Below are 254,162 nucleotides of genomic sequence, written 5' to 3'. Positions count from 1 at the left end.
GGGTGCATAGGGTGGAGGTTGTGAGTCCCAGAGCAGAGCCAGTCAGGAAACTCCATCTAATGTACTAGAGGTGCTCAGCAACTTTTTCCCCCATCCCCTCGTCAAGTCAGGCTGAAACTGTGGGAATCAAACACTGAATGTGAAAGCCAAGTGGAGAGCAGGCATGCACACTGCCCATCCCAGTGCCAGAGGGTCCCCACAGCCCCGAGGCTTCTCCCCAGGGTGCTGCTCCTTCTCTGCTCCCCCTGGGCAGAATCTGGCCCCCAGCAGGAGTGTTGCAACAGCCCCTGGGCATCCCTCACTGGCCTCACTCTTCCCTGTGAAATGGCAGCTGCTGAGCCAGGTGGGAACACACCAAGGTGAACCAACTGGCTGCAGGCAGCAAGGTAACCCCCTGGGAGAACAGAGCCAGGGATCCCATGCCCTCAGTCCAGGGGGGATTGCTCCATAGTAGCCAAGTGGGACCACCAGTTGCTTGTCCTGGGTTTCTCAGGTCCCTCTTGGCTGCAGTACACCTTGCTGGCTGGCTTATGGGGTGCTTTGCTGGCCGTGCAAAGGGGTAAGCAGTTGCTCCCCAAAATGAGGAGGTGCGCCCCTTTGCTCCCCACTATTTGGCCCTGCTCCCCTCCTTCCCAGGCTGACAGAGCAGGTGTTGTTTTTCCCCTTTCCTTGGAACTGGCCTGCCTTTGGGTTTCTCATTAACCCCGTCCTTCTCCACAGAGAACAGTAAACAAGTCCGGGAGGGCGGCTGGCAGCAGGTCCTGTACCAGGCAACGGTCTCCCTGCTTCCCACCATCTCTTCTTTGCAGGATGTATCTGGAATGCTGGCTGCTGGGGACACTGCAGCCCCATTTTGCTGGGATTTCCCATCCTGTCTTGCTCCCTATCCTGTCTGCTCCCCAGCCTGCCACAGTGGGACCCCAAACAGCAGCGCTGGGCAGACCTCACTCCTCTCCCAGATCAGGCCAAGGAACCCTGGCACTGGGAGACTTTAAAGAGCAAGTGGCTAAAGAGGTGTCAGAGCCTATTTGGGGCTTGCTAATTCCCCATAGCCCCCCACCTGGAAGCACTGTGGGGCACAGGATCTGCCCCTTTCCTCCCTTGTCCCCCCAGCCCCTGCTGCTGCAAGGTTTGGGGTCCCACTAGCCCCAGTGCACCTCAAACATCTCAACCTTCCATCCTGGCCTGGCTTTGCTTTGGGGAGAGGCCCTGCTCATTTTAAACAACAAGCCCCTTCTCCCAGCCTTCTCCGTGCACACCCTACTCCCATGGGGCAGGACGCAGCATTCCTGCAGCCAGCCTGGGTTCTCCCCCCAGCCTCAGGGGTGCACCCAGAGGTGCACCCAGCAGCTCTCCTCATGCTGTACCTGCCACCTCCCTTTCCATATCAATCCACACTGGGGGAAAGCTCTGTTTCATGGTGAAAGAAAAGCAACAACAAAAAACAGCAGCCAGGGAAATCAATGCGAGCGTGCGTTTGTAAAAATATTTTTTAACAAAAAGACTTTTTTCAATTAAATTATTTAAGGAATTTTATGGAGGTCTGTGGTGCCTGTGTGGTTCTTTGGGGGCTCTGGGTGCCAGGGAGCCCTGCGCTGGGGGAGTGAGGGTGTGTTTGGGCACTGTGTGTGTGAAAGCGAGCCCACGGCAGTGAGCAGGAGGCACTCGGCACCACAAGCCCAGCCCGAGTGCCCCCCAAAGATGCTCCTTGCCTCCTCCCAGAACAGCCAATGAGTGAGGACTTTTTGAGGGCCTGAGGGGACCAGAGGATGCTCCCAGAGCCCTCACCCCTCGGATGCCTCTGCAGGAACATCCTGGGGCCACAGGGATGGGAACAGTGTAGGGTGGCCCTTGGGGAGCATGGTGGCCAGGCTGGGCTGGGGGAAAGGCAAGCCCTGCCTGCACCCTGCCTGCACTATGCCTGCGCCCTGGGCTTCCCCTCTCCCAGCCCATGCAAAAGAGTCTTTTGTGCTGCTGGGTTTTTTCCCCCCTTTTAATTCCTAACCAGGAGATTAAGGGAAGACAAAGGCTACGATTGTTCCTGCTCTGCAGAGAGCTGGAAAGTTCGGGGAGGGGGAACCATCCCTTTCCAGACAGACCCATAGGAGGGGGCCATGCACCCCAGGTGGAGGGGCCAGGATGGGGAGGACACCCTGGGAGCGGCAGTGGGGGGTCCTGGGGCACAGCTGGGGTGAAGGCACACTGGGTGCTAAGGGGGGACCCTGCTGGAGTGGGATGGGGGCTCAGGGCTCCAGCAGGATGGTGGGAGGCTCTCTGCAGTGGAGGAGGAGGAAGGCTGAGGATGAGGGGTTGGCCGGCTTGGCGGCTGCTTGGCGTTTTCCCTGCTAACTCTTGGCTGACACCTCAACGACTTGGCAGGGAGAGGATCCTGCAGCCCTGTCAGCTGCCTGGGGCCAGCACAGCTGGAAGGGATCACGGCTCGGCATGGCTTGGTCCATGACCCAGCAGGCCAGCACGAGGCATGGGGCAGTGAGGGCTTGGTCTTCTTCTGGCCATGTCCCCACTGCCACACTGTGCCTATGGGAGTTGCCAGCACAGCCTTGCTGGGGTGTCACATCCTGCACCCGCTCAGCCAAGGACGGGCCGGACGCCGGCCAGGCGGGTCATTGCCTTGTGGCCGGAGCCAGGGACACACCATGGCCCAGAAAGGGGCTGTCCCTACATCACGAGGGACAGGACCCAGAGCATTTTCCCATGCTCGCAAAGAGCCGCGAGACACCCACGAACACCCCAGCTCTGCTCCTTCTGTTTCCCGTTAAGATTATTTATTGGTAATTTTTAAGACCACTTACAGACTCTGTTCACGTGCCAGGACCCTACACGGCTTTTTCCCAGGGCTTTTTTTTTATTAAAAAAAAAAAAAAGAAATTGTTTTAATCATTTTCTTTCCATTCCTTCCTTCCAGTCTCCTTTGGTTGCTAGCAGGGGATTTGCACATGGTGCAACGTCTGTCCTCTGCTGCTGACGCAGTTCCTCCTCCCTGACCACTGCTGCCAGGGCTGCATCCTCACCCCCTCATCAGGTCTGCGTGTCCCCACAGGGGGACCATGAGGGACAAGACCCCCAGGAGCTGCCAGCCAGCCTGGGATGCTCTGGAAAAGGGGATCTGAGGGCCGGGGGGCTGCCTTGGGGAGCAAGAGGCAGCTCTCTCCCAGATGCCTGGGAGCTGACATCGTCTTTGGCAGAGCAGCCAGCAAGCAAATGCGCCCGCATCAATCACACTGCGCCTGTCTGCTCTATTCAGGGAGCAGAATCTGACCCAGTGATGGACCACGAGGCAAAAAGCAGATTTGGGTTATTAAACAAGACCAGGGAAATGCCTCGACCCAGTGTGGTCTGGGAAAGGCTGAGTCTGCAGGGGAAAATCAGATGAAAAGCAATGGTGGCCCTGCTGGTAGGGCTGAGGCTGCCACCAAGGACTGCCCTGGCTAGAAACGTTGACTCCTTTGGGAATGAGAGGACCAAAGGACTGCCACGTGGGCAGGAGCGATAGCTAGAAATGCCCTAGTCCCTGCCAGCTTGACTTGCCCGGGTTTCACTGACCATCACCCCTGCCCATCCCCAGAGTATCACAGATATTGCTCCCTGTGGAGCAGCATCACCCAGGACACTGCCCACCCAGCCCCTCCTGCCACCCAAATCTGACATCTCCACACCGGGGGACCCCTTCGCCCTGCCCCCCTCATCCCCGCCCCCGAGGCCCCTTGTTGCTCCCCTTCCCACTTTGATCTCCCTCGGAGCCGGGGCCAGTATCGCCGCCGGGGCCGGGGGCCGCCCCGGGTGTCAGACTGGTTCAGCCACACATTTCTGGCTAATGAGAAATTTCCTCTCCCCGGCGCTCGGCCAGGTTTTTTTTAGCTCTGGTATCGCTACCCCACCTCTGCCTCCTCCACGGCGGACTGAGTCACGCAAGGCCCCCGGCCACCTCCCGGCACGCTGGCTTTGCGACCAGTGCAGGGCTTTCCGGGCCCTGGCAGCGCCCCTGCCCCCTCCACCTCTTCCCCTGGGGGTGGCATGACCGGGAGCCTGGCAAAACCAAAACTCCAATGACCCATCCTATTGCAAGAGCCAGATGCTCCAGAGTGATGCTGTGAACCCGAGGACTGCCCTGAAGCCAGGCTGGATGGGCTGAGCCCGTGGAGGGGGAAGGCGCAGCAGTGGGTGGGGGATACGGATACCGCACCCTTCTGTGTCCCAACATCCCAGATGCCCTGGTCTGTGCTCGGGGGAACCGCAGCTCCGGGCAGCTGGGGAAGTTCAAAGGGAAGGGGAAAAGCAGCAGTCCCCGCTCTGCGCGAGGGTTTGGGCTCGGATCTCCGCTCCCCGTGCCACAGCCTGAAGTCATTTCGTGCCATTAATGGGTTTCCTCGCCCTGAACTCGCTAATGAGCCTGCATGGGAAGCAGCAAGGAGTAAGGGCCCCCAAACTGGGGCAGTGGAGGGGGAGAGGGGCTCCTAGCAGAGCATACTGGAGGGAGAGACAGCTGTCACCCAGCCATAACTTCCCCCATGGGATCCTGCCTGCTCTTGGGGCTCCTCATCCAGCCCCATTGACCCCCAGCACATCCCTGCCACCCCAGCAGCCCCACGCTGGTGCCTGAAAAGAAGGGTGCCTCATGTCAGCACCTCCCAGGGTGGCTCAACCTCTGCCACCTCCCTGGTGTAGTTTCCCCCATCCCGCTGTCCCCATTGTCATCCAGGCGGGGAGCCAGGACTGCGCCCCGGGAGGATGAAGCTGAAACCATGACCCATCCCTGGGACAGTGAGTCAGGCTGTGCCAGGTGGTTTGTTCTGGAAAGCACCTTCCAGCACCATCCCCATTCCTGTCCCTGTATCTCTCCCTGTTCCTGTCCCCTGTTCCTGTGCCAAACCCCATCCCCATCCCACAATGTCATGGCACAGAAGGACCCCACAGGAGGCACTGATGGAGAGGAGGGAGGCAAAAAGCTCCGTGGAGGTGGCGGATGTTTCCATCCACAGCCAAGCCTTGCAGGAAGGGGATCAGGAGGATAAGCCAAGCCTGGGGCAGGAGCACCCGAGCATGAGTGCTGAGGTGTGTGAGCCAGCGTCATCAGCCTTGTGCAAACAAACATGCAGGACCACACAGGGATGGGGGAGAGCCAGGCAGAGGGATGGGAAGGGTCTGTCCCATGACGCCCTCAGCTCTGGGATTCATGGGGTCAAGGACCTGGGTGATGGAGCCACAGCACAGAACATCTGGGGCCTGGTGTGGGGCAGAGACTGTCCCTGAGAGTGTGACAGCAGCTGTGCTGTGGTCCCAGCCATTGTCCCCTTGGGCCCAGGTGGCAGGCAGGGGACAGGGTGGGTGCACTGGCACCAGGGATGCGGGCTCCTGTTCACACGCTCCCAGCGGGTGGGCGGTGGGTGATGGACAAGGCATGTCCCAGCCTCCGCGCCGAGATAATCCCGTCCCTGCCGGCCTGCGGTCGGCATTTATCTCGCGCCAGGGCTGACGTCACCCTCCAAGACCCCAGCCAAGGAGGCCTCACTGCTCTTCCTGGCTTTTCCCAGGGACCAGGGGCTTTGGGCCCCTCGCCTCGGGCTGTGAGCAGGTGGATTTATGACCACAGCCATGCTCCGGCATCCAGGGGACAGGAGAGGCAACGAGACCTTTATGGCTTTAATACACCTTTCTGACAGTGAAGTTTAAATGGCCTCGTAAACCCCCCTGTCGCCCACCCCCAGCAGAAGGCAGCAGTTTATTAGGGCTGTAATTCTTCTCCTGGCATTCCATCAGTGTCCTTTTAATCTGCACTAGGGTTTTTTCATTTCTACTTAATACCAGCAGCTGTAAATGCTGTTAGGGATCATCTTGTGCAGGGAGCCTCTGGAGGGAAACTGGGCACTGGGGCGCTGTTGCGATGGAGCAGGTGGAGCTGGTGGCTGGGGCAGCCCGGTCCCAACTGAGGGGTCCAAGTAGTGAAGAAGAGTCAAATTTTGCTGCTCCAAGCACATCCCTCCTCTGCAAAGCAGGCCTAGGCAGGATGTATCCGTGATGCAAGGAAAGCCTTCCCAGGAAACCCTGGGATTTCAGCAGCAGAGCGGTCGGGGAGCTAATCCTTTGTGCCAGGCTTTCCATTTTCATCTCATTAACTCCCGCTCTCTGTGTCGCTGCCCTCTCAGTTTTTCTGGCGGGGAGATAAGTCTCGGTGCTCGGTGCGGTGAATCCTCCGCGCCTGCTCGCCCAGCGCTCCCGGTCGCGCTGATGCTGCCAGGCAGCTTCCATCCAATTACAGTGGGGTGAAGCTCATTTTAATTGCATAGAGCAACTGGGATTACGCAGACTTTATCTCCTAATTCCCTCTTTATCTCTTAACTTCACACTCACTGCCTGCATTGAAGGCAGGACAGCTTGTGCCAGGGTTTGAAATTCCTGAAGTAGCCTTTCCCCCTGCACTATCCCCTTGCCCAGATGAGGTTGGCCACAAAATGCCCCTAAATGCTGGTGCTGGGAAACCCTCCATGTCCCATGGAGCCAGGATGACCTGCTAGCCGCAACCTCCAGATATCCCCACAGCACTGGGAGGGGCCAAGCCCACCCTCCAGAGGATGGCACCCACTACACCAGTTGCTCCGGGAGGAGGGCTTGTCCTCAAGGTGGTGTCCCCAGAAGAGGTCACATGTCACCTGGAGACAGAAACTCCTTGAGCAGCTGGGATGGGCACAGTGTGGGTAAAGGGCTTTTCCTCATAACAACCCACAATAGTAGGTGTCCAGCACCACTGCTGAGGCTGCTGCAGGGCTCAGGGAGTCCCTGCAAGAGAGAGACAAGGTGCTCGCCACCAAAAATGCATTCTGAGGACAGCAAACATCTCAGGCAGCTCCTTGGGGACTCTTGAAGACCCTTTATCTGCCCTGTGCACTTAGCTGGGATGAATGCTGTTGCAAGGCTCTGGGGGCTTGTCAATGGAACCAAAAGGCATTTTTTTTTAATCTCTCCAGGTATGAATAGCACCCATGGATGCCTGTTTCCCCCTACAAAAGGCAGACCCACTGTTCCTTCCTTCAGTGGGAGCAAGCAGAAACAGGGTACTCTGCCCTTCCGTCCCTTTTTTTTTCATCCCCAAGACACCCCTGGATACCCCCAAGTCACCCTGGCTTGGGCATCCAGCAACACCCACTTCTGCGTGCAGACATGTCCACCCCGACCTCGAAAAAGCTCTTGAGATAATGAGATAGCCAGAGGCTGCCCCGGACAGGGGCACTTGGCAGGACCGGCCCTGATAACAAACCAGCAGCTGGTCCCCTCTCCGTGTGATATTTCCCTGTTGGTTTGATGTCCCTTGGCTTCATGGGGAGCCAGGTGCCAGGCTCACCCATGCTGCCAGTGGGTAAACTGAGGCAGCAGGGCAGGGGTCAGGTGCCCAGTTTAGCAAGCTCTGCATCAGCACTGTCGGGTGTTAATTAGATGCCATTAGCACACACTAATTACTGTAATTCCAATGACCCACAATTCTGGAGCGTGAGAGCTGTTCCTCGCCCGCTGCCATTGTCGTGCATAGCTCTGCCTATGCCATGGCTGGTGGCAGCAGGAAGGGGACTGACCCAGCAGCCACTGATGACAGTGCCAGTGTCACCCTACCAGCATGCCCTCCTGGGGCTCACTCCTGCATGCTCCTGCCCCTGCTCCCCAGGCACTGCCAACACAAGCCAGACCCAGCTAGACCCAGCAGATCCAGCATTTCAGGTGCTGGCAGAGCCCTACTAAACCTGTCAGCTTTGGCTGCAGGAGTGCCCCAAACCACCATCTCCTTGGCGTCCCGTTGGCTGCTCCTCCCATCGTGGATGGGGGGCTGAGCATAATGGGGGGGCCATGGGCTCTGGCAGGGGGGCTGTGGCAGCGAAAGGGTGACTCTTAATCCGGCGGCAGCTGCGGGGCCCAGGCTTGCTTGTTCAAGGGATATGGCAGCTCGGTCAACAATCCCTGGCCCGTTTCGGGGGGGATTAGCAGCCCCCCGGGGAGGGAAGGGGCCCACATGAATATTGGGCCGGTGGGAACACAGCCCAGTGAAAACAAAGCCAGACAGGGAGGCAGCGAGGAGCAGGCACCCGCCATCCCAAGGCATCCCCAAGGTGGGGGACAGGGGCTTAGGGATGGTCCCTGTCCCCATCCTGCTCTCACACCCCACAGTGCTGACAGGAGGGAGTTCTGGTTATCATCCCACACCACCCCAGTGTGATAACCCCGGCCAACCCCCAGCCGCCCCCTTGACCCTCCATCCGTCCTTATGTCCCGCTATCCCAGGCCCCGGAGGGAGGTGACATGGGAAGTGCCCAAACACTAACACCTGGGAGCTCCTGGGAAATGAGGGCAAGCATGTAAATTAGCCCTCCTTTGCCAGGAGTTGGCCAGCTGGGAAAAATCCAGGCTGGAGGAGGCTGGAGGGTATAAGGTTAACCAACCAAGAGAAGAGCTGGGCTGTCTAGGGACCCATAGGGACAGTGGGAACCTCCCACACACACAGGGGCAGTCCCAGCCCCTGCCACACTAAAAAATCTGTAGGTTCATGCTGCAAGGCTCTAGCTCTTGCCCAAGAAGCAGGTAGGACCCATGAGAGAGAACAGTTTGCCTTGATGACATCAGACCCCATGTTTCCCACATGCTCAGCACCTCTCTGTCCCTCTGCATCCTGCTGTGCCCCATGCTGGGTCCTGGTGTGGGGACCCTTTGCCCAGTATTTGGGGTTCCTAGTGTGCAAGGTCTAGGGGACCAGCCCTGCAGCTCTCAATGTTTGCTGAGCAGAGCCCTAGGACCTTGTCTGCCCTGGGCTTATCTGCCAGGGGAGCAGAAGCCCTCTCCAGGGCAGCTCCCCTGGTGACTGAGAGGGTCACTACGGTGAGTGCAGGTCCCTTGGGGCCACAAAGGCAGGTGAGACTGAGGTGTGCACCCAGGGAGAGGTCCCCAGTGTTGGTGGCACTTGGGGAATGAGCCCCCACCCCCAGGGCCATGTGCGGAGTGCATGTATGGGTGCATGCACACATGTTTCTGGGTGCTCCCCTGGGCCCCCCTCACCCCGTTCCCCACGGCTGCTGAGCAGGGGCCGCTTTTCTGCTCCGTTAGCCATGGCTGTGCCGGCACATAATGACATGGTAATTGTGAGCGGCGGCCCGGCCACACGCACTACCCGGCTCGCTGGCCAGCCCTCCTGCACCAGGGGTAGCTGCTGCCCAGGGGGTCCCACCGTTTGCCCTCTTCACCCACCCACGGGACCCCCGTGCCTGGTTCCATACGGGATCTGCCCTGGTGGCAATGTGGGGGGAAAGCCCCTTGGCAGGCTGCAGTCACCTCCTCGCCTGGGAGCTGGGAAACCTGTTCTTCCCTGTGGTGTTTACACGGGTAAGAGGGGTCCTCTGCCGCTGCACATCGCATTTTCTGCTTGGTCACTTCCATCTGTGTCCCCGCATAATGATTTTTTCTGCTACATTAATTTAACACACTGCGGCGAGCCGAGGCGCTGGGACCCCGGGCTGCTTAATTGTGTCAAAGGAAAGGCTCCTGCTCCTGCTTTCATCGGCGGCTGGGGCTGCTGCCGGGTGGGTGTCCCCGCGGGGGGGTGGGAAGGGGTCTCGAGGTGGCCGTGGGGGCTGGAGGGAGGCGGTGGTGGAAGGGTGTGGGGTATCAGAGGGGTTAGCATGAGCCTCCCCTCCCGGGGCAGGCAGTGGGTCCTGGCTCGGGCTGTCTGTTGGGGGCTCTGAGGTGAGGGCGGGAGGTCCTGGGGACCCAAAACTTCCCTTCCAAAGAACCTGACACCATGGGGTATCTCACCTCATCCCTATGGATGCTGCAGCAGGATGACGGTGGGCACATCCCGATGCCCAGTGCTCTGCCTGGGGGCGGTAGCCCCTCACCCTGGGCCAGTGGGAGCCAGAGGGTTAAGTGCTGTTTGTGTTGGCTGAATGAGGCGGGAGCCGAACAAGCTCCCACAAATGGAGGTGAAGGGCTGCCCAGACGGGATGTGACAACCCGATTTCAGGGCTGTCAGCCCCGGCGTGGTGGGCATTGAGCGGGGACATTCCTCCACGACACTCCTTGCTCCCCTGGCTCCCGCACAGGGGACGCCGACAAGGGCAATGGGCAGCCCCTGCCAGCCTCACCCCGCCATCTGGGGTGCCATGGGGCATCCATGGGGCACTGCGAGGGTCGAGGAGCCCCCTGCCAGAGGGGGATGCTGGGAGCCCCCCTCGCCCTCCCTGCTGGCGGCCCCGTCATAAGTGGCCTTTGGTATTTGCAAACATTGTGGCGAGGGGCTGGGAAGGTCTCAGCCCACCCCAGCAGGCGCCTTTGTGCTGTGCGAACCCCCGGGGGCTCATTTCCATCCCGCCCGGGCTTTCGCCCCCGCTCCTTTCAGCACCAATGGGCCTCGCTCCCCGCTCCACCAGCGTCCCGGAGCCTGCAGCAGCAGTGCCAAGCACACAGCTGTGCCCCAGCCCCACACTGTCCCAATCCCAGAGGTTCATGCCCCCACCCCACTGTGTCGAGCTGTTGTGTGTGTCACTGCCCCATGCAGTAGTCGGTGAGCTGCTCTGTCCTGGCCCCACCGAGGGTCCCCGTGTCTGTGCACACTCGCACAGGTATGTGTGCCCACTCGTGCACGGGCTGCCCTGCTCAGAGGGGGGGGTGTGTTCTTCCCTCACACACAGCTGTGTGGATGCACCCGCTGGTGCACACCCACCCACCCACGGCCAGCTCCAGCTATGTGTACCCACTCTGCCCTTTTTGCACTCCCACGCACACTGCCTGACCTCAGGGTCCCCCAAATCCCCCCCCCCTGCAACCCTGAGCAGGGTGCCCAGGGCTGGCAGGTGGCTCTGCCCAGCCCGGCATAGTCAGCCCCCATGGCACAGGAATACCAGGGGTGACTCTGGGCTCACCACAGCTTCCAGCACCCTCCCTGTACACCCAGCTGTAGGGTCACCCCATTGCCTCCAATGCATTTTGGGGGACCACCACAGCCACATCCCCCACCAGGCTGCAGGGATCCAGCCCAGTGCAGCTGGCTCTCCAGCAGCGCCCGTTGGCTGGAACTGGTGTTTTATGGCCCTGCTCAACACCTGCGGATCAATGCCAATCCGCATTTTATTTGTTTTGGGAGTTATAAAGGTGAATTGACCCAGCTGTGCCTCTGCAACTGCTCTCCTTGCTGCCAGGTGCAGAATGGAGGGGACGGGCAGGGGACAGGGGACCCCAGGACACTGTGCCCATCCCTCGCCGTGCCGGGAAGCGCTCAAGGGAGATGGGGTTGCTCTTTTCTCGTGCTTTTTGTGGCTGGAAAATCTCCTCGGGGGCCCCCGGCAGTGACCTCTTCCTGGGCACAGCGCTAAGTCCTTTGTAATGGGATTTTGTGGCAGAACCGGCAAATTAGGGGCGAAGTGAATGTGTTAAGCTGCTGGTTTCTTTCTGGTGGGTTCCCCCTCCCCAGCCCACGCCGGGCCAGAGCTCAAACAAAGGCAATGAGCTCTGCTTTTATCTCCGGTCCTTAGAAGTCAGATCTGTACAGAGCTGTGCTTCCCACTCCGAAACGGACAGGCTGGGACAGAGATGGGGACAAGGACGGGCAGACCTAGGGGCTGTGGCAAAGCAGCATAGGAGGAACATGCCACAAGCAAGTCGTGCCAACACAGTGGTTGTAGGGGTAAATTTGGGTAAGGGGCTCATCTCCAGCTCAGGGAGATGTGGCACCAAGGGGTCCCTGCGGCATGAGACCCCTCAGCATCCAAGCCAGGGAACAGCATTAGGAGGGCAACTAGGATGGGACAATGTCTGGGTCTGCCCTGGTGTGGGAACAGTCCCCGGGCAATGCTGGGGTGATGCAGAGGGAGGACTCACCTCTGCTTCAGAGTTAATATTGTTACAGCGCAAAGGCTTCATTAACACTGACAAACACGAGCCATAAATACTCGTTAATACCCCACATCACTGATGGGTTTGATAGCCAGTGTGCCCTCTCCCACCCCATGTTCAACTATCTGGGGTCCCTTTGCCATCCCTGGAGAGGGCAAGGAGTTGTGGATACCCCTTGCCGGAGACAAGTGGGCAGCCCCCAGCCTGGGGCATCTCCCCCAGGCAAAGCCATCACCCCAGGCACAGCCATCCCCCCTGCAGCAGGTCCCCTTTCAGGGGTGTCCCACCATCCTTTCAACTTAGGGTGAGGGCTGATCCCTTAGGACCCTCCCCACTGCCCTGCACTGCTCTCGGCTCCCTCAGGCAGAAGAGAAGCACCCTGGGGCTGGGTGAGGAACATGCTGCTTTGGCACCCCAAAAACCCCAGACACAGGCAGGGGACAGTGTGCTGCCCCCGGGGCCTGCATAAGGGCCTGATTTATTGCTATCTCCTGAATGATGCCATTAGAGTGTGGCCGGAGCAGGGAGCACAGCTGCCGGAGCAGATCAGCGCCTGATTAATGTTGGGCAACTTGTTATATTGTCAGATAATTATCCCCAAACTGTATGACTTTTCTGCTAAGTGGCAGCGCTTAATTGCGTTTTTAATTACACTGCCATTACCACAGCCCCTCTGTGCGGGAGGCAGGAATACCAGGAGCCGGGCAGGAGCAGGGTAGGGGGCCCAGGACCCCTTGCAGAGGGCATGGCAGGGGCATCCCGCTCCCACAGACCCTCCCTGGTGTGGGGCACACAGCTGTGGAATCCCCAAGCCATGAGTGCTACAGGCAGCAATGTTTTGGTGTGACCCTTCTTGGTGCTCCCCAAGGCAGGAGGCACGTGGGGCGCAGAAAAAAGGGGGGTGAGGCAAAGTGCCCCCCTTGCCCTCCATGGGCTTTGAGGGCTCACCATCCCCTGCGGCCCCCCCCCGTCCCCCGTCCCCATCCGGCTGGGGGCAGCCCGGGGTCTGGCTTCCCCTCACAGGCAGGAACGGGTCAGGGGTCAATGCATTTAAAATTCCTCCTCGATCTCAAACTCCGGAGAGTGGCCGGGGGGCAGCGGCTGCATGGGGAGCACCCGCCAGTACCCCGGGCAGGCAGCACACGTGCAGGCAGCGGAGAACGGCTGTGTTTGTATGTGTGAGTCCACGTGTATTTGTGTGTGTGCACTTATGGGGAGTGTATGTGCATGGGGACCACCCATGTGTGTGTGTGTGTGTGCGTGTATGGGTTTGGGTGTGTGCCTGCACATGCATGAGTGCCCATGTGTGCACATTTACACACCTCCTGATGTGCACATCTGTATGTATTTTTGTACATGCACAGGTGTATAGATGCACGTGTGTGCAAACATGGAGGTACGTGCACACGTGAACCTGTCTGTGTGTGTCTGAATGCGTGGAGGAGGAGGTGTTTGTGTCTGTGCGTGGGATGTCAGTGCCACTGTGTGTGTATATTTTAGTGTCTGTGTGTGCAAAGGTGTGCGTGTGGGTGCACACCTGGCTGTGGGGATGCCGCTGTGCCCCTGCCCAGCCGGCAGCTGGGGTGGCCGCAGTGAGTCCTGGCTCTGTCCTCCACTCCAGCCAGTGCTAGACCTCCCAGGAAGCCTCCCCAGCTGACCCCATGGGGGCAGTGGGGACAGGACCCCCGGGGCTTCAGGTGCAGAAGGCACCCACAGGTTGCAGGAGCCCCTCTCGCCCACCCATCCCTCCCTGGGACAGAGATGCTCCCAGTGCTGCAAGGGGCACAGCCTGGAATCCCCGGCACTGCCGGAGTGCCAGACCCCCCCAGGGCTCCACTGTGCTCCCCAGGGGGCAGCCCTCTGGGGCTGTTCTGGCCAGAGCACAAGGGGCTGCTGCTGGACAGCCCCCACACTACATCCCTCCCCACCAGCCGGACACTGGGCAGCGCCGGGAGGAAATCCAGGCGTTATCGGGCAGCCGGCTGCAGACCTTGCCGTGGCCTCTGGCCCGAAATTTCCTGGCATGACCATCACAACACTGTTATCCCGGGCTGGGCCTTTCCCACCAAGGTGGGGCCCAGCCAGCAGGAGACACTGCTTCCCCTCGGCACAGTGGGGTGAGGGGATGTGGTGGATCAGGCCCCCCCCAGATCCCCACCATAGCAGTGGAGAGGAAGAAACATGGAGTTTGATGCGGAAGGAGCCAGTCCTGAGCCCCACCTTGGTGCTCAGCTGTGCCCCCCACTCGCACAGGGTAGGGGGACTGGGGCAAGCATCGGGGCTGGGAAGGGAATAAGCCCCCTGAAACGCATCCTGACCCCCAACAGCCCCCTCAGAAGCCCCTCTTATCTTCATGGCAGACGGATGGAGTCTCACTAGAGAGAGGCTGAAATTTCCAGGAAAAAAATGTAAATAAAGGTCCCTGTCCCGCCTGTCCCCTTATCTCAGGAATCCGGAGCGCGCAGGGCTCTTCTCCCAGCCGTATTTCATCCCAGCCATCGCTGCTGGCAGCAAACCAAAGCATCAGTGGTGGGGATGGAGGGAGGTTGTGCCTCAGAGCCCACCAGGACCCCAGGACCATGGGAGCCACAACATGCCAGGTTGGGGTCACCTTCCCACCCCACGGTGCCGGTGGGGTTTAGGATGGTCAGGGGAGCTTGGTACTTCAGATGTCATCACATGCCACGGAGACATGGGGATTCCAGGATGGGGACACTTTTGGGTCCCTGTTGCCCACTTGACGTCCCCAAGCAGCGGGATGGGGGCTTGGCCACTTCCCCTCCCTGCTCGAAGATCAGCTGCTAATGATGTCTCCTGACCTGCTAGAAAAGAACGTAAATTATTCAGCTTCTCATCAGGGCAATTAAATTAGCTCGTCATTGTGGGCCATGAATATTTCAGGGGGGCAGGGGCTGGGGAGCAGTGGTGGTCAGGGCTGGCAGGGCCGGGGCTGAGCCCCACCCCTTGGCCAGGAGGTGAAGCGAGTGTGTCCGTTCTCAGCCCACAGGGGCCAGAGAGGGTAGGTAGAAGGGATTGGGGGTCTCTGAGCAAGGGGCTTGGAAACTGGTGCCCAGATGTCTGGATCCCATGCCCAGCCCTGCCGTTGCTCTGTCTGTCTGGGTTACTTTCCTCAGCTGCTGACAGAGGCCAGGTGCCGGCAGGCCCCCCCCCCCCGCCCCACTCCTGGACCACCTCCTGCATTCCACATTGCCCCCCTTTTTCGGGGGGACAGCTGGGGTTGGTGTCACTGCAAGGGGCTGCCTCTACCCTAGAGATCTCAAATCCCCTCTGCCTACCCCTTGCCCCAGGCTGTGCCAACCCCTGCCCGCCACCCTCCCCAGGGCCTGCGGGTTCTCCGTCAGGATTTCTCTTTCCTTTCTTCCTCGCACCGAACAATTAATAATTTATCCCATAATAAAAGAGGAAACAGTTAATGAGATGAAAACAAGCCAGAAACATCTGCTGGGGCTGCTTTCATCGCCTCCCCGGGCCGCCTGCGCAGGAAGCGGGGGCGGGAGGGGGACGGGGGCGCCGGGGGGGGGCCGCGGCAGCAGGAGGCTGTCCCCCACACCCAGCCTTCCTCTCCACAGCCCCCTCTTCCTCGAGGACCCCCAGGCCAGGCACTCTCTCCCCACTGTACCATCAAAATCTGGCTGAGACCTGCCAGGCTCGGGTCATGAATAGCACTGGGGATACTGCCATGAAGGTGTCGCCCCAAAATGGGTAGTGAAGCCTGTTGGTCTGGTGCTGCCCAATGTCCCCAGAGATGTGCCTAGGCTGCTGGAGGGGGACAGGGCTGTCGCCTCATCTTCTCTGTCCCCAGACTCCACACCCAGATGTTGTTCATTACTGCTGATCCAATCTCCAGCAGAGCTGCCCTTGAGAACCAATATTATCCGGGTGGCAACAAAACCCCAAACCCTTCTGAGGTGCCAAGAGGGACACGTGGGGATGGGGCAGGGCACCCTGCCAGCAAAAGGGACTGAAGGACTGACACCATGAGTCGGTGCTTTGCTGAGATTTATGGGGTCCTAGGAGGAAGCTTATTTTGGGACCGCTTATTTTGGGACCACTTATTTCAGAACCATGACCTCACGACATGTGAGGAGAGATGCAAGGGAATCCCCATGGCCAGGATGCAGTGGGGATGCTGGTGGGGATGTGGGGTGCTGGGGAAAGAGAAGGCAGAGAAAGGGGCACAGAGGAAAAGGGACAGACAAGGAAAGGTAAGGAAGCAATGCCTGGAGGTTGCTGATGTGCAGCCAAGAGCTGGGCTGGAGAGAAGAGTCTGCCCCAACCAGTCCCACCACCAGCTTGGTCATGGGAGGGGACTGTGAGGACCCTGTGGAGGCACCCTGGGCTTGGGTGCTGCAGGGATGGGGCTGCGGTGGGTCTTTGGGCAGGGGGCAGCAGGGTTTGGGCAGGACGCTCCCACCCTCCTCCGCTTCCAATTTAGCTGATCCTTGCCCCAATCCCTGCAGCTCTCTAATCTATTTGTCTTCCAAAGCCACTAAGTTCATTCCAAACCTAGCAAAATACCACAGCTTTTATCCCAGCCCACCCTCCAGCTCAGTGGGTCTGGCAGGGGCATAGTGGGCAGCTGCCAGTGTCCAGCATGGAGCCTCTTGCCATCATGAAGGAGTGGGAACCCGCTCCTGCAGGCTCCCAGTCCAGGCTCCAGCAGTCCCCGGGTCCCTCCCAGGGCCTGGTGCCGCTAAGGGCCGTCGTGGGGACAGGCAAAAGTGATGACAGCTGGGGAGATGGCCTGTCCCTCTGCCAGCCCGGACAGGCACCCGGCCCCGTTTCGAGAGGTGCCGCGGAAAAACTGACATCAGCATCAGCCCAGAGGAATTTGGCCATCCTGGCCCATCCCAGCTGACAGGGACAGGGGCCTCTGACATGCACCACAGCAGACTGGAGGAGGGCAAAGTGGAGGGAGGGCTATAAGCCCCTTTCCTTGCTATACCTCTTCCCAGGGCCAGGAGCAGCCAGAGGGTCTGGGAGCATCTCCAGGGTACAGTTGCTGACTCTGCTCCCCTTAGACACATGTCCCTCCATGCTCTTGAGTGCAGAGAACAGACAGCTCGTGACACTGGTGCCAGCCAGGGAGAGTGGTTGGGGTTGATTTCCCCAGAAACCCATTTTTTCACCCAGGACCTCAGCGAGGAGAAAGAAGGTTCTAATCCCTTCCAAGATCCCTTGGGGCTGTGGCCCTGTCACCCCTCGGTCTCCTCTGTCCCCCACCCCACAGGATGCGTCTGGTAGTCCCTGGGGTGGCTGGTGGCAGGTGGCGATGAGGAAGCTGCCGAGACATGGTGACACCCCCCAGCTGCCCCCATGCTGAAGACCCTGACATCCTGCTCCCCTCCCCCAGTCACGGTCCATCATCTCCTCATTCCCAGCCCGGGTAATTGGTGGCCTGGTGACAGACGGGCTCATTAACAGCCTAATTTCGGCTTCATCGCTTCCTTCCTGACCCCCAGCCCAGGTGGGGACCAGCCCAGCAGGGTGCAGGGATGGGCACCCGGAGGCCACATTGCTGCACCCCATGGGGGCACCTGCAGAGCTAGTGGGAGAGCACATAAGTGCACACACATATGCAACATGCACGGGCTGGCAGCACTGCCCTGGGCAGCCCACGTGGCCCTAACTCCCTGACACCGGGGTTTATGTGGGGACCCCCATTCCTGGGCATGGGGATGGTACCACCCTGCCCCATACCCCACTGGGATGGGCAGGGATGCCACGGTGGCGGGTACCCGCAGGTGCCGGCGGTTGCCCACCTTCCCAGCCTCACCCTGCCCTTGTTTGCGTCCGTAACGGTGGCGGCGCTTCGGCTCCTTTGTGCCGGCAGATAACAGGGATCGCTGCTGCCTCTGAAGTACCGGCCGCCAGCCCGGGCACCCCTGCCGCCCCGCACCCAAAACCACACAGACAATATGGGGATATGAGCAAGGAGTGAAGGCAGGGGCACAGGCAGCGGTGCAGGCAGGAAGGGTGGCAGGTACAGGCAGGGTTCCAATCAGCAGGTATGAGCACAGGGTGCAGGCAAGGGTGCAGGCACATTTTTCACCCCCACTGCTCCTCTTCTTTGTCTTTGTGTCCATATTGCAGCCCAGGAGCCCGTCACCAGCACCCTGTCACCAGGACAGTGCCCAAACCCCTGTCCCTGTCACCTACCCCAGCAAAGGCAGCTGGCAGCAGCCTACAATGGCTGATGTGGGCCCCCCAAAGGCCGCCCCACCGGATGGAGGCCTGGCTGCCTTTCAAAGGCGCTTGTGTTGTATAATTTATCAGCAGGAGATAACAGACAAGCGACTAACGAGGGAGGGAGGCTGTACCCCTGCTCTGGGGAGCCTGGCACCACGGCACTGGGGCTGACAGGATCCATCACACTGAAGGCATGGGCATCTCCCTGGCCAGGGCAGGACAAGGGGACCCCCCAGTGAGTCCCATTTTGTGCTGGGATGTTTTGGAGGTGCCCCAAGGTAGAGGCAGAGATGGTCCCACTCTGCACCTTGCTTTGGAGGTGCTGCCTGCCTTGAGCAGAGACCCCAGGGGCTACTGCATGACCAGAGCAAGGGGAGTTGGGTTCACTATCTGGGGGGCTCTTCACCCCAGGAACTCATGCACAGCCCAGCATGGGGGAAGGGTAGCAGGCATGATGGGAGCACAAGGTAGGGAAGGGCTGGTCCCACAGGCAGAGGGACAGCATCTCCAAAGCAGGGCGCCAGATCTAAGGAGGGTTTGTTTAATCCCAGATAAGGAGGCAATGCCAGGCACCTGGCTGGCAAACTGACACTCCCTGGGCAACGGCACCAAAAGCGGTGCAGACCCCCATGGCACTCACCAGCGCCTGCACCAGGACCGTCTGTTTGCCCCTGGCAGCACAGGGCTGGCATTTGCTGAGCATAAGTCCCTCTGGCCACCCACAATCTTGTGACACAGCACGGCATGGCATGGCATGGCACATGGCACGGGGTCAGCAAGGCAGCAGGCATGCGGCAGAGCCAGGGCAGATGGGGATGGAGTGTGGGGGAAAAGCAGGATACCCATCATCTGCCAGCCCTGGCCGGATTTACACCAGGGCCAGCCCTGCCCCGGCCAATCCTGCCCCACAGGCTGCCCAGGCATGGGGCCAAGGAGGGGGCTTGGGGCCAAGGAGGGGGCTTGGCACCACGGCCCTGCCACACAGCCAGCACCCGGGAGGTTCAGGGTGTGGCAGGCTCCTGCTGCCACTCCAATCCTGTGGCATCTGGGGGGCACCTGGAAACCGCCACCCTGCCCCCCTTCCCCAGCTGGCCCTGTAGGTGGCTGTGTGCCCATGACCCCCATGTGGGGCCGTGCCCAGGGTCGGGGCTCATCTGTGCCCCGGTCCCGAAAGGGCAGGGAGGCAGACGGCAGTGCCGGCTGGTGGGGTCGGTGGGTAGCAGCACCCCTGGGGGGCTGCCTCGCCGGCTGGCGAGCACAGTCCCAACTGCCTGCTGGCCTGCACCGAGTGTGCCAGGTCTCAGCAGGGGCAGGCAGGGACAACCAGGTGGGATTAGCCCTTTGCATCACCCTGCAGTGGCCCTGAGAGCATCCAAGCAGGGAGCACAGCTGTGCCAGAGCCCCCACAGCCTGAATCGCACCAGGGTATGCCTGAACATAGTGGAGGCTGGCACATAGACTGCTCCCCGAAATACAGCCCTGGACCCCGCATCACTCTGCCCCGGCTGGTCCCTGCCTGGTTGGTCACAGGATGGCACCCTGGGGATGCTGGAGGGGGCACTGGTCATACTGATGAGCCTGGCCGTTGTAGGACTTCCCAGCTCGACACACCCTGGGGGTGCTCTGCCACATGCAGTGTGCTGCTGCCACCCCCCGGTAACCTGCACAGCCCCGGGTGCCTCCCGCAGCCCCCCACCCACGGGTGCCCAGGCCCCCAACAACCCAGCCCTGGACCCCGGACAAGCAGGCAGGGGCACCCTGGGGTGCAGAAGGGCACAGGGACCCCGGGGTAGGGGGTCCAAACCCCACACTTTGCACCAGGTGAGGTGCCTGTCGTGGCCCCACATTCTGGCAGGGAGGTTTGTACCAGCCCCCCCCGCCCGAGTCTGGGTGGGTAGAGTGGGGAGGGGGCTGGGGGGCTCGTGAAGGATCACCCATCCAGCCGATGATTAGAAGGAGCAGAGGTTATGTCCCAGCACATTAAAGACTATCCTTGATGAGTGCCACCGCCGCGGGGTGACCCTGCCGTGAACCGCCCGCACCCCCCCAACAGGCCACCAGCCCCCTCCAACAGCACCCCCGTCAAGCTGGTGTCCCCGCTGTGTCACCACACTGCCCCGTTCCGCTGCCTGCGCCGCAGGCATGTGCGGGGATGCGCTGACACCGTGTCACGGAGGGGACGTGCCGTGGGGAGGCCACACCTGTGTGGGTCTGGGCACCACAGGCATCTTGTGGCAGGCATCCTGGTGCAAGTGCTGGGGCACCTCGGTCTGGATACCACCCCGGACCACCTGGAGATGTCTGGCTCCTGGGGACAGTGTGGGCTATGCCCCACCTCGCTGCAGGCATCAGTGCCACACACAGGGACCTGTGTCCCATAGATGTCCCCACTCACGGTCTCGTGGTCTCCGGAGAGCTGCTGGAATGTGCGGCACACACGGAGCCGTGCCACCTGCCTTCCCCAGTCCCCGTCACACCAGGACACCTGCCCGCCCCACCAGCCCTTGTGACAGCCCCCTCTGTGCCACATCTGAGCGGGCACCCGCTGCCCAAACGAGGTGAAGGGTCCCCGCTGCAACGTCTTCCCTGAGCCAGGGAAAAATTTGTTCAGGCAGGCTGGCGGTGGTATTCGGGGAACCGGGGGGAAAAGGACTGAACTCCTGAACCCGTGCCGGCGGCTCCGACCAGATGCCAGGCATGAAGCACCCCGTGGTGCCCGACGTGTGAGCAGCCCCCGGCCGTGCCAGACCCCCCTGCTCCCCTCACGGTTCATCGGCAGGACACGGGTGACGGTGTCACACGTCTGCCCCCCCCCCCCAGTGGCTGTCGTGGAAGGGGGAAGGAGCCGGTGGGGGCTGCAGGCCCTGGCGCCATCGCTGGCTGAGTCCGCGCAGCTCATCACATCGATGCCTGCCTGCGGCCGGGGAACGCAGGTGAAGCCCCTCTGTGCGACGAGGGTGGGACGCGGGCTGCGAGACTCCCGCGGGACAGCCCAGATCCTCCGCGGGGGCAGCTCGGACCCTCCCGAGGGGCAGCCCCACCACCCGGGACACCCCAGACCCCCGCGGGACAGCTTGGACCCACACAGGGACATCCCCAACTCCATCGGGGACCCCCCGGTCCCCCCCGCACACCCCGGACCAGCCGCACGGGGGCGCTGCCGGGGCCGCTCCTTCCCCGGGGGCGGGGCCGCGGCGCGCGCGGCTCCATCCGCGGCCTCGCAGCGCCCCCTGCCGGCGCCGCGGGGGCGGGCGGGCACTAGGACCGCGCGGGCACCAGGACTGGGGCGGGCACTAGGACCGCGGGGCTCCCCCGCCGCCGGCGCCGCGGTGCTGGCAGGGAGGTCGCCCCGCCCACCCTGAAGCTGCTTCCGCCCGGCGCTGGAAGGGCGGGCGCGTCATCGGCGCGCGCCGGGCGGGAGCGGGAGAGAGCAGGAGAGGGAGCGGGGCCGGGACGCGGAGCTGGGACGCGGAGCTGCCGCCATGGCCGGGATCCTCTTCGAGGACATCTTCGACGTGAAGGACATCGACCCCGAGGGCAAGAAGTTCGACCGTGGTGAGTGGGGCCCCGCGCCCTCCCTCGGCCTCTCCCCGTCCCCGCTCTGCTCCTCCCGCCGGCGGTGGCCGCTGTGCCCCGGCACCTCCGCGTGTTGCCTGCCCCTGGAGCGTCCCGTTTCCCCAGGGCATTCCCAGCCCGGCTGCTGTGCCCCTCTCGCCCCGCGACCCCCGGAACCCTTCTTTCCCCGCCCCACCGTGTTCTTCTGCCTGTGCACACCTCCGTCAGCTCCCAGGCTCCGGCATCCATCCCCGTATCCACCCCCAAACAGCTCAGATGCCCGACAGAGGTGGGGAGTGGGCCCTGTTCCCACCCAGCCCCTGGGGATGTTCTCTGTACTGATCCCTGACTCTGCTGCTCTCCCTAGTGTCTCGCCTGCACTGCGAGAGTGAGTCCTTCAAGATGGATCTCATCCTGGACGTGAACATCCAGATCTACCCGGTGGACCTCGGTAAGCCATCAGGCTGGTATCCAGAGAGGGTCAGCAGTGTCAGCTTTGGTGGGGTAGGCTGGAGAGGCACTCCGAGGATGGAGCCTGAATTTGCTGTGAACAAGAAATGAGTTGTCCCAGACTTCCTTGGACCCCTGTGCTGTCCCAGGTCACAGGAGCTTCAGGGCACTCCTGATGTGCTGGGGCTGAGCTGGGTTCTGGTTCACCACCCTGTGTGTGTTTAGACTCACCTCTGTCCCATTCCCCAGAGATGTCTGGGGAAAATGTCTCACTTGCTGATGCCAAGCTTTAAGGGAGACTTGAAATTAACTTTTGCAGCTAGATACACTAAATGGGTGAAAAAGAGAATTTGCCCTCAGTGAGGCACAGAAGAGGTGCTGCAGGGGTCATGGTTCTGCCCAGGGTCCAGCCAAGTTCTCTGGGACTCTCCCTGTGAATATCTTGCCGTGTCCCACAAAAACACCAGAAGTGGTGTCCTGGTGGCTCTGGTCTCCTCCATGATGTGGGGAATAGGGGAGCACAGGATTCAGTGTGACCTTTCACTCGTTCCCCACAGTCCTGGTGGAGGACTGGCAGCAGGGGCAGGGCTTTTATATCACAAGTAAAACACCTGCCAGGGTGGCTGTTTACCACCACCCTGAGTTCTGGCTGTAGCTGCTGCTGCTCTGGCTGTGCCTCCACCTTCTCACCTCTCCTCTGTCCTCTTCCCAGGGGACAAATTCCGCCTGGTCATCGCCAGCACATTGTATGAGGATGGCACCCTGGATGACGGCGAGTACAACCCCACAGACGACCGGCCGTCCAGGTACAGGGCCCAGCTGGGACCCACGTGAGCATGCGCGGGGGTAAAGGGGGAGTGCTGAGATTGGGTGTCTCAGGCTGGACATCAGGAGGGATTTCTTCACAGAAAGGGTGATTAAACATTGGAACAGGCTGCCCAGGGAGATGGTGAAGTCACTATCCCTGGAGGTGTTTAGAGAAAGACTGGGCATGGCCATGAGTGCCATAGTCTAATTGACATGGTGGTGATCGGTCAGTGATGATCTCAAAGAACTTTTCCAACCTGATTGATTCTGTGACTCTGAGATACCTTCTCCCAGAAGACACTGAGCCGGGGGCCTGCCCAGGTTTGATCCCTTGGTGACCTCATGCTGTGCTGTTGCAGGGCAGACCAGTTTGAGTACGTGATGTACGGCAAGGTGTACCGGATCGAAGGGGACGAGACTTCCACAGAGGCGGCCACACGCCTGTGAGTGCCCCGGGGTGGTGTGGGGGGCACTGGGATTTCAGCTTGGGTCTTCCGTGGGATTCCCTGTTCTCATATCTCTTCTCCTCCTGTCCCAGCTCTGCCTACGTGTCCTATGGGGGGCTGCTTATGCGGCTGCAGGGAGACGCAAACAACCTGCACGGGTTTGAGGTGGACTCTCGCGTTTACCTTCTGATGAAGAAGTTGGCCTTCTAGCACACCTCCACGACTGCCCCACAGACATCCTGCTGGCAAGCAAACAGGAGACCCGAGACCCCAAATTCTGACACAGCATCCATGCTTCCTGGCCTCTCTGGGGCTGGGGAGGAAGGAGCAGTCTCCCTCTTCATCCCAGCCTCTTCTGACTCCTGCTGGGATCCACAGCTCCGTTTGGAAGGAGAGAGGTGCCTGACGTCCAAGTGGAGACAGTGCCGTGTACTCCGGTCCTGCCTGATGGCATCTCCTCACCTCCACCTTCCTGTGCTCAACAGTAGGCTCAGCCCTGGCTCTGGCCAGGGGCAGCCAGACTGGGACAGCTGCCTGCCTGCCGAGGGCCTGGGGACCATTCCCTCAGGAGCCATCCCAAGGCAGGCTGACTTGGTTTTGATTAAACTGGGATGTTTTCTACTCCTGGCTCTGCTTGCTGAGAGATGAGGCTGGCAGGGAGTGGATACACCTGCACAGGGCACAAAGGGGGCCTCTGCCACTTCCGAAAGGATGAGGAGTCCACACCTGCCCTGGGCTCTTCTCCACCTGCCACCACTCCAGGTACAGATTGTGCTAGGGCTGGGAGAGGCAGGTGGGTGCCAGGGGTGAGGAGTGGCAGCTCAGGCCCTGTGCAGGGCTGGGCCGGGGGTCTGTGCAGTGCTGGTGGCTGCCACGGGAGGGAGCAGAAGCTGGGAGCATGTCCCAGAGGGGCTGCTCCTGCCCCGGACCCGGTGAGGACACACACAACCCTTTAGAAAAATAGCTCTTTAATCGAAAAGCATTCACAGTAGAGGTGCCTGCCCAGGTGGGAGCAGGGCCTGTGCCCACCAGCACGTGGGTGTTGCTCTTTGCCTTTGTGGGTTGCATGGTCTCCGAAGACTTGAGGAACAGGAGCCAACCCTTTCCTTGTGGGCATCTTCCTGGGCACCCAGAGCACAGCTCAGTGTCCAGCAGGATTTCTCCAAAGTCACATTGGGGTGAACCCTGTGTGCAGCTTCACTGGGCCCCGCACGGAGGGTCTCTGCTGCCCCCCTGTCCTTGCTTGCACAAGACCTTGGCCAGGTCGTGGAAGAAGAAGCGCAACTTGCCCTGCACCAGCTGCCGGTAGGTGAGGAAGACACTGGTGATGTGGGTCTGCTCCATGGAGTGTGGGGAGCAGCTCAGCTCCCAGTGTCCTGCCTGAGGGGCGAGAGCAGGACAGAGGGGTGACAAACATCATTGTACCCCACCCAGCCCAGCTGGCACCTGCGCCATGGTGGACTGGCTCATGTGGGAAGGTATTACCTCCCAGCTGAAGGTCTGCAGGAGCAGGAAGAAGGAGTTGGCATGTTGGTAAAGCTGGCTCAGCTGCCTGGCCCCGCACTCCTCGCTCACCTGGCCCAGGGCCCCTGTGGCAGCACCCACCAGCAGGGCCAGGTCACACAGGATCTCCCGCCGCTTTGTCTCGTTCTGGGGGAGCAAATAATGAGTAGCCTGACCCATTCCCGTGCCCACCCTAGGTCTGAATGGGGTCTTCTACCCCCTCATGCCACCAGATATGCCCACAGGCATCTTGCTCAGCATTTCTGGTGCTTGTGCCAACCCAAGGTGCCTTCTCCGGTCCAGTGGGCATGCCAGTGCCAGCACCTCATCCCAGCCCCTCTCACCGATTTGGATTTCCACTGCTGGAGGCTGAAGTCCACCAAGGGCAGCACCACAGGGCAGCTGAGCACAGGCAGGGCCTGGCACTGGCCCTATTGGGGAGAGGAGATGTTGAGGAGCTGTGCATGTTCCTTGGGTTTTGGGGGGGACTGTATCCTCACCACTCTCTTCTCCATGTCTTTGGCCTCCAGGATGTACTTCTGGATGAGCCTGTTGTCACAGACCAGCCGTGTTGGGCTGGCATGGTCTTCCTTCACGTGCAGGAGGAAGGATGTGAGGAGGAGCAGTCCTGGGGAAAATGGGGTTACCTTGGGCACTGTGCCACCCTCCCTGGGCAGTACCAGCCCAGGGCCATGCCTGCAGTGGCAAGCCCTCTCTGCATCCCAGTGGTAGCCTCTATGACTCTGTGGTGGGAGTGCAGGGAGAGGTCTGGGGGCTGAGGAGGGCCTGGTACTGCCCTCTGGTCAGTCAGCACGGGTGCCCACTGCTCACTGGGGAGAGCTGAGGTTTATGTGCCAGTGGTTAGTGCTGAGGGGCCCCACAGCCATGTCTGTGCCAGGTTTTTTGGCCCTGCTCCAGGCAAAGGAGTGGAGCTCCACTCCCTGTCCAGACCAGGGCCAGCCCTCCAGATCTATGCCAAGAGCAGCTCTGGGTGTCACGTGCGCTTCGGGGAATCCCGGCCTGCAATGTCCCACAGGGAACATCTGGTCCTTGCTGCTGCCCTGGCTGAGTGCTCTCCTGCCGGCACTGCCTCCCCCAGTGCTGCTGTGCCCAGGGACTGCCCATCCTGGAAACAGGCATCTCCTCTCCACAGGCCCTCCATACGTCCTCCTGCCTCGCTGCCTGCCCTGACACTGCACCTGTCCCCAAAAGCCCTCAACGCAGCCTGTTTGCCTAGGATGAGCAGGGAGAGATGCTTGGCTGCCCTCGCACGCTGGTGGTGGCCAGGTCCAACCAGTCCAAAGCCACCCTTAGGGTTTGGTGCCCACCTGTGGGGCTCATCACGCGGGGCACACTCTGGCTCTGGGGCCGCAGCCTCCACTGTCCCTTCCTGCGCGCTCCCGTCCCCCCTTTCAGCCGTGCACTCACTGTTCAGCTCCATGCTCAGCTGGGGGCTTCGGCCCTGCATCTTCCGCCCTGGGGCCAGCGGCTGCTCCCCGGCTCCCGTCCCCCTTCCATGGAGGGCAGTGTTGGCGCGGGCTCCCCGCGAGCCGCCCAGCCGGGACGGAGGGCCGGAGGCCGGGAGCGGCCCCGGGACAGCGCGGCTCTGCGGCTCCGGCCTGGCCGCCCAGCCGAGGCAGCACGATTTCCTGTTGTGTCGCCGCTGACCTTCGAGCAAAATCACAGCAGGGGCCCCGGGCCCGGGGGACGGCTTCCTGCCTCCCGCCGCTTCCTCCCTTGGCTCTGGGCTAGGGAAAGACGTCCCTGGGCGCCCTCGGCGTCTGCTCACCTGGCCCCTGTCCTGAGCGCTTGGCAGCCAGCGCCTCGGTGGTCAGTGCCTCTGCTGTGCCTGTCCAGGGGGTGGGGGTGGCCCTGGTACCTGCAGAAGGGATGGCATCAGTGACCCTGCACTGGACAGCCCCAGGAGCATCAGCTCCTGGCCATGGTAGACAGGTATGAAAGCCACTGAAGATCCTCTCACAAAGGTGAACCCTGTCCCTGGTGACCCTCTCCCAGAGGTGGACTTCATCCCCGGTGATCTTTTCCCAGAGTTAGACCCCATCCCTGGTAACCCTCACCCGGTTTGTGGTCTGACCCCTACATCCATCGCCCAGAGGCAACTTGGGGAGCTTGAGATCCCTGGGGTGGCTGTGATGCACAGGGACCCTTCTAAGCTGGGGAGGGTAATGGAGCACAAGGATCTGGCTGGTGCATGGTCCCAGGGCTGTTTCACTGGGGGTACTGGTTGGGAGTGGGGTGGGTGGGAGAAGTACTGGGGGTCTGTTCAGCTCCAGGCCCTGACATGGGCATGGCATTCCCCAGCAAAGCCAGCCCCCACCAGGCACTCTGGGTGCAGAGCCCCATACCCATGTGTACGTGCGTGTCCATAATGGCACACGGTACACACGCCCCACGTGCACCCTCAGACCCACGTGTGCACATGCGCACTCCCCTGGCACGCGTCAGGCCACGCGCCCAGATAACCCCCCGCCCCAGCAGCCTCCCACGCACTTCCCTTTGGGGGACACCCCGCTCCCAGCCCGTATCCTCTTACTCCCAGTCTCCCCATAGCCCGTGCATTTCCTTCTCACACCCCGGCTCTCGCACACTCTTGCACGTTCCCACCCCTGTTCCTGCGGCCGGCAATTCCCAGCAGCGCCTGGCCGGGTGACAACAGTCAGAGTAAACACCCAGCCCTGCTCCGCCTGCTCCAAGCCTTGCTCAGCCCACAACAGCCCACCTTATGGGGTGCCTGGATGGAGGGTCCAGCGGGTGCCACAGCTCCAGGGATGAGACTGGCAGCCCAGCCCGCCTGGGCACAGCTGGCAGCAACCGGACCTGTGAGCACCGGGGTCAAACACCTCCAGGCTTCCCCTGCACGGCCGTGGCCTGTCTGCGGACGTGACAAGCTGCAAACACACCCATCAGCACCCTTAACCCCTCTGCCAGCACTGGCCCCAGTCCCATCACCAGCCCCACGTCAGTCCCTGCCATGCTCCCTCCATGCCTGTGTCCCCATCCCTCCCTGGCAAAGCCATTGGTGATGCCAGGTGCCCTGCATTCCCTCTTCATTAGGCAAAATTTCATCGGGGGAAACTGGAGAGCAACTGGAAACTGGAGGTCTAATGGGCCCCCATGGTCACTGAGGCACCCTAAGGTGCACACAATAGTCCCTTCACTCCAAAATGCTCCTTTTCAGCCATGCCAGAAGCTATCGGGCAGTGTCAGCCCGAGCCCACAGGCAGCCTGGTATTCCTCTGCTGGAAAGGGCAATGCCAGCATTTGCTGTCCGTGTCAGAGGGGCAGAGGAGGATGTGGGGGGGGAGCTCCGGCTGCGGGCCCCCGCTCGATTCCAGCGATGCTGTGTGCTGTGGAGGGAAGGGGTGCGGGGGCAGTGAGGCACAGGAACCCCAGAAAGATGCGGGGGCTCCGTCCAGGCAGCCAGGGCTCTGGCAGGGGACAGGAAGCCAGGCAGGGCTGAGGGACTGCACAGCTGGCCGGATCCCGGTGCCAAGTTTCCCACCTCTCCTTACAGGGTGCAAAGTGCCGGGAATCCCGCTGCAGGGGCAGCCGTTCGCACCCACTTTGCCAAGGTGCTGAAAACAGCAGGAGGTGCCAGGAGTCAAGGAAGGGGGGGAGGACGAGGGGGAAGACGCCGGGTTAGGGGGGAGACTGTGGATCGGTGGCACAGCTGCTGTCCCGGCGGGCCACCCAGGTGTGCTCGATGGGCACCCCGAGGATGTCAGTGCAAGGCCGGGGTAGCATGGGAAGCAAACCTGGCCTTCCAGGGGCAGGGAGGGGGGTCCTAGCCCCCTTTGAAGCCCCCATAAAAGGGTCTGGCATAAAGGAAAGAGAAAGTCAAAGGAACAAAGGGAGCGGCTAATCCCAGCATGAGCAAACAGCCCCGTTTGCTCAGGGCACAGCTGGCCCCGGGGCCAGGGAAAGAAGCACAGCGGGGCTCTGGGGGTGCCAGGCAGCGAGGGACCCTCTACCCGGGCAGCCCCTCCCCAGGCACGGGCAGCCCCCGGGAGCAGGGTCCCTCCTGGATCCTCTGGGCTTTTTTTCTGTATTTGCAAATTGCAATAAACATCCGTGGGCAAATCCTCCTCGAACTGCTCCCAGACAGCTGTCCCAGGAGAGCACCGTGACGCTGGGCAAAGGGACTTGCAAGGGGCACCTTGGTCAGGGTGCTGCAGCTTGGGGATGAAGGCTGGCACAGTTTTTCCCACCTTTCCCAATTGCCCGCAGGCCACTTGCTGCCCAGCACTGCAGCACAAAGCCCTGGGTGCTTCCCAGAGGATGCCCCTGGGCGAACCCTCCAGCTACTGCTTTGGGCAAGGGTACCTTGTGCCAGTGGCTCTGCCGGCACCTGGGGTGATTCCACTGTACCACTTCTCCCATCCTGCTCCTCAGCTGAGCTCCCCACTCCAGTACGGGGCACACGGGGTGTGCCGGGAGGGCACCTCATCCCTCTCCCTCCATCCCATGGAGTGGTGAAGGGGTTAATGCCAGGCAGCCGAGCCGCAGGTGGGCGCAAGAATGAAATTCCTTCTCGCTGTCCTGCGAAGTCTGGGCACAAATATTTGCCTGCATGTCCGGTGGGGAGGGGGGAGACCACCATCGCTTCTGGGAGCTTGCTAATCCCCATGCCAAACAAGGCCCCCGCATGCCCTGAATGCCCCCCACCTTCTTCCTGCTGGGGTCACCCCACAAAGCCTTTGAGGAGGGGACATTTGGGGCCAGAGAGACACCAGCACCTTTGGGTGCTCCTGTGAGTAGGGAGCTCTGTGGCTTTGATGGGGCACTGGGACCAGGCGTGGTGTTCAAGGGCACTGCCAGGATCTGCTTGCCATGGCAGACAAGACTTTTTTGGGGTCTCCGTTCTGCTCCCCAAGCCATGGCCACCACAGCAGGATGGGATGAAGGCAAGAGCCCCAGCCATTCCCACCGTGCCAGCAACACACCCTCTGTAATAAACTCCACTTGTTCACAGACAGAAAACAACCACTTTCCCCCCTCCACCACCCCTCAAACTGCATCCTCCCCTCCTGTACCTGCCACCCCCAAAACCCCCTCAATCCCCAGACCCCCCTTAGCCTTCGTCTGGGACAGCCCAGCCCTGTAAGTCGCCTACCAGTTGTGCAAATATTGCCGGAATGGCTGTAATCCCTGTGTCCAACGTGAATTATGAGATATTTCCACCCATTACGACAGCCCCCCCCGCCCCGCCGCGTGTGTGTGAGGCCGGGGGGATTAGACACGGCACAAGCCACACTCAGCACAAAGCTTTGGGGAGGTTGATGGCTCTCCACGCCCCATGACAAGGCAGGTCAGTCCAGGGGGGCTCTTTTTGGAGAGAAGGGGTGACCCACATGCCTTCCCATCTCCAGGCTCGTGCTGGAGGGGCGCTGGGGTGCCCAGGAGGCAGTGGGAAGCTGTGGGAAGAGGGGGCTAGGGCATGCAGTTTCGCCATGACCCCATCCCTGGGGAGTAGAGGCTCCTTCCTGCCGCCCCAAGCCCGGCTCATGTTCAAAGCCGCGAGCAGGCAGCGGCTAATGAGGGTAGACAATGGGAACTGCATGAGGCAGAGCACGGGTGAGGGCCTGCTGCGATGCCTCCGTGCCAGGCATGGCACAGCCCTGGCACCACGACCCTCTGGAATCCTTCATAAGACCCTCACCACTGGGCAGGGCATCTGCCCACGAAGCCCTGGCAGCACTGCAGGCTGTTCTGGGGGGCACCTGTGGAGCGTCCTACCCATGCTTGCTGAGATTGGAATGACAGCTCATGGGACCACCACCTTCCCAAGGGGGACAAGCCAGTGCCCGCTCTGGGTAAAGGTGGCAGAGGGGTGTGGGTGCCAGGCGGGGCGGTTGGGGCTGACCATGGCCAGCTGCCTCCATTCTGGTGCAGCTCCAGCTGCCTGTAGCCAGCAGCCCCATTGGGGATGTGCCGGAGTCAGGCCCAGCTCTGGAGCCTCAGAGCTGCCTTTGTGCAGGGCGCTGCTGCTCACACACATGTGCAGGCGCTGGGAAGCAGCTGGCAAGACCAGGACCCTTTCCCAGCGCCACCCTCAGCAGGCACCACCCCTCTCTCCAAGAGTACAGGGACCCCCCCAGGTTCTGGTAAGCAACCCCTTCCCCTTGATGGGGGGGGGGGCATTTCCAGGGGCAGATCAGGCTGTGGATGATCTCCAGGCACAGTTGGGGCATCCATTTCCTCCCTGCCCATGTGCTCCCAGTACAGTGGCCGCGCTCCCTCCCTGGGCAGGGATGCCCAGCACCCACCTGCCCTGTCAGGCCCCCTGCCAGCGTACCAACCTGGTCCCAGCCTGGAAGTGCCAGGATACATTTGCAGCCCCCTTCTCCCTCATGCTGCCACCCCGTGCCTCGGATTCCCCCATGCGGAGAGCTGCAGCCAGGAGGGTTCCCCGCCTCTCCCTCCTTTCCCTAGGAAAAGGGAGGGAGCTTCCCCCATTGCTTCCCCATGTCCTGCAGACGAGCCAGGAGACTGTGACGAGCTCTGGGTGCACAGAGCCAGCACTGGATTCCTGGCACCAGCAGGACAGCTGGGAGTCATCACCCGCCTCCTCCCTGCTCAGCCCTGCTCGCGTTCCGCCATCCCCAGAGCCGCTGCCGTGCTGCAGCGGGCACTGTGCAGCAACGCTGGCACAGCCACACAGACCCCAACCCTCCCCTGCCCTCCATGTCACTGGATCCCAAGCCAGCGAGGATACCAGGAGAGAGGAGAGGGGACAGGTCAGTGAAACTACTGAGGACAGCAAGGAGGGAACAGGGGCAAGGGGTGCCATGCTGCCTGGCATGGTTCCTGCTTGCAGAAAGTGCTTGCAAGCAGCAGGGTGTCGGGCACAGCCATGCCCGGGGGGATGCCCGTGGTCCTGGCAGTGTCCCAGCCCTGGCAATGCTGGCAGGCTGTCCTGCCCAGGGAACCCCAGCTGCTCCTCATTGCCTTCTGCCAGCTCCTGCCAAGGGCCAGGTCTCCAGCATGGCCAAGCCCCTGTGCCCCACTGCCCTCCCTGGGAGAGGTGCCCACTGCATGGGGACATGTGCCAAACTGGGACACGGAACGGGATGGGGCAGCCATGAGTGAGCTGGGGATGAGCAATCCCATGTGGGCTAGCACTGGGGGCGTGGGGCAGTGGGCTGCAGCCCCTCCAGTCACTCAGTGGGCTGTGGGGAGGCCCAGGAGGAGTCTTCTGGGGAGGCAGGGGCCTGTTGTGCTCCAGCTGTGCTGTGTTTCCCTAGCTACACCACACAGCTGGCCGGGTGTTTGTACCGCCCGGAGTTGATTTTGGCAGTCCTGCTCTTCCCCCTCCTCCCGTCTCCACTCGCCTTCCCCACACCGGGTGCCCGCCTGCCACACACCCACCACCCTCAGCCCCTCCCTGACACAGGGGTGGCAACAGGGACATGGGTGACACACACTAGCCCCACTCCTCACCGGCTCCCCCTCCCCAAAATTCACACCTCAGTTTACCCAGCTGGATGATGCTTTCCACAGGTTTTTCCGTGGTGTCTACTCATTGCCAACCACTGCCACCGTGGCCAGCCCAGGCACATGTGGGTGAAGAGTGGGGCTGGTACTGGGTGCTGCTCTCACAGCCCCTTCCCCACCCCAGCTGCCCCCTCCAACCCTGGGCAAGGGAACCCAGGCATCCGGGCTCCTGTGCACCCACAGCCACTGTCACTGGTGAGCAGGAGCCCAGGGTCTCACTCTGGAGCCTTCCTCTGCCCAGGGTGGGTGGCTGCTGGAGGAATTTAGGAATGTCGAGGGCACAAGCTGCAAGCTGTGGGGGGTGTATGACTTTGCAGAGTGCAGTGTGGATTGGGGGGTGGGGGTGGGCTAATCTGGGAGTCCATGCTCAGGGATGTTGAGTGGATGGAGGATCCATAGTCCCGTAGAAGGGCGGGATGTGGGGGAGAGGTCTGTCCCACATGGGGTCCGTGTTCCTCATGGGACTGTGGACGGACAGTGCCCTGCAGTACCCCATGGCCTGGGCTGCCAAGTGGCCTGAGAATGAGTCTGAGTGGGTGGAGGAGTCCCCAGGATGTTTCATGCCCAAGACAGGGGGGCAATGAGCCCTGGAAGGGCTCATGACTGAGGGTGGACTGTGTGGGTGGGGAGACCCCAGGATACTCTGTGCCCAGTAGATGCCCCATGCCAGGGAGAGTATATGGATTGAGGAGACAGGCATTTGAATGGGTGTGCTCTGCAAATGCCTTATTCCCAAGGTGGCTTATGTGGATGAGGGACCCCCTGGGGGGCTCTTGGCCTCAGAGAGGGGCATGTGAATGGGGGCATATCGAGGATGCCCAGTGCTCAGAAACACCCCAAGGTCTGAGGGAAGGGGTGTGAATGGTGATGGTGGTGTCTCCACAGTGCCCTATGTCCCAGTGGGTGTTGTGTCCCCAAGATGCCCAGCCTCTGAAGGTGCCCCATGCCCCGAGGGAGGGTTATATCATAGAATCATATAGACTGGGTTGGGTTGGAAAGGACCTTAATGATGACCTAGTTCCAAGCCCCATCCCTCAGGTTCCCCATGCCCTGGGGCTGGCATGTGAGTGGGAACGCTCTACACCCGGGGGTACCCCATGCTCAGGGCAGGGAGGGGGCAATGAATGGGGGGGATTCCCTGCCCAGCGGGGCAGCCACGTGCTCCGGGGTGCCACAGGACAGGACAGGATGGCCCGTGCCCTGCGAGAGCGGCGGAGCCGGGGCCCGGGGGGGTGTCGGAGCGCGGCGGGGGGCGCATCCCCCCCGGCCGGCCGCTGCCTGCGCCTCATTAGCGGGGCCTTTGTTTGCACAGGGCTCGCAGCTCCCGCTTGCCCATGCCGCCGCCTATAAAGCGGAGCCGGAGCCGGCAGCCGGGCAGAGGCGGCGGCAGCGCCCGGCAGCGCCCGGCCCCCGCTCCCCGCCGCCGCCCCCGGTCCCGGTCCGCCCGCCCCGGCCGGCCGGCACCATGCGCGCCGCCGCGCTGTTGCTGCTCGCCCTGCTCCCTCTCCGGCCCCTGCCCGGCCGCGCCGCCCGCCCCAAGCTCGCCCTGCCCATCCGGCCCGACACGGACCCGCTGCCCCCCGGCGGGGCGGCAGGTAGGAGCCCCCTGCCCTACACCCCTCCTTCCCCCGCTCCGCGCTCCCCTCGTCCTGCACCAGCCGCTGCCGCGCCCCACTTCGCGCATTCCCGCGTCGGGCACCTCCTTCCTGCCACCCGCAGCCCTGTCCGTGCACCGCATGTCTGCACCCCCCCTCCTCTGGCATCCCGCCCCGGGCCCCCCGGCTGGCCGGGACAGGCACTGGGACCGGCACCGGGAGCGCAGCGGGCGGCGGGGCGGTGCCGGCCGGTCCGGGGGTGCGGCAGGGGGGTGTCCGCGGCCCGGAGGTGATCGGGGACGACGGTGGGTGGTGGTGGTATCTCTGCAGGCTGCGCCTTCGGGGGGCACTTCTATGCCCTGGAGGAGACGTGGCATCCGGACCTGGGGGAGCCCTTCGGGGTGATGCGCTGTGTTATTTGCCACTGCGAGCCGGTGAGTGGCCCCGCAACACCCTTTGCCCAGCAGACTCCCCAGGACCCGACCCTACTGGGGACGGGGCTGTCAGGGAGGGAGTTCGACCCCTCCGTTCAATATAGCCTTTTCTTTCCTTCTCCTTCCCATGGAAGAGAGAAGCGCGATCCCTCCAGCCAGCCGGACACCTGGATGTCCTCCCCCGAGGCAGCAGGGAGGAGAAGGGGGGTTTAAAGGATCAGGCTTCATTCTTTCTCCCCCTCCTCAGGGATGGCCCCTGGCCTCCTCCCTCCCTCCGAGCAGTCCCCCGAGTCCAGGACTGGCGGGGCCACGCACAGCTGGTCAGGGGGCTGGGGGCCGCGGGGAGGGGGGCTCGGGCTTGGCTGCCTTACAGGCAGCTGGGGGCTGTGCAAGGTGTCCAGGGGCTCCAGATGGGAAAAGCCAGGCTGTGCTGGGAGTCCATGGCCTGGCACACCTTAGCATGGCCTGGCACACCTTGGCATGGCTCTCACAGGCTCTTCTTGTCCCCCCCTCAGCAGAGGAACCGCCGGGGGAAGCCAGTGGGGAAAGTGAACTGCAAGAATATGAAGCAGGACTGCCCCGTGCCTGCCTGTCCCCGGGCCACGCTGCTGCCTGGGCACTGCTGCCACACCTGCCCCAAAGGTAAGAACAGCAGGTGCCTCCATGAAGGGAACCCCCCCAGTACCCCCAGCATTTCCCGTGGGCCCAGGAAAGGGGGCACTGCAAACACCTCTGAAAAGAGTTGATTGATTTCTTATGGAAGCCACCAGTGCCCACAATATGTCGGGCATGGGGGAGCTCTGAAGGGCACAGTCATCCCTGAACCACCCTGGAAAGAGTGCAGAGAGGGCACACAGGGCTAAATGCCCTGCTTGTCCATGGGCCTGTGCACAGCATGCCCCTGCACCCCAGTTCAGAGACCCATAGTGATTCACAGGGCACTTCTTGGTCTAGCTCAGGAGGGGAGATTTATTATTGTCCCCCTCCCCGAGCTCTTGGGCACAAGCAGCCCGGTGTGATGCTCTCCCCTTGTGTCCACCCCATGCCAACCTTGCCAGGCCCCCCAGAGAAAAACCTTGCACCCCACTTCGACACCTTCGAGTACTTCCAGGACAAGGAGGATGACCTGGACAAGCCCTACAATGACCGCTCCTACCTCAGCTCCGAGGGGCTGGCCCGTGACGATGCCCGCACAGGTGAGCCACCCCCCCGTCTGGGCAGCAGCAGTGGGGGGCACCCCTCTGCACTCCCAGTCACCATCGGCATCCCTCCTCAGAGTTTGTGGCCTTGCTGACAAGCGGCCCAGAGCCGTGGCACCCCACGTCCAGCGCAGTGGCCAAGGCTCGCTTCACCCTGCTGCGCTCGTCCCTGCTCTTCTCCATCAGCTACGAGCGGTAAGTCCTGTTCCCCATCCCCTGCCCAGGCAGGGCAGCAGGCAGCTCTTGGCTCTCAGGGGGGGATGCTACAGTGTTTGTGCCTCAGTTTCCCTTCTGACATCCCCTGTTGTGGTGCCACAGCCTTGCACTGACAGGGTGAGAAATTTGGGGAGGCGGCAGCGTGCTGGGGCTCCAGCCTGGGTCAGTGGCCAGGATTTCGGCACACCCACGGTGCCGGCCCGGCCTCACCCATTTGCCTCCAGGTCTGGAGTGGGAACAAATTGGAACAGCTCCAGGGCTCCTGTGGGTGCAACTGGCAGAAATTCTGTGCCACCCTGCAGGCTCTGCCGGTGGGCACTACCAGGGCACTGCTGCCAGGTTCCCCTATTTTTGCCTTGCCCTCCCCGAATGCCTGCCAGCGGCAGAGCTTCTCCTCTCCCTCCCTCCTCCTGATCCAGTTTCTTCTGTTATTCCTCGCTTCCAGGCCCCTTTGCATAGTAAAGTGGTGACTAATTTCCAGCTCTGACCGGGGGAGCCAAGCAGTGCCGAAAATGCTCCTTATTTACAGCCTGAGCACTCGGCTCCCAGCAGGTCCGGTCCTGCTGCCTTTCCCGACAGGGACCCCCACCCTGGTCTGTGCCAATTAGACTCCGCTCTGGGTTAGGAGAGCCCAGAGGACCCGTGCCAAGCTGGCATCCAGCGGGACAGTAATGTTGGGCTAGTCCTGACATGGGCGGGCAGAGCGTGGCACTTGGCACCCCAGGAGAACATCATCCTTCTCCTGCCCACCCCAAACCCCTGGGTGACCCCCATGTGCCCTCCCCAACACACCCCTATGCCTGATGCTGAGTAAGGGTGGTGCCAGGGGATGAAGGGGGCCAGGCAGGTGGTCCTTGCTCACCCCCTGGTGCCCGCAGGCTGGGGCGGCCGAGTCGGGTGCGTTTCAGTGACCCTGAGGGCAACGTGCTGTTCGAACACCCCGTGCAGAAGAGTGCTGCCCCTGAGGATGGCATGGTGAGAGGGGCTGGGAGGGCAGGGGAGCATGGTGCCCCTTCCACTCCCTGCTCAGGTGTGCGGTGCCCCCCAGCCCCTGCTCAACCCTTTCATTCATCACCCACAGCTCTGTGGGATGTGGAGGACAGTGTCCAAAGCCAATGTCCAGCTGCTGCGGGGGGAGCAGCTCCGTGTGTCCCTCATCACCCGGGCACAGCCCTCTGGAGAGGTCCATGGGCACATCCTCAAGCACCGGGCACTCTTTGCAGGTAAGTCCAGCTCCTGCATGCCCACCCAATGGGTGCCCACCAGAATGCCTCTCATGCCCCCTCTCTCTGCGCAGAGACGTTCGGTGCCATCCTGACCTCGTCAGATCCCTTGCACCTGGGTGCTGGGGGCATGGCCATGCTGACAATGAGTGACACCGAGAGCAACCTGCACTTCATCCTCATGGCCCGGGGGCTGCTGGAGCCTGGCGCCGGGGGTGAGGGCTGGCAGGGACACCCTGTGGGGCCTGGCACTGTCCAGATGGGGCTGCAAGGCTGGTGGGGTGCATGGCATATCTGTGGCTCAGGATGCATGGGTCAGCATCTGTGGGGTCAGGATGGGTGTTTGGACTGGGTGTAGGGCTCAGGGTGGGTATAGGGGCTGATATGGGGGGGAATGTGAGGTGTGAATAGGGGTTGCTCTATGATTTGGGGTGTGTGATATGCACCTATGGAGGAGTGTGAAGCCAGGGGATGCTGGAGTGCATATGGAGTGTGGGGGTCACTGTACAAGAAGGACGGGTTTGGGATGTTGGTGTGCAAGGATCTGGGGAGTGCTGGAGGAAGTAGTGAGGGTCCAGGCATATAGGGCAGGCAGCTGGCAAGAAAGGGGGAACAGGTGCAGGGGTTTGAGGGTGATAGGTGCAGAGGGGTGAGTCTGACAATGGTTGACTAGTTCAGTGGGTCCACTTCCCTCTGCCCTGTCCAGAATCCTCCTCAGTCCCACTGAGGGTCCGCATACTGTACCAGGGCCAGACGCTACGGGAGGTCCGGGCCAACATCACCAGGGAGGTAAAGCCATCTGTTCCCCTGCATGCCCTGACAGCCACAGTGCCCAGAGCACCACGGCTGATCCATGGCACTGTACCCCCCTTGGCAGGACCCTGACTTCGCAGAAGTGCTGAGCGATCTGTCCACCCACGAGCTGCAGTGGCTGGTGCAGGGGCAGCTCCGCATCGTGGCTGAGACGGAGGGCCGGCATGCACGTCAGCTGGCAGGCACCATCACCACCCGCCGCAGCTGTGACAGTGAGCACGGGGCAGGCACCATGGGGTGCAGGGGGGTGGCCATGCCCACTCCCTGTCAACCTCACCCACCCCTGTGCCTCTCTCCCTGGGATGAAGCCATCCAAAGCGTGCTGTGCGGAGCAGATGCCTTGATGCCAACCAAGACCGGGGCTGTGGGCTCAGCCAAGCTGGCACTGCATGAGAATGGCACCCTGGAGTACCAGGTAAGTGGTGGGCACTCATCTCCCTCCCTCCCTGGGGGCATCTACCACGCTGGCACTGCCCCTTGACACCCTGCCTGCAGGTGCAGGTGGTGGGCACTGCCAGTGAGGTAGTGGGCATCACACTGGAGACCAAACCCCGGCGGAAGAGCAAGAGGAACATCCTGTTCGACATGACACCCAGCTACAAGGATGGGCTGGTGAGCACCGAGTGACACTGGGGGGGATAGCACAGGGTCTTTGGGTGAGTGGCCATTCCAACCTGTGTTGTCTCCCACCGGTGGCAGGCCTGGGGTGCCTGGCAGAGCCCAAGTGCCCGTGATGCCCATATGCTTCTGCAAAATGAGCTTTTCCTCAATGTGGCCACCAAGGACTGGGCAGAGGGCGAGCTGCGGGGCCAAGTCATCTCCTTGCCCTACAGCGGGCTGCTCGCCCGCTACACAGGTACCCAGGGACATGTGGGGTGGTAATGGGGCACAGTGAGGCAGCTCTCTCACACACCACTCCCACCCCCATGGCCCCTGTCTGTGCACAGAGATGCCCGTGGCGTTGGCAGGGCAGTTGGTGTCCCCCCCAGTGAGCAGCGGCGCTGGGGGGCATGCCTGGCTCTCGCTGGATGAGCACTGCCACCTGCACTACGAGATCTCAGTGGCAGGGCTGGGGCGCCCGAGCGACGGCACTGTCAGTGCCCACCTCCACGGGGTGGCCGAGCTGGGCGAGATGGGTGCCCGCCCCCACCAGCACAAGCGCCTGCTCAAGGGTTTCTACAGCACTGAGGTGAGATGGGCACCTGGTCGGGGCACCCCATGGCAGGGGCTGGGCCAGACCTCACCATCCTTACCTCCTCTTGCCCTGACAGGCTCAGGGGGTGGTGAAGGACCTGGATGCTGACCTGCTGCAACACCTGGCCCAGGGCACTGCTTTTCTGCAAGTCAGCACCAAAGCACACCCCCACGGGGAGATGCGGGGACGGGTAGGTCCTTATTGGGTCGGAGCACCCCTACCCATCCCCACTGTTGCCTGGGGTCCCCAGCTGGGCAGCACTGCCTGGAGCAGGGTAGAAGAGCACAGGATGGGGGAGATGCTGTTGTGTGGTCCCAGCATTACAGCGTGATGTGTTCTGTGGTTGTGGGTGCTTTCTTCACTAGTCTTGACCATGCAGGGCAGCGAAGCAATCTCCTACCTGTTGCCCCCTTCCAGGTGCACATCCCCAATCAGTGCCATGCAGGAGGGACCCGCCTGACCCCGGAGGAGGCCCTGGGTGAGGCCCAGTTCTCAGAGGGCACTAAGACCAGGGACCTGGAGCAGCTGAAGAAGGACCCCAACTCCTGCTTCTTTGAGGGTCAGCACCGGGCACACGGCACCCGCTGGGCACCCGACTATGACAAAAAGTGCTCCATCTGCAGCTGCCAGGTACAAGCCAGGGGGATGTGCTTCGGAGGCAGCACCCACCAGCAGTGCCCCCCATAATGAACCTCATCCCTGCTGTCCCCAGAAGCGCACAGTGATCTGTGACCCCATCTTGTGCCAGCCCCTCAACTGTACCCACCAGGTGCACCCCGAAGAGCTGTGCTGCCCCATCTGTGAAGGTACCCGGGAGATAGAGGGGTTTCCATGCTGGGGGGTTCCCTCAGAGAACAAGGTCCCTCTCTGAGACTTTGCTGCTGGCACTGTGTGCACCCCCTCATGGCCTTCCTCTTCCTTGTAGAGAAGAAGAGAGAGCAGGAAGAGCTGAAGCTGGAACGGGCACGGGACAGTAGTGAGGGTGAGTCCTAGTTGGTATGGGCTGAGAGGGTAGCTCTACTTCTCTCAGCCTCCCCAACACCCCCACTAGGGCTATGCCTTCCTCTTCTTATTCTCTCTCTCTCTCTCAGGCTGCTACTTTGATGGGGACAAAACATGGCGAGGCTCTGGTACTCGCTGGCACCCTGTTGTGCCCCCCTTTGGCCTCATCAAATGTGCCATTTGTACCTGCAAGGTGAGTGTGGGTTCCAGACTTGCCCCCCAAACTGGTCTGGCACCTATGGGTGCTCTTGGTTACTGGGCAGGAACTCAAACCATGGAGTGGGGTGCCAGCTGCCTTGTGCCTCCCATGAGCCCCATGCACTCCCTGCAGGGCACCACGGGTGAAGTGCACTGTGAAAAGGTGCAGTGCCCACGGCTCACCTGTGCCAACCCCGTGCGTGTCAGCCCCTCTGACTGCTGCAAGCAGTGCCCAGGTACCTGCACCCCTCTCCTGCCCTCCATTCTCCCTTCATAGCCCCTCCATGCCCCCACTGGCAATGCCACAGGGTGCCCTGCCACAGGTAGGCAGCCTCCCAGTGCCCTTTCCTGCAGCCCCAGAGAAGAGTGTTCCCGAGCTGGCTGACTCCATGCAGGCAGATGGACCACGGGCGTGCCGCTTCGGGCGCCGCTGGTACCTCAACAACGAGAGCTGGCACCCCTCCGTGCCCCCTTTTGGAGAAATGAAGTGTATCCTGTGCTGGTGTGTGGTGAGTGTGCCCGCCTGAGGCAGCAATAGGGGAAGATGCCCTATGCCAGTCCCCAGGGCTTTGAGAACGGGTAGGAGGGCAGCACCCTGGGCACCCACTGCACCCTGAGGAGCTGCTGCCCCCCAGCTCTAGTGCTCAGCCCCTCTTTCTGTCCTTCAGTCAGGGGAGACGCACTGCCAGCGCCAGGAGTGTCCCCCATCTGCCTGCGCCAGCCCTGCCACAAGGGACAACCCCTGCTGTGCCAAGTGCCGTGGTGAGTGTTGCTGCTCACACATAGGCACCACTCCACAGTCTGCTTCCCTGTACCTCCCAGGACCCTTGGTGCTGAGCCAGGGCTGGCACAATGACCCCACATGCCCTCATGGAGCCTTCTGTGCCCATTTCTCAGCCTCACTTTCCTCTCCACAGCCCTGGACACCCCCTTGGATGCACAGAAGGTCCACGATGACAAGGTGGAGGCATGGAGTCACTGAGCAGTGACTGCTGCCCAGACTAGGGCAAGCACACAGCAAGGCTGGGTGGCACGGGGGAGTCCCTGCCACCTATTGCCCCTGCCCGCCCAGCGTGGGGGGCACAGAGGAGCACAGTGGGGTGCACACAGCCAGGCCCCCAGCCTGGGCACCCCGTCTCAGCATGACTGCGATGCCAGGACTGCCCTACCCACTCATGCCAGTGGGCAGAGGCTGGGCTCAGAGAAGTTGGGGCACCTGCTGCCCTCCCCCTCCAAGCCCCGCTGGCCATTGGGCATCGTGCCCACATTGTACATAATGTAAAATCCCTCTGATCCCTGTTTGCTGCACCCACCCTGGCTCGGCTGGGCTTCTCACGTAATTTATGGTGCCCGTGGACGGGGGTCAAGATGTATTTATTAAAACCAGAGATATTGCCCACCTGGCTCCTGTCTCTTCCTAACAGCATCAGGCCCATGCTGGGCTCCAGTAGGGTTTGCAGGTCCTGGCATTGCTGGGGTTGGGGGTGTGTATTTGGGGGGTACAGGGCATAGGAGCCAATGCTAGGCTGGAGACACCCATCATGGGCTGTGGAGTGGCACTGGAGAGGACCAGAGCGGTGTCCAGTGCCACAGCTGGAGCCACGATGCCAGCCATGCAGCTCCATGATGGAGGCTGCGGGCACAGTCCTTGGCAATGGTGCCCACTGGCACAGGGACAGCTGGACTCTCTCCCCCATGCCTCCATGATGGCACAAAGAGTCCAGCCCAGGGCCACAAGCCAGCTGCCACCCATGGAGACACTGTCCTACAGCACCACAACCAGCCAGGTGCCTGGGGCTGGGCACAGACACTCGTGGCGGTGCAGAGCAGGCCACTGCGAGTGCTCTGGGGCAGTGCAACTCCAGTCACCTCAGTACAGCTGCACTGGACTAAGGCCTCATGGGGCCCATGGGAGAGACCCAGTGCTGCCACCTGCCCTTCCATCCCCAAGGTGGAGGACTGGGGTATCTCTGGGAACATCCATGCTGTGTTGGGATGGATGCACTAGAATGACTGGGATGTTACAAGAGCTATACTGGGCTATGCTGGAACAGTGCTAGGGCTGTAGGGAAAGTAACACTGGGCTCTACTGGGACAGCAGTAAGGTATACTGGTACAACAATGCTGCAGTGGGACAGTGTTAGTCTGTGCTGGGCCTGCACCAAAGGTGACACTGGGCTAGACAGGAGTAGAGGTAGGGCAATAGAAGAATGGTACTGGGGGAAAATGGACTGGGACAGAGCCCTGTGTGCTGAGCTGGGTGTCCTGCCCTGTGCACATCCACGGCCACACAGGTGTCTGTGCCAGCAGGGTGGCATCGCCCGTGGTGGCCTTGCTGTGTGATGGTGGTCCATAGTCGGGCACACTAGTAGCAGTGGGCAGAGTATGTGTCCTGGCACACGGCTTCCCCTCCGGATGAGTGTCCCTGCTGCCACAGGGCAGTGCCAGGAGCTGACGAGCAAGGAGGGAGCTCCGTGCCTGGGGATACAATGAGCGGGCAGCCCATTTTGTCACCTCCCTGCCTCAAACCGGTTTGTGTCCGGCAATGAACCCTCCCAGGCTGGCACAGGGCATATTCCAGCCCCCAGCCCAGCCATCGTCACCCACCCTTGGGGGTGCCAACGTCAAACCAGAGGGTGGCACCTGGGCAGTGAGAACTAGCCCGTTCCTGATCCCGCAGCACCAGCCCAGCAGTGCCACAGCTCTGTCTTTCTCTGCACCCAGTTCTTGTCACAAAGGTGCCATACGGTGCCCCAGAGAGGAGGGTGACTTTGGCCCTGCCAGCTGCCCCAGCTGCCCCTGAGCCCACGGCGGCAGTGAGACGGAGGTCCCGGCAGCCAGCCTACCATGCCAGAGAGCCTTGCCCGAGGATTGCCGGTGCCAAGCTCTACCCGTGTGCCCCTCTGGAGAGGACTGAGCTGCTGCTGCCCAGTGGGTTCGGCAAGGAAGAGCAGAGCCCACCTCCCTTCCTGGGGGCTGACAGTCCCGGGACGCTAAGCAGCACCACGGTAAGGACAAGCTCCCTGCCAGCTTTGGGATGGTGAGTCCCCACAGACCTCAGACACTCTGCCCCCCAAATCTGTCCCCCAGCCAGGCATGGACATGAGCCTGGCAGTGACTATCTGCAGAGCCCCAGCATGGTCCTCCCACATCCCACTGGGGAGAACCCACAGGGGACCAGTGCCCAGCCCCACACTAGCCACCTGTACCCCTGGGAAGAGGGAACAACGTGTCCCTGGGGGAAGCTGGACCCGTGTTCGTCCCACACCAGCTTTTACCCTCACCTGCACCCACCGGCAGCCCACGGGTGCAATCCTGGACAGAGCCCACGGGTGGAAGGGGCCCCGCCGCAGGACCGAGTTCCCGGTTGGGCATCCCCGGACCCAGCCCGGGCGCTGCCGGTGCCGGTACCGGGCACCGCCGGTGCCGGGCGCTGCCGGCGGAGGCGGAGCGCGGCCGATCCCTCCCCCGGGCAGTGCCCCGGGCCCGCCCCGCACGGTTCGGGAGGAGCCGCCGCCGCCGCGGGCACCGGCAGCGGCACCGGCACCGGGACGGCGCGGAGCGGGGCGGCGGCAGCAGCGGCATCATGGCCTCGGAGAGCGAGGCGCAGCGGGCGCTGCAGTATGAGCAGACCTTGGTGAGTACTGGGGGCGCCGGGGGGCACCGGGCACCGCTGTGGCGCGGGGCGTGACGGGGCACGACGGGGCGTCTGGGATATTTGGGGGTATAGGGGTGCTGCGCTGCTCAGGGCGGCAGAGCTCCGCGGTGCCCTGTTTGGGGTGCTGTCTCCAGTTTGGGGTGTCACCCACAGTCCCCCCAGCGGTGCAGGAGCCCAACTGATCACTGACCCCCAGTGCAGGACTTTCGCACGCACCTCACCACCCCCCGCCAAAACCCCTCATCACTGGGGAAGGATGCCCACCCTGTGGGGGCTCCCAGAGGCACCGCCCGGGCAGCCCTCACCCCCCCACACACTGCATGTCCCCGGCCCTCTGCCCCCAAGATAACGTATCTCCTCTGCCTGCAACCTTAGCCCCATGTTTACAACTTCTTTTCCTCCGGGGCCTCCCCACTGGCACCAGGATGCCCTGCTGTCCTGAGCTGCCCTCTTTCTCCGCTGTGCCCCCAGTCCCTCCACTGCCCACAGACATTACAGGCAAAGGTGCTCTTCTCTGGCCTCTGCTTGGGATGGTGCCCAAGGCAGATGGTACTTTGCCCTGGCAAAAGCATTCAGAGAGGCAGCGACAGGAAGGTGGGCAGAGAAGCAGAGACTGAGTGGCCACAGAGTTCCCATGCCCACAGCTGCCCAAGTATGCTGAGAGCCTGAGCCCATTTCTGTGAGCAGGGCTGGCCCTGCTGAGCCTTGCCCACCTGGCATGGGAACACGGGGCAGCGTCAGGGCACTGCTGTGCTGTGCACCCTCTGTATTGCCTTTCCAAGCACCCAAACCCCTTGTCTGATGGTGCCTCTCAGTGCCCAACCCAAGCTACCCCTTCCCCGCTGCTGTCAGGTGGCTGTGGGACACTGGCCCACCGTGGGAGCCCCAACTGTGCCAGCATCTCCACAACCTTATTGGCCCCACGGTCCTTCCCAGCAGGGCTGGGCTAAGGAGCAGTCGGGGGCAGGAGCAGGGGTGTGCAGGGGTGAGCTGTGGGAGTACCTCTGCCCACTGCCAGCCCCAGACTGCCCCCCTCGGTGCCCTGGTCACGGTGAGTGAGCAGAGAGGCCAGCCCAGCTGGGCATCACGGGGTGGAGGAGCCTGCGGGCAGCGCGTGAGGGGAGAGGCACGCTGGGCTGGCATCAGGACAGTCAGGCACAGCACCAGCAGACTTTGCCCTTCTTTTCTTCAGGCAGGGTAGCACCCGTGCCCAGAGTGCTCCACAGTGCCCATCCCCATGGCCTCTGGGCTCAGTGAGGCTCATGAAATTGCCTGGGGCACATGGGTGAGGCTGCGTGTGGGCTCCTGTCCCATAGCCTCACACCTGGATTTTGGGAGCTGCCTGGGCACGTATTGGGCAGGAGGGGTGCCCAGCCTTGCCCAGTACATCTGCACCACAACTAGCTTCTGCCAGCACCTGCCAGGAGGGTCAGGATCCAGCTGGAGCCTGGCATGGGCTGGTCTGAGCCAGACAGCCCTGGGGACAGCTCTTGCTGCCGGTGCCCACAGCCAAGCCATCACAGCCAGGCTGCAGAGTTGTGCACAGCCATGCCCAAAGAGCCCCATCCCAACCCCACGTCCTTATCCCCACCGGATTTCACCAGCCCTGGGCTGCTATGGCCATGGCCCTCGGGGCCCCAGCCCTAAAGGTCTCCCCAGGCCATGGCATCCCTCCCTGGGCTTCCCACACAGGGCAGGTGTCTGCAGGAACCCCTGGCATGCCAAGGGTGATGGAGTACATGTCAGCTCCCGTGCCCCCCACATGCCAGGCTGGAAGCAAAGGGCCCCTGGGGTGGGGGGATTAAGCTTGACAAACTGCCCTTGTTCCTTGTCGAGCTGCTCAGGGCGATTAGAGCCCGGCTAAGACGGGCAGCGTGACACACACTCCCCGGCCTCTGCCTGTCCACTGCCAGCCCTGAGGAGACCCCCACCCCCATCACCTTTAAATATCCCCCCCTACAGGAAATTTGGGGGAAAAGGTTGGCTGGCATTAGCCATGTGGAGGTGGGCACTGCTGCCAGGCAAGCTCAGTGCTATGGGACAGGGTGGCACGGGGACATGGCAGCACCAGATGCCAGTCCCTGCCCCGGGCACAGCATCACCCAGGCATAGTGGGCACTGCAGGCTGGCAATGCCCAGGGGGCTGTGGCACAGCAAGTGCCCAGAGCACAGGAGCCTGGGACTGACATAGCGCCCTTGGCCCGTGCCCGTGTCCCCGAGTGCCCCCCGCCAGCCCCCCCTGTGCCCGCTCTCTGCCCGCCCAGCACTGTGATTGTTCAGCTGCTTCGCGGCGGAGGCCGGAGTCCCGGGGCTGTTTGTGTTTCAAAAGGCCTTTGTGGAAAAATAACCCGAGCAGAGGAGGAGGAGGAGGAAGAAGGAGAGAGCCCACCACGGGCCTTCCTGGCCATGCCAGGGCTGTGGGCACAGCAGCTGTGGCTGCTCAGCTCTAGGCACCTCTGGGGGTCCCATGTCCTGTCTGTGGGGCATGGCATGGCATGCCCCATGCCTGCACGGGGCAGAGGGGTGGCAGAGGGTGACAGGTGGCAACAGGGTGGCATAACCCCTTTGTTTTCATCCCTGTTGTTGCAAGTGGGGTTGGCTGCAAAGTGAGGCAGAGCGGGGAGCAAATCCCACCACCCTCAAACAAGCTAGACCGCCCAGGACTGGGCATCCCATCGCATGCCCCAACACCTGGGGGGCAGCGTGGCAGCCCCTGGCACAGTCCCAGGAGGTGGGCACAGAGCCAGTTTGGGGGCACTAAGCTTGGGGGTGCTCCCGTCTCGTCTGGGGCTGGCTGTGGGTCAGCAGTGGGGCTGGGGGAGGCGGGGGCTTGGCAAGGAGACAACACGCCTGGAGTGCTGGCCCATTTCATCTTCCAGAGCAAACAAGCTTCGCCCAAGGGGAGCCTTTGAAAGCAAGACCCCATGCACGGCCAGGGTCTTCCTCTGGCAGCCAATGCTGGATTTGGCCCCTCGAGGTGGCTGTGCTTTCCCCCCAGCACTTTTCCACAGGGCAAGGAGCCACTGAGCCCATGCTGAGCTGGAGTTCGGGGGAAAATCCATGCCAGGAGAGGGTCAGCAATGGAAATGAATGTACTCTCCTCTCCCCATCAACATCCCTCCCACTGCTGAGCACAACCCGGGTATTAGGCAGCAGAGAATCTGCCTGGTGCCGCTCTGGCTGCTTTCTGCTCCCTACCCAAGCGACCTGGGCAGGAGAGATGTCCCGTGAGAAGTGCATCTTTGCGCTGTCCCCACAGGGAGCTGGCACGTGCCAGCAGGCCAAGAGGCCGTGAATGGGACCCAGGCATCCAGGGCAGGCACTGCCACCATCAGCCGGGGCTGGGCTGCCCACGTGCCAAGCACAGTGCCCACACGTGGTGTTGCCCCTCCACCGGGCACCGGCACGGGCCATGCCAGGAAGGAGGGCGGCTGCGTCCTGGCTGGGCAGCCACGCGCTGCCCTGGCACAGCACGGCGGGTGGGCACGCCATCAGCATGGGGCTCACGTTGTCCCAACGTGGGAGCCTGGCAGGGCCTCTGCAGCCCTGAAGCCTCCCTTTGTGCCGGGCCAACCTCTGGCGCTTGGCATTCAGGTCGTGCCGGGGGGAGTGAGGCGGAAACCAAGCAACCGAGTCCTTGGCAGTGCCCGCCAGTGCGGGACAAATGCTCCTGGCTCAGTGGGGAGGACGGGCACAAAGAGCTCCTGGCCTGCACAGGGGGCACTGCCAGGGCCACCCCCCTGCCAGGACCAGGCCACGTGCCACAGCCAGGCAGGATGCACCCAGGGAGCAGGGAAGGTGACCCCTATGTGGGCACAGAGCCACTTGTACCCCCTTTCTCCCTAATCTCCCTCCTCACAACCCAGGGACTGCCCTGGGCCTGATGCTGTGCCTCCCTCTTTTCTGGAACTGGGCATACACCCTCTCTCCCACTGTCCTCCCACCTCCCTGCTGCCAGCTGAGACCAGCCAGCTCATGTCACATGTGATCTGCTGAGGCTATCTCCAGGGGGGTATCCCAGCCCTGCTTTTAGCAATGTTGGGGTGTGGTGCCTGCAGGGCGCCAGCACAACCCCAGTATCAGCCCTCAGAGAGTCTCCTGGCCAAGCTGGCCATGCTCCCATCACTGGAGGCCCTTCCCCACCCTTCACCAGCCCAGCCTGGTGCCTGCAGGGCGCCAGCACAACCCCAGTATCAGCCCTCAGAGAGTCTCCTGGCCAAGCTGGCCATGCTCCCATCACCGGAGGCCCTTCCCCACCCTTCACCAGCCCAGCCTGGTGCCTGGGGCACCTGGGCAGGGCCGGGGACTGGTACCAACGTTTCAACTGCTTGCTTTGGGCACATGGGGAAAACGCCATCGATCCACACACACCTTATCCACCTGGCTCCTTCCCACGCCCTGCCGGGCAGGCAGGCACTCCCACAGGCACCACCATTCCTTTGCCTGGGGGTGCCATGGCTGCCTGTTTCCTCATCTGGCACCTCCGGTGTTGGGAGGCCATGCCAGTGTGCCCACTGCTCCCTTGACTCAGTTTCCCCACTTGGGTGCAGGAGCTGGGGTGCCAGCCCCCCATGACACCCCTCTCTACTCCTTCTCTCCCAGATGTATGGACGTTACACTCAGGACTTGGGCACCTTTGCCAAGGATGAGGCAGCCCGGCTGCGGCTGCAGGAGGGGGACACCCCTCGGCCCCGCCGGCCCTCCGAGCTGCTGGAGTACACCCAGGGCCGCTGTGCCCCTTGTCGCGGTAAGGGTCATCGGGATAAGACACACAGCAGGTGGACACAGGTGGGCACAGCCCCACAGCAGCACAGTCTGGACACAACTGCCCACCCCGCCACAGTGGTGGCGGGTAGAGTTTCTCTGGCTGTCATGGGACACCGGCGCCGAGGACAATGCCACCTGCCCGCCGGGCAGTGGGGACACAATGGCCTAAAATAGCCAGGCACGCCGCAGGGACTGGGGGCCCCCAGCCCCTCTGCCTGGGGCCGTGCCAGGGGGGCCGTGCTGGAGGGAGGTGCGTGCCTGGCGGTGCTGTGAGTGGCTGTGCACAGCCAGCTGGCTGTGATGGCTGGGCACAGGGGTGCTCCTGCACCGGACAGTACCAGCGGTGCTGGATCGGTGCTGCCAGTTGTGAGCATTTCTGTCGCTGCCAGCCTGGCCCCAGCACCCTGGTGTGCCCACCCCTGAGGCACCCGGCCCTGAGCCTGCCTTTGTGTCTGCAGTCTGCGCCTTGCAGTGCCAGCGGTTCCTCATCTCCAAGGTGGGCGAGGACTGGGTCTTCCTCATCCTGCTGGGGCTGGTCATGGCACTGGTCAGCTGGGCCATGGACTTTGCCATTGCCACCTGCCTCCAAGGTAAGCGGGCACCAGTGGGCTCCTGGGTCCAGGGCAGGGCAGGGGGTGGCCATGCCTTGGGGCCATGCCATGTCCTGTGCCACTCATGACCCACCTGGCCGGTTGTTCCCACAGCTCAGAAGTGGATGTATGGGGGCCTGGACACTAACGTGCTGCTGCAGTACATGGCCTGGGTCACCTACCCTACTGTGCTCATCACTTTCTCAGCCGGCTTCACCCAGATCCTCGCCCCCCAGGCCGTGGGTAAGGCACTGGGGAGCTGCCTGCTCCCTAACAGGGTGTCTACTCCCTGGGGCGGTGCACTGGGGGTCCTCCTGGGGGTCCTGGGGGTCTTTCTAGGGCTATGGGCTGGTCTTCAGAGGGTCTCCTTGGGGGCTATGATTTGGTTGTCATCCTGAGCTATGGAGTTGGGGTCTTCTGAGGGGGATGAGGTTGTCTTCAGAGAGTCTCCTGTGAGTTAAGGGATGGATGTCCTCCTGGGCTATGAGGCAAGCAGTCTTGGGGGTCTTCCTAGGGCTAAGATCTGATCTTCAGGGTGTATCCTGAGGGCTATGAGATTGGGGTTCACATAGGGCTATGGCTTGAGCTGTCCCTACACTGTAATGGGGCTACCAACTCTACTGTGGAGAGAGGTGTCTCTGGGGTCTCCCTGTAGCAGTGGGGTGTAGCAGAGCATCAAGGATTACCCCCCAGAAATGTGGGGCAGAGTCTCCCCACTGTCCCCCACTTTATGGCTGTGGGTCAAGGCTGTCTCTATGGTGCCAGGCTCAGGCATCCCCGAGATGAAGACCATCCTGCGGGGCGTCGTGCTGAAGGAGTACCTCACCCTCAAGACCTTTGTGGCCAAGGTGATCGGGCTGACATGTGCCCTGGGCAGCGGCATGCCCCTGGGCAAGGAGGTGAGGGCAGTGCCTGAGGCAGGGTGGGCAGGGGGCCAGGAGGGGGGTGAGGCCACTGTCCTCATTCCCTCTCTTGTCCTCACAGGGTCCCTTTGTCCACATCGCCAGCATGTGTGCAGCCCTGCTCAGCCGCTTCCTCTCCCTCTTCGGGGGCTTCTACGAGGTGAGCAAGGCAGGCTGACCCCAGGAGAGCTTAAACCCTTGCCCCCCAGCAGGTTTGGCAGTGACGGAGGTACGGAGGTAGTGTCCACTCACCCCTGTCTCCCCTGCAGAATGAGGCAAGGAACATTGAAATGCTGGCAGCCGCCTGCGCCGTCGGTGTCGGCTGCTGTTTCGCCGCCCCCATTGGAGGTAGGGTCATCCTGGCCCCGCCCACACTCCCCTCACCTCCCACATGGGCACCAGGGTCCACTTGGCAAGGCAAGCAGGACCCCCAGGACAGCTGGCATGGGAGAGGACAGTGCTTTTTACCGGGGAGGAGGATGGGAGGAGTGGGCACCATCCTCCCAGAGGTGTAACATCTGCTCTTGTCCTCTCCCCTACTGCCCTGCACTCCAGGGAGCTCCCCACTCCAGCCCCGCTGAGCCCTACCCGTAGGTTGGTGATGTGTCTAACTCTTTCCTTGCCCTTTGCCTGCTACACTGCCCCATCTGTCTCTCTGTCCATCTGTATGCACCCCACCCCACTCCAGTGCCACCCTTCATGTTGCTGCCCACACCCCTGTGCTACCCTCTCGCTCATGTAGACTGATGCTGTGCCATGTCCAGCTGGGACTGGCTGTGTGCTTTGCCAGGGAAACTCTTGAACTGCCCTATAGTGTGTCTGCGGGGCCAGCCAGACCTCCATGGGCTGTGCACAAGCATGGACTCGGGGTGGGAAGCATGCCAGGCACTGGGGGCCTGCCTGGGTTTCGCCACCTCCCTTGTGCACTTACCCCCAATGCCAGGTGTCCTCTTCAGCATTGAGGTCACCTCCACCTTCTTCGCCGTCCGCAACTACTGGCGCGGCTTCTTAGCTGCCACCTTCAGTGCCTTCATCTTCCGTGTCCTCGCTGTCTGGAACAAGGATGAAGGTACCTCTGGCAGGGTGGGGGCACAGGGGTCCCCTACCCAGCCCTGCTGATCCACATCATCCCCCAGAGACAATCACGGCACTGTTCAAAACCCGCTTCCGTCTCGACTTCCCCTTCGACCTGCAGGAGCTGCCTGCCTTCGCTGTCATCGGGTGAGTGCAGCCATTCCAGCACCCATCCCACGGCTCTGGGGGTGGCAGTGGCAGTGCTGGTGGTGCTGGTGGTGGCAGCAGGACACATGGGCGCTCACCCCTTGGCTCTGCCCAGGATCGCCAGCGGCTTCGGGGGCGCGCTCTTCGTCTACCTCAACCGCAAAATCGTGCAGTTCATGCGTCGTCAGAAGACCATCAACCGCTTCCTCATGAAGAAGTAGGTGACCAGGGGTCCCTAGCAGTGGGGTGGTGCAGCTGAGACTGCACCAAAGTCACTCCCTGCCCTGTGCCACCCTGCCAGGCGCCTGCTCTTCCCTGCCCTGGTGACACTGATCATCTCCACGCTGACCTTCCCACCTGGCTTTGGACAGTTCATGGCTGGCCAGGTACCCAATGTGGGGTGACACACTGGTCCCCACCCCAGGGCCACCAGCAGCCCTAGCTGACCCCTGCCCATTAACAGCTCACCCAGAAGGACACCCTGGTGACGCTCTTTGACAACCAGACGTGGGCCAAGCAGGGGCTCAGTGATGAGTTCGAATACTTGGGCATCCTGGAGGCCTGGCGCCATCCCCGCTCCAACGTCTTCGTCACCCTTGTCGTCTTTATCCTCATGAAGGTGGGTGCCTCCTGCTCTAGTCAGCCCCAAGGTACCACCAGGAATTTATGGAGAGGAGCTCCTGGATGCCACCAGGAAGGTGCTGGATGGTTGCCAGCAAGGTGGCACCGGAAGCCACTGGGTGGCTGCTCCCAGAGGCCACCAAGGTGTTGGCTGGGTGGTGTTGACACACTATCAAAGACATCTTGGCTGGGAGCCACCAAGGTGCCACCTGGGAGGAGCTGGCAGGGTGCCCCTGGCAGGAGCCCATGCCCATGGCAGGGTGTGGTGCCCATGTGCTGCTCCACAGCAACCAGCTGCGGGTCACAGCAAGGGCAGGAGGCACTGCTGGGGCAGGGAGGACAACTAATGTCTATCTGCATCCCCCCCACAGTTCTGGATGTCAGCCCTGGCCACCACCATCCCAGTGCCCTGTGGAGCCTTCATGCCTGTCTTTGTCATTGGTGAGACCCTGTACCTTGTGTGGGCATGGCGGGAGGAGGGAGCCACTGCCAGCCCATACTGGGCACCTCAGGAGTCCTCAGGTGTTCCCTCCCCTGGGCAGAGGAGAGGGCATGAGGCTGGGTCGAGTGCCAGGAGAGCCCTGTGCCTGATCCCAGCCCCTCTCTGCGAGCAGGGGCAGCCTTCGGGCGCCTGGTGGGGGAGAGCATGGCAGCCTGGTTCCCTGATGGCATCCACACAGAGAGCAACACCTACCGCATTGTGCCAGGGGGCTACGCCGTGGTGGGTAAGCACTGGGCTGGAACGGGGACACCATGATGGGCATCACCTGGAGATGCTCCAAAGGAGCCGGTGGGTTCCCCAGGGCTGATGTGCTGACCTCAGGAATTGAGAGTGATACCACCACTGGGGATGTCCCTGGGAGGTCCCAAGGGCTCCAGGTGTGGCAGATGACCTAGAGGGGGGGAAACCAGGGTGGGGACCCAGCCTGGCGGGCAACACCTGACAGCCACCCCTGTGTCTCCTGGGGGTGGCCGCAGGGGCGGCTGCACTGTCGGGTGCTGTCACCCACACGGTGTCCACGGCCGTCATCGTCTTCGAGCTGACGGGGCAGATCTCGCACATCCTGCCCGTCATGATTGCTGTCATCCTGGCCAACGCCGTGGCTCAGAGCCTCCAGCCCTCCCTCTACGACAGCATCATCCGCATCAAGAAGCTGCCCTACCTCCCTGAGCTGGGCTGGGGCCACCACGAGTGAGTGTCTGTCCCACATCCCATCCCCAAGCCCCTCACCAGGCACAAGGGGAGGGGGTTGCATCACTCTGAGACCACCATTACCCTCCCTGGCCAGGAAATACAACGTGCGGGTGGAAGACATCATGGTGCGGGACATCCGCTACGTCACCCTCAACTGCAGGTACCGGGACCTGCAGCAGGTCCTGCACAGCACCAAGATGAAGAACCTGCCGCTGGTGGAGTCAGCCGGTGAGACACAGGCAGGGGCTCTGCCGGTGCCCACCCCAACCATGGGACATGCCAGGTTGGTGGGTGGGTGGCAAAGGGGACATCAAAAGTCAATGCTGCCCCTTGCTTCCTCTGGCAGAGTCCATGATCCTGCTGGGCTCCATCGAGCGGGCACAGGTGGGGGCCCTGCTCAGCAACCAGCTCAGCCCGCAGCGCCGGCTCCTGACCTTGCGGCAGAAGGTGCTGTCCGAGGATGGGCACCGGCTCTCCGATTCCAGCATCCGCTTCCAGGTGAGGGGCACAGCCCCCTCAGGGGATGTCCAGTCACAGGGTGCCCCCCGCTGCCATCTCCCCACCACCCCTTCCCTTCCCAGATCAGCACAGAAGCCTCCTCAGGCACCCCTGCCCGCCCTGCCCTCCGCAAGCCCCTGAAGCCGGCACTGAAGCGGGTGCCCAGCAGCCCTGCTGACAGCCCCCCTGGTGAGTCTGCATGCAGCACACCCTGGCCCCCCCATGTCCCCCCACTGACGCCCCCTCCCCACCCACAGCTGGCGCCACCGACCACACTGGCATCGCCCTCAAGAGCCTCTTCTGTGCCAACTCCACTGCAGAGCCCACTGAGGTGAGAGCCTGGCCCCACCCAGCCCTGCCTGGCCCTCTCCAGGCCTGCCCATCCCTGTCCGGCCCTGCCTGGCCCTGCCCAGCCCTGCCTGGCCCTGCCCAGCCCTGCCTAGCCCTTCCCAGCCCTATTCTTGTCTCATCCCTTTCCAATCCTGCACAACCCTGCTTATCCCTTCCCATTCCTTTCCATCATTCCCAATCCCCACCCATTCCTTCCTGGCACCTTCCGTTCCCTGCCCATCTCTGCCTATCCCTGCCCCTCCTCACCCATCCCTGCCTGTCCCATCCCTTCCCTGCCAATGCCTGCCCATCCCTTCCCATCCCATCCATGCCCATCTCTCCCCATTCTAGCCCATCCCTACCTGTCCCTGCCCATCCCATCCCATCCCATCCCATCCCATACCTGCCCATCTCTGCCCATCCCTGCCCATACCTGCCCATCTCTCCCCATCCCATCCCATCCCATCCCATCCCATCCCATCCCATCCCATCCCATCCCATCCCATCCCACTCCATCCCACTTCATTCCATCCCATCCTACTCCACTCCATGCCCTGTCCTAACTCCGCCATCTCTCCCACGGTGCCAGGCCCAGGGCACAGCCCATCACAAGGCCAAACGCGTCCGCATTTCCATTGTGGTAAGCTGCAGCCAATCACAGCCTGGGCACAGCTCCTCTCAGCCAATCAGAGCCTAGCATGGGTTCTCTGAAGCAATCAGATTATGCCTGGCCAATAAAATCAGGCCTGTGTCTGTGCAGCCAATCCCAGACAGCTACAATTCTGTTCAGCCAATCAGTCCCAAACCTTCCTGACCAATCAGGACATGGAGCCTCTCAGCCAGTCACAGCTGTGGGACCTGCCCCATTTTGCTCAGCCAATCATGGCACCCCTTGCATTTTCTCCACCAATCAATCATGAGCTTGGCTTGTCCAATCTGGGCCAATCAGGGTGTGACCAATGTCCTGTCAACCAATCATGTTACCTGACCTGCTCTGCCCCAACGTGCCCACGTGCTGCCTGTGCCCTGCCTGCATGTGCTGCCTGTATCCTGCCCATACCCTGCCTGCAGCCAGCATAGGGGCGCACTGCCTGCTGCCCTCTGCGCTGCTCCAACACGCCTCTCTTGCAGGAGGAGATGATCCTGGGTGACAAGATGACCCCAGCAGAGGTGAGGGGGTGGGCAGGGGTGGGTAGGACCCTACCTGCCCACAGGGACTCCGGAGATCCCAAGGGGGTGCCAAGGCGTGAGGTGGGCAGGGGAGGTGGGGGTGGATGAAACAGATTTCTCCATAACACCGGGTGTAGGGAGGATGGGGGGGCCCTTGCTGGCACCTGGGGGGAAGCCATGCCCCTAATCCTGCCCAATGGCACAACTCCCCCAGATCCTGGAGTGGGAAGAGCAGCAACTGGACCAGCTGGTGGACTTTAGCAGTGCCAAGATCGACCCTGCACCCTTCCAGCTGGTGGAGCACACTTCACTACACAAGGTGCGCCCACACCCCACCCCAGACCCCCACCCACACCCACCCTGACCACCGACTCAGCCCCTGCTCCTCCTGCAGACCCACACCATCTTCTCGCTGCTGGGCTTGGACCACGCGTTTGTCACCAGCATCGGGCGCCTGGTGGGCATGGTGTCCCTCAAGGAGGTGAGCAGGGGGGCGGCAGACTTGGAAGGGCACGGAGCAGAACCTGGAGCTGTTTGCCCACGTTTTTGGGGTGCCCACAGCTGCGCAAGGCCATTGAGGGCTCAGTGACGGCCAAGGGGGTGAAGGTGCGCCCACCGCTCGCCAGCTTCCGCGACAGCACCGCCAGCACCAGCGACGCCGACACCACAGCCCTGCGCCAGCTCTGGGACCGCCACCAGCACCACCCCATGCCCCGCGAGGCCAGTCCTGGGGGCGATGATGATGATGACACTCCCAAGGGCCAGTGAGTCCCTTGAGGTCCCACCTGTGTCACCAGAAGCTGCAGGGGCCCCTGGCAGGTGCCCGGGAATGCCTGCTCTGTGCCCACTCAACACCAGGCTCAGCACAGGAGTGGGCACCCTCAATCCAGTGCCGCTGCCCCCCTCCCTGTGCTGGGGATAGGTTGGGTGCCCCCCAGCCTGTCCCTGCTCCCCAACTACCTGCCAGCTCTTGGGGCTTCCCACTTTGCTACCTCTGCACTCTCCGAAGCCCCTGGTGCCCCCTGGAAGGGCCACTGCCCCTACCCCTCCATGGGCACCACAGTGTCCCTGCTTGGGGTAGCCCAGGGAGGCAGAGGGGCATCAGATCAGGATGCCTGCAGGGACAGGGGTGGGCACTGCCCCCTGTCCTCAGCGCCTCCTAGCTGGGAATGGGGGGTCCTACCGCCTGTCTGCTGGGCACCCCTCCCCCTGTAAATACAGAGATTTTTATATTAATTTAATAAAAGGACTTTATAAACAGAGCCAGAGCACTGAGGAGCTGAGAGTAGGGAGGGGTACAGCCAGTGAGCACCAGCTGAGCCTCACCACAGCGCCGGGGTTGGGATCACTTGGGGCAACAAGCCTTTCATTGCCCAGTGCCGCTCACAGCGTGGCCTCGCTGCGGTACAGCAGCGGAGGGGGCTGGCCAGGGCGGGCACCGACACGGCGCCGGGCTGTGATGACCAGAGTGCCGGCTTCAGTGAGGGTGCAGCTCACCGACAGCGGGTCCGTGTCCTCTGGCAGCTGGCACTTGTGGGTGAAGGTATCACAGACAGTGCCATCCTCAGCCACCTGTGGGAAGGCAGCACCGGTGCAATGGAATACGACGTGGCATGGTGGTACACAGCACATCCCCAGTTAAACCCAGTGCTACTAATGGGGCAACTGCCAGTCACCCTGGCTCCAGCAGGAAGCTCAACAGGGCAGTTCCCACTGACTCAGGGACAATTCCCAATTACCCCATTGCCAGCAGGGAGCAGGTACCAGTTGCCCAAGTCTTGTGAGGTGATTTCCAACTACTCCAGTGTCAGCAGGGACTGTTCCCAATTGCCCACCTTCAGCAGAGAATGCAGTGGAGCAGGAGTTCCCAGTCGCCCCATTCTCAGTGAGGACAGTTCCCAGTTACCCCACTACAGAACAGGTGCAGTAGAGCAGGAGCTACCTGTTGTCCCAACACTAGGGCACAGGTCCCATTTATTACCCCAGTGCCAGTAGGGGCCATTCCTCAGTTACCACCCCATCCCCCCACCCACAGGAGAGGGGTGTCATGGGGCAGGATCCCCACTGTACCATGGCCAAGAGGGGATGCTGCCCCCTCGGGGTGCCTCACCTTTTCTGCCTGGATGGAGACATGGCAGTTGGAAGTGGTCACCACAATGTCAGGGGGCTCAAACTGGCTGACGTCGGCCACCACTTGGTAGGTGTCACCTTGGGCACGCACCCAGGTGCCCAGGCTGCAGGGGTACATGGCGCCTGGGGACTCTGCGGGCATCAGAGGGCTAATGGGCATGGGGGCACAGTGCCCGGGGATGGGGGGCTGTGGGAGAGTCTGGTGACACTGGGGGAGGGAGGGCTGGGGGTAGCAGCAGCAGTGGGAGTTTGGGGACACTGAAGGAGGTGCTGAGGTAGTTGCAGGGGGAATTGGGTATTCCGGAGTAGGGGGGTACTGGGTGATCTGGTGTGGTCCAGGGGTAGAACAAGGAAATGGGGGGTCTGGATGAGGGTACTGGTAGGGTCTGGGGGCACTGGACAACCTGCAGACAGCAGGAAAACAGCACAAGAAGCTGAAAACACTGGTGATGACCAGGAAAGTCTGGAGGCAGCAGGCTGGTGGGGAAGAGGGCACTGGAGTTACTGGGGGTGTACAAGAAAGGGGGGGTTGGCTAACAGCGAACATCAAGGGGTCTGGGGCACAGAGGAGCTGAGGACATAAGGGCAGGCGGGATGGTTGGGGTGGACTGGAAAAGGCTATGAGTAGTTCTGGGGACACTGGGAGGCTCAGAATTGTCTGGGGAGAGGGTAGCAGGGAGCATAGTGGTCCTGGGGACAGCCAGGACACTGGAGGTACTGGGGACTTACAGAGAGAGCAAAAAGCACCTGGGGGGGATGAGGGCTGGGGAACAGTCCAGATAGCCACAGGGCACCTGGGTGGCAGTCAGGATTCCCCTTCCAGCCTTCCCAGCCCGTGCAGGGGGGACAGTCCCACTCTGTGCCCAGGCACAGGGCAGCTGGATAACCCTTAGAGGGACCCTCCCCAGGGTAGCAGGGCCCCCCACTCCCCATCCCTGGTACCTGGGTACCCAAACACTTCATGTGCCCGTGGCCCAAAGGGTCCATGCCGCCGGTCGCCCTCGAAGCGGGGTTCGCCATGGCCCTGCCCATAGGCACTGATGAGCTCGGCACGGTACGCGGCGGCTGAGCTGAGCGATGCCATGGCGCCTGCTGCCCGCACCCCCCAGAGCCCTGCCGTGGGGAGGGTCCAGCCGCCCGCCAGACACCACTGCCAGATGCCCATAATTAGGCACCCTGTCCCTAGGAATGCGAGATAAGGGACGATGCCTGATGCCTCCGTCACCCTGTGGGGCCGCGGAGGGGGATACATCACTGCCACCACTGGCCTGCCACTCCTCTGGCCCCTCGGGGAGGAGGTGCCCCCACCTGCAAGAAGAGGCTCCCGGCGCAGCGCTCGCACAATTGACTTTATTCAAGACCTGGCAGGATAGAGGAGGGGGTGCCACGGTGTGGACACCCCACAGGTACTGCCGCAGCGGGGTGGGGGGCTCAGGCAGCCCCACAGATATGCACATGCGTGCACATGCCCATGCGCTCCCAGGTGTGCACATGCACACACACACAGAGCAAAGCCCCCCACCCACCTGCAGGCACCCCAGACTCACCATCCCATCCTATCCCTGTACCCTGGGGAGCATCTGCTGCCCTCGGGAGGGAATGGCAGCAGGTGGCAAGGAGCCCGCCCATTGGCACGGCATCAGGCCTGCCAGCCCCTGCAGCCCCTCATAGTTTGGCGATGGAGGGGTGGGGTTGGGGGGCAGCCCCACAGTGGGCACCCCAAGGCAGGGAGGGAGAACAGGGGCTGTGCCCAGCAAAGGCTTGTGGGGGTGCTGGGGGTGCACAGGAGCAAGGGTGCAGCAGGTGCTTGGGGCACCCTGGGATGAGAGGCCAGGGGACCACGGCCAGGCTGGGTGAGGAGCAGCATGCAGGGGGAGAGTGGCCCTACAAGAACACGTGCCATGCGGGAAGGGGCGTGCAAGCGTTGGCAAAAACTGGCATTCCTCCCCCAAACCACGTGCCTGGAACCCCTGGCATGGGCTTGAGGGGCCCCCGAGGTGGGGGTGCCACCCCCAGCCAGGACGGGGGGGGCTGGTCGCCCTTCATGTAGGCACTTGGTTCCCTGCTAGTGGTGAGTGACCTGGGGACAGGGACGTAAGTCCCACTGCCTACCCCCTCTCTCCACCCAGCATTGCCTCACAGCAGATTTGGGGAGCCCTGGCTGGGCTGAGCCCCTTGCTGAAGGGCTGGCTTGGGGCTGCTGTCCTGGTGATCCAAAGCCACCATTCTGAGTGTCCATGCCCACCTGGCCCTGCAGTCTTCCTGCGCCAGCCCCATGCATGTACAAAAGTATAGAAAGTCCCAGCACCACGGCACATCCGCAGCCCCCCAGAACACCCAGCACCCCCACAGCATCTCTCTGGCAGCCCCATGTACCGAGGCAGCAGTTCACAGTTTAAAACTCGGTCTGATAAAAGTTGGCCAGGGAGAGAGGAGAAAAGCCCCTCCCACCCCAAATGGCCACCACCATCCTGGCTCAGGGTGGTGGGGGCACCACGGGATGCTCAGAGAGTTTCAGCCATGCCAATGGCGGGGGGGTGGGGGCCTGTGCCCAAAAGGGGAGCCCAGGGTGGTTTGGGGGAGAACATGCGAACAGTCAGCCCCACTTATTTAGTCTTGTTAGTTTTGGGGGTCACATCTGGGCATCAGGGTGGGGGACGGACCCCCCGAGCCCTTCCCTGCGCCTCTTCCCTGCTCTCATGCAAAAATCCAGGAGGGCAACGATGTGGCCAAGCAGGGCCAGGGCACAGTGGGGGCACACTGGCTGGGGGGGCTGCAGTGGTCCCCCGAGCCCCTCCTGCGCCCGGATAGCAAGGGGGAGCAGCAGCAGGGCCCGTCCCTTGCCCAGTATGGGGTCTGGCCAGAGGGCTTCGGTAGGGGGACTGGACCCCCACCAGGAGAGGCAGGGCACCCTGGGGGGCATCAGGGCTCTTCAGCGTCCTCCTCCTCCTCCAGCGATGCCACCCCAGAGGAGGCGACATCGGAGACTTTCCGGCGCAGAGGGAAGTCCTTGCTCAGCACCACCTCATCCTCCACGGGCGAGAGGCAGGCTTCGGCGTAGGACACGGAGTAGAGGGAGTCCTGGCACCGGAGCCGTGCCAGGCCCCGCAAGGCACTTTGGCTGGCTGGGGGTGGCAGCTTGGGCAGCAACAGGTCCTCGCCCCCCAGGGAGCCCAGCAGTTTGGCAGTGAGTTCGGAGGGGGACACCATCTCCAGGCTGCAGAGGCTGGAGCAGAGAGTCTCAGGGGAGAGGGTGTGCGAGGAGTCGCTCTCGGGCTCGCAGGAGCTGTGCCGCACGCCCAGCTGGCACAGGTGGCCCTGCAGCAGGTCTCGCAGCAGCGCACTGGCGGGCATCGTGCCAGACAGCTCTGTGGAGAACCAGGACACTGGGTCAGTCCAGGGCTGAGGGCACCACGGATGTCAGCTGCCCCCTCCACTGTGCCCAGCAGGTTGGGAGCACTCCCATGACCCCTTTGCCCACAAATTGCTGCATGCACTGTTAACCACCAAAGGAAAAGCAAAACATGCTCTGGCACCAGGGAGGGTGTCACGTTGAAGGGCTTCCCCATCCCTGGCATGGGCACTGTTTGCCATGATGCCAGGCAGGAGCACCGCCCTGTGTAGAGATGGCCAGGCTGGGGAATGTGCCAGGCAGCTCCTTCAACCCTCAGTGGTGGGACACCCACAGTGGCAGCAGGGCCACTTGCCTGCTCCCCATGGCACTTACCGGTGGCCTGGGAGCTCTCTGTGGAGGGCAAGAAGTCCTCATCATAGGACTCGTCATTGGAGTCGTCCCCATCCACCGAGGACCAGGCTCGCAGCTTGGCCTCAGCGATGGCAAACTGCTCTGCCACCCCTGGCACAGGACAGGTAAAGGTCAAATGCATGCAGGGAGGTGCCCCCAAATCCCCCTGCCCCAGCACCTCTATGCCCCCAGGATGGATGGATGGATGGATGGATGGACACGGACGGATGGACGGATGGGGACAACCTGTTCCACCACCCGTGCCCTCAGCCACAGTGAGGACCATGCCCACCGGCCATGCCTCACGGTGCCCACCGGCAGCAAATCGCGCCTCCTGCTCGCCCTCGCTCAGGTGGCAGTAGGAGCTGAAGGCGCTCTCCAGGGCAGCAGGTGACTCCACTGGCTTACACCAGCCCTTCCACTCGATGAGGTGGGCCACGCGGCCCTGCGCCATGGCTGTCGGCTTCGTCACGTGCTCCTTCACCACTTGCGAGATGCCTACGGGATGCGTCCCCATGTCAGCACCCCAAGTGTCCCTCACAGAGCTCATTGCCCTGGGACCCAGAACCCCCCGCCTCCAGCCCCTGAGACCTGGCAATCCCATGCCCTCCTCTTGGGCACCAGGGACCCCTTGAGCCGCCCAAACTCCACAGGGTTGACCTCCACGCCCTCCCCAGGAGGCCCAGACCACTCATCTCAGGAGAGCCCCTTGCCCACACACACCCCCCTGTGAACAGTTACCGTGCAGTGAGGAGCGGGCCAGGGCAGCGATCTCCTGGATGGTCAGCGCGCGCCGCGACTTGGGCAGCATCTCGACAGTGTCCTCAACATTGACCTGCCAGAGTGAGCAGCAGTGTCACAGACCCTGGCACCACTCCCCTTCTGTGAGCCCCATGCTCCAGGAATTGGGCTCAACCCCACTTGGTGTCCACCCCGAGGCGCCTGGGGTGTAACATATGCACACGTTATAGACATACATGTGTGCAGAGGGGTGGCCACAGTCCCTACATGCAGGGCAGTGGATATACTCACCTGTGCCTGGGTGCACTCTCCCACACTGTACAGCCATGATCTGACACTGTGTGCACACGCACTGTGCACACTCACACCTGCACTCTTACCTGTGCACACACAGATGTGCTCAGTGCACACACACTGGCTCGTGTCCACTCAGGTAAACACATGTACACACAGACAAACAAATGTGAGTGAGACGGGGGCACACCCTCGCTGTGCACACATGTGAACTTGCTGTACATGCAAGTGCACCTGCACACTTGTGTGCCCAGACGTGTGTGTGCCCTGTGCTACTTGGTGCCACTGACTCCCCAGCTTGTGCACATGCACGTGCAAGGCCGGCACAGGCCGATTCCCCAGCACCCACTCCCTGGCAGCACACACACTACGCCAGGACATCCCGCTGCATGTCCCCATTGCTATCTCGGCCATGCTAGGCCCTGAGCCCATGGCCACGGGGGAAGCGATGTGGGATTTGGAGGCGCGCAACAAATTGCATTGCCATGGCAACGAGGCACCGTGGACTGATTTCTCCCAGGATACAGCCCGGCTCATGGCTGACGTCAGAGCAGCCTCGAGCTGCTGCGAGATGGCAGGGCCATGGCCAGGACGGGTGCCCCGCCACGGGGTACCAGCACACAGATACCCCAGCCGGGCATGTCTGGGCTCAGTGGTACCTGGAGGAAGTCCTGGCTGTCGAAGGAGGCCTGGTGCACCAGCCGGGGCAGTGGGCGGGCAGCACTCAGTGGTGACAGTGCCTTCACCTCCTTCCACTCCACACACAGCGTCGTGTCCACGGCCACTGCAGGAAGAGCCAGGGCCAACCTCAGCACCTCTGTCCCCCCAGAAGCCCCCTCAACCCCCCACCCTGCAGTAGCAGCTTCTTGCCTAGTCTGAGACCAGACACAACTCGTTGCTGCAGCACCAGTGACTCATGCCCGGGCAACTCTTCCACCTGTGTCAGCGGTAACGCAGGGCCCCAGCCTGGCACTGGGGACCAGGCGTCTGTCCGAGCTTGGCAGCTGCTTCAGCAGGGATGGGGCAGCTGGACCAGGCTTGGGGGGTATGGACCGGACCAGGGGCTGGGTGGGGCATGGCCAGGGGCAGCACCGGGCCATGCCTGCAGGGGGTTGGTGCACCTCCACTGTCTCCAAAACCCCCCTCTCCAGTTCCCCATCTCTGGGGCAGGAAGGAAAGAAGCAAGAAGGAATAGGGGCAATAGACATACCCAGCCTTCACTCCAGCAGCATGACCTCCTGGCAGTGGCACCCCAGCTGGATGACTGCCCACACCCTCGGGCACTGACTCCCAAGCACTTGGCCCAGGGAGAGGGTCTCCTGTCACTGCAGCACCCTGGACAGGCCAGTCCCAAAGGGGATGGGGTGTCCCTGAAGAGCCTAATTTCCACTGCACCGAGGTGGGCCTGGCTGACGTAAACCAGCCATGAAGCGGGATATAGGGGGGGCAAGCAGTGTTCCCTCCCACCCACATCTGAGGGTAGACCCTGGCTCCTAAAGAAACTGCTGATAGGATCGCTCCCACTCCCAGCTGTGGGCAGGGGCACCCTGTGGTGACGTTCCAGCATCAACACCTCTACCCCCTTAGCAACAACACCCCCAGAGCCCCGCTGGCACGTCTGCAACACCCTCGACACTGTCCTAGCCCCCATCAACCCAGCTCCCAGAACACCCTCAGATCACACCCACAACCTCCATCACCTCCATCCCTCCTGCAACACCCCCAAGACATCTGCAGCACCCCCTTTGCACCCCACACACTGCAGCACACCCCTGCCAGCCCCCATAGCCCATCCAATAGCCCCCCAAACACCTCTATCTCTCTCATAGCACCCCTGTAACCTCCCAGGACTCTGACCAGCACCCTAATCCCCCAAGCCCCTTGCACCCCCACCAGCACCTCCAGAGCAGCAGCCCAGCCCCTCTAATCCCCCAAACCCCTACACATCCTCATGTCCCTGTACTTTCCCGCACTCCCTGGACCACCCAGCTGCCCCAGAGCAGCACCCCGAGCTCTCAAACCCCCACCCATCTATAGTCCCCATCACCCTATATGTACCCAAGTCCCCCAGAGCCCTCAAGTTCTCTGCACCCTCACCATACTTAGATACCCCAATTCTCTGTGTATTCCCCCCACCTCCATAACTCTCCATATCCCACAGCCCCCAACCCCCATACACCACCACTCCATCCCTTAGACCCCCCTCAGCTCCCATACAGAAGCCCCGTGCTCTCCACCTTCCCATATCCCCCAGCCCTGGTAGCCTCTGACACCCTCATTGCAGCCCCTCCACCGTCCCCAGCAGCCCCCGCACACCCCCCCCTTTCCATCCCCAAAACACCGTCCATACTCTAGGACCCTCAAACCTCTCAAGCCCCCGGTCCCATCCCGGTGCCGCTCACCCACCGATGGTGGTTTTGGAGCCGATGCAGCCCATGCTCCCGGGGGGGCCCCGGTGCGGGCACTACCGCCGGCTCCGCGCCGTCCGCATCGCCCCCCGGCCGCATGGGCGGCCCCGGGCAGCGCCCGCGCCCCGCCGGAGCCGCTGCCGGGCCGCGCCGGGTCGCGGTACCGGAGCCCCGAGCGATGCCGGAGCCCCGGGCGATGTCTGCACCGGGCCGGGAAGCAGCACGTCCAGAGACGTCACTGCTGGGGGAGGCGGGAGGAAGAGGAGGAGGAAGAGGAGGAGGATGGGAGAAGAGGAGGATGCGCGGGAGGAAGGCTGAGAAAGAGGAGGCGGAGGGGGCTGAAGGATGAGGGAGAGGAAGGAAGGGGAGAACGGGGGAGAGGGAGACCGGGAGGAAGAGGAGGAAGGGGAGATGAGGAGAGAGAGAGGAGAAGGGGGGATGAAGGCAGCCGGGGAGGATGAAGGAAGAGGGGGGCTGAAGGAAGAGGAAGAGGGGGATGGAGGAAGAGGAGGGGGGCGCGGGGAGGAGGAGGAGGATGGACTAAGGAAGAGGAGGAGAGGAAGGCCAGGCACCGAGGAGAGCACCGTGCCAGCACCGCGGACAGCGCTGCCCCGCCTGGCCCCGGGCCCCCGTGCACCCCCCGGGGGGCACAAGGGGCTGGGACCCTGCAGCAACAGGGCACCCCTCAGCCCCAGGCCTGCCCACGGAATGGGTGATGTGGCCCTGCCTGCCCCTACCCTCCCCCGAAGGGCAGTTGATGCTGGAGAGAGCACAGCCGATGGCAGGGGGTCCTGGGTCAGGAACAGGTGGGTACAGGCTTAGGGACATCACATCCGATAGCATCACAGAAACGTCCCCTGCAGGAGATCCAGGCCAGTGCTGAGGGTCAGGCTGAGGGGTTAACCTACAGCCAAAGATGTGTTCATTCTGAAACCTACTGATGGCAATTAATGCTGCGGTACCTTTTGCCTGGCACAGGAGGACATTGCCAGGGTGCTGCCCTCCCTTTGGCAAGTAGGTTACCCAAAATCGCTCAAAGGGCTCCCTGGTTACTCACTCACTCCCAGTCAGGGGGGGCTCCTGGCCAGTCCCCGGCCCCAGGCCTTTCCCTGCCAACTGCTTCCCAGCATCAGTGCTGCCAGGGCTGCAGCTCAGACAGATCAGCCTCTAATCTGGGGAACAGCCTCTGGTTAATTATTCTGTACCCTCTGGGCCACGGCCAGGGTGACTCAGCAAGAGGCAGCCCAAGGCAGCAAAGACCAGCCTCTGTCCCCAACAGGGACACCCCACAGGGTACCTCCAGCAGGGCCCAGCTTTGCCCCATCTCCACTCCAACTGCAAGACAAGGTAGGAGGGGGCTGAGAGAAAAATGTCCTCCCACATGGGAAAGTGTAGGGGGAATCTGGCACACATCTCCCATCTCCTACCCCGAGGAGACCACACAGGTTCTGCCACTTGTGCCTGTGGGAAAAGGGAGACTTCAGGACAATCAGGACTCTGCTCCACAGCCAAGCTGCTGGCAAGGCTGCCTGCTCCACCACGGGACACCCTGTGCCAGGCAGAGCCAGTGAGGGGAGTCCAGGGGGCCTGGCTGCAGGCATATCCAACCCCCTTGCCACCCTCCCAGGCCTGGAATGGGGGGTACCTACCATCTGCCCTGGGGTGACAGGGGAGACTGGTCCCTGCCCATGCTTGAGGCTGGCACCCCACACCAGCCCAGGCACAAGCAACATGGGACGGGGTGGAGGGGTGGCAACAGCGGCACACGGGGCATTATTTAGCAATGTTCTTTTATTTCCAGTTTTAAGGTGAAAAGATGCCTTTAAATCTTCAATTAAATACTCCATAAAGAAAAAAAAAAAAAGGCAAAAAAAAAATTATTTACAAATTCACGTGACCAGTAATTGAATCCTTGTTTTAATAATTACACATGCGGCTCATCACATCCGGCGCTCTATAAATACAGGGGACGCGGATGGGGGGGCCGCCCTGTCACTTGCCCAATTGTGGCCTTAAACGTTTGGGAGGAGGATGGGGGCTTTTGGGGTGTTGGAGGGGACTCAGCCTGGCCCAGAGAGAAGGGGCCGCCCCCCCCCCCCCGCCCAGTTCCCGACACCCTCCCCAGGTGTCAGAGCAGGAGCTGGGGGGGAATGATTTATATTTAAAATTTAAAAACCATAGAGGGGGAGGTCCAGGCAGTGATGGAGGAATAGAAAGAGGACAGGGGAGGGGGAGAAATCACGCTCCTGTCCCCAAACCAAATTTAATATGTTCATATATATATAATCTCTATATTTCAGCAAGAAGGGGGGAGGAGAAAGAGGAGGAGGAAGAGGAGGGGAGAGCTATGTCCCCATCCTATCCCCCCTCTCTATGACATGAGTCCAGGGGTGCTCTGCCCCACTCCCAGAGACCCAGTGTGCCTGTGCTGGGAGGGGGGTAAGGAGGGTCCCCAAGGGGACCCATGGCAGCTACCGCCTCTGTCAGCATCCGTTTATTATCATCATGACAAACTAATACAGGCCTCACAAACAGAACCAGGACAGAGGAAGGAAGGAGAGAACTGAAAGAGAGAAGGGGGCTGCAGGGGGCACAGCAGGTCCCTCAGCCCTGGCATCAGCAAGTCCATGGGTGGGAGGGGATGGAGTCACTCCCCAGGGTGCCCCGCTCTCTCCCCGCTTTCTCCTCCTCCTCCTTACAGCTGCTCAGTTGTTGTCCGACTCATCCTCGGCTTCACGGAGCCAGGTGAAAAAGGCTGTCACCGATTTGAGAGCTACCCCTTTGCCCTGCTGCTCTGCTGGGTCCTTGCTGGACTCCCACTTGTAGAAAGCCTCCTCCTTGATGACGTCCTCATCGTAGAGGGCATCAAAGAACATCCGCAGCAGGTCTGGGGGGGACAAAGGGGGACCTCTGCCATTCTCCAGCCACCAGCCAGCTTGCTGGGGTGGGGACAGGAGCCCGGGGCCACCCCCCTTCTCAGCCCACCCGCACCCCACACTCACTGGGAGGCTGGTCCAACTTCACCACCAAGGCTTGCAGGGCGTAGAGCGCCTGGAGCTCCTTCTGTTCATCCCGTAGGTACTTCTGCAGCAGCTTGGCTTGGTTGCGGATGACCATGGTGTCTACGCGGTATGGGTTCTCGACTATGGGAGATGGGGCGTGAGAGGGAGGCAGTGGGAACAGGGGAAGCCCCCCCCACTCCTGCCGCACCCTGGTACTCACAGACAATGGCCGAGTGGCACACAGACGTCATCAGGGCCCTGATAAATGTGTTGGACGAGACCTGCTGCTCACTCAGGTTGGCCTGGAGGGGGGAGGGTAGAGGACCGTGAGCTGGAGAGGGAGCCAGGAGGGAGCCCCCAGACACACAGCACTGCACCCACATCCGCACCTCAATCCAGTCGTGTATTCTTTGGTTGTTCGGGTTCTCCTTCAGCAGTTTGTCCATTTGCTTGCACAGCTCCTCTGAGGTCAGCTCCTTGCGGCTCGGTGTGTCCGAGCTGTCCCCCATCGTGTACTCCAATTTCTAGGGAAGCAGGCAGAGAGAGCTGTTAAAGGCAGCACAGGAGAGCACCATCCCAGAAGGGTCCTTCAGGGTCCCCTGACAGCCCACCTCCGTCCCTCACCACCACCAAGCTCCCACCTGCTCTGTGACAAATTTGTTGACATCCTGGTCCTCAGGCAGGAATTCCTTCCAGCTCAGGCCCCCATCCCGCCACAGCTTGCCTGCTGTCTTCTGGCTCTGTGGGACAGACAGTCAGCATCAGCACACCATGCCTTCCCAACTCCAGGAAGAAAGATACTGCAGCTTGGCCACACCACCCCCATGACCCAGACATTGCAAGGGATGCCACGCATCATCCCCTCTGGTGGCAGGGGGGCTCAATCCCTATATGGTCACCTGGCCCCCAGGTAGGTTGCCAGTCCCCAAGGCAGCAACCAGCAGTCACGTGAGCCCCGTGAACTTACCATGCCCTTGCACAACAAGCCCAGCACCTCAACAAGCAGCGTGGTGGCCTTCCCAATGGGCACCAGGGGCTTTGTGATTTCCCTGTGGGGCACAAGAAACCTGGCTGAGCTACCTGTCACGAGGAGCCCTGCCATGCCAGCCCTGTTGAGGAACACAGCCCTCACCTGAACAACTCCTCCATAGGGATGCCTTCCTCTTGCAGGATGGGGGTGATGAGCTCAGCCAGGTACAGCCAGATGTGCGGGATGTCAATCTCCATGTCCTCTGCAATCTCCAAGATCTCCCGCAGCCTGCAGAGCAGAGGGAGCTGGTTGGATCCAGCAGTCCCTGTGCCCTCGGCTAGGCGGGACCTCGGGAGTTCTCAGTGCTGAGCCCTGCTCAAGTCAGGGCCAATTTCAAAGCCAGGCAAATACTAGCCTAGGACCAGGCTGCCATGGCCCCTCACCCTTTGTAGTACTGCTCCTTGGAGAGCGTGCCTGCCTTCACCAGCTGGCACAGCAAGGCCCCCATGTGCTCACGGGAGATGGTGCTCCTCTCCAGTGTCGACTCAATGCCATTCTGCACAAAGATGTAGAGCGAGGAGGGGCTGCCCAGCTCCTGCACACACTGCAGAGCCTCCTGCAGGGAAAAGGTGGGTCAGTACTGCCCCACAGCCAGCTCTGACTCCCCTCTTCTGCATCCAGCCACCACCAGCACCCTGCCCATGCCATGCAGGGAAGCGTATTGCATGTCAGGGGGACCAGATGGTGTTGTGTTTGGCCACCCCATCCTCTCACCTTCATGTCATTAATGTGCAGGTATTCCTCTATGATCGCCTTGGATTTCTTCTCCAGCTCCTCTTCCGACAGCACAGGCTTGGTGGATGTTGCAGGAGGTGCTGGCTCTTGCTTAACTGCAAGGAGAGATCAAGGATCAGGCACCTCCTGGGACAGGCAGAGCCACAGGCCACAGCCAGACCCTGGGATATTGCTGCTCCCCAGCTCACTGGTCTCTCGGCTTCGGTCCCGTTCCTCCATCATGCTGGCAGCCTTGCGCACAGCCTCAGGGCCGCCCTGCTTCTCCCGTTCTCGGCTTCTGTCCTCCGTCTCTTTGCTGAAGCTCCTCTTGGTGATGGTAGACCTGTTCCTGTCTGCCCGCTCTCCCCGGTCGGGACGCTCCAGACGGTCGCTGCCCTTCTCCGAACGTGACTCCCGGTCCCCTCTCTCCCCAGCCTTCTCTGACCTGTCTCGGCTGGAGCTGCTCCTGAGTGGGAGAAAGATGCACACAATGTGAAGAGCCTGTCACCACCCTCCCTGACCCAATACTGCAGAGCTCTGCAAGTAAGGCTGTCCCACTCCAGTCCCCACCTCTTTTAGCACTTGATCATTTCTTGGGGGAAAATACTTTTCCCTTTCTCCCGTTCCAACTCACGCCCTTTGCCTTTCACTCTGTCCACTGCCATGGCTGAGCACTGCCTGGCCTCGTCCTGCCCACACCTTCCTCCTGCTGCAAACTGCAGAGAAAACCCCATTTTCCTCTTCTCCTGAACAAATCCAAACTCCAGCTCTCCTTGGGGACCTCATACACCAGCCTCCACAGGATTCCCTCCAGTCCATCAATGTTCATCTGGTCTCAGGACTCCCAGGCAGACCCAGCACCCAGATGTGGTCTCCCAAGTGCCAAACCATAGGGAGGAAACCCAAGGTGGGGTCAACCTTCCTTGCCACAAGGACTCACCACTGACTCCAAGCCCCCTCAAGGCCCCATCTTGCCACAGGGGATTATGCCAGTCAAGACACCACAACTTGCCTACATACTGACTGACAACAGCTCAATTTCAGGGTTCTTCCCCACATGCCCACCCACCAAGGCAGGGCTGGCCCCTCACCTCTGCACCACACGGCGGGACTCCGAGCTCTCGGCAGGCATCGACTGCTGGAGCGCTGAGAAGCGGTTCAAGGTGCTCGTGGCTGGTCGCCCTGAATCAGATGCTGGGTGTGAAAAGAGGGAAGTCTCAGAGTTTAGCACCTCCCCGGTACAGGAACCGCCAGGGGAAGGATGCCCTCTCCCACCTCATCCCACAGCACCCAGCCAGTCCCACGCTGTCTACCTGAATCTGCGGGCTTTGCGCCAGACCCTCCGCTGCTGCCTTTGCCCCAGCTCAGCCGCCCACCCGGCGCAAAGAGCTGGTTGTTGGAGTCAATGGATCCAGGCTGCAGGTGGAGAGAGAGAGTCAGCCCTGAACCCCACACCAAGGCAGCATCCAGGCCAGGCAGTCGCCTCGGCTGCCACACCACACCTCCCGCCTCACCTTGGTGATCTTTGTTAGTCGGCTGGTGTCGATGGGCCGGTTGCCCTTGCTGATGGGCACCGTGTTCCAGCCATCGTCTGCGACCAAGCTACTGCGCCCTGGGCACAAGAGGAACAGTTGTAAGGTGCAGCCCTGTATCCAGCAGTGCCCAGTGAATGAAACTCACCCCTGGTAGCCTCAGGTGTCCCTGAGCCCAGGCACTCACCACCAGAGGATGGCCCAGGGGGTCCTCTCCTCTTGTCCTTCGACATGAGCTGCTGCACTTTGATGTGTTCCCGATGCTCCTCCATCTCTGCTTCTTTGTGGATCTGATCGATGGTTTTGGGGCCCTGGTCTCCTCGCCGAGGCACCCAGCTATTCTGCAGATGGCAGGGAAGAAGGGAAGAGGGCACTGAGGTGGCTGGTGAAGGGAGGCAGTGACATCCCCCCTTCCCACCCTCAAAGTCTCAGGTTGGTTCCTGCCTCAGCCATCACCATTCTCCATGTGTTGTGGCAGCTTTTGGCACAAAAGGGCTCAGTTTCTGGAGCCCCCCTGCATTAAACAGCCGCCGATTACTGTGTGCCCACTACCACTACCATGATAACCAAGGGCTGGGGCTAGCATGGTGTCTCTGGGGCTGGCCACAACTTACATACCCCTCTCCCCCTCCCAGGGACACAAGGATTGCTGGCACCCAGAGGACACAGACCAGCAGCTCGATGGGACCAAGCAGGGGACAGAGGACAGTCCCCAGGCAACAGCATTTCATGCACCTTACCCGTCTGAGGTCAATGACATCCTGCAGCATGAAACGGATTCGGGATGATGTCTTTTTCTCTTTGATGATCTTCTCCATCTGATTGAAGTACTGGTCCATCCTGGGCTATAGAGGGACAGAGCCAGGGTCATATCCTTCCCAAAGGCAAGGGCAGGGCAAGGCAAGGGAGGGCAGGGCAGGACAGGGACTACCTTGGCTTTCTCAAAGTCCAAGTCCTTGCCAATGGTCGTAAGCAGGCGGCAAAGGCACTCTAGAGACTCCTCATCATGGTTTTTGAGCAGCTTCACTACGCAGTCATGCATGATGGCCTCCGTCAACATCTTCAGTTTGAAGAGCTCTCCAATGAACTTGATGTTGCCCAGGGATCGTCGTCGGGCCTTGTCCCGCGCCTCCTCCAGCTCATCCTTCATGCGGGCCTTCTCCTCGGGCTGCAGGAAAAGCACAGCAGGACAGTTCAGTGCCCAGAGCCACCCCAAGGACACCCACATCAGCCCTCAGCTGCAGCCTCCCACCCCAACTCACAGCACTGGCATCGTCCATCTCTTTCTGCCGCTTCTCAAAGATCTCGTCGTCGTCCTTGTCCTTCTCAAACTCCTTCTGGCAGCGGTTGAGCAGCAGCTTGCGGAAGTTCACAGTCACTGTGGGCTTGTCTGTTGTGGGCACTTTAAGCTGCAGGGAGAAGTACGACCCAGAAAAGGAGCATGACTTCTGTCTCCCCCAAAAGTTGACAAGCTAAGTTGGTACTGCTCAAACAAGGGAAAAGCCACCCTACAACTTTGTGATGCTCTGCTAAGACTCTGAACTTGGTCCTCCATCCACACATCCATTTCCCCATCCCACACAGAAGGACCTGCAAACTGCTGAGCTCAGTTGAGGCTTAGAAACATGAACAAACTTCTGCCTGTTCAGCAGGAGACCCCCCAGCTTCTACTCACCCCCATAAGGCAACGGCACATATTAGCATAGGCAACAGAGAAGTTTGGCTCCGAGATGGCTTTCTCGAAGACGAGGTCGATGACACCCTTGAGCCGCTCCTCCGTGTCGATGGACAACTCCATCACCTGCTTCATCAGCTGCTGGAACATCTGGGGTGTCAGCTTGTTGAGGATGCTGCGGACACGACGGAGCAGTTCCTGCAAGGACAACAGGATCAGCAAGAGCCAGGCACGTTCCTTCCCTGCCCTCTCACTGCCCACCCGCCCCAGCTCCCACCTGCGTCTTGATGTTCTCAGGATCCTCCTCCTCGGAAGCACGTTTGCTGCTGGGTTTCCAGGCCTTTTCAGCCTTGTTCAGCTTGACATCCTCATTGAGAGACACAGTAGCAATGATTTTGCGGGGTTCCTTCCTCTGGCTCTGCTGGGAGCGGCGAGGACCCAACCCTGAGGGCTGACACAGGGAGAAGAAACTCAGCTCTTTGCTCTGGGACCAGCTGGGCCGGGTCTTAGCGAGTCCCCAATCCGCCCGCTCAGATCCTCAGCTCCATCACGGACATCAGTGGCCCAGACACAGCGGCTCGAAAGCTTGATCATCACAGAGAGGTGGAGCAGGACAGTATGAGTGAAGTGATGAGATACTCACCAGGCCCCGGTTGCCCATGACAGGCCGGCCAAGGTTGGCGAAGGAGGGGGTGAAGTCAGGGCTGCAGTTCATGCCACTGAGGCGGATGGGGTCGAGTGCCCGTAGTGGGGTCTTGTTGGCCTGCGAAGGTACACACGGCTGAGGATGCCCGGGGGCAGAGGAGCGGGACGGATCCATCCCCCAGCCTCAGTGCCGGGACAAGGAACTGGAAAGAAGGCCCCAGAGGTGCCTCCACCCACAAAACCCAGGCTCAAGGGTGATTGCATGTGCTACAACAGGACCCTGAGCACAGCAGGTAAGTCCCTGCTCTGCCTTGACAAGGCTCAAAGAGGAGCCAGACCCCTACCTCTCCACCACCCATGCTTCCCCAATTTCCAGGGCCGCACCGACCTTGTCCAGCACCACATCTGTGATCTGGGGCAGCCCCTCAGGTTTCTGCATGCTGGCAAAGATGAACTGGAAGCCCAGCAGGAACTCTCGGTCATATCGCTTCTTCTCCTCAGGGTTCAGTGGCTTCCATTGCTCTGCAGTGGGGGAACAAGAGGGACACCCTGATGTGGTCTGTCCCATATCCTCCTCCACCCTGAGCTGTGGCAACTCCAGGCCCACACAGGGACCAGCGAGGTGGGATGTAGACAACCACAGAGCTGCTCCAGCCTGGTACACCATGAAAATGACACTGCTTGCTTAGAAAGCCTGATGCTACCAGCTCCCTGCCTCCTGCCAGGACCCTCATGCTGGGGCCTCTGGCCCCCACTCCATGTCAAGCTTGAGGACAAGACGGGAGGAAAATGGTAGGTTTAGGACATGCCACCCCCACCCTCCCCACCACTGGGTCCAGAGGTGGTGGCTGCCAGCAGAGGCCTGTGCCAAGGCACAACTCACCTTCCTTGTAGCCGTACTTCTGGCCGGCAGCCTTGCCCTTCTCCGGGGCCAGCTTGTCCTCCTTCTCCTCCCACGTCTCCTCTGACTCTTCCTGTGGACGGGCAGGAGCCGCATCCTCTGCTTCACTGGCAGGGGTGGACGTGGGGGGCTTGTTCTCCGCCTCCGAGGCACTGTCACCAGTCTGAGACTGCATTGGGAGGGAGAGGGACAGGGACAGCTGTCACCTCAGGAGTCTGGTCCTGCCCTCTCCACCCCACTCCTTGGTGTCGGCCCCGCCTCAGATCCTCATTACCATCACAGAGCATCAGTGGCCCAGACACGATGGCACAAAGTAGAGTTCATCACAGGAGGACATGGGACACAGGGTGATCCCTGGACACCCCTGGGATACTCACCTCTTTAAAGGCATCCAGCAGATCACCTACTGCCTCCTTCTTGTTCAGCTCCTTCATCCTTCGCTTCTTCTTTGGCACCGACATGGCGACTGGGAGGAAAAATGGGGAAGTGAAAGACAGGAACCCTCCCAATCCCCCAGGTACCCTGACACCAGTTACTGGGTCACCATCAAAGCCCCAGTAACACCAGGTGAGCTTCATGATGGGGCCACAGGGATGTGGCCCTGCCACCCCAGCACAGCCTCCACCCCCAAACACAGTGCACCCACCTCGGTATCTGCAGCCTTGCAAATCCTACACACATCCCACCAAGGCAGCCCACTCCCCAAGCAGGCATCCCAGAATATACCTGTACAGACACATCTCACACCTCTCCCCATCCAGATGCTGCATCCCAATTCACCCTGTCCTTCTTCAAAGCCTCCCATCCACACCACTTCCCTAGTGCAGTGCTCTCCGTCCTCCTCAGGGATCCCTACAGATACCCACACCCCACCACAGAGCAGCTCTTATGTGGACACTCCCATACACACCACGTCTGCCCCCATATACACTCCTCTCCCTGGCACCCCAGTACACCAGCCCATATAGATGTGTTCCCCAGAAGCACACTTGCTCTCAGGTTGCCCTCTTATAGCCCTTGCTGTATCCCTGCACCCATCTTTCCCATCACCCCGCTGAAACCCCAACATTCCTGTGCAGGGTGCTTAAAGAAATATCTTCACCCCAACACACCTCCAGAGCACCCCACTTTCCCCAGGCACTCCTGTGTACTTACATAACCCTACACAGGGTGCCCCACATCTTCCCTGCCAATCCTCCACCTCCCTGTGTCCTCAAATGGCTGGGGATAGTCCTCAGATACAACCTTGATACACCTACCCTAACAGTTCTGCATAAGTCATCCCATAAAACACACTTCCATTCCCCATGGCACCCCACACACCCTCTATACCCACTCCATACTCCTCCACGTGGATGTACTCCCCATGTCACCATCCACAGGCACTCTGTCCCCATCAGCACCCCATACCTGCATGTCTTGTGTCCCCAACCCCATCCCGTTTTCCAACGCTCTCCACATACCCCATGCCTAGCACCACACCCATGTGATGGCCCCCATCACCCAACACCTCACTGGGGCACCCCACAGCCCCACACACCCCAGCCCAGCATTGCCAACCTCGAGCAGTCGCCTCCGAGGTCTGCGAAGGGGCAGGAGCCGGACTCAAGCTTCGCTCCTGGGCCTCACCAGGGCCTTCACTCTCTTCCTCCTCTTCCTCTGCCTGGGGGGAGGCAGGGGTGCTGGGCTGGGCCGGCTCCTCAGGTTCTGAGATGGGGCTGACATCCGACTCAGGCTGCTCCTCACTCGGCTCCACTTTGCCAGTGCCCTCCACCCCATTGGGCAGGGGCAGCTCTTCGGGCTGGGCGATGGGGGAGTCCAGGGTGGGCGTGGGCACTGGCTCAGGGACTGGCACCGGCTGGCACACAGGTGCCTCAGGGACCGGCTCAGGCACCTCCTCCAAGACCCCGTTGGCCTCAGCAGTGGGTTCAGGGCAGGGCTCTTCCCGGGGTGGCGGGGGGCTGGGGGACACGGGTTTGGCGGGTGCTTCGGGGGCCTGTGGTACAATGGGCGGCGGCGACGGCGCGGCCGGCACCATGGGCACGGCTGGCATGGGGGGAACAACGGGCACCGTCGGCACCTCGGGGGGCACAGGCTCCTGCGGGGTGGGCTCCGGGAGGGGAATAACAACCTCCTCTTCCTCCTCCTCCTCCTCCTCCACAGCCACCGTGTCCATGTTGGGCGCGGGCACAAGGGGCAGCTCCGCAGGCCCTGGCACTGTAGTGATGGCGCTAAACGTCTTTTGCGGGTCAGGTGGCGCCTCGCCCTGCTCCGCTTTTGTGTCCGTGTCCACGGGAGGCTCCATTGGCACCAGCGTCACAGCCGAGAGCACCACGGGCTCCACCTCGGGAATGAGGGGAGGGGGAGGCGACGGGGAGGCCGACTTGCTGGGCTCCAGGGAGACGGGCTTGCTCACCACCAGCGCGGGCTTCGGGCGGTCATCTGCAAGGTGGGTGGCATTAATGGGGGGCTCTGATCCTCTGCTCACCCTGCACTCCTCCCCAGATCACTCTATCTACAGGAGTAGGGACAGATGTGCCAAGCCATATCACAAATGGGTGATGGGAACAACAGGTGTCCTCCAGTGCCCAGGGGGCTGCTGAGATGAGCACACATCCCCCATAAACTCTCCTGGACCCAACATGGGGACAGAGCTCTCAGGTATGCAGGGAAAGCATTTGACCCCACAAGTCCCAGAAGAACCAAGGAAGAGCAGGGCTGGCATGTCACACCCCACAGTGCCAACTCTAGGGAGTCTGGCAGCAGCCATGCCAGCTGGCACACCCAGCCCTGGCACAGGCACTTACCGGGCCGGACAATAACTGCTACATGGGGGGTCTCTCCGTTGGCCTGGGGCTCTAAACCGCTTCCAGCCTGGTGGGGGCAAAGAGGGAGTTGAATAGGCTGCATGCACTTCCTGCTGCCCCAGTTAGGGAGTTGGAGGGTACCCTTACCTGTGGAGGGGTGGGGGTGGATGAGGTCCTTGCTCCAGACATAATTTCTTCAGTAATGTCTTTGCCACCTTGGTTGGGGTCTCGTATCCGGATCTGTCCAAGGGTCAGGGTAGAGAGGGGAAGCTGTTGGCAGGGTGGGGACACAGCACTCGAGCCACCCCCTTTCCCTGAGCCCAACACTCCCTTATCCAAAGGGAGAGGAGAGATTCATTCAGTGCAGTGCCTGCCCCAGCCACGCACAGCTTGGGGACGAGTGGGTGCCACATCCCCTCACCACAGGGCACAGTGTCCCACAGACACTGGCCTGTCCCAGTGCCTTGCAAGCCATCACGCCAGGCAGTTGGAGCCAGCACCACGTCCCCAAGCCACTGTCCATCTCCAGATGTCAGGGGATCCCAAGGCATCACTGTGCTGCAGGGACCTCCTTCCACTTCAGGGACAACACAGGAGACCAGCCTCAGCACACAGAAATCACAGCAAGTTCCATGCCAGCCCAGGCACAGACCATAAGCACGCAGTCTCACTGGCCCAGTGCCTGCCATGGGTGCAGCCCGAGCTACAGGGCACCCTGTTGCAGTGTGAGTGGGGGTGACACGTGAGTCTGGCTAGGACTATGGTGGGTGGCACAGTGCAGGCAGGCACCCTGTTCTCCCCACCTTGTAAACATGACCTGCTCCCAGTACACCAAGTGCAGATCTCAACCCCTTTCTGATGAGGAAATGCCAGCACTCCCCTTCCCNNNNCCCCCCCCCCCCCCCCAGCGTGGGGCCATGCCGGCAGCCACCCGGTTCCCCGCTATAAATAGGCCCCGTGCGAGGCCTCCAAGTGCCGGCATCTCCGGGAGCAGACAGCAGTTGGCAGCCGCGGCACCCCCGCCCTCCCGGGAGCCATGACTCAGCACAACGCTGCCCGCCGGGACGGCCAAGGTCGCCAGCACCCACTGTGCACCCCAGTTCCCTCACTAAGCCCCCCAGCCTTTGCGGGCACAGTCCTGTGCCGCCCCCCTTCCCTGGCGTGCTGCACTGCATCCCGTACTACACACTGCCAGCACATGGGGCTGGCACAGTACCCCCTCCTGCACACAAGCCCCCCCATGCCTGGAGGCAGATGGCTCCTTACCGTCTTGCGCTCTCGTTTTGGGGGGATCGGTGGCTGCTGGCTCACAATGACCTGGGCAGTGGGGACCCCCGCCGAGAACTGCTGCACCCCCTGCGCCGGGTAATACGCACCCGCTGGAGGAGAGGAGAGAGTGTCAGACCAGCCAACCCAGACCCTCCAAGCCCGTCCTGGGGCCTCTCTGATCTCCCAAACACAGGGGTCTGTCAGGAGCCTGGGGAGCTCTTGCCGCTCTGCAGCGAACCCCCATCGCATCCGGCCTGGATCATCCCAACCCGCCTGACAGGCCTGACCGAATTCCTTCCCTGTGAAGCAGAGAGCGTCCCTGCGCCGCCCCCACGCCCAGCCAGGCCCCGCGGGCGCCCGCCGTGCCCACCGGCTCCTCGTCACCAAGAGCCCTGCCTGGACACTCGGCCATGACAGGTGCGGGTGTCCTGGCTCCACGGGCAGCCTCCTTGCTGCCGGCACCCTTATCTCCCCAGGGCCAGCACCAGCCCGAGGGCGGCACCAGGCAGCCCCATCCACACCCTCCATTCACACCCAGGCAGAGGGGCTCGGGTTCCCAGTGCAGCTGGAGCCCCTGGTGAGCCCAGCCCAGACAAGGGAGCCATGCTGGGGACCAGAGGCAGAGCTGGACCCCATCCAGGGCTGGCACAGCCCTGGAGAAGCACTCCGCTCCTGCCAGGGCATCCATGAGCATCACCCAAGAGCAGTGCCACGAGGATACAGGTGTGGCGGGATAGGCACAGCTGGGTCCTGGTTCCCTTCAGCTAAGGTGCCTTCCCCACTGCACTAACCGTGAAAGTCACTCATGGTGCCCTGGTGACTGCCTTATCCCTGACTCGGGGACCCTCCCTCTGCTCAGGGAGGACACAGGGGCATTGGATGGGCCTCACACGCTGGGATGGGCCAGGCACAGGGAGAAGAAGGGAGACCTTGAGCTGCCCAGCCCTGGGGACCAGACAAGAGAAAGGAGGGACAACCTGACTCATCCATCAAGGGGCAAACCATGCCAAGTCACCCACGCAGTCCTGTGGGCAAGGGGCAAGCTGCTACCAGCTCCCCTGGGAAGAGGCACAGCAGCCCCAAAGCAGAGACGGGGAGGTAAATCCATCCTGAAACCTCATACAGACACCTAGGGTTGTGCACAAAGGTGCAGCTGTGCCCTGGCCCAAGCATGGGAGCCAAGCACTGCCAGGGGCCACCTCCCTCCTCAGAGGTGCTGGCTGAGCCCCAGGGCAAGAGGGAGGGAGGCTGGGCACGTACCTGGCTCAGGAGAAGCCCATCTCTGCCCCGATTATGCTTTCCTGCTGTGCCGGGGCCAGGCCAGAGGCCTCAGCTCACATTTCTTTCTCTGCCAGGCCTCCTAGGACCGACCAAGCCTAAATATAGTCACGGCCCGGGTGGCCACATGTGAGCGGGGGGAAGAAGGAGGGGCTGCTCACACTGCACTCCCCAGCACCAGGAGAGGGCAGGCATGGAGCACCCCGGCTCAGATCCTGGGGAGCGGGAGCCAAGGGTGGTCAGCAAGCACTGAACTGCTCACCACCTTGACAGCAAGCAAGGGGGAGCAGGGGATAAAGTCTGCCCCAGCCCTCCACCAGGAGAGTTAAACATTAATCAGCCCGGATTTGGAAAAGGGCGGGGGTGAATGGACCGGTGGGACACGATGTGCTGTTGGGAGACAAGCAATACTCCCTACCCCCCAAAACAGCCTGCAATGGAGTCACTAAGTTGGCCACAGTGAGCTGGCAAAAGTACAGGGGTCTGTGTTCAGCTCCCAAGCTCAGGTGGATGAAAAGAGACCAGAGGCAGGGGAGTAAAAAAAGGGGAAAGTGCTGGGACTGGAAGAGCACCAGGGAGCAGAGCAACCCCTCTGTCTGTACCGTAAGTCCCGAACTCTGTGGGGCTGGCTCCAGGGTAAAAACTAGGGGCGCCAGGTTGGACCGGGTACTGTTGGGTCGGGACAACGTATGTGGAGCGACCCTGCAATGGGGAAGAAAAAGAAAGGTCAGTTACGTCCCCTGCAGGGCACAGACATACCCCCAAACCAATGACGTAACCCCACACCTGCCTGTGAACTAGATGGGCACCAGGGCAGGGAGCAGGACACAAGCAAAGTGCACACCAAGTGCCTCAGGGGAGCTGCTGGGGAGGGGACCAGTGCTGCCTGCGGCCTCTCTACAGAGCCAGCATCACCCTTCTCAAATTCGTGGGTGCTCAGAGAGCCTGGGGGACCACTTGCACCCTCTGAAAACAGACCTGGGCTCCAATCCCAGGCAACACTTCCCACCGGTGCCCACCCCAGCCCCCTCCCACAGAGCCCAGAACATGGCCCTCACCTGTCCGGGAATGTAATAGGCTCCTTGGGAAGGTGTGTAGGATATCTGGGAGGGTATCATCATCACCTGGGAAGCAGCCGGATACACATGGGCAGGAGGGCCGGGCCGAGCCGTTGTGTTACTCTGCACGCGGGACGCACTGGCGGGAGGCTGCGCCCTGTTCTGGTAGAAATGCTTGGGGAGAGATGGGGTGCAGTGTCAGCGGGAGCACCGGCACCTCCATCTGGCACCGCCACACACGGAGGGGAGACACCACCCCCCCACCCCGTCGGGATGCAGCCCCCCCCTCTGCATGCCCCAAAGTCGCCCCCCCACCCCAGCACCATCCTGTCCCCACGCACCTGCGGGGCTGCCTGGGCCCACCCGACCCAGCTCATGCCCGGTGCAGCCCCGGCCCGGCCCGCCGGGGGCCGGCAGCTCCAGCGCCCGGGGCCGGCCACGGCCGCACGCAGCTCGGCGGCGGCGGGTCCCGGCGTGCTCCGCACCGGTTCCTGGCGCTCGCGGAGGATGCTGGGACCTGTAGTCCCACCGTGCCGGAGCCAGACAGCATGTGGAGCTGGCTATTCCCACCCCGGCCAATGCCGTTCATCCCGACCCGGCCTGTTTGCCAGGCAGGAGCATCCCCGGGAGCAGCAGCTCCAGCCCAGCGACGAATGAGTAAGGGTCCGCACACACACCCCCCGGGGCAAGGAGAAAGCATTACCTGAAGAGACCTGAATCCTCCCTGTTAGCAAGCGCACGCATACAGTGAGAAAAGGGGAAAGAGAGAGACAGGAGTTACCGGCACTGGGACCAGGCTAGCAAAGGAGAGGACAGGCAGCCAAGGAGCCCTTTGCCCACATCCCAAACCCACTGAGGTCCCCTGTAGGGACCTCCCAAGGGGCAGGGAAGGGTCTGAGGGGCTCCCAGACAGCATAGCCAAGGATGTCACCACATCTGTCCTCAGCAGCTCCTCCACACAAGAGGGCTGATGGAGGTCCAGAGCCTTGCACAGCACTGCAAGGCTCTGGGAGACCAAGCAAAGTAGGGAGGAAGAGGAGGATGAAGGGCACAGACAGAAGAAGGAGGATGAAGGGCACAGCCTGGGCTGGAGTTAGCACAGGCACAGCCACATGCTGCAGGCTTCATGCAAGGAGGGAACTGGAGAGACACTGCAGAAAAACCAACCCAAAATTAAAGAGGTGTCCCCCACTTTCCCCAGACGAGCCTGTTGCCCAGCTCTGGGGTCCTCACATGCTCCCCAGTCCCTTCAGGCCCAGGATGGGTGTTTCTGTGCAGTGTCAGGGCAGGGTGTTCAGCATGCAGGGCAAGGGAAGCGGGTTAGTACCTGCTGGTGAATAGCCCGAGGCCCTGCTGGAAACTGAGAGAGGAGGAGAGGGAGGTTTGGGGCAGGGGAGGAAGGAGAGAAGAGCAGTCACTCGGTGGGTACCCCCGTTGGAGGCGACTGCCCACCCACCCCAGGGCCAGGAAGTCCTCAGGCAGCGGTTGTGATCCGGATCGCGGGCGCACTCCCCCTTCGCAGGTACACGCCAGCCCCGAGGGGCACCACAGAGCTCCTGGGCTCTGTAGTAGTGAGTGCTACTCGGCCAGGAGGCAGAAAGATGCTGGATACCCCTTATCACCCCCTCCGATGGGGCACAAAACCCTTACCTGGCGCGGCTGAGAAGGCGTATTCATTTGTGAGGTCGGTGCCGGGTTAAAAACCACAGGTGCCGTCTGACTAGGTGGGAACGTCGGCTGGAAGGAGGAAGGGAGGAAAGGAGATGGCACCGTTGCCCCTGGCACCAACTGGTGAGGCAAAGCTGGGTCCCTCATCCCCAAAAGGGACAGTTACCTGCGGCAGTCCGGGAGAAGGGGCAGGGTGTGGGGCTGTTGGGGCTCCTCCTGTGGGCTGTGGAGCTTTGTTCATTTCATGGGGTTGTGCATAAGGATCCCCTCGCTATCTGCAGGGACAGGGACAGTGGGCATAAGCTGGAGGTGGCAGCACCCTGGTATCTGTTCCCTGTCCAGGTAAGCCCTGAGAACTGCACATCTCCAGCCCTACCAGCATAAAGCCAGGCACCAGCCATGTCCCACAGATAGCATCCCACCAAGGCACAGACCCCCAGCCATCCCTTCCTGCCCCACTGGGCCACAGGGAGGAAGGGGGTGGCACTGCCAGGTCACTGAGCCCAGGCAGGTCCTCACAGCCTGCAGAGCAGAGCCCGCCATCATGCCCCAAACCCAGCCATGCCCACCAGCAGGACTGACCCACCCAAGGTGACACCACAAAGCCCGGCTGGGCCCCCCACACAAGTGGGCACCAGTGCCCAGGTAGATCTGGCACCAGCACCCAGGCCACCACCAACTCCAGGGGGCTGGGTGGGCCGGCGGCACCCCGGCGTCAGCCGTGCCCAGCTCCACCCCGGCTGACCTACTAAATGCTTCCCCTGGCCGGCCAAACCTGTTCCTGCTGGTGGCGCCAGGTCCCCAGCACACACCACAAACGCCTACCAGGGAGGGCAGGGAGCAGCTCCCTCATCCCCCCCCACCCCTGACACTCCAGGCCACTGCTTTGCCCGGGGGAGCCTGCAGCCCCCCGCCACTGCCGGCACACGGGCAGCCCGGACACTCTCCTGACTGTCCCAGGAAGGACTTGGCAGCCAGTGCTGCTCTCCCCGCCCCAGTGCAAAGGCCGCCGGGGCAGGAAAGAGAGGCAGTACCCTCCATCCTGCACCCTGCCAGGGGTCTCGTGCACCCCATGGCACTCGACAAGCCTGCTGCCGGCCGGGCACCCGAGGGGACAGCCGTGGTGCCTCCTGTAACCTGACGCCTGGACGCGTCAGCACTGCCGGCCCCCAGCCCCGCTGCGGGCACTGCCAGGCACGTCCCACCGACACCGGGACACTGGGCACCCCGATCCCCCCCGGGCTGTTCTTACGGGGGTGCCACCCCACCACAGGGGTTCCACGAGCGGAACCCACAGTGGAGATGGGTCCTGCCAGGGTTTCAGGAGGTGGCAGAGGCTTCGTTTCACCTCCTGGTGTTCCCCTCAGGCCTTTTCTCACAGAGAACCCGAAGGGGCCTGGCACAGACAGCCCATCCCTGAGACAGCTTAGCTTGGCCTTGAGACCACTCATTCCAGAAGAGAGGGGGCAGAATGTCCCACAGCAGACAAGGACACCCAGGGACAGCCAGACCTGGTCTCCCCAGCCCCTGACAACTCGGAGCGAGCAGGATACTCACCCCCCCGCGGGAAAAACCTGGGCCGGCTGAGCGGGCCTGCAGAGACCGTTCATCCGACTGACTGGGAGAGAGGAAAGAGGGGGGAGAGAGAGAGAGAGAGAGAGAGAGAGACAGAGACAGAGATCAGCCCGGGCCCCGTGGGGGGAGCCCGGCCCCGGCCCCGCACTGCCCTGGCCCCAACCAGCCCGGCGGTGCCGGGAGAGAAGAATCCAGTCCCGGGGGTACAACAGGGAAGCGCCGCGGGGGTTTGTAACAGGAGGAGCCGCCGCCACCTCCCCCGCGCCGGGAGCGGCCAGGCCGCGGCCTGCGCTGGGCCTGCCGGCGGGGCGGGGGGTCCCTGCCCGGGAGGGGCCCGGGGCGGCACGGCCCGGCTCGAGCGGGGGGCCAGGAGCGGCGCTGAGGGGAGGCAGGGGCGCACGGGGGAACACAAGGCGGGGATCGTCGGCGGCGGGGCCGGGACAGGCCGCGGTGGCGGCCCGGGAGCGGCCAGCCCCGCCAGGCCCGAGCCCGGCCTCGCCCCCAGGCCGAGGCGGCGGCCGAACCGCCGGCTCCGTCCCGGGGCGGCGGCACCACCGTCGCGGCGGCGGGAGGGCGCGGCGCGGGGCCCGGTGCGGCATCTGGCGGTCCCGCTCCCCCCCGCGGCGGCGGCGGCCTCTGCCAAGGACACGTGTCACTGCCGGCCGCAGCCGCGGCCCCGCGGGCACCGGCGGCGGCACGGGCGGGCGCGGCGGGGGCAGCGGGGCTCGCACCACATGCGGCGGCGGCAGCAGCGCTGGGCCTAGGCGGGCGCGGCGCCGGGAACACGTGTGTGGCGGCGGCGACGGCGGGGCGCACCGGCCGGCACGTGGGCGCGGAGAGGCGCCGCCGCCGCCGGATGACCGGGACGGCGGGACCACCGGGACGAGTAGCGCCGGGCGGAACAACGGAGCGGAGCACGGGGCAGGGCGTGGGAGAGGAGGGGGGTGGCGGCGGGGCGGCACCCACGTGGTGGCGGCGGCGCGGCGGGGCCCGGTGGCGCGAGGCCCGGGAGGGGAGGAGGGGGGGGGGGGGGGCTGCGCGCGCGGCCCCGGTACCGGCGCCCACCCCCCTCGCGCGCGCCCCCCCCCCCCGGGGGGCGCGCGCCCGCCCCGCCCCCGCCCGTTACCTTCAGTCTCCTTCAGCGCGCGCGGCCCGACGCAGCCGCAGCGCAGCGCAGCACGACCATTTCCGGAACCGCGCCGCGCGCAGGGGGCGGGGCCGGGGGGCCGCGCGCCCGCCGCCGCCGCGGGGGAGGGGCGCGCGGGGGCGGGGCCGCCACGCCCGGAGGCGCGCCCGGCACCGCCCCCGCCCCGCGCGCCGCCGGGTCACGTGGAGGGGCGGGGCCAGTCCCGCGCGCCCCACAGGAGGGAAGGGTCCCGTTAGGCCGCGCCCCTTCCTTGCAGGCCACGCCCACCGCCCCGGCCCTCCCCCGTCCGCCCCGTGCGGGGTCACATGGGGACCGGGTGATACCGGCATCGCCAGGACTCCGCACCCACCCGCGACCTACAGCCACCCAGGAACCGGCATCGCCGGGACCCACACCCACCCAGAAACCCGCACCACCGGGATCCGCACCCACCCGGGAACCGACAGCATCGGGATCCGGCCTCACCCCAGACCTTCCCCCAGCCAGAATTTACCATTGCCCCGGCTTGCACTCACCTGCGCTCCATAGCCCTAACCTGAACCCTGCCCTGACCACATCCGTGGTCTTCATTGGTACCTTCCCCACCCAGGACCTGCATCCATTGGCATCTGCTCTTATGCAGGACTTGCACCCATCCAGTGCCTGATCCACTCCCACACCCAGGAGCTGCACCTATCCAGGACCCACCCAGCACCTCACACCCACGGGGGACATGGCCCCCACCCTCCCCCCTCTAGGACACGGCACCTTACCCATACCCTGCACCCATCCCACTCGCCTTTAGACTCAACACCACACACCCGTCCCAACCTCCATCCAGCACCTCACAGCCACCCGGACACAGCCTCCCACAGCCACCAGCCTGGGTCAGGGCAGGGTGGGGACAATGTCAATTTTGGAAACAGGACAGGGTTTTTCCTCTTTCCTAAAAATACTTCCCTTGTGGCCTTCATCCCACCCCAAGACCGATTTTAACTCCAATGCCAGCTCTAGAGGAGCACCAAATGATGGCAGAGCCCAGTGCATCTGGGAGGAAAGCTGAAAGCTGGGAGTTGCCATCCAAGACACCCCAGGAAGGCAGTCCTGGCTGGGGACAGGCAGCGCTGGGCTCAGGGGAGCTGCACACTGCCAGCACACATGGCTGTGCCAGGCACACACACAGGGACAGGCAGGTGCTGAAGATCAGGAGCACCCATGGCACTCCACAACTCTGTGTTCACTTCTTGCTTCTCGGGGTCTGCACTGTGCCTGGCCCCCATGGGCAGCAGGCACTCCCAAAGGGATGAGAGCCCAGCCTGCACTTCCACCACAAGGAGAGGATAGCAGCACTAGAGTCTCCGCCTAGTTTATTTCCTTGACTCTCAGTAACAAAAAAAAAAACAATTTTTTTTCCCTCCCCTCCCAAACCACCTACCCACCCCCCAACCCCCCTTTGGCTCAAACGTCGTAGTTGGGGTTCTTGCGTAGGATAACAAATCCCTCCAGGATGGGCGTCACGGGCACGTGCTCCTCTGTGGCCAGCTCTGCCCGCTCTCCATGTGCCAACAGTACTGGTGTTGTGTGAGTCTGGAAGCCAGTGATGGTTTTGGGTTTGCCTGCCTGGCCCACCACATCCACAGCCTGTGAGAGAAGAGCAAGGTCAATGCTGTGGTCACCCAGGAACATCAGAGCACCCCATCCCCAGCTCTGGCTGCCCCTTACCTGTCCTACCCGAACCGACACAGGCAGAGGTCGCAGCTCCTCGTCAAAGGTGACCAGCATGCGGGGCTGCATGGCAGCAACAAGGCCATAGAGAACATAGTGGGACTTGCCCAGGATAACTGGAGGAGAGACAGAAGTAAAGTGGCTGAGCGATGCCCACCCTGTGGGGCAGAGGGGGCTTGGGGGATGGAGCCCACGGTACTCACTGTTGCGCACATCCAGGAAGGACATGAGGACAGTCAGCAGCCCAGCCACAGCCACCTGGCTCATGAGCTGGCGATCACTGTGGTATGGGCACAGGGTGAGCGTCCCCTTGCCCAGGTGGGTCAGGCCCTGGTGTGGCAGCGAAAGTACATGAGAGTGGCAGCATAATGCCTGAGACACCAAGCCCTGCCCCAGAAGGGTGACATCCCCAGAACACCACTCCCCTCTCCCACCAAGGGCAGGGATTCCAACCTTCCCCACACGAGCAGTGAGTGCAGGATCATCACCTGGGCCAACCGCACCATGAAGAGGTTGTTGGGGTCCTTGGCGTGGTACTGGGCCAGCTGCCGCAGCATCGCTGCCAGACGGGCATTGTTAGTACCTGGGGACAAGGAGGTGAGGCAGAGTAGAGTACAATGCTCAGGTCTCCCACTTTGCCCTCAGACAAGCCCCAAACCAGGCTGTCCCCAGGCTTACCACTGCCCACCATGCCCATGGCAAAGATGGAGTTGTAGGAGACCTCAGGGTCAGCGTCGTGGGAGAACTTGCTGAGGGTGTCAAGGATGTTGAGCCGGGGGTTGGAGACTGATATAAGTGCCAGGGCCAAGGGCACAGCACGGCGGAGGGTGGGCTCCCCATACCGCAGCTGCAGGGAAAGGCGGTGCATGTTAGACCCAGATCACCAAGTGCAGTAAGGTCTACTGAGATGTGAGGCAATACCCACTTTCTACACTCAGGTCCCTTCCCAGCTCTGTGCTGTCCCCTTGGTGTCACTCACCAGGTGGCCGAATGTGCGTAGGGCCATCTCCGCACCGATTTCCTCGCCCATGGCAATGAGCGCGATCCCCAACACCGCTACACCCTGCGGGAACACGGGCACTGACCACCAGACAGAGAGCACCCAGCCCAACACCCAAGTTCTCACAGCTCCTGTGCCCATTCAAGCCCAGGGGAACAAGGAGCAGAGGATGCTGCTGGGGGCTCTTTTCCTTCAGCTCTGACCCCACAAGGGCCTTCGGGACCCTTCCAAAGCCACTCCTGCTCCAGAGACACAGGTCCAATCCCATATTTCCCCACCTGGTGAGCCCCCATGTCAGCTGAGCTCTCTTTCTTCTCCTTCTCTTTCTTGTCCTTTTTGTCCTTGTCCTCCTCTTTCTCCTTGGAGTCAAAGTGCTCACTGCAGATGTGCAGGAGCTGTTGCACCTTCAGAACATTCCCTGAGCCTGGGAAGAGAGAGGAGGACCAGGATCAACAGGCAGAGGGCCCTGGACCTGCTCTTGCCTCTCCCCACCTCGACCAGCCCAACTCACCAGCATAGGCACAGATGTCCACCAGTGTGTTGGCAAAGCTGCGGAATGGCTCTGACACCACCTCCAGCGCTGCCAAGATGGCCTCGATTGCCTCTCCCTTCCCTGCCAAGGAAGGTGTGGTGGTTAGAGGACCATGGGGGAGGGATGCTCCCACTCTGTCCCCCAACCCATGAGCCACTGGCACTGCCCAGCCTTACCCAAGTGGTTCAAGCCCAGGCCAAGTGGCAGCCACCTGGCGTACGTGTCCTTCAGCTCCGGCTCTGTTTTCTCCATGATGGTCTGGAGGATGGTTGAGGTGACATCCCCGTTGCAGGAGCCCACTGATATCATCCCACAGGCCAGGGCGGTCACACCAGCCACCTGGTAAAGGAGAGGAGACATGTCGTAGACGGGGACAGCGCAGAGTGAGCTGGGTACTGAGTACCCTTGGTCCCCACTTCCTGCAAAAATTTGGGCTATTGGGAGACCTGATAGTTTCCTACCCTCCCACATCTGCTGCAATCCCATCATGGTAGCAGCTCAGGTGGGGAAAATAGGGTCATGCTCTGGTACAGCACAGCATCGAGCAGAGACATGTAGCCTTGCTCTGGGAGCAAAAACCAGCTGCAGGACAGACTCTACATTCCCAGGAGCTGCTGGGGACTGGATATGGAAGCACCAACTGCAGGCAAACCCTGCCTCATCCCCTACCTCCATGCTGGACTTGGAGTCTCCCATCACAGGTAGCAGCAAAGTCAGGACGTCCTCGCGGTTGGAGCCTGCGTACGCCAGCCCCAGCCTGTGGAGAATCCAGAGGGGGGTGAGTGGGGAACTGCACCACCCTGCACAGCACAGGGAGGCTGGGGCCGGGCCCCTACCCAAAAATGGCTCCAATCCTCATGGTGTTGCTGTTGTGGAGGACATAGTCAGACAGGAGGGCCAGGGCAGGGTCACACTCGTTCTTCACCCCTGAGTTGACGATGCCACAGGCCAGGAGGGCTCCGGACTGCAAGGCAGAAGCACCATCATGCACCAGCCACCAACACACAAAGCACCCTCCCAGCCAGTGACTGATGTCACCCCACACATCACACCCACTCCCCAGGATGGGCAAGTTGATACTAAGTGGGCAACACTACTCTGGATCCAGCTGATCAGTCTAAAACTCATATCCCTGTGACAAGGGGACCCCAAGGTGCCTCAGGCAGTCCCCAAGAGCTCCTCACCTTGCTGTGAGCTGCTCAAAAGCCTGGGACACAGGGTATCCAACCCTTCTCCATGTAGGAGCTCAGCTGCACAGTGGACCAAGGCAATGACCAATATCCCAGCCAGCCACACACCCAGCTCACAGCAGGACCGCCCCACACAGACATAGAGCAAGGATCAGAGTCACTGACCTTGATGTAATCCTCCGAGGAGTACAGGTACTTGTCGATTTGCGTGAGCCCCCCATCCACATCCCACAGCAGGATTGTGCCCAGTGAGGCTGCAGCACTCAGCATCCCTGCAGTTCCAGAGAAGGGCCCACATCAGCCCTGAATTGATGTGCCCTGCCTGGGGCTTCTGGTGGCCAGGGACATGGGCCAGCATGACAAGCCCCCTTTCAGCAGGCTCCCAGAAGTGACCCCAAGCATAGGGGCATCTTCAAGCCCCTGCCCAGACAGATCCCTCACCGTGGTCCTTGTTCTTGTACAACCATTTATTGCCATCATCTGTCAGCAGCTTGTCCTGTCCAAAGGCAGCATTCACAAAGCCGTTCACAAAGGAGGAGGCCAAATTCATCCGGGCTGAGTCTACTTGGGAACCACTCCCCCCAAACCCTGGGGAAGGACATCAGGGTGAGCCAGGCAGCAAGAGAAGCCCTCTGCCGTACAGCCATCCTGCACCACAGGGGGATGAGAACTGTCCCACCACCAGCAGGAAGGAGAAGCCCAAATCCACAGGTCAGAGACCACAGGCAGGCCATCTGCCCACCTCAGGATACACAGCTGACTGCACTGGCACAGAGGTGCCTTGCAGCCCCAGGAACTCCCCATAGGCAGGGATGAGAAAGGCCAAAACACAAGCCCTTACGGTTATTTTCCAGGTGGGTTTTGTAAATATCGTCCGGCACTTTGGGCTCCATGATGTCCAGCTGCAGAGACAAGGGAGAAGGGGGTTATCTCCTGGCCAGCACACCCTACAGTGGCAACCTCTCCGGATGTCTGGCCAAGCTCATAGGGATGAAGGATTTCTTCTCAGATATTGCCACGGAGCCCAGCAGCCAGGGCAGCCACAGCTGGAGGCAGCCCAGGGTGCTTTTCCCAGCTGGGACACTCACCTCTCTGGCTAAGGCCAGGAAGTTGCTGTTGAGCTGGACATTGGACATGATCTCTGTCAGGTCCTCGTACTCCTCCACATCCTCATTCAGCTCCAGAAAGACACCGTGGCGGCCCAGCATAAAGGCCATCTGCTTCTGGACAACTCTGTGCAGATGGGAGAGGTTTCCCGAGTGCCCAGACCCCAACAAACCCCAGCACAAACACAGGTTCACCAAAGGGTGAGCCAACCTGCCCTGCCTAGAGGCACACAGAGACAACCCACTCCTGCTCATCCTGACTTCAGGGACAAGAGTCTCCGTCCGAACCCCCAGACACCTCCAGCAGTGGCAGGATCCAACCCAGTTCTGCCCAGATGGGAAGCTGTGCCCCACCACAATGGGTGAAGGCCCCAGGGGGCAGAACGGAGGACAGGGAACATCTCTGCTTACACATCTTTGCAGGAGGTGAAGATGTCCTCCACCAGCTCCACATCATTGAGCATCAGAGCCAGGCGCAGGGCTTCAGGGTAGCGATTGAACTTGCGGAAGATGCCCAGAGCACAGCGCAGGAGAGCTGAGTTCTCGGGCTCCGGAACATAGCTTACACAGCTTTGAGGAGGAGACAGGCGTGAGGGTGAGGACCACGTTGGGCAACCTCAGCCCAGCAGGGACCAGGCCCCCTCCAGCACCCCAGCCTGCTGAGCCCCCTCACCTGGTCAGGTAGAGGCACACTTTGGAGTAGGCGTTGTCATCAATGTATTTCTCCAGCATGTCCATCTGTTCAATCTCCATGAGCAGGTCACAGGCCTCGTGCTCTGCATTGTGGGCCATGTTGTAGGGGACGATCTCCTTGACCAGGGTGAGGAGTGTGTCCCTCTGAGCCTTGTCAGCTTCATCGATCTCCTGCCACTCCTTGGCCACCTCTCCTGCCAAGTGTCTGCAGGCACAAAGGGACATCACCACCACAGAAAACAGTTTCACTGAACCATGAGAATGGGGAGCAGCTGCTGCCAGTTAGCCAGGGCATGTGCTATTTATAGGGACTCCACATTCTGCAGAGCTTATGGAGGACAAGCCCAGAGCAGGAGCAGGTTTAAGAGCAGAGATTTTGGAGGCCATGGCAGCAAGATCTCTGCAGCTAGCAAATCACTGTGGATAGAGCATGAAGTGACACATGTGCAGGTGTGACAGGGGCAGCTAAACACACGTCCAGCAAGTCAGGATGCATCCCAGACAGGCCAGAGCCAAAGCGCTCCAGGAAATTCCCCCAAGCCCTTGTCCTTCCCCAAGCCCTGGTCCCACTCAGGCTTACCTGACGTATTCATGCCCCCAAGACGCCAGCTCCTCTTGGGAGCCCACCAGGCGGTACTTTAGGCACTCACGCTCCCCACTCATGGTCATGGCCAGGACAGAAATGATGTCGGCCGCAAAGCGCTGCGGGAAGAGTGCAGAGCTCCAGACACAGGCTAGGCTCAGGGAATCAGGGGCAGCCAGGGACACAACACCCTCCCTGTTCCACAAGCCATCACAAGTGGCAAAGCTACTGTCCTGGCAAGTAACAATCCTCTGAAGCAAGTCACAGAGGCTGCCTTTAGACCACAGGGTCCAGAGAGCTCTGCAATTGCCTGCCCCAGTACTGTCGCTCCAGTCACATGGGATGGTGGGGCCAAAAGCCTTTACCTTGTTTTCTCCTGGAGCCATGTTCTCATAGATCTCCTTCAGCTTGCCATAATGGGGCCGTAGGAACTTGAGGGGTTTGGGAACGGAGGTCATGGAGGTGGTGGAGGAGCGGATCTGCCTCCGCAGCTCCTCCAGGGCTGGCCGGTAGAGTGACGTGTCTTTTTCCTGCAAAAGGAAGCTGCCTGTCAGGGCCCTGTGAGTGGTTCCTGAGCCACCACTGTACCAGTTCTCCCCAAACACAGCTACGGCTCTGAGAAGAACAACCCCCTGCCCTGAGCTGCCTCCGAAGCCCAAGAGCTGGGGAGGGAGGGCACAGCAGGGCAGAAAGCCACCCACACACCAGGGACACAGAGGTCCCTTGGGTACAGGTCAAACAGGCAGCAAGGCTGGGGGACAGGCTGCAGCAGACAAGGAGGGGCCACACTCAAGATCAAACTCCCCATCTCCACTGCACAAGGAACAACCATAATGGAGGGACAGACGGACTCAAGTCCTGGCCAGGACCCCTTCCTGAGGGGCACAGCACAGACTTACCCCCAGACGCTCCACCAGCATCTCCAGCTCATCCTGCAGCTGCTTGTCTTCCTCAGACTGCCAAAATGCGCAGGAGAAAGCAGAGTTAAGGGTGTCCGGCACAATCACTCAGTGTGACAGCGCAGTGTCGCCCCAAGCTGCAGGGGGACCAGGACATAGTGACACATTCCCTGCTCAGGGCACTATCCCTGGTGGAGCAATGCTCGTGTTACTGGGGATACCCTCCCAGACAAACCACCCATTCCCAGGGAGTGAGATGTGCCTCCCTCATTACACTGTGCTCTATGAAAACACACCCAGAGGGGCACGTCAAGGCACAGCCCCTCGGGGGGACACCTTCATCCAGAGGCTGCGCCCCCCAGCCCATGGGCACCCCCAAAGCCAAGGTCGCCCCCGTGTTGGGCAAAGTGGGGACACCTCCGTAGTGCCCACTGTCGCATGCACACCCTGGTTACATCACAGCCCCACTCATCCCGCTCCACCGAGACCCCTGAGCACCCCTCCCAGCACCGGGAGCCCTCAGTTGCGTCACGCGGGCACCCCACGACGTCACGGCGCCCTGCCGGAGGGAGTCCCCGGAGGGATGCCGGCCGCCCCCGTGACGTGGATGACGCCCCGTTCCCGGAGGGATGCCGGCCGCCCCCGTGACGCGGGATGACGTCCCGCCCCCGTCGGTGACGCGGGCCCGACCGAGCCGTGACTCAGCTGCGGCTCGCGACACGGCGGCGCTCACCAGCTCCTGCTCCTTCTCGGGCCCGGCCGGCGGGTCCCGGCGGTCCCGGCCCCAGGGCGGCGTGGGCTTCTCGTCGCCTCCTGCCCCAGGGCCACCCTGCACCCGGCTCTGGCCGCCGCCGCCGCCCGCGTCCATGTTCGCCCCGCCGCGCCTCCGCTCCACCGCGCCTGCGCAGCGCCGTGACGGCACTGCCGCGCGCCTGGGGCGGGGCCGGGCGCGGGGCGGGGCGGCTCCACGTGCGGGAGCACCAGCACCGGTAGGGACACCGGGAGCGATAGTGACACCGATAGTGACAGTGACACCGACAGGGACACCGGCACCGATAGTGACACCTGTAGTGACAGTGACACCGATGGTGGCGCCGATAGTGACAGTGACACCAATAGTGACACCGACACCGGTACCCACAGTGACACCTGCACCGGCATTGACACTGGCACTGGCACCAGCACCGACAGTGACACCAGCACCGGTACCAACAGTGCCATCAGCACCAACACTGACACCAACATCGGTACCAACACCGGCACTGGCACCAGCACCAACACTGACACCAGCACTGACACTGACGCTGACACCAGCACTGGTACCAACAGTGCCATCAGCACCAACACTGGCACCGACATTGGTACCAACACCAGCACTGACACCGACACTGGCACTGACACCAACACTGGCACTGGTTCCAACAGCGACACTGACATTGACACTGGCACCAACACCAACACTGAAACACCGGTACTGACACTGACACCAGCGCCAACAGTGGCACTGACAGCGGCACTGATACTGCCATCAGCACCAACACCGACACCAACACCAGCACTGACACTGGCAGCACTGGCACTGCCAGGGACCACTGGCAGCTGGGGACCTGGGACTCTGACACCCTGGCATGGGGCATGCCACCACCTGAGCCAGACAAGTGAAGTGGCATTGCCCGGGGCTGGCAGGCTCGGTGGGGCCCCTCATGCCACAGACACCCATGGGCACCCCTGTGCACACACACAGCTCCTGCTCATGTGCCCTGGCTCCACAGTTTGTGCAGGTGGCCTTGCCTCACCCAGCCCCACCAGGCATTCTGGGGGACATCTTAACCTCCCGAGCAGCACCTCAGGCTGTGCTCCTTGGGGAACTGCCTGGCAGCACCCCAGGCACTGAGCAGGTGACCTGCAGCGATGCCCTGTCCCAGGCAGGTGGTCACACAGGGCTAGGAGGTGTCAAGGCAGGATGTGAGGTAGTGCACAGCCACGGCCTTCCCACAGTACCACAGCTGTGAACCCCTGGGTGCGTGTGCTGTGGCACAGGCCTGAGGGTGACATCGGGGTGCCATCCTTTAGGTACCCAAGATGAGGTGTCAGTGTGCATGTGTGAATCCACCTGTGCGGGTGCTGGTGCACTGGGGCATGTGCCCGGGTACCGGAGCAGGGGGTGCTGCCGCGGCTCTGCACCGTTACCACCCGCTGCCGCTGCCGGAGCCAGTAACCGGTGCTGTGCGGCGCTGATGTGCCTCCCCGGGTGCTGAAGCCCAGCGCCGGTCCATGTGTCCGTGTGCCGGTGCCCGTTGCGGTATGAGCCTGGGTTGTGCTGCCCGTGCCGGTGCGGGTGCCGGTCCGAGTGCCGGTGTCGCTGGGGGAGGCTGTAGGTGCCGCTGCGGCTCTCTGGGGGTACAGGTGCGGTGCCGGTGCAGATACCGGTGCGGGTGCCGGTGAGGAGCTCATCTCGTGCGCACGGCAGTGACCTTGGCGGTGGGGCCGGGCCGGGCGAACCGGAGCGGTGCGACGGGGCTGGGCACCGGTGCCCCCGCTCCAGCCCCTCCCGGGCCGCCGGCGCTCGTCGCCCCCGCCCGGAGCCTGTGGTCCGCGCGCCGCCGGTCCCACACCCCGCGGCTCCATCCCTCCGGCGCGACTCCATCCCTGCCCGGTCCCGGCCCCGACCCATCCCGGTGGTGGCGGTGCCCGTCCTGGCGGCAGCGCGGCGCCCGGTGCGGGCCATGGCGGCGGCGGAGGCAGGCGGCGCTGCGGCGGCGGCGGGGGCCCGGCGCGGCCCGGGCGGCGAGCGGAGCTAGGCAGGAGGCGGCCCGGGATGGCCAGGATGAACGTGGCCCTCCAGGAGCTCGGACACGCCGTGAGTGCCCGGGGCAGCGGAGGGGCAGGGCGGGGGCAACGGGCAGGGAGGGGGGCAAGAGGAGAGAGGAATGGGAGGACCAGCGAGGGGCGCGGCGAGGGGCACAGGAGAGCCCGGAGGCTGGAGGGCTCAAGGACCTGGAAGCGCTGGGGGAGCTTCGGGAACCTGTGGGAGGGAAGGATGGGGGACTACAGGGCAGTGAGAGCCTGAGGGATGCAGGGGCTGCATGGGGATGAGGCTAAGGGAACCGAGTGGCTAGAGGGTCCCCTGTCCTCCCTGGCTGGGGGAGGAAGGCCCCCCCAACCCCCTGGCTGGGGTTGAACAGAGGGAGCCAGGGTGGTTTGGACACGGCCCCACGGACCCTGCTCCATCAAGGCATGAAGCCCACCTGGGGTGCAGTGATGCTGCTCGTAGGGTGACCCACAAGAGAGCACCCCTGGAGGGGGCAGGAAGCCCTGTCCCTGCGCATCTCAGCCCCATAGAGGGGGTAGGAGGAGCCCCAGGACTAGATCCTGCTCCTGTCTTAGGAATGCTGGAGAGGGGTTGCTGGCTGTTGTCCAGTATGAGGACCACCCAGGAGAGGAGAGGAGCATACTGGGGGGAGGTGGGGCAGTGGAGGGGGTCTGACTGGCCAAGCTCCCGCAGGATGCCGAACGATCCCTCCTAATGCCAGTATCTCCCAGGAATACACCCTAGTGGGGGGTTCCTGCCAACCGTCAATCCCACGGTCCCATGGCAGCCCTTGGCGATGCCCCCTCCCCATCCCAGCAGTGTGGCAGTGGGCAGAGTTAGGCATGAGGCACTCACTCTGCTTCACCCCCTGCACATTATCTGTCCCACCCTAGCTCGTTCCTGGCCCCCGACACCAGCCTTGCGGGCAGCCCCGGGCATTCACTTTATTCTGTAGCACAGGCTGGAGGGTGATCCACAAGCCACTCAGGCATTAACTCTGAAGCCTAAGGATAGCTTATGACCAGCAGCATTGCTGAGTCTATTCCACCAAAATCCCCAGCATTTTCTTCTAGCTCATCCCCCCCTCCAATGCTGCTGACTCAATTCCACCAGCTCCCTCTTGGCTGAGTCCTCAGCAGCCCTCACGGTTGGGTCCATGCAAACTGCCCTGCAAGGCCAGGGATAAGGGGGATCCTGCCCTGATAGCTGGTACCCTTGTAGTGCCCCTTCTCCCCTCGCACACTCTGTCCTGCGCCCTGGTCACCCCCAGGGCTGGGATGGGGCAGGAGGTACCTCCAGATGTTTCAGATCGATGCACATCTGCATGGAAAGTTCCAGGCAGGGGAGGAGGGGTGAGACAGCAGCACTAGGCAACAGTTGCTTGGTGACGGGGACCACGTCTCCGTGGCGATGTGGCACCTGTCGGCAGGGCTGATGCCACACAGCTGCTATGGCTACGCAGAGGGATGCTCCAGTGGCAGCCCCCAAGCTCCCCGCCAGCAGTTCTCCCTGTGCTCACCAGAGCCACCCGGGGCTGGGGACAACCTCTGAGGGAGACTCAGGAGCACCAAGGGGGGTCAGGGGCTGCCTCGCCCCTCTTTGTACCCACTGAGCAGACACTGCCCACCTCCCCATAAGAGCCCAAGGGTGTGGCAGGGTGGGTGACAGCCCTCCATGCCCCTGTCCCAGCCCGCTCTGTCCCTTAGCAGATGCCCAACTACAAGCGTGCCACGCTGCAGGATGAGGAGGGGCCGGAGCCAGCAGGGGATGGCAGCGCCTCTCCAGACAGCGTGGAGGTGAGGTCTGCCCCAGCTCCTCCATCCTTCCCCTCTCCATCCTCCCTGCCCTCCCCCCTCACCCTCAGCCAGAGCCTGCTTGCAGCCAGGTGGGCAGTGGGAGAAGGGCTGGGAGCCAAGCCAGACCTGGCTGTCCCCAGGGATGTGCTGGGAGGCAGCCAAAATGCGGCACAGAGTGTGCTTGGACAATTGTCCTTCCTTGTGGCTTGGGGGGGCCGCCAAAACCCACCACCGGCTTGCCAGGGGTGGTGGGGAGGGATGCCCTGGTCCCCACCTTCTCATATAGCCACACCAGGCACCGGAGAGTGGTAGGGGAGGGAAGGGGGAGTGGTGATGTCTGGTCCTCCCGTGGTGCGATGGCAGGTCCTGCTCCTGCCCAGGTGGGGTTTCGGAAGGGGCCGGGGACGCTGCTGAGCCGCCTGGCCTCGCGCAGCCAGCTGGAGCTGGTGCTCTGCGCCATCGCCGTCTCCCTGGCCCTGCTGCTGGGCGTCGCTGTCATCACCCTGGCCATTCAGTACCAGAGAGGTAGGGGGAGTTGGCAGTCGTGTCCCCACATCCGGGAGGACATGGGAGGATGAGGAGTGATGGGTCAAGCCTGAGGTACCTGCTCTGGGTGCTCTGCCTATCCTGGGGTGCAGGCAGGGCTTGGCCCCGCTCCGTGCCTCAGTTTCCCCCAGTCCATTTGCCCAGCCACAGGCATGCCTTCCCTGCCAGATCCCTCTCACAGCACGTGCCTGACGGCTGCCTGCGTCCGGGTGGCCAGCAAGATCCTGGAGGCCCTGGATACAGAGATGGACCCATGCCAGGACTTCTACCAGTACTCATGTGGGGGCTGGATCAAGAGGAACCCACTGCCCAATGGGCGCTCCAAATGGAGCACCTTCAACAGCATCTGGGACCAGAACCAGGCCATCATGAAGCATCTCCTAGGTGGGAGTCACAGGCAAGGGGTCACAGGCATTGAGGGGGTGGCCACTGTGTCCCTGGGGCTGACCCACAGCCTTCCACAGAGAATGCCACCTTCAACTCCAGCAGCGAGGCAGAGCGGAAGACACAGCGGTACTACCTGTCCTGTCTCAAAGAACAGAGAATAGAGGAGCTGGGTTCCCAGCCCCTCATGGAGCTCATTGACAAGGTGGGCAGACATCCACATGTGAGCCGAGCTGTCAGGGCTCAGCCCAGCATGTCTTCCGCTCAGCTCTTCATGTAACTGGGGAGGGAGCAGCCTTTGGGGACGGACCTCATCCCTCCTTGAGGTGCCAGGTCTGTCTGTCAGCAGATTGGGGGATGGAACATCACTGGCTCCTGGAACCAAACCAGCTTCATGGAGGTACTCAAGAGCGTGTCAGGCACGTACCGTGCAACTCCCTTCTTCACAGTGTATGTGGGTGCAGACTCCAAGAGCTCCAACAGCAACATCATCCAGGTTGGCACCTTGGCACTAAGGGGTGGCAGGCACCAGGTGGGACTGGGCTGTCTGTGCTACTCCTCTCTCCCCCCAGGTGGACCAGTCAGGCCTTTTCCTCCCATCCCGAGATTACTATCTGAACAAGACCGCAAACGAGAGGGTGAGGCTGGGTGTTGGGGATGCTGCTGGCAGCAATCAGGGAAAGCCATGGCAATGGGGTGTGAGCAGCTCTGGGATGCACTTGGCACCTGCATCCTGCCCCTTGGGTGCTCACCCTGGGGAGGTGGAACGAGCTGCAGCCAGCGCTGAGTGAGGGCTTGGGATCCGGCAGGTTCTGGCAGCTTACCTGGACTACATGGTGGAGCTGGGCACGCTGCTGGGGGGCACCCCAGGGCCCACCCGCCTCCAGATGCAGCAGGTGCTGGACTTCGAAACCCAGCTGGCCAACATCACCGTGCCCCAGGCTGAGCGGAGGGACGATGAGAAGATCTACCACAAGATGAACATTGCCGAGCTGCAGGTGGGCACAGCCCAGCGCAGTCTGGGGAAACCCTCCAGGGACATATGGGAAGTTGTCCACTGGGACATCAAGGGGTCCATGCCCACTGCTCCCCCACTCCAGGACACCCTGGGCAGCCCCATCAATTTTGGGACACGTGCTGGGTGCTGGAGTGAGGTGCTTACCTACCCAGTTTTTAGGATTTGGGAGGAGCTGCCACCTTGCACAGCGGGATCCAGGGGTCCCCTCCTTGTCCTGCAGCATTAAGAGCAACAGGAAGGGTGCTTGGTGGCAGTGAGGGATCTGATGTGGTGAGGGACCTTGGGACCTTCCCAGAGAGCACAGCCCCCTGCCCCAGGGGGTCCTCCACCTGGTGCCACATCCTCATGTCCCCTCCAGGTGCTGGCCCCTGCCATTGACTGGCTGGATTATTTGTCTTATTCCCTGGCCCCACTGGAGCTGGCAGACACGGAGCCCGTGGTGGTGTATGGGGACACCTACCTCCAGCAGGTCTCTGACCTCATCAATGACACTGACAGGAGGTGAGGCTCCTGCGTGCCCTCAGCCATGCCCCCCCATGGCAGGGGCACATTTTGGGCTTGTCAGTGGCTTGGAGTCTGGAACATGCCCACAGATTGTGGTGAGCTGTGGCATATCTCTGCTCTTGCAGCATCCTGAACAACTACCTGATCTGGAACTTGGTGCAGAAAACGGTCTCCAGCCTGGATCAGCGCTTTGAGACAGCCCAGGAGAGGCTGCTGGAGACACTCTATGGCACCAGGAAGGTAACAGTATGTCCTGGGACAAGCCCCCTCTGCTCCTGGCCTGGAAGCAGCCAGGACCTCCTCTGCCCTTGGGATGCCCTCGGGATGTCCTTAGGATGCTAAGCCCTGGATGCTGCAGAGGGAAGCCAGGGATCATCTTTTGGGATGGGGTTTAACTGCTGAGCATCTCCTCTCTGGTGAGGAGGCTGAGCCAGGCTGGGTGAAGGGAGAGGAGCAGGGGAGTGAGCTGGGCATCTCACAGACCCTCATCTCGCTCCCACAGTCCTGCACACCCCGCTGGCAAACCTGCATCTCCAACACGGATGACACACTGGGCTTTGCTCTGGGCTCCCTTTTCGTCAAAGCCACCTTTGACCGGGACAGCAAGGCCATCGTGAGGACACTTCTGCCCCCACCCCCTCCCCATCACCATCCTCGGGAATCCCGTTTCCCCTCCAGTCCTAGGGCTGGAAGGTGGGGAGCTGGGAATTGGGACCCCCAGCCCTGGGGAGGTTGTGTCCTGTCTACTCTCTCCCCCCACAAAGGGGCTGGTGGGGGTAGGGGGCCTTCATTCCCTCCCCTCCCCAGGCTGAGGAGATGATTAGTGAGATCCGGGCAGCCTTCGAGGTGTCTCTGGAGCAGCTGGACTGGATGGATGAGAGGACCAGGCAGGCTGCAAAGGAGAAGGTGACTCCAGGGAGGGAAGTGGGTGTGAGACCTCATCTCCTCCCAGTAAGCCCCCCCATCTCACTGTCGTGGCCTCTCCCCATGCAGGCAGATGCCATCTATGACATGATTGGCTTCCCTGACTTCATTCTGGACAACAAGGAGCTGGATGATGTTTACGATGGGGTAGGGGGCTGGTCCCTGCTCACACCAAGCCCTTGGGGGCCCCATGGTGGGGCAATGTCACTGTCTCATGGCCAGGGCCACAAGGTCAGGCATTTGGGACATTGTGCAGAGCCACCCTGGTACTGAATGCATCCTGGCTGGGGTGTGGGGAACCATCTCAGTGGGCCCCTCCTGATCCCTCCTCTTCCTCACCAGTACGAGGTCTCTGAAGACTCCTTCTTCCAGAACATGCTCAACTTCTACAATTTCTCTGCCAAAGTGATGGCTGACCAGCTCCGGAAACCCCCCAACCGCGACCAGTAAGGGGGAAGGCCTGGGGGAGGACAGAGGATGTGACATCGAGGTGCCTGGGTGGCACTGGCTCAGTGGGAAGGAGGTCCCCCCATGGGGTAGCACAGCACTGTAGGTCACCTGTGGTGGCTGTAGCTTGTCCCCAGGACATGGTCCCTTGGTCATAGGATGGGGGCAGAAGTGCCAGCCCCGGGCAGGGTGGCACAGGGAAGCCATGGTGCGTGATGGCACAGGAGGGTGGTGGGCTGGGTGAGAGGTGACACAGCCTTGCCTGTCCCCTGTCACACCTCCCTGCCCCAGATGGAGCATGACACCGCAGACCGTCAATGCCTACTACCTGCCCACCAAGAATGGGATCGTCTTCCCTGCCGGCATCCTGCAGGCCCCCTTCTATGCCCGCAACCACCCCAAGTGAGCCTGGCATGGGGGACACCTCCTGGGGGTGGGGGGGGCAGGGGCTGGATTGGGGCCAGCACGCCACAGTAACAAAGCAAAGCCCTGGGGGGCTTAAGCATCATGCAAGGCTTTACATCCTGCAGCCAAGACAGCCTGCAGAGTCCCCTTAGGGCCACCAGTGTCCCCAGTAAGACTCATTCCCAGCTGGGTCCCAACTGGAAAAGAGTCTGGTCGGGTGCCCAGGCTGTGGAGGGGGTGGCCAGGCAGAGGCAGACTGCAACACCAGCACACCCCCGCCCTGTACTTACCTGGCTCTTTCCCATGGCCCCACAGAGCCCTTAATTTTGGTGGCATCGGCGTGGTGATGGGGCATGAACTGACCCACGCGTTCGACGACCAAGGTGAGAGCCCATGGGCAGCCCCAGCCCCGACTCCTGTTACCTTCCTGCCCTCCCCAGCCCCACACCCGCCCCTGCCCTCGGCATGGGCAAGGGGTGCCCTGGGTGCACAGGGGTCCCGCTTTGCCATCCATTGCATCGTGCGTGCTCGTGCCCCCCCGGCCGCCCCCCCTTCTATCGTCCTGTCTCCCCAGGTGGCACCCGCCGACACCTCCCCCCGGCTTCTCTGTGCAGCTTTCGCTCCATCCGCTTGGTGAGGACACGGTGTCTGCAGCCCCGGCCCCCTCCTCACCCTCCTCCCCGCGGGGCACGGGGCGGGTCCCTCTCGCATCCGCTCTGCTTTGTGCCTTCACCACAGTCCCGGAGCAGACATGGGGTCAATGGGGGATTGTGGGATCACAGATCTGGGTTTGGATAGTGGGAAGGCACCGGGGGATGCCTGGGGGCCCAAATGCGCAGCTGCGCCCCAGCCAGAGCCTGCCCAGAGTAGGGACTGCGGGACACCGTCACCCCATGGCATGGACTCAAGGCGCCAGGTCCCCCGGCATCCCCTGGCGCTCTCCCACCGCACCCCACTCTGCTTCGGGACCCCCTGGTCCCACGCCACCCCACGGCTCGGTCCCACAGGACGAGAGTACGATAAGGAGGGAAACCTGCGGCCGTGGTGGCAGAACTCCTCCCTGGAGGCCTTCAAGAACCGGACGGCGTGCATGACCGAGCAGTACGGCCGCTACACCGTCCACAGCGAGAAGGTCAACGGGCGGCAGACGCTGGGCGAGAACATCGCTGACAACGGCGGGCTCAAGGCAGCCTACAACGTGAGTGCTGGCGCCCGGAGGGGACACGGACCGCCCCCCCCTCCCGTCTGTCCCTCCCTGGGGCTTCAGGTCAGCTCTCCCGCAGGCATACAAGTCCTGGCTGCAGAAGAACGGGGAGGAGAAGCGTCTGCCAGCCCTGGGACTCACCAACCACCAGCTTTTTTTCGTGGGCTTTGCACAGGTAGGGCTGAGCGGGGTGATGGGTTTTCTGTCCCTCCTTGGCTGCTCAGAGCCACCCCACAGCCCCCCACAGCTGCTCTGGGGGTTCTGTCCCCATCCCTGAGGCTACTCCCGCTCCACCAGGTGTGGTGCTCCGTCCGGACACCCGAGAGCTCCCATGAAGGGCTGGTGACCGACCCCCACAGCCCCGACAAGTACCGTGTCATCGGCACCCTCAGCAACTCCCGGGACTTTGTCGAACATTTCGGCTGCCCCCTGGGCTCCCCCATGAACCCCGGCAAGCACTGTGAGGTGTGGTAGGGAGGGGGAGGGTGCTGTGGACAGAGGGGACAATGCCATGCTGTGCCCCCGCCCCCAGCCCTCGCTGGCTGCTAGAGCTCGCTACGGGCAGAGAGCGGAGGTCACGCTCTGTCGCGGTTCCCCTCCTGTGTACAAACCGCAGACCCCACCTCTGCCCCCTCCCCGGCACACACGGCCCCACACCAGGCACCCACCGCAGTCCCATCCGCAGCCTGGGGCTGGACACGACCGGCAGAGAGGCTGTAGCACCCCCAAAACGCAACTCTGCCCCCAACCCTGATGTGCTTGAGTCGGGCACAGCTCAGCGTCTCCCTGCACTGCATCCCCCCCTCGCAGGTGGGCAGGTCAGAGGGGTCCCAGGGAAAGCACTAGAGCCAAGATACCCCTGCTCCTGTCCCTGCCCCGCAGCCTGCCAGAAATGGAGACTAGGGGCCACTCGGCTCCGCACTTCCCTTGTCCCCTCCCGATCCAGCTTGGCTTCCCCATCCACCTCTGCTGGGACCAGCGGGCGGCAGCGGGGACTCTGGTGCCTTCAGGTGTGGGTGGCTGTCGCCGAGTTTATGTAACGAATAAAAGCAGTTTCCACTTACTCCAGCAGCTCGGGGACCTTGGCGGTGTCGGGGCTGGGAGAGAGGTGGGATCTGGAGCTGGGGGTGTGACAAAGTCTGGGGGGACACGTGAGAGCTGAGACATCCCGAGGGACCGAGGGAGGGGAGTGGAGATGAGATGTCTGGATGGATGAAGGGAGGGGAGCAGAGGTACGGGGAAGAACGGCAGGGCCGGAGGGAGTGAGTCAGAAGCACAGGCTTTACCCCCTGGTAAAGCCCAGTCGGGGAGTCCCGCTGCCCCCAGCACGGGTGACTCCAACCAGTCGAGCCGCCCCCGAGTCCCCTCCCGGAGCCCCCAGGGCCCGCCCTGGCCGGTCCTTCCCCGCACAGCCTGTCCGCAGCCCCGCACCAGGTCCCCCGGACCCGCCGGTACCGGGACCCCGCGGGAACCGCGGCGACTGGCATGGGCGCTCGCAAGGTCTGCCGGGAGTTGTGATCCTGCCCGCGAGCGGCGCAAGCCACGACGGGAGCTGTAGTTCGACGCGAGGAATGCTGGGAGTGATAGTTCGGGCGCGGCCCGCCCCGCCGTCGCGCCGCGGGGGCCGGACTACATTTCCCAGCAGGCAGCGCCGAGGGGCCAGGGTCCGGGCCTGGGCGCCTCAGGGGTACGAAGGCAGCGGGGCCGGGGCGGCGGCGGGGTCTGGCCGGGCCGGAGCGGGGGCGCCGGGCCTGGACGGGCTTGGGTGGTACCCTGGGCCAGGCCCCGGGCTGGGTCACGGGTGCTGGGCCTCGGCCCGATCCTGTGTGCAATACACGGTGGGCACTGGGCCCTGGCTGGGCCGGGGCCGCCAGGTCGGGCCGGGTATCGGGCAACTGTGGGGGCTGGAGCTGAACTGCCCTCGCCGGGGCCGCGGACGGGCCTGGCCCTGAGGTGGCATCCTGGGGACAGGGGCAGTGGGATGTCCCTGCCCTGGGGACAGAGGGGCAGGCATGTCCCTGCCCTGGGAAAAGGGGCACTGGGATGTCCCGAAAGAGGCGGTGGGATGTCCCTGCTCCTGGAGACAGGGGTGCAGGGAGGTCCCTGCCCTGGGGAAAGGGCCTGTGGGACGTCCCTGCTCCTGGGTGACATGGCCCTGTTCCCCAGCCAACACACTCACTTTGCAGGCATTGCTGCCCAAGCCATGGACATCCCCATCACACCAGGGGAGCTGCTGTGTCTGGGCTCCAGCCTTGCCTTCTCTGGCCTTTTCTACTACATGTACAGGAAGAAAGCCAAAGTTGTGGCACGCATACAGGTAGCCCCATCCCTCACATGTTCTCTCCTGCCCTCTCTCCCTTCCCCACTGCCCTACACCCTTTGATTTGGGTGCACTCACTGATGGCTGCAGCCTGCTGCATTCTCTGCCAACATTATGACACTAAGGACTGAGCAGGTCACATCCTACCAGAGATCTCCACAAAACCATGCTTGGCCTGCCCTCTGCCTGCCCCTGCCTATGCTCACATTCAGTCCCTGCTCTTCCAGGAGGCCCCAAAGCTCCAGGTCGATGATGATTTACCAGCCCTGGTGTCTGCAGCTGAGGGGAGATGCCTGCCCTATGTTGCCCTGGAAGGTAAGAACCCCCTGTGGCCCCGCACCAGGGACAAGGGCAGGGCTCTCCTTCGTCTGTGATGCATCCCTTGTCCTTAGGCATAGTGCTACCAGCCCAGGCTGCACTGACCAGCCACTACCATGAGGGGCTTCAGGGCGTGATCCAGAAACTGCTACTGAAGGAGCATCGGCTGATCTGGAACAGCTTGGCCCGGAGCTGGTGAGCAATGGGAAGGGACTGCAGGGGTGGGCTTGCACCAGACAGTCCAGACTCTGGGGCCACTTGAGAAGCAGAAAATAACTTGGTTAAAGGCTTTAGTCCCTATGCTTGGCTCAGCCCTAGGAGTTCCTTCATGTTGTGGCCAGCAGGACCAGGGAAGTGATAATCCACCTGTAGTCGACACTGATGAGGCCACACCTCGAGTCTTCTGTCCAGTTCTGGGTCCCTAAATTCAGGAAGGGCATTGAGGTACTGGAGTGAGTCCAGAGAAGGGCAACAGGGCTGCTGAAGAGTCTGGGACACAGCTCTGATTAGGAGCGGCTGAGGGAGGCAGGGGTGTTTAGCCTGGAGAAAAGGAGGCTCTGGTGTGACATTATTACTCTCTACAACTCCCTGAAAGGAGATTGTAGCCATATGGGAGTCAGCCTCTTCTCCCAGGCAACTAGTAACAGGATGAGAGAAAATGGCCACAAGCTGCACCAGGGGAGGCTTAGGTTAGACATTAGGAAGAATTTCTTCACAGAAAGGGTGATTACACATTGGAATAGGCTGCCCAGAAAGCAGGAGCAGGGGGCTCCACCACCAAGAAGGTCGTGGAGTCACCATCCCTGGAGGTGTTTAAGGAAAAACTGGATGTGGTACTTAGTGCCATGGTCTAGTTGACAAGGTGGTGTTCAGTCATAGATTGAACTCAATGATCTCAGAGGTCTTTTCCAACCTAATTGATTCTGTGGTTCTGTTGTCCACATCTCAACCCTGTCTGCTTGCAGGAGCGAGAGCGAGCGGGTGCTCTCGGAGCAGATCTACACCGTGCCCTTCCTGCTGGCCTCGCCAGGCACCGAGGCGGTGACGCAGGTGAGCGTGGACAGCCCGCTCCAGGCCGTCTGCCTGCCGCTGGAGATGGTGTACGAGCGCTTCCAGCAGCCAACCCATGGCTTCCGCGACCTGCTGGGCCAGTACCTGATCGGGGAGAAACCCAAGGGCATCCTGGAGACAGAGGAGATGCTGCGGGTGGGGGCCGGGCTGACAGGCATTGGGGAGCTGTCCCTGCACCCCGACGGCTCCCTGCACCTGCAGCCGCCAGCCTGGGGGGGCGAGTTTTTCCTGTGCCTTGGGGACTGGCAGACGGTGCTGTCGGAGCTGGAGTCGGCCAGTGGGCTCTGGAAGGGGGCAGCGGTGCTGTGTGCGGTGGCAGGGCTGGCCGTGCTCCTGCACGCCCTGTGCCGCGCCTACCGCCGCTCCCGCCCCAAGCAGCAGCAGGAGGACAAGGAGCTGGATGGGGAGGAGGCCGGGGACAGGGAGCCTGAGGACTCCTGCGTGATCTGCCTGGCACGGCCCCGCGAGTGCGTCCTCCTGGGCTGCGGCCACATCTGCTGCTGCTTCCGCTGCTTCCAGGCCTTGCCCACCCGCCTCTGCCCCATCTGCAGGGGGCCCATTGAACGTGTGGTGCCCCTCTATCAGGCCTGAAAGCACCTGGGCGTGCCCAGGGAAGGGCAGTGGGAACCAAGCCAAGCCTGCGGCCTGCAGAAATCTCAGCGGTCCCCTCGTGTGCAGTTGTGTGATTCCTGTTGGGAGGGAGGGGTCCTGGTGTGCCCCATAATCTGCCTTAGGGAGGGCAGGGCAGGGGGAGTTACAGCTTCCTCATCCTCCCTTTGTCTGCCAGAGGGACCCCCCCTAAACATGAAGGCTTGAGGAAAACCTACACAACACCTGTCCTGAGGAGCTGAGACCCTAGCCCCATGCTGGGGCATTCCTTTGGCTGTCAGCTGTTGGACCTGTGCCCCTTTCCCAGCTGTGACCCACTCAAAGCCATGCAGGACTTCTCCCTTATGTTTTTTTTACCGGCATGTGGTTTTATTGGGAGGATGATGAGGGCAAGACCAGGGCTGGTGAGACACAGCAGGCACAGTGGGATAGCAGAGACCCAAACCCCCCTGAGCCACTGCAGTGGCACACCTTGGTGCCACTATTGTCCTACCACCCCAATCCATGTGCCTACAGCCACTGCCCAGACTACGCTGGGGACACCTAGGGGCTGGCAACGATGGGCCTCTTTGCCAGCTGCTCTGCCACCCAGGGAGGGGGGCTATGTCCCTCTACAGGGTTTCCACTCTCCTTCTGGAGTAGGAGAACAGCATTGGGGTGCCCCAGAGCCTGCCTTCATGTCCAGCCCTGCTGTACCCAGCTTTCCTGCCCACCTCCCAGACAGGACCAGGTGCAGGAATGGCTTGCAGTGGTATGTGAAGTGATAAAGCCAAGGAGTCAAGTTCGGCCTCTCCTCTTCCTTTGTGCCTCTGAGTCAGGGGCCTGGGTGGGCGCTGGGGGGATGCACTGGGAGCCAAAGCTCTCACCTTGTATGGGCAGGCACTACCACCTCCCTGCCTACCCAGGGAGCTGGCCCAGGTGCACAGAGGAGCCCAGGTGCACCTCCTCAGGATGCAGCCCTGAATGGGGGGTGGCAGGACACACAAGACTGTTGCCAAGGTGATTGCAATCCTTGGGTCTCCATGGCAACCGATCCCCTGGACCGCTCCCCATCACTGCCTGACTGCAGTTGCCCAGGCAACCCATGGGCTCTCCTAGCTCCTGCGGCTTTGGGGGTGGGGGGCAATGCTGGACGGCCACTGTCAGCCAGGCAACAGTGTTGGGATTGGAGGGTAATGATGTACCCCCTCCCCAGGGCAGTGCCCCACATTGCTGTCAGGCTGGGGGCTTGCTTGGGGCAAAGGTGCCCGTGCGGGTTTGCCCCCAGGGCTCACAGCCAGATGTGAAGCCCCAGAGTACCCAGTGAAGCCTCCTGGGACCCACGTGCGTTTTTGGAGTGGGCTGGTGTGTGGGAATTCTCTTCCTCCACCTCCCACCCCCTGCTTTATCAGCCTGGCCTCTTCCCTGGGCTGCAGAGTGAGCAGTGGGGCCCAGCTCCCCCCCCCTCGCTGCACCAGGCATCCCCCCCCCACAGCAGGAGGGATTTCGGGAAGGAGATAAATACCAGATGGGAGAGGGCTGGGTTGCCAGGAACACACTCCCCGCATGCCAAGAGTTGCTGGCACGAGTGGGTGCGTGAGGCGGGGAGTGCCCGGGAGTGCCCCTGCTCCCAGAGACTGCTGCTCACCTCGTTCCCCGGGGCCCAGCAGCCAGCCGGGGATGGGACAGGTAGAGAGAGTCCCGTGCCCCCCTGCTTCCCTCTGCCCCTGAGGTAACCGGGACAGGGAACACATCCCCTGTGCTGGCGGCACACAGGGAGGTTGCCTCCCCCCGTGCTGGGGCACAGCCCTGCCCTTTTCCCCCGGGGTCTCCACCACCCTCGGTAGGCCACCAGCCCGGCAGCGGCCCAGCTGCACACCCTGCTGTCAGCCCTGCCTGGCACGGCTCTGGGCGGCAGCATGACTCACTCGCTCAGCTCACAGCCAGCCAGAGCCTCGCCGTGCCAAAGCCCCGGCACAGGGGCTGCCCAGCCGCGCTGCAGTGCCCACACCCCCAGATGAACCCGCTGTGTGCCCCCCAGGGGGGCAGGACAGCAGGAAGCGCACAGTGCCTGGGCTAAGCGCTGCCCAGCCTCCCTCCCCAGCACACAGCCCACATGAGAGACCCAGGCATCCCGACAGCTGCCCTCTCGCAGGATCCCCCTGGGTACCAGCCCGTGCCCGTGGCCTCCACCCGCCGCCCCACCCCCAGGGCTGCCAGCCTGCTCCACCTGCCTCCCTGTCTGTTGTCATGGTGACCAGAGATGTGGTGACAGGCGAGGATGGAAGCTCACACCCCAGCAGGGCTGTTTGCCCAGCGGGGTTAGCTGCCCCCACCCTCCTGTTCTCCCCACCACCCCCAGGTCTGGGCAGGGGACTCTCCATGAAATCTCTGCCCCATGCAGCATGCTGAGAGTGCTCCATCTGCTCAGATGTTGAGATCACAGCTGTGCCCCAGGCAGCTCATGTGAGGGATGGGAGCAGTGCCATCCTCCTGCCCTGACACAATCGGAGCCCACTCAGGGTACCCTCTTCCCAACTCCAGGCTGTGCACCAAGACAGACAAACTCATCTCACTAGTAACCACCTCTTCTTCCTCCCTGGGAAGGGCACTGTCCCTCCAGGAAAGGCTTTTTGGCCTTGTCTTCCCACATCAGCAGCTGCAGGGCCAGCAGAAGATGAGGAACATGCCACCTTTGCACACTTGCCCCGGGCTCAGCCATGGGGCAGCTGCCAAGCAGGATGTCTGTCCCCCGACATCTCCTCACTACGGCAACAAAGGGTCACCACAACCACTGTCCCACGTGGTCATCTATCCCCATTGCCTGTACCCAGCCCTGGTGTGTGTCTCTGCTCCCCCAAAAGACCTGAACCGTGGCAAAGGCAGCACACAAAGCGGCATTCTCACCTGGGCCTTGGCTACCGAGACCCAGTGGCAACAGCCAGGGATGGACACATCCTCAGCCTTACAAGTGACCTAGTCCCTCACACCAGGATGGGGGCTCAGAGAAAGCAGCAGTGCCAGCAGCAGGCACTTGGATAGGGCCCCTAGGCTGCAGCTGCCACCACTGTGGAGCAGAAGTGCCATTTCACATTTCTTGGCAGGGCTCAAAGCAGCACAGATGGAGGTACCCGCGCCGGCCTCCTGGCATGGCTCGGCAGCCCCCAGCCCTGTGGCACCCACCCTGGGTGACAGCACTGACTGCCTCCCAGACCTGCAGCTAAGGAAGCCTCGCATCCTGTGGCTGATGCCTCCTACCTCCTCCAAGCTCCCTGACATCCAGTAACTGCCTGCCGGGCCACTGACTCCATCCCCGTCAGGCCTTGGGGACCACCAGGCACTCCCATCCAGTCCAACTCCAGCTGCCCAGGGGTCCCTGCAGAGCCTGGGCATGACATGTCCCACCACAAGCCACTTGCACACACAGAGGGTGATTTTCCACTGTAGAACCACTTGAAGCACCAGCGGCTGCAGGAAAACCCCTCACCTCCGTCACAGCACCTGGAGTAGGCACCCCAATTCCCACCAAGGGCACAGGGCTCAGGGGCAGCACCCAGGTGTGGGGCTGGGGCACGGCAGGCACCGGTGAGCTCCAGAGCATCGCCCAAGTGCAGGCAATGCAGCACAACCTCCACTGCCCATCCCACTGAAGCCAGGATCTGGCCCCATGCCCCTTGCCCAGCCCCATATCCACCCTGGGTGGCATGGCTGGCCCCCAGCCCTTACATCACCCCCAAGGTGTCCCAGTTTGGGGGCTACTGCCCAGGTTTAAGGAGCCAGGGCAGGAAAAAACACCTGCTTCCCACTCCCACAGCCCCTTCTTCCTTCTGGAGTTGGCTTTGTGTCGGACAAAAGGCTGCAAAGGAAGCGAGAAAGGAGATTACGTGGCTGCTAAAAGGCGGATAACGAAGGTGGGATGAGAGCCAGGGGAAGGAGGGCGCTCTGTCTGGTTCACTAGAGGGGATGCTATCTGCAATGGCAGGAGATGAGGGGAGTCCCTCATGCATCCCACTGTCCACCCACCCACATTCAGGTCCCTAGCACCTTCCCCCTCTGCCCAGGGATGCGTGACACAGCACTGCCCTGCCCCACCCACAGCCCAGCTGTGCTGGCACAAATCCAGCCCTCCTCCTGCCTGGGATGGGCAGAGGGTCCTTCCCACACCCCAGAATCCCAGACAGCCCCGCAGAGTATCCCCTACCCCACAGCCAAGCCAAGCAGTTCCCCTGGGTGCGTGGCACTGTAACAGATACAGGTGTGGGATAAGTGGGGCCATTCCCAGGGTGACCCCTTTCCAGCCTCTCCCCAGCAGCCTGCCAGGCTGGAAACCCTCCTGGAGTGCTGCACTGGTGCCACTCACATCCCACACAGCCCATCTGCTCCTCTTCTCGCTCACCCCCAGCCCCGCGTGTGCCACGGCCTGCTGGTCCCTGCCCACGGGCAGTGGCACGTGGGCTCAGCGATGGGAAAAGCAGGCCACATCTCAGCGTGGGCCTCTTGCCTATTTTCCCAGGCACTTTTCACAGAGAACAGAAGCCTTCACATGAAAAAGTTCAACCTGGTTCCCCAGCAAAGGCAGAAATAAAGGCATTTCTTTGCCAGGAGAGCAGGCACCGCTGCCCCGACCTGGCTCTGGTGGGGGAGAGCAGGGACCAACTTTCTGCAGAGCCAGACATAAAGGTAAAAACATGGCTGAGCCTTCCCAAAATAGAAGTACCTGCCCACTGTCATGGACCATTCCAGCTGATGCCCTTCTGCAGCACCTTTCAACAGAATCTCAGGCCATGGGGATGCTGGCACAGAGAGATGAACCACAGAACTGTCTGTAAAACCCCCCTCACACCTCATGACATTCTCATTGGGCTGATCTGGAGCTGGCAAGTGCCATTTCCACACAGGGCTCTGGCTTAGCTGCAACCCAGGACCCCCACATAAGCCACGGGGCCCGAACGTGAGGGAGCAACAGGAACAGTGCTGCTCTAAGGTAGGGTAGTCATCTCCAACCAGCCACAGCTGCTGCTGTCATCATCATCCCCAGATCCAGGGGTCAGGGTTGTACCCAGGGCTCAGGAAAGGTGCAGCAGCCTCAGTCTGAGCTTAAATAGCACCTCAGCCCCAGGTGACCCGAATGGGGGAATCCCAGGTGAGGCTGACGAGAACCACTGATGCCAATTGGTAAAATCACTACCCTGGCAGTGAAAAATGCAGAAGGATAGAGTTAGGGTGGGTCTGGGACAGAGGTGTATAGAAGGGATGCGAACATGGCTCTGCTGGGATAATGGGGTCTTGCTGACCCATGGCAGGTCCCCACAGGGGATGGCCCTTCCCCTTGTCCACAGAAAGCCCAGGGGGAAGGGCCAAGCCGTGTAACAAGGAGCATTCTGGGGCACAGTCCCCACGTGGCCACACTTACACACTCCTGCAGAATCACACCTGTGTGCCCCTGCCTTCCTGCAAAAGCATATAACGGGAAGATGTGAACAAACGTGCACACACATGTGCAGAGACTCACATGTAGGGAGTTAAGGGGACTGGTAGGGGTTGAGGCAGGACCGGTGTGGCTCCAAAGGGGGACTCCAACACAGGGAGCCTGCAGGAGAGGGTGCCTGGACGGGAGTAGGCCAAGAGACACAAGTAATGGGCTGGGGACAGCCTGGCTGGGGAGACCTGGGGTGGGATTCTGAGGGATTGAGCCTTCTGGGCTGCGGAGAGCTGGTGGATTGGAGAAGGGCGTTAGGGGATCTTTTTGGCATCACCTTTATGCGCCAGCTGTATCTGGTGGTCCTCAGCTGCTTGACCCGGGGGCACCCGCCCGTGCCAAGGGCTCCCCTCTCCACAGGAGCACCCCGTGGTTGAGGGCATGCCTGAGTCAGGTCGACCGCCTCAGCCGGGCTGTGCCCGGGGGACCACCCTGCGCTGGGGCCGGGGCAGGGGCTGGGAAGGCGGGCTGGGAGGGTCCCCATCCCAACCGGGCGGGCATCGGGCACCGACCGAGGGGGTCCCTCGACTCTGTCCTGGCCGGGCCGGGCCGGGCCGCGGCGCTCCGGAGCCGCCCCCCGCCGGGGGGGTCCCCGCTCCCCCCGGATGCATGACTTCATCCTTCCGCCCGGGTTTCCTCCCCGCCGCCGCCGCCGCCGCCGCAGACCGGCTCCCGGCTCGGCGCGGCGCGGCTCGGCCCGCTCGGCCCCGCCATGTCGCAGGTGCTTCCCTACGGCGAGGACAAGGTGGGCCGCTACGGCGCCGAGCCCGAGGCGGGGGAGCTGCCCTTCAGCTGCCGCCTGCAGGACACCAACGCCTTCTTCGCGGGCAATCAGGGCAAGCGGCCCCCCAAGCTGGGACAGATCGGCCGCGCCAAAAGAGGTACCGCCCGACCCCCGCCTCTGCCCTCCCGACCCCCGCCTCAGCCCCACGGCATCCCCGGGACCCCGGATTTGCCCTGCAGCATCCCCGGCTTTGTCCTGGGACCCCCGGATTTGCCCTGCAGCATCCCTGGCATCCCCGGCGCTGCCTCCTGCCTCCCCGGCGCTCCCCCACGGTATCCCCGAGCCCCCCGGATCTGTCCTTTCATCCCTGGTGCTGACTCTTGCATCTCCGGCGCTGCCCTATGGCATCCCCGGGACCCCTGCATCTGCTCTGCAGCATCCCCGGCATCCCCGGCGCTGCCTCCTGCATCCCCGACGCTGCCCCACGGCATCCCCGGATCTGTCCTTGGATCCCCGGCTCTGCCTTGGAATCCCCGGCTCTGCCCTGCAGCATCTCTGGCTCTGCCCCAGCACACCCGGCGCTGCCCCCCGGCACTGGCCCTTGCATCCCCAGCGCTGCCCCACAGCACCCCCAGGATCCGCGATTCTGCCCTTGCATCCCAAGCGTTCCCGGCACTGGGCAATACATCCCTGGCACCCCTCGACATTGTCCCACAACATCCCCAGGACCCCCGATTCTGCCCTGGTTCTTCCCCACGGCATCCCCAGTCTCTGCCCTGCAACATCTCCAGCACTGCCCCACGGCATCTCCGGTACCCCGATGCCGGCTCTTACATCCCCGGAACTGCCCCACAGCATCCCTGCAACTCCCAGCTCTGCCTTGCATCCCCAGCGCTGTCCCCTGCCACCCCTGGCACTGCCCCACAGCATCCCCAACACTGCTTCCCCAGTATCCCCAGCACTGCCCCCCACATCCCCAGAATCTCCATCTCTGCCCTACATCAACTCTAGCACTGCCCCCCGGCAACCCTGAGACCCCCCAGCTCTGCGATTGATGGCAGGCACTGCCCCAAAACCACAGGCCCCCCCACCCCCTGCTCCAGACACCAGCACTGTCCCCCCCAGCGCTGCCCCACAACCTCCCCCCCCCGTCTCGGTACTCCCCCCGGGATTACCCTGCAGCATCCCTGGAGCTGCCCCTGGGACTGTCCCCAGTCATCCCTGGGGCTGCCCCCCCAGTGCCCCCGGGACCCCCCGGAACTTCTCCTCAGTACCCCTGGGACTGCCCCCCTCTCATTCCCTATAAACAAGCCCCTGCTCTCCCCCCATCATCAGCAGGAACAGCCCCCCTGGCCCCCTAAACCTCTCTCCCTCCACATTTCTGCCTGCCTGCCGCAGAGACCCCATCAACAGTCTCCGGTAATGCTGATCAACAAACACTCACCCCCACACCCCCCCCGCTTTACTGTCCCCCCGGGACTCCATGAACCCGTGTCCTGCCCTCCCCACTTTACTGCCTGCTGCGGAGACCCCCATCAGTATCTCCCTTGCTTCCATCAGGACACAAATAAATGCCCCCCCTCCCCGTGCACCCTGATCTGTCACTGTTGATCCTCCCTGATGCTTTGTGGACCCTCAAGAATGGCCCCCACTTTTCCTGCAGCCCCCCATCCTGCCTGCTTGGGGGACCTCCATAGGCAAACACCCCTCCTTGAGCTGCAGAGGCAAGGGGGGGGGGAAGAGCCCCCCCGCCCCAGCACAAATACACCCCAGCCCCGCAGAGGGGAGAGCCACTGGCTGCTCCACTGCCCCCCTTTGCGGTGGTGGAGGCTGGGTCTAGCAGTCCCCTCCAGGGATGGAGGGGGGGGATGGTTCTCCCTCCGTGGTCTGGATGCTCCCCCAGTGATGCTGGTGACAGGTGGGGGGGGTCTGGTCAATCTCCCCCCAGGGTGGTGATGAGGGGTTACGGACCGGTAGTGATGTTGGGGTAAGGGGGGGGTCTGTCCTCCACCCCCCAGGGTGATGGTGATGGGAGGCACCTGCCGAGCCCGTCATGTCGGAGAGTGTGTGAGTGTGTGTGTGTGTGTGTGTGTGTGTGTGTGTGTGTGTGTGCGCGCGCGTGTAGCCCCCTGATGGTGATGCTGATGGGGGTCTGTCCAGCCTCCCACCGGTGATGCTGATGCGGGGGAAGGGGGGTGCCCAGTGGGTGATGCCGAGAGGGGGCTCTCTGGAAGGTGGCAATGATGGGGGGGGCTGTTCAGCCTCCCATGGTGATGCTGATGGTGGGGGTCCGTGCAGCCCGCCGTACTGGTGGGGGGGCTGTCCGGCTCCCCCACCTGTGATGCCGGTGGTGGGGGTGGGTGTCCTGTGCAGCGGGTGATGCTGACGGGGGTCTGGCTGCCACCCCCGCCGAGCAGGCAGTGCCCCCCCCGCTGGGTCATTACCCATTCCAGTCCTGTTGCTCTCATCAGCGCCTGCCGCAGAGAGGAGGGGGGGGTCCTTCCTGGTCTATTCCTGCCCCCCCACTTCCCTAACCACCCATCCAGAGGCAGCCGGCTGGCTGCAGGGAGGGATGCTGCCCCTAACCAAGCCGGGTGGGGGGAGGGTGATCCCCTCTCCTTCACCCTCATTGCACCCACCTGAACCCCCTTTGCCCCACTTCCCAGCATCTGGGGGGCACACATGGAGCCGGGGGGGGGGGGGGGGGGAGAGCAGAGGCTGACTCGTCCCCTCGCCCACGCGCCCCCCGCCTGTCCCCGCAGTGGTGATCGAGGATGACCGGATAGACGAGGTGCTCAAGGGCATGACGGAGAAGTCGCCGCCGGGGGTGTAAGCCGGGACCCGCCGCCAGGACCCGCCGGCCGAGCCCCGCTCCAGCCCGCCGCCCCGCATGCTGGCTGGACCGCCGATGAGGAGGGGGAGGCCATGCCCGCTGCCCCCCTCCCCGGCCCGGGGGGGGGCCCTGCAGCCACCACCACCCCCCCCCGAGCCATGCACTTTACCCCTCCGCCTCCCCCCGGGGCTGGGACAACCCACCGAGCCCCCCACCCTGGGCGAGGACCCCCCTCCCCGGGGAAGGGGTCCAGCCCCCTGCTCCTCGGCACATCCCCCCCATCCTCCTTGGCGGAGGGTCCCCGAATCCCGGGGCGACCCAGCCCCACGAGCACGGGGGGAGCGCTGCTGTCCAGAGACATTTTTTGCTCCATCGTTTTTTGCATGAGCTTGGTGGCCCGGGCGGCCGGCCCGGGGGCCGAGGGTCAGCCCCACCACTCCGGCACGCTTCTTTTTAAACAGAAACTCCTCATATTTGTATTTTTATATCCGAATCTTTGTTAAAAACGATCTGCTGACGTTGAGATGTCGAAGTAACCGCATCAGGAAAACAAACAAAAACAAACAAAACAAACAACAAAAAAAGGTTCATATTTTTTTCCATAAGAAAAAAAAAGACAAAAAAAGAAGAAAAAACCGAGGGCAAGAAATAGATGGGGGGCCAGAGTGATGGAGGGAGCACGAGGAAAGCCAAAGGAGCAGGGAGGGGAGCAGGGACCCCTAGCTTGACCCCCTGCCAGCAGCAGGAGCCACCAGAGGGTTTGGCAGCACCACCAGCTGCTGCAGTCCCCTCCAGGCAGCACCAGGGCAGAGCCCACCGGGGCTGGCTGCAGGTGCCAGGGAGTCCCAGCACTGCCCCTTGCTTGAGGGTGGTGGGGCCTGGGGGGAAGTGGGGAGGGCAGGGACTGTCCTGAGTCGTTGTTTTTAATTTTGTACTTTAATTTAATTTTATTTTTTAAGAAGCTTCTCGGGGGGTTCTGATGTGCATGAGAAACTCATCATCTTTTTCAATAACCTACGAGTGGCATTTATGGAGACAACGACGCAAAAAAAAAAAAACCAAACCACACAACAAAAAATTACCAAACAAAAAAACTGAGAAAAAAAACTCAAAAAAAAAAAAAAAAAAAAAAAAAAGAAAAAAAAAGATACTTGTGTCATGATGTTCTACAAACGATCCATTGTAAATTTAAATGCCATTTTTCACTGTACTGGTGAACAAAATGCGATGAATAAAATACATTCATGTACTGAGGTGAGGCCGGCAGCTTCCTGCTCCTTTTTGTCCCTCTGTGTTGCCAGCTGGTTTTCGGGGTGCCTGCGGGGTGGGGTGCCACGGTGGGAGTGGTGGGGTGTTGACCCCAGAGCGCTTTGCTGTTTCCTGGTGCGGGGGGAGCCACCAGCCGAGGCACTTACACCTTTCTGCAGAAACAGCAGCCCAGCAGCTTGCGCCTCTGTGGTCTGTCACCACTGCCCTGCCGAGGAGGGGTCCCCTCTGTGCCCCCCTCAGGGAGCGCTGGTAGCCAGAGAGCCCCTGGTGACACCCCGGTAGCACCTACACCTGCCATGCCGGTACCCGTGTGCAGCCAGCCCTGCCAGCACGCGGTGGCACGCCTGTCACCAGCCCTGGCACATGCCTGTCACTGCACTGCTGGCCCCAAGGCACTGGCAGATGTGGGCCAGGCGTGTGCAGCACACCGGGGTTGTCACCACAGCCAAAGAGTGGGGATGGAGGGGTACAGGGGCAGATGTGCCACCCTGCCTGCCCTGTGGTGCTCCCTGCCCCATGCTGGCACATCCCAGCCTGGACCCCCCACCACCTGGCTGGGGGTGACAAGGACACGGTGTCCTTGCATACCCCCATAGCCAAGGAGGCTGGGGCAGGGGTCCTGGTGCACGATGGGGTGGGGGGCTGGAGCAGTGGGTACCCCCCATCCTGTCCCCTGCACCCAGTGCCAGCATCCTCATTCTGCCCTTAGCCCAGCTGCCTGTGCCAAGGGGAAGAGACGGGGGGGTAGGGAGCCACTCCCCGCAAGATGGATGGGTGGAATTAAACCCGATTTGGTTTCATTACCGGCCGCAAAGCCCGGAGTCCTGGCTGCTCTCCAGCCAGGCAAGGAAAGGCCAGGGAGGGAGCACAGCATCACTGGAGCATCCCGTTGCCCCCTGGGAGGAGGCCAAGTATCCCCCCATTACTCACTCACTGGGCAGCTTTTTTGGGGGGATACACTGCTTCCCCATCCCCTGCCCGTGAAGATGGAGCAGCTTAAGGCTTTGTTGGGTGGGGAAAGCTCGGAGAATCCCCCCTGGGTCACAGCTGGATGGCAAGGAGGTAGTCCTCGTCGTCGTCCGGGGGGGCAGGGGGCGGCGGCAGGACAGGGGGCGGGAGGGGCTGGTGCAGCCGGCGCCCCAAGGCCACATCACGGGGGTCCAGAGGCTGCCCCTTGCGCATGATGTAGAGGAAGTAGTGGAAGGCGCCGGCGTCCCCGTCCCCACAGGCAGTGTGGCGCAGGGACCAGCCAAAGGCCTCCTGGGCATAGTGGGGCTTGCGGAAGTGGGGCTGGGCGAAGGTGATGGAGAGGAAACAGCCCCCTGGGCGCAGCACCCGGCTCACCTGCAGCAAGAGAACCCCCAGGATGGGGTGTGGGGACACAGTGAGGTTTACCCCTTTGGCTCCATTACCAGGGATCCCCAGCACCATCTGCTAAAGATCCCCCCCCAAAACTCTCCCATTGCACCCCAAAATCCACTATCTTAACCTTGACCCTCCAAGAGACACACCCCCAGTTCTGACCTTCCCCCAGATCACCCACAGCTTGGTGGTAATAAGGAACACACCCCAAAACTCTTCACCCCCACCCACAGAAGACAGCATGGAAACCCAACCCTGTCATGGGGAAAAGCTTTGCCCTCCTGGGCACAGGGGCCCCTCAGCACAGCATGGGATGCCCATCCCACCCACCACTTTCTGTGGCACCCAGTACCACCCCCTGCCAATACCCAGAATCTAATGGGGGAGGGCAAGGGGTGTTTGATGGGAAAGGATTCAACCCTTTTAATCACCATTTTCTCCCTGCTGGAATTAAGCCCCGCTAACAGGATGGAAAAGAACATCAATTTTCTTGCTTGGCTTTATCCAATGTCAAAAGGCTTTCACGGCCAGCGCCTGCGTGCTTTGCATGCAAAGGCACTGCCCTAGGCGGGCGGGTGGCCAGGTCCCCCCCTGGCCACCCTGCCCCAGGCGGGGACACCCCCAGGCCCCCCCAGCAAGGGCAGAGAGTCACCGCTGCAGGGAGAGGGCTGGGGGCCAAGTGGGGGGTTTCCCAAGCTCTGGTTTAATCCTGCTGGGAAGCTCCACAGCTCAGCACTGGCTGGGGCCAGGAACAGAGGGGACAGGCAGCCTGTGTGTCCTCCCCTGCTGCATTAGTGGATTTTGTACTAAACCTTAGTGGTTTTGACCAGGAAAAGGGGAAGGCAGGTCCCTGCATCCCTCCCCGGGCACCCAGCTCAGCATCCCTCCTGGGAAGTGCCTGAAAATCTGCCCTGGGAAGACCCCAGAGCTTCCCAACCGATGAGCAGGGAGGGGTCCCCGGGGCTGGGGGTAGACAGGGATCTCCGGCTGGAGCCGAGCAAGGCATCCCGCATGTCCGCATCCCATCCCTCGTTAATAGAGCAATAACGGCCGTTGCTTAGAGACGGGAACAGGAAACCTTTCCATCCGCCAGCCAGAGCCTGGGGGTGGGAAAGGGGGCTGCGGGGGCTGCTCCCCGCTCCGGTGCCCGCCACACTTGCTGCCCCCGGATTGCCGGGATGGGGTATCCCTGGGGACTCCCCACAGGCAGGGTGGATTTTCAGGTTCTTATGTCCCCTCCCCAGGGAGAGCAAGAGCAAGACAGATGCTGTGAACCTCCCACAAGAAACGGGATGGGGGCGGGAGGGGAGATGCCCTGGCCAGACCCCTCTGAAGGGACCTCCAAAGCAGCAAGCAAGTGGGAACACCCAGCGAATCCCCCTGGGGATGAGGACAGCAGGGACCGGCCGCGGGTGGAGGCTGGTACCCAGCAATGCTGGGGGAGGGCAGGGATTGAGCAGGGGATTAAAAAGGGGAAAAAAAAAGGGAAAATTAAATCCCTGCCATTTGGCAAAATGACAAGGACAGGCAGCAGAGCTGGCAGGGAGTGCAGGGCACGGATGATGAGCACAGCCCTGTTGCCCTGCTGGGGGTCCCACTCCCTCCCAGGCTCAGTGGGGCAAGAGAGGATGAGGGGGTGTCAACAGCCATGAGCACCCTCCCAGCACCCCGTGTCTGCACCCCAGGGTGCCAGGCAGGCACAGCAATTAATTATCCTGGCAGTTCCTCCCGCAGGGGAGGGGAGGTTGTCAGGACCTGCACCCCCGTGCCAGGGCAGGTTCAATCCGGTCCCTGTCTCCACCACCGCCAATTAACAGGAGCCCCGAGGCATCGCCTGTCCCCGTGGCAACACCATGGCCCTGTCGATGCTGACTGGAGTTGCCATGGCAACCCCAGACCAGATGATGGGGACCCCGGCTAAGGAGATCGAAGCTGGGGCGGGGTGAGAGCTTGTCACAGCCCCACAGTCGTCACCTTGCCCTGGGCAGGCATCACCTTGCCCTGGGCAGGCAGGGCCACCTCGGCATGTTCCCCCAGGTCCCCTGCTGCCACCCACACTTGGATGGGGCTCATTTTTCCTGCCAACTCTTCATACTTAGGGTGCAAATAAAGACAGGGGCTATCCAGTCCCTCAACAGGACCCAGGGACACAACCTGCTCCATCCACCTCCCTGCAGAGGAGGTGCTGGGGGATGAGAGTGGGGGTCTCCCACCCCCAGGGGTGCTGGTAGCCCCCCAGGTGTCCCCCTGCAGCATAGCTGAGGGGGCAGCACCAAATGGCAGGGCAGAACCACTGGCTGGGGCACCCACAGGGAAGTAGGGATGTGAGCAGGCACTCTGCACCTTCCCCCACCCCAAAGAGGGGTGGGGGTCCACCCTCTGCCCCTCTGCTCAGCTCCCCCCAGCCCGTACCTCCGCCAGCACCCGGCGCATCGAGGCAGCTGCCTGGGGAGAGACATCCCAGGGGTCGGTTTCCTCCACCACGAGCACGTCGAGAGTGCCCTTCTCCAGCACCACGTCGAAGGAGGCATCTGGGAAGGCGAGGGCGCGGATGTCCATGACAGCCCAGCGCAGGCCGGGGCAGCAGCGGGCACAGCGGGCGCGCATGGCAGCGATGCAGGCGGGGGAGAAGTCAATGCTGGTGACGTCGGTGTAGCCCAGCTCGTGCAGGTCGTGGCTCAGGGCGCTGTTGCCACAGCCTGTGTGGGGCATAGCTCACCACGGGGCTCGGGATGCCCATGGTGGGGGGGGGGGGGGGCTGGCACCCCAACTCTATTCCTCTGGACCCAGGGAAGGGTGTGGGTGGGCTGGGGCTGCTGGAGAGGGGCAGGTCATTGCTTTGATGCCAGTTAGTGAGTGCTGGGATATTTATTAATAACCCTCGTCCCTTAAGATGGGTGCTTTGGGCTCCTGTCCCAGGGCAGCCTCACACACTGGATCCCCACACCTCGAGGTGGGATACATGGAGAGGCTGGAGGCAGGGAGGGGGCAGGGGGTATCCCCAGTCCTCCCCCCAGTAGTGCTAGAGGGCAGGAGTCGGCTGTGTCCTCTAAGAAGCTGCCGAGAAATTCCCAAGTGGGAAAGTAGGGGAGCGTGCAGCTTCGGAGGGGGGGTTTAACCGGGACGGACGGACAGAGGGATGGAGGAACTGCTGTCTCAGGGAACAGCACCCTGTCCAGCAGAACACTGGGAGAGGCCCCTTCCCATACCCTCCTCTCAGAGCCGCTCCGCCGAGGCTCGGCCGCTCCACGGGGTGACTGGGGGGATCCCGGGGGGGCGCGGATTTGGGAGCTATTAAGCACAGCTGGCAGCGGCTGATCCGCTAACAGGATCGGTGATTACACCCGCCTAATCCCGTCGGCCCGGCAGCGGATCAGCCCGCAGGTGGGATTACGGGGCGGTTATACCCGCCCTGCCGCCCGCCCGCACCCCCGGCCCCGCCGGGCCGGGCCGGACGCAGCTCCCGCTACCGGCTCGGTGACGCACCGCCCCCTGGCGGCCAGCGCCAGCGCATCGACCGGCGGGACCCCGCGCTCTGCCCGCCCTCCACCGGGCACGCCGGGCATGGGGCACGTACCGAGCACGAGGATACGGTCACCGGGGCGCAGCTCGGGCTCCAGCTGCGGGAGGAAGCGGGAGAGCCCCCCCAGCCACTCGCGGGTCTCGGCGCCCTCCCGCTGGTACAGAGCGTCCCAGAAGCGGCGCCGGCCGTACCGGGGGTTGGCGGCGGGCGCGCGCCGCCGCCGCTCCATGCCCGGGAGCGGGGCGGGAGCACCGGGCGCCACGTGCCACCCGCGCCCCCACGTGCGGCTTCCGGCCCGCGCCGGGTGCGCCGCGCTGAGCGCTCCGGGCGGAAACAGGGAGCGGCATGGCGGCAGGTCGGGGGGCCGCGGCGCTGCGGCGGGCATGGAGGGAGCGGCGGGCGGCGCTGCTGGAGCCCCGCTACACCCCGCTGGTGGCCGCCTGCCTCTGCCTGGCCGAGGGCGGTGTCAACCTCTGGGTCATCCGCAGGGTGCCCTGTGAGTGCCGCGGCCCGGCCCAGCCCGGCGTGGCGCTGCCCCCGCGGGGGTGGCGGGGCCGGTCCGGGACAGCGCGGGGCGGTGCGGGGACAGTGACAGTGACAGCTCGGCCCGACGGGGGCGGCGAGGGGGGGCTGGCCCTGGGGCAGCGCGGGGGGCGGGGATCCCGCGGGCGGGGGGACAGGGCCGCTCCGGCCCTGGCGGGGGACAGCATCCCCCGGCAGGGGGGCGGGGGCGGGCTGGGGCTCCTGGGTGGGACGGGGGGGGATGCAGAGGTGGATTGCGGGTCCTGAACGGTGCTGGGGTGGCCACAGGGGCAGGATGGAGGGCCTGTATGGGGCCGGGGGCTTTAGAAGGGATGGGAGGAGGATGGAGGGATGGGATGGGATGGGATGGGATGGGATGGGATGGGATGGGATGGGACGGGGTGGGATGGGACGGGGTGGGATGGGATGGGATGGGATGGGATGGGTGTCCTGGAGGGGACAGAGGAGGATGCAGGGTTGGGTTGGGGGTCCTGGATGGGCCCAGCAACACACACAGGGGTGGGCTGGGGGCTCTGGATGGGATGGGAGGGATGCAGGGTTGGGCTGGGAGTCCAGCAACACACACAGGGGTCAGCTTGCGGCCCTGGATGGGGCTGGGGCCAGGGGGGCAGAGCCTGGGCTGGCAGCATGGCATGGAGGCACAGGGCCAGGCTGGCGGGTCGGGAGGTAGGTGAGCCCCCACACCCTCTGCAGTGCTCCTTGGCCCCTCTTGCCCCACCTGAACCCCCCCCCATCCCCACAGACACTGAGATCGACTGGAAGGCCTACATGCAGGAGGTGGAGGGTTTCGCCAACGGGACCCTGGACTACACCCAGCTGAAGGGTGACACAGGGCCGCTGGTGTGAGTGACAGGGACACCCAGCTCCCTGTGACCGGCGGCTCCCAGGAGGGGCCGCAGGGCCCGGCCCCTCACTCCTGTCTCCCCACAGTTACCCCGCTGGCTTCGTTTACATCTTCCTGGGCCTGTACCATGCTACGGGCCGCGGCTCCAACATCCGCCTGGCACAGTATCTCTTCGCTGCCCTCTACCTGCTTAACCTCCTCCTTGTCTTCCGCATCTACTGCCGAACCAACAAGGTACCCTGGGGCCAGGGCCTGTGCCAGCCACCTCAGAGCCTGCCCTGCACTGCTGAGTCTTCACCCCAGCAACACGGGCAGGGGTCTCAGGTTTGGAGGGGCTCAGACATAGGGGCTCGGTGACAGGCTGCTGACCCTTGTGTGTCTCTGCCCTCTGCAAGGTACCCCCATACGTTTTCTTCTTCATGTGCTGTGCCTCGTACCGCATCCACTCCATCTTTGTGCTGCGGCTCTTCAATGACCCCGTGGCCATGGCCATCCTCTTCCTCGCCATCAACCTCTTCCTGGAGGAGCACTGGTCCTGGGGCTGCCTCCTCTTCAGGTGAGGGGCTGGGGGCTGCTCTCCATGGCGTGCTGGGGGCCTGAGCCAGCTGGGCCCTGGGGAGGAGGCTGCGCTGGGCTCGGGGGCTGCCCAGGCTCCCATGTGGGGTCTGCAGTGGTAACACAGCTTCCCACTCAGCCTGGCTGTGTCTGTGAAGATGAACATCCTGCTCTTCGCACCTGGACTCCTCTTCCTCCTCCTGCAGCGCTTCGGTCTCCTGGGCTGTATCCCCAAGCTCTGCATCTGTGCCCTGCTCCAGGTGGGTCCCTGCTTGCAGTGGCTGCAGGAGCAAGGAATAGTGGGCTGCCTGCCTGTGTCACAGCATCCTACCGGGCTGGAGAGCCATGGTTGAGTACAGTGGCATCAGCACCTGTGGTGGCCCCACACAGCAAGCTGGGGGTTGATAAATAATCTAATTCATGGGGCTTTCATCTTTGGCTGAGTGTCCCTGTCGCCCCACATGGCACTGAGGAGGTGACAGGGTGACAGACCTGGCATACGGCTGCTGCCATGGTGCTGGTGTGTCCCTGGCAGGTGGTTCTGGGGCTGCCCTTCCTCCTGGTGAACCCTATAGGGTACCTGACCCGCTCCTTCGACCTGGGCCGCCAGTTTCAGTTCAAATGGACAGTGAACTGGCGCTTCCTCCCAGAAGAGGTTTTCCAGAATCGGGCTTTCCATGCCGCACTGCTCCTGGCTCACCTGGCTGGCCTGGGGCTCTTTGCACTGCACCGGTGGCACAGGTGAGACCTGGGGTTCCCTTGGGTGCTGGTCTCTGCCAGCCCCCATAATACAGGATACAGATCCCTGTTTCACCTGCCCCCACAATGCTCCAGTCTGGAGTTGCAGGTGGGAATGGGGGGGTGTTACTCTTCTGTTTTGGGGACCATGCTGCCCAGGCATCGTGGCTTACAGGGGAGGGTTGGGGTGGAAGAGACTTTCAGCAGCTGAGATTGATGTTTGTGCTTCTCCCTCAGTTCCAAAGAGAGCATCCTGACTTTGCTGAAGGACCCTGCCAAAAGAAAACCCCCATCCCCTCCCTTGACGGTCAATGATATCCTTTGACAGGGTGGGCAGCAAGGGCAGGGAGAAGGCAGGGAGGACCTTGGTCATGCTCCAGGTCCTGCAGTGCTGCCAGGACCAGCCTGTCCTGGAGGAAGGAGCTGTGCTGGATGGCTGGGGAACTGTTGTGGGATCACACCTCTATCCTCCCATGTTTGCCTCCTTAATGGCTGTGCACAGATTGTCTTCATCCTCTTCTCCTCCAACTTCCTGGGTATCTGCTGCAGCCGCTCCCTGCACTACCAGTTTTACGTCTGGTATTTCCACACACTGCCCTACTTACTCTGGTGCACCCCAACCACCAAGCTCGCCCACATGCCCAAGTATGTGCTGCCAGAGAGGGGGAGCACCCAGCTGCTGGGGGTCTGGGAGCAAGGGGGGCTCATATGTGTCCCCCATGCAGACCCCTAGCTTTTTCTGCTGCAGGGTGCTGCTCCTGGGTGTGATCGAGCTCTGCTGGAACACCTATCCCTCCACAGTCTGCAGCTCCCTCTCCCTCCACATCTGCCATGGACTCATCCTGCTCCAACTCTGGTATGGCACGGCCCCCGTGCCAGTGTCACACACCCCCACACCGAGCAGGAAACGCACAGCCACATCCAAGAAAGCCCAGTGAGATTGTGGAAGGCCAGACAGTGGGAACTGGCCTCTGGGACTGCCAATTCTGCCTGCTCTTTCCCCACCCAGCTCTCAGGCTGCTCACAGCCATCCCAGGAGAGCCACAAGCCCTTGAACTGTGCAAAGGGGTGTGGTGTGGGGACCCCCAAAAGGCAGGACTTCCACAATAAAGGGGGCTTTTATGTGCCCTTCCCCAGTGTCCTTGTGCTGTGACAGTGTCAGAACACCTAGGGGAAGGCAGAACAGCTGCTGGGGCCATGGGCACTCCCTCTGCAGCCCAGGGAGAGGGGTGCCCAGGGCAGGCAAGCAGCCTCTGGGGTGGGGTTAAAACAGAGGATCTGCAGAATAGCTTTGCCTCAAGGTATGAATTGCCTTGATGGAGCCCAGGGACCCCTCCAGGACTTTTCCTGTTCCCCTGTCTGCTCCCTCCCATGGTAGATGGCTGGGAAGGTGGTGACCCCCCCCCCAGGATTCTGGTGAGCCCTGGTGTGGCCTGAATAGAGCCAACTACTCGCTGTCCACAAGAGAGACGCCAGTGCAGGTGGCTTGGAGCCAGGTGTCTTTATTGGCCCCTCGGGCGGCTGTCAGACGTTGTTGGGGTTGTAGCACAGCATGTTCAGCTTGATGTTCTCGTCCCAGTGACGCAGCAGCAGGAACAAGTGCCTGGCTGCCCCTTTGAGGCAGCCCACGTCCACCCCCTCGGGCAGCTGCTGTGCCTGCAGCCACGCGTCCGCCTTGGCCGCCACCAGCTCCCACTCCTCAAAGAATCCAGCACAGCGGTGCTCCAGCCATGCCAAGGCCACTGCTGTGGCCCAGCTGGCACTCTCCAGGTCCTCCAGCCCCATGTCCTGACAGCTCACACCAGCCTCGGAGGGGGCAGCTGAGTGGGGGCAGGTGTCGGACTCAGAGCCGTGCCCACTGTCCGCCTGTGCCCACACGGCTGCGCTGGGCACCTCGGAGCAAGTACTCCGGGATGGGGGCGAGCTGGGCTGAGGGTCTGTGGTGAGCTCCTCGCCCTCCTCGCCAGCAGGCCCTGCCTCGGGGCTACTCCTGGCCCTTGGGGACACGGGGCTGAGGCTGGCACGGTGGGAGGCGTAGGGGGAGGCCCGGCGCAGGCGGTCCAGAGGGATCTGCACCACTTCGGAGAAGCTCTCGGTGAGCTGGAATGGCCCCCTGGCTTGTTGAAGCTGCACCTGCAAGGGGGAGGCAGGGCTGCAGGAGTGTCCTGGGGCACAGGGACAATCTAGTGCCCCCCAAAATGCCAGCCAAGATCCTCAGAGACATTCAAGGATGCAGCAAGGCTGAGCAGGCACCTACCAGGTTTGCATCTTCTGCTGTTGGTGCTGCTGGGTGTAACCTGGGCAGCTTTGCTGGCACCCAGCAGGGAAGGTGCCCCCGGTGGGATGGGGATGAGGACTGGGATGGGGACAGGGATGGGGTCCTTACCAGTGGGAGGTAGTCATGGATCGCATGGTTGCTGGAGCGCTCGCTTTCCGGGCTGAGGCACTGTGGGCGCAGCACCAGGCTGGGACCCCTGCGCCTGCTCAGGCTAAACCTGTGGGGCAACAGGCAAGGTAACAGGGTGGGGGAAAATTCCAAAAGGGCAGCTGGACTCCAGCCTGCTGCAGGGAAGGGGCTGGAGCACCAAACCCCCCACTTATGCTGCAGGAGCTGGCAGAGGACATTGGACCAGCAGCACTCAAAAAGTGGTACCGTTCCCCTCTCCCCACAACATGCCATTTTTGGTCCCTTGCATCCCCCCCATCCCACAGTGTCACCTGGAGCCAGCGATGCTCTCTGTGGATTTCTGGGAGCCCATGGAGGTGGTGGAGGGGCTGGATGGAGGCCCTGCAAGGGGGAAGAGCTGAGCACAGGGAGAACGTGGAGGTGTGTCCCACTCCCCACCACCTGGGAGGGTGGCTCAGCCCATGTGCCCAGGGCGGTGACAGCACAGTGGATGCACCAGCTCTCAGCTGCCAGCAGCAGGATGTCAGATTGCCCCCTGTGTCCCCCCCTCATCCAGCCCTCGGTCCCCTCCAGCCTGGACACACCGTTTGAGCAGTTTCGCTTTTCCCAGCCGTAGGTGGGGGAGGAGATGCTGGCTGGAGTCCTGGGGGTCTCATCTCGCTCTGCAAAAGAGCAAAGTCCTGAGGGGCCCTGGGCTCCAGGGAGCCTCATCACTCACAGCTGCTGCCAGGGACTGCTATGCTGTTCCCCCATGTCTCTCTCCCCAGTGTGGGGCAGATGCCTCTTTCCAGGCTCCACAGCACTCCAGGGAGGACCAGCCCCATGCAACCACCAGCTGAGGATCCCCAGGGACCCCTGTGCAGGTCCCTGGGAAGCATAAACTAAATAAAGGTCTGAGTTGGTACCTGCAGTGCCAGGGGCCTCATCCTGCTCTTCTGCATCCTGCTGCTGGCCCTGCCCCGCTGAAGAGCTGCGGTGGTGCCAGCTCCCTGCTGCAGCAGCTCGTGTCCGGTTGGCTGAGCCAGCTGCAAGGGATGATGCCACCTCAATCCTCTGTCCCTTCACTGCCCCCTCCCCATCCTGCCAGACCCTTGTCTGTACCTGTGCCCCACACCTCAGGGGCTGCAGGCAGGGCTGCCTGTGTGGCACCGTCCACAGGCACCAGGCGGGTGTAGAGGGAAGGCACGTTGCAGGCTTTGCTGGTTTGCACAGCTTTCAGGCGAAACCGGCGGGCGAAACCTAGCCAGAGCAAGATGTTTAGGGAGAGGGAAATGCTGGGGCTGCACAGAGGGGGGACACGCACTGGCACCCACCCTGCTCCAGCTCAGCTTCCCGCTGTGCCGCGCTCTCATTGTCCCGGATGACGGAGCGCGCTGCCAAGCAGTGCACTGGCTTGTCCCAGGCCTTGCCCCCCCGGCGCAGTGGGTCCTCCCTGCCCAGCCCCTCTCGGGGCTGCAGCAGTGACTCCAGTGAGGCTGTCACTTCCCAGGACACAGGCTTGCCAGCTCGTAGTCCGTGGATCACCACCTGGCAGCGCAGGGGCAGGCTGGCATCACCCAGGCTGGGCTGCCTCGGCTCAGGCACTGGTGAGGTGCTGAAGAGGTAGGAGGGCTCCACCAGCATGTCCCAGTCCAGGGGTGTGGGTGAGAGGAGGTTATCTGGGCAATGGCAAGGTGTGGGATCAGCAAGGCAGGAGTACCCGACTCTCTCCCTACCACCCTTGTCCCCAGAGGCAGCACACACTTGACTCTACTGCATTGGGCTGTGTTTGCCGTGCCTGGGGTCCCAGCTCATCCAGCTGCCCCTCCAGGGACTGGTTCCTCTTCTGCGACACCTTCTCCAGGGCCCGGCACAGCTGGTGGGTGTCCAGCTCTCCGTGTGGTGTGGAAAAGCTGCGTCCAGCCAGGGCGGCACGTGCCAGCACCTTCTTCTGTCGCGCCAGCTCCTCCGTGCTCAGGGCCACTGTCACCTGCGGTGGGGACAAGGCTGTTGTCAAGCCTGGCAAAGGTGCTGGCACAAAGCCCAGATTGCACTGAGCCATGAGATAGCATCTGCACCCCTCTGGCTGCTGGCTGGAGCCACTGGCTGTTGCCAGCCCCACCACTCTGCAGGCTGGCACCAGCAGCCTCCCAGGATGCTTGCCTGGCTCCCTACATGTGGGAAGCACCCAGACAGGAGTTTGCAAACATCCCTGGGGACTGACTCAGGCTGACGCTGGAGTTGCCAGGGATTTGTGTGTGTGCAGGAAGCGGGGTTAGCCAGGATGCTCAGGCCGGGTGATGTTGCACTGGGATGCAGTCCCCAGTGCAGAGTCATGTCCCCACACTGAGATGCTTCCCCTAAAAGCCACGCCAGGGCAGTGGCATCCAAGCCACCTCTTGCCCAGGCAGCAGGGAGCCGGGGAGGATCATTTACGCTGCAGGGAAATCACTTACGCTTGACATTTCAGCAGCAAAGGTCACCAGCTGTGCTGCTGTGCGACAGGAGCAGGTTACCTAACCCGTGCCACAGGAAGGAGCATGTCCTGGGGCTGGGGGACAGCTGGCCTCGCCCGCCCTCAGGGCCGTCATCACCCCGGCAACTGCCTCTCCCCATCCCAGGGACCCAGCTGGGTTTTAAACCCAGGTATGAAGCAGCAGGAATGTGGCCCACCATTAATGAAGCATCTGGCAGCATTTACTGAGAGCTGAAGGAGCCAGGCAGGAGCTCAGCCAGCCGGCCCCTCCTCTCAACAGATTTGTTACCTGATGCTGGCCCAGCTATTTTCACTTGGTTTCTGCAGCATCAAGGAGGCACTGAGTTGGCTCAGGGGTCTGTTAGACACCCAGCTGACTACTGGCCAGGGACACTGGGGAATCAGCTGCTTGGTCCCCAGTTGTCCCATTCCAGCAGTGAAAACCACCCAAAGAACCTCCTCATGGCACCCATGGTTGATCCTTGCTTAAAATCCAGGCTATAGCACTCTGGTTCCCAGCCCAGCAGCCATGTGCCTGGGCACAGCAGGGCAGCAAGACCCCAGCTAAATCAGGAACAACCCCCACACCTGTGAGTCCCTGCACTCCACTGGCATCCTTACCTTGGTGCCAGCCAGGGCAGAGGGCAGTGGGGCAGATTTGGTGGAGGATTCACAGAGGGACAGGCTCTTCTGGCCCTGCTGGGAGGTGACATCCGCACCAGGGGCCGAGGAGCCTCCCTCGGGGGCTACATCCCGAGAGCCGGTGGACTCGCTGCTGGTGGAGCTGCGGGAGAGCAGCCCCCGGCTGTGGTCAGTGCTGACAGAGCAGTGTGTCAGGACATACTGCTCCTGGATGTAGGAGGGTTGGTAAATCCGCTTCCAGATGTCTCCCCCTGATACGGGATCCATACCTGCCCAATGAGCAGACACCCTGTCAGCTCATAACTCCCATGTGTGCCCCCCGCCCTGGCCCTGGCCCCCACTCACTCCGCTCCGACACCTCTGTACTCCCAGCAAAAAGCTCCAGGGAGGCATCCCCAGATCCTGGGTTGCTCTGGGGTGGCTGGCGGCTCTCCCCAGGACTGGGCACCTCCTCCTGGGAGGGAAAGGCCGAGCCCCGGGAGCCCTGGCATGCCCCTTCCTGGCCCTAAGGGAAAGAAGGCACCACCATCAGCCCCCTGCCTGGGGAGAAGCCAGCAGCACCGGGAGCATGCCATCCTCCAGGTGCCAGGGTGGTGCCAGCCGTACCGGATGGTGCCTGTTGCCAAAGCGGGCGATGCTGTAGAGGACGCAGTAGCTGACGAGGCAGTCGCCGGGGTAGAGGGCCGGGAGCTCAGTGGGGGAGAGCAGAGCCTCCATGCTGTCGGGGACGTACCAGTCGATGGTGATGTCGCTGACAGCCGGCTCGATCGCCTTCTTCAGGGACTTGATCAGCTGGGGTGGGGACAGGACACAGTGTCAGACATGGCAGTGCCCCCCAGTGCCCCCTATTGCCCCTGCCCGGGCGTTACCTTGGGCTGCAGCCTCTCGGCCGGGCTCAGGAACTCAGCACGGCCCCGGCTCACTCTGGCCATGCCCTTCAGCAGTGGCTGGCACACCCGGGGGCCCATGCCAAAGCTGAAGCACCTGCAGGAGAGCCGAGTAATGGGAAGCCATGGCCGGGCTGGTGCCAGGGACTGGCAAGCCCAGTGGTGAGCTCAGCAGCAGGGCTGGAAAGGAATGTCTGGTAGCCAGAGTGCCACCCTGGCTGCATGCTGGGCTCTGCCACCTGCAGGGAGAGCTGAGCCAGTGGGTTTGAGAGATGTGATGGGTGAAGCACACCCTCGGGGCTGGTGGAGGTGAGACTTTGGGCTGCATAAGGAGAAATCAGTGGGAACAGCACAGGGGACATGGAGAACACCGTGACCTGCCACAGTGCCAGTGCCATACCTGACAGTGCTGGCCTGTCTGCGCACCAGCCGGAGGATCCTGCCTGCATTGCCCACCGCTGTGCCAGTGAAGAGGAAGAGCTGGCGGGGGTATCCATGGTGGAGGGGCTGTGCCAGCGCCCAGCCCAGGGCTGCCAGCAGGTTGGTGCTGCCGGGGTCTGCCCGCAGCCCACCAAGGTGCTCACAGGCACGGCGCAGGGTCTCCTGTCAGCACGGAGAGCCAGCCTCACAGCAGTCCCACAACTCAGCAGCCCCCACCCCAGGGAGCTGGGACAGGGACAGAGACAAGCTGGTGGGGGGCTTTGCCTGGAGCACTCACGTTGCTGCAGAGGCGACTGGAGGGGAAGAGCGGCTTGACATCAGCACCAAAGCTGGCAATGTTGAGCAGTGTCCCTGATGGGAGGCTCTTCAGAGCCACCAGCAAAGCCTCCTGGGGTGACATTGGGGACCAGGGAGTGTTGCTAAGGACCAGCCACCCAGGGAGCATCCCTGGACCCATGGCCGTGCCTCACCTTGACCTTTTCAAGGTCTGGGCTGCTCATGGAGCTGCTGCAGTCGATGAGGAAGAGGATCTCACGGGTGACACTCTGCAGGTCCCCAGGGATGGTCTCCACCGCCGGGCAGAAGTTCAGCATCAGCACAGGGTTGGGGAAGATGTCTTTGTGGAAACGCCTCTGCACAAAAGCCACCTGCAAGCCAGGCAGGTCAGGAGCTTTCTCACACCACCTGGACCATTGCAGGGTCTTCCTCACCCACATTCCAGTACCTCCCCCCCTTCCTCCTCCTCCTTCCTGCTGGGCCAGCAATGTCACCTGTCTCTCGCCACTGCTGTCCTTCCTGGCAATCCGCACGTAATCCCGGCGGCTCCGGATGTGTGCCTCGTACTCGGGGTATGTCATGGTGCCATCCTCGATCACCAGGTGGGGGTGATGGGGCTCTGAGGGGCACAGGAGAATTTGGAGCCAGCCTGTGCCACAAGGGGCTGGGCGACACTCAAGATGGTTTTGGGGTGATGCCCCAAACCTGCCAAGGGCACTGTCCCCTCTCACCACAAGGGTAGAGGATGATCTCCAGGTCACTATCGTAGCGGTGGGGCTCAGCCAGGGTGACACAGGTGGTGGTGGCAGAACTGGCCCAGGGATCCGCGTCAGCTCTCAGGGCATGGGATGGGCTCTCCAGCCCTGCGGAGAGAGCAATGCAGCAGGGTAGCCCCTCACATACCCCCTCCTCAACCCCCTGACCTGCCACACTCCACAGCAGTGGCTACTCCCTGCCAGATCTAATGGGATTAACTGGGCCAACAGCCAGGAGCACATCCCCATCATTCCCTCCTTGCCCATCCTCTCCCTTATCCATCACGTCTCCCTGTTTCACAGGAGGCTGTTGACCTAAAGCCGCTCAAACATACAGGCAGGGTGACTTTGAGGGGTCCCAGACCCAAGGGTGGGGGAAAAGGCTTCTTCACCTGTAGAGAGTGCAAGAAGATGCCTGAGGACAGGGGCTCACATCCTCTTAGAAGCATGGAAGGACCAGGGCACACCACACACATTTTGAAGAGGTTTTACACAACCGCCTGATACCACCCAAGCTGCCCTTGCTACCTGCCAGCAAGCAGGGGCCCTTCACCAGCAGCTCGAAGGCAAACTCATAAGGAAAAGGGTTGTAGGGTCGTCCCCGAAAGACATCCATGCTCTCCACGGGTGCCTTGGTGGGTGTCTGGCTCCGGGCACCTGGCCCACCGAAACAGCTGGTGGGGCTGCAAGGGGAGAGTGGGTGATGGCTCCCGCCCTCTCTCCCCGCTTGCCCAGCATTTGCATCTCCCCCCCCAGGGATGGCGGAGACTGAGGAAGTCATGAAAATCACCATAGGGCCAACCTGTCGTCACACAAGCTTGCCGGCTCGCTTTCGGGGTCAGCGGGGACACGGGGCGTGAGGATGGGAGGCAGGAGGAGGCGCAGGGCCCCGTCCGGCAACGTGGGCAGCTCCTGCGCCGTGCTCAGGGTGACAGCCAGGCTCTCCAATGGGCAGAGTGTGCCGGTGCCGATGATGAAGGTGGAGCGCTCTGCATCTTCATCCAGGACAATGTGGCCTGGGCAGGGGAGGGATGGTGGCGGGGTCAGCAAGGCGTACGGGGTTGTGGAGGAGGGCATTAATGGCCCTGACTGCTCTCAAAGGTGGCAGCAGGGCACAGGCATGTGGGCTATGCCAACGGTGGGCAGAACCCTAGGAGAGGTGGAGGGAGGGGAAAGGAGGTGCTGACATTTCCAGCCCCAGACACCCCTCAGAAGGTGCTGGGGTGGCCTGGCAGGGGTCTCAGTGCCTCATATCCCCCCATACTTCACCCTGCCCATTCTGAGCCTGCTGGCCAGGAACACCCAACAGCATCACCCATGCCACAGCACTTACCGCTGGCACAGCGGCACGGCCGGCCAGGGCTGGGGCTGCACTGGACGCAGCAGTCCTGTGCCCGGTGCCGGTTCTGGACCTGGAATGTCACCCGCCGGCTGCCCACCGCTGCCTCAAAGCTGGCCACCACCTCCGACTCCTCCAGCGGGTAGATGAAGATGCCTGCAGGTAGGAGAGAGCCCCGAGGCAGATCCCGGCATGGCCGTATCCGTGGCACGCAACAGCCCGTGGCAGCCCTGCTGAGAACCTCTCTGACTTGCAAGGTGATTTAGATGCACGAGAACAAAGGCACCATGCAGGAAGGACCCAGAGCCTCACTAACCCAGAGGGAGGATGAAATCCCGCTCTTTCTCAACGATTGGAATGTTTTTGTTCAGTCTCACTCTCCTCTTGCCCACAGTGGGTAGCAGTACCCCCACCTCCACTGGCCTCCACCTTTGCTCCCCAAACTGAGCAAGGTTTGGGAGCTGGGACACAGGTGGGCTGGAGACAGGATGCTCTTCAGCATCATGGCTTTTAGAAGGCCGTGCAGGCAGCCTGGGTCTCTGCCAGCCCTGATAGCCCCCTCTTACCTTCCACAGGCTCCTCGTGGGGGTTGGTGTACATGAGGTGAGCAGTGATGCTCAGGGTGTATCCGTTGGCACAAGCCTTCACTGTGGAGCTCTTCAGGGGTAGAGCCTCCCAGGAGGAGAGGGCATAGAGGCCCGGCATGGTCCCTCAGCGTGCAGCTGTGAGCAGAGGGGAGGCAGGGACTGGGTGCTGAGGGATGGGGTCTGCTGGAAGGGGCTTCTGTGCGCAAGCCATTTCCATCTGCCCAGTCTGCAGGAGGGAGCAGGTCTCCAGCCCTCCCCCATCCTGGAGATGCTGCTCTTCAGCATCCACAAAACACATACACCTGGTCCCAGGTCTCTGCTAAGACCGGAGCCACAGGAGCCCACAGAGAGGGGAACAAAACTCCCATGAGCAGCGGTTACAAGCAAACCCCAAGCCCTGGCAAACAAGCAGAGACTCCTAGATAATAGCCAGCCACACCCAGCCCATCTCTCAACCACCCCAGAGCAGCTCCAGAACCTCCCCAGGTCATCTCTTTCAGTGGCTGGGAGATGAACATCTGCTGCTCCCATCTCCATTCACCCCAGAGGTTACCAGGGAAATTTGTTTAAAAAAAAAAAAAAAAGACAAAAAAACCCCAACCAAAATCAGAAGGGCGAGAAGCCCACAGTGTAACTAGGACAAAGACACGAGCAGTGTTTGCTGGGGGTTTAATAATTAACAACAAGGTCAGCGCTGCACTGAAGAACAGCACAGTGGGGAAGGCACTGCAGGGTGGAGCCTGGCAAGTGGACGATCCTCGCCTCTGGGAGAGTAATGCTTTGTCCAGAAATGGATAAGTCTGGTGTCCCACCCTTTGGGAAGAAAATAGGCAGCTGAGGATGCCTTCCAGCCAGGGCACCAACCCACTCCACATCTTTCTTCCCCTTGGGGAAAATATCTAGGAGCCACATCCCAAATAATTGTCTGGAGCCAACGCAACTCTCTAACATCAGCCCACCCTATGCCATCAAATACTTGTGTAAAATATTTGTATCAGCCTTAGCCCTGGCTGTGTGGATCTGTGCATAGTGTGCACGGAGTCTGCTGCAGACATGGGTCTGACTTCTGCTCTGTATCCCCTGCCTGCCCCAAGCACCTGTGACCCAACAGCAGCAAGGTTCCCCCCCAACACCACGTGCTGGTGCTCCAGCATGTAATATGCCCGGGGCAAGGACAAGGCCAGGTACAAGTAAGCCATCTGGTGCCCCCACTCCAGTGGCCTTCATCCTGGGAACAGCTCATAAGAGCATCGGTAATGGGAGGCTTGGGGTGCTCTCGGCACGCGGTCACAGAGTGCCTCTCACAGAGCACCCTTGAAAGCGGAGCAGGGATACATCCTTGGAGGCAGCATCAGGACCAAGCCCACAGCCAGCATAAGGCAGGGAGCCTCACAGAAGTGTATTAGCAATGTGGCTGCATCCCAGAAAAATCAGTCCATTAGGCCGGAGGAGAGACATTTACCTGCTCAACAGGCACTGCAGGGTTACGCTGGTAGATCCTGGCCACTCAACCACTCCCCAGCATCACCAATCCCCCACCCTGTGTGCAGGATGCTGCACACACTGCTGAGCCCCCTAGACTACTCTCCCAGAACACAAAGGTTGCGCAGGGTCCCTGCACAGCCCACTGTTCCCCCACACTGACTGTGCCACAGCTGGGAACATCATCAGCTTCTTCCTGCCCTGACCACAGCACCCAGATAGGCTCTGGAGACCAGGACTCCCCTGACCCAGCCACATTGAGCTATTAAAGACATATTTCATATTTTCAAAGCCCTTCCATTTGTTCCCAAGGCACCCCGTTAGATGCTCAGCAACCTGCCCACTATTTGCCGTGCCGCCCATTAGCCAGGTCACTGCCAGCTTGTTTACCAGGGACTTACTGGAGAAGGTGTCCCGGCTGCTTTTTATCACTTCTCTTTACATTTACCCTCACAGAGTAAACAGGGCCCATCTGGCCCTGCCACGCTTCATGCTGGCTGCTCTAAGCCCCGTGGTAATGAATAAAACCAGACCCTATGGTCCTCACCCCACTCTCTTCATCCTCTTTCCCCAGGGCAGCAAATTGTCCTCAGGTGCCAGCGTGACATCACCAACAAGTCCCCAGACCTCTCCCCATCCCCAGCATGATTTCCAGTCCCCTAACAGCCCCCTCTTCTTCTTTCCTTCTCACCTACTGCCCACACGAGCTGGTTTAACCAGCAGCATCCCCAGTACGGAGGGGCCACAGGAGGCAGTGAGCAGCTCTCTGTGCTGGCAGCTAAAAGTCATCTTTGAAGGAAAGGAGGTAACTCTTCCTTATGTCAGAATAATTCAGGCTTTCTCTTCTCACCCATGGGCAGGCTGAGTTTTCCAGAGAGGCTGCTGCAGGGAGGCAGGCGCCTGAGTCCAGCTGACTCTCCTTAGCTGTCTGACGAGTTGTCAGAGTTTCACCTGCTGCAGCAACAGCTACCTGCACCAGGGTTCAGGCTGGTCCCAGAGAAGGAAGGGGCCAGTGCCAGCATAGGCAAACCAAGCGGAAATTTCCACTGGTGACAGATACACAGGCAGGTACAAGAGGAAGGATGGAGGGAGAGGAGACCAAGCCTCTGCAACAATGCTTGGAGTGAGGAGGTATTGCTGCCCCTCCTGCTCGCCCACATTACTCCCTGCTTCCCTCACCTCCCCTCTCTGTGGGACATCCCATGGGGCACAAAGACATGAGAGCAGGATCCATCCCAGCTCCTGGAGCTTGGAGAAGATTATGGAGGCAGGAGGCATGGTATAGACAGTGGTGGTGCTGCTGCTGCTGGCCTGTGCCCATGGGACATGCCACTTTGTGGAGACCGAAAAGGATTGAAGAGGAAAGAGATTCCCAGATGAGGCAAAGGGCTGTCTCCAGCCTGTGGTACTGTCTGCTTTGTCTGCTGGGAAGTGGAAATAGAGAGTAGAGTCCACTGCACACGTGCGTGCAAGCATGCACACACACTCTGGTTCTGACACCACATCCAGGACTACCACCTCCAGGACCTGTGCTGCTGCTCTTGCCTCCCCAGAGTCACTAAAACCCCTGGAAAACCCCAGCCCCATGCCAGGGAACAACAGTTACTTGTCCTCAACACATCCTAACACAGGCACCCCCCTCTCAAAAAAATTTCAGAGTCCCATGGATTTCCCCTGACGTGGACACATCCCAGCTGGGCAGCCCCACAGAAGGGTCCCAGTGCTCCTTCACCACGAGACAGCTGTGGCGTGGGCCAGGGGCTGGTTGCAGATACCTTGGAGCATGTTCCCAGCAGTTACTGGGGCCAGCCCTGCCCAGTCCCTGCCAGATGGTGATTTCAGCACTTTTGTGGCCCTGCTGCCTCATCTTCCACCTCTCACCCCTCCCTCGTGCCAGCCGGGCTGCACTGGCAGTGGGTGTGCGACCATGGGACACCAAGGAATTGCAGGAGATGTGCAGGGTCCCAGGCCACCGTAGTCCCAGATTCCCCCCCACCCTGGCCCTTACCTGGAGGAGGAGGAGAAGGAGGAGGAGGAGGAGAAGGAGGAGGATGACACAGGAGCTGCAGGCTCGGCTCAGAACCCACTGGGTCCCTGCCCTGTGCAGAGCCCTCTTCCGTGGGAATGGGTTTCCCTGCCCCTCTGGCTGGATGGCTGCAGTACCCGAGGGATGAGCGGTCCTTCCCCGCCTCTCCCTGCTGCAGGCTCCCTCTCTGGCACTGGCTCCTTCACCGCCCTCGCTCCATCCCTCACTCCCTGTGCCAGCAGCTGAGCTGCTCCAAGCCCAGCCTCATTAAAGAGACACACTCCCTGGTACCGCCGCCCGGGGGGGAGGTGGGGGGATGCTCTCACGGGGAACGCTGGGGGTCTCAGGGGATGGCCAACACCCTCAAGGAGCGACAGGGACCAGTCAAGAGCAGAGTCAACAGCTGTGGGCTGCTCTGCACCAACAGAATATCAATTTCCAGGCAAACTTGTATACTGGTGAGACCCCAGGTGATGCTACAGCATCAAAACCACAGAGTTTGGCTGAGTGGGACATGTAACCACACCCTGCGTGTCCGTCCCCCCCCCCAAACAGAGCACAGGGTAAAACAGCCCCCATCAGCCAGCTGAAGTCTCCAGTACAAATACCACGGGCCACAAATGTCACAACAAGCTCCACTAGGAAAGGTGTCAGCTGCCCCGGGACCACCACAAAACAGCCAGGTGCAGGCAGATGCTGCACATCCACCCCAAACCCACATGCCCTGGGGTCCCACTAGGCTGTCCCCATTAGACTCCATGTACTGCAGCGAAATCCCAGCTCTGAGGAGCAGGAGAGAGGAGGAATTCAGGGACAGCCCAGCTTTTGGGTGACAAATATGATAAACTCCCCTGGGGAGGGTGCAGACAGTCAGGAAGTCCCAGCGAAGTCAGGACATGTATGCTGGCAGGGAGATCTCACAGCCTGAGATGCACTGGGAATCCCTCCGCCACCACTGGCAGATCTGTGTTCCCAAGTGGGACCAGAGAAATCCACCTGATTTGGGACTAATTCCTGCCCTGCCTCTCCCAGGCAGCTCCCTGTGCTATAGATAGGACTGTGCTGCTGCAGCTCTTTTTATAGAGCACACAGAGAGGAGTCCCCCACCCCACCCCCAAGCACTGCAGAACCCACCACTGCAGCCATGCCAAACCTGGAGCCAGTCCAGGCACAAACTGGGGCAGAAAGCTCCAGCAGCACCACGAGGGGAGCAGCCCCTAGTCCTCGGCAGGTATTTTTGTATCTCACCTCTAAGTTGACCCATATGTCACTACAGCTTCAGCTTCTTGACATGGGTTTCACAGGTGATGGCAGGAACAACGGAGGGAAATCTTGGCGGAAGACATCCTTTGCTGCACATGAGACACACTCCCCCTTCTTGACCCCTTACCCTGAGATTCAATCAACAATTATCTGGCCAAGAGGCACTCTGTGGTTCCCTAGGGTCCTTGCAAGAGCACTCTGAGCCATTCTCTCTCCCATGTGAGATGCCCTACGGCATGCTGCTTCCCCTCTCCGTTCTGCACAGAGAGCGAGCTGAAGTGTGCAGCTGCTCCCCTTCCCTCTCATTTACAAGAGAAGGATGCTAACCCATGTATTATCCCCCCCCCCCATGACAGCTGCCAGCTCTGGGAGCTGCTGGAGGCCCCGCACGCACCACAGCACATCTTCACAGCCTGCAGCATGCACGACACTCCTGCTCCCATCGTCATGGTAAGTGCTGAGCTGCTCCAGACCCACAAAAAACCCTGCAAGCTTTGATTTTTCCCTGAGAGATCATTTCTAGGCCAAGCTGAGGCAAAGAGAAGTGTCCAAATGCGAGTGCTGGGTCAGTGCCACCAGCCAGGGTGATGCGGCTTGGCCAGCCCACCGCATCAGACGTCGGTCTCGGCGTGACAGCAGGTGAATAACAACAGCATGCACAGCACTGGGGCACAGGTGAACCTCCCCAGCCCACTGGCGACCACAGCAGCCCCAGGCAGACATAGACAGGCTCCATCCCATTCTGTACAGTGCTCCCAGCAGCGTCAGGCATCAGGCGTGTGTGTCCCTGCTCTGTACTGTCACAGCTTCACTACAATAGCTCATCACAGCCACAAATAGATCTGGAGAGCCTGGTGTTGCCTTTTGGCAGAGTGCTGAGCTAAGGCATGTGTTAAACCCTTTAAACACAGGCCCAGCTTAGCCCAATGGCTCCATTCATCATCCTCATACCCCAGTGGCCCCACACAGCCCAGTGATCCCACGCAGCCCTCACCAGCAGCCACAGCACAGCCCAAGGGACCAGTCAGGGCCTGGGTATTTATCCCCAAATGCCCCATACCTTGAACTGAATTATCATGCAGAGACGAGGCTGGCTGGAGGGGCTCGAACCACAAAGCTCTTACAGATGCTCTCAGGTCCTGAGTCACTGATAGGTGTCACTGTGACTTTAGTGTGAGTGTAGTTATTTGGGAAATAACCAAAACCCAAGGAGATACCAGCTGGTGTCAGGTTGGCAGTGATTGTGCTCGACACAGCTGCAGCTTCTCAGACCCCACTGAGGGCTGCAAAGGGAGAGGGCTGGCCTGCAGGGAGAGTGACAGGGGTGTCCTGTTTGGCTGCTCCCTAATCAGCAAGAACTAAACAAGATCTTGAGGATGGGTAGCACAGAGGAGGAAGGGAATGCTAGTGATGTTTCTGGTCAAAATCAGGTGCACCTTGGCTTAACCTGTGTAATATCAGTCTGGCAAGTTGCAGGGAGTTACAGAGGGGCCGGAGGGAAAAAATGAAACAACACATCAGCAGAGATAGAGACGCTGGTAGAGACACCAGGGATCCTTGGGGAGAGGGGCTGGGAATACTGCCAGCACTTCTGCTTGCCCAAACTTAACTGAAGTCTCCGCAGGATGCTGGCACAGGTAGATGGGGCTGGAAGCCCCTGTGGGGCTGGCTCTTACACAGCTCCAGGACACGCATTGGTGTCTGCTGAGTTTCCTTTCGGCGGCCGGAAATAGCGGGGGCTCACAGCCTTGTGGGGGGGCACGTGGGGGATCGCGCAGCAGCCAGCCCGCCGGGATCAGGGAGTGGCGCCAGGCTCGCTGCCGAAAAGGAAACTCCCCGGATTGGAGGAAAGCGACTCCCCGGATTTGAGGAAAGCGAAACTCCTCGTGCCGCTGACGCCCTGCCTCTCTTCTTCCTCCACAGCGGCCGAACCCTCCTCGGGCTGCGAGCAAAGCTCTGCGGTCTCTGCGCGGGGACCCTCCTCACACGGCAGCACAGCCGGGCAGCGGGTGCCCGAGGGTGGGTATTGCTGCTCCAGCTTCTCGCTGCCATCCTTCTCCCGAGGGTCTGCTCGCGGTGGGACGTGGCGGTTCAGATCAGCTTGGGCCATCGGGGCTCGGCGGGATCCCGTCAGGTCAGCCCGTCCCTTCGCAGTGGAGCCCGAGAGGCTCGGACCGCTCCCCACGGGCGGAGATGCGGTACGCGGGGGGCAGGCTCGGATCCCTGGCCACGAGTGGAGGCTGTCGGGGGCTTGTCCCTAATCCGGACTAAAATGTTGTTTGGGGCCCTGGGGGCGGTGGGGGCATGATGCGGGGGAAGGCTGAGGGGTGTCGGGCCGGGAGCGGAGCGGGCAGGTCCGGGCATATCCCGCGGCGGGCATGGCCGTGCGGCTGCTTCCCTCTAGCGGGGACCGGGGGCTCGGCCGCCGGCTGCGCCCAGCACCGCACCTCCCTCCCGCACGCCTCGGGCCGCCACCGCCCCCGCAGCACGTGGTGCGGGCGGGACGCGCTTCCGGAGCGGCGGCGGAGCCGTGAGAGGGGCGGCATCGGGTGAGGCGGCATCGGGAGCTCCGTGCCCCGGTCCCGGAGCGCGCGTGGGGTCCCCGGGACGGAACCAGGCAGGCCCTCCACGCGTGTCCGCACCCCCGCTGGCCGAGCGGATGGGCCCGCGGGGATCCCGCCCGGTTTCCGGGCAACCGTGGCGCCCGCGGGCACTGCTGCCGCATCCCCGCGGAGGTGGCCCCAGGGGATCTCGCTGTCCCCCCGCCCTGTCCTTGATGTGGCCAGGGCTGGGATGGGGGGAGGGGGCTGAGGACAAGCAGCCCAGCTGGGCCAGCCGCCATTCCACCGTGGCACATTGGAGAAAGGGGTGGGTACAGCAGCTCTGGCAGGGACACAGCGCCCTGGGGCAGGCGCAGGGAGGCGCAAGGAGAAGGAAATGAGTGTTTTGGGGACTTGCATTAAACTTTATTCCATGCCCACAGCATAAGACTCTCTGACTCATAGCAATGGGAAGACCCAGGAAGGAGTCCGCTGGCACATCATCCCCTCGGGCGGCCACAACTGCCTCCAAAACTGCCCCTGCCGCACCACCACCTTCCACTTCAGCCACTCGGGCCAAGGCCACGACTGCAGGCAGCCGATCCCAATGTGCTCCAGCTGCCAAGGCTACCACCCTCAGTCAGGGGCGGGGAAGAAAGGCAGATTCTGCTCAGCCAAGACCCACAGCATCATGTGGAGCCCGAGGAGATGCTGGGGACCAGAGCAGAGCACCTCCTAGGAATTCCTCTACAACCCAGAGGAAGCTGTCTGATGCCAAAGCAGCTGCTGGTCTGGCCAGACCTGACCCATGTCCGCAGAAGAAGCAGCCTGGGGCTGACACGAGCAAAACCTTGGACCGGTTCCTGCCCCCTGTGGAGAGCCAGGACATCCCACGGGTGGAGAAGGAGACACGGGGCCAGTGGAGCAACCCCAAGTGGTACGAGATGCGGGAGAACCGCATCACGGCCTCCGTGGCCTCCAAAATTGCCAACAGCAGGTTTGCCAACGGCAAGACAGATGAGGTGCCCCAGTCCTACCTGAAAGCTGTGGTGAACCCTGGCCCTGGGGTGCAGACCCCGGCCATGTCCTGGGGAATTCGCAATGAGAAGGCGGCCGTGCAGGCCTACGAGCAGAAGGCAAGGGCAGTGGGCAAGCCGGTGAAGGTGGAGGACTGTGGCCTCTTCATTCACCCAGACAAGAAGTGGCTTGCTGCCAGCCCAGATGGAGTCATCAAGGAGGAGACTACGGGGAAGGACCTGGGGCTGCTGGAGGTTAAGTGTCCCTACAAGCACAGGAACAGGACGGTGCGTGAGGCCTGCAAGGACAAGGACTTCTGCCTGGAGGTGGATGGGGACTCCTATGCCCTGAAGAAGAATCATGGCTACTTCACCCAGGTCCAATGCCAGCTGGCGACAGCCGGCTTTGAGCGGGCTGACTTTGTGGTGCACACCAAAAAGGAGACGGCTGTAGTCCCAGTCCAGTTTGATGCTGAGTTCTGGAGGAAGACGGAGCCCAAGCTGGAGAAGTTTTACTCAGAGGCAGTGGTTCCCCACCTGGAGCAGAAGGCAGGTGGCTCTGCCTGGGCTAAGGAGGAGTAGACCCCTGACTACCTACTTCACCTAGATGCTTGCTTGGATGCATAAACCCAGCTTTGACCCCTAGCATAGAAATTACATCCTTGTTAGCTGCTGTTCCTGGACCATTCAGAGCCTCAGGACTGAAATATTGTACCAGCAGGACCCTGCGTGGTAAGGGTTCCCACAAACAGTGCCTTCTTCCTGCCCTAGGCAGGTCAGTGCTTGACCCCCAGAGCCTTCTTACCCTGCTCCCCTCACTGCATCCCCCATCTAACCTAACAGCATGCCTGGTGGAAGCTGGCATACCTCTGGATCTTCAGGGAAAGCCAGTGATATGTCTGTGTTGGAATTAAATAAGCCTGAAATAGACTTATTTTGTGGAGAAAACTGGAACCATTAGCACCTCAATTGCTGTCAGGACTAAATCATAACTGCACTCCAGAGTGGAGACAGAGGCAAGGTTTGTCAGAGCCCAAGAGCGAAACTCATCTAAACAGTGATGTGCCTTAAGCATCAGAGCAACAGCATGTGGACACCTTCCCTCCCTGAGCCATCGGACCTGCTGCTTCTGTGGAATAACCCAAGACATTCCCCACGAGATGGCTGCAGCCTCTGGACCAAGGTTCCCATTGAAGGTGGTTATCCCCCAAGCCATGCACCTCCTGAGGACCTTTCTGTAGAGCCATCCCTGTGCACCTATGTAACAGTGTGGGGAGGTGGTTGTCACTGTTAAATAAAAGATCCACTGGCCTGGTCGTTCCCTGTGATTTTTGCAGCTTGGGATTTCCCCGGGGGGGGTGTGTAGTGGGGCTGAGTGGGACTCCCACACCAGGTACCCTCCCAGCCACAGCAGAAAGGAAGAAGGGGAGCACTCGGGTCCTGGAGGGACATGAGACCTAAGGTCACTGAACTATGCCAAGGCCACCACTGTTATGGCAAAAGTATTTATTATATACATAAGACTCCAGTCACACTCCACAGGGCAAGGACCAGAATTTGCTATAATACAAAGTAACTATAATACAAAGTAACTATAATACAAATTAACTATAATACAAAGTAACTATAAAAACATAAAGCACTTTTGGGGCCCAGGCTTTCCACAGGAGGAGAGGCACAGGGACGAGCCTGGGGGCTGCTGTGTGACAGGGGGCTGTCCCACACCCTCCTCCCAGCTGTGGTCCCACAGTAACCAGATGTGCAAGTAGGAAAGAACCCAGTTAAGAATTATAGTTATGGGGACTGGCAGGTAGGGGCTGAGCTCAGTGTCACCAGGACAGGAGTGGGGTCTGCATCCCCCAGGGAAAGTGCAGAAGGCACATGGGCAGGGCTCTTTGGAGGGGCTGTGAGGAGGAGGTGGGATCCAACAGCTAGTGCATGTGGGGCCCCAGGAGATCACAAACACTAACACACCACCCACAGGGATCGTGGCTGGACCACCCTCCTCTCCCCCACACACCTCTGGGATAACTGAGCTCCGTGGCCAATGTGATCCTCAGGGAGGACACATGTGGCAGCTTTCAGGAGTCAGAAGTGTGAGGGGGACAGTCTGGCCCTGTGTCCCAGCCCCTCCCCTGCCAGTGCATTGATTGTCTTCAGGTTAAAAAGGGGCCCCCAGCCATCCTGCTCTGCAGGAGCTTCAGTCAACGAGGCGCTTGCGGGGCACTGTCCGAGCTCGGTTCGAGCGGCGAATCTCCTGCTTGGCATCCCGGCATCGCTGGCAGATGAAAATGTCAGGCACATTGGATTTGCGGATCTTGGCACAAGAGAGATGGATCCAGGTAGCGCATTCATTACATTCGATCATGGGCCTCCCTGCAAAGGGCTTCATGCAGAAGCAAGTGATCAGATCCCAGGCATCGTCGTCTGGTCAGGGAGAGAGATACACTGGTCAGAAACCACACTACCACCTGCAGGTCTGGCTGTGGCCAGACTAGCCAGTTCCTCTAGGTGTTAAATGGGACAGCCCACCACTCACCTTCTGCTTTGGTGTTGGGAACTTCCGCAAATTCGACTGCTAAAGTTGCAAAAGGGAGGAAAAAAAAGAAAAAAAAAGGAAGACCAGATGAGCAAGGCAACCCTACACCCCATTTCAGACCCACTTCAGGTCTGCACCACCTACTCTACACAATAGAGCTGCCAAAGGGCAGGTCAGCTCCCTGCCCTCTGCTCTTCAGTCCCCCTCAGGTCCCAAAGGTACTCCCCTTGCTGGGAGAGGCTTGGGCCATCAACAAGCCCTCCCTGTGGCCAGCATGAGTGGCTCCAGCTGAGGGAGGGACAATGTGGCACTGTCTACAGCACAAGGGGGCCCTCTGCACTCCCTTTGACACTCACCACTGAGCTGGGAGGTCCCTCTGCTTGTGTCTTCCCCTTTGCTTTGGTCCAAGGTATTACAGGAACTGGGGCTTTTCCTCCCTCCAGAGAAGGGGTCATGCTCCTTTAGCTGAGGATCCTCTCCTGCTGGCTTCTCGGTCCCCTGCGCTCCGTACATCCAGTCTTTCTCCTCCTTCATCGGCTCCTCCAGGAGGGAGTTGGGCTGAGGGTCCCCAGACAAGTTGGGGGAAGGCTCCAATAGCTCCTCTTTCACAGGAGACAGCTGTCCTGCCAGTGCAGCCAGCTGTTTCACCCCATCCTGCTCTGCCCCAAAGTCCTTCCAAGCACTCAGTGGCACCCTCTTCTTCACCTCCTGCTCCAGAATGCGTTTCTTTGCTGGTGGTTTCTTCCGTTTGATTTGCTGGGGCCGGACATTGTAGAAGCCAGTGGAAAAGACAGGGCTGCTCATAAGCAGGCCATTGTCCACAACTCCCCTGGCCACAGCATTCCTGCTCTTCCTACTGTCCATTGGGATGTGGCAGTCAGAAGAGTGAGATGAGATCGAGCTATCACTGTCCTGAGTGCTCCCTGTGCTGTTCTGGGGACTCATACTGCCTCCATGGGTCCAGGGCACATACTACAAGAGGAGAAGATGCAGGATTAGCATGGGAGACTGCAACACAGACGTTCAGGGTAAAGAGAGGGAGGATGGGGCTGGAGGATGACTGTCCAGACGTGTCTATCCAAACTTCAAGGCCAGGTTGGATGGGCACCTAGGCAACATGATTTAGTGAGTGGGACCCCTGCCCACGGTGAGGGGTTGGAACTAGATGATCTCTACGGTCCCTTCAAACCCAAACCACTCTATAGTTCTTTATGATTAAGAGCTGGGTCTCCACATGGCAAAGAATCCAGGGGAACCAGTATCTTTGTAGAGGAACACCCTGCAAGCCCACTTACCTCTTCAGGGTAGGGGATGTAGCCTGCATAAGCCAGAACGAAGGTGCAGAACTGGTTGAAATCCTCCACAGTTCTCCGTCGTTTCTGAAGCGGCTGCAACAAACACCACGAGTGGATTAAACTCCCAGGATATCTCAACCTGAGCCGATACCACAGCTGGTGCCGGCAGCAGCCATGGACTGCCCGGCAATTTTACAAGCACAGAATATCGAGGTTACTCAAACATCCATCTTTCCCGTAACCAATCCTCACATCATCTGCCGAGGCAGATGCAGCCCTTCCCCTTAAACCCAGATCGCGAGAGGGGGGGGAGTCGGCGGGATGGACACACACGACGACACCGTGACGACATGCCGGGACACCCAGAGCCCGGCAGCCGCCGGCAGAGCCTGACTCGGAGCCTCGGGGCCCCGCTGCCGGGTTGTCCACCATCCACGGGCGGTGACTCCAGGCCGGGGGACTCTCCCGGGGCAGCGGCCGGTGCTCTCGGGACTCGGTCCCGCGGGGGGAGCGGCGGGAGGGGCGGGCGCCGGCGGCAGCACCGGCGCCCCCCGGGACAACCACGCACCCCGGCGGCCCCGGGGGGAGCCGGGGCCGGTCCGCAGCGCTCGCCCCGCGGTGGCGGCCGGCGATGGGAGGGGGTGTCGGGGGCGGCCCCCCCGCGCCGCCCGTCCCCGCGCCGGGCACCTGATGGCTCCCAAGATGGCGCCGCGCTGCCGGTCCTGCCCCGGCCGACCGGCCGGGGGGGGGACCCCGCCCCCCGCACGGACCCCCTGAACCCGCGGTACCCGCGCCGCCACGGGACCCCCACACCCCCGCACCGGTGCGCAGCACCCCCGCTCCCCTTCACACACACGCGCGCACCCCGGCACCCCCGCAGCCCCCAGCACAGCCGGCCACACCGCCGCCCATCCACGGGGATCCCGAGTGCCGCCGCCGCGCCCCCCCGGGCAGCATCCCCCGCCCGTGCCCACAGCCCCCCCCCGAGGGCTCCTCTCCCACGCACGGCCCCCGCGGGCACACACGGAGCCGCTCCCCCCCCCGCGCACACACAGGCACTCACACACACACAGAGCCCCCCCCTCCTTCCAACCAAGCCTCCCCCTCCGGCACTAACCCCCCTGCACAGACCGCTCCCCCACGAGGCCCTTACTCCACACACGACCCCCCTCCACCAGCGCACACAGAGGGACACCACCAACAACCCCCCCCCGTACACACACGGCCACACAGAGGGGACCCCCCCGTACACACACACAGAGCCACACAGAGGGACCCTCCGGTACAGAGACACAGAGGGGAACCCCCTCCCCTTCCGTACACACACCGAGGGACCCCCTGCTCCCCGTACACACACACAGGGTACCCCCCCCACACACACAGAGCCACACTAGCCCACCCCCCCCCCGCACACACACTCACAGACGACCCCCACACACACTCCTGAGGGCACTCCCGCACCCCGCGGAGGCCCTGCAGCCCCGATCCCCAGCATGCGGCCGACCCCCCCCGCACGATCCGCTCCCCGCCGCCCCGCTCACCTCCTCGGGCGCCGGGGACGCGGGGCTGGGCACGGGGCTGCTCCCCGCCGAGCACGGCCCGCCGCGGGGGCAGGGCTCCGCCGGCTGCCCACCGGCGCTCATGCCGGTGCCGGTAGCAGCGCCGGTGCCGGTAGCAGTCCCGGTGCGGTGCGGTGCGGTGCCCGCCGCCGGTGGGAGCGAGGCTCGAGCGCCGCCCCGGCCGCAGGGGCGGGACCACCTGGTGGCGGGGAAGGCGGAGGCGGGGCCTCTCCCCGACCGTCCCGGTGAGGGGGGGGTGCCGGTGAGTGTCCGCCCCTCCCGGTACCGAACACCGGAGCGCAGCCGGGCTGGACGCGCCCGGACCCGCCGCCGCCGCCAACGGCAACGCCGAAGCACCGCCCACCGCCCGCGCGGGGTCGCGGCTCATGGAATGTTGAGGCTCGGGGGGGAACACCGCGCTCGAACCGTCCCCGCGCGCCCCCGGGGGCGGGGCGGCACCCACCACACCGGGGGGCTCCGTCCGACCTGGCCCGGAACAACTCCAGGGATGGGGCATCCATAGCTGCTCTGGGAAACCTGTGCCACTGCCTCACCACACTCCTGGGGAATCTTCCTGATATCCAACCTGAATGTCCCCCTTGCAGTTTAAAGCCATTCGCCCTTGTCCTTCGACTATGTGCCTGTATAAAAACTCCCTCTACCTCTTTTCTAAATATTTCAATAGCAAAATCCAGTCCAGAAATTGCATTTTCCTATTACTGGATGAGGACAGGCACCCCACAAGCAGGGACATAGGTAAGGCAGAGATGTTTAACACTTTCTTCAATCCAGTCTTCAACACCAATGATGGGCTTTGGGGGTCCCTGAGCTGGAGTACCATGACTAAGAGAATGATAAACTCCTAGTCAACCCCAAACTCATGCAGGATCTTCTTTTCCAGCTGGATCCCTTTATAGGGATGGCCTATGGGGCCTTATTGGATTCATCCAAGAGTACTCAAAGAACCGGTGGATACCATCATGAGACCTCTCTCGGTAATTTTTGAACTGCTCTGGGAATCTGGAGAAGTCCCAGTTGACTGGAAACGGGCAAACGCTGTCCCAGTTTTCAAGAAAGGTAACAGGGATGATCCTGGTGCCTGGTAAAATTATGGAGAAGATTATTCTGAGAGTTTTTGAAATACACCTGAAGAACAATGCAGGCATGGGTCCCAGCCAGCACAGGTTCATGAGGACCATGAAAATCCTGCTTAATTTCCTTTTAGGACAAGGTGACCCATGTAGTTGATCAAAGGAAGCCTTGACACAAAAAGATGTAACCTATTTGGATTTCGGTAAAGCTTTAGATACTGTCTCTCCGAGGATCCTTCTGGACAAAATGTCCAGCACACAGCCAGATAAACACCTCATGCAATGGGTGAGCAACTGTCTAACAGGTGCAAAGGGTAATAGTGAATGGGTGACAACAGACTGGCAACTTGTCGCTAGTGGGGTTCTGCAGGACACAATTTTAAGGCCAATGCTCTTCAACATCTTCATAAACAACATGGATGCAGGACTTGAAGGTACACGGAGTTTGCCAATGACGCCTCCTGTATCTGAAGTAAGGCAGCCTAGTCAGCAGGCTCCCCTGATCAGTCAGCCTATAGCAGACCCTGACCACAGGGGGTCTTTGGCTGGTCCAGTCCTTGTTTTTTATCCACAGACTCTCAACCTGTTCATGGCTGTTACTCAGAGGCAGCTTTTCACAATCTGTCCCTTCCTTAACACAGAGCCCAACAGCCCTGCCCCTCTTTCCCAGCCTCTTCTGAAAGCTTATAGCCCTCCATTGCAGTGTTCCAGTTTTATGATGCGTCCCATCACGTTTCTGTGATAGCAATTAGGTCAGTTTTCTAGTTGCACCACCGTTTCCAACTCCTCTTGCTTGTTACCCATGCTGTGTGCATTGGGGTAGAGACACTTCAGGGAGGCTATCAGCTTCTTCACCTCTTGGGAGAAGCCCTCCCTAATAATTCCTTTGTGACAATTTATAGGTATTATCCGGTTGCTTTCTAAAGTGTTAGTGTTTCCTGGTTCCTCTCAGGCACTCAGAAGTACCTCCCCTTACCCTGCTAAATCTAGTTTAAAGCTCTGTCCCCTCCTCTTGCTCACTTCACACAGCCATCAAACCACAACTGGATCCTGGACCCTCCAGAGCTGACACTGGACCCCAGCCTTTCCCCCCAAGGTGGCACCTCAATGGCCTGTGGCACTCCAGTGACCAGTGGCACACTGTCACAGCTCCACACAACCCACCCCAGCTAGTGGCCTCCCCTGTACCACAGAGCAGCCATTTAATTTGGAAAGAATCATCTGGAAAGCATCTCCAGCTGGGCAACTTTGCCCTTCAAGCAGCAAGACAACCTCCCCCTCACCCCTGCCAAACAAAGCCCCACAGCCCCCCAGCGAAAGGAGAGCATTGCACCCACTGCATCCTGGGTTTATTTACACCACAACCTCCGTGTGGGTGGGCAGGGAGGGATGCTGGACAGCCCACCCCCTGGGCCGGTTCAAAGGCAAGGCAGGCGAGGCGGCATCGGCAGCAGCACAGGGAAAGGAACAGGGAGAAGGGCCTGGGTGAACCAGGCTCTGGCTCCCTCGGCACTACAGACGCAAGCGAGCCCAAGCGAGCCCCAGCATCGGGGGGCTGGGGAAGAGGCGGGGTCACTTTTAGCAGCAAAGGCCTCATTTCCCTCCAAGGCAGCAGGGAGGACAGTGGCATGTGATGGAGCCGGACTAGTGTTCAGGCAGTTAAACAAAAAAACAAAGAAAGAAAAAGGCAGAGGGTGAAGCGAAGAAAGACGGAGAACAGCTCCTTTCCTGCCCTCCAGAGCACGGAGTTAAACCAGGGTAGGGATGCGACACCGCCTTCCCTCCTCTCGGCAGAGCAGCAGCTCCAGGCACAGCCTTCCCAGTGTGCCCAGGGCTGGACACAGCCCTGGCCAGTGGCAGAGTCCCTGGCGTGCCCCTGGCCACGCACAGCACCAGGCTCCTGCTCCCACGCTGTCCTTCCACCCGGCCCTGGGAGGGGAGAGCAGTTCAGGTGGCAGTTTGATGGCATGGCTGACAGTCCATGTGGGCAGCAGCGTCCTCGGCGCTCTGCCAGGCACAGTTGGGATGGATGCCAAGGTGGCTGAGCTTTGCCCTCCAGCCCCCGGCGCAGTCCGGCTCCCGCCTCCCTTATAGGAAACCTTCCTTCCGGAACTGCTCCTTCAGGATGTCTCTGTACTGGTCAAAGCCACCCTCGATGCGGGTCACAGTGGCGTTCTCACACACCCACAGCTCCTGGCACACCAGGCGGATGAAACGCTCGTCATGAGACACCAGGATTATACCACCCTGTCAACACACAAGGGAGAAAAATGGGAACTTAGTGGACCACAACCCAGGGCTCAGAGACAGTAGCATGGAGATCCTGTGCCCCTGTCCAGCCTGTGCTCAGCACTTCAGGATTCCATCCACTTCAGGGAAAACTGAACAGTATTTCACTGGCAGGGACCTCACTGCAGCCTTTTCTTCCTTCAGGGGGACACAGATCATGTAAAAATGAGGCATGTGCAGCAGGAACATATTTAGTCTCCACTCTTGGAAAGTAAGTGCAAGGTTTGTTACCGGCTCTCCAGGTCTCAGACAACTTCAAGGATGGAGAATCCATGCAAAGTCAGTAACACTGAAAAGGTGTCTAGTTAAGGCCCCGAGCAACCTCAGCTAAGCTTTTCTTTCACAGGAAAACTGCTCCAACTTGAGCAACAACCACTGATATCCAGGGCGATCACAGTGGTATCTGGAGCCTGAGTCTTTGGAGATCAGCCATAAAACGTGCCTAAGAAAGATCTGAGTGGCCCCAAGGCAGGGCTGAGAGCTGCACACAGCATGTGATAAAGTCACAGAGTGTAGGTGGCTGGTCAGGATGGGGGACAAGATGCTCTCTGGGCTGCTGTTGCCTCTCTCAGACAAAGCCAGCAAGTAAAACCAACCACCAGGATGGACAGCTAAGGCAGAAATGTGACTGATTTCCCAAATTTTGTCCTAGACTTGAAGTCGCCACTGGTGTTGACCATCCACCTCTCACTGAGATACCAAGTACCTTGAGCTGGAGGCTGCAGGAAGTGTTAGAAAAACAGATCTTACTGGGACAACCTTACCCGGAACTTATTCAGTGCCTTTGCCAGTGCCTCAATGGTCTCCATGTCCAGGTGATTTGTCGGCTCATCCAGAATGTAGAAGTTTGGACTGGAAGAGAAGGCAGCTCTGAAGATGCACTGAACAGGCTTGGGCTTGGTCCACACCTCAACTGCTGCTTTAACCACTTAGAGCCACAGCCACTGGCATGTGCCTGGCTCCAGGATCAGGGTTGCCCAGCTCCAGGGACACATCTCATCCTGAGCCCAAAGCAGTGGGAGAAAACCACCTGCCTCCTTCCACACCATCCCCCCATACCCCCAGGGTCACAACCTCCCTCCCCATAAAGCCCCCCAAGAACAAGGCTTCCGTGGGGTAGCAGAAAGTCCCTGAAGGCCTGCCTTCCTCCCAGTGAAGAACACTCCAGGGATGAAGCCATGCAATAATTAACGGTATTTGGGAGAAAATTACCAGGGCATCGTCATCTGGGCAAAGGCCACGCGACTCTTCTGCCCCCCGGACAGGCTGGCCACAGGACGCAGGGCCAGCTCTCCCGAGATGCCGTAGCTCCCCAGCTGATGCCGGTATTCCTCCTCTGTCTTCCCTGCAGGATCATGTCACAACACAGCTATGGACACCTAGCATGACACAGAGCCCTCGGCTCTGAGCTCACGCAGCTGGGCAGCCTGTGCCAGACCAGCATGACAGGAGGAATTCAGCAGCACTTCCAGGCAATTCCCTCCCAAGCAGGAGGTTTCCCAAAACTCACCTGGGAACTTTCTTGCCAGTAGTTCTACAGCACTGATGTTCAAGTCCAGTTGATCCACATGGTGCTGGCTGAAATAACCGATCTTTAGGTTCCTGCAAAATAAGAAGGATTGGGAGATGGTACCAGGCCCTGCAACCACGGCACTGGCAGCTGCAGCTACCGAAGAGGGGTCACATGTGTGGGTGTGCTGGATCCAACCCCATTGCTCGGGCAGCCATCACTCCAAAGCACAGCCCAGGAGTCCTCCAGCTGCACCATCCCTCCCAATCCCCCCGCCCTTCCTCCCAGGTACCTGTGAGCATGTCTGATCCCTCTGACTGGTGCCAGCTCCCCCATTAAGATCTTTAGCATGGTTGACTTGCCAGCTCCATTTTCCCCAACCTAGAGAAGAAGCAGCAGCATTGGATAACGTGAAACCTGTGAAGGTACTTTGGAGAGGGGGGCAGCAACCAAGGAATTTCATCTCTCATGGATGATGAGGGGGGAGCAGGATGGGAGCATAACCAGTGACTCCAGTTAGCAGGAAGCTGCATTTCTATCACAGATGAGCAGCATGGGCAGCAGTGTCGGGAGGTATTTCCCCCTCACCCTCGAGCCTAAGGATTTCCTGGTCCAGCCTCAGCTGCAAGCACACAGCATCTCTGTAGCCCCCACTTGATGCTGCTGTCAGCTGACAGGGAAGATGGACCCAGTCTCTCCTCAGAGACATCCAGTGAAAGGATGAAGGACAATGGGCACAAATCACAAATTCTAATTGGTATTAGGAAAAATGTTCCAATGTTCCTCAAAATAAGGGTGATCAAATGCTGCAACAGGACCCAGAATGGGAGAAATAGTCCTCCCCAGAGACAACTGGACAAGGACCTGAGCAACCTGATCTAACATCAAAGCTGTCCCTGCTTTGAGCAGGGACCTCCCAGGGTCCCTCGCAGCTGCCATTATTCTGCAATCCCACATACCACACAGATACGGGACTCCAGGTCAGCAGAGACGGAGAGGGAACGGAAGATATAGTGACTTGGCTCGTAATAGAAGTCTACTTCATCTAGCTGCAGGACTGGGGGGGAGAACTTCTCAAAGCCGTCGGGGAACCTGGGAAGGCAGGAAGAGGTGAGAGATGGCCAGGAACCTCCCACACCCTGTTCCTAGCCCTCCTGGGATAATCTCTGCAACCCTCCTGGTGACAAGGAGGGCTCCCTGCCACATAGGGCCTCTAGGAAGGATGGTCACGAGAAGGAGACAAAGACCTGCAGCCTTGGCCCCAGGAGGGAACCCAGCCTGAAAGCAGGGGCCTGTCTGGGCTCCCTGTCAGAGTAAGGCTGGACCACACAAAGGGATGGCTGTCCCAGCTGGGACAGGACCAAGAAGAAGTTCATGTCAAAAACAGAGCCAGCACCCTCCAAGCAAGGGCTCAGGTGACACTTACTTCATGATCACCTCAGATTCCTTGTCCACAGGTTTCAGCTCTGGCCTGCAAAAAGAGGATACACATAACCAAGGCGCCTTGAATGAGGGTCTGCTCTCACACCAGAAGCCCAGGTAGAGTCTTCAGCTCTGTGACACCTCATTCCAGCCTCTATACCAGAGACAAGTCCTTAAAGCCCATACCACAACTCTATCTGCCAGGCACACTGGGATCCTCTGTTTCTTCCCACTAGCACTGCCCCTCCCTGACCTCCAGAGAGGAGCAGGACAGGCACTCACAGCTTCTCCAACAGCTTGAGCTTGCTCTGGACTTGGGACGCCCGGTTGGCGTTGTAGCGAAAGCGGTCGATGAAAACCTGCAAGAGAGAAAAGCATCAGAGAACTCCAAGTCCCCTTCAGGACCAGCCACCCTGCATTGCTGCCAAACCTCCTGCAGCAATACAGCCACAGGTCTAAAAGCAGAGAGAAAGGCACAAGGCTGGGAGAATGCCCCAACTCTACTGGCTTCTCCCAGTACCTGGATGTGCTCACGGTACTGCTGCTGGGCTTCATACTCTCGCTGCTGGTTCTTCAGCCGCTCCTCCTTGATCTTCATGAAGTTCTCAAAGTCCCCACGGTACGTGTCCAGCCGCTGCGAGTGCAGGTGGATGATGTCCGTGGCCACTGCATTCAGGAAGTTCCTGTCGTGGGACACCACGAGGATGGTCGACTGCCAAGTCTGGAGGAGACGGCGAGAGGGAGGCCTGAGCACCATCAACCAGAGGGCAGGGGTTGGTCCCACCACCCAGCCAGGTGAGACACCAGTCTAGAGGACGTCTCCATTCCTCCCCCTTGCTTTGTATCAAGGCCCCCCATCCCCCCCTACCTGCAGGTAGGTCTCCAGCCACAAAATAGCCCTCACGTCCAGCATGTTTGTGGGCTCTGAGGGAAGGGAAAGAGGCACCGAAGTCAGGAGAGATGGGGATGGCTGGATTATGCTTTTTTCCCCAGAGGAAAGGTTAATGATCAGTGTTGAGGAGAAAGAGAGGCTGAATGGGGACCTTCCCTCCAGCTCAGGGGACTCTTGCGTAGGGTGTGATGGGGTGTGGGCACCAGGGGCTGAGGGTCAGGCAGGGATACTCCCCCCACTCCATACTGGTACCCAGACCCTGGTGCCCCACAGCAGCATCTCACCCAGATCTCCCACCCAAGCTGGGGACTGCCCCCAGCATGGACTGGCAGCCAGGGCACATCTCAGGGACCAGTGAGGGAAAGGGAACAGCACCTGGGACAAGATGACACATACACCACCTGGCTGGGGCACAGATAGGGCTCTGCTGAGTGCAGTGAGAGTGGCTGCCCAAGCAGACTTCCCCGTGCCAGCGGAGCACCGACTGCGCTGCCAGGCCTGCCCGTCACACGGGGCTATTTTGGGCAGGCAGCTAAAGGCCATGGCATGTTCCAACCCCAACAAGGGCACAGGCAGGCCCTGCAGTGGTGTCAGAGGGGACTTGCAGTATCAACTTACCATCCAGCAGAAGGAGATCTGGCCTAGGGAAAAGAAGACATGGGATCAGAAGCAGAAAGAGCATAGGGCCAGTTCAGTGTCTAACCACACACACAGAGCTGTGATGCCTCCAATGGCCCCAACTCGAGAGCCTGAGTTGAGAGGACCCCCAGGCAGCACCCCTGCACCTCGCAGCATGGACAGCAAAGAGGCTTAACCCCATAGCATGAAGGCCTGGACACCAACCTGGCAAACAGGGCTCTGGCTAAGGCCAGTCTCATTCTCCAGCCTCCAGAAAACTCTCTGAGAAGAGAAGAGAATGCAGAGAGGGGTTACTGTTCAATGCAGAACCACTGTGCTTGCCTGTCTGCCGGCCTTTCCCAAGGCTCTTTTGGCTCTGTTGTCATCCAGAGGCAGCTTGCCCCTGCAGGTATCTCGGGCACAGCACGAGATCTGCGGTCCAGGAGGAAGGTGATTTGGCAACCCCCAGGGCAGGATGGGCCCTGGATGGGCAGGGATAGACCCTTGTTCTCCTTTACAGCCACAGCAGTGCCTGAGGGCTCACTTGGAACACCTCCCCAAACCCATTTCTGGCTTGATACCCAGAGTTTAGCAACTCACTTGGTTGTCTGTTGTTGCATCTTTGCATTAAAGCCCAGCCCAGCAAGAATGACAGACGCCCTGGGGAAAAGGGGAGACAATTGGAATCCAGGTACAGCATCCAACAGCAGAGCACAGTCCAAGGTCTCACCCACCAAGGGAACTCTGCTGCACGGCTTAAAGCCGTTCTGGTGCAGGAAAACTTCCCTACACACCCAAGAGCAGCACTTGACTGGGAAATGCAGCCCAGTGGAGCACAGTATCTTCATGAAGTACCAGGAGATTTGCAAGGATTTTTCAGCTCTTTGGCCAGGAAGAGAGTCTCACTACCACTAACATCCCAAAAACATCCCCCAGAAACCAGGAACCTAGGGAGGTCCGAGAGGAGCAGCAGCAACAATGCAAGCCATTTGGGGCAAAAAAAATCCCTCCAGCTTCAGGGGGAAGCTCAACTACTCCTAATCCAGCAGAGCTGTGGCACAGAAGAGACAAGAAAAGGCAGTAGGGAGAGCCCCATCCCCACGCTCTGGATCCCAGGGCCACAGTATCACCCTTCCATACCCCAAACCACTATTTAGCTCTGGCCATGCCAACAGACAGTGATGCCCACGGGGCTGTCTCACCTCGCTGGGGCCTTGTCTGCCTCAATCTCCTCCAGCTTTGCGTAGATTTCTGATAGTCTGGCACCTTCTGTCCCTTCTCCCCTGGAGCAGAACAAAGAGGAGCGTGTGGGACTCACCAGGTTAGAGTTCGAGTGCTGGGGGAGGCTGATCTTCCCAGGCAGGACTAAGGTGGGCAAGATGCAGCCCATCCTCACCAGAGCCCTTCATTGGAAGGGAGAGACCTTACAACGAGACCTCGTGGTGAAGAGGCCACAGAAGGGCTGTAAATCCAGTGGTGACACCTCACCTGCCAGCGTTGATCTTGGCAGTCAGGTCCCTCTCCTCCCGCAGGAGGCTCTCGCGAGTGGTGTCGCACTCCAGCACACTCTGCAGTGCCGGCGTCTCATCCCCTGCCACCTCCTGCTCCACGTGCAGGATGCTGATGTGGGAGGGGATGCGCAGGCTCTGGCTGGCGATCATCTTCAGCAGCGTGGTCTTCCCCAGCCCGTTCCTGCCCACCAGCCCGTAGCGCCGTCCGAAGGCCAGGTTCAGGTCTGCTCCGGTCAGCAGGACACTAAAGTAAGAGGACAGGTCTGGGGTCAGACTGACCCACAGAGACGAGATAACCAGAGCCACCTGCCCTGATGGGGGCATTTCAGGCTGTGCTGAAGCCAAGTAACCATTACAGGCTTCTCCTGCCCAAAGGCGAAGGGGTCAGTGCCCACCTTGCTTCCTGATCTTTCTCACACCCTCTGTAATTTCTCAACTGCTCTCTAATCCAGTCTCAATCCCCCATGGTCCAAAATCCCAGCCAGGATCTGTCCCACCTCCCCACCCACACTCACCGCTCACCGAAGGACACATCGAAGTTCTCGATACGCACATCATACGACTTGTTCTTGCCTGATGATTCCATGCGAGTCTCCTTCTTGCTGGAAGCTTGGCTGGCAGACGCCTCCTCAAGGACTCTGCAGGCCAGCAGAAGATAGAGAGGGGGTTCAACAGGAAAGCTTTGGTACAGCCAGATCCCAGCCCTGCTCAGCAGAACGGGATGGGGACGTTGGAGGCACCCTCCATACTCACAGAGGGCCAGATGACTTCAGGGAATCCCGCTCCAGCCTCTTGTCCTGCTTGGCTTTCAACCTGGCTTCTGCCTTCTCCAGTTTCTTGGCATTCACCATCTGGGACACGGAACAGAGAGTATGAAGAAGAGAGAGCATATTCAGCAAAAGCCCAGCGCTGGGAGAAAAGAGATCAATCAACCTCTTAAGCCCGAAAGAAAGGGAGTGAGGTAGGACAGGGAAACTGAGAAAGATTCAAGCACATTTTCAGGAGGCTAATCAGGCCAGAAAACCACTTCAGGAATAAAGTCCTAAATCAACTGCTCATACACAAGTTCTGCCTCAGCAAGGCAGAGGGTTTGGCCGAACCTATCATACGTCCCGTTTCTGTAGTTCCAGGAACCTGGATCAGCCAAGTCACTCCAATAGCAGCAACCTGCTATCCCAGTGCCTCCTCTGGTACACTCTGCACCCACCCTCAAAGAGCACCACAAGGTGTTTCCCTTCCCAACACATTAAACTTTCACCAGTTTGGAACAAACTCAGCTTGTGCAGTGGATCAGAGACAAAAAACATTTAATTAACCCTGAAGGCAAGAAGGCGCCAAGTGTTTTAACCTGGCCTCTGGTCTTGGCCAGGCTCTCAGCCCACTCCAGCTTATTCCTGCATCGAGTCAAATATTTGTGGCTGACCAAGAACACTCCTAGATATTTCTAGGCAACTCTGCAGCCACCGGAGCATGTTACGGACCCGTGTCCCAGACTGAAGAGCGCCTTGTTACTGGAGCTACTGGACCCCACACTTACAGGAGAGATTGAGTCACTCTGTAAACCATAACCAGCTCCCTGAATTTCCCAGTAAGACATGTCCTCCAAAACTTGACAGCCCTCCCAAGGCCTTCTCTGAATTGTTTCCAATTTTTCTGAAGATTATTTTTTGAGTTGCAGACACAAGAGCCAGAAAGTGAACCCAGCAGCAACACTCTGGTGCCAAAACCAGCCACAGCTGCCAGCTTTTACTTAAGACTCCCGTTCAGACATGTGGGGATAATGTTAGGTCTCAGTCTCCAAGTAAGGGATTCTCATTCTCAACACGTTAACCCATGGAAAGGAGAGCTCTGTGAGGGACCAGCCTGGTAGAGAGACTGCCCACCCTGTAGAGCTCCCTGCTTTGCAGATGCACAACTGCACCTCACCCGCACTCAAACTTTGGCACATCCAACACAGATGGCAAGCCAGGTTGTTCCTGAGAAGCTGCGCATTCCTTTGATAGAGATGTCCCGATTTCCTTCAGGTCATGGAGTGTAACTGCTTCCAAACCTCTCTACTCCTGATCTTATTTCTCAAAGCATGACAACCTACAGCTGTTTCTAAAGCTGGGCTTACAACCTCTCCTACAGCGGCTCTCCGTTAACTCCCCACCTGTAACATCCCCACATTCTGCCACTAGGCAGGACTTTATCTCTCATTGAATATTCAATGTGTCATCCTGGGACATTCTATTTTCTCAATCAAAGGCTTTGCTGTAGGAACCAAAGATCCTCGTGAAAGTCAGAGAAGATGCACCCTGAGCACCACCACTGCATCATCTATGCTTTGAACCTCATTAAGAAATTACAGCAAAATAGATCTTGTCAAATTAATAAGCTCCTGTTGACAATAACACCTGTTGAGCCCCTTCACCAGACTAAGGTCAAGAGATTCTCGAACTATAGAGAGCCTGATAAGGAGGAGCAGTAACCCCTGCAGCTGTGCCCCTAACCAGCACCAGCCTGTCCCCATTGCTCTCCAAGGGAGAGGTGACCGGAGCAGGGCAGGGCACCTGCAGCCCCACCTGTCAGATGCTCCCATGAGGGCACAGCCCCTACTTACTGAGGTCTGGCCTCTCTTCAGCAGCAGCCCCGGCAGCAGGTCCGCACTGGTGTCACCTGCAAGGACATGTTTGGGTTGGTGAGCTCATGTGTCAGGGAGGCTCCACAAAGCACTGCCTTAATGGCAGCCCAAGCCCAGCCACGAATGATCCCTCTCCCAACAGAAAAAGGGGAACAAAGTGCATCTCTACTCCTTCACCTCAGGTTACCCCACAGGCACTGCTGCCCACAGCTCAGCAGCAGGATGAGAGAGGGGTGCACATGTGAGTGGTGCCCGAGCTCTACTCCCCAAGGTCAGGTGTGCACACCCGAAGCCCCGAACCACTCTGAGCCCCGGGCATCCTGATGGCAGGGCGGGAGTCACTCACCATATCCATCGGTGATCTGGGAGAGCTGGATGGGGGCGTCCAGCAGCACCTGGCTGCAGCGCTGGGCTTGGCCTTCATCCCTGTGGAGAGGAGGAGGAGAGTGAGTGGGGGGAGCGGGGTGAGGGGGTGTGCGGGGGGCCGGGGGCCCTTACAGCTGCAGGGTGTTGAAGAGGCGCTGGCAGATCTCCCGGATGGCGCCGTCGTCCTTGGTGTCCTGCGACACCTCCCGCAGCAGTTCGCCCACCGCCTCCTCCAGCTCCTCCACCGACTCGAAGTCCGCCCCACCGCCGTGCAGGATCCCTGCGGGCACACAGCGCCGGCGCTGTCGCGACAGGTGGCACCCGCCCGCTCCATCCTTCCCTGTCCCTCCCCGGCCGCCCGTCGCGACGCGGGCGCTGTCGCCACAGCGCGGAGGTGTCGCGACACGCGGAGGGGCAGGAGGCCGAGCCGCGGCGGGCAGGTGGGCGGCGCTCACCCGTCACGTAGGCGAACAGCTCTCCGTCCAGGTCGGGGAACTCGGAGCGGAGGATGTCGGCGCAGGACGCCATGGCGGGGCGGGCCCGGCCCGCGGAGCCGCCGCCGCTCGCACCGGAAGGGCCGGCGCGCGCTGCCGGGAAGAAGGGAGGTGGCCGCCATTGCGCGGGGGCCGACGGGAGATGTAGTCCTGATCTGACGCGCATGCGCAGTGCGGCGGCCGGAGGGGTCCCGCTGCCATGTGCCGGGACAGCAGCAGCAGGAGTGATGGGAGCGATGGATCGGGGGCGAGCGGAGTGGCCCGTCACGGCACCAGAGGCCGCTCAGCCTCTGCTTGTCCTGTCTCAGAGGGAAAGAGGCTTGGGGAGGGTGTTTTTTTTTTTTTTTTTTTTTTTTGTTTTTTTTTTTTGTGTGTGTGTGTATTTTTGTTTTGTTTTGTTTTGGCTTCTCCCCTTCCTTTTAAAATCAGTGTTTCTGCTCTCAAACCACGGTCACGACACTGCTGGTTGGTGTTTGGGTTGGATTTTGTCTCTCCAGGTCTGAGGAATGAGCAGTCGGACAGCCTCATCTGTTCACAAACTGAAGGCCGAGGGGCTGAGCCAAGGGCCAGGTACAGCTGGTACCCTCAGCTACCGGGCACGGTGCCTGCCTTGGCCCTCAACACAAAAAACAAGTTAAAAGGGAAAACTGCTTCGAGTTCGCTCACAAGGAAAGGCCACCAAGGTTCATTTAAGCCTGGCTTACAGGGGGCTGGGCACACCTCACCAAGAGTTCAGTTCATCCCAGCTGCAGCCCCAGGGAAAGACCAGAGCACCGTCCTTTCCCCAGGGAGCTGCAGCACTGGCACACAGCTGGAAACAAAACATCACTTTTCCTTTTCACCTACTTTGCAGTTCCTTTCCACCCCCCCAGGCAGCCCCGGGCGGGGGAAGAAGCACAAGCAAGCCCCGAGACACTGTGGCACAGCCCAGGGAACTGCCCTAGCTCTTGCAGCACCAGTCCCAAACAGCAGTGCAGGCAGCCTTCTCCATTCTACATACTTTATTAGATTCAGAGCTGGACAAATCACAAAGTGTACAAAATGGAGACCACACTACCAGAAGCAGGATTGTGGGTAGCAGCAGCATTCCTATGGCCCAGAAGCGTTTGGTAGAAGTGTGGAGAGGGCAGGCTGGGGCAGGGGGCTCTTACCGCCAACTGCATTTGAGATTCCCCGAGGACAGACCCTGTTCACATCCTGACAGAGCTCAGCTGACCCACGATCCCTGGGACAGCAGGACCACATCTCCAATTTGTTTGGAAAGGACAGACTGGCTCAAGCCAGCAGTGGGTGGGGGTAAATGCTCCAAGGACCTGAAATGCTGTGCCACCCACATACACACCAGTAAGAGCCTAAACCCTCATCCTTTTTGGTCACAAACCTTCCATGGCAGGACTCTATACTGACGACTTTGCAAGAAATAAGGTGGTGGTGGTGGTATCTGGTGAGCCCACCATCTCCTGTGGTGAGGGCCCAACATACTCACCACCCCAGGCATCTCAGACTGGCCAGCAACATCTACCACAACAGCAATAGCTAGTACAGAAGCCAGGGTAACTTCAACTCAGATTTGTCCAGTCTATGTTTAGGTCTATTCTACGAGTACATATGCACAAGAACTTCAAAAATACTAGGATATGATGCAAGTAGTGAGACACCAACAGAAGAGGAGTTTAATGGTGGACGTTCCCTAGAAAGATCACAAGAGGATGGGAGTTAGACTAGCCCTTGCCCACCCTGGGACGGGCAGCAGGATGCTGCTGCACCTCTGCACACGACTGGGTTCTGAACTTCATCTGCAGCATGGGTGGTAACTGAGCACAGGCAGGCGAGTCCGCTCCCGGGGTGAGCCACAGGGTCTTTCAATCTGCATCGAGGGGCCAGGCAGACATTTCTCTGAATGTAGTTGAAGACCGAGGAGAGGCGGAGCATGGCTTGGAGAAGAGGGAGCCCGCCAGCCTGCTGGGGCTAGCATCTGGTCTCGTAGATCCCGCTCCTGCCGATGTACCTCACCCATTTTATCACATCGTGGTCACTGTAGTTCAGCTTTGGCTCAAAGACTTTCAGGTAGCGCACCTTCAGCCCAGAGGGTGCAAACGGGACCTATTAAGAGAGGGAAAGGCAACAGAAAGCATTGGAATGGGGGTAAGATGCTCTCCGTGCACGAATGCCAGAAGGCCCCTGGGCTATGCATCTAGAAATGGACACCAAGAGCCACTGTTCCCTTCCCTACTCCCTGCATGCATGGTGTCAGACTGTAGTGGCTCTAAGGGCAATTTTCTTCCTTTAGCTTTGCCACCAGGCTGACCTCATGCTAGGAAGAGTCACCTGTCAGCTTGGGATAGTGAACACTCAAACCCATGTAACTCCCAGAAGGGACTGACTAAGCTTCTCTGAGGTTAGGTGCACCCTGGAAGACAGGCTGGGACTCACCTCAAAGTTCATGGAGATGGGAGGCCGAGCCCACTTCTTCTTGTCATTGGTGGGCAGCAGTTCGATCTCCGCACTGATCTGGGATTCCTTCATTCCAGCCATTCGTTTTATCCTATCAGAGAAAGCCCAGAAGTGAGAAAGTGCCCAAGTTCATTGTCCCCTTTGCTACACATGCTCAGGGCAGACAGGAGCACTAAAGAGACTGCCCCTCCAAGCCCTACCCACCCCTAACATGCTCACTCACTTCCAGACGATGGCATTCTCACTGGCCTTGTACTTCGCCTTCCCTTTCATGCAGATGACTTGCACTCCACTGGTATTGAGGGGTGTTGGGATCCGGACCTGGAAAGCAGAGTCTGGTGAGCAGGGGCGAGGAGACTGCAGCCTGGGCACGCTGTGCAGTCTCACACTGTCTGTCCTGGACCCCTTGGCCTTCTCTCTCCTATCTTAGGGCCCAGAAAACATCACCTATCAACAGCATCCTAGGCTAGTCCTCCAGTTTCTTGCTTTGAAGTAAAGGTTCAAACACACTTCCATAATCCACAACAGACAGTAAGGAACAGGGCAGAGCCCTTCAGGCTGCAGGAAACCTGGCTAATGTTGGGCAGATGAGCTCAGGAAGGATGCCAGGCTGGCCATGGCATTGCACCAGGCTCTGGACAGCCCAGCCTTGCAGCAGTGAGCCTTTCCCAGACAGGAACTAACCTGCAAGGCCATCCTCAGCCTGTCTTACACAGCTCACAGCCTGCTGCCTGTCTGACATACCATCGGATCATGCAGACAGAAGAATATAAAATTTTATAGTGGCTGAGAGAGTAAGTGAACAGTTGCTGCAAGGAATGAGGCCCCTGCCAAGGTGGCTGTGCAAAAGAAAACAGCTTCTACCTTCCTACTCTATGGCAGCTCCCTTCCACAGCACAGCAACGTCACACAGCTGGTGGGACACTCAGTTCACTCTTTTAGCCCTGTACAAGCTTGAAGACTCATTTGTGAAGACTCCGCTGCAGGGGGCATAAACTAGTGGCATGACTGCCAGGCACAAGAGATGACAGGTTTTTATTATCTTACCTCTATCTTCTGGGCCAGCAAGGAAGGTTTGAAATTTGATTTGATCACCACCTTCACTTCCAACTTGGTCCGACCCACCTCCCGCACCAGTGGGATCACACGGAAGGGAAGGATAATGTCCTTAGTGGTTCGGTATCTGTAGGGATGGAAGCTACAGTGAACTCTGAGGAGAAGTTAATGCCCTTATGGTCTCAAATTGTATCACCTTCAAAAAGAGACAGTCTCTGCACACAGCAAACAGCTTAGAAACATCAGCCAAAAAAGGGAACCATCCCAGAAGGAAGCAGCAGTAGGATCTGTGCTGCCATAGGGCAGCAATGGTTTCTTGAGTCTCAAGTTTTATATCTCGTTCCTACCAATGGCCCTGTTCAAAGACACCAGTTTTAAATACTAAAAAAAACAGACAGAGCAAACACAGAAGGTAAGAAAACCCACACCCAACACTACGATTGTGGCAAAGAAAACTACGCAGCTGAGCTTCGCCCACATTTGTAACAGATGGATTTGTGGGACACCCTACAGATACCACTCTGAAAAGAAGGCAGTAAGTGTGTATTTTTTAAGTGCTCAAGGGCTGCAAGTCTGGCTGGGAGCAGCAACATTACTGTAGCAGCAAGCAGATGCCAACACCAGCCTGTTCACCCCCCTATCACAGTACCTCATGAGCTCAAATTCTCCATCTGGTGGAATGAAGCTTATGCTCCTCTCGGAATCAAACTTGCTGAGCCTCACGCACTGGTGGAAAGTGCAGTCATCGATGGCAATTGACTGTTTGCCGCTAAAAACACAAGACACGAGTTAAACAAGTGCAAATTGCAGCCCTGGTATCTTGGTGCAGTCACAGTCTGTCCAGGCAGAAACTACTCTACAGAGCATGTTGCCATCGCAGGTGTCCAGGAAATGGGGAGGCAGGGAGAGATGTAGGGGACAGCAGCCTCTTGGCTCAGACTTTCCTTGTTTCACCACCACAAAAAACATATTTCAGGAAGCTTGTTTGAAAGAATTCTCTCCCTCGTCTCCCCAAAGAGGAGAGAGCTTACAGGAGCACCCTTTTGCCATAGCCAGCAACACAATGCTTGGGTCTGCCTGCCAGCAGCACTCAGTACTGCAAAGACAGCTCTGCCAGCCCAAGTCTTCCCACAGCACAGTTCAAAAGAGAGAAAACACTTTCCTGTCCACAAAGCTATCCCACTGCCACACAGCCAGGAAATGCCAGGTTCAGGGTCTCCCTGTTCAGAAATCTCTTAACAGCTGTTCATTTCCACACTGCCAGCACGTGGTTTGATTCAGAACTGAATTGCCAAGACCACAATATTATGACATACAAGTCTGTATCTCTCCTAAAATCTACACAGATACCATCCATCTATCTAGGCACATCAGCCTAACCTGCCAGCACTGAACTTGGGCCGGGTACCAGTCTCTGAGAATACAGGTCCTGAGGCCAACCAAAACCCCTTGGCTACCGAGAGGGACCAGAAGATGTGAAGGCAGGAGTAACCGAAGAGGCAGCAGCGTAGCAATGTGATACCTAGGCTGCCTCAACTGCTGGAAGCAACAGGACAACCGTGCAAGTGTGCTGAGACAGTGTGAGCACTACAGGCAGGTTCAGCTGTCCTAGGAACCACCATCACCAGCTCAAAGGGGAAGCAGACTGACCCCAGGCTGACTGGCTGTCTACTTACACAGCCCAGTGGTGTGATTTGTGCTTCGCAAGCAGGAGTTAGTCTTTCCTAATCTGTTGACCAGATGACAGGCAATGTTAGCCAACTAGTTCCTGTTTCTTTGGAAAACTACTGGGAAAGCCCTGCTGCCTAGCACTGCTCCAAGTCTCAGGCAGCATTACTCAGGGTTGGCCTTGCCACATGCTAGATGCCAAAAACCAACTGGCAGCAGCTGTCCCTTTTGAACACCTCGTAACTAAATGCTTCTAGAGAGTAATATTTCCAAGCTCTTAACCACTGGATAATCACAGCTAGGGAGAACCACCTAGAAAGAATCCCTGTTCAACTTGCTTCTGTAACTCAAAAAAACCAGTACATTACAGGCAAAGGCACCCGGCACAGCAGCTTTGAGACAGCGTTACTGACTCTTCAGAGGCCCATGCAGTTGACATTTTCACTAGAGTAAATCCCCACAGGGCTCATCAGCCACCTCAGGCTCATTCATTTGACTAGCTCAATTCAGGTACAGGAAAGATGGCTTAAAGGTGACAGTGAAGTGATAGCTCTTGGCTTGGTTCTAAGAGAAAAGGCAAATAGCAGCTCAGCTCTGTTTACAGGAACCATCATGGAAAGTGTCTGAGATCCAAGTTACATGCACAAGTCACACAAAGCAAGAGACAGGGGGAGAGCAGAATGCACATACAGCTGAAGCAGATTATCTACCTTCCCAATTCACTGGGTGTCAGCAAAAAACAAAACAAACAACCAAGAGAAATACAGATGAGTTGCAAATTGTTAGCGAGAAGAAAGTGGAAGTCCTTTTGCTTTTATCTCTTCACCCCAAGCAGGAAGGCTGGAAAAGGCCTAAGAGCTGTTTTCAGCTTCCATGTGGGTACTGGCTGAGGCGCAGCTGGGAGGGAGGGAAGCTGAGCTCTCGGAAGGGATGTGCCTCCAACCCACATGGCCACTGACCACCTGTAAGCCACAGGAGGGGCTTACCCACTGCTAGTATGTCACCTGTTCTACTTTGTGGGAACAGTCCAGGCAGAGCAGTCAGAGGAGTTCCTTCACTGCTCCTTGGGAGCACTGCTACTGCTCTTATGATTCAGAGTCTCTGCACTGACTAGAACTGCCAGAGATACAGATTCTGGGAAAATCCATCTTGAGGAAGTGTTTCCAGCTGTAAGAACTCTACACTTAAGACTTTGTTTGGAAATACTTAAAGAGCTGTAGAGAAGCTCGGTATTGAGGCCCTCAGGCTAGTAGTTTGCACGACAACTGATCTACCCAAAGTTTTCAGTAACATCTGAAGGGAAGAAAAAAAAATGAGCTTTTTGTCTGTCAGATCAGAAAAGCTATTAAGGGTTGCCCTTTCATAAGTCCCTGGTGGCAAGTGGCCACCAGGTATAACACCTCTTTCTTACCTTTTCCCCGTTTCATCCGCAGTCCCTTTGCCCTGTTTTTCAATGACAATCTTGTCATTCATGCCAAACTTGCACTCTGGCATTCCACTGAGATAACTCTTCATCACCACTCTGCCAGAGACATGGGCACTCAAAACCTGACCTGGTTAGAAAAGATCACAGTTCAGAATACTTAAAAGAGTCCCCACTCCCAGACCTGGAGGGGGAGAAGGATGCTAGCTCAACACCTTCTACTTACCCTGTGGGGACATCAAGAGATTCACACTCTCCAGCACATCAAGAAAGAGCTCATTGCGACGGTATTTGATTCCTTCACGTCTCCATCCAATCTGTCCAGTCACCTGGCTGGTGATCTGGGACTGCTCTTCCTTAGTCTGAAGGGAAGAAATGACATCTTAGATCTCTAAATAAATTCAAATACTAAGAAACCTTGCTCTAAATGTAAGAGCAAACACTTGCCATGTATTACACATAAATGCTTTTGTCACTGAAGATACAGGTGCTGTCACACCTCACATGATTTGGTCATTCTCTGCTCAATATATCAAATTCTATGCCTAACCAAAAATTGGTCATAACAACAGCAGCAAAGTTTCTTCTGTTTTGTTACCTAGTCCATTAGGCTACATCAAGGTGCAGGGAGGCATGAGCTCCACCAATGGCACTCAAATCATGTCTCAGACTGTCACATCAATCCATGTTAAGCACAGAGGCAGCTTAACATGGATTGGTGTGGCAGTTCACACCCTTAGACAACATGAAATCCCAGGGCCACAAGAGAGCTAATCCCCAAGGCCTGTTTCTCAATGACTGCAGTCATTAGGGTTACATACCAACACTAACCTAGCATACATCGAACAGCACCCAGGCTCTACGTCTCCAAAAAGCACCAAGGGTTGTGTAGAGAGGCACAGAGAGGATTCCTACCTGATGCTACAGGTGGGGTCCAGTCACACGCAGAAAGTCAAGAAGTAGATGTATAGTAGCAAGCGCAGTGTAGACAGGGTTAACAGCAAGCAGGTCAGTAGCAAGAGAAGGGAGGAAGGGAGAAAGAAGCAGATTAGGCTTAAGGCTACCTGAGGACAGGAAAAAAGCAGGTCAGCTCTTTGTTAATTAGGTAGCTAATTAGCACAAATAAGATGAGGAGTTTTGGCCTTTAGCTCCCTGCAGGAAACCTAGCACCTCAGGCAGTGAAATGGCTTTTCAGACTTGGCCCATTACGGACAATACAAATACACGGTGGAGCAGAAGGAGTGACAGGCCAAATACCACTCCCAAAAACGTTCCTACGCAGAGCAGACTCATGTTGGCATTCCTAAAGCAAGCCTTGGATATTTACCATGGCACAGACACCCAGACTACGGGAAGTAGCAGGCACCTTAAGCCTGGGTCGTGTATAAAGTCGTATCCTTCTTATTTCTGCCCTTCCACCACAACAACTGCACAACACACAAGTGGGTTCTGCCACTGCAGCCTCGTGCTGGGCCCACAGGGGGGCACTACATGATCTCAGCTTCACACCAGCAGTGCCTTGGCTTCACACACGTTCTTGCCACAGACACGGTCATTTCCTAAGCAAGCAGAGACATTATCATATCATCTAAGAGACAGAGTTTTACACTCCCCTGGGAACTGCCTAGGTAAGTGCTCAATGCAGTACACAAAGTACCTCCCTTTTCTGTCCCACAGAAAAACTCCACCTCCTTAATTTGCCTTGTTCAATGCTTTGTTCAGGCTTAAGAAGAGCAGTAGATTTAATACTCAGTGGTCTGGCTTCCAAAAGGACACCAATCATGTGTAACTTTCTCATCTCCTGCAACAGCACCAGTACCATGACCCTCTACCAGCTACTATGCAAAGTGACTGGATGGAGATCACCCAGCAGCACGAGCATTCCCTACGGGAGGCACTGAAGACACCTGAGTCTGAGCCTTCTCAGGAGCTGGTGCTTCCCAGAGCTGGACAAACAAGTCAGCTAAAATGGTCCAAGAATACCCGCCTTGTGCTCAGTTGCCAGCCTGTCGACTAGGTTAGAGATAGCCAGCTACCAGCAAGTTTCCTGGCCTCTTGCAGCTGGTGGCAGCCCTCTTCTCATTTTAAAAAGTAACACTAGCATTTTAGCACTGAGTACATCTAAGGTTTGGACAACTTTTAGTTACAATGTTTCCCCAACTAACACTCCCAGAAAGCACTTGCAGAGGAAGAAAATTACAGTGTATATATCTAGTTAATAAAGTCTGCACAGATGGAGATAGGATCTGAAGGATGAAAACAAAACACAGAGCACAGCTCCACCTCGAGCTGTAAGAGCAAGTTTATCCTCTGCTGAAGGAAGATACCCGAACCAATGCCTTCCTCACTTCTGGTTCAAAACACCAGCACAGCCTGCAGTCCTGCCATTTGAGTAGTGGGCTACTTCATGTGCAGGGACTAGAAGTGAAACCATGTGCACACCAGTAACTTTTAAAACCTGTGTGGCAAATCACTCCATTCCCAGAGCACAGGGCAAGCAGTATCAGACGCACTTTCAAAGAAAATAAACCAGATCTTGTATTCCGAGATCACCTGCCCTGGAAAGACCACTGTAGCCATACAGGGTGGGCACTCAGAGCGCAGCAGTTCAGGATGCCTCAAATCTTTCACTGAGAATAAAGTAAAAAAGTTGGGTTTGTCAAGTCTGCCATAACTGGATTTTGGTCCTTACATTCCACAGGACACAAGCCCAAGGAAAGCACCATCAGGAACTAAGCAGAGACAAGGAACACAGATGGCAAGCCACCTAGTCCCAGATTTTGGTCCAAGGTACATGTGTGAAGCTGGCTCTAAGTCAATGAGCAGCTGAAGGTTTGATGTATCAGACAGCAGACAAGGAAACACGGCAAGTACTGTTTCCACTGTTGTCCTTGCCATACTGCACCTGCAATGGATTACTTCTGCTTTTTGAACTGGGCTGAAAAAAATTCCAACCCTGAGCAGAAGAACTGCTTGCTTATGTAAAGCTGAAATCCAAACTCCTCTTTGTAAGGAATGAAGGATGATGCTGTGGCCATGGTTTGCACAAAAGCAGCACAAGAGTTCGTTAAAACAGACAAAAGCAAAAAAAGACTGAGGGAAGGAAACGAGGGTGGTGGTTAGTTCTGAGTTTTCCTAGGAACAGGAGCTGACTCAGCCATCTTCAGTGCTGACTGCCCAAATTGTCAGACTGCAGAAGGCCAGAGAGATTTACGGTAGGGCTCGTGACGGGGATTCAGACCGGATGCACTCATATCTGGCCCTCTTGCAAAACAGTTTGCTGTTCTAGCAGGAAATAGGTTGCTCAGGGGCAGCTTCTCTCTCATCTCTTCTTGTGATGCAGCTAGTCTTGCTACTAGATTAAAACTTTAAGAAGGAGTTCTCAGTAAGTCAGTGCTGAGGAACTGAATTGAATCAGAGCTTCCAGAGACTTTGACCTCTGCTTATCCTAAACAAGAACGGTCACCGCGCAGGCTCTTGTTTGCTTCTGTTTGTACCTGGGGCTGAAACTTTACTGTGCCACAGACTGCTTCAGTACAGACTCCCAGCTTTTTTTTCCTGACTCACTGCTACCCAGGAGAGAGGACTGAGTTTTAAGCTAAGTCCTCATTATTGACTTCCATAGCTGTGTTAGATGGACAATAAGAACAATATTCCTCGGGGACACAAGAAACAGACTGTAAGTGTCCTTCGGATTCAGAGGTTGAGCATGAGCTTCCAAGATAGAAAGTCTAGTTTTGAGGGCTGTGTCCTGGAATAGGTTTAGAACTAGTTTAAACACAGTCACAAAACCAGCCAAACTTAAGTGTCTTTTTCCCAAGGTGCCCTTTATCTTCTGCCTCCACGTAAACTTTATTGCAAGGGTTAATACTATGCTAAATGCACAGCAGAGATTCTCATCTCTGACATGAAAATGCTCGGGCTGTACCGATGCTGATCTGCAAGGACGTTACAAGTAGAGACAGAGTAACATCAGCTTCCTGACGACAGCAAGATTCACAAGGCTGAAGAATACTTCATTATAAGGCAGGCACTAAAGCCTGACAGCTCAAAGCACTGAAGGCTGGTGGAGAACAGACCTGCTCAGTGAGATTCACACACAAAAGAGCTATTTCTGGCTCAGCAGGTAGATTTGTTTATCCTCTGTCAGGAGCTGACACAGAGCAGAGTCTGATGCCAGCAATCATTTACATGGGACAAGGGACTGGCATTATCCTAGCTCTGGGCCCTTGCTCCTTCATCCTACCATGTGCTAGGGAACATGAGGTCACACAGAGCAGGGACACCTCGAACAATGTGCCACTGAGCTACACCCCTGCCAGGGTGTTCTCAATCTACTCAGGCACCTTCCTTCAGTACAGGTCAAATGCTTAGATGGTAATTAAGACCATACTCTCTTGAACAGGCTTACAAAAAAATAACCAGCAGAGCAGAACCATACCCCAAATTCCCCTGATTACCTGACTTTTGATGCCTTGCTGAGTGATGAAAGTCTTCAGGGCACCTGTTTCAGAGTTCTGAGGATAGCCAAAGTCCAGGATTTCTACAGAAGGGTAAAGGAAGGTTAGTTCAGAGCTGCAAGGTATAAACACACAACTATGCTAACCATTCCTGTAAGGGGACAGCCAACTACTGCACAGGCACCACTTACACACTGACTTTCTGGATAAGTCGCTGTAGCATTCCTTACTAAGAGAAAAGAAACATTCTTGCTACATTGAGCCAGTGCAATAAGTTGAAGAGAAGGGGTGATGAAAAGCTGTCCAACTGATGAATTTGCTGATTTTTAAACACAACTGCACTTCAGGACTAAATATCAACTAGGCTAGCCATGTGCACGGGGCACACTGAGTTTTTTCAAAAACATCCAAGGGACAATAAGGAAGGTTAATCCAACAGCAGAGCAATCTATCTTTGCAGCATTTTTTCAGGTTTTGTTGTTCTTATGAAGATGTAATAACAACCAAAATCTGAAACAACAGCTGAGTAGTGGCACTGCGTGGGAGGGAAACATGATAACTACAGCCAGTTCACTTAACACCTACTGCCCTCAAAGAGGAAGAGAACAACCCTCAAGAGATCTAAAGGAGAGAGAAGACCACTAACATGACACTGAGCAACACCATACTGGGAGGTTTGATCTCACTGTTGCCTATAAGGAGACCAGCAGTGACTGACCAAAGAAGAGAAACTGAAGTCTCTTGGTCTGCCCTGAGAGAACAGAGAGAACATCACTGTGACCCCTGGTTAAGAATCCCAGGACACACATATGTGGTGCTTTGTCTGGAAAACAAATTGAAACATAACTAATACAAAGTGTTCATGCTATGTGAAACAGGGACAGCTCAAGGGCACCTCCACAGGCTGGCTGATATCACAAACAGCTGAAGGGACACTGTGTCATTAATCTGTAGTGTGATATGGAGCTGTTATCACTGGAGGAAGTAGGGCTGAGACAGAGCAGGTTGGGTTTGATTGATTTCCTTCTGTTCAGGAGTAAGCCCAAAAGGCAACTCACTAGGGGCAACCAATTGCAGCTTGGGGTGACTGCCACCGTACACTGCTAGAGCCACCTGGGCACTAGCCGGTCTTGGAGGTGCTACTGACAGTCCTCATTATATACCTCAGCGTAAGGACAGGCCAACATCTACGCAGGATCCCCTCAGAAGCTGGGCTCCAGTACCAGCTGCCTTAGTTATACAAGTGCACAGCTCCCAAAACTTCAGGAAAGTCAGCCACAATCAGCACAAGGCTATGGGCTTGAGGTGCCATCCACACTCGCAGTACAGATGGCATTAGAAAGCAGAACATGTAATTTTGAACTCCACCATACATGTTAAAAATACTTCAAGGATTATTACGACATCAAACTAAGCTAAGGATTTTAGAATGACCAAGTGCAATGTCCTGTGGCAGATAAGGGAAACGTCTCACCATCCAGCAGCTCATAGATCAGCACAAAGTTGTTCTTTATGTTCTCCTCACTGATCTTCCCAAAGTAGGCAGTCATCACGTCACACATCTTGTAAAGGAACTCGAACACCATGGCAGCGTTGACATTCTGCTTGGTGACAGCAGCCAGCCAGATGTTGGAGCGCTTGACATGGAAGAAACTTGTGCGGGCGATGTTGGTGACCGGCGAGCGCACCTGCTGCCGTGCGTGGATGACATTGACGCGGAAGGCGTCGACAGCATTCCGCCTACGAGACCACCACCAGAGGTAAGTCAGCACCCTGAGCGTGAACCCCAGCTGGCTGCACAGTTCTGCTTATGCGGGTACAGTCAGACACTGAACTACACACACCAAGCTCACCTAGAAAGGGTGCCTGGGGATGTCTCTAAGAGGGACAAGTCAAGACTCTGAGCAGAGTTAGACATCAAATTGTGAACAAACTAAAGGAGAGAGACTGCTACTGGTCTCTAGGGAGCTTTGGACTACAGTGTAACTGTAGTAAGGAGTCAGATGGCAACAGAACCTTTCCTTCAATTAATTTTGACAGCACTCGAAATTGATTGCCATAGCTGGGAACAAACACATTAGCAGCTTATGGCTCCAACAGTCCAGTTTTGACCAAATACCTAGTTACTGTCTATGCTGCATGCCCAGGTCTTCACACTCTTGCCCCTAAGCAAGCTGCAGTCTCCCAAGACATGTGTCAATGGCAGTTTCTTCCAGAAATACCAAGGAGGAAAAAAACAGAAAACCCTGTCCAAGTGACCCAACAGATGTCAGTGCCCAGGTACACCCCAAAAGGGAGCTTTAGTTCTCAGATCCACCTCACCTCCATACCCCACACACCCTGGAGAGCAGACTCAAAGCAGCAGCAGGATTAGGAACAACGCTGGCTTTCCAGTTACATGTCACCTCAAGCCTGTTTGGCTTCAGAACAGGTGTCCTGCACCAGGACTTAGGGTCCCCACAGTGCAACAGCACTGTGCCAGCAGCACTGCATGGTGCAAGACCATTTATAGTCAAGGGTTTTGCCCAGTGCTGAAAAGGTGCTGTGCAAGCTGCTGCCATCTTTGATCCAAACTGTCTATGCACTATCAACAGGGGAAAAAACACTCCTGGCTAAACAGGGATTCTGAGCAGCATTCTGGATGCCACCTCTTCACACTACAGCTTTCTTATCCGATAACTACAAATCAAGATAAACTTCCCAAATTAACTTAAAAGTCCACCAATCCTGAGAACATGGGAAGGAAGCCTAAGTGCTTTTTATGACAAGACCAAGACTTAAAGCAACAGTCTACACACCAAGCCAAGATTTATCTAGTCATGCTTTATTACTCACACTCTCAGACACCATAGAACAGGGGGTCTGACTGCAGCATCAAGGCCATGGTACTGATTATGCAGAACCATGTTTGAGAACAGATAGTAATATCATCCTTGCAAGCAAGGATACAGGCATACAAATGCTTGTAAGCACTGAGAGTTGTCAACAATCCAACAGACAGTTCCAAGTTTGAAAACAAAGGATATTCAAAGGAACATATGCTATCACAGCAGGTGTTTGCTCCTTGAAGGTCTGGGGACATATGCAGAAGTTTTATCAGTAAACACGCTCCCCATAAGCAAAATTCTGTCTTTCAAATACTTCTCAGATTATATTGCTCCAGAAGGTTTGCAAGTTTGAGTTAAATTAATATTTCATTTCTACTCAAGTTTTTCCATAAGAAAGTAATTTAATCTAATATAAAATAACAATATCTAAAAGCCCCAATCCTCCCTTCTGGTAAGCCTTGTAAGGAAAGTCCAGCTTGTTCTGGAGCATTAGCCCTCCCAGCCTTAAGTTCTAACCCACTAGATGAAGAACCAGAACCAGTAACCAGACTGGTGCACACTAGAGGAGAAGCCTCAGGTCAGGGAGGCTTTTCTAGCACACCAGGTGCCCACTGTGCAGTGCCAGTGGTGGTCTCTTACCTATTGCTACAGCAGCCAATGAGATGGGATGGACAGAAATGGCGCCAGCGGAGAAAGGAGGAGTGACAGCAACAAGAGAAAGGGTTAGAAACACACACACAAGGCACAATGAATCCAAAGAGATAAGAAGAGACCAAACAGCACCCCCTCCCCCTGCTCCTGGGCACAAAAGGCCAAGGTGGTATTGGATGGACAGTAACAAGCTACGGCAGCAATGAAGCCCTCGCAAGGTACAACGCTGACATGCCGTGGTCAGGCTGTCAGTGTGGACTGACTTGTTTGGCTGAATTTTAGGGCTAACTGGGCATTTATTCCAGATGAGCTGCACCTGTATCACATCAGTGATACCCAGTCTGCTCTGCTAATATAGGTAGCAGGCCTTGGAGAAGAAAAACTCCAAAGCCTCAGTCAGAGGCATCACCTGGGGACACAGCAGAGTATCAGGTATCTTCTTCCCAGTCTGCCTCAGAACAGGGCTACATGTCTGGGTGGGAATTTCTCTGACAGTACTTCTCATTTGAAGCTGTTTGGGTTGATGCTTTCTAGTTTGGTCCAGCCAACAGGAAATACAGCAAGTTTGATAGAGCTGGAGCACATCTGGAGAGACAGGGCACATCCTGTAGATTCAGACACTGCTCTATCCAGCTTGCACTTTTTCCTTAAGAATCAAGAGCCACGAAGCCGACGTGATGTATTAGAAGCTCAGAAACCAAAGTCTATTACATTTAAAGTGCATGCAGTTTATCACGTAAGCTGCTCAGTTCCAAATAGCTTAATTTTTATTACAGAGCTGCATTCTTAAATGCAGGTAGGTTCCCCAACGACTAAGTCACTGAAGAACAAGGCACTTGAAAATCACAGTAGAGCCCTCCATGGTACCCTGAATTAAATGCATGGTGTTTTGCCTCTTTTTTTAATAAAGCTGCTTATACATGCAGCCAGCTGCTATATGGACAGACACGCTACATGCAACAAAGCCATTCTAAGTTGCAAGCAAAGAAAGTTCAAGTTTTGTGGTACTTCTGCCTTTAATGAAGTCAGAAGAAGGATTTCCTCATTGTTTGTCACTTTGCTTATTACATCTGAGCCGGTATGTACTTCTTTTAGGCCCTTAAACAGTGCAAGGGGAGGTGTTCTTGTAACCATAGATGACCTTTAATATCCCCCAACTCAGAGGCTGAGGCTTCAGAACGCCAAAGGCAATGGCCAAGACCAAGGAGTCCTAAGAGTCAATCACTCACAAAGACAGGGAGCAGTTATGCTCATTTCCTATTCAACCTACCTCCCAACAAGCTGGGTGGGCTCAGCCCTCAGCACTTCAGATCTGCTGCTTAGGAACTAAGAACTGTAGAGTACTCTAGAAGTCTACTACTTGGTTGTTTGGGCAAAAACAGTAATTCTACAGAGTACAAGCTACAGTATCACGGCTATTCCCTACCTCCCACTGAAGATTAGCATACTAAAAGCTTTTAAGTAGATCTGGCATTGATGCTAACGTTCAGACTAGGAAACGGCAAGATTGTTGGTTACTTGATTACACCACAAGATGAGACACAGCCATTTTACAACACCTTGTTCTGTAAGGCTACACATTTAAAAAAACTCCAAACAATTTGAAGGCCTGTTGAGAAGGAATCCAACACCTTGGGGAGCGAGCTTGGTTAACAGCCAGCACCAGCTCCACCTAAGTCACAAGACTGACACTTTCACAGGAACTGAACGATGATTTCACACAAGGGAATGCTAACTCCTCAAGTCCTAGAGAAAACACTGGAATGTTTTTGGCACCCTTTACCAAGTGAAAAAGTTAGGACAGGATCAGGAAGGAAATAACGTTTTCTAGTTTTGTCTGGCTGGCCAACAGGAAGTACTTTATCACGTACTGAACATAAGGCACTCACTTTGTAAGAGAAATGAGCCAAGATAAAAAGCAATAGAAGACCACATTAAAAATAACTACTTTGCTCCCCAGTTTACATCTCCACAGCCAGAATGCCATTTAAATTAAAAGGCCTTCTTGAATAAACACCAGCTTGAGCACAATCTTTTTAAGTGTTTCAAGTTTGCAAACCACAAAAAAATATTTTTGCCAGAAACTGCAGTAAAAGTGTCCCTAGCCCTCACCCAAAACATTCTCAAGATTTATCTATAATCCAGACTGGCTTGGCTCAGTCACTGTGATACCAGCTTTACAAAGTCAGACCTGTCATGTGAACTGCTCTGAAGAGCTTTAGCTAACAAGTACTGAAGACTGAAATGAGTTTGTATAGTAGAGAAGAGGCAAAACTTCACAGCCACTGGCTTTCTGCTTGAGAAATATGTTTCCTTGGCTCAGCTATGTGTGGAAGTCCTAGAATAACTCAGTCAACCTTAGAACAGCTACTTCGCCTTAGCTGACCTAGAACAAGCCAAGAGACTTAAAAGCTCATTAGGTGAAGCCTCATTACAGACACTGTGTTGATTACTCCTCCCTCAATGAAACAGTACAAGAAGCCTTGACTAGCTACTAGTTCTACCTCAACTTTTAACCTCCACTAGGACAATCCATAACCAGAAGGAACACACTGAAGCTGAAGGTAAATTGGCTTGACAGTTTTTTGTAATTTATGGCAAAGAGTTATTTCACAGCATATCCTACCACTAGTCACTGTGAAGACCTGATAAAAACTATTTTTTCCTAAACTGGCTTCAAGGATCTCTTCATTGGACTTTGAACTAACACCTACCACTGCTCTGCTTCCATTAGCTGTCTTAACTCGTTAACTGAATTACTAACTTCCAGCCAATGCCTGACTAATGAAAACCCAATAGGAAGAGTACTGTTGTGCAAGAAACCCTTAGACTTATGGTTTTCAGCCCAAGCAGCACCATCACTCGATACTGGGTTCCTTATAGCACTATCCGCTGCCTACAAGACACCATATTTTTAGTAAGATCCCTTTTGGGAACTAGCAGCCTAAGGATTGCACGGATCCACTCTAAGTGAGCATTGTAACACTTCTGTGAAGTGCAATAAGACACCTACAATCTACTGAAGGTTTTCAGTGCTTCCCACAACTTTAAATATCCAATAAATGTCAGATTTTCACATAGCAGGCTGCCATACAAAGCTGGGGGACAGAATGCCAGCCTCAGGAGTACAGCCATGGTTACTATGAGACTGCTTGCAGATAAAACTTTCCAAGACCATGGTCTCCTGCCTGCCTGTACTTGATGTTAGACTTCAGTGTCTGAAACTAATTCAGAGCCCTGGCTATAGTGTGTGACAGACAGTTCCCACATTATTGCTCCTGTAAAGTTTTAATGATTACAGTGAGGTGGACTCCCACAGTGGCAGTCCATGTTGCTGAAGCATTTGGAATCGTGGCCAGATCTCTACCATCCAAAAGAAAGTCCCAGGTTTGGCTGCAGGCCATCCTTTACTGTAGGTGATCAGGGCTTAAACTTTTTTTTTTCTGAACTAAGCCTAGAGCAGCAAGTTGAGTTGCAGTCTTACATGCATGCACAGCTAATGCAGAACAAAGCAGCTCTGGGTTGTTTACTGCACCAAAATGAGACAGAAATGCAAAGACCAGGGATGCAACAGAAAGCACTTACCCAATGTCATCCCGGTAGACTCGAGAGATTAAAACCTCTCCTTTGTGATTATAGATGAATAAGCCTCCAATCATGATGGAACTTTAGTCTTCACTTCCCATGTTGCTTTAATACCTGGAGCAAGAGAGGGCATATATCAGTAGGCTGCACAGCAACAATTTGTAGCCAGGACTGAAGCTTAAAATTGGCACTGATGCAGGCTTACTTCTCATTACAAAAATCAGCATGGACAGATTAAGCCTCAAGTATTAGTATCCACGGTACACCCCCTGAATGTGAGAAAAAACATAGGCCTGGAACCACAAGCAAATCAAAGACTGAGGTATCAATCAGAGGTAGTTCATAGTCTTTTTGAACATAGTTCACACAAATGTTTGAGATGTCATCAAGCCTATCACTGTATGGCAGGGGGCTCTTAGCAGCAAGTACACCTCCGTTTATCACCACTTTTACACAGTTTTTACACATCAATTTAAGAGCCTTTACTAATCCCTAGCAATCACAAGTATCGAGGCCATGCTGATGAGAACACAGCTGCGTTGGGCAGGTCATGTCTCCAGGATGAAGGACCACCGCCTCCCTAAGATCTTGCTTTACGGTGAACTTGCCACTGGCTGCCGCATGAGAGGAGCCCCGAAGAAAAGATACAAGGACTCCCTGAAACAACATCTCAGCCTTGGCCATATTGATCACCATAACTGGTCTACTCTGGCCTCAAATCGGGAGGCCTGGAGACACACCATCTATAACGCAGCTGTCTCCTTTGAGAACACACGCAGGATCACCCTCGAGGAAAAAAGGCAACGCAGAAAGAACCGTGTATTGCAGAATACACCATCTAAGGAGTCTTTCTGCTGTGCCTTTTGCAATCGGATTTGTCTGTCACGTATTGGCCTCATAAGCCACCAGCGTGCCTGCAGCAAATGTGGATAGAGCCTTCCCGAATCTTCGTTCGCGAAGCCTAGCCATGATAACTAATCCCTAGCAGCCGTACCAAGACACAGTTCAGAATCCAAACTGAGAACAATTTGCCATGAGGTACCACTGGAATGGGAGACCTCAACCATGACCCACTTGAATTGGGGGACAGTGCCTCAGAAGTTACCCTCTTAAACTGCTAATCTCTTCTTTCTTCAAAGGAAGACTGTTTTGGAGAGAGCTAAAAAGCTGGTAGACATTATTGATGCAGAAGACTTTTAAAAATATACAGCTACTTCACCAGATCCCATTCCTGGAGTCATATGCCCTCCTATTAAGTTAGGTCCAAGTCATAATACCCACAGCAGCAACTGCTTGGTTGGCTTAGTCCCGAGAAGAGCACTACAACTGTGACAGGGCAGGCCTTGGGATGAGCACACACATACTTCTCCGCTTTGGCACTGCAGAGCATTAGATAACAACCATCTCCACACTGCTGTTTGGGTGGGTTAGCCTACACCCACTTGTCTGGGCTGGGCAGAAAGGATAGGGAGAGGCCAGCCTAGAGACAGATGTGGACAGTGAACCAATATGTGTCTGTTCAGGAACACTGCAACAATGAAGTTAAAGTGACCCAACCTTGGATCATCTCAAAGGTCAGAAAAAAAAGAGAATACAAAAAAAATACACACATCAGAGGGACAAAGTGACTTCTGGATTATCAAGAGTAACATATCCTTTAGAAGTTAGAATTAATAAACTGAAGTAGCTGCCCATTTGAAGGCACTGCAGATGTGAGTTCTGTGCTAAAGCAAGGTTTATAGTGCAGCTACTACTTTTAATTTTAGACAGACAAAAAAACCCCTTTTAATTTCTTAAACCTTAACACCAATATTTTTAGCTATACGTAGTGAGTCCTCACAGAAAAACATTACTCATACTTCTCTGCTATGGGTCTTCAGCTTCCAGATGGCTGCTTCTGCTCATTAAAAAGAAAAAAAAAAAAAAGAACCAAAAAGTCACTTGTTAAGTTAAAGTAGTGAGAAAGAGAGTAACAGTTTTCCCAAAGCTCAGTCATGAACTTCCTGGCTTTTACTCCCACATTCTGCTGGTCAAGTGTCTCTGGCTATTAACAGGCTGCCTTCTGCTACTTGTCAGTGGCTTCACATGGCACTGTCACCAACATTTTTGATGTCTGACTCTCCATCTAGCACAGAAGATGTTTTCAAATATGTTTTTCTTCCATTCCCATAACTAACACTTTATAATTTCAGAATTTACTTCCAGGACAAGCCTCTGTAACCATATTTGTTAAGACAGAGGCATAACACTCTGTAGCAGTAGATTCCCATGTAGTTCCAGAGTAGGAAAAGCCTGTGGCTGTTCACTGTCCCACAGGTGGACCAAGGCTACATAGTGTAGCGGCAGCAAGGCCAGCATCCCCACACCAGAAGACAATCCTGTTGGTTAACAGAACAAAACCACTGTCTCAGATTTAAGGAAGTGGCTGTACCACAGACTCACAGCTACTTACACACACAGCCCTAACAGGCATGAGGAGGCCACCTGCAGGGCTGGAACCCAAAACATGGAGAATTGAATATAGTTGTCCAACAAGTTTGGCAGATGCTGAAGCTGTAGCTCAGCAAACATTTGAAAGGTCATTCACACAGGCCAAATGACGAAAAAAATGAGCACCATTACAACAATGAAAGCAACTTGGTGCCCACTCTAGGAAATTCTTTCCTATTTACTAGTTTTTTCATTCCAGATAAGAAACAAGGATGTGTTTTCAGACTGCTACAGTGCTGGCTTCCACACTCAGATATGGACTATTACCAGCAAAGGTGAGGAAGAGTTCCTGTGTCCCCTTTAAGACTTGCAATGTATAGAATAGCTTCCTGAAAGGTTATGCAACTGGTCAAAGCTGGATCATAAGAATCCTACAAAACCTTTCCAGAAGAATCCTAGAAAGCACATCCTAGTCTTAAAAATAAAAAATAATCTCCCTCTTGGGTTTTAATGCTGATTAAGTTATTTGTTTCACTATTTTTAGCATAAAGGAAATGTCTGCTTTGATGACCAACAGGATCAGACACACAGCATATACAAGACAAAGCCTCCTGCCAGCATGACAAGCCAATCACTTTCTCAAAAAGCCTTGGATTTTTGCTATATTACTGTAAAACATGTAGAAGACTGCTGATCAAGCTTAGCACTGGAAATTAAAAGTCTCCTCTTAGGAAGATCTACAAACTTTAAATGTTGACTGAGATAATGAGGCTTTGCTTTCTCGTGTTAGGTTAGAACATACTCTGTAATAGCTTCACTGAAGTTACTCGTAGAAATCAGGATTTTTAATTGCATCACAGTACTAGGCAGCAGAGCCAACTGCTTCCTCATCTTTTGTGTTAGTAAAAACATGTTAGATGGAGAGCAGATATAGCATGATTCAAGGGCTTTCAGTCTTTAAAAATTCTCCATCAATGCAGTGAAATTCTAGGCTTCTTCCTCATACAAAATACACTAGGAGCGGAGTTCAAGCCTCAAACTTTCTATGCACGGTTAGTTCCTGGCTCCAGCCTCAACGGCACATTCAAGAGCTGCATTGGTTCATACTGCAGAGCTGTTTGCTCAGTGTATTGTCTCCAATGTCATCAAGGAAGGGACAGTCAGGTAACAGAGGACAAGTCAAGAAAACACTCCCCAGGAGATCCCCCTGCAACAGCTTTTTTATTTTAGAACTCTCAATGGATGTCTTAAATATTTGCCCAGTTTCCTCTCATCAGCAGTATCCCAGGGCAAAAACAAACAAACCAACAAACCACACTACATTTTTTCTTATAATCACTGTACAAAACATCCTCCTTTTTGTTTTAAGCCTGCTTTTTCTTCCTTACTCCTGCTTTGTTTAATGGCCTCCAGTTCAAGTGCAGGAAAAAGCAATTAAGAACTAGCCCCCATACTCTAATCTCCAGGCCACTCAGGATTTTGCAAATCTTCTCCACTGCCTCCATCACCTTTACCCAGAATGAGATGTTCCCACCTTATTCAGTTTGCTCTTCACAGGGAAACTGCTTTATGCTCTTGTCCTTCATAGTGTCTTCCTCTAAATGCTTTGCTTCTGGAAGTGAGCACAAAACTGCACAAGTTTTTCAAGATGTAAGCAAAGCACAATAAAGACGGTATGACAACCACATATCCCCTGCTTTGATCTGTTTCTAGTGGTTCTTGATATTTAACTTACATTTTCAAACCACCACTCAGCAAGAAGCTAACTATTTCGTCACTTATCCTTACTCTAAGATCACACTGAATTCAGCCTTCAAGCTGATTAACTACATTACAAGTACTGCTAGAATTGCCTTTGCTCCTTCATCTACCCACCTCCTATATGCACCAATGTACAACTATGTATCTTGAATTCAGGGTGCCATTTTATAGTCCCATCTGCACCTCTTTGATCTACTTTGCCCTTACTACTTTGAATACTCTCATATCTACACACATACCCCCACCATGACTACTCACTAGGAGTATTCTTAATGCAAATCCTTGTTTGGTACAAAACAGAAGTACACAGAGATTTGCCACCAACCAGCAGATGGGTGTTAGCTGTGCTACACTGGTAATGCAACTCGATACCAAACTTGCTCAGTCAGAAGCGACTGGCTCTGTGCTATGTCAGCCCCTGGTTAACACATGAGGTGATACTTTTCCTTACTACAGATTTAGCCACGAGATCAGGACCATTCCGCCAGTTTGTTTTATAATGGCAGCCTACCAGCATAAATATACCCGAGACACAGGCACTAGCATTATTTCATGTGTAGCAGCAGCCTGCCTCCATACCAGTTACGATCCTCCTCAAGCCTGAAAGAACCCACAATTCTACAGCTCTACAAATTAAACCTGAATTCATACTTAAGTACAATTTACCTAACTTGATTTGTGTCAGACAATTGGTAAAGCGTTTCCAGGTACCAGCAAAGTCACATGAGTTAAAAACAGTGAATACAAGGAAACAGGTTTAGATGACTGACCCAACTCACCAGCTATCAATCGAGCCTCTGCAGTAGCTGAAGGACACACCCAGTATCAACTCTTGCTGCACTCCCATCTAATGGCATCAGGGACCAAGGAGGTCTCAACTGCACAACGTATTTAACACATTTATAAGCAGATCTCCCTTGCTCCTGCTTGACTTCTGCAGTTCAGCATCTTGAAGAGTTCCAAACATCACAAGCATAGATAGCACAATAGAACCAACACAGCTTACAGCACTTACTGCTTTCTGTCAGCTTTCACCAAGTTTGCCCACGACGGGAGTTCAGGGAATATGGACAATGTTCCAGTCTTTTGCTCAAGCCTTGCATTACATCCCTGCGAGACACAACATCAGAGTGACCGCACTCCATCTCCACTACAGAATACTTCCCTCAGCTCATGGAAGCATGTCCACACAGCTGGACAACTCAAGAGGTGGACTGACAAGAGCAGAGATCTATGAACAGAGAAGAAAGCTACACAAAGGGCTGCATGCAAAAGAAAGTTGCTTAAAGCTTAGCAAGAAGAATGGCTCTTTAAGATGACAATGGCTCTCCTTGAAGCGGCTGCAGTGAAAATAAACCTACTTTGTTTTGATCCTCCTTTGTGCTTCAGTACAAGTTTCACAGATACTCCTTTCAACTATTTCAAGGTTACACTGCAACTAGAATGAGGATTTTAGTGGTACTATTTAGACATGGTATGATCTTCCACACATTTTAAAACAATTAATAGTTTTCTTTACAGATCAGCTTTGGAAGTGAAAGATCCTAGTGCTTGCAGTGGTTAAGAACTGCAGGGAACAGGGTTCAAATTATATTGAGACTGACATTCAGTGACTCATGGCTGCTGGAATCAGAAGGCCCCAGAATAAGAAATCCACCACAGGAGATGGGTTCATCTGCTCTCTGTGCATTAGCGACATGACTCAGAAAGCATTGCTCAATCAGCTTTCAATGACTCATTCTGCTCCTCTCCACAGTCAGCCTTTTCTAGGGAGATTGCCCTACACTGCTTCTGAGCTTCCTCAGCCTAATATCTCACTGCCAGACACAGCTTAAGAGCAAAGCCCACCACTTCTTTGTTTATCACCAAATGCCTGGAAACCAGGATGACTCTAGCTGAAGCCTTTGGGTTAATGATCTATCAACTGCATTTTCAGAGCTTTGCAGCTCCACTCCTTCTGTTTCACCAGCTTGAACATATGGCGACTCGCTCCACACTGGTAGCTACAGTCCTGTTTTCTAGTTCCAGTATGGATGGATTTCTTCCAGTTAAGGTACAGAGATGATCCACATGTATGTTTAATTCACACCAGTTGGTGACTAATCACTTCAATTTAGAAAAACAGCCCTCTCCCAATACACTCTGCATTCTTCAAGCAGCTACCAGGGTAGGAATGAGATCTAAAATCTGAATGCAGCTCCTACAAACACTTAAGGCCAGTATGCTTCCTACCCTCCTGCCAAGTGCTCACATTCCCATATACTTCTATTTCAACCCATAAATAGAAAAGGATCATGAAGAACATCATAGACAGACCACATACTTTTACATAACTTATAAACCCACTAGGAGTTAAGATGACATGGAAATGACTTTCCAGAATACCTTTTCACTTCAGTGAAGATGAGAGCATTAAAATACACCTTTAGAGCAACTGTGGCACAGTTACAGCATTAAGACAGCCAGCTACAAAAAGAGAATGCGCATAAAACCAAGTGTCTGGGATGCAGATTTGAATGCATTTCAGCAGTTACGTAACAGAAAAGCAGCAGGATTAGCTGGACCTTCAGTGACTGACATGGTAACAGGTGCTTCCTCGAGAATCAAGCATACTTGTCTCAAATCATGCCACGCTGGTCTCACTGCGCAGGGGATGTGCATTAGGGAGAGTCCCTCTCTCGAACCATCACAGCATGATTGATGAAGCCCCAGAAGTCAGTCTGCAGCAGGTGAGCTGCAGACCAAGGGAGCCCATAAAGCACAGTATCTGAAAACCTAGTTTTGTCCACTGAATCCATCAGAGATGGAAAATGTTGTGTTTTTTAAGTCTGACCTAAAAACAGGTGGTTCTCCAGAAGCCAAACTTTGCCTTTTCAGTCTACACTGTGCCACCCACTTGGAATGTGTGGGTGCAGTCAGGAGCACAGGGCCAGGCAGCAGAATCCTGTTGCTGGACCGTCAGTAGCTTCACATATTCTGGGATGCAACAAGTGGCTGAACTGGGAGCTACCTAGTGAGATGATGCACTAAACCTGCATTAGCAAGTCGAGATTCAGCTGGTCCCTCCTGCAGCACGTAAGAGCCCAGCCTTCCTCTTCCATTTCCTCTTCATCAATTCTGACTTAGAATAGCTGTAGAAAAATGAACAACATGCAGCACGGAGCTTTCTTAGACTAAACAAGGCACACATAAAGAATCGACCAACCAGCACAGTCTGTTCCCTCTGGAGTAGTTTGTTTGTATCTGCAGCAACTCTTCCAGAAACCACAGCACACGGTACCAATCCTCCAGTTTCTGTCCAGTGCATTAGCCTCCCATGGTGAAAAGCCATAGCATCACACCAGAAACAAGATACCACTGTAGTACCAGTCGTCCATTCATTAGGGTATGAAAGACAAAACTAAATTCTCGCCTAAGTCCCAGATATACAGATATTCAAACAAGTTATATTCTCGAATACATTTGTCCCATAACCTGAGATCTTTCAGATGACACCACATAGACCACTAATCCTTCCCTGCACCAGCAAGGAGAGGGGTAGCTTCAACCTATATCACATGCTTTGGAACACAGTTCTCTGCCTTTTGTAACTGTATTTGCACAAATGAAAACAAACAAACAAAGCTGATCTTCTCAAATTCATTGCTGAGGAAAAACAGTGAATTTTGAGTCAGCTTTCTGCAGTGGTAAGAGGAACATGGCTGCAGTAACTGCAGCTGCAGGTCCAAGGCAAGAGATACTTAGTTGTTCTAGCTCTAAAAGAATGAGGTACTGTCTGGAGGAAACGTCATTATCAATGTAACATGCCTACAGTCTAACGGTACCAAAGTCACCATAAATTTGGGGTGCATATTGGCACTTCTGTCTCAGGAAAACACAGTTGTTTGTATCCTTCCACACCGGTTTCTCTAAGCCCATGCAAGCAGAACCTGTGGAACTCTTGAGCCAGGTCTGGCCGCATCTGATCAGCAAATCCTCTGTGTCCTCTCTTCAGAGGTGCAGTGGTGAAATGGCAGCTCAAGAATAACTGCTCAGGAGCAGAGTCACTGCAGGGACAGGAGTTCCTACACTGCCAATGTAAGAATGTAACTACATATTCACATTACGACCCCAACAGCCCCAGGATTTGATGAGCACCAGTAGCATCCTGATGGTGCAGAGCGCATTTGTCCTTTCATTTTAGGAGGCAACTTTGGGATCAGCTGTCTTTTCCAAAGCCAGCTGTGCGAGTGTTAGTCTCACCACAGAGAGACCTCTCCAGGAGAGTCTGGCACTACAGGTGGGGAAAATAAGCATGAGGCATGATCTGCCTGTTACCTTCAACAGAGCAAGCCAAGGGGGCTGTATGAGCAGGGCTGAGAGAACTCCTGCTCACCTGCAGAGCCATTTTGGTCACAGCCCCATGGTGATACAGGCCATGAGCTTCACTGAGTCCCCTGTGCCATCAAGTACAGGATACAAACAAACAAGATCATCAGTGAGCCCAAGACCCAGCTACTTGGACTTTGTCACTCCCATTAAGGGGCTGGAAGTTTCCCACAGCACAGACATCACTTACTTTGAATAAAAAAAGGAATGCTGATTTCTGTAATCTACAGAGCACATCCAGAAAACAGCAATCACAAGTCAGTGAATAAGCTGGTGTAAAGCAACCAACCCCTTTAGTAGTCTATTAAAAGACAGTTTGGGTTCTGACTTAACAGCAAGTAAGACTTCTGTGCATTAATGAGCTTATCTAACTAAGCAGTTCAAGGTACATTAGCTGCTCGAATTCTCATCCAGGAAGAAACCAAGAGAAGTACTGAAGCTCTTGAGGGCAAATCACCAACTGCAATCATTTCTGCATTCCAGAAATCAGTATGATCTTGGACAAGTGACAACAGTTGAAGCAGAAGGAGGATTAGTCAGGCTGCTCTGGCAAACTGGACTTGTTGGGAAAACCCATCCTTTCAGGCTAGTGCTAGCCAATACCAACCCAAAAGGCTTAAGGCTCATAACGATGCCATCACCCCACCAGCTAATCCAAGCACCTAAGCTTTGCTTAGAGGGCTGCATTAGTCACTTTCCCGGAGGCCAAGGGCTGCACTTGGTTTTAAACAAGAGTAGTTGCAATCACTTCATCCTGGGAAAGACAGGCTGCATAATTTACTTAAGGGGCATACCCTGAGCTAAAGAGCTCCTGAGATAAACCCATCAGTTTCAGAGAAACTGTCCCTATTTTAAACCCAATCCCATAAATCCCCATAGCCAGTGGGCAAGAAGAGAAGCACGTTCTCTTACCAGGCTCTCCTCCTACAGCCTCCTTCTGCGTGCCATGCAGCACACAGCCAGTCTGAACAGTAACAAGAGATAAATACTGACATGGGGAAACACGAGAAGCTCCCTTACTGTGCTAAAACATCACAGGAACAGCATTAACACACCTCTCCGCCTTATTTTGATCACAACCTTATCTGAATGGCCCCAATGCCTTCTAATTCTACCAGTTCTAAAGTCAGTCTGAAGCAAATTCTGCTTGCTTTTCACTCCTGAGCTAGAAACCTGAACAGTGACTTGCTTTCTATTCGTCTTCTGACAGAAGAGGGTAGAGGCACAGAGTGCAGTTTGAGTAAGAGCTTGTATTCTGCAGACCACTAATGGTCTAGGTGCCCTGACTTGCCAGCGTTTCTCTCTTTACTGTTACTGGAGAGCAGATAACTGCATTTCACACTCTGTGCCTCTGCCTGCAAGCTTTTAGCTGAGCTGCCAACCTCCCACCAAGATCAAAATAATACATGACTTGCCAGTAACTTTTGACTCCATAGGTCACTCACTAAAGGCGAGAAGCTGACTCTGCCTTTCAGATCAATTATATTTTGGCACCAGAGGCTGCACTTTTCTCCATCCTCCAGTTAACCCTAAGAACAGCCTTTAAATACTCTAATGGTCTTCAGCAGTATAAACTTAGAAAACCAAGATATTGTGCTGCCAAAGATAGTCTCGGCTTTACTACTTTTTGATGCAGGGATGAGACAAGAAAAGTTTAATTAAGGGTCACAGGAAGTTTCTTTACAAAGCCCATTTTGTTTAGTGATTGTTCCTGCTCCACCAAAAAGAAAACAAACCTACAACAAAACCAACAGAGATAGTATCAAACTGGAGTGCATTTCCAGTCCTCTTTTGTTTGAAAGAACTCAAGATGTAACCCTGCAGAGCCTCAAGACTCAACTCTCCAAGGACCAGAACTGTGCTCTCTCACTCAGGAGGAAGAGCCGGCCATGATACCTTTCAAAGGCATCTCCAATCCTCTCCCTGGAACATGGCCACTCTGCAGCCCAAAGAACACCAGGTATCTTTGTCACTAGATGTCAGTAAGATGGCATTTCCTACAGAAGAGGAGAGATGCCTCTCTTCTGACAGGAAAAATATGGAAGTAGACAGACTGGCAGCATCTCTTCAAATTTGAGATTGTCCCTCCAAGCAAAACTCACAGGAACACACGCAGTTTTTACTGTAGGAAAAAAAGACTAGCTACAGCTCTGACAGCATTCAAGCAAACGTTGCACAATCAGACACCACATGAGCCCATATACAGTTAGAAGCCTGCAATACCTAGACTTCTGAGCCACAGAAGCCATCCAGACTCACCTATCTGGGAAAGTTCCAGGCTCAGATTTTGGCAGCCTGAGGCTAAAACTTGATAGCAGCTTTGTCATACTAAAGCAAGCAGAAAACAGATCATGGACTCACACACCTTATGGAGAGAAGACTAGATCAAAACCCAGTCATTTCCCATTGGGGAGAGAGGTTAACTGCACTGGGCAATAAACACAGGCTGTGCTTCCTGTAGCTTTCCCAAATCCAAAAACCTAGCCCAGGGAAGAATGGAAGTCGAAACCCATCTAGGAGAGCTGTTGGATGGGAGCCTGCTTTAAGCCTCAGAACAAGCAGTTCAGCGTCAGCGGCGCTGCGTTCTACCTCAGCAGGTTTTCCAGGGAGGAAGCAAAGGGTGCAAGCCATGACCCAGCTAATTCACTTTTGGATCAGCAGTACAGACAAATAATTTTCGGTAAAGTTCCGGCCAGATCTGACTGAAAAAACCTTTGCTCAAGCTGACCTGACACATTGGTGCCGGCCTTCCTGTGCCACACACAGCCCGACTCCGTCCCCACCCTCACCCAGTGCAGCACCGCAGGGCTGCCACACAGGTATTCCCGGCGGAGAGCTCATTAACAGAAGCAGTTAATAAGCCCCCTCAGCCCCAAGCAATGTGTGACAGCACCCCCTCAGAGGGGGCTAAGGAAAAGCCCTCTCGGGGGAGCCCCGCTTCCCACCTTCCCTCACGACTGCAGACTCGCTCCCGCTCCCGCCCCCACGGGTAGCCGGCGGAGACCTCGCTGTGCAGCCACCCCCCGCCCCGGGGAAGGCCCGCGGACCCCCACCCTCGGCCAGCGCCCACGGAGCCGCCACCCGCGGCGGCTCGGCCACCGCCCGGCCGCTCGCGGCAGAGGGAGCCCGGCCGCAGGCAGCTGCCCGGCGAAGGGCCGGGGACCGCGCAGCCCTGCGCGGAGAGCGGAGCGCGGCCCGGGGTCTCCTCACCTGCCGCCGCCGCCGCCGCCGCTGCCGCCCCGCGCCCAAGATGGCGGCGCCGCCCCCCCTCGTCCCGCGCCCCCCCCGCGCACTGCAGAGCCGCCGCGCGCGCGCGCCCCGCCCGCGCTCCCTCACCGCGCATGCGCTACCGGGGGGGGGGGGGGCCCGCGCGACGGGGACGGGAAGGTCGTGAACGCGCGGGGCGTGCCGGGAGTTGTAGTCCGGTCGCGAGGGAAGGACAGCATGGTGGCTGCGCTCAGCCAGGGGATGGGCAGAGGGAGCGCACGGGCAGGAAGCTGCGCCCCCCCATGCACAGGCCTGAGGTCGCCATGCCCTTCCACGGAGCTGGTAGCTCCTGTTGGCCCCGCACACAGGCATCCCCCCCTGCGCCCGCGGTGGAACCAGCCCCTGATTCTCCCTGCAGTGCTCCCGCTGGAAACGGGGACCCCGGGAGCCCCGAGCGCCCGCGGGCAGGATCCGCTGCGCGGGGTGGGGGAAGTAGGAGGCCGGGCCCGGCGCCGGCTCAGACCGCAGCCGCCCTCAGCACCCCGGCAAGAGGCAGCTGGAACACCGGCACAGAGTGCCCTCATCCCGCCGGGATCTCGCTTTAGAGCAAAATGCAGGAGGGCCGAAGAGGCTGGGGGGGGGGGGGGGAAACAACGAACGACACAAGGCAGGAGTCCAATAAAACTATGTTTATAAATAAAAACAAGGAGATTGGTGTTGTTTTTATAAAACCCAGTGAGTAGGGCAGGGCGAGGGGTGAGCAGTGGCCAGGGAGGCTGCTGGGGACAGGCTGACTCCAGCGGACAGAGGGGAAGGAGAGGCTTCAAGGAGTCAGGGAGATGAACGGATGGCGTGTAAGATCTGGCAGAGGGGCTGCAGGGGGAACGCAGACCCCCGAGGGAGCAAAATACATTTCATCTCCATCATATAAAAATCGCAAACACAAGAAAGACCAAAGGAGGCAAAGCTTGCCTGGTGAAAGCCACGGTGTGGCAGGAGGAGAGGGCGCCGAGGCGCCAGCACCAACAGCAGCAGGGTCGAGCATGTCCATACTGTACCGTGCTTGGCCCTGGGCATGGGGAAGGGGCTGCCCCAGCCCGAGGCACATCTCTGAGTACCCAGAAGAGGAAAGAAGAAGGGCAGGGAATGCTGGAGCAAAGACTCAACTGTCCTGGTAGATCTGTGGGCACTGAGCCCAGAGGCCACAGTTCAGGCCACAGTCTCCCTTCCCAGAGAGCTTGTGTTGCCACCAGGCACCACTCACAGCCCAGAGGGAACAGGGCTGTCCCAGAGCCTTGTCCCTCCTGGCAGCCAGGCCAACAGCACTCATGGCACTGGGCAGAGGGGGAGGCAGACTCAGGCCCTTCGTAGGGCAAATACAGGGGACCTCTACATTTCCCCAAAGCATGAAAGCAAACCAGTTGTGTCCCTTCCTTGCCTTCTAAGTCCGTCCAGGCCCTTGAAGGTATCACATTGCTGAGCAGCAGCGCGACAGCAGGAGGGAGAAGGCCACAGCTGCCACCGCCAGCCCCAGGCATGGGAGAGCCCCTACAAACGGGACAGGCAGCAGCACATTGCAGGCAGGACAAAGAGCAGGATGGAGGGAGCAGAGCTCTGCCCTTAAATGCCCCCAAAGTACCCAAGGGCAGGTGTAGGGCACTGAGTCACGTAAGAGACTGTGCACAGACACTCACCACCGCTCCGGGCTGGACACAGAGGTACAGCCCCAGCCCTGAGCCTTATGGCCTGGGCAAGGAGAAGGAGGGTCCTGCCATGGCGTAATGTCAGGCTTGGACCTGGCCCAATATGTGGGCAAGAGAAGGGAAGCAAGAGGGAAGTGGCAGCATCTCTCCACTCCCTGGAGGCACTGAAGCCCTGGAACATTCATGCATTAGCCAAAAGGCAACTACAACGGGATTTAAAATACATATATAAGGCTGGTCCCTGCTCCCCTCTCAGGGCTGTGGGAAGGGCAGGGCATCTTCCGCGAGGGGGAGGAAAGAAGCCATCTTCAGCGCCATGCGTGCCCAGCGCCCCTGGAGCTCCGTGTCCTGCTGTCGGGCCACGCCACGCTCCAGCTCTCCCCCCCACGGGCGGCAGGCTCAGAGAAAGTCAAACACCCCGTAATTCTTTGCTGCTTGATAGAAGAAACACAAAAGGGTGAAAAGAAAGAAGAGATATTTAGGGCGGAAGGACCGAGGCAGCAGCGACACACGGGCAAGCAGCACAGGGCGCTGGGACGGATGCGGATTAATGGGGTTAGAGAGGATGGCAGAAGGGAATTACCATTGGCAATACACAAGTCTGGTGGCGGGATGGGCTGGCAGCACCCAGCAGGCCTGCCAGGCCTGTCCACCCCACTCGAGGAGGGATTAGAATCAAGGTTTAGTTCCATTTATTATTTTTTTCCCTTTTTTTTCTTTTCATTATCAAGACAAAAAAAAAAAAAAACAAAACAAAAAAGAAAAACAAAACAAAAAAAACCAACAAAACAAAATCAAAAAAAAAAGGGGCGAAGCCAGGGCTGGTCCTAGGAAACAAACGACAGGGACAGAGGGGGGGAAGGAGGGGCAGCAGACAGACAGGGGATGGGCGCTTCACATTACATCCACAAAGAACTCACTGGGGTTGCCCATGGCCATTCGGAAGGACTGTCTACTGGCTGTCAGTTCGGGGGGCACAGAGGCCAGGTCACGGCCCGGCGGTGCCCCGGGGGGCCCCATGGCTGAAGGCGGTGGAGGCATCAGCAACATGGGGGGGCTGAAGAGAGGGGGGAGGCCGGGCGGCCCGTAGGACTGCTGGCTGTGGTGGCTGCGGATGCTGTGAGCCAGGGAGTGCTGGCTGCGCTGGCTGTGCTGGCTGGCCGGCACCGAGCGCTCGCTGGCCGCGCGCTCACGCCTCATGCTGCTCCTCGTGGTGTGGTCTGACTCGCTCCCGCTGCCACCTGACTTCGACTCCCCGGTCTTCTCTCTCTCCTTCCTCCTTTCGCTGCCACTGCGATTGGAACCACTGCTCCGGCTCCCTGCAAAGCGCACGAGACAAGGTTAGGCGGCAGCTCAGACAAGTCAGGAAGAGCGGATGCTCCTCTGGCCAAGAGAGAACTACAGCACGCTCCAGCACAGCCATCTGCCAGCAGTCTGTGCTCTCAGTCTCTTTTCAACTCCAAGTCCCACGACCCTTCTGAGATGGCTTTTACCCTGGCTCCCCTCACATAGGACCTCACTTAAGCAGCCTTTTCCCGCTCCTTCCCAGTACTGAATGGGGCACCTGCCCACCCTCAGGTATATTTTAGTCATTTTTACTCACCTTCACTGTGCTGGCTGCCTGCACTGCCCCCTCCGTAGCTGTAGCCTGGGTCAGGGAAGCCGGGATGGGGGTTGTACGGATGAGGCGGTGGATACTGATACGGGAAAGCCATAGGCCAGGGTGCGGCTCCTGGATGGGGGAGCGGAGCCAAAGTGTCCTGATCGGAGGCACCGCTGGAGCCATCATGATCGTGAAGAGACAGATTAGCCATGTCTGCAAGAAAGCAGAGAACGGGGGTTAATCCAAGCAGAAAGACAACCACGTGTGATGAAGCAGCTCCCCATCCAGTCTTTGCTGATGGACAAGGACAGGATATGCAAAGAGACACAAGAAGCTGGCACTCTCCTTGCTAGTCAGTGCCACCATTTGTGCTTCCTGGCTGGACAACAGCCAGGCTGCCTGACTCCAAGCTGCCACTCTAATACAGGGACCAGCTTGGTGGGAAAGAACCACACCAGAGCTACAGGTTCACCCTGCCAATTCCTTTCCCCATCCCTCTTTTCTGAGTAGAACCCAGTTGCCTGAGCACCAACCCCTTGCCAGCACTGGAAGTTCAGAGCCTGGAGTCAGTAAAGACTAAGACTCTGCTAGGGCTGCCCAGGAGCAAAGATCACACAGTAGGTGACACTGTCAATGCTGCTTCCAACTTCACTACCCCAGCAGCATGACAAAGGAGCTGGGATATTTTTTATTGCTCTCTTAACAAGGTCTGTAGAACAAGGGTCCCAGCCCGATGCCAATGGCTGTAGCTGTGTCCCCACAGTGTCATCAGGGCTCTGCAGGACCCCTAACCCTCCATCCTCTCCCTCCCACCCATGCCAAGGGCCATACTTCCACAGAGGTCCCCGAAGATGTAATAGCACTGCTCTGAGAAGGTGATCTTGTTCACGGTGTGTCGGATGTAGCCAGCCTTCAGCAGATTGCTGGCATATTTGCGGGATTCACGGCGGTCTGTAAAGCCCTCCACATGGTGATAGAGCCAATCCACCACATCTGAACCTGCCACCAAACATAGAGTTAGATACGGCAAAAGAGTGGAAGACAGTGGCTCTTGAGGCAGTGAGCCACACTAGGGCCAAGAAAAAGTGGGCCAAAGGTGAAAAGGGGCCACACAGCCAAGGGTCCAATACGTGACTCTGGCTTGGTCAACAGTTTATGGTGACAGAGGTGCTCCCTTGGACATCTGCTTGGAAAACAGGCCACCCAGTCCCCAATCCCTGCCTCTGCTGTAGGCAGCACAGTCTCTTACCAATGAAGGCGTTGGGGATGGTGATCTTCAGCCACATGCGGTCACGCACCTCGAGGCCTGACTCTGGTGAGGCCATGGCTTTGACAATGGTGGCCATGTCACTGTGGATGGACAGGTGAAAGTCATCGAGGCCTGTGGTGTGGATGAAGGAAGGGAGGCAGAGGTGAGAGAGGACAGAAAAGACAAAGGAGACACATGGAAGCATCACACACGGGAGGAATGGGCCAGGGAACAATACATCGCAGACAGCCTTGGGGCACATGCTGTGTAAGCCCCCTTCCCAGTTATCTGTCACATCAGCCATTTCCTCTTGGGAAAAACCCAGGCAAGAGTCACAAACTTACAACAAACTCCTGGCTTTTTGCCTCACCTGAGCTTTCCAGACCCTTGCTTCAGGGCTCTCTATACCAGAATTATCCAAAACCTCCAGAAAGCAACCAAAAGAGCCCTGTGCTCAGCAAGACCCTGCCCCACTGCAAGGCTCTTTGCTCCCAGCTGCCTCCTCCATCCTGCCCTATCTGCTGTTTGGGAGGGCAATTGCTCCAGGGACATGCTGTATCCCTCTGGCCCAGCATTCTCAAACGCTAACCCTGACTGGTCTGAGCCTTTCCTCTGCATCTGCCACAGCTCCTAATTGCACCCAGGCTCCTCTACTCTCCTCACATAGAAAGCTGAAAAACATGGTATTATTTCACCCAGGGAGAACTCCCACTGATCCAAGTGCCAGCCTGTCAAGAGCTGTCTCCTTCTCAGTCCCTTGGCAGGGCAGACTTTGCCCACCCCAGCTATCCCCAGGCAGATGTATTGCTCCCTTCACAGCACAGTGAAGGTGAAGAGGCTGTGCAGTGGGCAGAGCACGGAGGCACAAGGACTTACGTTCGGTCTCTGGGATGGAGCTGGTGATGGAGGAGCTGGTGGAAGTGATTGTGCTCATGGATGGACTCATACCGTACGCTGGGTAGGTGCCAGTCATCGCTGCCGTGTGAGACACCCAGGCTGCCGGGTCGATGGGCCGGATGGGCTCACCTACCAAAAAGAAAGAGTCAGTTAGTAGCTGGAAAAAATGATCACATCATCAAAACAACCTCTGGGGAGGGACAGGGACTCAGCACAGCCCATTCCATCCCCAGTATCTGCCGGGACTCACCCGGATCGGAGCATGGAGAGTCTGGCCCAGCCCAGATCCGCTGGGGAGCAACTGGGAGAGAAAGAAGAGAGGGAGGGTCAGCAGGAGAGGTGCAGAGGGAGAGATCCCCCTATGGCTCAAGGGGGGGTTTCTCTTTCCTCTGGCGCCCCGAGCAAGTGACCCCCCTGCCCCAGTGAAACGCGTCCCCAGCGTGATGTGGGAAGGAGGGCTGGGCTTATGGGCATTTTGGTCTGGGAATAGGACATAGCAGCCTCCTAAAAGGAGAGCTGTACCCCATCAAACCCCAATTCAGTGCCATGTGGAGTCAAACACACAGGGGAAGAACAAGACAACATCCAAGTAAGTGCTTAAGGCAGGGCTCTCACATGAGCTGGGCACCAGCGTTAAGGGTGGGTCAGCTATCCACTTACTCCTGGGTAACGAGAAGCAGCCCCGCGGGCTGGGGTCCCAGCACTTAGCCACCGTCAGGGTGATGGGCCTGCAACAAAAAGGTGAGAGTTAGAACCAGAGCCTGGTGACACAAACCCCTGCATGACGGATGGATCCTGTGGGCTGGCTCTCTCCTGGGAGACAGGGAGAAGCCGGCTGTAAAGTGTCCTTGTTCCAATCCAGCTATAGGTTTCCTTGGTGACATGAACAAAATGACATGACCCTGGCTGAGGGTTGCTGATGACCCAAATAGAACAGAGAATCAAAGAACAGTTTGTGTTGGAAAGGACCTTTAAATGTCATCTATTCCAACTGCCCTGCAGTGAGCAGGGACCTGACATCCCCACAAAGAAAGGGGCACAGCCCCCAGTTCCCTGCCATTCTGTTGGCCGCAATTCTTGCTTTGGGCATGAAAACCCAGGAATCAAAGCAACACCAAAACCCTAAGTTCTGAGCTTCTGCAGAGCCACTGGCAGAGGTGGCTGAAGACATGACTCACACACCCCAAGCACACACTGTACAGCTGTCCCTGGAGGTAAGGAACAACCCAAGTACTTACCCTGGCTTGTGCACAATCTCCCTCAGCACCCGCACAGCATCATCGTTGCTCATGTTCTCAAAGTTGATGTCATTTACCTGCAAACGACACAAAGAAGTGAGTCTCAGAGATGTGACCAGAGGCTGAGCTCCCCACTCAGCTCAGCAGTGACTCAGCTTCCCTCTTCCAAGCACAGCTTCCTGGATTTAGCCTGCCAAAATTTGCAGGGAGGCTTCTGGGTCTTTTCTTTCTGCTTTCCCAGGCCCAAAGATGGAGATATGTGGGTGTGAAGTACCTGCAAGAGCATGTCCCCCGGCTCAATCCTGCCATCAGCTGCCACAGCGCCACCCTTCATGATAGAGCCAATGTAAATGCCTCCATCACCACGCTCATTGCTCTGTCCCACAATAGAAATGCCCAGAAAGTTGTATTTCTCTGCAGGGATGGAAAGAGAAAGCAGTAAGACACCACAAAGCAGCAGGCACAACTAGACCTAACCTCAGACAAAGCACGTACTAACTAACTATGGTGGCTTGCACCCCTGTCCCAGAGAGATGTCCCGGGACATAGAGAAACTCTTGAGAGACCAGTGCTTAAAGACAAGCCATTTTTCTACAGAATTCATCTCTTCACTCCTCCCCCATGTGTTCTCTTTGCCCCCTCCCCAGTTCCCTCTCCACCACCCAATCCCACTCTGGAAGGACTGTAGGCTCCATGCACACTTCCCACTCACCCATATTCAGCGTGACTGTGATGATGTTCAGGGACATGGTGGAGTCTGTTATGCTGCTGAAGGACGATGACTGCAACGTAAGTGAAACATGAGATGTCCTCCTGTGCCTCAGCAACTTTCCCAGCCCCAGCTTCCTCCACTTGTCTTTCCTCTCTGCCACTCCCTGTGGCACCACAGCCCCCACCCACAACTCCACTCTTATGCTGGGAGTTTTGCAGAGCCAGAGAACATCAGCCATGGTCCTTGTGACTTCTCCATAGCCAGGACAAGGCCTGTGCTCCCAACTCTTGAGGCTACATTGGCCCAGAAAATGTTTACAGCACTTTATGAAGTCTCAGCACTTGGACACCAACTGTCACAAGCTGTGACCACAACAAACACAGCTGAATCCCTGAGAGGGATCCACCAGGCAGCCCACCTTGCCCTGCACTGCCCTCCCCAGGATCCCCGGCCCCTCCCTGCATACCCGCTCGATGCGTGGAGCCTTCTGTTTCCGCCGGCGCCGCTTGTGCCTCCTCATGAGACGGGAAGCACTGCTTTGCTCTGTTGAACTGCTAAACCTGCAAGCAAAAGCAAGAGTCAGCTCTCTTGCTGCCAGGGTGGTGACTCTGGCAGCAAGAGAGCCATGGAAATAGCACAAGGAATGGAGGACTGCGAGGCAGAGGGGAGAACGTGCACACGGGGGACAGACAATAGTAGAGACGGCTGCTGGGTGAGACAGAGGCAGGTCTGAGCCCAGGACTACTGTGCCCTGCAATGGCATCTCTCTGCGCTGGGAGGAAGGGGGAAGTTAGCGTTTCTCCAGGACCTAAGCTCTCCTACCTGCTGGTGGAGTCATCTTCATCTGAATCGAAGAAGCTGGTGGTCTCCAGCTCACTGCTCATGAGTGTGGAGGAGCTCTCGTACCCACCCAGGTCTCGGCGCCGCTCTCCCTTCACGGTCCCATTCACCCTGGGTGCTATGAAAAGACAAGACTCAGTGTGCTTGACACAACCCCTTCCCCTATGCAGGGCTCATGGCAACCTTCTCAGAACAAATCTTGCTATCAGACAATCCCATCTAGTGCCATCCAGTTCCTAGTCTATCCTGGGATCAGATCCATCTTCTGTGGGATACTTTTATCATTATCAGATGGGGAAGAGGCTGACGGGCCACTAGGAACAATGCTGCCAAACTTGTGGAAGACTTGCAGTTGTTTCCTCGGTAAAGCAAGAAACAGCATGGAGTGGCCAGGCTACAGCACACTCTGCTTTTCAACTACAAAGGACTGAGGCACTACTGTCTCTGCTTGAGGCTTCTATAAGAGACACCTCCTTTGACCCCAAAGTTCTGATGCAACATAGGTGTTAGCTCCTGCCTCCAATGTGAGGCTACAGCTCTTCTAAGGGCCATAAAACAGCCCTTCTAAGATGGTAAGGTTCTGCAAAGCAGAGAAAGCTGCCCCAAGTCTAGAGCTGGTGCCCGCACCATGCCCCAGCCATGCCCTGCAGAGCTCTTGCCATGTTACCAACACTCACCATGCTCAGGCCCATCTGTCCGACGAGGTCGTTCCCTTTGCGAGGACACCACTGAGTCTGTTTCTGTCTCATTGTCCAAGTTTTCCCGACTCCCCCCGGTGTTAGGGCTGTAATGAGATAAAAGGAACAAATATGCTCAACAGGGAACAACTTGAGCAGGCTCTCTCGACACCTCTGTGCTGGCCAGCACAAGCTTCCAGCCATCAGCTGTCTCCTTCCTGAGGGATAGGAACAACCACAGCACATCTATGAGTGCAAGGCAAAGGACTGGGCATACTGTGCCAGCTCTTTGCCAGCTTCCCTGCACTATTTTTGGCATGTCCTTGCTTGTTGAATAATGCAGCTCCACTTCGAATCTGCTCCCAGCCTCATCCTCCTCCCCCCTTGCTGGCTGTAACCCCTGACAATTTGGGTAGGAGTATCCCAGCCCCTGCTCAGGATTACAGCAAACCCACTACGTGTCCCTTGGAAACTAGGGCAGATGTCCAGGTAACTTACTGGAAAGAGGGGGGCCTGGAGTCTCCAATTCCTCCTGTGCGCTCCATGGAAGGTGGCAGCTCTGTCTGGTTATCGGCACAGACCGAGCCAGCATCCGAGTGGGAACCCTCTGCAGACACCAGCTGGAGGGATGAGACAGAGAAGGAAACGGCTGCAGCTCTGGGAAAACATGTACAACAGTGGCCAAAGGAGCTGGCCAAAAGCCTGCCTGGCCCAGGATCTCATCTCTGATGGCAGACAACAGCAGATGCCCAGGAGCGGGTATGGAACAGGCCAAGCATGTAGCAACATTCCCTCTCGATGCCTTTCCAGACACCGGCTATTTGTGGCTCAGGAATTCCTGACCCAGCAGTGAAGCCCAGGTGGCTGACAGCCCTGCTTGGACACTCTGACATCACCTGCACGCCCACACCACACACTCAGGTAACCTTTAGCACACATCCTGTAGCAGGGAGTGGATTCCCCCAGTTCTTCTCACATTGGAAGAGGCAGCTACCAGTCATTCCTTTCCTCAGTTTTATCAGCCTCTACACCCCTGCCTTCAAGCTGTGGGACCAGCAGGACCTTCACCTCCCTAGTCCTCAGATGCTGCAGATAACAGAGCTCAGGGCTGAGGCTGGCTTTGAAATAGATTCCTGAAACAGGATCTTTTTCTGACTTCCATACAAACTTTGCCCAGCTTATTGGCTTGGGCACAATTTTCACCCAACCTCTGGGGGGCTCAACAGTTTCCCCAGTGCAGAAATTCAAGAAAGGGTCAAACCCCAGGAACTCTATACCAGCCATGCTTGTGGGGCAGTCCAGGCACACCCACATGCCTCTGTCTCTGTAATAAACCACCAATTTCAGGGCTCAGGGAATGAAGTGGAGCTTCCACAGGCTTGCCAGTGGAATGAAACTGAGGATAGCCCAAACGAGCAATTTCCCAATATTACTCCCTATCCAGGTTTGCACTCCCCCCTCCTTTCAAGTTGTAATGAACAGGACTAATCATAATAGGGCTGGCCAAGAGGACAACAAAAAGCCTCTTCCTTGAAAGACGCATTCAGGAACCCCCAGAGCAGAGGTGACAGGGCCCAGAAAAGATCTAAGGTGAAGGATGCCCCACTGTGGGTCAGGACAGAAGGATCATGAAACGTGGGCTGGAAAGGAGCTGACAGCTGCTGCCCAAACCATAATGCCCAGTGTCAATGCAGAGGCAGCACTGCTGCTTGCTGGAGAGGGAACCACATCTGCATGGAGCCGAGAGCAGATGTCAACTTGGGTGCAGGAGGCACAGCCCATTTACACAGGTCTTCAGTGCTTCCCAGCATCACTGATGAAAGAGCTGTGCCCTGCCCACCTTCAAGAACTGGGGAAACCCTGATAAGAGGCTGGTAAGATAATTCATAGATAATCATTAGGGCAGGGGGAGAGAGGTCTACTGCCAGAGAGGCACTGGGAATCGAGACAGGGATGTAGCTGGGACAAGGAAGACAAAGCAGCCCTGAAAAAGCCACAGCCAGGGCAGCAGACAGAGCAGAGTGCAGCCCAGGGTGTGAAAAGCTGCAGAGCCTGTCACACAAGCCTCAGGACAAGCCCAACGGCTCCTGATCTCACAATTGTCTAACCAGCTCTTGTCTCACACTGGCTCAGCACCCTCCCTCCAGCAAGCCCCAGGCACATGCCTGGCTTTGCTCCTGGCACCTTCCCAGTGACGTGTCTTCCCAGGACACATCCCACTCCCTAAGGGCCACATCCCTGCTCTGGCAGCCACTGCCCGGGAGCATATGGGAGAAGATATATTGGCAGTGGCCAGCATTGCCTAGGGAAAAGTCATATAACACTTTATGCTTGAAAATCTCAATGCAAGGTCAGGCAAATAGATCTGGACAGAGGGAACTAGTCATAGGCATCTGTCAAACAGCAGTAAGGAGAGTAGAGGGGGTGTTCCCAAGTTGGGGGAGGACTGATGCTGTCTTCCTCTAACGCTCCCAAGGCTGGGATTTCCTCCAGGGAAGGTTTTGATCACCACCCTGCACTTTTCCTCCCTCTTATACTGTCAGGAAATACTCACTTGGATTCAAGCCCCTGTCTTTTCTGGTCACTAAAATTAGTACTGCGTTCCTAAAATAGCCTCATCTCAGCCTGTCTGTCAGAAGCAGCAAAGCAAGTGCTGCCCCCCAGGCCCCAAACCACCCATGGACAAGGAGACTCTCAGCAGAAATAGAAAAAGGGATCATCAGCTGTGCATAAAGGTCTCTGGGACTGCCATCACCCCTTTGTGCACAAGTCTGGGCACAAGTTCCCTGCAAGGATCCAGCCCAGCAGAGCAGCAGCATGGTGGTCACACTAGACAGACCCACACCAGATCCATGTCAGTCACACTGAGCAACCACAGAGACCCTACAAGGAAAGCCAGCAGCTGCATGGATGCATGGAGGACAAGGAAAAGCACACCAGGTAAAAAAAGAGCAATGGAAAGGGTTCAGAGACTGTGGGACTCCCCATAGAGCAGGTAAAAGCAAAAGGCAGCTGGAAAGGGTGGGGTGGGGAGACATCTCGGTGCAGATGCAGCAGCAGCAGGATGAATGCAGAGGGATGGATGGCGGCCAAGAGCCGGACACAGGCTGTTTTCTGAAGGGCCTGGATAACCGCTAGAGGGAGGACAGCCGGCATCGGGCCCCGGCTCTTTGTGTGGGAGCCCAGCATATCCTTTCCTCCTGGTGCAAGGCACAGGCAGGAGCCCACCCTGCACTCCCCTGCCTGGAATCCAGCAGCAGCCAGGCCGGCAGTGGGCACCTGCCTGCCCCTGTCACCCCCTCCTCACAGCCCCCCAGCTGAGGCCTCGCTGTTTGGGGCAGGGATAGAAGCAGAATTAGGTCTGACCTAGCCTGATTTGCTGAGGGGCTATTTGGAGGCCTCCAGAAAAAAGTACTTGGGTCTTGGCTCTGCTCTTGGTGTAGATCCACACATCCCCACCAGCACAAATTGCAGCTCAGCAGAGGAAAAACGGGATGATGGGCTGTGGAGACTGAATGTCCTCTCCCCCCACTAACAGAGGGTCCCCTAGGGGCTGAGGGACGCATGCAGGCAGGGGACAGAGCATGTGCATGGCACGGCACAGAGGGAAAAGCTTGTCCTGCAGCTGCCCAGGCAGTACCTTTAGTCTTCAGGGCAGTCAAATCCAGTCTGCTTCACCAGCACTAAAGTCACTTAAGCCCTTTGCACCAGTCACTGGAGCGGGACTTTCCTTGGAAAGCTGACCCTGCCATAGGGGCACATGGGTTATGCTGTGGACAGGCCATGACCACAACCTCTGCTAGGCATCAGTTATCGTGAGCTCTCCAACAGAGGCATCCCACATCTTCCCCAGCACAGGGGACCCAGCACCACAGAGCCCCCTCTGCAGCTGAAGGACTGGAGTGTGGGAATCCAGCTCATCAGCTGTGTTAGCAGTCAGCACACCAACAGTATGGAGCAGTCCCTGTGCCTTACTCGGCACTACACATCCAAATGGTGGTTTTCAGAGGGCAGACACAGGCAGAGAGATACCATAGCAAGGGGCTTGCTTACCCATGACACCACACGGCCGTTGAAGCAGGGAAGCTTGGCATTGTCATCCGAGATCTCTTCTTTCACCACCCTGCAGAGGGGAGAGGAGGCAGTCAGAGCTGGTCCAGGATTTCAGAGGAAAATGAGACTTACCCAGGCGGGTATCTGCACCCAACAACAGGCAGCCCAGGCTTGGGAATGGAGCAGAAGAGGATCAGCAACTCCTGCCCACTGCTAGGTCACAGGTTCCTATGCTCACAGCCATGACTGGCAGGCTGGAAAGAACCCTAGGGCAGAACAGGCTCTCTGTGTGCATCCAGCTGTTTCATCCCTCAACTCACAATTTAATCAGTAAAACCAAAATTCAGGTGCATACCATGGAATCGTTTAGGTTGGAAAAGACCTTGAAGATCATCCAGTCCAATCATTACCCCAGCACTACGAAGCTCACCACTAAACCATGTCCCCAAGTGCCACACCTACACATCTTTTAAATAACTTCAGGGACGGCGACTCCACCACTTCCCTGGGCAACTTGTTCGAATGCCTGACAACGCTTTCAGTGAAGAAATGTTTCCTAATATCAATCTAAATCTCCCCTGGCACAACATCAAGCCATTTCCTCTTGTCCTGTTGCTTGTTACCTGGGAAAAGAGGCTGATCCCCACCTGGCTACTATCTCCTTTCAGGTAGTTGTAGAGAGCAATAAGGTCCCATCGAGCCTCCTTTTCTCCAGGCTGAGCCCCCTCAGCTGTTCCTCATTAGACTTGTGCTCCAGACCTGTCACCAGCTTTGTTGCCCTTTTCTGGACTCACTCCAGCCACTCATCTGTAGTGTACTGTAGTGAGGGGCCCAAAACTGAACACAGGGTTAGAGGTGCGACCTCATCAGTGTGGAGTATAAGGGGACAATCACTTTCCCTGGTCCTGCTGGCAGGACACACTATTGCTGACACAAGCCAGGATGCCATTGGCCTTCTTGGCCACCTGGGCACACACTGGTTCATGTTCAGCCACTATCAACCAGCACCTCCAAGTCCCTTCCCACCAGGCAGCTTTCCAGTCACTCTTCCTCCAGCTTGTAGAGCAGTGTGAGGTTGTTGTGACCCAAGTGTAGGAGCAGGAACTTGGCTTTGTTGAACCTCATACAACTGGCCGCTGATCCAGCCTGTCCAGATCTCTCTGCAGAGCCTTCCTACCGTCCACCACATCAACATTCCCACCCAATTTAGTCATCTGAGAACTGAGGGTGCCCTCGATCCCCTTGTCAAGATAACTGATAAAGATATTAAACAGAACTGGCTCCAGTACTGAGCCTTGGTGAACACACTTGTGACCAGCTGACAGCTGGATGTAGCTCCACTCCCCAGCACTCTCCGGGCCCAGCCATCCAGAGTTTTTTACCCAGGGAACAGTGCACCTGTTCAAGGCCAGAGCAGCTGGTTTCTCCCAGAGAATGCTATGGGAAACAGTGTCAAAGGCTTTACTAAAGTCCAGGTAGAAAACATCCACAATCTTTCCTTCATCCATTAACCATGACACCTTGTCATAGAAAATCAGGTTGGTCAAGCAGGACCTGCCTTTCCTAAACCCATACTGGCTGAGTCTGATTGTCTGGCTGTCCTGTACTTGCCATGTGATGGCACTCAAGCTGATCTGCTCCATGACCTTCCCTGGCAGTGAGGTCAGGCTGACAGGCCTGTAGTTCCCTGGATTCTCCTTCTGGCCATTCTTGTAAATGGGTGTCACATTTGCTCACTTCCAGTCAACTGGATCTCCCTGGTTGACCAGGACTGCAGGTAAAGGACTGAAAGTGACTTGGTGAGTACTTCCACCAGCTCCCTCAGTACCACTGGGTGGATCCCATCTGACTCCACGGACTTGCATGTGTCTAAGTGGTGTAGCAGGTTGCCAACCATTTCCTCTTGGATTATGGGGGGCTTAATTCTGCTCCTTATCCCTGTCTCCCAGCTCAGGGGCTTGAGTACCCTGAGAACATTTGGTCTTGCTGTTAAAGACTGAGGAAAAGAAGGTATTAAGTACCTCCGCCGTTTCCTCATCCTTTGTCACTGTTTTCCCCCCGCGTTCAATTAAGGATGGAGATTATCCTTAGCCCTTCTTTTGGTGCTGATGTCATTTGTAAACACATATGTATTGCCTTTTACAGCAGTAGCCAGATTAAGTTCTAGCTGGGCTTTGACCCTTCTAGATTTCTCCCTGCATAACCTCACAATATCCTTGTAGCCCTCCTGAGTTGCCTCTCCCTTTTTCCAAAGGTGATATATTCTTTTTTTCCCCTGAGTTTGAGCCAGAGCTCCCTGTTCAGCCAGGCCACTCTTCTTCTCCACTAGCTTGTCTTTCAGCACAGGGGGAGGTCCTGCTCCTGCACCTTTAAAATTTTCTTCTTGAAGAATGTCCAGCCTTCCCTGGGCTCCTTTGCCCTTTAGGACTGCCTCTCGGGGGACTCCGTCAGCCAGCTCCCTAACCAGGCCAAAGTCTGCCCTCCGCAAGTCCAAGGCAGCAGTTCTGCTGACCCCGCCTCCTTACTTCTGTGAGAATCAAAAACTCTTATCATTTTGTGATCACTGTGCACAAGACAGCCTCCAGTCACCCCATCACCCACCAGTTCTTCTCTGTTCACAAACGACAGGTCCAGCGTGTGCCTTCCCTAGTTGGTTCCCTCACTCGCTGTGTCAGGAAGTTCTTCCGCACACTCCAGCAACCTCCTAGACTTTTCTGCTGTACTGTATTTCCAGCAGATACATTTCCACCAGTTCACTTATTTCTAAAGAAATACATAATTTAAACCTCTTTATAATGATCTGAAAGAATCACAACCTATGCCAGAGATTTCTAATAGATGAAAGTGAAATACATTAAACATGCTGGCTCCCAAATGTTACTGTTGCTTTTTAATTACATACATAATATTTCAACATCACTTTGAGCTTTATAGTTGTGCCACAATGTCATGTTCTTGCATTACACAAACAGCTACATTATCAGACTTCATAGCAGAGGGAGCACTGATAACTTTTTCTCCCAACAGTAAAAAAAAAAATTAAAAAAATTAGTTTTCTTCGGAGAGTAAATTTCTTCTTTTTATTTTAAATATCACAGGACACCTAAATACTTTTTCCACAGTGAATCTGCAATCAAAACAACATGTAAATTCACCAGAATTAATTAATACCATCTTTGATAAATTGAATCCAGTGGCAAAACAGACTTTATCAAGCTCATTTTCTTTTCTTCTCAATGACATTTTAAGCACTCTTATTTAATACAAAGACACATTACAAGTCATTTGTGATATTAAGTTCCGTTTCCAGGCTATATCTAAGGCAGCTTGACACACATTGTGCTTAAAAAAAATGTCGTAACTAAATAGTAAATAAATTTTTTAGGGGGGCGGGGAAGAATCTAACAGAAAAAGAACAAAGTAACATTACTTTGTTATTGAAACCAAGGGAAATTATGTATTAAAAAGAAGTAGACTATAAGTAATTAGCAATACTCATAGGTAGCATCCCATCAACAGCTCTGAAGGGTACCCAAGTCAGTCCCCAACTCACGGAGAATCGAAGAGGATGCCAGCGTGGGACGCGGAGCTGTGGCCCATTGCCCCAGACTGCCATCAAGGGGCTCGGAGAAACAGGTACTCTGGGCTCCTGGCTGCTCTCCCTGGTGTGCCAACAGCTGCCCAAGCCGCCACTGAACACAGGACGGCAAAGCTTGCCAACACTCACAAGGCATCAGCAAAAGGCAAATGAACAGTGCTGCAAGCCCCAAACCTGGGGAGCAGGCTCGCTCCACCCTGCCAGCCCCACTGGTTGCACCAGTGTCACGCACGCTCAGCAAAGGGCTGCCCCACAGGGTGAGAGGCAGCACATCGCCAGGCCTTTGCTGGCAGCTGGCACTCACAATCCCTGCTCAAACTGGAGAGACAGAAAAGGGACCAGACAAAGGCTACCCGTCCCCAGAAGGCACAGATGAGGAGGTCATGGTTTGAGCAATCTAATCCACTCCCAGGATGTGTGTTAATTCTTCTGGCACAGATGGAGGAGCAGGAAAAGCAGGAAAGGAGCAGTGAGGATGGATTAAAATCCCGCTGGCTTAATGCTTCTTCAGCATGTTCTATGCCAGCCTCTGCCCAAAACCCCTGCAGCCCAGGATGAGTGTCAAACACAGGCAGTGTCCCCCCAGGACCCATCCCCTTTGGTGCCCACGTAAGCCCTTTCCAAGGCAGGAAAGTTGTTGTCTCCTCATTTCCAAGTGCACACACACACGCACCCTGCCCTGGCTGCACTAGCATCCATTCATACTGTCGCCAGCAGCCTGGACCGTGTCCAATTCCTAGAGAGAACTTCAGGCAGAGCCAATTTTCAGTGCTGCATGATGACTGCTCGGGGACACAGAGCCCTGCCTGTGGGTGAAGGGACAGGGTGATATATTCACTGGGTCAAGGTGACCAACTGCTCAGCACAAATGAACTATTCCACTTTCAGCGGGGACAGAGGAAACCAACCCCAAGACCCACCCACTCACCCTCAGCTGCAATGCTTGATAGAGAACAAGCTCCCTCTGTCCTGAGAGCTGGTCCCTCCTCACTCTTATTACCCCGTGGCTGCCCCAGACATCCCAGGGGTCAGCTCCACCCTGGAGCGTTTTCTCCCTCCTTCCCCAGCCACTACATTATTTATCACTATTTATCACCCAGATGCCAGAGCATGATGGATTATATATTTAGACTCTACAGAGCAAAAACCGATAGTGCTGGAGTCAGGCACATGCCGAGCAGGAATATCTCTGCAGCACTGCTCACGTCTGTCACCCCTTGCACCATCCCAGCTATTCATGTCCTGCATTCCTCTCCAGCCTCAGCCGGAGCTGCAGCCTTCCTCCTCCCACCTCTCACCACCCTTCCAGTCACACTTCTCACACGGACACATGGACTCGACCACAGGTTCACACGTCAGAAGCCACTGAGGGAGCAGCCTCTGGGGGAGCTGTGAGCAGTGCCACGTTTTTGCTCCGCGCTTGCACGGGGAGGCAGCCAGGAGATGAAACTGTCCTGTGGATGTGCTGGCAGGGAAAACCATTCTGTGAATGTGCTGAGAAGAGCCCTCAGCTGATGGGGTCTGAGCCCAGGAATCCTGAAGGAGCAGACCCAGAAGGAATTCACGCTCCCTCTGTTCTCTACAAGTCTTTCCTTTTGGTTGAAGCCATCAGAGCCCAGGGAAAACATCTGCCCAAGGCTGATTTTAGAGGGACTGCTTTGAGTTTACCATCCGGTTTTGAAGGTCCCCATGTTTAAAGTCCTGCTGGGGGCTGGGCACAACATGGCTGAGAATGGTGACCAGCAAAAACCCCTTCTAGGTGGAGGCAACCTGAATCTTGCCCAGGTGAACGCAGGTCCAGGCCCCTCGGTGCTGCTACTCTGCCCAGATAATCCCCCTGTGACCCTGGTCCCATCTCCGGGGCCAGCAGACATGCCAAGGCCAAGCTGCAGGCTCAGTGCCTGGCCTGCAGGCCCAGCACTCCCCAGCACTCATCTGCCTTGAGTTTTCCAACAAAGAGACCTGCGGGAGGGACGGGAGGGATGAAGGAGGGAGGGTTACAGGGGAGGCAGGCCGAGTGGGCGGATGGTTCCGCTGCCATCCCCAGTGACACGGGGCCAAGCCGGGGGGAGGAGAAGAAGGAGGAGGAGGGGACAAGGCTCTGGCTGCACAGGAGACCAGCTTGGGTGTGCGGAGGGGGCTGCCAGGGCTGACACAAGCAGCACATCTGCTCCCATGCAGCTGGGGGAGGGGAAGGGATAGACCAGGCAACAGGGAGGGAAGTGAAGGAAACCCAGCTCCAACCCTGGCTCCATCCCTACCCTCCCACCAGCTTCTCTGTAGGAGCCAGCAGACCCTCTTCCCACGGCCTGGGAAGATGCCATGCTCCCAGCTTCCCTCCCGCTGCTGCCGGCAGGAGCAGCTGGCAGCGTGGAACACGGATGCAGAGGCGGGTGAGGGACAGGCGGGCAGACGCTGCCTTCTCCGGGGAGTTCCAGCCAGGCTCAGGAAATTAGAGGGTATTTTATATCACAGAGTCATGTCCTAGGAATGAAGGGAAGGTGGGGAACGAGAGCGTGCACAGGAGAGAAAGGAGGCCATAAACCCCAAGCCGCGGAGACGGCTGCGCTGTGTCAGACCCCGGCTGCGCAGACATTACCAGCGCAGCTGCTGTGCTCCCAGCCTCCCCGTTTCCCCTCGGTGGCCTCCAGCCCGGCTGAGGATGTGGATACAAGGGAGTTTCTAGCTTCAGCCAGCTCTGGTCTCTCCTGAGCGGGACCCACCAGCCACAGCAAGGTCCCTGCAAAGAACTCGGATGGAGTAACACGAGCCCAGCAAAAGAAGAAATCTAAGAGGCTCCTGCAGGATTTGAACCCCAGATTTGAATGCAGGCTGGAGCTCAGCAGTGATTGCTGCTTGTCTTTGGCAGTCCTGTCCCCCAGATTGCCTATCCAAGGGCTTGCAGCAAGGAGGATACTCGGAGAGAAGCAATCACAGACGTGGTACCAAATAAAAACACTGTGTCTGGCAAACGAGGTGGGGGGGGCGGCGGTGGTGGTGGTGTCAATACAAAGAAGGGAGGTGAGGGAAGGGGACCCCTCAAGCTTATGTTGGACAGCTTGATGGTCAAGATGAAAAGCAGTCTGTTCCTAGGGAACATGCAAAGATTGAGAAGACAATTGAGCAGTGACAATGTAACACAAAAAAGATCCAAAGCTAGTAGAGCAGATGAAAGAGTAAGATGATCTCCTTTGTTCAGTTCAATTATTAAGAGGAAAGACCTTTACAAAACAGCACCATTTTTTCCAACAATGCAAAGTCCAGAAATTCAATTATAAACTTATTCTTCTACAAATACCTCCCAAAAGTGCACAGATTAGGTTGGTCACTCCTCTGATCTTAATAGCCCCCATCTCCTACAACCTGCAAAAGAAGAAAAAAAAACCCAACCAAACAAAAAACACTCAGGAGACATTTCTACCCAATAGCACAAGCTTCAGGGATTTACCCATCAGAAATGTGATCTCATTTTCAAGACCTGTAGCACACACCCCTTAGGGCAGGGATGTTTTGCTTCCAAATGATTGTATAGATTAACAATGCTGCATAGCAAAAGGAAGCACCTTTTTGTGTTACCACTCAAATGTGAGCATCTCCTGTCTCTAGAGCAAAATTCTCACCTCTCCCGCAAGATCAAATGCTGGGGCCACAGGGATGAGCTCTGCAGCCATTTCACCAGAAGAGAAAACTGGACAGGGCAATTCTCAGAGAGAGCTGGGATTTCAGATGGGAAATACTCGCCTGTTAGACCAAGCCCAGACGTGATATGTGTGCTTCCCATGGGGATACAATTCCCCCAGGGGCTACAGGCCCAATCTAAGCATACAACACGTGTATTGGTGAGACCTTGGGCTTTGCAGGCAAACAGCATGCACCAAACAGGATTAGAGTATTTGAGCTGTCTGTCTCCATAAGCCAGGGCATTCTTGAATTCCTCCTCACTGTATTTACACCTTCTGCGTGAGGAGGAGGAGTACAAATTGCACAGTGCATTGGGGTGAAAAGGGCTCTCTGAGCATAAACAGACTGTCACTCTCCCATTTAATTTGCCTCCCAAGCCCCCAGACAGGGTATTCCCCACTGCTCCTCTATGCTGTAGCCCAGGTAAACACGGATTTTTAGATGGTTTAGCTCTGTCAGAGCCTCCTCCCCAGAGGAGCTGCTGTCCTCCTGTCTGTCCCTGCACCCCCCGTGAAGATGAGCTCCCTTGCAGCACAGTGTTTACCTGGTGTGCTTAAGAATCAAGAAGCACAAACCAGCTCTTAGCTGCTGTCCTGCTACCACAACAGTAACATAGCTCTGCATTCAAGCAGGAAAGACCACCCCTGCTCTCCTAACAAATCAAGGGAGCATCACGAGTACTCCTTGGGGAATAGGTCATCCCATTTCAAGCTACTAACTACTCTCCTCAAGAGTGGGCACATCATGCTCATCAGCACAAGACCAGCCTCTTTTATTTTTAGAGAATGGTTTGGGTAGGAAGGGACCTTAAAGATCATCTAGTTCCAATCCCCCTGCCATGGGCCTGCCATGCCCTCAACCATGCTCACCTCTGCTGCCCCACAGCTTGCTGTGCTTTCTCTCCATAGTCAGCCAGGCAGAGGCTGAACAGACATCCAAGACTGAACAGACATCCAAGACTGAACAGACATCCAAGATGCCAACTGTTTTCCCTGAAAACCCCTCATCAACACATTTGCAATCACTCCACTGGACACTGACCAGGACAACCAGAGCCCCCCAGTCCAGGCGATGCTTGGCTCCAGCTGGACCCGTGCTCAGTCTTACCAGTGTCACTGGGTGGGAGATGACAGAGGACAGACCTCCTGTTCACCTAGTCCAAAGACTGGCATTTAGGAATGGCATTTAGGAAGGAGCCACTCAGCCTCAGAGGCCTGCCAAGGAGCAGCACTTATCAAAGCAAAGCTACAGACTGATTTCCCAGTGAGCCCAGAGCCCTGGCGGCCCCTCCTGCCTTGATCTCGGAGTGACCATCTGGCTGCAGCCTTGCTCTGCAAACAAGCCCAACAGGCCTGTCCTCCACCGGGAGGAGGAAGCTGCACAGGACTGCAGGAGGCACCTCCACGCTAATTAATCCTGCCCTGCCCAAGCAATGCTTCCAACCTCCAAAAGGACATTTACAGACATCATCAAAGGCAGCATTCTCGAGCCCCCCCCCCCCAAGGTTCAGTGACACTTTCAGTCTCTTTGAATTGGAAATCAGGACAAACGGGAACTTCCAGCAGAAGCCTGGCCAGGCTCTTCACCCTGGTAGCTCAATTTCAGCTCCTCGATAACTCTAAGAGCTTGCATAGCCCAACACAAGGATACAAGACAAGTGCAGGGACTCACTGTGAGAAAGAAAGATTTGAGGTTAAACATCTGCAGAAATGACCTTAATGGAATGGAGACAATTCCACAGATATAATAACAGTGATCAAAAGCTGGGCTTTTATTCAAGGTGAGAGAGGCAACAGGCCCAAAGAGGCCCCAGCCAGAGACAGGGTAAAATCCTGATGTGGTTGCTGTGGTTCACACTACTGGAGGAAGGAGGCTTGGTCTGCTATGACACTTAGCTCCATCTGGACACAGACAGCAGGAAGAGCCCACAAGGCAGAGCTGCAACATGGCAGCTCCTGTTGACAGAGAGAAAGGGAGAGAGGTGGAAAAAGTGTAGAGGTGGGCAAAGGGTTTATCTGGCTACTGCTGGTAACACAACACAAAAGACACAACACTAACATATCAAGGAGCTTGTGGATGAGGTGTTCAGGCTCCAAAGGGAACGTTTTGCAACTCTCAACAAGTGAGAAGTCACACACCCCTTTCTAGGCTGGCTAGAAAAGCAACAGCTTCCCTTGCAACGTTCAGGGACTTCATGCCGGTTAAGATGACAGTGAGGGGCTGTAAAGGGCTCCAAGGGCTGCTGTGGGGACAGTGTGAAGTTTGCACATACACAACAGTCTAGGGAGAGTGCCATGGTGTCCGTGAAGGCTCTGCATGCACCATGAGGAATGCAGGACCAGGCCTTCCTTTTCTGGCCCTTAGCTGAGGGACACCAAGTCAGTCCTGCTTTTTCTTAACAGCAAGTGAGGCTCCTGCCAAGAAAGCGCTGCTGCTGTGGAATGTGCTGGGCCAGCAGTACAGCTCATTCCTGGAAAAGCATCAACTCAGCGGGAGAGCAAGGAGAGGAGAAGAGGGGAAAACGGGAAGAGGGGGATGGTGGGAAACAAAGTCTGAAAGCTTGGACTTCCACACCTGGGGAAGCAGGGAGCTGCCACAGAGCAGGCTGCTCGCCAGCACCCCCTTGTCCTGGGCTGCCAGCACCGCAGCCCTGCCCAGCACCAGCCCTCTGCTCCGGGAGCACCTTTCTGCCAGCCAGACACCTCCAGAGTAGGCCTGGGACTGCACAAACCAAGGCAGATGACTGTAGGAACGAGAAGCAAGGTTCATTTCCCCCCCACCATGTTAACAATTAATTTGTATTTAATAACAGATCTCCACGAGGAGATGACAAAGCAGCCTCCACGTGTGTCCTGCCCTCAAGACACTGACCAGCTCACATTACTCTCTCCTTGCACAAACAGTTTTGCAAGAGTCTCCCAAGGAAACCAGCTTAACCTCCTAGCCAGTGGGAAGGGGCCTTGAAGCATGACAAGCTGTAGATGACTGCACCTACTCTGCGCATCCAGTTCAGCTGCCATCAGCAACATCTCTGCTAACTGGATCTGTAAGACATACAGAGAACCCCTATAAAACCAACAGGGAGTTAATAAATCTCACAACTAAGTTTTACCACAAAACATTTGCCAAAGACAATGAGAAGGACTCACGCAAAGAAGAGCCTTTCAGAGTCACAACAGCTGCATGATGGCAAAGAAAGAACTCTGTTCCTGATCCCAAGTCATTGCAGCACTCTGGGAAATGGGCAAACAGCAGTACTGCATCCCTCTGGTTCTAAAATGCAGGAGGCAGCAGAGAATATGAGGGGTCTGAACACTCAGAGGAACCATTTCTAACCATCGCTAGGACAGGGACACATGTTCTTTTTCTTCCTCACCTGATTTTGATGGTGTCATGCAGGGGATGGTACAAAAATTCCCTGTACAGAGACAGCAAATAGAGCACATTTTATATACTTCATTGATTTCACTAACACCAGTCACTTGAACTCTGTTCAAGACACAGGGCCAAACTCTCGAATACAATGAGTAATGTCCTACCAAGCAGCCTTTACCAGGCCAGCCAGGCTTGCCCTCCAGCCAGCAACCCAGCAAACAAGCAAATACTGCTTAACTGCTGGAAGAGACAAGAGGGATGCTCCAGTCCTAACCAAACCAAGCATGTGCTGGCATGTAACTTACTCCACTGGAGGTCCAGAAAGCAGATGGGAGCCATAAAGTAGGACCCAATCAATTACTGTAAATTTAAAGTCTGTGTGAGGTGCCACGTACAGACTTCAGACCAGATGCTATCAGGCAGAATTCACCTCTACACCAGGAATCAGCATCCTTTTCAACAAGAGGGTAAGTTTCCCCACAACTTAGAAGAGGATAGTGCTTTGGATCACTGCAGCACCAGGTCCAACTCAAAGCTGCTGCTTTTCTTTGACATTGTGAACTTCTGGGCCTGACCCTGTCACATACCATTCAAAACCTTCCACCTGCTGTCTCTGACAACTGCACAGTAACAGTCAGTGACCTTCAGAAGTTACCATCACACACAACATGAAATGTTCTTCTTGTGGAAGGTCTCAAAGCCACAGCAGCCAATTCCCAGGTCCTTCAAGGATAGAGGACTACAGTGGAAGGCAGCACAACCTGTCTGCAGTCTGTAAATACCCCACGAGCTTGGTAACCGTGTTGAACTGATCATTGTACACATTAACTGTTCCCATGGGCAGCCCAGAAAGGCTCATCACACATTATTACTGCAATAGGGACATCTCCCACGTTTGTGGATCTGCTGGTAAGCCAAGTTACAAGATCACCCCAATTTTTAGCTTCCTAGTTATCTGTGATACTGACATGAAATTCTCGTGAAGCATCTCTCCTTTAGTCATATGTAAAGTCACCATAAACACTTAGTGCCAGCACCATGTGTTGACCACCCAGGAGCTCACCTGGTCCCTACAGACAACATGGCCAGACACAGTCCCCACCTCAAATCTACACACCTCTCTACATGGGAAAGCATGAGTGTCATATAGCTTCCTACCAGAGCACAGATACCAACTGTACCAAAAGTAACATCATGAAGGCACCACTTAAACACAGATTTTTAAAGTGGTGTCTCACACTGGCAACATCAGCACATTTGAGAAGGCTGCTGCAGTGGCCTCCTGGGTTTCTGCACAGGGGATTCAGCAGCACAGGCACATGCTGCACGAGTCTGATCCAGCTCCAATGCATCAGACTCAACCTGCATACCCTGTAGAAATGTTACACACCTCTGCATTAAGCCAGAATTGCCCCAAGGAAACCCACAGCTTACCCTAAACTGAAGCAGATATTGACATCCTCAAAATCCCCTGTCACTTCCAGGATGCCTAGACAAGGAATAATCCTAAGACGTTTCCCAAACCAACCATTTGGCCACAGCTAAACCAAAAACTTTTACTCTGAAAGAAAAATCCATCTCACATGAGCCCCTTCAGTACCTAAAGGTGCATTTACCAGCTCTGGGTCTAAGGGAAGTCCCCCATAATGGACTCAGCTCTGCAGCCAGATCCATGAAAATCCACCCTTCTCACAGCCATAAAAGCCAGCTAGAAAAATTCAAATTAACACAATGTAATGGCAAGACTTCATGCATTAAGGCCCTATATGGACTTCCAGTATAGCACAGCCCCAGCTAGGCCCACAGGCAAGTCTCTGTGTGAATGGCACTAACATACTGGTTGAGCCAGGCAGGGCTGAATGAACTGGGACAGCTGGTTAGCCATATGCAAACACAAGTATGGAGTTTGCATATCCATCACGGCTTCTGGAAAAAGCTTCAGTTTAAGAAGCTGCTGTGCCTTGAGGCCAACCAGGCAACAGCCATCAGCACTGCAGCCGCCTTCTCCCTGCCCTGCTGATGGTGTCAGGCCACCAAGCCAGGGTTGTCACACACTGCTGATACTGCTCTGGCTGTCAACAATGGCAGCACAGCACAGTGCAACGTACAGGGGACAGACAACCTATTTGCTCACAGATGATGAGACACAAAAGGACCATGAAGAGGCCAGAGCCATGTCGAGGGAAAGAGCTGAAGCCCAGGAGTGGGCAGGCTGAAGTGCTAGCACCAGCTTCCCCACTGTGATAATCCATGCAGAGCCAGAGTTCCCAAAACACAGACTCCTCTGGCAGACCTTCGGTGTCCCCAGAACCAGCCTGTATATGGTAAGAGCTGCCAGCCATCAGAAAACAAGAAAAATTCCATAAACTCTGTTACCTAGACCCTCGATTCCCAGCCTATCACAGAGACAGCTGCCAGCGATCAGGGGGGCCACGTAGCAAATAAATTCCTCTCCAAACCCTAGGGATAGGTCAAAAACCAGCAGAAGAAAGACCTTCCCACACAGCAGCCAGTGCTAGCTCTCCCAGAAACAGATCTCTGCTCCAAGTCATGAGAGGAAGCCTTTCCCACTTCAGCTCCCGTCTTCAGCCAGGACCAGAAGGACAGACTCCCACGGCAGCAATTCAGTCACTGTCTCTTCCTCCAGCTCTCATACAATAGCGAATTTTAGCCAACAAGACACACAGACAGATGCCCCAGTGAAGGGATAACCAACACAAAGGATTTAGTGGAGCAGGGTACCCAAATGCTGCTTCTGCTGCCTTCCGTGGCTAGCTGTGCCTGGAAAAACAACGCCTCTGGCATGTCGCCTTTAATAAACAACTGATACAACAACAACAGCAGTCCCAACCCTCCACCCCGATACAGGATTACATGGCACAGGAAGGTCAGCACCAGCCATCTCTGCCTGCCAAAACCTCCAGAGAGTTCCAACCCATTCCTGGATAGATTTAATATTAGTGCTACAACAGTAACAACATAACAGATGGAAACAAGTGAAACCAAGAGCTTCGGGGGCTCAGGGAGATACTAATGCTTCAGCTCTGCAAGCTAATGCAGCCCTTGGAGACAGTGATATTCACAGCCCAAGAGCTCACACACTCTCCTAAGGCCACCATGGCATTATACAGATAAGCACACGGACAAAGCAGACAAAGTCACAGAGATTAGACTAATTCCCAGATTTGTACCTTATTTCAACGCCTTCCAAAAAGCCTTCACAAAAGGATTTGGTCCAAAAATTTCCAACGGCAGCCACCAGCAGGATTAAGTTTTATTTAACTTGCCAGCTGCTGCCTAACAAGCCAACACCAGCGGGGCAAACAGTAACACAGCCGCGTGGTGCCACATCCCCCTTCTGGAAAACAACCATCCATCCAGCACGGGTCAGAAGGGCAGGCTCTGAATAACAAACAAGGGATGGAGAGAGGAGGAAATCAATAGGAAACACCAAAAACACACAGCCCGGGCTGCTGCATCATCAGATGTGCAGCACGATGCAAAGCTGGTGCGACATGAAGGCAATTTCCTGCAGGCACAGTCTCTGCTGTGTTCTACAAGCCCAGCTCCCCTTCATGGGCTTTCACACAGATCAAATGTCCTAAACCACAACATTGTTCTATCTGTTTGGATGCAGTCAAGGGTGGAGGAGTAGCAATACATTACAGCAGATATCCTCAGCTCAGAACAGTTCAGCAACTGCCATGCAGACATGCAAGAGCCTTCCCACCACTTTAAGTACTTTGAGCTCAAAAAGGACTTGAGGAATTTCAACTATGCTCCCTACACCTCTACCTACACAGCGTCAAGTCTAGGTGGAGGGCCTGATGCCCACCCTGAGAGAGGATCAAAACCAAACCCATATCTGCAGCAGAAAAGCTGTGGGGGAAAACCAGATTTTCTTTGCCTATACTCGCAGCACCCTTCTTCCCTGAGCATCCCCGAACGCATGGTAGTGGGTGGCTGCCTCCACCTTCAAGAGTTCAGGCTGCAGACCCAGAAATCTCTGCCTGCTGGGAGACCAAGTGGGAAAATCAGAGGAGGAGGAGGTCAGGAGCATGCTGGAGAAAGAAGAGGGACTTACTGAAGGCTCAGAGCTCCAAGCAGATCAGCCTTGGGCTCATGGACCATCTGTCTCCATCCCTGCACCACAGTCAGGGTGCACTGATTTACTTCACAGCAATTTCTGAGACATCGAGGTAGGCTTTTGCTCTGTGCTGGAACTTGGAGGCCCAGAGTCCTCCAGATGATTTCAAAACGCTGAACTGCATCAAAACAGCTGCATTCTCATGGTTGAGCAAAGGTTTTTCGACCTTTCTTTCTTTTTTTTCCCCAAGATGACAAGAGACGCTTAAAATTAAGAAACATTCTCATCAAAAACATAACTGAAAACAATACCTCTCCAAGAAAATGCTGGCTTCAACATAACACCATATTTTGGGAGAAAACACATTCAGTCAAAAAAAAATTCTGACCAGCTCTGGCTGCAAACAAGTTCAAATAGCTGTTGTAAAGCTTCATTGTTTGCATAGTACAGACAAAGCCTTAGGGAAATTGGTCTGCAGCCCGATTTGGCTAACTTGGCTTTCCAAATGCCACCCCTGGGCAAAGAAACCAGGCTATGACTGCCATCCACTGTGGCCTTTGGAGCACAGCTCCAACCACAACTGAGAAAGCCGGACACCTACAGAGTCAGTACTAGCTGGGTCTGAACAGCAGGACACACACTGCCAGGCACAGACAATACAACCCAGGGGAGCAGGGAATACTGTCAACTAACCCTCTCCATCTGCACCTCAGCCCTGGCGCTGCTGTGGCCCCCCCCACCACTGCCATAAAACTTTGGAACAGCCTCCAGCAGCAGCTCCAGCTAGGATCAGCTTCAGTGTCCATGGGCCACCCCCAGCACGGGCAGCATTACAGGAACTCCCCACCACAAGCACAGACAGTGGTTAGCAGCTCCCTGCCAAATCCTCAGCAGCCCAGGAGAGGACAGGCTGCAGTCACCTACATGTAAAATATCTGAAATAAGTGCTGGTGGACCCTTGCTAACCAGGGCAGCACACCTCACAGGAGCAGGCAGGGAAACATGCTTCCTCTGGAGCGAGCAGGGAGCACAACAGATGGAGTGCTGTGGCCTGTCACATGGAAAATGCTGCCCTCCACACAGAAGGACAGGGACTGACCACAAGCTGGAGAAAAGTGGCCACCTTTCAGCAGGGCTGATGCTGTCTCTCAGACCACTACAAAAGACATAAGCATGTAAGGGAGTTTTATAGGCCCTTTCACTCTCAGACCTCTTGTTAATCTCTCCCAGCATGCAATCCATGCTGACATGGAAGCAGTCCCCACCAGGGACAAGCAAAGGTCTTCTGCAGACAGCAAAAGTTTCCAATTTAAATATAAAAATAAATTTTAAAAAAAGTTTCCAAAAATCAAAATAAAACGACTCCCCCAACTCACACTCAAAGAGCTGGCAGGAAAGGCAGGGGCACCACGCCAGCGCTCACCACTGCTTAGGGACTGACACTGCTTATTAAATCTAGGATCCCTTCCTCAGCTCCCAACACTTCCAGTCAGAAGGACAGTCATCACTGGCATCAATTTCAAAAAGACCTTGCAATAAAAATAAATCACTCGGGCTTTCAGTGAGCGTCAAAGCGCTTCCCCATGCACATGTGCAGGGGATGAGGTCGCCAAATACCAATGGCATCTGACCCCTGCACTGGGAATTCCAGCAGCGCCCGCTTTGTTCTGCCTTCAGAGCGTTGCCCTAATCACTGCCTCATACCAGGCTTTGGAGAGCAGGTGATAATTAAGCAGGTCTGGATAAGATACTGGGCTAGTGATTAGTTGGACACCAATTTTCACTTCACAGCTGAGGCCAAGGAATCACTCACCATAGCTCTGAAGTTAAAATTGGAATCAAGACCTGCAAGAGAGAAACCAGCAGTGGAAGGAGGAGCAGCACCATCCCACCACTGTACCTTGGATCTCTGGTGTCCTCCCAGCAATGCAGAACCAGTAGGATGGGGAGAGAAGGATGGTCCCCTTGCAGGACAACATGGCCTTTCTGCTCTCTGGCCTAGAAGACAGGAGGTGGCCTAGTGGAGATAAGCAAAATGATCACCCAAGTGCTTTCTCCACATGCAGAAATTCACACTTTCAGGCATTCCAGAATTTAAGGAAAGATGAGATGGAACTTCAGACCAGGTGCTAAGGATTTACCTGGACACAGAAACTGCACTCATTTAACTGAAACTGCTTTGAAAAGTTTAGTTTAAACTTCAGTGTGTCCCTGTGGGAACACCTTTCCACTGACAGAAAATGAGCAACAAAATAAGTCAAAAGAAAGCACATTTCAACTGATTTAAGAATATCCTCACAGTTGTACCAGCCACCTGGACAAATGAAGAGCCAAACCTGTAGTTCAGCTGGGGCGAACATGCACACTATCTGGCTGGTGAGAAGGTCCATGCTGCCCAGAGGCAGGTATATTTCTCATGATGGACTTGAGCAGGAGATAACACTTTACACATGACTGAAGCCCATGTCCCAGCAAACTACAAACTACCACAGTCCATCAGCATGGTTATTCCCTTCCCAACTGCAGAGGTGCCAGAAGAATTTAAGTCCTGTTCTTGCGGCACCTCCATGGAACTGAGGGCTCTATCATGGTAAGATCCAGACAAGTGTTTACACAAGAAGCGCCCAGTGTCAATCGGACAAGACAAGGCACAGTTGGAAATTCCATCTTACAGATTAGAAAAAAAAAGACAGAAATTAAAAAGTCTGTTCTAAACCCCATGAGAAACCTGCAGGTGGTTTGATGGAGAACATGGATCTCACAAGTGGTGACAGCACTGCACTGATCTAAGATGCTCTCCTGATGACCAGCACATACCTCTTACCTGTAAAACGTTTCATAAAAAGACTGAAGATGTAGGAAAAAACCTTCCTTCTCTAATGAGAACAAGGCTAGCAGGCCAAGAGTAGTTCCACACTTCATGGTGAGACACACTCACACAAAGCATCTCAGGTCCAAGAAGAGTGCACCACATCTCTGCACTGCCACACTTGCTCCATCCATTGGCTGATCTCCTCCACGTGCCTTCAGTTCTGGGATTAGCAAAACACAAAGCCCAAGAAGGGTACAAATATCTGCACCCTGCTATGTGCAGCTGTAGCCCACTGCACACTGGATAAACCAGGCAATGAAACACTGCAGCCTTCCTGCTGCTCACAATTCCTCTCCCTAGGACCAGGTGCATGGAATCTTCTTATTTCTCCTTGTTCCCCCTCAGAGGAGACACCACTCTGGGGTCTTCTTAATTTGAAGCCCAGCACTAACTGATAACTTCAGAGCCACCCAAGGGAGCCTCAGTTCACATTTTCAAGGAGATGTAAACACTGAAGTTGCTCCATCACCGCCTGATTCTCAGAGCAAACAAATATTAACAAGATAAACAAAAGAATGAAAAATCCCACACACCAAGACTGTGGCTGTAATATTGCCTTGGGGATGAGCTGAAGGGAATGCCAAGCTGAAGATCCACAGCCTGGAAAAAGAAGGAAGAAGGAGAAGCAGATTCAGATTGGGAAACAAAGGTGAGGTAAACACTGGACCATGTCTTGCTCCAGCTGGCCCTGGAAGGTGAGATGCCTCCATTCCCAATAACAGATGAGAGGAGAATTTAGTTTTATGCCACATGGATCCTGCAAAAGGTTCAATTACTGATGAAAAGCAGAGCCATGGGATCTGCAGGCATCCTACTCATTGATCAGCTGCCCTGAGGTCATCCACCTCAACTCTCATGAAAGGGCTTTGCCCTGGGTTCTACTTCTGGACACTGCCCAGCTGACAGATACCAGTCCAGGCCAGAATCTGCCAGCACAAGCCAGGCATAGGGCATCCTGAGGGATGGGGCTGAGAGGAACATACATGTGAGAGTGAAACACTCTTCCCTGTCACACAGCTTCTGAATGCAGCCATTGTTAACCTCCTGGTTTTCACTAATTGCCCATGCATTTACAGTCAAGCAACTGAGGTGCCTCCTGCCCTTCTGTCCCTGCAGACCCATGGCTTGCTTTCTCATAGACATCAATTACGGGGGATCATGAAATTTTTTGGTTAGACTCAATGATCTTAAAGATCTTTTCAAACCAAAATGATTCTATGATTCTATTTTGAGTGGTGCCTGGGGCTTCAGGGCTTCTCAGAGACAAGGCTGCAGCTGGACTGCTCTGGTTGTTCCCACCAGGCTCCAGCCAACCACCAGCACATTCTTCAGGTCTCTGGAAAGGAGCAGAGACAGCTTTCCTGATGAAGCATCCATGGTGACACCATGAGAGGCTTTCACCAGGCCTTGCATGTGCTGCTCCAACTGCACAACTCATCGCACCGGACTTCTCCAAGGAACGGATTGCCCACACACAGCCCCCAACCCCTCTCAGCTGACCTTCCCTTCCAGAGAGGTTCACTCTTCCGAAACAAATTAGCTGAACTGGTCCCAGCAAAAATCTCATCCCAAGCATTTCCAACAAGTAAACTCGCTGTGTCTTCCTGAGTGATTTTCCCCTTTCCCTGCTATCATCCACATCAACTCCCTATGCTGTTTTATCATTGAGTTTTGTTAATTTACCATCTGCCTCCTCTTGTGGAGCCTTAAAGAAACAGAGGATGATGAAAAAGCACAGCACAGAACTTTGCTGCCACCAGACCCTTCTTCCCAATGTGAGACGCTGCTATTTATTACTAAACTTTGTTTATAGTTACGCAGACTCTCTCCCACCCACATGGCAATGTTTCATTCAAGACAAGTTTGAATTCACTTCAAGAACAACATTTCAAAGGATCCCAAAGCATTTGTTTACAAACAGCATGCACGGAGAACTCGCTTCTCCCACCAATGAACATGGTCTCCTCCAAGATGGGGAGAGGCAGCTGTTTCATAGCACCCAGTGCTACTCAACAGCTGAGGGACAGGAAACGATCCACAGACAACTGATACTGCTGAGAAAATTTATGGAAAATGAGGGCTGGAGACTTCTATTTGCCAGGAGAGAATGGGGAAGCTTCTGAGGACTAAAGCTCTCCAGTGGGTCAGCAGGAATTTAGGGAGGCAAAGAGTCCCAGACTGTGGTCAAAGGAGTGACTCCAAATTTCAAGCCTCATCTGAAAGTTGGCACCTCTCAAACTAACGGGAACCTGGGCACTGGGATAATTTGGCTGAGGAGGGGAGAGCACCCCCTGCTGAGGCAGCCACACCGATCTCATCCAAGACCCAAACAGGCCCAGCCCTGTTCAATGTGGGGTACAAGCCAAAATCACAGCCTAGGGAGGTATTTGGTGCAGGGAGAAGACACTGGGAAGACTATAAAACTGAAAACACTTTGTAGTCCCAGCTCCATACACAAGACCTACTGCAAACACTAAATCTTCAGAGGGGAGAAAAAAATTCAGAGGAAGGAGGATCATGCAACTCCTTCAAATACCAAAGTGCTAGGAATGGTAAAGGGTCACACATTGTGGAAGACAAGAGAAGCTACATTTTTAAGATGGAAACAGAGTCCTGAAAAAGGCTAGAGGAGAGTCAGATGTATGAAGACTCTGGACAAAAGGGAGACAAAGGGTCTTACAGAGAGCTGGCTTCATGTGGTAATTGTTCCCCAGAACAGTCACCAGCTTTACACAGATAGGAGAGAGCAGGGGCTCCCCAGAAGATCAGTCAGTAAAACATCCAAACAAGGGACAGAACATATCTCCTCACCTCCAAACAGCCACCCATGATGGGAGGAACCAAAGGGTATCACAGAAGAAGTAATGAAAATACCAGTGTTGGAAGAGAGCTGCCCTGAAGGAGATGGGATGCAAGGCAAGTTGCAGCCCTCTTCCATCCAGATCCATCTCGGAGATCTAGCCCAGGACATCTCATCTTGACGATGGGACATGTATGTGGGCACAGTGGGTCTTGCACACACCCGTGGCTCAGAGGTGGGCAGCACGTGGAGAGCTCTCCTTCTCCACGGAGGCAGAAGAGGAGAAAGCTCATCCCCTCTACTCATTCTTCCCATTCTTCCCAGAGATGAGATGCAGAGGACAAAGCTGCCAAAATGGATGTCCCTCCCCAAAATGGATGGTAGGAGAACAAAACTGTCCCCAAATCCACTTCTTGGGGAGGGCTGATGGAGGTAGGACTGCTCCCACGCCCCTCTGGCGGAGGGAACAAGGGGCACCCTCCCCAGGCAGGCACAGTGTGAGATGCCCAGGCCCTTTAGGTGGGGAATAACAATCCCGAGTAGGACACAAGGGGGGGACACCACCCTTAGACACTCCCAAGATGGGAGATGCCCTCTCGGTCAAGGTGTTGGCCAAACATCCTGAGCACGTGGAGGGGGCAACCCTCAGATGGGGGGCAGTGGTCTCCTCCAAGGTGTCTCTGCAGCCCCAGAGAAGGGGGATACCCCAGGTGCCTCACAGGGGAGTTACCAGGGGGCAACTTCCCCAGAGATGATGAGGGCAGTGAAGATGGGGGGCTGTACCCGGAGGCAGCACTCAGGGACCACCAGCCCCAGAGAACGTGCACGGGGGGGTATCACCACCAGCTTCTCCCAGGCGAGGTACGGGGGGCGCACGGAGGGTGTGTCCCCCGCAGATCGAACCCAAGGGGGACACCATCCCCACCCGCTCCAAGGCAAGGTAGTGGGGATGGGGGATGGATGCGGGTCCCCCTCCCCACGCCGGGCACCACTCGAACCGCCAGTCCCTCAGGGCACCTCCCTACCCCGGGGGTCCCGGCCCCGCCGTCCCGGAGGGGGGAGCTGGCCCCGGCCCCAGCCCCGAGAGGGGCGAGTGTCCCCCGGCGGCCCCCTGGGGAGGCCCACGGGGCCCGGGCTCCACGCGTGGCCCCGGGAGACCGGAGACCGGGCCCGCGCTCACCCAAAGTCGTCGTCCATAGACTTGAAGTAGAACTTGTAGTTGGGGCGGTTGAGGAGGCCCTTGAAGTCGCCGAGGGTGACGCGCTCGGCCGGGATCGGCAGCTTCACCAGGTACGGCGTCTCCTGCTCGTCCAGGTGGTAAATGATCTTCGTCTCGGCCGCCGCCATGGCGCCCCTGCCCGGCCGCCAGGCCCCCGCCCGCGCCTCCGCCGCCTCCTCCGCCCCGGCGCGGACCCCCGGCCCCGGCCCGGCCCCTGCCCGCGCCCCGGCCCAGCTGCGGCCTCCGCACGCCCGGGCCCCCCGCGCCCCTTGTTCTGCGGGTCCCAGCGCCGCCCGCCCGCACGGCGCAGGCTCGGCCCGACGGCCCCGCCCCGCCCGCCGCCCCGGCCCCGCCGGAACCGGAACCGGCGCCCCGCGGGGCTGCGCGGGCCGGCACCGGGACCGCGATGGAACGGGACCGGCACCGGGACCGCGATAGAACGAGACCGGGCTCAGCGGGCACCCCGGGAGGGTCGGCCCAGACCCTGCCCCAAGCCAGACCCCGCACCCATAGGAGACCCACCCCCAGCTGGAACTGGCCCCGTCCGCCCCTGCTGTGCCTCGGCTGAGTGCGTGGCCCCCGGGAGCGCGCACCGCCAGCCCCAGCGCCTGTGGGGGCGTTTGGGTTTGTCCTTTACATCCACGTCGTCTCACACACAGCCTGGCACTCCCCACGCACCCACATTCCCAGTCCCAGCTGGTTTGTGCCCATGTACCCCTCCCAGGCTCCCCACTCCCATTCAGCTTTCTCCCCCTCTTAACACCCACTGATGCTGCTTCACAACTTCCACTGCTTCTCATGTCCATACCACAGGCCTCCCTTTCCATTTCTACAGCCCAAGTCCTTTATCACACACCTCTCAACCTTCCCCATGCTCCTCATACCATATAGCTACAGGCCCCTTGAGTACAGCTTACAGAATATGAGGTACATCCTGCTCTACCCTGTCCTCCCATGTCCAGACCCCTTTGAACTCCCCGTACTGTGTCTCTGATGGCCACCACACACAGGGACTACCTCCCGCCCCAGTTCCCCCCCAGCTGTGGCTTCCCTCTGAACACTGTCACCAAACAACAACTATCCCCAGTAGTCAGGCATTGGACACCACAACGTCCCTCCCTTCAAGTTTCCTAAGCCTCTTTTCCTCACCAAGCAGACTCCCTCCTCTACTCTTCATGAACATTCTCCTTTCCCACATACTGTGGCCTCTTCAACTGTGAAACCCCCTTGGCTCTGAGATTTCTTCCTTATCCTCTCTGTCCCCCGACCCCATCTCTCTCTTACTTGCAGTCCTCAGCACTGTGATCCCAGTCCCCAGGACTTGCCTCTGTGCTGCAGCAGTCCCGGGCTGGCTGTTTTCCCCTTCAGACACCTCTGAAGCACCCAAAGGGCACCAAGGAACCGTCTCCATCAGCAGTTTCCCAGAGCTGTGGCTGAGAGCAAAGCTGGGGTGGATGGAGCTTTGGGAACACCCACCACTAGGAAGGGCAAGAACCGCCTCACACTGTCCCAGATTAGAGGGAACAAATGCAGAGGAAGCACCACGCCATGGGCCTGCACAGGGCATGAGACCAGATCACCAGCCCTCAGCACCAGACTCCCCTGCAGTAGGAAAGGAGCCAGAGAGATCCTCTAGGGAACAGAGCCAAGCTCCTCCGGCTAGCAGGCAGGCTGAGCTAAACAGTCTCCTCCTGCATTACCGACTCCTACAGGCATGCTAGCAATTACCTGGGCAGCACTGCTAGACTGGGTGAAGAACCTGACACTAAACTGGAAAAAAAAAATAAAAAAAATTCAAGGGAAGTCCTCATGTAAGCAGGAGTTGTAAGTAGGGTAAGGCTCTCCCGTATTTCCACATCAGCTCTTAGAAAATTGTCATTTCCTCATGCCTGGAGCTCTGTGGTAAAAGCTGGTGTACCTGGAAAGAAGAATCCAGCTCAGAATGGAAAAGTTTAGTTTAAGGTGCTTCTTCCTGTGTCAATCCTGACAGAGCAAATCTGAAAGTTGTTTTACAACACTTCCCTGACCCAAAAGCAGGCACAAGGTAAAGAATCCTAGTCAGCCCCTGACAGGGCCACTCCCTTGCCCACTTCCCAGCATAGCTGTGGGTGCACCTTGGAGCCTGTATCCCACACATTAGACACCTTTGTTACCAAGTATTGCAGCTGTTTTGTAAATGGTTTTATTAAGAGCTCTGTTGCTGTCCTTCCCCCTCTCTGCCAGTTCCTACTCCCCAGCATCAGGAGAGCACAGTGCAGTGCCTATCAGCCAGCATTCCCACTAATTCTCAAAATGACAAATGATAACAGGTTTCATTGGATTTAAGGTTCATCTTTGCAACATAATCCTGTACAAAACCAAACCTCACCCATTTCAGGATTCTATGTTCAGAACTGTTCTCTAGTTGTAAACGTGAGTTATCAATGAACACACCAATTCAATGCTCTGCTGATTTCCCCACCTGTCTATTGTGTGCTTAAAATCTCTTCAGGAGAAAGTAGCGATGAGTTATTTAGCTTACACACAAAGCCCTGCTCAGGCATGTACCACAACTGGAGACATAAAATCCCAAGGCAAAAAAAAGCAAACAAGCTGGTAACACCAGGATAGGTTTTATTTGCTCCCTGAATTAAATATTGGCAGATACAGAAAATTCAGATACCAACTATTTCCCCAACATTTACAAGACTGAGTTTGCAATGTCAGAAAACAAGGACATTTATGCACAATCCTGGCAACTGATAGTGAGTGCACAAGATCGCCCTGCCTGCACATCAGCTTTTAAGAGGCAGTATCCCTGGTCTCCAATGCTGTCCCCTCACTGACAATTGTGGCACCACGGAACAGCCAAGTAAATATATCCTGAGTGGGCAGCTCCAGTGCATTTCCCCCTGCAAAGGATTTATTCCATGCTCCTCCTGAAGAGGCAGAGGCAAGGTCAGCACATCCAACAAATAACCCACCTATGAAGACACGCTGATGCTCGCTGTGCCCTTTTTGCTCTGTTCTTTGAGAGCAGGGAAGAACACAGCACGGCGACACTTCAAGGAAGCTGTTCTTAAAGGCCTTACTGCTGCCACATATTGTCTGTGCTGGCAACAAAGTGCCAGAGGCACACTCGCTCCCTGCTGCTTGCCGAGCTGCTCTGCGGCTGCAGAACTTCACAGTGGGTTTGCAGCACTTTCCCTGCTGTCTGAGGGAAGTTTTCAAATAAATAAAAGGACATGAAGTAAGCAAGCTTGTATAACTGAAATCATGTGGATACACAGACCACGTGCTGTTGAAGGAAATACCACTCACTCCTTTTCACGCTGGAGCAGAATTTAGGAACTTGCATCCTCTTCAAAGCAGCTGGTGCAGTCAGTGCCCCCCGGAGCAAAACACAAGTGTAGTTGGTGCAGCGGGAGGAGCCAGGCACCTCTGCTCCCTTTTTATAAAAAAAAAAAATAAAGAAACAGACACTTCTCTAAAACATGTCTGCTAAGCTGGGGTGCACAGAAGACGGATCACATGTAAGATGTGTCGACCTGCACGGCATTTCACCGGCCAGTGCACATCCACTGCTAGCCAACCCCACCCAGGGAGCTGACACACACCATCCCCGGTTCTACAGCAGGGGAAACACATGGTTTTACCAACTCCACTGTGCAACCTCGTGTTAGATCCTAGCATGGCAGATGGCAAGAGATTTTCCCTTTTGGAAAGATCACAGAAGTGCCTTCTAGGCTGCAAAATGCCTTGGGCATCCTCATACAATTGCATCTTCTCCAGGCACAGGAACTCCTGAATCCCAGTCCTGCACTCCAGATCCTAATCCACATGCTCTTACTCACCAACCTTGCCAGTGTCTCTTCAGCAGGAGTTCTCTTAGCTCCAAAAGCAACAATGACTCCAAACACCTTAGCTGCATGACCATTCTTCAACAATCCCGATGGTTAGATCTAAATGGGCATCATATGCATTTGCATCTCCTCGTTCCCTTTGTATTAGTAACAAGGACCTCCTCAAAGATAGCTTATAGTATATCATATCCAGGTTCCAGAGGGATTTTAGGTATCACCACCTCCTGCTTTTCCCTTATGGTTTTTACACTGGGTTGCAACATAAGGTGTGCAAGTGAGGGAGGGAGGGAAGTGGTGAAGTTTGGGAACACACAACTGAATTGATGATGGGATTGTCAGTCACTTCGATGTCAGGCCTCACATCTACACACCATGCACTGGCATTGATCTTGCCCTGCCCACTCGGCCCAGAAAGGCAGTGAGAGCCTTTTCTCATGCTGAGCCACCACGTCAGTCTTGGTCGCCATCAGACGACTCCTCCTCTGCCTCCTCCAGCCATTGGATAAACTTCTGGAGCTGCAGAAAGAATGATACATAATTGGGCAACAACTGACACCAAAGAGATGCTGCAAATGCTCAACAAATACATTGTGTGAGTGATCATCACTATCATACACAAGAAAGAGAAAGTGTTTCCAGAAGACATAGAAACTGAGACAGATTGAGGGAGAGGGAGACAGTTAGGTGAAAAACAACTGGGATGCCACAGACAAATGCAGACTAAATTCCTGAAGGAGATTCCTCCAGTCAGACAATCCCCACAACACTTAGCAAAAAGACAAAAGTTTCAGAGTTTTTCAGAGCTTGAGGGCAAAGAGATGACAGCTGCACCTTAGCTAAGACATGTTAGGAAAACTCTGCTGGGAAAAAAACTACTCCCTGAGAAACTGCTATTAAAAAGGCAGCTCATTTTACCTTTTAACTGGGCTTGAACAAGCAGCTGAAAGCACTGCTGACCTATACTAATAGCTGACTTTGAAGAACAGTTTTGTTTAAAACCTTTGCAGAGATGGCTTTTTCCCCCTGCTACTCTTCCAGATCCAGGGAGGAGGACTGGAACAGGGCTCAGCCAAACTGCAGCACAAAGTTCTGCCTGATGGAGGAGGGAAGTTTATACACTCCTTGCAACAGAAGCCAAATGAAACCACTCGGTACAGCAAACATTTAGAAATATATGCAAAGGGACTGGTGAGCCAGGAATGAAAGCTTCAAAGGAATTGCATGGGGCCAGCACACAGGGCATTGGCCTAAAGCCCATTTCAAATGGGTGTTGGCTTAGAGAAGCTGTGCTGCTACTCCAGAAAGTGCTGGCCTCGTGCTACAGGGAGCACACCAGAAACAATCCTATTACTTCCATTCGTCATCCAAACAGGATGATTGTGGCAGAATGCACAGAAACGTCTGTTCTGGAGAACAAAGTTGTGTTGCTTAATGTTCAGTGCGCTGGTGTGTTTCTTGGCCTACCACGTAATGGCAGCTGCTCCACAGAAGGTGACAGTCGCACCAAACTCCACTCAAAGTTTCTTTCAACAGCTGTTGTCTCTCTGTTCCCCCACCACGGCCTCTTCAAACACCTTTGGGACTTACCCGCTGGTTTTTCCGAAGCTGCTTTCCTTTGTCAGACGTGTCCCGCAAAGAGAACCAATTGAGAATTACATCTTCTTCCAGAATTTCCAGCTGGTAAAATGTCATCAACACCTGCATCAATTAGAAAAGAGCAACAGGCTTCCTATAAGATCTTTTGGGACTAGCTCACGTTCAACTACAAAATTTGCACGTAATCTGTGTCTCTCAGCTACATCTTCAACAGAAGGCACTCAGTCTGCTTCATTTTCCTTTTACTGTTAAAAATAACTGTGCTTCTCCTACCAAGCCTTATGCTCCTGACAGTTAAATGTTATGACACATAGTGAGTTGAAGTTCAAGCCCCATCAGCTTCAGCTCTGTGGATGATGGCTATGAGGGCCCTGGGCAACAAACGGCCACAGAGGATGTCAGTTCAAGATGTTACTTAAGTTCTCTTTTTAAAGCAACCCAAACCCCTCCCCAAAGCAGATCTAACAAGCAGCTGATGCAGGCCCACATACACACAACAGGGACGTGTGCAGAAGAGCATGAACCTATGCAGCTCTGCCCCAGGCTCCCTCCTCCTGCCAGCTCCATCTTAGCAGTGCCTTATGGCAGGTGTCAAAGCAATTGGTCATTCATCAGCTCAAGCCCCTGCCCTGTGAGCGAGGAGGAGACACAATCAGGCTTTCTCAGGGTGCCTTTGTGCTCAGGCAGAGCAGGCACTTTGCAGTCGGTCTCCTTGCAGCAGAGCACTAACAAAGCTGGCTGCCAACTCCAAATATAAAGTGTCACTTCAATTCCCAGCCTCCAGGGAAACTCAGGCCCCTAGAACAATGGACACATGCCAAACAATTGCTGTAATTCAAGGACATTTTGGCTCACCAAACTGAAGGCTTTTGGCTCCAGTCCTAAGTGGTTTGCCATCAGCTAGAACCACTGGTAGAAGTTAGGATTACTCTTTCTTGAGGAACCAAGAGTTAAGTAGGCTCTAGGAGAGCTCTTCCAAAAAAGACAGAGGTTTCCTGAGTTGCTGCTAAAGGAAAGACTTGCAATCCAAGTCAAATGCTCTTCATGTGATAGGGAAGAACAAATGCAGGGACAAAGTATTTGTGAAGGAGGGTGAGGAGGAATATACTGAAAACTCTCAGAAACGGGGAGACAGGTAATCAGCCATGTCAGCTTCTCTTTATTTCTAGTTTCATAATTAGCTCAGCCCAAATAAAATCTGTGATTCCCAGGTTTGCTTGTTTTGTGCTCTAAATCAGGATAGGCCATTTAGCAGGGACCACAGACAGACAAATGAAGTAAAGCTCTTCCTAAAGCAAGCCTCTGGCCTCGCCTCTTCCAGTGTCACAGAACAAGGGCATCGAGGTTAGAAGCTGCAAAATAATAGCTCCCTGCAGGCTGCAGGCTGGTAATTAATACTCACCCTCAGCTGTGCTCCCTCAGAGGCACAGGCAGACACAGTACATTTTTTTCTTAAAGGAAATTGTTATAGATGGATTTCCTACACGCCCTCTCCACTGAGACCCCAAAATTCTCTCCTCTAAAGCAGACAAGCTGATGATGCAAATAGGATGCATTTCACCGTGAATCCAGCAAAAACAGGTCCTCAGATTTGGGAGCAGATACTCACTTTAGCTATTGATGCACAGAGACTGTCATGTTCCAGGAAGAATTCCTCAATGGCACATAAGGCATTCAAGTGATCTGATGCTCGTTTTATGTAGTTCTTAAACAACGGGGTCCAGTTCTTCAACAGCTGCAGGGGGAAAACACAGAAGAGCTCCTGAGCTGAGATGGACGGGTGCACTCAGCCCTGTTTCTCAGCTGTGCTGCACTAAGAAACTGGCTCAGGGATGCATTTTAAGAAACCATTCAAATGACCCCTTCATGTATTTACCCCACTCTGTCCATTTGCACACATGCAGACAGGACCTGGTTTTACTAAGCAGCTTTGATGACATCCGTTAGCTTTCTTGTTTTTGCCTCTCCGGATGAATACCAGATCATCACAATAAATGTGTTCAATGGAATCTGGTATTTAAAGCAAATCACAGCAGACCAATAAGGAGAGACACATATATGCTACTCAAAGCTTCCCCCCAACAGAGCATTTGACATTTCAGTGGAATTTTCCTTCAAAGTGGAAGAACAAGTAAGAAAACACAGAAAAAAACAGTGTCAGGATAATTACCAGCTGAGAGGAAGTGAACAGTGAAAAACAGCTACCCCTGAAACAGGAACACAGCAGAGCAGCCCCTGACTGCAAGTCACACGTCTGCTGTGTGCCTACAGGCTTGCTTGGATCCTGGAGTCTGCTGCAGGGAACGGGTGGGAAGGGTGAAGGGCAAGAAATTGTTACACTATTAGCTGATCTCAGTTCTCTCCTCCAAGGCTTATTTTTTATGAAGTCTTAAGTTTCATGATTTTGGTGCTGCCTCTTCAAATAATATTTCTGTCCAAGTCCTCCATAGCTCTTTCAGTTGTTGCACGTATCTGGGAAGCAAGCAGCTGGGAGCTCTGCAAAGCAGCACAGACTGACCTGAATTGGGGACAGGAGGTAATACTTAGATCCCTGTCCATAACAATTTTAAAAGGTATCAGAACTCGGATAAAGTACAAAAATTCTGCCACATCATGACCAGATCATTCTACAAAAACACTGCAGGAAATTAAATCAGTTACATATCTTATTAAATGGAGTAATTCAACAGCAGATGATCCTGCAACTACATCCCTGGCACACCTGTACATATACACTGTTTTGCTGTGCCTTCAGCAGTATCTCCTTATAGAACATATCTGGTCTGTTTTTCAGGGAAACATTTAATTCACAGGGGCTTGGGGTGTGATGAAGGAGCTCTGAGTCACCTACACTCGGGGTTAATCAGCATTATTCTGTCCAGGACAATTGTTAACAGGCAGTAGCCCTGACAGAGGGAGAGCTAGAGGACACACAGCAGGGGCAAAACCCAGACTGTGGTGATGGTTCAGGCCAGTGTGGACTACCAAAGACAGCCTGTGCTAGGAAACAGTGCTCATCTACTCCATGGTACTACATTCCATCACTTCTTCAGACATATTTTCTACGCAACCAGGCCAGAATTTGCATGCCTCAAGCAGAAACAAAGGAGGGGATTAGTATAAACAAACTGATTTGTATAGTACTACATCAACTGGCTCAAGGAACAACAGTAATAGCACAGAATGATTCTAATCATAACGGTGTCACAACAAAAAAATGAGGGTTGTGTGGCATATTTCCAAAGTATTTTAGCCTTTAGCAAAATGTTTAATCCTAGATACTCTTCTCCTCCTCTACACCATCTCCTGTAATTTTATTATTCTTCAGAATCTTCACCTCAAATGTAGTAAAGCTACTATCCAGTTCCTTCCAGGCTCAAAAACACTTTGTAATACCTTTCTGTTGACAGAAGCTGTTGAGTTTCTGAAAGTAAGTTATTTATAAAGAAGGTAGAGCTATAAACACTCACAACTCCAGGACTCAATCCAGCATGCCTATTGCTGGGAAAGGGAAAGGAGAAAAAAATATACCATCTCAGGCTGAGAACATGCACTGCAGTGTAGCTGGTGCTACTGGGGAAAGGAGGGCTCAGGTCCCAGTAAAAACATTCTCTGAGCCTATATGACCAGAGAGGCCATTTGGGGAGATCACGAAAACTCTGAACTGGATAATTAGAAGCTTGCAATTATTTTTGATTTGATAAACACTGAAAAGCATGAAAAGATACCTGACAGAGAGCCTTATGGACAATACTATAACTTTCCAGGCTTTGACTCTACCCAGGTAAATCCTCAAAACAATCTACAGTCCGGAGAAAGCAATAAAATCCCTCTGACAGGTTGATTCATCACAAATTCAAACCTCAAAGAGGTTTGTGATCCTGTTCTCTTGTCAGAAGGACAGTCTTGACACTAAAACTATTTTACATCTACCCCCAGCACAGAACACCATCATGATGTACATGCAAAACATAAGGGACAAAACTATAATTCCAACCTGTTACACCACAAGAACATCTGTGCTGATCACCATAGAGGGCTTCAGTGAAAGCAGAGATCCATTTTGGCCCCAGATATAAGCAATCTCATGTTGTGTTCACTTGCACAACGTTACAGAATCCCTGTCTACAGTTCTAGGAAAAGTCTCTGCTCCACATCCTGTGCAAGAGCTGAACAAGACACCTGGCATACATCAAACTGGATACCTCTATTTCTCAAGCCTCCCTGTTTCATCTGAAAAACGCACCCATGGGCATATCCTTTACCGGCTGCTTGTTTCCTAAAACTGCTGCAACACTTAAGAGCTTCGTGCTTGGAAGCCATCACTTCAGAGCACATACTATGGTTTCAAGTCAAACCATACATCATAACTATGGCATTTCCACAATTTCCCCTCCTGAACTGTCTGGGACTGTTCCACCATTGGTTTTACACAAGCAACCCATCTTCCTTCAGCATCTCTTAGAAAAAAGCTGAGCTACAAAGAGAGGGAGAAACATAAAACAGTTCTGCAAGGTTCAGTGGGCTTCTGATATCCACCACTCTCAGAATGCAAGTATCTCCACCTCATACAAAATAAGATTTTGCCATATCTGCACCATCATGAGCAGAGCTCAGCCCAATACCGCTATTGCCTGAAGCAATTTTAGCTGCACATTTCAGCCACGTGCTTCCATTATATACTAACCTATACCAAGCCAGTGCTTGGGATTCCCAGAGTGTAAGATTTAGTAAATTAATGGAGTGTACTGTTTACTAACTAGGGAACCACAAGTTGCAGAAAAGCCACAGTTTCAGATGCTGTACATCATCTGCCTGAAGAACTGTTCTCTTCAGAGCACTGCTGGTAAATACACAAAGCTGCTGCCCTGGAAGACCAGCAATGTCTGGATTAATCATCTGTGTTTCATAAATCAACACAATTCCCTGCCTAGAGAAATTCCACCTGCCCATGACATGGGGCACAGTCTCCCTGAATATAAGATTTAGATTACTATTGCGTCTCACTAAAGGTGAGTTGCTTTGCTGTCTCAGCTGTTAAACATGAGCACCAGCTTTCCTTTGATGACATATACATGGACAAAGTTACACAGAGGTAAGCCCTTCACGTACGTCCATTGTCTTTAGCTTCTAAAGAGGTTTTGGGCAATTACACAAAACTTCAGGCATTTATCTTTTTCATTCCAGACTTAGAACGTCTTCTGACTGGGTGCTGCAGTGAAGTTCTCCTGTTCCACTCATGCTAGATTAGGAGCCCAACCTGGGAGACAGAAAGAGATGCCATATCCTAGCTGGGACAAAAAAATCTAACATCCTACACAGCTACCAATTCCACACAAGCTGTTGTCTAGATGTAGTGCTTTCCACTTAGAATCTAACATCTGCTCCAACATTTCCTTCAGTCATCCCCTTCAATTCTCTTTTCTCGGGACAGGACGTGCTATTCAAGAAAACATTCTGGAAAAATGAACAAAAGCAAAAAAGAATTTAAACAGAGTGAACAGCAAAATCTCACTAAGCCGTGTCACAAACAGATCAGTTCACATGGATGTTTCCTGCAGAAGGCATCTCCACACCAGGAGGTGTTAAGTACCATGCTTACACCTACACAAAGGAGAATTGGCTTTTCTCCCTTCCCCATCAATTGACAGCACACACTTCCTTAGAGAAAGGATTAGCAGGAAGTCTAGTGTTCCTCTTAAGATCAATCTCCTACAAAAAATAAAAGGAGTCCTAAAAAAATTAAAGTAGTCTGTCCCAAACACATGTCAGACTCATTCATTGTGAAAGAGCATCTTAGTAACCTGTAGATTTTGCAAAGTCAAATGCATAAATCGGCAATAAAGAGACAAAAATACTACAGTGACTTCAGCTTGGATCAACAAAACCACTAAGACAAGACTGCCTGCTTTTTAGAACAGATCCTACCCTATTTTGTCTCCTATAAGTCAGGAAATTGAAACTGGTCTCACCCAATCATACAATCCATCTCTCTAGAGACAAAGCAGAACTATCTTTGCACGAAGACAACAATATTGCGCCTTTGCATTTGACTGAAAAAAAAATTGGCACCACCAACAATACGCAGACAAGTTAAGACCTTGGAAAGGATCCCATTGGGAGAGGAGTGCCCCTTGCTGCCCCAGGGACAGGGCTTAAGATAGATTGGAACAGGGTTCCTGGAATGCAAGCCCATAAAGACATCACTAACAGACCTTTTCTTTTCTCTTCTACACCAGCGATGCCCTTCTATCCCACACAGGAAACAGAGACAAACCACAGGTACTGAAGGAGAGCTCCCACACCTACAGTCTCAGCCGAGTTCTGTCAAGCAGGTGCAATAGTTTCAGTTCACTTTTACTTCTATAGAAGATGAAGAGGCTCGTGAACTCATGGAGTTCAACTGGCTTCAGGATTAACCAAAGAGACTTCTCAGCCAGGAACTACCTGGGGCACACAAAGGGATGGCTACACATTAGGAGACAAGTCCAAAGAAGAGTCAAATGGAGCAGGACTTACAGGAAGTAATGCTGAGAAATAGCTTTGGGAGTCCAGGTTTGCATCCAGCTGCTGCAGTGGGAACTCCAGGATCACTTTACTGAGCACCTGCATCATCTCCTTCAGGCCAATGTTATATGCGTATCTACGATGAAAAAGGCAAAAACACCCCAACATTTCACACTATCAATCTGCAGACTGTAGCTCTTCACAGAGATACAGCAGAAAATCTGATTTTCATCTTCCAGACTTGTTTTTTTACTTGGTTGATTGGGTTTCCAAATATTCAGGCAATAAAACCACCTTGCATTACATCAGGCCCTGCAAAGGCCACAAGTCCTGAAAATCTGCTATCACAGTGGAACAAACTGCTGCAAGGATAGCACCCTCACACTTACCAGAGTGCTATAGCAATGCTCTTGCACAAAAGAAGGGAAACAGGTTTGGATTTGAGAAATACTAGGTAAAAGGCACTCCGATTATGTGTTCTAGACTTGCTGCTGTAAAAGCAGTGTGGACAAGCCACAGCACAGCCCCAGCTGCAGGCACCTGGCTGAGTGCTGCAATGCACAGAGCAGCAGACCCTGCGTGAACTCACAGGCAGTTGTGCCAAGAACTGGCTTGCTTTCTTCAGTCCACAGTTACTTAACAGCAATTCAATCTCTCTTTACAGAACCAGGGCAGGAAAAGCCTAACCACCAAGGATGCTACAGATGCAGCTGGTGCTCTCAATCAACTTCTGCTGTCATTCAGTCATGATCTCTAAGCTGCATTTGTCATGCTCCATACTGATAAAATTAATGTTTAACAATCAAACAAGAGCATTCATATGGTTTCTCCTCTTCTTTTGACAGGTCTGCTGTCAAACTTGACCATTCAGCATAAGGGACAGCATCCCTAGGGGAACACTCACTTGAGGGAGTTTATTTCCAGGACCAGGTTGTCACAGGAAATGTTTTCTTCTTCACCCCTCTGTAATGTACCCAGAACCTCATTCTGGAAAACTAATGAAAGAAAGGACAGGCAGTTAGAGGTGAGGGAAAAGCACAGATTCTTCAAAATGCTCATTACTGAAGGAACTATGCCCTTCACAAAGGAAGCATTCTGACACTGATGTCTATTTGTTCTCTGTAAGCTGACACAAACCCACAGCAACTATGCTTATAAATAATGGGATATAATTCAAATATAGCAAATATAGGAAACTACCTCCTAGAAATCATTGATCTATCCACAGAAACCAGTACAAAGCTATTTACCTCTACAGGTAACCTTTTAGAGTGGAATTTCTATTATACTTTCACAATCTAGCTCTTCCCGCTCAGACAAACCTGATCTTCCCATAACTAAAGATATGAATTCTAACCTAAAATCTATTGATTTAATTTCCTTAGGGGAGATATTCCAACATGAAAACTTGGTTGGTTTTGGTTTTTTTTTTTCAGTTTGGCTTGAACCCATTTCAAATCCAGACAAGCTTAACATAACAAAAGAGAAAACCAAAACATCTCTGCCAAAAGACGCAGCTCCTACAAGGACATTGAATTCTCCATCAAGAACAGCACTAAGCTGTCCACACAGGGAAACTCTGCTGGACCTTCCCACAGTCTCTGAGTTCAGGCAATAGCACTGCCATTTAAACAGACAATTTAGGGAGCTCTTTCATGTAGACCCAGTGATCAGGAATGAGAAAGATGGAGGATCTTTGTCTAGTTTCTCATCCTTGGCTGCCTTGGGTTAACACAACAAGGATACAGAGAATATTAAAGACCTCTGTAGAATATGCAGAAAGTGAAGCCAGGAAACAGCATATTATAGACATCCACAAATTTTCCAATATACACAGAGAAAGCAGCACAAATCTCACACATTGCATTATCTCTGCAGAGTCACCATAGTTCTTTCCACCCATCTCTCACCTTTGATGTCATCCAGCTGAGGGGATGCTGCCCGACTATCTGGCTCCTCAGAGCCCATGCTCAGGTCACTGTCTGACTCGCTCTCTTCCTCTGAATGCATAGCTGGGCCTGAGGAAGAAGAGAAGACGCGCCATTCAGCACCCAAAAGCTGCAACTATCACGTGCATGAGGAAACAGGTGTCCTAGGGACTTCCCAACCAAGTCAGCAACTATCTGTCCTTGCAGGGAAGCTTCTATTTACAGGTCCAGATGATTAGATTTGCTGCAGAGGGAATGCTGCAGCTGGCACTAGGATAATGGCATTTTTTGAAAGTCTGCAGGCAGACAACAAAGGACAGGGATAGAAGCAAATGCATTTTGCGCAGGCTGCTGACTCACGATGGAGCAATGTCAGCAGACACTGTCACTCCCAGGAAGAAAGCCAGCAGCACCTGGAATAGCCAAAGCATATTCCCTCTGAGGGAGGGCCTAGTACCCCATAGTGCAGCATTCACAGCACAGATAGCTCTGGATGTTAGAGCAAGTCACTTATCTAATAAGCACCTTCCACAGAGCACAGGAAGAGAGAATCTGGTCCACCAATTGCTTTCACCTCTCACCTTGCCTCCACACACAGGTGTTACCTGGAGCCAGTCTGCTTCACAAAGCTCAAGTCTTGCTCTACACACAACTATCAACATCCCACTTGGCCAGTTTCCCCAACACAGGTCTGTCTCTTCATCTCCAGGTGACCACACTAAACTTTTCCTCACCCCATAGGCTTTGTCTCTGCTCTTCTTCATCCTCTTCATTCTTGTCATCTGGTTTCCAGAGATAGCCTCTGCCCTCTGAGCCTACGTCCTTTTTATTGTAACCTGAAAAAGAATCAGCAATCAGAGCATAGATGTACTGGATCTGGTTACAGGCAAAACTGAAATAAACTGGTATAACCCGCACATTACTGTCCCTAAATATCCTTCAAGAGGGAGCTGGGATTCCTGCAGATGCATACAGATTTCAACTTTTATCTTCTCACTTGTCTTGACAAGTGACCGATTTACTCCTCCCTACAGCAGCAGCATTCGGCAGACCGTGTTTAGATCCCCTGACAAACCCAGATTGTAAAAAGAGTACTTCACAAGGACAAAGCCCTTGGACACAGTCCAGATACGAGGACATACATCTTGCAACTGCCTTGAACTTAACATCTCTTCCAATTTGATCTTCCAATTGTCTCCTACAGGGCTCCTACTTGAAGGAAAATGAAATATACCTGAGCCTCCAAGATTTTAATACTGGGATACTGAGGTGCATCTCACTGTCCAGCTTTGAGCTGAATATTCTTGCTTGCCTTAATGAAAACATGTAGGTTCCAAGCTGAATGCAGCACTAAGTTCCAGCTTGGCTCTGCTGAATGAGGGAGGGAAAGACTCCAAAAGATCATGGAAGGCAAAGCCCTTGCACAGCCTTGGTGCATGGAGCCAGAGACTCTCATACCTTTCAGTTTCACTTTGCTCTCCTCCTTGTTCACACCAGAATCATCGCTGAACTGGTCATCGTCCTCTTCCTCCTCATCTGGGGGGTGCAGAGAGATCACTGTGCCCTCAGAGAGAGTAATGCCAGGACCTACTACTACCTGCAAATATGTACAACATATCTTAATGAAACAACACCCTGACTACCCCCATGTACCTCCACCAGCAGGGACAACAGCTGCTCCAGACAGGCTCTTATTAACAAGTACAACTGAAGACATCAGCACTGCCAGATCCCACACCACACTGCCCCAGCCAAACAAAGGGAAGAAAAAGGTGGTAGAGTAGCACAGTCATCATCCCTGCAAAAAGCCTTGGAGCAGCCCTGTATTCTGGTATGGTCTAGTACAAGTTTAGTAACCTGCCAAGGAAGACACAAAGCAGACCAGACAAAAATCATCTCACCTGAGAAGAGAGGACACAGCGGGGCTTTAGCTTTACTTTCTCCTTCACTTCAGCCTCGTCACAGACAACAGAATGGTGGATCTCCACATTATCTGCTATGTGTACTCTGTCCCACAGGAAAGCTCCGTCCAAAACAACTTTATCACCTGTTACACAGCACCAAGTACAAATATGTTGAGCAAGGCAGTCTGCTGCTCTCCCACACTGCTGAGTCCACTAGACAGCATCTCACTGAATTCCAACACCCTTGATGCACGATGGATGTTAGATGACAGGCAAAAATTTGCCTTAGAGGCCTACGGCCACTTCTTACCCACAGCTGAAAGACAACTTTGTTCTCTACAGAGACTTAAGTTTAGAGTAACAACTGATATGTCGATTTTGGACAAACACAGCCAAATAACAAAAAAACCCAGAAAATCCAGCCAAGGCTAGGAAGGAGTACCAAGCAACTCACAAAAATGGGAACAGATGTCCCTCATTTGCAGGATGAGTTTGGTGGGTAGTAACTCTAGATCAGTAAAGTTCATGCATTCTCTATTGCTGAAACAACTCATTTCCATGAAGTACTTTTCAGCTTCCAGCTTCACTGTAGTACCCTGAAAACTTTAATCTATTTCCCCGGCTGGAAAAACAAGGTTTTCTCCTTTCTTCCCACTAGAAATCAATCAGTACCCACTTGTCATCCCCTCTCAGTGCCAAATGCACATCAAAAACTAAATCCCAGCAACCTGTGCCCTGGCCTGGCAAGGCTGGCACGAACCCCATTCTTGTACTCACCTATCCTACAGTTCTGCCCAATAACACTGTTTGTGATGGAGCAGTTGCTGCCAATGACCGTTCCCTGCCCGATGAGCACATTCTCTTCCAGGATGCTGCCGTGGCCAAGGCTAACATCCACCCCTCGGTAAATGTTGTGTTTGGAATGCGTGTAACTCTGGTTCTTGTCATCAGTGAAGTTCATCTCCGGAGTGAGAGGATAAACCCAGCGCCGGATGATGTCGGAGCACACAGCCTCATACATTAGCAGGTTGCATATATGAGCACCATACTCTTCCGTCGTTACATGCATATGGATCTGGTTCCCCAGGACCTGGGAGACAGGCAGGAGAACATCAGGAGATTCTCTAAGGCAAGGCAATAGGATCTCCCTTGTAACAACTCTCTCCTTACCTCCTCATTCACCAACAGACCACGCACAAAGTCATCCCGTGTCTGGTAGTCAAAATTGTCTGTGAACAGCTCAGCCACCTGACAGAAATCAAATAAAAGGAAATAATATAGTTAGAGAAAATGTTGCCAGGGAAGCCTGGTAGTTAGTGGCTATTAAGCAGTTCTCAGAGAGCCAAGTTATACAATACAGGAAAGTGATGCTCTTGCCTGGAATAAAGCTCTGACTCCTTCTGCTAGGAATGTCGACCTTCCCATCTCCTCTTCCTCTGCCAGAATCCGTGAACGGATTCTGGTTTTCAAAAGGGGCAAAACATTGCTTTAGCATTTCCAAGCAGTCTGCCCAGTCTCACTTTGTAGTTTAATTCCCAAGGGAAGGCTGCAGACAAGCTTTATCTGATGTGGAAGAGATGTTAGTGAGGCTTGGCTGGAATAACCCTGAATGTTACCCTAGTATGGTACCAGCCTGCAGGTGCTGAAGCTTTCCACAGCACAGCCATCACCTCTGTTCCACAGATGTTACTATATCCAAAATGAAATCACTTATTTTCTGGAATAGTTTCATTCTGTGCCAGATCAGCCAGTCTCTGGATACATCCACTGTGTAGTTCTGCCTGGGCTCAAGCAGTGGGTGCCAGATACAGGCTGAGCACCCATACGTTCCACAGAGCAGCACCACAAGACCACCCAGGCTCTCAGCTCAGCCACTGAGAGTTCTGTTTTCCAAACCCAGTACTCAGGCCACATGCACCCCCTGCACACCAGCAGTACAAAGGGAGCAATGCAGACTGAATTTTGGACCCCTGGAAGGGCAGAGCTCACCTGTGGAGAGCAGATGCTGATGTGACAATCCAGCAAGTCATGGCGCACCTCGATGTTCTCAATAGAGTTCTGGAACAGACTCTGAAAGAGGAAAAAATTCAGATGATCCAAGTGACTCACACAGTACTGAACCCCAAAAGCCTTCTATGAGCCAGGGGCAGTACTGACTGAATTATTAAAGTGGCTGAAGTTCTGAAGATCAGAGAAATCTATGATCTACACTAGACCCAAGCTTAGCAGGCACAGCCTGGTCACACAAAGAGCTGAGTGTCAGTCAGTAGAGACTGTCCTCACCCTTACACACCGCAGCTCTCCAAGAAACAGCTTGTACTTCCAACAATCACTTTTCCCCCAGGAGGCTCTTTACCTCAGTCTCTGTACTAATGTACGAAAAAAATCTGATAAATCAAAATACAATTTTCATAGTTCACAGCTACGAAATCCCCCTGTAAATTTTTTACAACTGTTTGCTGGTTTTGTGTTGTTGGGTTTTGGGAGGAAGGGCTTTTGGGGTGGTGTCGGGTTTTTGGTTTTTATTGTTTAGTTGGGTGTTCTACAGTGATTCGTGCTTTCATTTGAAGGCATAAAACAACCTCCTGATTACTGATTTGGGGATGAAAATACTATACAATCACAGCCTTAGTTCCAAGTTGAAAAAAGAAAATAGTCCATCTATCTCACTGGAGAAAGTGCCTCTGCAGACATTTACAGAGCATTTACCACATTATTAGGTGAACAGGCAGAGACTATAGGAGGCACCACTCCTTGCACCTGCTGTTATTCCACCCCGAGTCAGGCTCAACACACTTCAAAAGGAAAGGGTTGGAATGGACTGCCCAGAGAAGTGGAGTCACCATCTCTGGAGGTGTTCAAGAAATGACTGGACGTGGCACGGTCTTCTTGACAAGGTGATGATTAGTCAAAGGTTGGACTTGATGATCTCAGAGGTCTTTTCCAACCTAAATGATTCTGTGATTCTGTGAAAATGGTCTGTGCACAGTGGTATATGCATCCCAATTTGTGAGCCCCTGTGACAGCACAGATCATCTCCCTCCCTTTTACATGGTGAAAAGGAAATAAAAGGCAAAACCTGAACTGTGAGAAATATATCTGCCCCACTTTCAAACTGAAATGAGTCCCAAGCATGTGTGCCCCAGCACAATTTCACCAAGCCTCAAATATATGTTGAGGAAAAAAAAAAGCTAGTTTACCACAAGTTACTTCCTATCATCTGCTCCTCCAAGAGAAGCAGCAAGAACTGTTCCCCAGCCCACATTCAAGGAGGATCTCCTCCTTGCATGGGCTGCTTCACTACCACAACCCTTTTCCACCCGTCAGGTTCAGACGCACCATAGGAAAGCGGAATCGTTTCAGCCCCTGGGTTCTCTGGTAGTGAAGGACACGGTTTGTGGCACTGTCCATAGCAATAACAATGTCATCCTCTTTGCACCTGGCATGGTGGCCAGGGGAGGACTCCTTGAATATCATTGTCATCACAGAAACATTCTTCTCCGTCTTACGACGCAACCTGAAAAAGGAAGGCAGAACTCTGAGATCACTCTTCAGAGAGCTACAGCCCAGAGCCTCAGCACACCAGGCAAGCAGCACCTACTTGTGCTCCTCCAGGGCTTTGGATATATTGAAATTGGACACCACATCCCCAGTGACGAGAATGAAGTCGGAACGAACGAGGGACTTGGCATCCACGTCCCGCAGGACGTCACCGAGGGAGCGGTACAGGTCCGAGGTCACAAACCGCACCGTGTTGGGAGACGTGTGGCGGCACCACTTGGATTTTCTGCAAGGAGAAAAAAAAGAAACGTCAGGAAGGCACAAAGAGGCTGTTCCTACAGAGAACACACTAGGACACAGTGCCCCAGTGCATGGCACACCCGTAAGGCGAGGTAAGGAGGATCCTGTCACAGCAAGCCCACTATCGACGGGCTCAGGGACACCCCTGTGCACACAGCAGGTTAACTGAGGGGCAGTCCCACAACACCCAACCCCAATACACTGCACAACCACCCTCCTACACAGGAGGAACGGTCTTTTTTGAGATATGCTAGGAGACCAGGGTCGAAAGGGAATCTCTTGCAGTTTTCCTCAGAGGGACGAGTCAGGCCTTTGAGGCTTGTTGGAGAACAGAAAAATCTTTTCTATGATAAAGTTAAGAAGAAGAAGAGATTCTTACTGCAAATGCTCTTTTATCTCAGCTGACTTCCAACAGCAGAAAACAAAAGTTTCTTCCACTCCAGTTGCTGTTAGGAATTCCAAGGTATAGTCAATCATGGCCACATTTGCCATAGGTAAAAGAGCCTGAAAAAAACCCAAAACCAAAAAGCATATAGACAGCCCCTTACAACTTTAGGATATAACATCGCCAGTAGTACCAGAAACATAATAGAAGTAACTGCTCCACCACCTTTTATAAAAAACTTTTAGAGTTGATCTAAACAGTAAAAGGTAATTTCTGATCTTTTATAGGTGTAGATTTTCAGTTCTGAGAGGAGGGCATAAAAAATTGAGGTTATAACAGAAAACTCTTCAAGAAGACTCAAATAAATGACAAAGACTGAAAAAAAAATCCCAGAGTGCTGATTCCCTGACTCAGGCTTTTAACTGCTTCAAGAAAAACCTGTCAGACATGAATGATGAAGCCATAGGAATATAAATGTCCACAATTAAACAAGGGGAAAAAAAACCCAACCTGAAGTGAAGCAAGTATTCTCTTGACTTGACATCCAACTCACACTTCTAAACTGAGTTACTGATTCACAACTGAATGATCTCATACTATTCTTTAATTAATTTCTGGTGCTTTGTTTCAGGCCTAAGCTCGCGTGTATAATTACGAGCACCATAAACATTTAGTCAGCAAACGAGGTGAGATAATTGTCCAGATCTAAATTCTCCAGAAGCTTTTTATGCTCCTTTAACACACATCCCTCTGAGCCGGATAATTAAAGTATTTTCCCCATCCAATTTTGGCCATATTCTTTCACCCACTACTGACAAGGACCAAGATTTTGTTTCTTTATCACAAACGAACCTGTCCAAACCTGCTGCCGCTCCTGCACCACACACAGAGAAGCCAGCAGCGCGGTGCCATATGGAAGAGTGGGCAGCAATTAGACCCTCGCTGCCTCTCCAGCGGGGGATATAAGCTCTCACAGACTCTTAAGTAAACTCTTAAAGACTCTTACACATAAACTCTGTTTACAGAGAACTGTCAGAGGTTTCCGCAGCGCGCGGGGAGGCGGCAAAAGCCTCGGCGGGGGCTGCCCGAGCCCGGGACGGACTCGCCGCCTCTTCCCGACCCAGTGCGGGGCGAGCACTCGCCTCTCGCCAGACCTCTGCTCGCCCTGGCCGCCCGCGCACGACGCACACCGGGACAAGCAGCACCGGTGACAGCACCCAGGGGGCATTCCTCACCCGTGGCCGGTCCTTGGAGATCGGGAAAAAGCGGCGGTTGAAGCTGTCGGCGACTAGCACGGCCTGGAGCGGCGGCGGCGGCTCGTCCTGCGGGTCGGGCCCGCGGGCGGTCCCCACGCCCGGCCCGCGCCGCGCGGTGCCGCGGGCCGCCATCTCCGCACGCGGCCCACAGCGCTTCCGCTTCCGCCCGCGCCGCCAGCGCCGACGGGCGCCCGGCGGGGACACAACAGCGCGGGGCGGCGCGTCCCGGCGGGAGCGGGGCGGGAGTTTCTCGTTGCCTCCCCCCCGCCAATCCTCTCGTCACACCCGGCAGCGCCTCCGCGGCCAAGGGAGGGGCGTTTTATCGCCGTGCCCCGATGAGAGAGCGACTGAAGAGTAGCACAGCTCCCTGCCATGGCCGAGGACCCGCCAGGGGAAGGCCTGAATGCCCCCGCAGACATCCCTCGGTGGCCTCGGGGGATGTCCTTTGATGCGACCCCGGTGATGCCCGGTTTTGGGAGCTGCGATGTTTTCTTGCTACGCTTCCTGTCAGTGATGTGTTTGTGCTGCATTTCCATGTGTCCAGACGCTGCTGCTGCTGCGAAGGACAGCCTTGGTGTGGAACAGCCCGGCAGCACTCGCACATCAGCACTCACACGTGCCACCAAGGAGGTGTCCCCAAAACCCACAGCCCTTGGGGGGCCCCTTGGAGCCCACTCAGAGACCCTTCCAGAGCAAAGGAGAGGAAAGAAGATGTGGTTTCTGGAGTGGGGATGGCATTTTTCTTCCCCTCAGCTCGGTGAAGCACCGTGGCTCAGGATGTTGCAGTGAGGGTGTCCAGCTGTGTCCCCTGTTTAGTTCTATGGATCCCGATCCTCTCCAGCCACTCCTGCCCCAGCCCAGGCTCTGCCCTCATGCGGATCTGTTTGTCCCTCCTAATGTGTTTCAATACTATCCTGGCCCTCAGAAGGGGATCAGCCACGTCCAGACCTCGGCACAGAGAACGTGCCCGAGGCTCAGTCCCTCTGCTGCCTCTCCCTGCTGCCAGGCAGTGCTGCAGTTCTTACCTGGCACAGCTCACACGGCGCTGCTCTCTGCTCATTTCCCTGTCACCCAGGGAAAGCTATGTGATAAGCCCTGTGTTCAAAACCAGGGAAACAGGCTTAGAGACCATCCCCATGGGATGGCAGTAGGAGGGCCCTTACCAGCACTGGGTGCTGCAGGTAAAATGGTGCTCTCTGCCCTGCCGTGTTGTCACGCTTCTGCCCCTCTCCACATGGGACAGGCGGTCACAGCCCTGCTCTGTCACCTCACTTGGATTCTTGCTGCCAGTTGCTCCTCATAATCTGACCCACTGTGACACCCTGCCCTGGCCCTTGCTACTGTCATCTGCTACTGAGTGTCCAGCCAGAGACTCAAGGAGCTGATCCACAATTCAATTGCAATCCAAGAGAGAACAACAGGACACTTGCACCTTCACCTCCACAACAGGGCCCCTCCCTAGGGTGGAAGGTGGCACGAGGTTATCAGCCCAAAGCACATACCATGGACTTTCCATCCTGCTGAGAGGGGAAATTAAGGAGGCACCGCTTAATCACAGACTTACAGCACTGTCTCAATGTCAGGCAGCCCATACAGCCCCTGTGGCCGTGCTGAGGGGTCTCTGGCGAGGGGCAGTAGACTCTAATATGCAACATGCAGCATTCCTCCCCATTGGTTGAATTGCAGGTTCAGGACTGACGTAGTAGAAAACAAAGTCTCCTTTGTCTCCTGAAGGACTCTGCAGCACTGGGCATTCCCTGAAATTTCCCTTAGCAGTTAAAATGTTCACGCGTTGCTTACGTGGTGCCATCTGCGCCCAGTGACTTGTGACCAAGCCCTTGCTGTGCCGCACCTTGCGGCTGAGTCACTTGACCTTAGCTACTGTTTTGACATAAAGCAGCAAGGATGGACACAGCAAGAAAATAGAAATGAGCTGCCCATGGGAAATAAATCGTCCCTATCCTTTTCAAAAATAGGGACCCGTGCACCCTTGGGAATCCTGTTGCCTCAGCAAAGAAACTAACCCTGGGACAAATGCTCCCAGGTGGTTTCAGCCCAGGGGTTACAGCTTGAAGAGTGATCCAAGAGACGGATTTGTCATTGCCTGAGGGCAGGACAGCATCTTGGTTCCTGCCTATGTAGTACTAAGTGCATAAGCAGCACCAGAAATCAGGTCTGATCCAGCCTGCACAGCCACTGGCTGAGTTGGGACCGGGCACAGAGAGGCTGACAGGGGAATCAGCGGATTATCTGGCTAATTACATCCTGTTCTCTCTCCAAGTGAGGCAAGTTTCCAAGACGTTGCCCTGGTAAATTGGCAAGTACAGGGGAAGACAAATCAAGGTAATTGCTAATGAACTGAACTCAAAATCAGCTTGATAAATATTCCTCAGGCTTTGCAGACACATTTCCCTTTGGTTTAACCTGTGAACTTCCATGCAAATAGCACCCAGGCCAAACATTTTCTAGAAGCAATATAATTCCTGTGGAGCTTTTAAAACTGAAATTAGCTCATGAAAATTGAAATGAGACTGAGCTGGGTTAGACCGGAGGTCTATCAATACCAGTATCCAACAGTGGTTGGGCAGTGGGGTGGGAAGACTGAGAGACTGTGGGACTTTTCCTTCCTCCCTCATCCTTGGATATTCTTGGACATAGCATCCTGGGGCAGCATATACCAGCTCTGGGAATGATGAGCCTTGGGGGGATGTTCTGCTTTCTGGGGCATCTTCTGGTCCCTGTCCCTACATTTTTAATCCTTCTGTCTTTTCCATTTGTTGTTCTCGCTGAGCACTTAGTTGTTCCCTGGCTTTTCCCTCTGCATAGACAATGGCCCATGGGGCATCATTAAGCCTTAGCAGGTAGCTCCAGATTTGGTCCTATTTTAGGCAGTTTTGGGGCTCCACATTGATCAGGGCTGAGTGGGACCAAGGGTTCCCCAGGGTGGTGAGATTTGCAATGAGGAGAATCACAGGAGGTCACATGGAAGAACCACATGCCTAGCACAAGGCTTATTTCCCCTCACACATCTTGCCTGGTGGCCAGCAGCTCTGATGCCCTTGGAGCATCCTTGGGTGCCTCAGCAGAGCTATGGGACTTCTGTCACCTCAGCTCCAGTTCAGGGATGAAATTAATGCCTAAACTTAGCTCTTCTTAGCCCATTCCATGCTGACAAAGAGCCTGGTTTGGTTGGAGCTATCCCCACACAGTGTCAGAGGTGACGGGGGCAGGCTATGGGACACGGTGTCTGGGCTCAGGGGACAGTCCTCAACTTACCCAGGACAGCTGACACTCACTTGCCAGGTGTAGAGAGGGGTCTGCAGACCACAAGTAAGTCAGAAAGCATGAAAGCCAGACAGATTCTACATCCCAACCCTTCTGCCTCCCTCCCTCCCACACCCTGGGCTCTGGCCAAGCAGGGACAACAGGGACACTGACTCACAGGCTATTCCTCTGCTCTTTGCTCATTTGGGCCTCTCCTGTGCTTCTCAGCAGAAGGCTTCTGCCAGATGAACTGCTGAGCTTCCTCCACTCTTGGCTTCTGGGTTGGCAGACTTGAGAAGGGGAGCCAAAGACACGAGGCCACCCTGTCTGCATCCCCACAGGTTTCCAGCTGCCCAGGGGCGCTGCTTGCAGAACTCCCTAGTGGTCTTTTCTACCAGTGGGATGCTGGGAACAGCATCACTCACCTGCTAACAGGGCAGATGCATTACTGCTGCCTGAGCTCTGGGCTGCCACAGCTCACTCTACGCAGTCCTCCCACGTTTTGTGTTGCCCCTCTGCCAGATGGGATGTGCAATGAGACAAGTACCGCACCAGCACCTCCCCAGCTGCCAAAACATGAAGATGGGACTGGAGGGGTCCCTTTGCAAGGAGCAGAACACTCACAGTGAGCAGAGTGTAGCAGAGTGCTGCTTGTCGATGCTCATCCCATGCTACTGGGTATCCCACAGGTATGCCAAGCTAAACAGGTTCCCCATGGGTGGCACAGGTCTCCCTGGAGAGACAAGGGACAGCAGAAGTGCCCCACTGCTTACCCTAGAGAAGGGACATCCATGTGACAGTCTATCTGCCACTGACCAGCCCTGCCTGGAGCTCAGGAACCTGAAATTAGAGGAGAGGCAGAGAAAGCACAGCTAAGTCATAGAGTAAACGTCCCTCTAATTTATTTCATTCTGTGGCTTTTCCTGGTCCCAAGCTCTGGCCCCACAAGTGCAGACTGAGTTGTAGGCCATACTGCCCTGGATATTTTAGCTGAGTTTCCAGCCCTTTCTTTACAAGCCTTACTCCAGCTTCTCCACCTTGCAATGTTTTTTTTCTCTCCCCATGGCCTCAGCAAGCAACAGCTACTTCCAGATTTCTTAGGTAGCTGCTTCCATTATCCCTCACCAGCAGCTGCTCTTCTGAGGAGAAACACCAGCCTCAGAGCAATGGTGCTCATGTCCGACTAACAGACATGGTCTTGCCTAGGTAACCATGATGCAGGTGCAGGATCACCTATGTGCTGCTCTTCTGCTATCCCTGCTCATGCTCTGGTTCCATCCTTTGCTGATTCATCTCTCTGGTCACCCTCAGAGACTGATGAGGCTTTGGGCTTAGGCTTCTCAGTGAGCTCGGTGAGGACACCCTGTCCAGGAGTAGAAAATGAGTCAGCGGCCATCTGGGCTTGGCATGTGCTCCAGCCCCAGGGATGGCAGTCCCTGGAGGCAGCCACCCTGTGTGACCCCAGAAGCCGCTCAAGTCTGAAAAGCAAAACACATTTCCCATCGGGGACAGCGCTGGAGCACTCACAGGAACCAGCAGTCCCAGTCACGCAGGGACTGCCTGAGCATGAACACCCAGGAGATCACTTTCTCTCTGAGAAAGGCTTGTCAGTCTACAGAGTAATACTTCCCCTGCCCTTTCTGTGTTCCTTATTCACACAGAACTTTTTGCACCACTACTACATGAGTAACACCTCCTTCCTTGGGGTCCTTGCCCTTCAAACCGTACCTTAGTCCAGGGTTTACCCTCAGCTTTGTGCTCCTGTTTGGCTCTGCGCTGAGCCATGTGAAATGGGATTGCAGCCTGTGAACAAATTCTTTTTCCCAGTTCAGTGGTGCACAAGCAGAGCTGCCTCCTGTTTTCCCAGCTAACCCATTTCCAGCTCTGTAGCAAGAGAAGCTGGGAATGGCCCTTCCCAAACAGGTATGTAAGGGTAGCCCAGAGAGGCTTCATTAATATCTGCTAGGAAGGAATCCATGGGCTGAGCCAGAGAGAAAAATGTGTGGGGCTGGGTAAGTGCAGCCTTGGGACTGCCCACTGGAGATGGGCAGAGAAACGCCACACTGCAAAGCAGTACAGGGACAGGACCTGCTGTCACCTGTATCATGACAAGGGAACCCATGGTGCCATGGGTTCAGGGCTGCCAGGGGCAAGGAGGGAAATCCCTATTTCTAAACAGCCAGGGCAAATACCCAGAAATTTGGCTGGCCACTCTCTGACCCAGGGCCTCATTTTCAGCTCCCTAGCTGGCTCCAACCTATCCCTCCCTCCCTCCCACCCTGGGGCCTTACGGCACTGACACAGAGCAGGCACCAGCAGGAATTGTTGATCTGTTTCTGCTCCCTTGTTGAGAGGGGGCTGCCCCTTTCCTGTACAAGGGCAGAGTAAGTCCTCATCCCTCATCTTGTCCAGAGGAGGTAAAGGGCTCTTGCAGCATTCCTTTCCAGAGCAGCCACAGCCCTGCCTGGAGAGGATGCTGGAGGAGGAGGAGTTCTCCATTCCTCTGCCTTCTCTCTGCTGCCGGCAGCAGATGCATCATTTCAGGAAGGAGACAGCTCTGCTTCCCATCGCCTGGTCTGCCAGAAGCGAGGGAGAGCTTTGATCAAGGCACAGCTATCTGTGCTCTGATCACTGCCTTTCCTGCAAGGGCCCTGTTGAGAGGAGAGGGCATGTTTCCTTTAACCCTCCTCCCCCTGCGAGCCTGGAGCTCCACAGGAAAGGCACATTTATTACCACTTTCAGCCCAAAGGGCTTTGCATTTTCAGGGATGGCTGGGAACTGAGTGATGTTCAGTAACTGTGCCTTTTCAAGGACCCATTCAGTTGTTCATGCACCCAGAGTTTGTTGGGGCAGCCTTCAAATCTAGTTAATAAAGAGAGGGACGGGAAACTTTCTCAGGGGAACTCAGTGGCCCCCTTCCATCACATCAAAGCCGCTGAGAGATCACGTTATCTTGACAGATGTTGTACACTACAGATCGGGTTACTGAACTTATGTTTTCCATGGACTCATTCCAACACTTCTTTTAATTTGTCAGGGATATATTTCAAAGTGCAATATGCACATGGTTGCAGAAAAGTTGAAGGAAGTTGCTGATTAATGACCTTTTTCCTGGTTGTGTAGATGTGCTTGTTCCAGCTGTAGTAGATACCAAAGAAAAGGTAATATACTGCAAACTAGAAAAAATAAAGTCTCTTGGATTAGAGGTTCTTTTTTTCTGTTCCTTTCAAGTCAAAGCAATGAATAATGCTATAACACAATGTGCTCAGCCATGTGAAAAGGGGCTGTACAGAAGAAACACTGAGGAATTCATCACAGTGATCCCACCACTTTTCTGTCACATCAGTGGGAGTTAGGATGCTTTGTCTCTGGAAGCTTCCCAGACTCCACTTGTCTGCAGCCACTTTCCTTCAAGTGTTGGCTCAGGTGCCCTAAACAGATGTATTATATCTACTTCTTTTCACCTTTTTGCAATCAACCAGAGTCTGAAGCACTGGTGACAACACCAAATCACAAGGTTTGATACATGCCACCTTGTAGTTATCAAAACTGTTTCTTGCTTGATGCAGTCGCCTGAGATGAGATGAAATGAAATTATTAGCTCCACAGGGCAGGAATACACCCCCCTCCTTAGCACTCAGACACCTCCTGACCCAGCCAGGCTTAATGCATGCTGTCAGAGCCAGGCTGGATTGCCTCTCATGCTGTCTGTCCCCATCAGAGGGCCACTACTTCCAAAGAGGGACTCCAGGCATGGCTGCAGTGCCAATACTGTGTAGGGGAATAAACACTCTTAGCAGGATCATTATACTCAGCTTTGATCCTTGGCCCTTAGAGATAACCCAACAGCTCTGATCCCTGCAGTGCGGAATCACAAACAACCTCTTGGGTAGGGGCATGTGTAAAGCCCTGGCTTGGACTTTGAAGGGGTGTCTGCAATGACATGACATGCAAAACAGGGCAAAGGTAAGCCCAAAGACACCATGACTGCAGTAACTCAGCTTGGTGCTGAGGTAAGGAAACAGTCTAGAACATACAGCTCTAAGTGCACAGACAGGACGCAGCTCTTCCCCCCACAGCTGGATGGATCATCCCTGCAGAGTTATCACCCAGGCCTACTCTTACCTGCA

General features: G+C 56.9%; 20 protein-coding genes and 2 non-coding genes across 59 annotated transcripts; 8 read left to right on the top strand and 14 right to left on the bottom strand.

The window, feature by feature from the left end:
• Positions 1-21,503: 21,503 nt before the first annotated feature.
• Positions 21,504-23,972, top strand: POLR2H (RNA polymerase II, I and III subunit H). The gene is made up of 5 exons (XM_027712923.2): positions 21,504-21,648; positions 22,016-22,099; positions 22,811-22,904; positions 23,265-23,348; positions 23,444-23,972. The coding sequence occupies exons 1-5, from the start codon at positions 21,576-21,578 to the stop codon at positions 23,559-23,561; spliced, it is 453 nt and encodes a 150-aa protein (XP_027568724.1). The 5' UTR covers positions 21,504-21,575; the 3' UTR covers positions 23,562-23,972.
• Positions 23,973-24,302: 330 nt separating this feature from the next.
• Positions 24,303-27,674, bottom strand: THPO (thrombopoietin). The gene is made up of 6 exons (XM_027712922.2): positions 27,595-27,674; positions 26,283-26,733; positions 25,355-25,482; positions 25,199-25,285; positions 24,837-25,001; positions 24,303-24,731 (listed from the first exon to the last, which is right to left on the bottom strand). Exons 2-6 carry the CDS (start codon positions 26,320-26,322, stop codon positions 24,549-24,551), a joined length of 603 nt encoding a protein of 200 aa, XP_027568723.1. The 5' UTR covers positions 26,323-26,733; positions 27,595-27,674; the 3' UTR covers positions 24,303-24,548.
• A 6,145-nt stretch (positions 27,675-33,819) lies between these two features.
• Positions 33,820-41,643, top strand: CHRD (chordin). 2 transcript variants are annotated; one of them, XM_027712913.2, is made up of 23 exons: positions 33,820-33,964; positions 34,295-34,398; positions 34,914-35,040; positions 35,457-35,594; positions 35,675-35,792; positions 36,692-36,788; positions 36,895-37,036; positions 37,111-37,251; positions 37,743-37,825; positions 37,914-38,061; positions 38,158-38,264; positions 38,345-38,461; positions 38,549-38,705; positions 38,797-39,038; positions 39,121-39,234; positions 39,462-39,674; positions 39,757-39,850; positions 39,970-40,026; positions 40,136-40,239; positions 40,378-40,480; positions 40,599-40,753; positions 40,913-41,006; positions 41,162-41,643. In XM_027712913.2, the coding sequence occupies exons 1-23, from the start codon at positions 33,835-33,837 to the stop codon at positions 41,224-41,226; spliced, it is 2,850 nt and encodes a 949-aa protein (XP_027568714.1). In that variant the 5' UTR covers positions 33,820-33,834; the 3' UTR covers positions 41,227-41,643. The 2 variants fall into 2 exon arrangements, with proteins under 2 accessions (XP_027568714.1, XP_039233955.1); XM_039378021.1 differs by lacking the exon at positions 33,820-33,964 and having other exon boundaries at positions 34,214-34,398; positions 34,917-35,040.
• A 1,317-nt stretch (positions 41,644-42,960) lies between these two features.
• CLCN2 (chloride voltage-gated channel 2) lies at positions 42,961-56,458 on the top strand. Of its 3 annotated transcripts, none has more exons than XM_039378041.1 (23): positions 42,961-43,252; positions 48,505-48,649; positions 49,128-49,259; positions 49,374-49,502; positions 50,025-50,158; positions 50,244-50,321; positions 50,431-50,509; positions 51,105-51,230; positions 51,298-51,382; positions 51,498-51,599; positions 51,684-51,768; positions 51,846-52,001; positions 52,375-52,444; positions 52,618-52,728; positions 52,982-53,195; positions 53,293-53,426; positions 53,545-53,696; positions 53,780-53,885; positions 53,954-54,027; positions 55,158-55,196; positions 55,411-55,515; positions 55,591-55,677; positions 55,758-56,458. In XM_039378041.1, the coding sequence occupies exons 2-23, from the start codon at positions 48,505-48,507 to the stop codon at positions 55,962-55,964; spliced, it is 2,550 nt and encodes an 849-aa protein (XP_039233975.1). In that variant the 5' UTR covers positions 42,961-43,252; the 3' UTR covers positions 55,965-56,458. The 3 variants fall into 3 exon arrangements, with proteins under 3 accessions (XP_039233975.1, XP_027586303.1, XP_027586305.1); XM_027730502.2 differs by lacking the exon at positions 42,961-43,252 and adding an exon at positions 43,791-43,881; XM_027730504.2 differs by lacking the exons at positions 42,961-43,252; positions 55,591-55,677; positions 55,758-56,458 and adding an exon at positions 43,791-43,881 and having other exon boundaries at positions 53,780-53,889; positions 55,411-55,458.
• Positions 56,459-56,579: 121 nt separating this feature from the next.
• LOC113983607 (heat shock protein beta-7-like) lies at positions 56,580-58,410 on the bottom strand. The gene is made up of 3 exons (XM_027712918.2): positions 58,269-58,410; positions 57,307-57,458; positions 56,580-56,768 (listed from the first exon to the last, which is right to left on the bottom strand). The coding sequence occupies exons 1-3, from the start codon at positions 58,408-58,410 to the stop codon at positions 56,580-56,582; spliced, it is 483 nt and encodes a 160-aa protein (XP_027568719.1).
• A 250-nt stretch (positions 58,411-58,660) lies between these two features.
• On the bottom strand, positions 58,661-64,759 carry FAM131A (family with sequence similarity 131 member A). Its single transcript, XM_027712920.2, has 6 exons — positions 64,513-64,759; positions 62,766-62,890; positions 61,813-61,906; positions 61,387-61,569; positions 61,054-61,182; positions 58,661-60,694 (listed from the first exon to the last, which is right to left on the bottom strand). The coding sequence occupies exons 1-6, from the start codon at positions 64,541-64,543 to the stop codon at positions 60,249-60,251; spliced, it is 1,008 nt and encodes a 335-aa protein (XP_027568721.2). The 5' UTR covers positions 64,544-64,759; the 3' UTR covers positions 58,661-60,248.
• Positions 64,760-66,408: 1,649 nt separating this feature from the next.
• EIF4G1 (eukaryotic translation initiation factor 4 gamma 1) lies at positions 66,409-84,838 on the bottom strand. 9 transcript variants are annotated; one of them, XM_039378008.1, is made up of 35 exons: positions 84,795-84,838; positions 83,651-83,711; positions 82,260-82,368; positions 82,076-82,162; positions 81,753-81,785; positions 81,129-81,149; positions 80,426-80,599; positions 79,970-80,069; positions 78,087-78,199; positions 76,968-77,060; positions 76,821-76,887; positions 75,574-76,455; positions 74,391-74,479; positions 73,996-74,182; positions 73,501-73,634; positions 73,111-73,248; positions 72,745-72,918; positions 72,468-72,665; positions 72,055-72,201; positions 71,724-71,960; positions 71,533-71,637; positions 70,980-71,133; positions 70,775-70,872; positions 70,574-70,676; positions 70,352-70,454; positions 69,470-69,726; positions 69,261-69,376; positions 68,930-69,102; positions 68,649-68,774; positions 68,484-68,565; positions 68,158-68,256; positions 67,906-68,040; positions 67,737-67,818; positions 67,517-67,657; positions 66,409-67,401 (listed from the first exon to the last, which is right to left on the bottom strand). In XM_039378008.1, exons 3-35 carry the CDS (start codon positions 82,332-82,334, stop codon positions 67,220-67,222), a joined length of 4,905 nt encoding a protein of 1,634 aa, XP_039233942.1. In that variant the 5' UTR covers positions 82,335-82,368; positions 83,651-83,711; positions 84,795-84,838; the 3' UTR covers positions 66,409-67,219. The 9 variants fall into 9 exon arrangements, with proteins under 9 accessions (XP_039233942.1, XP_039233943.1, XP_039233944.1 ...); XM_039378009.1 differs by having other exon boundaries at positions 70,352-70,442; XM_039378010.1 differs by having other exon boundaries at positions 73,111-73,230.
• Positions 72,994-73,069, bottom strand: LOC113983613. Its single transcript, XR_003539149.1, has one exon. It is a non-coding gene; the product is annotated as a small nucleolar RNA SNORD66 (small nucleolar RNA).
• On the bottom strand, positions 74,269-74,345 carry LOC113983612. Its single transcript, XR_003539148.1, has one exon. It is a non-coding gene; the product is annotated as a small nucleolar RNA SNORD66 (small nucleolar RNA).
• A 1,306-nt stretch (positions 84,839-86,144) lies between the features above and the next one.
• PSMD2 (proteasome 26S subunit, non-ATPase 2) lies at positions 86,145-93,423 on the bottom strand. The gene is made up of 21 exons (XM_027751110.2): positions 93,256-93,423; positions 92,523-92,579; positions 91,989-92,153; positions 91,621-91,742; positions 91,021-91,245; positions 90,759-90,917; positions 90,330-90,474; positions 90,083-90,143; positions 89,683-89,829; positions 89,407-89,513; positions 88,888-89,015; positions 88,721-88,808; positions 88,228-88,390; positions 88,031-88,132; positions 87,798-87,943; positions 87,499-87,582; positions 87,198-87,366; positions 87,008-87,102; positions 86,723-86,849; positions 86,517-86,635; positions 86,145-86,435 (listed from the first exon to the last, which is right to left on the bottom strand). The coding sequence occupies exons 1-21, from the start codon at positions 93,388-93,390 to the stop codon at positions 86,253-86,255; spliced, it is 2,727 nt and encodes a 908-aa protein (XP_027606911.1). The 5' UTR covers positions 93,391-93,423; the 3' UTR covers positions 86,145-86,252.
• Positions 93,424-94,801: 1,378 nt separating this feature from the next.
• Positions 94,802-103,625, top strand: ECE2 (endothelin converting enzyme 2). 5 transcript variants are annotated; one of them, XM_027751117.2, is made up of 19 exons: positions 94,805-95,382; positions 97,044-97,130; positions 97,511-97,655; positions 97,845-98,060; positions 98,141-98,265; positions 98,410-98,556; positions 98,633-98,698; positions 98,870-99,058; positions 99,437-99,579; positions 99,708-99,822; positions 100,085-100,195; positions 100,390-100,488; positions 100,576-100,653; positions 100,849-100,952; positions 101,245-101,355; positions 101,674-101,741; positions 102,366-102,556; positions 102,642-102,737; positions 102,860-103,625. In XM_027751117.2, exons 1-19 carry the CDS (start codon positions 95,341-95,343, stop codon positions 103,034-103,036), a joined length of 2,310 nt encoding a protein of 769 aa, XP_027606918.1. In that variant the 5' UTR covers positions 94,805-95,340; the 3' UTR covers positions 103,037-103,625. The 5 variants fall into 5 exon arrangements, with proteins under 5 accessions (XP_039233938.1, XP_039233937.1, XP_039233936.1 ...); XM_027751116.2 differs by having other exon boundaries at positions 97,041-97,130; XM_039378003.1 differs by lacking the exons at positions 102,642-102,737; positions 102,860-103,625 and adding an exon at positions 101,933-101,991 and having other exon boundaries at positions 94,803-95,382; positions 97,041-97,130; positions 102,366-102,540.
• Positions 103,626-103,725: 100 nt separating this feature from the next.
• LOC114003780 (mitochondrial ubiquitin ligase activator of nfkb 1-A-like) lies at positions 103,726-107,661 on the top strand. Of its 4 annotated transcripts, none has more exons than XM_027751119.2 (5): positions 103,726-104,249; positions 104,749-104,879; positions 105,110-105,197; positions 105,275-105,395; positions 106,166-107,661. In XM_027751119.2, the coding sequence occupies exons 2-5, from the start codon at positions 104,766-104,768 to the stop codon at positions 106,860-106,862; spliced, it is 1,020 nt and encodes a 339-aa protein (XP_027606920.1). In that variant the 5' UTR covers positions 103,726-104,249; positions 104,749-104,765; the 3' UTR covers positions 106,863-107,661. The 4 variants fall into 4 exon arrangements, with proteins under 4 accessions (XP_027606920.1, XP_027606921.1, XP_039233940.1 ...); XM_027751120.2 differs by lacking the exon at positions 103,726-104,249 and adding an exon at positions 104,294-104,400; XM_039378006.1 differs by lacking the exon at positions 103,726-104,249 and adding an exon at positions 104,441-104,515.
• Positions 107,662-112,989: 5,328 nt separating this feature from the next.
• On the top strand, positions 112,990-117,153 carry CAMK2N2 (calcium/calmodulin dependent protein kinase II inhibitor 2). Its single transcript, XM_027751109.2, has 2 exons — positions 112,990-113,219; positions 115,825-117,153. Exons 1-2 carry the CDS (start codon positions 113,051-113,053, stop codon positions 115,893-115,895), a joined length of 240 nt encoding a protein of 79 aa, XP_027606910.1. The 5' UTR covers positions 112,990-113,050; the 3' UTR covers positions 115,896-117,153.
• Positions 117,027-122,536, bottom strand: EEF1AKMT4 (EEF1A lysine methyltransferase 4). Of its 2 annotated transcripts, none has more exons than XM_027751108.2 (3): positions 122,104-122,536; positions 120,939-121,225; positions 117,027-118,508 (listed from the first exon to the last, which is right to left on the bottom strand). In XM_027751108.2, exons 1-3 carry the CDS (start codon positions 122,432-122,434, stop codon positions 118,206-118,208), a joined length of 921 nt encoding a protein of 306 aa, XP_027606909.2. In that variant the 5' UTR covers positions 122,435-122,536; the 3' UTR covers positions 117,027-118,205. The 2 variants fall into 2 exon arrangements, with proteins under 2 accessions (XP_027606909.2, XP_039233967.1); XM_039378033.1 differs by having other exon boundaries at positions 120,939-121,057.
• Positions 122,115-125,865, top strand: ALG3 (ALG3 alpha-1,3- mannosyltransferase). 3 transcript variants are annotated; one of them, XM_039378032.1, is made up of 9 exons: positions 122,115-122,206; positions 123,335-123,434; positions 123,523-123,670; positions 123,832-123,992; positions 124,131-124,251; positions 124,527-124,732; positions 124,967-125,043; positions 125,230-125,374; positions 125,478-125,865. In XM_039378032.1, exons 2-9 carry the CDS (start codon positions 123,361-123,363, stop codon positions 125,665-125,667), a joined length of 1,122 nt encoding a protein of 373 aa, XP_039233966.1. In that variant the 5' UTR covers positions 122,115-122,206; positions 123,335-123,360; the 3' UTR covers positions 125,668-125,865. The 3 variants fall into 3 exon arrangements, with proteins under 3 accessions (XP_039233966.1, XP_027606907.2, XP_027606908.2); XM_027751106.2 differs by lacking the exon at positions 122,115-122,206 and adding an exon at positions 122,301-122,545; XM_027751107.2 differs by lacking the exon at positions 122,115-122,206 and adding an exon at positions 123,180-123,258.
• A 340-nt stretch (positions 125,866-126,205) lies between these two features.
• Positions 126,206-134,708, bottom strand: VWA5B2 (von Willebrand factor A domain containing 5B2). 2 transcript variants are annotated; one of them, XM_039378043.1, is made up of 21 exons: positions 134,498-134,708; positions 133,926-134,087; positions 133,383-133,608; positions 133,121-133,275; positions 132,569-132,700; positions 132,332-132,456; positions 132,032-132,208; positions 131,839-131,949; positions 131,521-131,723; positions 131,103-131,217; positions 130,840-131,025; positions 130,579-130,738; positions 130,213-130,502; positions 128,880-129,105; positions 128,450-128,794; positions 128,238-128,375; positions 128,042-128,161; positions 127,721-127,798; positions 127,448-127,517; positions 127,116-127,224; positions 126,206-126,862 (listed from the first exon to the last, which is right to left on the bottom strand). In XM_039378043.1, exons 1-21 carry the CDS (start codon positions 134,634-134,636, stop codon positions 126,254-126,256), a joined length of 3,876 nt encoding a protein of 1,291 aa, XP_039233977.1. In that variant the 5' UTR covers positions 134,637-134,708; the 3' UTR covers positions 126,206-126,253. The 2 variants fall into 2 exon arrangements, with proteins under 2 accessions (XP_039233977.1, XP_027606925.1); XM_027751124.2 differs by having other exon boundaries at positions 133,395-133,608.
• Positions 134,709-141,097: 6,389 nt separating this feature from the next.
• On the top strand, positions 141,098-144,161 carry LOC114003781. The gene is made up of 2 exons (XM_027751121.2): positions 141,098-141,308; positions 142,273-144,161. Exon 2 carries the CDS (start codon positions 142,297-142,299, stop codon positions 143,425-143,427), a length of 1,131 nt encoding a protein of 376 aa, XP_027606922.1. The 5' UTR covers positions 141,098-141,308; positions 142,273-142,296; the 3' UTR covers positions 143,428-144,161.
• A 173-nt stretch (positions 144,162-144,334) lies between these two features.
• On the bottom strand, positions 144,335-148,553 carry LOC114003723 (PHD finger protein 13-like). Of its 2 annotated transcripts, none has more exons than XM_027751010.2 (5): positions 148,221-148,553; positions 146,680-146,772; positions 145,741-146,356; positions 145,385-145,423; positions 144,335-145,272 (listed from the first exon to the last, which is right to left on the bottom strand). In XM_027751010.2, the coding sequence occupies exons 1-5, from the start codon at positions 148,320-148,322 to the stop codon at positions 145,046-145,048; spliced, it is 1,077 nt and encodes a 358-aa protein (XP_027606811.1). In that variant the 5' UTR covers positions 148,323-148,553; the 3' UTR covers positions 144,335-145,045. The 2 variants fall into 2 exon arrangements, with proteins under 2 accessions (XP_027606811.1, XP_039233956.1); XM_039378022.1 differs by lacking the exon at positions 148,221-148,553 and adding an exon at positions 146,932-147,261.
• A 2,108-nt stretch (positions 148,554-150,661) lies between these two features.
• On the bottom strand, positions 150,662-161,117 carry ABCF3 (ATP binding cassette subfamily F member 3). The gene is made up of 21 exons (XM_027750994.2): positions 161,016-161,117; positions 160,693-160,840; positions 160,541-160,620; positions 160,174-160,229; positions 158,325-158,422; positions 158,087-158,209; positions 157,549-157,815; positions 157,263-157,343; positions 156,661-156,720; positions 156,286-156,342; positions 156,061-156,083; positions 155,419-155,474; positions 155,071-155,271; positions 154,833-154,909; positions 154,555-154,599; positions 154,088-154,220; positions 153,421-153,509; positions 153,129-153,220; positions 152,831-152,963; positions 152,383-152,470; positions 150,662-151,576 (listed from the first exon to the last, which is right to left on the bottom strand). Exons 1-21 carry the CDS (start codon positions 161,086-161,088, stop codon positions 151,418-151,420), a joined length of 2,139 nt encoding a protein of 712 aa, XP_027606795.1. The 5' UTR covers positions 161,089-161,117; the 3' UTR covers positions 150,662-151,417.
• A 923-nt stretch (positions 161,118-162,040) lies between these two features.
• AP2M1 (adaptor related protein complex 2 subunit mu 1) lies at positions 162,041-191,006 on the bottom strand. 12 transcript variants are annotated; one of them, XM_027750996.2, is made up of 14 exons: positions 190,949-191,006; positions 179,180-179,293; positions 175,583-175,588; positions 173,590-173,855; positions 172,116-172,198; positions 168,571-168,576; positions 167,882-168,017; positions 167,644-167,785; positions 166,943-166,954; positions 165,214-165,333; positions 164,556-164,691; positions 163,732-163,829; positions 163,488-163,599; positions 162,041-163,157 (listed from the first exon to the last, which is right to left on the bottom strand). In XM_027750996.2, the coding sequence occupies exons 2-14, from the start codon at positions 179,251-179,253 to the stop codon at positions 163,023-163,025; spliced, it is 1,326 nt and encodes a 441-aa protein (XP_027606797.1). In that variant the 5' UTR covers positions 179,254-179,293; positions 190,949-191,006; the 3' UTR covers positions 162,041-163,022. The 12 variants fall into 12 exon arrangements, with proteins under 12 accessions (XP_027606797.1, XP_039233923.1, XP_027606799.1 ...); XM_039377989.1 differs by having other exon boundaries at positions 179,180-179,296; positions 190,955-190,986; XM_027750998.2 differs by lacking the exon at positions 190,949-191,006 and adding an exon at positions 189,998-190,047.
• A 2,317-nt stretch (positions 191,007-193,323) lies between these two features.
• DVL3 (dishevelled segment polarity protein 3) lies at positions 193,324-225,693 on the bottom strand. 4 transcript variants are annotated; one of them, XM_039378029.1, is made up of 16 exons: positions 225,511-225,693; positions 203,918-203,987; positions 200,363-200,484; positions 199,865-199,971; positions 199,170-199,305; positions 198,814-198,907; positions 198,348-198,417; positions 197,910-198,049; positions 197,636-197,712; positions 197,058-197,125; positions 196,648-196,698; positions 196,449-196,526; positions 195,501-195,632; positions 195,083-195,250; positions 194,252-194,464; positions 193,324-193,967 (listed from the first exon to the last, which is right to left on the bottom strand). In XM_039378029.1, the coding sequence occupies exons 1-16, from the start codon at positions 225,675-225,677 to the stop codon at positions 193,543-193,545; spliced, it is 2,118 nt and encodes a 705-aa protein (XP_039233963.1). In that variant the 5' UTR covers positions 225,678-225,693; the 3' UTR covers positions 193,324-193,542. The 4 variants fall into 4 exon arrangements, with proteins under 4 accessions (XP_039233963.1, XP_027606791.1, XP_039233964.1 ...); XM_027750990.2 differs by having other exon boundaries at positions 196,377-196,526; positions 225,511-225,692; XM_039378030.1 differs by lacking the exon at positions 196,648-196,698.
• A 2,449-nt stretch (positions 225,694-228,142) lies between these two features.
• EIF2B5 (eukaryotic translation initiation factor 2B subunit epsilon) lies at positions 228,143-246,900 on the bottom strand. Its single transcript, XM_027750993.2, has 16 exons — positions 246,748-246,900; positions 245,507-245,631; positions 244,928-245,113; positions 244,666-244,843; positions 243,316-243,396; positions 242,497-242,574; positions 242,104-242,416; positions 241,324-241,469; positions 240,881-241,019; positions 240,157-240,258; positions 239,405-239,512; positions 238,399-238,489; positions 237,507-237,630; positions 232,597-232,722; positions 230,979-231,089; positions 228,143-229,907 (listed from the first exon to the last, which is right to left on the bottom strand). Exons 1-16 carry the CDS (start codon positions 246,898-246,900, stop codon positions 229,842-229,844), a joined length of 2,127 nt encoding a protein of 708 aa, XP_027606794.2. The 3' UTR covers positions 228,143-229,841.
• Between the last annotated feature and the right edge of the window lie 7,262 nt (positions 246,901-254,162).

The sequence above is a fragment of the Pipra filicauda genome, unplaced genomic scaffold (genome assembly GCF_003945595.2).
Source record: "Pipra filicauda isolate LSUMZ 115617 unplaced genomic scaffold, ASM394559v2 scaffold98_size3848907_pilon, whole genome shotgun sequence".
In the NCBI taxonomy this organism is placed as follows: Eukaryota; Metazoa; Chordata; class Aves; order Passeriformes; family Pipridae; genus Pipra; species Pipra filicauda.
Note: the sequence above shows the minus strand (reverse complement) of the source record. Positions and strands in the feature narration are given on the sequence as shown.

Bases quoted from the DNA above. Each gene is read 5' to 3' on its own strand.
- POLR2H (XM_027712923.2), top strand. From the start codon at position 21,576: ATGGCCGGGATCCTCTTCGAGGACATCTTCGACGTGAAGGACATCGAC. The intron at 22,905-23,264 runs GTACAGGGCCCA...GTGCTGTTGCAG, and splicing joins ACAGACGACCGGCCGTCCAG to GGCAGACCAGTTTGAGTACG. The intron at 23,349-23,443 runs GTGAGTGCCCCG...CTCCTGTCCCAG, and splicing joins ACAGAGGCGGCCACACGCCT to CTCTGCCTACGTGTCCTATG.
- THPO (XM_027712922.2), bottom strand. From the start codon at position 26,322: ATGCAGGGCCGAAGCCCCCAGCTGAGCATGGAGCTGAACA. The intron at 25,483-26,282 runs GTGAGTGCACGG...CATTTTCCCCAG, and splicing joins GCTGAGCATGGAGCTGAACA to GACTGCTCCTCCTCACATCC. The intron at 25,002-25,198 runs GTGAGAGGGGCT...TTGCTCCCCCAG, and splicing joins AGCAGTGGAAATCCAAATCG to AACGAGACAAAGCGGCGGGA.
- CHRD (XM_027712913.2), top strand. From the start codon at position 33,835: ATGCGCGCCGCCGCGCTGTTGCTGCTCGCCCTGCTCCCTCTCCGGCCC. The intron at 35,793-36,691 runs GTAAGTCCTGTT...TGGTGCCCGCAG, and splicing joins TTCTCCATCAGCTACGAGCG to GCTGGGGCGGCCGAGTCGGG. The intron at 37,252-37,742 runs GTGAGGGCTGGC...TGCCCTGTCCAG, and splicing joins GCTGGAGCCTGGCGCCGGGG to AATCCTCCTCAGTCCCACTG.
- CLCN2 (XM_027730502.2), top strand. From the start codon at position 43,831: ATGGCCTCGGAGAGCGAGGCGCAGCGGGCGCTGCAGTATGAGCAGACC. The intron at 50,159-50,243 runs GTGAGGGCAGTG...TTGTCCTCACAG, and splicing joins GCATGCCCCTGGGCAAGGAG to GGTCCCTTTGTCCACATCGC. The intron at 50,322-50,430 runs GTGAGCAAGGCA...TCTCCCCTGCAG, and splicing joins TCTTCGGGGGCTTCTACGAG to AATGAGGCAAGGAACATTGA.
- LOC113983607 (XM_027712918.2), bottom strand. From the start codon at position 58,410: ATGGCATCGCTCAGCTCAGCCGCCGCGTACCGTGCCGAGCTCATCAGT. The intron at 57,459-58,268 runs GTACCAGGGATG...TGATGCCCGCAG, and splicing joins TGAAGTGTTTGGGTACCCAG to AGTCCCCAGGCGCCATGTAC. The intron at 56,769-57,306 runs GTGAGGCACCCC...GCCTTCCCACAG, and splicing joins TCTCCATCCAGGCAGAAAAG to GTGGCTGAGGATGGCACTGT.
- FAM131A (XM_027712920.2), bottom strand. From the start codon at position 64,543: ATGGGCTGCATCGGCTCCAAAACCACCATCG. The intron at 62,891-64,512 runs GTGGGTGAGCGG...CTCTTCCTGCAG, and splicing joins CGGCTCCAAAACCACCATCG to TGGCCGTGGACACGACGCTG. The intron at 60,695-61,053 runs GTAAGTGCCATG...GGTTCTCCACAG, and splicing joins AGAGAGCTCCCAGGCCACCG to AGCTGTCTGGCACGATGCCC.
- EIF4G1 (XM_039378008.1), bottom strand. From the start codon at position 82,334: ATGAACAAAGCTCCACAGCCCACAGGAGGAGCCCCAACAGCCCCACAC. The intron at 81,150-81,752 runs GTACTAACCCGC...GCTTGCTAACAG, and splicing joins CTCGGGCTATTCACCAGCAG to GGAGGATTCAGGTCTCTTCA. The intron at 80,600-81,128 runs GTAATGCTTTCT...TCTCTCCCCAAG, and splicing joins GAGGATTCAGGTCTCTTCAG to CATTTCTACCAGAACAGGGC.
- PSMD2 (XM_027751110.2), bottom strand. From the start codon at position 93,390: ATGGACGCGGGCGGCGGCGGCGGCCAGAGCCGGGTGCAGGGTGGCCCT. The intron at 87,944-88,030 runs GTGAGTTGGGCT...CTCTCTTCCCAG, and splicing joins GGACATCTGTGCCTATGCTG to GCTCAGGGAATGTTCTGAAG. The intron at 86,636-86,722 runs GTGAGTACCGTG...TCTCTCCTCCAG, and splicing joins CTTCCTGGATGTGCGCAACA to TTATCCTGGGCAAGTCCCAC.
- ECE2 (XM_027751116.2), top strand. From the start codon at position 95,341: ATGGCCAGGATGAACGTGGCCCTCCAGGAGCTCGGACACGCC. The intron at 98,061-98,140 runs GTGGGAGTCACA...AGCCTTCCACAG, and splicing joins CATCATGAAGCATCTCCTAG to AGAATGCCACCTTCAACTCC. The intron at 98,266-98,409 runs GTGGGCAGACAT...GTCTGTCAGCAG, and splicing joins TCATGGAGCTCATTGACAAG to ATTGGGGGATGGAACATCAC.
- LOC114003780 (XM_039378005.1), top strand. From the start codon at position 104,712: ATGGCCCTGTTCCCCAGCCAACACACTCACTTTGCAGGCATTGCTGCC. The intron at 104,880-105,109 runs GTAGCCCCATCC...CTGCTCTTCCAG, and splicing joins AAGTTGTGGCACGCATACAG to GAGGCCCCAAAGCTCCAGGT. The intron at 105,198-105,274 runs GTAAGAACCCCC...CCTTGTCCTTAG, and splicing joins GCCCTATGTTGCCCTGGAAG to GCATAGTGCTACCAGCCCAG.
- CAMK2N2 (XM_027751109.2), top strand. From the start codon at position 113,051: ATGTCGCAGGTGCTTCCCTACGGCGAGGACAAGGTGGGCCGCTACGGC. The intron at 113,220-115,824 runs GTACCGCCCGAC...CTGTCCCCGCAG, and splicing joins GATCGGCCGCGCCAAAAGAG to TGGTGATCGAGGATGACCGG.
- ALG3 (XM_027751106.2), top strand. From the start codon at position 122,395: ATGGCGGCAGGTCGGGGGGCCGCGGCGCTGCGGCGGGCATGGAGGGAG. The intron at 123,435-123,522 runs GTGAGTGACAGG...GTCTCCCCACAG, and splicing joins GGTGACACAGGGCCGCTGGT to TTACCCCGCTGGCTTCGTTT. The intron at 124,733-124,966 runs GTGAGACCTGGG...CTTCTCCCTCAG, and splicing joins GCACTGCACCGGTGGCACAG to TTCCAAAGAGAGCATCCTGA.
- EEF1AKMT4 (XM_027751108.2), bottom strand. From the start codon at position 122,434: ATGCCCGCCGCAGCGCCGCGGCCCCCCGACCTGCCGCCATGCCGCTCC. The intron at 121,226-122,103 runs GTACGTGCCCCA...TGCCCCACACAG, and splicing joins TGACCGTATCCTCGTGCTCG to GCTGTGGCAACAGCGCCCTG. The intron at 118,509-120,938 runs GTACGGGCTGGG...CTCTTGCTGCAG, and splicing joins TGCGCCGGGTGCTGGCGGAG to GTGAGCCGGGTGCTGCGCCC.
- VWA5B2 (XM_039378043.1), bottom strand. From the start codon at position 134,636: ATGCCGGGCCTCTATGCCCTCTCCTCCTGGGAGGCTCTACCCCTGAAG. The intron at 132,701-133,120 runs GTAGCAAGGGCA...CTCTCTCCGCAG, and splicing joins GGGCCCCTGCTTGCTGGCAG to GGCTGGAGAGCCCATCCCAT. The intron at 131,724-131,838 runs GTGAGTGCTCCA...CCGTGCTGACAG, and splicing joins CCAGTCGCCTCTGCAGCAAC to GAGACCCTGCGCCGTGCCTG.
- LOC114003781 (XM_027751121.2), top strand. From the start codon at position 142,297: ATGGGAAGACCCAGGAAGGAGTCCGCTGGCACATCATCCCCTCGGGCG.
- LOC114003723 (XM_039378022.1), bottom strand. From the start codon at position 147,111: ATGGTGGACAACCCGGCAGCGGGGCCCCGAGGCTCCGAGTCAGGCTCT. The intron at 146,357-146,679 runs GTAAGTGGGCTT...CTCCTCTTGTAG, and splicing joins ACATCCCCTACCCTGAAGAG to TATGTGCCCTGGACCCATGG. The intron at 145,424-145,740 runs GTGAGTGTCAAA...TTGCAACTTTAG, and splicing joins AGGGACCTCCCAGCTCAGTG to CAGTCGAATTTGCGGAAGTT.
- ABCF3 (XM_027750994.2), bottom strand. From the start codon at position 161,088: ATGGCGTCCTGCGCCGACATCCTCCGCTCCGAGTTCCCCGACCTGGAC. The intron at 152,471-152,830 runs GTAATTTTCTCC...CTTCTCTTCCAG, and splicing joins GCCCAGATGACGATGCCCTG to TCCAAACTTCTACATTCTGG. The intron at 151,577-152,382 runs GTAAGGTTGTCC...GTGTGTTGACAG, and splicing joins AGGCACTGAATAAGTTCCGG to GGTGGTATAATCCTGGTGTC.
- AP2M1 (XM_027750996.2), bottom strand. From the start codon at position 179,253: ATGATTGGAGGCTTATTCATCTATAATCACAAAGGAGAGGTTTTAATC. The intron at 164,692-165,213 runs GTACTGTGATAG...CCATCCCTACAG, and splicing joins GGAGAATTTGAGCTCATGAG to ATACCGAACCACTAAGGACA. The intron at 163,600-163,731 runs GTGAGTGAGCAT...TTTCTCTGATAG, and splicing joins GAGAATGCCATCGTCTGGAA to GATAAAACGAATGGCTGGAA.
- DVL3 (XM_027750990.2), bottom strand. From the start codon at position 225,677: ATGGCGGCGGCCGAGACGAAGATCATTTACCACCTGGACGAGCAGGAG. The intron at 203,988-225,510 runs GTGAGCGCGGGC...TCCCCTCTGCAG, and splicing joins TCTATGGACGACGACTTTGG to GGTGGTGAAAGAAGAGATCT. The intron at 198,908-199,169 runs GTAGGAGAGCTT...TTTTGCTTGCAG, and splicing joins GAAGATGACTCCACCAGCAG to GTTTAGCAGTTCAACAGAGC.
- EIF2B5 (XM_027750993.2), bottom strand. From the start codon at position 246,900: ATGGCGGCCCGCGGCACCGCGCGGCGCGGGCCGGGCGTGGGGACCGCC. The intron at 245,114-245,506 runs GTAAGAATCTCT...TTCTCCTTGCAG, and splicing joins GAGATAAAAGAGCATTTGCA to AAAATCCAAGTGGTGCCGCC. The intron at 243,397-244,665 runs GTGCGTCTGAAC...TTCCTCTTTCAG, and splicing joins AACGATTCCGCTTTCCTATG to AGTCTGTTCCAGAACTCTAT.